Source organism: Notamacropus eugenii, chromosome 5 (assembly GCF_028372415.1).
Source record: "Notamacropus eugenii isolate mMacEug1 chromosome 5, mMacEug1.pri_v2, whole genome shotgun sequence".
Taxonomy (NCBI): Eukaryota; Metazoa; Chordata; class Mammalia; order Diprotodontia; family Macropodidae; genus Notamacropus; species Notamacropus eugenii.
Window position 1 is genome coordinate 328,979,108 of NC_092876.1, and position 275,204 is coordinate 329,254,311.

General features: G+C 36.9%; 3 protein-coding genes and 1 pseudogene across 10 annotated transcripts; 3 read left to right on the top strand and 1 right to left on the bottom strand.

Moving 5' to 3' along the window:
• Window positions 1-24,731: 24,731 nt before the first annotated feature.
• On the top strand, window positions 24,732-60,059 carry NME9 (NME/NM23 family member 9). The gene is made up of 11 exons (XM_072613555.1): window positions 24,732-24,864; window positions 36,604-36,661; window positions 39,341-39,441; window positions 46,186-46,257; window positions 48,787-48,903; window positions 50,337-50,412; window positions 54,100-54,182; window positions 56,687-56,779; window positions 57,730-57,884; window positions 59,045-59,157; window positions 59,753-60,059. The coding sequence occupies exons 1-11, from the start codon at window positions 24,832-24,834 to the stop codon at window positions 59,794-59,796; spliced, it is 945 nt and encodes a 314-aa protein (XP_072469656.1). The 5' UTR covers window positions 24,732-24,831; the 3' UTR covers window positions 59,797-60,059.
• On the top strand, window positions 43,726-45,330 carry LOC140506409 (heterogeneous nuclear ribonucleoprotein K-like; annotated as a pseudogene).
• Window positions 60,060-80,997: 20,938 nt separating the features above from the next.
• ARMC8 (armadillo repeat containing 8) lies at window positions 80,998-216,368 on the bottom strand. Of its 8 annotated transcripts, none has more exons than XM_072613557.1 (24): window positions 216,208-216,368; window positions 212,402-212,573; window positions 211,920-212,120; window positions 191,765-191,841; window positions 165,552-165,623; window positions 163,448-163,590; window positions 163,236-163,333; window positions 155,358-155,450; window positions 150,866-150,946; window positions 146,925-147,000; window positions 146,731-146,821; window positions 146,038-146,098; window positions 136,492-136,692; window positions 135,495-135,590; window positions 116,735-116,817; window positions 116,351-116,432; window positions 106,772-106,858; window positions 104,687-104,779; window positions 101,848-101,997; window positions 100,765-100,860; window positions 87,853-87,948; window positions 85,971-86,043; window positions 83,855-83,948; window positions 80,998-83,049 (listed from the first exon to the last, which is right to left on the bottom strand). In XM_072613557.1, exons 3-24 carry the CDS (start codon window positions 211,962-211,964, stop codon window positions 83,016-83,018), a joined length of 2,022 nt encoding a protein of 673 aa, XP_072469658.1. In that variant the 5' UTR covers window positions 211,965-212,120; window positions 212,402-212,573; window positions 216,208-216,368; the 3' UTR covers window positions 80,998-83,015. The 8 variants fall into 8 exon arrangements, with proteins under 8 accessions (XP_072469658.1, XP_072469659.1, XP_072469664.1 ...); XM_072613558.1 differs by lacking the exon at window positions 216,208-216,368 and adding an exon at window positions 215,204-215,552; XM_072613563.1 differs by lacking the exons at window positions 212,402-212,573; window positions 216,208-216,368 and adding an exon at window positions 197,114-197,175 and having other exon boundaries at window positions 211,920-212,178.
• A 17,483-nt stretch (window positions 216,369-233,851) lies between these two features.
• On the top strand, window positions 233,852-243,245 carry DBR1 (debranching RNA lariats 1). The gene is made up of 8 exons (XM_072613564.1): window positions 233,852-234,288; window positions 235,253-235,377; window positions 236,334-236,414; window positions 236,781-236,866; window positions 237,651-237,875; window positions 239,768-239,845; window positions 240,875-241,020; window positions 241,781-243,245. Exons 1-8 carry the CDS (start codon window positions 234,092-234,094, stop codon window positions 242,475-242,477), a joined length of 1,635 nt encoding a protein of 544 aa, XP_072469665.1. The 5' UTR covers window positions 233,852-234,091; the 3' UTR covers window positions 242,478-243,245.
• Window positions 243,246-275,204: the final 31,959 nt, after the last annotated feature.

Consider the following 275,204-nt stretch of genomic DNA (forward strand, 5'->3'; position numbering starts at 1 on the left):
CAATGTTTCTCTGTACCTTTAAGCTTAATCCTCTTGATTTTAATCCTGATAGAAATGGGTTGCCCTGACTCCTGCTTTGTCTGACTCCACCTATGTCAGCTTCATGACATCAACTATGCCTCATAGCTGTTACTTGACCTAGTCTTGCCCATTGGCTCCAAGTCTGGATTGCCAGCATTTTCTAACCTGAGATTATCTGACTTCTCAGCTTCTTATTGGTGAATCACAATGAATAGCTCTAACTTTAAATATTCTAGATCCGTACTTCTCTCTCATTCTTGACACTTGGACTGGCTATCCACAATCTCATTGCTGTCTGAAACCAATGAATTACACTATTCTGGGTCACTAAATTTGTAGTTGGCATTATATTCTTAAGAAAAGGGAATCTCAGGGACTTGTTACCCAACAAGGAACCACCTCCAAATGCCTGGAGAAAAAAATGCTGGGTTTTCTTTTGTCAAGGTGACTAATAGCATTTCTGCCATGGTGCCCACATGAAAGTCTAGAGACCTACAACTATGAGCACAAATCTTGGGAAAGATGTAAACTTTCCTTGTTCGGAACTAGAAAGAATCAGAATCATTTGGAGAATAGATTTATCTTCAACTTCTTTAGTCACTGTTTCCAGACCTTCCTAAAAAGGGAAGCTTGATGCCATTTCTACTGCTTGCCCTTAACTAAAATTGCTACCTACTTCTTGAAGTAACCATAAGGTGCCTGACTCATTAAACCCACCATTTTAGGGGGGTACAACTTTGGTCAGGGTGAAGGCAATAAAAAAGAGAATGGAAAATAGTTATAAAATCAGGACTAGTGTCTCCATGCTTCATTATAACTTGGGTCCTGAGATTTCTTGAGTGCTTTTAATGATAGCTGACTTACATGGCTTTCTGTTTCTCTTCAGATCCAGGACAGCATACCCAGTTTGGCTAAGCTCTTATCCTGTGTGTCTACGAGAATTACATCTACACAGTCTGGAGTGTATGGGGTGTTCAGGGAGGACTAGCACCTCTGGTGTGAGGGGTTACTGAGTCCTTTTCAGGGCTGCTCACCCACTTTTGGTGTGTAGCTGTTATTCAACTCACCTGTGGTTCCAAAAAACTATAGTATATGTAGGTGCCAACACCAGGTTGTGAGTGGCTGACAAACTTCAAATCGATTGGTGAATTATGGGGGATGCCTATCAAGTATGTGAAGACTTCTCTTGGTCATGTGGAAAATATGGGTGGACAAGAGCCATTTGTTCTAAGGGCCATGAAGGCATCTAGAGCACTTCAAGCTTGGTAAGACACCAGTGATACCTGATTCTTATCTTGCAACTGGAATTCAATGACTCTAGAAGAGAGAGTAAGACTGACAACTGAGCAAATCTGCCTCACTTAAATTCAACTCACATGAAGTCATGACATCAGTCATTATCCACCACTTTATCACCTCAATATCATTATCATTCTTGGGAAATGAAGGATGAACAGCACCATTTATGTCAAGATAAATAGTATATTCTTGGCCCAAAACAGGTTAAATTTCAAAGAATTTTTCTCCACATTCTGTAGACCCTCTTAGTTCTGTCCTTTCAGAACTGTGACTGCCAAAAAAAAATCAGTGAAGAGTTTTCATTATTTTATTAAACATTTATCCAAATATTTAATATAATCAACCCTATCTTCAATGAGGAGGCTTAAGATCCCAATACTGCCTTCAGCTCTGCTCCTATATTTGTCTACCTAAACTCAACGTATCATTTTTTTGTGTGTTGTAGAAGACTAATTGAACTGGATAACGGAAATCTACTTATCAAAGCAGCAAGGACATGCACAAGTTCTATGGGCATAATAGGATATAAGCAGTTATTCATTTTAAAAGTAACATTTAAGAAATGAGGGTGGGAGGGAATATGTGGTATATGTTCTCAAGGTTTTTTACTCGGGTTTGAATCTACCATTAATCTCTAGTATTCTAATCCATGAAATACCTAGGATTTAGCCAGGCTTGCTAGACTGTTCTTTTCTGTTGTGATTATTTCCCCATTCTCCATCCCCAGATGTTTGTTGATACTAAGGAATATATCCATGTTGTTGGTGAATAAGATCTAGATGCCTTCCTTAAACCAAGCTTTGATGAGAGAAGAAAATAAAACTTCACCGTACAACATCTCAGATGCTCTCTGAATTACAAAAAGGACAATTGAACTTCCTCGCTGTCACTGCAAGTGCAATTATAATGCTTTCTTCAGGTTTACCTTCTTCTAAATATGGTTTTTATCCCCACCTGTATTCTGTCAACAAGGCCCTCCCTGGAACCCTAAAACATACCTTTCAATTCATGTATTTGAATCCCAAGATCAGCTTTCCCAGTGGGGAATGTAAACCCCAGCAGATTACTAAAATGAAAAGCAGTGTAAATCTGCATTCTAGTCTCCTGGTTAGCCTTTCTCCTTCATTAACATATATTTCATACCCTTTTCAAGTTTTTTCCAAGTTCTTCCAGCCTCCACAGGCTCCTGCAATACAGCTTAAGTGAAGGATCAAAGAGGACATTGACCAGCTGAAAATCAAGAAAATAGTTTTCTCATCATTAGGGAAAAATATGAAGAAGCTGGAGCAGCATCCTTTGACTGGTATATTGAAGACCTAGTGTAGCCCTGGCTCTGCCCACTTACTGAGTGACTTTGAACTTTCTTTTCATTTAAAAGATTATTTTTAACATATGGAATAAAATTCCATGGCATAGGACAATTAAAAGATAATTGTACGTGAAACTGAAAAAAAAAATTCCAAAATAGTTTTTTTTCCCCCTTAGACAGCTAGGTCCCCCTGCTCCAATCCCTTTGCTAGAAACTTGCCTACCCTCTACTGCCACCTCGTGTCCAAGATATATATCCTTTATAATACAGGAATGGAACTTTTTAAAACCCCACAGCAGTTATGTTAGTCAAGAAGCTGATTGGTGATAAAGGGATGAAGAGGAGAGTATTTTTAAAAAATGTTTTGTGATATTTCCCATCATGAATAGCCACAATGAATGGTATTCAAAGTCATCATTATTGTCAATTTTATTTTGTAATATTTAGTAGGTGATGGGTGTTTGAGCAGTTGTAACTGAGCAGTCTGATATTGGAGTGGATCTTTAAGATGACAGAATATTTGGAGTGTTCTAATTTTTTCCTCATTAACTCAAACATTTCAACATACAAAGAACAAAAGAGTTGTACATGGACATCATGAACTTGTTAAGAGTTTTTAAAACATATATTAAATTTACTATGGTAGTAACAAAATTGAAATTGTGTGACCATGCTTTCTACAAGGGAGGGATCCTGGGAAGGGGGAGATGATTGTAGTCAGGTGCTATAGGACAGAGGGATCAAACATCAAGCCTGTTGGAAACACTCTCAGCTGACCTAACTAGTTGAAAATGTAATAGGAAATATTTAACAAAATAAAAATACAGAAACATAGTGGTAGTGTGTTATTTTCTAAGTTAATATGCAGTCCACAGGGATCCTTTGGTTATTTGAGTTTGACACAACTGATGTGGGGGATTTGGAGTCAGTAAGACTTGAGTTCAAATCCTTTCTCAGACGCTTATTTGCTATATAGCCAGGACAAGTGATAACATTTCTTAGCTTCAGTTTTGTCGTACATAAAATTGGGATAATAACACTAATCTTATAAGTTGTCAGGGGTAAATGAGATCATGTGTAAGTACCTTGCAAATCTTAAAGCATTATGTAAATACTAGTTAATGAGAGGCAAAGAAATTATCACTAATAAAGCATTTCAAAATAAACAGAATACTTGGTTTATGAAGAAAAGTTACAAACATATTCTATTTTAAAAGTTGACTTCTCTGCCAGGTATTTGGAGTTCAAACATGTTCCCATAGAAAGTCACATGTTTTTTGTTTTTTGTTTTTGAAGGATATGGACAGAACAGTAATCATGGTTACACATTCTTTGACTAACAGAGTTGCACTAAAGGTGGGAGCTATTTTTTTTTTAAAAAATTAATTTATTTTTAGTTTTCAACATTCATTTCCATAAGATTTTGAGTTCCATTTTTTTCTCCCCTCCCCCCACCCCAAGACACCATGCATTCTGATTACCCCTTCCCCAAATCTTCTCTCCCTTCTATCACACCCCTCTCTTCCCTCATCCCCATCTCCTCTATTTTTGTGTAGGGCAAGATAGAGTTCTATACCCCATTACTTGTATTTCTTATTTCCCAGTTGCCTGTAAAAGCAATTTTTAACATTCATTTTTAAAACTTTGAGTTCCAACTTCTCTCCCTTCCTCCCTCCCCACCCATCCCCACTGAGAAGGCAAACAATTCAGTATAGGTTATACATGTGTACTTATGCAAAAGACTTCCATAAAAGTCATGTTTTGAAAGACTATATTTCCCTCCCGTCTATCTTGCCCCCTATTTATTCTATTCTCTCTTTTGACCTTGTCCCTCCCCAAAAGTGTTTACTTCTAATTACCCCCTCCTCTCATTTGCCCTCCCTCCTGCTGTCCCCCCATACCCCACTTATCTTCTTCTCCCCCACTTTCTTGTAGTGTAAGATAGATTTTCATACCAAATTGAGTGTGCATGTTATTCCCTCCTTGAGCCAAATGTGATGAGAGTAACTTCACTTTTTCCATCTTGCCTCCCCGCTTTTCCTCTCCATTGAAAAAACTTTTTTCTTGCCTTTTTTATGAGAGATAATTTGCCCCATTCCATTTCTCCTTTTCTCCTCCCAACATATTCCTCTCTCAACCCTTAATCTTATTTTTTTAGATACCATCCCTTCCTATTCAACTCACCCTGTGCCCTCAGTCTATATGTATATAATCCCTCCAACTATCCAAATACTGAGAAAAGTCTCAAGAGTTATAAATATTATCTTTCCATATAGGAATGTAAACAGTTCAACTGTAGTAAGTCCCTTATGATTTCTCTTTCCTGTTTACCTTTTCATGCTTCTCTTGATTCTTGTGTTTGAAAGTCAAATTTTCTATTCAATTCCGGTCATTTTATCAAGAATGCTTGAAAGTCCTCTATTTCATTGAATGACCATTTTTCTCCCTGAAGTATTAGACTCAGTTTTACTGGGTAAGTGATTCTTGGTTTTACTCCTAGCTCCTTTGATTTCTGGAATATCATATTCCAAGCCCTTTGATTCCCTAATGTAGAAGCTGCTAGATCTTGTGTTATCCTGATTGTATTTCCACAATAATCAAATTATTTCTTTCTGACTACTTGCAATATTTTTTCCTTGACCTGGGAACTCTGGAATTTGGCTACAATATTCCTAGGAGTTTTTCTTTTCCAATCTCAGGAGATGATCAATGGATTCTTTCAATATTTATTTTACCCTCTGGTTCTAGAATATCAGGGCAGTTTTCCTTGATAATTTCATGAAGGATGATGTCTAGGCTCTTTTTTTGGTCATTGTTTTCAGGTAGTCCCATAATTTTTAAATTGTCTCTCCTGGATCTGTTTTCCAAGTCAGTTGTTTTTCCAATGAGATATTTCACTTTGTCTTCAATTGTTTCATTTCTTTGGTTTTGTTTTATAATTTCTTGATTTTTCATAAAGTCATTAGCTTCCATCTGCTCCATTCTAATCTTTAAGGAATTATTTTCTTCAGTGAGATTTTGGATCTCCTTTTCCATCTGAGCAGTTCTGCTTTTTAGGGTGTCCTTCTCCTCATTGGCTTTTTGGATCTTTTTTGTCATTTGGGTTAGTCTATTTTTTAAAATGTTATTTTCTTCAGTATATTTTTGGGTCTCCATTAAGCAATTGACTCATTTTTCATGATTTTCTTGCATCACTCTCATTTCTCTTTCCATTTTTTGCTCTACTTCTCTTACTTGATTTAAAAAATTCTTTTTGAGCTCTTCCATGCCCTGAGACCAATTAATAAGTTTTTTGGAGGCTTTGGAGGGAGGAGTTTTGACTTTGTTTGTTCTTCTGTTTGCATGCTTTGGTCTTGTCACCAAAGTATGATTGTATAGTCTGATTCTTTTTCCAGTTTTTGTTCGTTTTCCCAGTCATTTACTTGACTTTTGAGCTCTTTGTCAAGGTAGTTCTCTGCTTCTAGTGGGGGTGGTGGATGTACTGTCAGCTGCTAGATCCCCCCACAATCTGTGGGCTAAGAGCTCCAGAAACAGTGGCTGCAGCTGCCCCTGCTTCTGCTGTGGTTGCCTTGGGTTCCTCTGCTCCCTCCCCCATTTGTGGCCCTGGAGTTGGGGCCAGACCACTCCATTCTCCTGCATTGGTCCCACAGGCTTTTTCCACTGACCTTCCAATTTCTTCTCAGCATTTTGGGGTCCTGAAGTCTGGAAACCACCACAGATGTGAGAGATTCAGTCCCCCCAAGACCTGCTCAGGTCCCCTCTGTGCACTCACAGCCCACACTGGACTGTGCTCTGCTCCCAGCATGGTGCAATAGACATTTTCTAGTGACCTTCCAGGCTGTCTTGGGCTGTAGATTTGCTTCACTCCGTCATTCTGTGGATTCTGCAGCTCCAGAATTTGTTTAAAATCATTTTTTATGGGTATTTGGCTGAGCTTGGTGGGAGCTTTCTAGAAAGTCTGTGCTGTTACTCCACCATTTTCCACATGTTATGTTCTTGAACCAGCTCTAGAAAGTCTACTTAACAAAAAGAATAGTTGCAATACTATACAGTTTTAATTGAAAAGAGTAATAGACAATACTTCTGTAAAAATAAAGTATTTCAGATAAATTGAGGGCAAAATTCTAGCAGTATATGGTATTTTTTTTTTTGGCAGCTAGGTGGTATAGTGGATACAAAGCCAAATCTGGAGTCAGGAGGACCTGAGTTCAAATCCTACCTCAGATACTAGTGTGACCCTACACAAGTCACTTAATCCTGTTTGCTTCAGTTTCTTCATCTGTAAAATGATCTCAAGAAGGAAATGGCCAACCACTCCAGAATCTCTACCAAGTAACCCCAAATGGGGTCACAGAAAAAAGGATACCAACTGAAACAAATGAACAATAATAGTATTTCTATGAGCAAACACACCTCCAATTTGAATTCAAATAACCGAATATTGGAAACCATTCTGCACCAAAAAGCATCTGTAGAGAGAAACCAGAAAATTGTCCTTTAGCACTTTATTTCTGCTGCCCTGGACAAAATTTTTTAAACTGAAGATGGGTCACTACCTCATTACATAATTATTAGCTGAAGGGTCTTTGTTTGCAACAAAGGTATTAGTAGCAGGGAAAAGCTGTGTGAGGCTGGAGGACTTTGGAGTCAGATCTTTCATGGAGGCATGGATGCAGGAGTATGCCAGAGCTAGTTTGGATGCTCTTCCAAGAGCTGATTGTTGAAATTTCAGTATGAGAATTTATACCTCAGAAATAGGCAACAGAACTAGGAGAACATTGTATACAGTAACAGGAATATTGTACGAGGGCCACCTATGAATGACTTAGGTATTCTCAGGAATACAATGATCCAAGACAGTTCTGAAGGACTTGTGGAAAATGCTATAACTCCAAAGGGAAAGAAGTGATGGAATCTGAATGTAGAGTGAATCATTTGTTTTTACTTTCTGATATAATCATATTAGTTTCTCTTGTCAACATTTTTTGACAATACCAAGGATTTTAGTGGCAAGAACTTTCTTTTCTGGGTTTTTTCTGAAGCTTTGCTCTAGCATGTATAGGAGTAATTGCATCTCCACAGGGGTTGTTTCCCAAGTTTATATCTGTGGGTACTATACTGGAAATATTGCTATTGCCAGTGCTACTGAGCTCAATGTTCTGAACTATCTCTGTTGGGGACTTAGGAGATAGTGGCCCATGTGGAAGAGGTGGTAATTTGGCTTAATAGTAGATAATAATAATAATCCTAGCATTTATATAGTGCTTTCAGGTTTGTAAAGTGCTTTATGAATATTATTTCATTTGATCTTCGCAACAACCCTAGCAGGTGAATGTTATTCCTATCCCCCTTTTTTTATGTAGATGAAGAAACTGAGGCAGGCAGACTAAGTGACTAATTATCTGAGGCTGGATTTGAAGTTAGTTCTTCCTGAGTCCAGGTCAGGCACCCTACCCACTGGACCATGTAGCTGCTTAACACGTCCTGCCTCCTGTCATTCCCTCCGTCTAATACCTGTTAGCCAAGAGGGCAAAAGCATGCTTCATCATTAGTATTCTGGAACCATGACTGATAATGTTCTATTGATCTGAATTCTTAAATTTGTCTGAACTGTTTATATTTGGAAATGTGTTTTGCATAACTATGCAGATTTGTAAAGTGTTTTGTTTTCATTCCCTTCTCAGTGAGTGGGAGGGGAGAAATAAAACAAAATTGAATTTTAAAAACCAAACAAAAACAAAGCTGTTTATGTCATTGTAGTCAAAATGAGCAAGTTATTAGATGATCTGTCTTTGGCCCAGAGACAAAGACAAAGACAGGGATAGACAGAGACACGCAAAGAGAAGGAGAAAGAACACTTGAGTTGATGTCTGTATACCTGAAGTACACCCTTCCTACCACATCCTCCTGCCTCAGTGCCAGGCTTGGGGTCTGTTTCCCATCTTCTTCAGCTTCTTCTTTCTGTCTACATGATCTGTGGCTTATGCCAACAACAAACTCATGTTTGCAACCTCCCTTGACCTTCACGCAAATATTCTCCATCATATTTCCCCCTCTAATTCCTAGGCTTCCTTGCATGAGTAGATTTTCTTAATATAAAATGCTATCCTCACCCCATACTTTTCACGTGTTCTGTTTCTTTTGAATATGTTATGTCTGGTTAGAGCAATATTTGAATTATGGGTTTCATTCTTCCAAGTTTCAGTCATCCCTATGAGGTGGAATTTGCCCCCTTGGGTTAGGACCTCTAGTTCTTCTCATTTGTTGATGAAACTTGGCATTTATGTATAAAAACTTCAGTCTATGGAATTTACTTTTGGGGTTGTTGAGTTATTTTTGAGTTGCATCTCACTGTGACTCCATTTGGGGTTTTCTTGGCAAAGATATGGGAATGGTTTGCCTTTTCCTTCATTTACAGATGAGGAAAATGAGGCAAACAAGGTTAAGTGACTTGCTCAGGGTCACACAACTAGTAAGTGTCTGAGGTCATATTAGAACTCAGCTCCTACTAACTTCAGTGCCAGCACTCTATCCATATACCACATAAGTGCCCCAAATTAATAAATACCTAAGTATTTACAGTTTTAAAATCATGCACACTATTTTATATTGCTTACCTACTTACATGTTACACAACTGGGCTTTTCTTGGTATACCTGCCAAGTAGGATATTTGATTTGTCTTTTTCTCTTTCTTTTTTTAAAAATTAATTCTCCCTCCCACCAATTACAATCCTTTTATATTCTCTCCAACCTCCTCCTCCATTGGATAAAAAGAAAAACTAAACCCTTGTGGCAAATGGGAATTAAAAAAATAAATTCCCACATTGGCCTTGTCCACAAACATGTCACATTCTGTTTCTTAAGTACCTCATTCCTGGTCAGCATGCTTCATCATAGGTCCTTGGGAATTCTGGTCCATTTCGCTTTCAAATAGTTGTTTCCTTAACATTTCCCAAACCTATATTTCGCTTTGATAACTCTTTCATAAGAAAGGCAGAATGTTATTATGAATAGAAAGCCATCCTCAGAATTAGAAAGACCTGGGTTTAAGTTCAGCCTCTAACACATACTGACTGTCTGAGCCCAAGGAGGTCACTTGGATTCTCAAAGTCTCAGAAAATGTTCAGACTGGAAGCTGCAGAGCCCTTTGTTAGGATGCGCTGCAGAAGCTTATACCAATGAAAGTATAGATACCCGAAAGGAAAAAAAATCTTTATAAGAGGTCAATTCACAAATAACAAATTTAACTAAATATAGGTCATACTCTTAAAATCAGATCATTGATATGAAAAAATATGTATAAGACCATAAGTACACATGTGTGAATAAAGTATTAAACAAATAATAGAACTTCATAATATAAGAAATATATTTTTTATTAAAGCTCTAATTTTAGGAATATGATTTATATTTAGCTTAATCTGCTATTTGTGAATAGATATATTATACACAAATAATATATTTAATATATAGACATAATAATATAATATGTGAGAAATAGATATATGTATATTTCTTATGTATATGCATAAGGTAGCTTAACTCCTTCAGATGAGGAAACTGAAGTCCACTAAAGAGAGGTGGCTTGCTCAAGGTCATATTAGGTTAATGTATAAAACATATTAGTATGAAAACTGTACAGTTGTATTGTTGAAAGGAATTGAGGTTGAGGATGGTGAGTGGGTTGAGTACTGTTACTGCTGTTTTGGTCAGGGCTTTGAGGGACTCTGGGATTTTCAAAGCTGTTAACAATAACAAGAATAAAATGATGGTGCACCCACAGAACATCACTGAGGTTCACTGGAGGAGGAGAAGATGGTCACTGACCTCAATTTCTACATTTAGTCTCTTCTTTCCCCACCCACCAGTGCACCAATCTAGAGGTAGAGAGACAAAAAACTGAACTCAGGTCTTGTACAAGTTGTTTAAATTCTGAGGAGGAGGGGGGAGACATTGTGTAGTAGTGGTTCATACATCAAATTAATGGCAGCTAGGTGGTGCAGTGGATAGAGCACTGGTGAAGGAGTCAGGAGGACCTGAGTTCAAATCTCACCTCAGACACTTGACACTCACTAGCTGTGCGACCTTGGGCAAGTCACTTAACCCCAGTTGCCTCATCGTGGGTCATCTCCAGTCATCCTGTTGAATATCTGGTCACTGGATTCAGATGGCTCTGGAGGAAAAGTGAGGCTGGCGACCTGCACAGCCCTCCCTCACTCAAAACAAAGTCAAGTGTAAGTCGTGTCATTATTTCTCTGATGGCATGGTCTTCTTTGGCATCAAAGGATGAACACACACACACACATTTTGGGGAAAGGAATTGTCACCACAGGAAAAACAAGAGAGACAATATGGATAGATACTGGGTCCATGATTTTATGGCTCATAGGGAACTTCCAGAAGGGTGTGGATCAACCCCATCTTTACCTTTTTCAGTTTAGAGAATTGCTTAGAGCATTGAGAGGTTAGATGACCTTCTTAGGATCACACAGCCAGCATGTGTCAGAGGGAGGTCTTGAACCCCAAGTCCTCCTAAGTCCTCTGAGGCCGGGTTTCTACCCAGTTTTCTATGACTGAGAGATTAATGGAAGAAGAATCAATTGCATAATATACATAGAGCCCTATTTAAAATGTTGTTAGGTAGTCTGCCTTTGAGAGAGAGAGAGAGCAAGCAGATGTATGGATAATATTGAAGAACACCATTACTACTATACCATGCCTCCAAGCCAGGCTTGTGATCTGTTTCCCAACCTTCTCATTTATTTCCTCTTTCTGTCTGAATGGCCTGTAATATACTCCAGTGACAGAACTGTTAATGTTTGTTTCTCCCTTGACCTTTGCCCAAATGTTTTCCATCATGTTTTGCCTCACCTTCAGTTCCTGGATTTCCTTATATGAAGATACTTTCTTAATATACAGTGCCATCCCCAACCAATACAACCATATTGTTTCTAAAAATTTTAATTGGTTCTGTAAAAATACAGTGTTAGGTGAAACAAAGTTATGGGGAAAAATTATTGTTGTAAAAAGGAATGTTTCAGTTAAAATAACAGGAAGACTGATATTTAGAGAAGTTAATGCCACTGGGGCTCACAAGCTAGCTCAGATAGTCATGGATCATAGAACATCTGATTAGCCTCTTAGGCAATCAACAAAACTGTTTGGCAGTGGTTTCATAGCATTAACGTGGGCTATTTACCCATGCATTAAGAGCATTATTGCAAAATGACATTGGTTGAAAACTTGTGTGAGCTATACTTACACTTGTTGATTAATTAGATATCCATATCCCCTACTAAGTCCCACATCATACCAGAAGAAAGGAACCTCCCCCACCATTAAAGCTTTAGGAGGAATTTGGATGGTTCTTCAGTCCCCCAAGGTCCAAGTTTATCATGAAATAGTATGAGGGATCCCTTTGTAAATCACGTTTACATATAGAAAATAGAGTTAACCAAATACGAGAACCATAGATTTAGAGTTGAAAGGTCCTTATATATCATCTGTATAATCCTTACCCCCTCCTCTATTCTATACATAAAGAAACTGGGGCCCAAGAAGTTGAATGATTTGCCTAAGTTAACAACAGATAGTAGTCAGAAAATTGTGAGTGAATCCTCTAAATCCAAATCCATTGCCCTGTCTACCATATTATGCTGCCTTCCTCTTATTTTTAAAATCATTTTAATGTGTCTTGTTATAACATCACAGACATTTACAGCTTAAACCTATTCCATGAGAAGTCTCTTGGAACAAATTAAAACAATTGAGCAAACCTAATAATACAGTGACCTTATCTGAAAGTGCATTTTACATTTGCAGAAATGCTCCACCTTTCTATTTAATTTAAAAAGAAATCTATTTTCTTTATGACTTCTGGCCCTATTGAAAAAAAGAAAAGAAAAACAAATTCCTTTTAACAAATGTACAGTCAAGCTAGCAAAACAAAAATTCCCTCCTTGGCTGGCTGGCTCTCTCTCTCTCTTTCTGTGTGTGTACACATACAACATACATACACACATACACACATACATATGTATGTATGCATGTATGTACATTAAAAATTTTGTGCCCCTAATTTGTAACTTCTCTTGGGAGGTGAACAGTTTTTTCATCATTGGTCCTTTGTAATCATGGATTCCTCTTATTTTTTCATGTCTCATATTCCTTTCTACTATACTGAAAGCTCTTTGAAAACAGACTCTGTTGTTCGTCGTTTTTATATCCCTAAATCCTTGCATGATGTACTGTATATAATAGGGACTTAATAACTTTTTGTTGAACTGAATTTAACCTGTTTGGAACCTAAGTTCCAGGGCTGTTTGATATAAGATACTGGAAATGTAAAGAAGAGGAGATGAGTTTTCTCTCTGTTTATAGGCTCTGTTGAGATGCTAGGAAATTTAAAAAAAATATCCAAAGCTTTCCTCTGAAGCTTTCCTGTCTCCCTTTATTGACTTTTCACCTGCTTTCTTATGTTTCTCTGCCAAGGCCCCCAAATACCTAATGACTTCATGATACCTTAAGTGCCTCAGCCTTGCATACAGAGGCATTTGTGTGTTGAAGGATGCCTGACAATTTAACTATATTTCTAATTGTTAGAATTTTAAGTAACAGAAACAAATAAACTGGAAGATTTAGACCATTGTATAGGTTGTGGAGGAAAGGGGTAGAGACATTTTGAGGCCCAATAATCTTCATGGATACAAACCAGCCATATTAAGGTAATTTTTCTAGGAGTCAATTTCCTAAAGAGGTTCTTGCTTTTTATAATTTCTTCCCTTTTACTTCTGATCCCACAAATTCTTTTTTTTCTTTTTTTAAATTTATTTTTCTCTTTTATTCATTCATTTATTTATTTATTTAACTTTCAACATTCATTTTCACAAAATTTTGGGTTCCAAGTTTTCTCCCCATTTGTCCCCTCCCCCACCCCAAAACACCGAGCATTATGATTTCCCCTATCACCAATCTGCTCTCTCTTCTATCATCCCTCCCTTCCCTTGTCCCCATCTTCTCTTTTGTCTTGTAGGGCCAGATAACTTTCTATACCCCATTACCTGTGTTTCTTATTTCCTAGTAGCAAGAACAGTACTCGACAGTTGTTCCTAAAACTTTGAGTTCCAACTTCTCTTCATCCCTCCCTCCCCACCCATTCCCTTTGGAAGGCAAGCAATTCAATATAGGCCATATCTGTGTAGTTTTGCAAATGACTTCCATAATAGTCATGTTGTGTAAGACTAACTATAATTCCCTCCATCCTATCCTGCCTCCCGTTGCTTCTATTCTCTCTTCTCATCCTGTCCCTCCCCAAGAGTGTTGACTTCAAATTGCTCCCTCCTCCCATTGCCCTCCCTTCCATCCTCCCCCCCACCCTGTTTATCCCCTTCTCCCCCTCTTTCCTGTATTGTAAGATAGGTTTTTGTACCAAAATGAGTGTGCATTTTATTCCTTCCTTTAGTCGAATGTGATGAGAGTAAACTTCATGTTTTTCTCTCACCTCCCCTCTTTTTCCCTCCACTAAAAAGTTTTTTGCCTGTCTCTTTTCTGAGAGATAATTTGCCCCATTCCATTTCTCCCTTTCTCCTCCCAATATATTTCTCTCTCACCCCTTAATTTCATTTTTTAAAGATATGATCCCACCCTATTCCATTCACTCTGTGCTCTCTGTCTCTGTGTGTGTGCGTGTGTGTGTCTCTGTGTATGTAATTCCACCAACTACCCAGATACTGAAAAGTTTCAAGAGTTACAAATATTGTCTTTCCATATAGGAATGTAAACAGTTCAACTTTAGTAAGTCCCTTATGACTTTTCTTTGCTGTTTACCTTTTCATGCTTCTCTTCATTCTTGTGTTTGAAGGTCAAATTTTCTTTTCAGCTCTGGTCTTTTCATCAAGAATGCTTGAAAGTCCTCGATTCCATTGAAAGACCATTTTTCCCCCTGAAGTATTATACTCAGTTTTGCTGGGTAGGTGATTCTTGGTTTTAGTCCTAGTTCCTTTGACTTCTGGAATATCCTATTCCATGTCCTTCGATCCCTTAATGTAGAAGCTGCTAGATCTTGTGTTATCCTGATTGTATTTCCACAATACTTGAATTGTTCCTTTCTAGGTGCTTGGAATATTTTCTCCTTGACGTGGGAACTCTGGAATTTGGCCACAATGTTCCTAGGAGTTTCTCTTTTTGGATCTCTTTGAGGAGGTGATCAGTGGATTCCTTAAATACTTATTTTGCCCTCTGGTTCTAGAATATCAGGGCAGTTTTCCTTGATAATTTCATGAAAGATGATGTCTAGGCTCTTTTTTTGATCATGGCTTTCAGGTAGTTCCATAATTTTTAAATTGTCTCTCCTGAATCTATTTTCCAGGTCAGTTGTTTTTCCAATGAGATATTTCACATTATCTTCCATTTTTTCATTCTTTTGGTTTTGTTTTGTGATTTCTTGGTTTCTCGTAAAGTCATTAGCCTCCATCTGCTCCATTCTAATTTTGAAAGAACTATTTTCTTCAGTGAGCTTTTGAACCTCCTTTTCCATTTGGCTGATTCTGCTTTTTAAAGCATTCTTCTCCTCATTGGCTTTTTGAACCTCTTTTGCCAATTGAGTTAGCCTATTTTTCAAGGTGTTATTTTCTTCAGCATTTTTTTGGGTCTCCTTTAACAAGGTGTTGATCTGCTTTTCATGCTTTTCTTGCATCTCTCTCATTTCTCTTCCCAGTTTTTCCTCCACCTCTCTAACTTGATTTTCAAAATCCTTTTTTGAGCTCCTCCATGGCCTGAGCCCATTGAATATTTATTTTGGATGTTTGGGATACAGAAGCCTTGATTTCTATATCTTTCCCTGATGGTAAGCATTGTTCTTCCTCATCCGAGAGGATGGGAGGAAATATCTGTTCACCAAGAAAGTAACCTTCTATGGTCTTATTTTTTTCCCTTTTCTGGGCATTTTCCCAGCCAGTTACTTGACTTCTGAGTGTCCTCTCCACACCCACCATGCCTCCAGATCCACCCAGCTAGAGCTTGGGGTCTGAGATTCAAATGCTGCTTCCCAGCCTCAGGGCTTTCGGTGGGGGCGGGGCTCCCACAAATTCTTTAAAAGAATCTTTTTTTCTTCCCTACAATGGATACTTGGTAATAAAGGCTCCAAATATTAGGAAGGAAGAGAGCAACTATGTGGATGGGGTCATCTTTAAATCATATGTCTTTAAATCAATAATTCCCTATACATGTATTTTTTCATCCAACTAGCATATACATTGGTCATGATGCTGGGATGGAGGGGAGAAGATACATAAAGATGAAAAACTCCTTCTTTTGAGGATTTTACAATCTAATTTGAGAGACTATATGGTACTTATGTATGAGTGCTTATTGGAATTTATCCATATTGTTAACATTTATGTACATAAACTTCATTAATAAATATTATAAACATGTGAATTAGATGATCTCTGATAACTGCCAACTTTCTCAACTCAATGATATAATTTGTACCTATATTAAGTCCAGGTTAACATAAGAGGAAGATTATAAAGCTAAATTAGTAAGTGAAAATATTCATGGAGGTGAATGTTAAGCTGAGTTTTAAAGATTTTAATACATAAATTTATAGGGAGGATAAAAGTCCTCAGTCAAAGCTTAGATTTAGTGAGATCTACTTTTATGGAGCTTTCCAAGGTGCTAGACTGTTTCAGTCCTTAAACCACTTCTTACCCATTATCTCATAGATCTATTTATTCTGTTAGGGGATATCCTAGGATTGATTAACTGCCTTCTGGATTGTGTCTTAGATACAAAATACCTTGAAATATGAAGTACTGAACAAAAAGCCTTTGAATGGTAACTTGTTTATTATAGCTATAGCATCACTAGAGACAAAACTAGTTCTGGAGAGTTAATGGCTAAATTGGTAACTTGGACCAAACTTTGGAAACTTTGTTCTTCATATAAGCTCATTTGCTTGGGCAGAGAAGAGTTTCTAGGTGTCTGATCAAGGCTATGAGCTTCAAGGCCATTACCTCTATGAGAATTTGCCCAAAGCCAGCCCTGTATTGAGATTATCTCCTCAATTCCCTACCTCCTTATTTTGACCTCTCAATCCATTAGGGTATTGAAAGATACTAAAGCATAGTTCTGCAAGTGAAAGAGAGCATCCTACCACCTTCTGAATCAGGGGAAAGTGCTAATCACAAATTAGATACAGAACTTTACCTTTACAAGAGGGAGGGGGAGCTGGAAAACCATCACTGGTGAGCTTCTACACACTCTAATTTCAAATGAATGACCCAGCATGCAGATGTAGAGATTTGCAGCATTTCTCATAACCAGCACCGAAACAGCTGTGTGCAAGTAGTGTGGTACAGTGAGAAGTGCACTGACTTTGGAGGCAGGGAACATTAGTTCATATCTGGCCTCTGACATTACCTATGTGACTTTGGGTAAGTTTCTTAACTTCTGTGGACCCTAGTTGTGCTAGATGACATCCAAAGTCCCTTTTAGTTCTACATGTTTAATTGAATGATTCTCTCTTAGTTTGGATGCTGGTTTACTGCATCATCACTTATTGGGAGAAGCATTTACTGTCAAATGGCAGAATTAAAATGGGTGAGCAAGCTTGATCAATGTTATTCTTTTAAAGAAAAGTCCTATAAACCCAAAGAAATAGGACTGATTCAAATCAGTGTCCCCTCACAGGGAGCCTGATTCAACTCTCTGTCTGACCTACTACTTTGTATCTGCTTAATGCACAACTCTAAATGAGTTGCTCTTCTGCTCAAAAGCCATTGGTAGCTTGCCACTATTATTATATCAAGACTCAATTCAGCCTGGCTACCAGAGCCCTGCAGATGGAGGGAGATAAATCTGGAAAAGAAGTTTGGGAACAGATTGGGGATGGTGTGGGAAATATTGAATACCAGGCTAAGGAGTTCAGACTTTCTCTTTCTCTTATTCTCTTTCTATAAGCCATAGGAAGTCATTATTTTATGAATGTATTAACAAGATTAATCTGGCAGTGATATGAAGGATGGGTTAGGAGATTGTTGCAATCATCTTCATATTACATAATGAGAAACTGGACTACTGTGATGGCATTGGAAAAATGAAAGGAGAGGTAGAGTCTAGAACCATCACAAAGACTCACTAGGTTTGTGATTGATTGGATACAGGACATGAGAAAAAAAAAAGAGAACTAACAGATGACTACCTCAGGCTAGCTACCTGGAAGGAAGGTAATAGCACTAAGAGAAGTAGGGAAATCAGTAAGAGATGCCAGCTGGAGTCTGGCTTTAGACAAGTTGAATTTGACATATTGATGATCCATCTATATGAAAATGTCCATCAAACAGTTAAAGATGTGGAACTGAAGGTTAGAAGAGAGTTCAAGGCTAAAGATGTAAATTTAGGAGTCCTTTGCATAGTAGTGGTGGTGGAAGTCACAGAAATAAATGTTATCTCTGAAGCAAAATGGAAGGCTAAGAATTGAAATTTTGGATATGACCACATTTTGAGTGTGGGAAACAAAAAAGACAGATAGGGAATACTTACAGAATTAGAGGCAAAACCAGAATAATATTCAAGAGAAGGTAAGATGGAAGAAGAAAATTCCCTTCAGGTGAAGGTTGGTCAAAAAATAATGAGTGATTGATAGTTTCAAATACTTCAAAGAGGTCAAGATGATTACAGCCTTATGAAAGACCACTCGATTTCGTGATTAAGAGATCACTGATAACATTTGTGAGTGTAATTTTAGAGTTGAAATCATTGAGAAAGGTAGGTAACTAAATGTGTGTATTTTAAAAATCATCTACATATTGCTATTTAAATATTATACTAAGGTTATTTTCTTTGTGTTTAGCAATTTTAATAAATTATATTTTTATAAAAATCTAAAATAAAAAAGGCTTCCTAGCCTCATGCTTCCAAAATGTCACTGCTAAGCCTAAACCCCAAATAAATCTTTGCTTCTAGAACTCCAAAGTACTTAATAATAGTGAACATAACTGAGAAGAGCCAAAGATCCAGAGATTATACTCAATTTTTTAAAACAAAAGTTTTTAATAACATCATATTATTAAAAATGTTTTGATTCCTACCTTAAGTTTAGAGGCTAAAAAAAGTCTTCTTGAAATTCTTTCCTTTTCTTGCTTTCAAGAGTAAAAAATTCTGACTTTCTAACATAGAAATCTAGAAAACATTAATATGAATGGAATAGCACCCCTATTTTGTGGCCAGTTAGGAGTATTGATCCTAGAAGATGTACCCCAGTTTGTCAACTTTAAAATGAGGTTGCTACACTGAATGATTTCTAAAGTCCAGAGGAGAATCTATGTTGACACTTAAAGTGGTTTTGCAAAAGAGAATAAGTACAGAGGAGGAGTCAGTCAAACTGAAAGTCAAAGACAATTTTCTTCAGCCAGACACCTTTAATGGCACAGGGGATGGAGTGGGGATGAGAGGAGGACAAGGGCAAAGAATACAACCACAAAATCAGAGAAGTCCTTGAATACCAGGGTAAAAGAACATGATGCATGACACTTTTATAAGAGTCTGCCTCCAAGAATCAGCTCATTGTTATAATATGGTATCACTACTCATTGTCATCCATGCATCAAAGATGTTGAAGAAGCCTAGGTCTGTTCAGAAAACCAGGAGGTTTTCAGGATTTCATAGATTCTTTTTCTCAGCTCCACTATTCTATGCCATGGGACATAGGTTTAGAAGTGAAAGGAAGTTTAGAAGTCATCCAATTCAATCCTCCTATTTTATAGGGGAAAAAACTGAGGGATTAACAAATTAAATGATTATGCCATATGAGGGAGAGTAAGGAGAAGGGAATAAGGGAATAAGTGCCTACTATATGACAGGCACTTTGCTTTACAAATAATATCTCATTTGATCCTCAGAACAACCCTGTGAGGTTGCTATTATCATCCCCATTTTGCTATTGAGAAAACTGAGGCACACACAGGCTAAGTGACTTGTGCAAGATCACACAGATTACTAAGTTATTGGAGGTGGAATTTGAATCCAAGTCCTCTGACTCCAAACTCAGTTATCTTTTGCACCAGGGTATACATTGACTATGGTTCTATGACTATCAAAACCACATTTCATTCTCCCAACTATTATCATAAACCTCATCCCTTGGTATTGTAACTTGGTATTCAGACTTTCTCTGTGGGCAGGAAAAGCTCTAAAAATGGTGCAATCTGAGTTCAGAGGCATTATAGTTTTGGAAAACCCTGGAATGGGTTGGAGCCATGTAGCACCAATAAGATATTCACAGTGCCTACAACAGCCATGAATATCCCAGCACAATTCTAAATTGCAAAATACAACAGACTCTCCATATGGAAGACAGAACCAAAATATTTCTTCAGACACCAGAAAGCTGAATTCATCATAATAACAAAGACATCTATACACAATAACAATGCAGAAGGCAACACTAGCCCCAAGCCTTCCCTCTGTTTCCCACAAACCAGCTCCCTTAAACAAATCACAAACAAGCTCTCTCACTCATGCTAGTCAGTTGCCTATTTTCTCTCTCCCTCACTTCTGACTACTCTTTAAATGTGCTCTGCTCTAGCTCTGCCTCTTCTTGTTCCACCCTTCCTGCTCCACCCCTTTCTGTTCCATGTAACTTAGACTCAATGTGAGTCAGGCTTCCAAGTGACTTAAGCAGGTCACATGAGCCTATTAATGAATGGGAAAGATCTTCCCATCAAGAAGCAAAATTACATTAACAATAAGCAAAAATGCATTATCAGTACAAGCTGCTGACTAGTCATTTCTTTGAAATCAACCAAAGGACATTGGAGACTTTATCTCCTCTCCCTCTTTCTCTTTTGAATGGAGCTGGCTGCCATTTTCTATGCATTTCTCTATTTCTTTAAGTTGTTTCTAGTTCTTGATATATTTCATATAAAAACAATGATTGATCATGATTTCTATATGGTTCATGTTTCTATATTAACTGCATACCAGGAGATTTTAATGGAGAAAGTCTGTGAATATCTCATGCTACAAAGATAAAGGCACAAAAAGGATGAATCCTTTTGATTGTTGGGGGTAACAGAAAAGGGAATTCTTTCATTTCTTCTCCTCACCCCAATCTCCCTCAACTGGGGACTGGCACAAAGGAGAGAAAATCTTATTGGTTTTTATTTTATTTATAACTCTTAAAAGCTCCAAAAGAGCAGAGATAGAGAAATCACATGACTTGGAATAATTTGCCCCCTAAGCTATGGCATCATGAGTAAGCAAAATTCATGTGGTTTAGAGTGGCTGCTGTTTCAGAGAAGCTTTCAGTTTTTGGAATGAGGGACAGAATAGAAGGATGGACCAAGGGAAAAGCAAGCCAGTAAGAGGAGGAAGGTGTGAGTTTTGGAAGAGGGGTTACTCCTGAAAGCAAACCCCTTAAATCTGAAGGGTGAAAGCTACTTCCTCACCACAGTAGGCACTTAAAAATATTTGTTGAATTGACAATTTGAAATTCTCGAATCTGACCTAACCTCCTTGATCCCAATAATTACAAAATAAAATTAGAGCAGGAGTTCTAGGCCTGGGTTCTAAGCCTGTTAACTATAAATGACATCCCAAAACTCAGCACAGTTCTCAATTTTAAAAGGCTGAAAACTGCACTGAGACTTTTGGGACATTATATGTTTCAGTTTAAGTGGTTTCTTTCATAATCCTATGTAGTTTATTGTATGCATTTAAAGACATTATTCTGAGAAGATAGCCAAAGGTTTCCCTGGACTGCCAAAGGGATCTACAACACATAAAAGGATAAGAATGCCTGGTCCAGAGGATCTTAGGAAACAAAATGGAATTAGGCTTGAATGGTCTGAATCTTGCCTTTGGTCAAATCAATGATAGGTCAACTCTACAACATTAGTCCTTTGAGTCCTAAATTCCAAGGACAATTGAACCAGAAAGGCAAACATAAACCACCTAGAGCTGCTGTATTAGTCATAACACTGGTATGGGTCCTTTTGAAGACACAGGAAATTAAGCAATTGCTATGCGTCCCCTTAAGGACACAAATATTTTCCAGTAAAATAATATTAAGCATAATTAGGAGTAGGCCTTTTTATTTTTGGTGGGGCAGGAAATGAGACAATGAGAAGGAAGAAGGGAGATTGTGTGTTATTGGGGTATATAAACCACATCTTCCACAAAGCCCACCATGGAGGTAACCCTATATCCTCAAAGATTCTGTCAGTGAAGCATATATAATACAGACTACTCTGACCCTCACTGCTTGGAGACCAGGTAGGTCACATTTTGTCTTCTTCTCTCCCCACGCTCAGTGTTCTTTAGTAAATTTCTGCCATTGGTTTTAGGTCCTACTAATGGTGTTCATCCAAGTTGGGGGGGAGGGCAGTTCGCTGCATCCCAATTCCATTTAGCCACTAATAGTCTTTTACATAGACTTATTTATTTCAAAACGTATAATCATAAACATACTAACTTACTCTTCCGACTCATAAGAGATATAAGCCCTCCCCTTTATACCACTGCAATCTCTGGGGAGGGAAAGGGGATTAGTTTCATAGTTTAGCTAAGTTCCAATAGAGCACAGTCCCAGTTCTGAGCACAAAATCCCACTCAGACTTAAGTCCCAGGCACATGGGCTTCTCAGGGTCCCCATGTGGAGATGGGTGGTTGTACCATCCTGCCTGGAATCCTGGCTCCAAAGTTATCATGAATCAAACTCCTGGGTCCCATGGGGATCCCCTCCAGGACCTGAAACTGAGGACAAACAAAACAGAACAGAAATAAACACCCCCAGACCCATTTCTCAGAGCTTGAGTAAAAGAGGGAGGATGGGAAAAGAAAGTACTTTCCCTTTCATTGGTTAAGTTCATGGCACCTACACTGTGGGTGAACTGTAATCTTTACTGGACATGGCAGATAAAAGTGGCTAAAAGGAGAGCAGCAGAGAGTGGTAGACAAGAATGGCTGTCTCACTTCTAATGGTTGTGATATCTACATCCAGTATTCAATTCTATAAACATTTATTAAGCACCTACTATCTGTAAAATGATCTGGAGAAGGAAATGGCAAGCCACTCAGTATCTCTGCCAAGAAAACCCCAAATAGAGTCAGAAAGAGTTGGACAGTACTGAAATTGACTGAATAACAAACATAAAAATGTGTCAGATGTGCTAAATTCTGGGGATACAAATAAGAAAAAGATGGACAAGTCTCTACCCTCAAGGAACTAACAGTCTAATAGGGAAAGACAACCCATAAAAGGAAACTGGAAAAAGATGGCAGACCCCAGGGGAATGTGGTGGGGTGGAGAGAGGGGACATCAAGATCTTTGTAATTCAAACCAAGCAGAGAAGCAGATTGAGAGTGGACAAGCTACTGGAAGAACTGAATTGTGTCAATCTTGACCTTGTCTTTATAAATGAAATCTTTTAGAAGAAGGAAGTTCCAGCTAAATGAAAGGACAGTTACAAGTTCTCATTGGAGAGGTAAATGAATGAATTGAACAGGCCACAACAATAAGGAATAAGGAATTAGGAAAATAATTAGGTTGTGAAACTATGTGCCAAAAGTTACTCAACTATACACAACCTTTGATCCAACAATAAAACTGTGGCTAGGTCCTGATTAGCATGAACAATGAATCACATGAAGTGGTTGCATTATTTAAATTTACATTACTTCAAGTATAATTAAAGACCACAGACTCAGAACTGGGGAGCTATGATCTCCCAAACCATGCCCCACCTCAATCCTGCATGAGGCACCTTTCTCGATCTATAACAAGCTTAGTCATTGAGCTATTTCCTCCAATTTACCCACACTTCTTGAATAGGATGGGCAGTAATTCCGTCCCAGGTCCTCCAGTAAAATTCCAAAACCAGGGTTCACCCGGAACACAGGACACACTTTCCTGCACAGACACGCCCTTCGGTGGATTAAAAGCCAATGGATGAAAAGATCACAAGGCTCCCACCCCCTTATTATCAAGAATACTAATAATACACCCCCTTCTGTCAGCTACTGGAAAGATTCACAAGTCCTCTCCCCAGTATCCAACAGCCCTCCCCATCCCATAGTTATAGTAATATACTGACAGCTCCGCCAGCCAATGAATGGAAAGATTTAAGGCTCCAAACCTCCAAAAACAGTAATACCCCCACCCTCTCACCCAGCTCTCCACCGACCCTGACCACACCTCCGTCCATCTGTAAAAGCCCCCTACCTAGCATACCCCGCCCCCACCACCTTAGTTCATATCTGTCCGAGGATGCTGTCAGCTCCTCCAGTTTATGGTCGAAAATATTTACAAAAAACTAGATTCCCATAGACAAGGAGAGGGAAGAGGGTACTGAAGCAACAAGACCGCCCTGAAGCATTGTGGAGGAGCCCCTCTGATCTTCTTCCACCCCGGGAGTTGCAGATCTCTAGGGGCTACAGAAAGGGGGATGATTAAACTCTAGTTTAGAGGAACCTAGTTAAAGACCCAGAGTTGGGGGAAAGCCGGGAGGAATCTTACGTAAGGAGGAGGGAAGGGAAGGGAGAGAAAACTGGGTTGCCATGACAACCAGCTTTGGGTCTCCGAAAGAAAGCAAGTTCTCAGAACAGTAGCGTGCACGTACATGAGGTTTACTAGTGTCCCCGCATTCCAGGAATTCCTAGTAGAAATTTACTAACAGCATAGCGTTTGCTTTCCTGCGCTTTGACTGCAGCGCCTCACGTAGCCTAATAGAAAACTTCAGCTCTTCCTGGTCAAACAGCGGTCATTGCTTTTTCCAATTCCTAAGTCGGAAAAAAACAAATTTAATAAATGCAAAGCAATGCGCCACAATCGCCTCCCCCCTTTTAAAGTTTTACTTTGTTTCATGGGTTAACAGTCTCTGTGCTACAGCTTCTCATAAAGTGCCCTGCGATGTGTAAAATAAAGGTGTTTTACTTTGTTACATTCATTATTGGCATCAAAAAGATACGGTTTTATCCGATAACATAGACTTGGGTTGGTTGTAGGAAAAATAAAATAAAATAAGGAGGTTGAACTAGCTGGCCAAGGACTTCCTCACTCCATCAAGTTCTGACGTTGTACGTCTCCGGCGTCTGTTTCCATGGCATCGCTCTAACATAAGGAGTACTTTGCTAGAAGTCTTGTGTTACTGTACAATTTGCTGCACTGTGGACAGTCGGTTATATTTTCTTGGAAGCAGCATGACGAGTAAGAAGAAAGAAATAGCGTTGCAGGTAAGTGCAGTTAGACTCTGCTACCTGTGACTTTGGATATATCCTTTTAGCTCTAAACTTTCTTTATCATTAAAATGAGGCATTTGCACTAGCTCATTTCCAAGATCTCTTTCAGTCCCGACAATCTAAACTTCCGGCAGGTGTAGAGCTTTGAACTTGGAATCAGGAAGACCTGGGTTATATGCCTCATCTATTCATTCAATAAACATTTTTTTAAGCGACTGGATGTGACAGAAACTGTGTTAAGGTCTGTTCAAGGAACTTACAGGAGATAACATGCAAAAATATATATACAAAGCAAGATGTGTGCAGGATAAATAGGAAATAATTAAGGGAGTGAAAAGCACTAGAATTAAGAGAGGTTAGGGAAGGAGGTGGGATTTTAGTTGGGACTTAAAGTCAGGGAGGTTAGTAGTCTGAATCGAGGAGGGAGAGCTTTCCAGGGCAGGAAAATGCCCAGAGTCCAGAGATGGAGTGTTTTGTTCTCGAACAGTCAGGAGGCCAGTGTTATCAGATCGAAGAGTAAGGTGTAAGAAGAATGGAATGGTAGGAGGGGGCTAAGTGCCAGTAGTTTAACTTTGGGCAAATCGTTTAACCTCTCTGCGCTTCATTTTCCCCATCTATAAAATGAGAGAGATAGGCGGAATGGCCCCTAAAGTTCTTTCACCTCTAAATCCATGATCTTTTCTTTCCTATCAAATTAGAACCTGAAATATACATTAATTGGCATTGATTGTTGAAGAATGTTTCTGTAATACTTTTTATTTCTTTAAACTTTTATTGACATCTTTGTATATCTCTGGAATAAATTTTATATATACTGTTGCTTTAAAGAAAAACAAACAACTTCTGATGAACAAAGTACAAACCCTTCAGTTTTTATACCTATTTTGACATTATATCAGTTTTCATTTTACCAGTGATCTTTTAATTGCCAACCCTCAGTCTTCATCCTTAATTGAGACCTGTCTTCTACATTTGAATAGGTTGACCACATCCTTCTCCAGGATGCTCTCTCAGTTCTGGGGTTTTGTGATACTACTTTACCTGGTTTTCCTCCTACCTATCTGACCCCTTCCTCTCAGTTCCCTTGGCTGGTTCATCATCTATCATAACCCTTAACTATGGATGTTTCCCAGTTTTCTAATCTGGGTCTTCTCTCTCTCCAAAACTGAACTCATTATCTTTCTCCCAAACTCTCCTCTCTTCCAAACCTCTATATTTCTATTTTAAATTAAATTTTATTTTCAAAGATCACCCTTCTCTTCCTCCCACTTCCTTCCATCTTCCCATTGAGAAAGCAAGAAAAACAAAATCCTTGTTAGAAACAAAATTTCTCATTCACCATGTAAAAAAAAAAATTCTCCATCTGTGCCCTGACTCTATCACCCCTCTGTCAAGAGGTGAGTTCTTAAGAATTATGGGTAGTCATATGGGTGTGTAATACACACACACACACTCACACACATGTCCTTTATTGTTGTCTCTTCTCTCTTATGTTTGTATTTCAAAATTTCTCTTCAACTTTGGTCTTTTCATTAAGAATATTGAGAAGCTGACTGTACATGTACAACCTACATCAAATTGCTTGCCTTCTCAATGCGGTGGGAGGAGAGAGAGGGAAGGAGAGAATTTGGGCCTCAAATGAATGTTAAAATTGTTTTTTTGTGTAATTGGGGAAAATATCAAATCATAAAAAAATACTTAGAAGTTCTTTATTTCATTAAAAGCTCATCCCTCTCCCTCATAATACTATATTCAGTTTAGCTGGTTAAGTTATTTTTGGCTGTAAACATAGATCCTTTGCCTTCTGGAGTATCATATTCCAAGTTTTCTGCCCCTTTATAGTTTTGGCTGCTAAATTGTGTATGTTCCTGACTGTGGCTCCTCAGTACTTGATTTTTTTTCCCTAACTGCTTGAAGTATTTTTCTCTCTTTGATCTAGAAGCACTGGCTTTTGGCTATGATGTTCCTTAGAGTTTTCATATAGGGGTTTCTTTCATGAGGTGACCAGAAGATTCTTTCTATTTCCACTTTGCCCCCTGGTTCTAAGAGATCCAAACAGTGTTTTTAAAGATTTCTTGAAATAGGTCTTCTAGGCTCTTTTTATTTTTTGGTCACAACATTTATACAGTACAATAATTCTTACATTTTTTCTCCCCAATCTGTTTTCCAGATTGATATGAGATCCTTTACATTTTCTTCTATTTTTTCCCCAGCCTTTTGACTTTGTTTTAATACTTTTATGTTGTCTCATTGGCTTCCATTTGGTCCATTCTAATTGTCGGGGAGTTTATTGCTTGGACAAAGTTTTGTACTTCTTGTTCAAAGCTTTTCATTTTCTTTCCAATTCTTTTTTCTACATTTTCTTTTCTTTTTTTTCCCTCAAGCATTCTCATTCTATTTATAAAAAAATTTTAATTTCTTTAAAAAATTCTTTCTTCATCTCTTCCAGGAATTCTAGTCGAGTGTGTGTCCAAGCTGTGTTTTTCTCTGAGGCATTGTTTGTAGATATTTTGCAGTCATATTCCTTTTTCAATGTCTTCAACATCCCTACCACCCTTATGCTCATTATGGTGGGGTGTTTTATTGTTTGTCTGTTTGTTTGTTCATTCTCCCAGTCTGCTTCCTGACTTTAGGACTGAACTCTGTGATGCTTCTGGATGGAAGGTCCGGGCTGATCTTGTTGCTGCTTTCTTGGGGTTATTAAGTAGTATATTATTCTAGGATCTCAAGGACAGTCTAGAGACCTGCAACCTTTCATTGCTCCCTAAGTGATCTGGTTCAGAGCAAAGTTTGATTATTACCTCCTGGTCTGAACTCTGCAAGTTCTTGACCTGGGTATGAGAAAGAATAGATGCTGCTGGACTCTACTCCTATTAGTGAGCTGGAATCTGTTGGCTTGAAGCAGCAGAATTGTAGACTCCCCTTTGGTTTGGGATTTCTGCCCTGGTTATTCTTCTGCAGGATGAATTAGATGTTGGAAGTGAGACCCTGCCTCATCTCTGAGATCTGAGCCATACCACTGTTACTAATGCTGCTGGCTTCTAAACTTCCTTCTTTCTCTTCATACCCCCCCAGTGCTTCCCTCCCTGGAGCTTCCATACACTGCCTAGGTTCCCTTCTCATTCCACCCTGCATCTGTGACCTGAGAATAGGTAGTGGGCAAACAAAATTGCTTATTGATAAACTGCCCCCAAAGTGCCCTGGTGTGGGTTTGGGAATGCTCTGTGTGCCTGCCTCTTGCTTTTGTGTATAGCCTCTCTCTGGGTACCAAACCTGAGCCTTTCCCCAATGTCTCCAAACCATCATGTCTCTGTCTTCCTATGCTGAGCTGGGCTGGACAAATGACTCACTATGGCTTTTTCTTGATTTCACCATGAGCATCCAGTCTGGTGTGTGTTCTAGATGTTAGGAGAATTCTGTGGAGAGGAGCCCATGGCATTACTTTCCTATCATTCTGGCATCTTGGCTCTTCCTCCCTCTATTTCTGGTGACAGTATTACCATCCTTCCTATACCTCAGGCTTATAATTTCTTTATTCTCATTTCCTCAATTCCTTGCACCACATATCCAATCAGTTGCCAAATTTTGCTGATGTTACCTTTACAAGATTGTTTGCAAATGACCTCTTTGTTCACACCTAAGTTCTTGCCTATCTTATTTCAACAGCCTCTTAACTGGTCTTTCTGCATCAGGTCTTTCTTTGCTCCAATCCATCCTAATCCACTGCTAGTGTAAAGTAATTTTCCTTGGGCACAGATCTGACCAAGCCACTGCTCTACTCAAATGACTCTGGTAGCTTCCAATTGCCTCTTGGATAAAACATAACCTCCTCATTTTCCTTTTAAAGCCCTATACAAGAAGCAATATCATTACTAAACATGTATGCTCCAAGTGGTATAGCATCCAAATTCTTAGAGGAGAGGTTGGGGGAGTTGCAGGAAGAAATAGACAGCAAAACTATACTAGTAGGAGACCTCAACTTTCCCCTCTCTGAACTTGATAAATCTAACCTTAAAATAAACAAGAAAGAAGTTAAGGAGGTGAATAAAGCCCTATACAACCCAGTTCCAACCAATCTTGTGGTCATATTGGACTTAACTCCCCTCTCATTCCCTGTGATCCAGCCAAACTTGCTTTCTTTCCATTCCTCACACATGACACTCCATCTCACATCTCCATGCCTTTACACTGGGTGTCCTACATGCCTGGAATGTTCTCTTCCTCTAAGAAATAATCCAAGTATGATGTTTTTTGCATAACACCTTTCCTGATCCTTCAATTGTTATAGTCTTCCCTCCCAAATTATCTTGTATTTAACTCCTTTGGATATATTTATTAATTTTATAGTCATGCTTTATATACTTACAATACTTATATTAATATAAGTATTAATATAATATAATTATATATTACATATAATATTAATTAATTATATTATAATTAATATAATTATATTAATGCTTTACATACTCTTTCATTAAAATGTAAGCTCCTTGGGAAAAGGGATTATGTTCTTCTTTGCACTTATATCCTCAGCAGCTGGGAAAGTGCCTGGCAACTACAGAGTAGTCACTTAGTGAGTACTTATTGATGATCTTAAAGATCTACAAAATCCAAGAGCAATTATATAAATGGTTTTAAGAAATGGTTTTCATTTGTGATACAAACCTCGAGTTCTCTGGTTTTGTTGAGATTTCCATGACCATGCCTGAAAATATAATTATTACAGTAGTGATCCAAGTAAGTCAGTTTGCAAAGTAAAATATTTTAAAAATTATATTTTATTTATTTTCTTAACATTTCCCAATTATATGCAAAAATTTTAAAACTTCATTAAAAAAAATTGAGTTCCTAATTCTCTCCCTCTTACCCACCCCTCCTCCACACATTGAGGAGATAAGCAATATAATATCAATTATACATGTCATGTAAAACATAATTCTAAATCATCCCTGTTGCGAACATGCAAGAAAAATAAAGAAAGTGAAAAAAAGTACTTCAATCTGTACTCAGAGTTTATCTGTTCTCTCTTTGGAGGAGGACAGCATTTTTCATCCTTTGGAATTGTCTTCAGACTTCAGTCATTATCTTGATGAGAGTGCTGAATCTTCCACAGTTGATCAACATTGCAATATTGTTGTTACTGTGTGCAGTGATCTCTTGGTTCCACCCATTTCACTTTGCATCAGTTCACACCATTCTTCCCAGGCACAAAGCAATAAATTTTGATAAGTCAAATAGGGCAATGAACAAAGTGTAAACTATACTATTGTAACTATTGACTCTGTGCCCATAGTTCCAGGCTTACATAAACTGGATTGAATTTGAGAGTTTAGCTCCCAATGGAGGAACTGGGAATGTCTGAATTTGGTTCATTTCTAGCTGTTCAATAGGGATCTGTAGTTCATCTAAAAGCATCAGCCTAACAATAAGCATTTAAACATAGAACAAATTTATTGAAAGACATGTAAATAACTTGAAAGAGGCTTACTTTTTATTTCAGTTAGCAAGGGAAGAGTAATAGCCCACCTTACAGTGAGTGCTGCTTCCTTCTCTCTCATTCCTCAGAATTTTTATTAATGACCCCTGCAAAGCCAAAAAGCCAAGTTCTTACCTGATACTTGGCTATCCTATAATAAGTCCAGTGTCTCTGGCTCAGAGATACCTGGAGTGAGTCAGACCCTACTCAGAAAGCCTGGGTAGGATATAGAAAGTGCAAGGGTAATTCAATTCAATAAATATTTATTAAACTATATAGAAAGCCAGGTATATTTTAGGACCTGAGAATACAAAAGCAAAAAAAAAAAAAAGACATAGTCCCATGCCTTCCAGGAAACATGGCATCTAGATGCCAATTATTGTACAAGTTAGTAGAGAGACAATGGGGTGTAGTAGATAGAGACAAAGTCAGCCTCAGAGCCAGGAAGACCTGGGTTCAAGTCTTGCTCTGACATGCATTGACTGAGTAACCTTGGGCAAATCATTTAACCTCTCAGTGCTCTAGGCAACCCTCTAAGACAGGGATTCTTGACTTTGTTTTGTGTCGTAGACTCTTTTGGCAGTCTGGTGAAAGTTAAGAACTCCTCCAAAAGGGTCTGTCGTTAAATGCAGAAAATAAAATACACAACTCTACAAAGGAAATGGATTATATTGAAATACTGACTTTAGATAAGCCAACTGAAAAAAGGAAAATGGAGACAGGTAGGAAAGCAAACATTCATGAAGGCTAAAGCATGAAAATGTTTAGAAAAATGGGTGAAGGAGGCACTAAGACCCAAAAATTTGAGTGAAGATAGGTTTGGGGAGCATTTAGAGAAGGGCTTTTTTCATCTGTAGTAAGAGGTAGGTCAGGATGAGGGAGAAGTATCTGAGAAATGACTAAACTGAGAAGTTTCAAATTTCCATCCAGTGCCAAGACTTCTAACTCATACACGAAGCCTGGGGAAATAAATTCCAGAAGGCCTAAGTGAAACAGTCTGGCCAGACAAATCTATACGAGGTTAGAAGTACGCTGACATTAAGGTCAAGATTTGTTAGGACAGCGAGAAGGAAAAAGAGACCTAAGAAGACTAGACCTTGTTCCCGTATACTTAGTGTTTTAGTACAATGTTTCAAAGAGATTCTTATTCTGAGATATAGGAACTTGCATGTGGGTGTATGTGAATGGATGTGTATGCATATACATATACATATATATGCACACACACACACATATTTTTATAACTTTTCAATATTTGCCTTTGGAATCCTATGTATTTTACTTTATAAATAAGCACAGAATAAATGTAGAATAAGCTAAACATAGAATGAATATAGGAGAAAACATTACTCTTGAGAAAACATCCATAAGTTTCACCTGATCCCCAAAAGGCTGTTTGACAGAAAAAAGGTTCAGAATTCCTGGATTAAACCATAAAAATGATGCAGATTTAACCAGCTCTTCAAGCCTGTTCCTACAATTCCATCTGTAAGTTCACCCCTCCAATAGTTCTTTAAAAAATACCCAAGTGGGCAGTATGTTGCTTTCATGGAGAAAGAGGAAAGAAGTCAAAATGAAGGGGAAACCCACAGTTTCTCCCAGCAATTGTCCCAGAGTTTAGGGAATTCAGGAAAACAATGAGAAGCGGTAGAGGCAACAGTCCTGTAGATGGTGCCACACGCCTGAATCCCAGGGTGGCTGGATCAAAGTTGTGGGATCCTCAGGGTAGAGTCTTGGGAAGAGCAGAGTAGCCCACTGAATCAAGTGACTGCTTATATGAGAATCATAAAAGGCATAAGAGCTCATTTTAAATGTGCAATAAAAATTAGTAAAATAGAAATATTGAATGCATGAATTCCAACGGTACAAAAATGAAAATCTACACAAAAAGAAACAGACACAGTTTCTAATATTAAAAATGTAGGTTAAATTAGCTACCCCCCCCCCATTTATATTCCAGGGAATTTACTGCTTTAAAATTTATGCATGATGTTATCAGAATATTGGGTGTATTTACATTGTTTTCTTTCCTTTTTTGGACTGGATCTGTGGAAAATACTCCAGCTTGTTGGATTGAATTATTGCTTTCTTTTTTTAAATCTGTGCTTCCCTTAGTGGAAATTTCATCCACAGAATTTGATGTTGATTCTCTCTCCCTGTGATGATTTTGGTGTCCTTAGCAAATGGTAATTGCTTCCCAGTTATGGAAAACCAAAGGAAGGTAACCAGTCAAATCCTCCCTCCCCACCACCTGCTACCAGATATCCTATACATACATATGATATTTTAAAATAGAATAGCTTTATTCTCTTGTGTTACATCCTGATTAATTTTAGTTTTTAATCTAACGCTTTTTAAATTTTCCTAATCTTTCCTCTTTTCCCCAGCAGGAGGCAGCATAGGCTCTTGGAGAGAGCACCACCCTAAGAGTACGGAGATCTGACTCTGCTACAGACTTTTCTTGTGATATCCCTTCCTTATACGCACATATAACCCAGGTCTCCAGCCTGAATCATTTAAATAGGATCCTTCTCATGGATGGAAAGAATGATGACTGGATGCTGAGTACTTGTGTGAAGGGAAAAGTTGGTTCTAGAATTGTGGAAAGGAGACATACTTCTTTCCTGCTTGAAGGGAGGACAATTCTAAACTCTTTTCAGGGAGAGCTTGATGGAGAAAGAGAATAGATTTTAGAAGGCAAACATATAGAAGGGAAATTGACTCCTTAACATTTCTACCTTCCGAAGTCTGTTCCACTTCTTCACACATATTTCCCTATGGAGAGTCTGGACCCAGGTATCCTCTCTGAAAACAGGAAAGGAGAACATCTCCTCTTCAAAGCTCTACAGCCAGTTTTATCCCTCACATAGGCATTCAGCATCTAATCATTCTCTCCATCAATGAGCAGAGTTTTATGCAAATGATCTGGGCTTGAGACCTAGGTTACATCCCGTAAAACAGGAATAATCCTGACTCTACCTACCTAACAGAATTTTGCAATAAGAATAAGTATCTTGGAAAAAAATAATGTCCTATGCAAATGTATGGTTTTATTATGATGGTCTATCTAATTAAAGTGACTAATGCTCATTTGAAACACAGCAATCAGTGGGAAATGCTTGAATTGTTCCCACTATATGCCTCAGTAAGCAGGAACAAGATTTGAGCACAGATAGAACATAGTGATATTGAATGCCAGGAACTGCCATGGAAGATTCCACCATTGTAAGATGGCATTTAAGCAGGAAAAATACTAGAAACAAGTTGCTATACTTTAAACCGGAACAGGTATGGTGGCTTGTAAAGAGATCTATGCAGAGGACAATGAAAATCAGAATAATATTCACGTGCATTAAGGATATACTAGACAAAGTTATGGGAAAGGAACAGGCAGGTTTTCACAATGTTCTGAATAGCACACCACATCATTACAGGGATGCTATTGGTTGAAAGTTACAGAGAGTGCAAGGTCCTACTATGCTCATTATTTGTTAACTGAAAAAGCATTTGATTGAGAAGAGCAAAATGCTGGCCTGGAGGCTCTCCTCCAACAGTCTTCTGGGCACATTTTCAAATAATCCAAGATTCCTGTGTGCTCGTTCTTCGTTGCTGAAGAAGACCATGCCATCAGAGAAATGATGACAGGACTTGCACTTGACTTTGTTTTGAGTGAGGGAGGGCTGTACAAGGTCACCAGTCTTACTTCTCCTCCAGAACATTCTGAATCCAGGGGCCAGATATTCATCAGGATGACTGGAGATGACCCAGGATGAGGCAGTTGGGGTTAGGTGACTTGCCCAAGATCACACAGCTAGTGAGTGTCAAGTGTCTGAGGGGAGATTTGAACTCAGGTCCTCCTGACTCCTGCACTGGTGCTCTATCCACTGCACCACCTAGCTGCCCTCCAAGATTCCTAGAAAGAATAACAACAGATACAACTTTATTTAGCAACTCTCTGATTATTTATGGCATGAAACAGGGAGACATATGGTCACTGAAGGAGTTTGCCACTGACATGGAGAATGTCTAGCATAGAATCCAAATGGAAAATGATTCCTTACATATGGTGATATCCTTCAATGTCATTTTCAGATGATATTTTATGGATTTCATCAAGACCAAGATTATTGCAGAGCCATAATCACTCAAAGGACAACAAATACCTATTATCTGGACAATAATATGAAGTTAAATGGAAAACCCAGAGAGCTGCTGTTTGAGTGGAAGTAGATCTTAGACAGACATTGCAAATGAACAATAATTTGGGCTTAGAATTGAACTGGAGAAGAGGACACTAGACAGCTTTTGTATGATTGAATAGTGCTTTTATTGACACCAAGATTTTCCTTGAAAAAAAAAAAAGAAAAGCCTGTATTTTTAACATCATTATTCTTTTGGTGATGTTATGTGGCTCTGTGTCCAAAGAAATAAAATTATGGGTCACCTAAAGGGAATTGGATAGGTCACAGTGAGTATAAAATGGTACCAATGGAAGATTTTGCAAGAGATGGAAAACAGTGGTTTCAAACTCAAATAGAAATGGGACCTCTAATCTGTACAAAAGGATCTTTGCAGGTCTCATACTGACTTAGTTTAGAATGCAATATCATCTGTGCTTTTAAAAATATTTTTATTTTGTTCAATATTTTCAGTACATTTTAATCTGGCTTTAATCCTGGGCTACACTCAGGGGTCAAGAGATCCATGACCCATGTCTGACACCTTTGGTCTAAAAGAATATCAGTATGGACATATGTGAAAGGAAAAATAAATAGTCTGGTCTTATAACAAAACAAGAGATACCTATTGGACAGTCCATGGGGTCCATTTGGTGTGAATTTTAATGTTAAGAGTCACTCCAGTAGGTTGGGTAGATTCTCCATAGAGGATTTATTGGACGACAAATGAACAAAAGACATCTAGGATGAGAAGGCATGACTGTATAACAACTTGCACAATTGGAGAGAGTACCCCCATCATAGAGACCATGGATCCATCAAAGTGTTCATATGTGCCTTGGAGATCTTCTGGGCCAAATCCCTCTTCATTTATATATGCGAAAACTGAGGTGCAGAGACTACTCAAGGCAGTGCTGCTAGGAAGCATCATAAGAAGGGGTTCAGTTTGGATTCCTTGCTTCTTAATTCAGTGTTCTCTTCACCTCTGTCATATTTCTACCTCAATGCTATGTGTACATTGTTATTTTTGAAGATAACATCATTGTGGTCGGTAATAGGCTCATGGTTATACACTGAATATAATCTAGCATGTTTAGGGGGCTAAAATGTCAGCTATTAATATATGCCTACATATATTAATAACATAATTTTATTACATTATACTATACTATTATAATTATATACATGTACACATATATACACATACACATCATCCAGTGGTGTAGTGGATAGAACACTGGGTTTGGAATTAGGAAGACATCTTCATGAGTTCAAATCTGACTTCAGACACTTACCAGCTGTTTGTCTCTGAGCAAGTCACTTAAGTTTGTTTGTCCTTTTTCCTTATCTGTAAAATGAACTGGAGAAGGAAATGGCAAGCCATTCCAAAATCTTTGTCAAGAAAACCCCAAATGAGTTTCCCCATACACAACAAGGAGTGGATACAACTGAAAAATGACTAAACAACAAAAATATACATACAAACGTAGACACATATATATTTATATTTGTTATAAATACCAGTAATTTCAGAATCTTTTCATCCCCAAACTTACAAAATTAAAATTTTCTATTATTGAAGTCTTATATTTTAACAACGCAATTACATTTTGTCTCAAAGATAGAGGAATCGTAAACATATCTGGCTATCATATTAATCATAATTTCTATTACTTTAACAGAAGACCAGAAATTACTTCTGTAGTCCAATCACTTTTGTTTTATCTACTAAGACTTTGTTTTGGAAAATAGAATCATTATGTAAATTACTTTTCTGTCATTTTTTTCTCTATGTGCTTGCAGATAATGGCCATGAGCTTATTATTAAGCTTATAGATTATATAGATAAGCTTATTAAATTATGATCACTATTATCTCATTTCATTAACATGACACATTCCTTTGTAGATGACATGGTTTTACTGATTTTATTAGCTGCTGCTTTTTATTCAAAATACTATTGTTTTATTCCTTATTTTAATATTAATACAGTCTATATAAATCATTATCAGAAAAAGTTTTTTTTTCTGATTCACTGTGTTAAAATATTCACCATTTGTTATGATTTGGATTCAGGTTAATATCAATAATCAGGAACTTTGGGAGGAAATGCTCAGTTCCAAAGGATTAACAGGTAAGGAACTTAACAAAAAACTCCTAAGTTTAATTTTTCTAATATATTCTCTTTAAAATGTTAAATATTTCACACATAACCCAAATGTGGTGCTCATATTTGAAGCATTACTAGTTGATCTAAGTATATACCATTTCATATGATCTCAAATCTTATACTACAAGAACAGGTGATTTATTTAACATATGACTCAGTTATTGTTTTCCAGTTGTGCCCGACTCGTCATGACCCCATTTGGGGTTTTCTTGGCAAAGATACTGCAGTGGTTCGCTATTTCCTTCTGTAACTCATTTTACAGATGAAGAAACTGAGGTAAATAGGGATAAGGTGACTTGCCCAGGGTCACACAGCTAGTAAGTGTATGAGGCTGGATTTGAACTCAGGAAGATCCATCTTCCTGACTCCAGACCCAGCACTCTATCCACTGTGCCACCTAGCTGCCCATGGCATATGACTGGCTTGGCATTAATCAGTCATTTAGTCAGTCAAGAAATCAATTCACTTCAATAATTGGCTTGACTTTTTTTTTTTTTTTTACTATTCTAAATTTTCTCTACTTTGATTCATCTACTTTTTTGGTTGCTATAAGGCTTTACTAAAATACAGAAATAGTCTCGACTTTCTGGAAAGTTCAAGAATTGAGTTATCTAGGTACTCATATATTATATTTAATAAAGAGATATCCTTTGATGTGGTAGTGCAGAGCTCCAATTCCTGCTACCTGTAGTGTGAAGCTGTCAGATTTCTTAGGCATGTGAGAATTCCAAGCTGTGATGGGCTAAACCTAGCGTGTGTCTGCACTAAGTTTAGCACTAATATTGAGCCCTCCAGAGGGCAGGGTGCTGAAACCAGGTGGTCTAAAGAAAGGCAAACTGGAAAAGGTAAGAAAATGGAGCAGATCAAAGCTCCTGAACATTCAGAGTGGGACCAGGTCTATGAGGAGCCCCTGCACGTCCAGTCTGGGTGAGATAGGGAGACCTGGTCTTTAAAAAAAATATGTGAATCACCTATTTTCAGAGGATTATAATATAATAATATTTACTTAATATCAAGATCATACTTAATTTGATCTTCATTAATGATTGGTGGGACTTGCAGTAGAAAAGAAAGCATTGATCACAATGAGCCAACATGGTTTGATCAAGAATAGGTCACACCAGACTAACCTCATTTCCTTTTTTGACAGGATTACTGTAGATATAGTTTTGACAGGGGATATTTTCATAGATGTACATATAGCATGTATAAAACCTTTATTTTTAGCAAAGCACTTGGCAATGTTTCTCAGTTTAACATTGTGGACAAGATGAAAAGATATGGGCTAGACAACAGTGAATTTAGATGGATTTGGAACTGGAACAGTTGAATGACTGGATCTCAAAAGTATTCATTTATGATTTAATGTTAATTTGGAAAGCAGTCTCTACTGAAGTACTCACTAGATCTGTGACTGATTCTGCATCTCATTTTTGACAATGATTTGCAGAATTGGCATATTTTTATTAAGCAATTACTACATGCCAGATGGGTCACAAAGAGTTGGACGTGACTGAACAACTGAATAACTATGTGACAGGAACAGTGCTAAGTACTTTAAAAATATTATCTCATGTGATCCTTATAACAAACCTGGTAGTAAGTGCTATTATGATCCCCATTTTACAGGTGAGTAGACTGAAGCAAGCAGTACTTAAGGTTAAAATGTATTGCTAATATGTTGGACAACAGAGCCAGAATCCAAAAAGATCTTAATAAGTCATAGACCAAAATCTAATACGATGAAATTTGGTAGGGATAAAGGTTAAATCTTAAACTTAAAAAAAAAATTAAACCCTAATAGATTTAATATGAATGTATATGTAGAGCCTATATCAAATTGCACGCCATCTTAGGGTGGACGGACGGGAGATATGGGGAGAAAATTTGGAACTCAAACTCTTATGGAAGAGGATGTTGAAAACTAAAAATAAATAAATAATTTATTTTAAAAAGTTAAGCTCTAAAGCTATAATTCATTTGTTAAAGTTAAATATTTTTGTTGAACAGACTACAAATGGAATTTATTATTTTGTTCACAATCTTTTCTTGCTTATATTTATATAAATAATAACAGCTATCATTTACATAATGGTTTAAGGTTTGCAAAGAGCTTTGCATATGTTAACTCATTTGATTTTCTCAATAACCTTGTGAGGTAGGTGCTTTTCTTATTCTCATTTTAAGGATGAGAAAACAGACCCAGAGAGGTTAGATAATTTGTCCAGGGTCACACAGTTAGTAAGGGTCTGAGGCAGAATTTGAATTTAGGTCTTTTCAATTCCAAGTCCTGCACTCCATTCACATAGCTGTCTTATGTATCCGAAGGTATGTGAGTTTTTTGAAAGTTGTCAAGTTTATGATAAGGATTTAAAAAAAAATTGTGTTCAATGTCTTAAATTTTAAAATTATGTGAGAAATTTGTATTTTCATTCTTGTTCATACAAAATTTGGATTATATTCATCTATATATACATATCTGTGTGGGCATATCAGTAAGTGCTCTTTAATAAGTTAACTAAAACATAGATGTCCTTATTTTAGAATTTTACATTACACAAAGTATATACTTTCCAAATGTTGCTGCCTGACATTCCACATTGTTGTCTGTTTGTGATATTTTGGGCACATTTTACTACGTAGTGGTCGATGTCTACCAAAGCTGGTGTGGACCTTGCAAACCTGTGGTGACTCTTTTCAGGAAAATAAAACTTGAAGTTGGAAATGACCTTCATTTTGCCACGGTAAGATTTTAAGATGAGAAAAATTTAAAATAAAGAAGGATATGAGATGTAAGAAGGAAGACTGCTCATTTAACAAAGTTTTAAATTTGTATTTTCAAATTGATATTTATTCTGTTGGATGAGGAGTTTCTTCCCTTAGAATTCCCTATGCTGATGAAAGCCCAAATCCAGATGCTCCCTTCAATTACTGGGATGCTTTACACTTGTCTAGACTTGGGGATATTTTCTCCACTGTAAGGATGATATCCATTTATAGTGTCTCTTACAAATGAACATAAGTTCTTTAAGTGCTTGCAAGAGCTACACACTAACATGTTTGCTAGACTAACTTAAGCTTTGGAATACTATTTCATTAAAAAAAGGCATATACTTGGATCTTTAAGTTTATTTGAAAATCTAACATTAACTGTAAGGGGCAAAGGGAATAAGCTGGATAATGAGAGTTCAGGTCCCGGAATTTTATAATTCAATTCAGAAACAACAAATTTTGCAAGTGACAGGAAGAAAAATTTGCAAAACAAACGAAAGGAATTTTGAATAACACAAGACTATTCTACACACACCAGAAAACCCTGGACAGAATGGAACACTGTCTTTTGAAGAGCAGTAGAGTTCAAGATACAGTCTAGGGCAATCAATCCTACAAATTTGAGCTTAACCATAAATGAAAAAAAGATGGACCTCCACTAATAAAGAAATGTTTGGAACATTCGTAGAAAGAAATCTGGATCTGAAGAAATTATTTGCTTCTTGAACACTCCAGACATCAGAAATTTAGGAGAGGTGAATTAACGCAGCAGCCAAGGACAGAAATAAAAGAGTAACAGCAGAGGTATCAGCGACACCCTTCTTTCTAAATGTACACAAGGAGACAAGAGTAAAGGTGGACATCAGGTGGAGGTAACAGTGAAGGATTATGGGAAACCCTGCCTATAGCTGAGTCAATATTGTTGGTTTGTGTGTTGTATTGTTGGGGTGTGTGTGTGCACGTGTGTGTGACTACATGACAAAAAGGGAGAATGCATAAAAAGGGGTAGGGGATCAGAGGTATAGAAGGGTGTGTGTGAGGTATCCAGGTCAAATGAAGGTCTAGCAATGAGGAGATGACCTCTGTGGTTTCACAGGAAGAGAAGAGTCTAATGAGGAATAAGTAAAGAAGATGGCGCAAGCACAGAAAAGGGTGTGTGTGATGAAAGATCTTGTTTTGATGAGGGAAGGGAGTTCTACTGATGAATACTCCTATGAGTGCAGTGAGAAATTCTGTGAAGGGAGATGAGGACCTGGGGTTGGGCATTGTTTGAGGGATTTGGTACTTGAGAAGACCATTTGTACTACCTTGGAGGGGGGAGCAGTTGGGGCAATGGTACCTGAGAGAGTGGGAAGGCATGGACCCCAGAGGCAGATTTTGAGGCAAATGGGGAAAGAAAGTAACCAGGAAGAGGGTAAAAATCAGTGGGCTGTGTCCTCTTTATTACCTATAGGAATTGTTATTGTTCTGGGAGTAAGGCAAAAAGGAAAAGGGAATCCACATGGCAAGTTCTATAAGGCAGTGGTAAAAACTGCATAGAAGGGAGAGACTAAAATAGCTATCTTAGAAATTCATGAAGAATACACAGTATAGAGGACTAGTAATTATAGGGGTCAGGAACCAGAGAATGAAGGCCTAGAATAGACAGAGAAGATATATAATGAAGAGTGTGGGAGAAATTCTCTTTGGAAAGGGGCAAAAAATAAAAGAAATTTAAGTAACTAATGAATAGGAATATATCTGAAGAGGAGGAAAAGAGGGGCAATCTACATGACTAAGAGGAAAAAAGAGAGGAAAAATGAAATAATAAGATAAAATCAGGAAACAAAAAGGAAATCATAAGCAAAACTCCAAAGGAAAAAGAGTACCACAGGGGAGAGGAGACTGAGAATAAGGAGAAAGGAGCCAGTGGGAACAGGCCCACCTTTAAAAAGGTTAAATTAAAGTAACTGAAGAGATAGTAGAATACTATGTTTACAGAAGAAGGGGGAAAATCATAACTTGAAAAAAACAATATTAGAAACAAATGGAGGAAAATATAAATCTAACTAACAACTTTAAATGTTAATGGACTAAATATCCAATAAAATAAAAAAGGTTTACAGATTGGATAAGAAAGCAAAGCCCTACAAACTGTTCCTTACAACAGCCACATTTAAAAAACAAAGACATGAACAAAATAGAACTGAGGAGATGAAAAAAATTTGCAATGTATCAATTAAATCCAAGAAATCAATCTTGCCATTTCACCAAGCAAAAACAAACATTCAAAAATAACAGACGTGTTAATGTTTTTGCATCCAAATTCATAAAGCAAATGTGAACTGATCTGCAAGAGAGAAAATCAGTAACATAAGAATGACAACAGATTTCAATATCCTTCTTTCAGTTTTTGGATAATTCCAACAGAAAGTTAAAAAAAGGAAAATGTGGAACTGAACAAATTGTTGGAGAAAACAGAGTTAAAAGGCTTGAGACATTTAAAAAATTGAACTGTAAAAGAATATTTCTCAGCATCACATGGAACCTTTACAAAAATTGACCGTGTATTAGGGCACAGAGATAATGTAAACATACTTTATAGCAGTACTTTTTATAGTAAAGAAGTACTGGAAACAAAGTAGATGCCTATTGATTAGCAAATGATTCAACAAGTTATGGTACTAGAATATAATCAAATATTACCGTGCTGTAAGAAATTCATAGAATCATAGAATGATCTACATAAACTGATGAAGAGTGAAGCAAGCAGAACCAAGAAAACGATATATTACACAATAACCACAACAATCTATATGGAAAGAATAATCACCTATAAAAAAATAAAAAGTGAATATAACAAATTATGAAGACTAAACATGACTAAAACATAAAATCTTTACATCATAGTGAGGGAAACACTAGAAGAGAACTGTCTAGAACTCCTAAACACAGAAAATGAAATTCCAATGGAAAGAATTTACGTCACCTCAAGGAAAAAAAACCCAAGACAACATGTTTAAATTTGACAGCTTAATCCAGAAACAAGTTTTGCAAGCACTCAGGAGAAAGACTTTCAAATACAAAGCATTATTAGAGTTCTTAAGTCTTTCAAAGTTTTTTTCCTTTACACGGTTATAGTTGTATAAATTATTTTCCTAATTCTATTAGTTCATTCTATCTCAGTTCATACAAGTCTTCCCAGGGTTCTCTCTGTTATGTTTGTATACCATAATTTGATGAGTGCCAGGCCTAGAGGCCTGAGGGCTACCCGAGTCTTACCTTACCTCTATCGGAGGTCTTCGGCTGGCCAAACTGGATTCTCGTATGAGAGAAAGGACGTTCCAGAGTCGAACAAGGGTTGAGCTTTATTTCAGGGTCTAGTTACAAGTGCAGGGGAATTCTTCCTTAGGAGGGAGAGAGAAAGATCTCCCAAGGAGGCAAAGATCTTACAATAAGAGATTGGAAGTAGAAGTGTAAGTGGGGAGAGAGGGGGAGGGGAGAGAGGAGAGAGGAAATGCGGAGCCTTGTGTCCTCACACGTGGCCCCTCCGCCCAAGAGCACTTTCAGGCTTTCCTGATCCTACTTAATCTCTCCAGCCGCATAGTTTGCATCTGAATACCGTGCTGTTAGATAACAATAGTGTGCCCAGATCCAGGACAATCTCGAGGGCGGGGAGAGCTCTCTCCCATCACGTTTCTCACGGGAAGAGGCAGAAATACACGAGATAGCTCGGTTCACCTTGATTCCCAGTCGTTTCCTGGGGGGCCTCGTGAGAACTCTAAGATTTAGAAGTTCCCACCTTTACCCGCCCGAGACTGTCCACATGGAATTGAGCTTCCATCCCCAGCAGATGAGCACCCACTTTGTTTTGAATTCTTCGCTAAAAATATTGCTTCTATTAATATTTTCATATACATGAGTATTTTACTTCTTTCTATTATTTCTTTGGGGCTATAACCAAGTAGTGGTATCATGGTTCAAAAGGAATGAAAATTTAGTGAGTTTTGGGACAGAGTTCCAAATTGCTTTCCAGAATGATTGGACTAATTCATAGCTCCATTAACAATGTATTAGCTTGCTTGTCCTTCTGTAGTACTTCCAAACATTTCCACTTTTCTTTCTTTGTCATCTTTGTGAATCTGATAACTATAAAGTGGAGCCTTGGGAATGAGGGACCTGCGCTCGCTCTCTGTTTAGCTTGGACCGACTGGCACAGCAGCGGTGTGGAAGAGAAGACAGCCTCGTGCGATTGTCTACCCATTTAATCTAAGAAAATGGAGACTGAGCAGCCAGAATATTGGTTTCCCCAATACTGAAACCAATGGTGAATTTGGTAAGCGCCCTGCTGAAGATATGGAGGAGGAGCAGGCCTTTAAAAGATCTAGAAACACTGACGAAATGATTGAACTGCGCATTTTGCTTCAAAGCAAGAATGCTGGAGTGGTAATTGGGAAAGGAGGCAAAAATATTAAAGTACTTCGTACAGACTACAAAGCCAGTGTTTCAGACCCAGACAGCAGTGGCCCCGAGCACATATTGAGTATCAGTGCAGATTTGAAACAATTGGAGAAATTCTGAAGAAAATCATCCCTACCTGGGAAGAGGGCCTGCAGTTGCCATCACCCACTGCCGCCAGCCAGCTCCCACTCGAATCTGATGCTGTGGAATACTTAAATTACCAACACTATAAAGGAAGCGACTTTGACTGTGAGTTAAGACTGTTGATTCACCAGAGTCTGGCTGGAGGAATTATTGGGGTCAAAGGTGCTAAAATCAAAGAGCTTAGAGAATGCTCAGACAACTATCAAGCTTTTCCAGGAAGCTGTCCTCATTCTACGGATAGAGTTGTTCTTATTGGGGGAAAGCCTAATAGGATTGTGGAGTGCATAAAGATCATACGGGATCTTATATCTGAGTCTCCCATAAAAGGACGTGCACAACCCTACCATCCCAATTTCTGATGAAACCTATGACTATGGTGGTTTCACAATGATGTTTGATGATCGAGGACGTCCTGTAGGATTTCCCATGAGGGGAAGAGGAGGCTTTGATAGAATGCCCCCAGGTAGTGGTGGGCGTCCTATGCCCCCATCTAGAAGAGATTATGATGATATGAGCCCTCTCAGAGGACCCCCCCCACCTCCTCCTGGATGTGGCAGCAGGGGTGGTAGCAGAGCTCGAAATCTTCCTCTTCCTCCACCACCACCACCTAGAGGAGGAGATCTTATGGCTTATGACAGAAGAGAAAGACCCTGTGACCGCTATGATGGCATGGTTGATTTTAGTGCTGATGAGACTTGGGACGCTGCAGTAGATACATGGAGTCCTTCTGAATGGCAGATGGCTTACGAACCACAGGTTGAGTACCATGAGTTTACAGGTGGTTCTGGATATGATTATTCCTATGCAGGGGGTCGTGGCTCATACGGTGATCTTGGTGGACCCATTATTACAACACAAGTAACTATTCCCAAAGATTTGGCTGGATCTATTATTGGCAAAGGTGGTCAGCGAATCAAATAAATACATCATGAGTCTGGAGCATCAATCAAAATTGATGAGCCTTTTGAAGGATCTGAGGATGGAATTATTACCATTACAGGAACACAGGACCAGATACAGAATGCACAGTATTTACTGCAAAACAGTGTGAAGCAGTATGCAGATGTTGAAGGATTCTAATGCAAGACATTTTTTTCTTTTTTATAGTGTGAAGCAGTATTCTGGAAAGTTTTTCTAAGACTAGTGAAGAACTGAAGGAATCCTGCATCTTTTTTTTAATCTGCTTCTGTTTAAAAAGCCAACATTCCTCTGCTTCATAGGTGTTCTGCATCTGAGGTGTAGTGAAATCTTTGCTGTTCACCAGATGTAATGTTTTGGTTCCTTACAAACGGGGGGGGGGGGGGGGGGGGAAGGGCACGCAAAGCTAACATTGAAATTTTGAAACTGCAGCAGAGAAAGTGAATTTTATTTTTGTTCATTGTTGTTGGTAAAAATAATAATAATAATTTTTTCCCCTCCTGTAACTATTGTGAACACTTTGCTTTTGGTCACTGTAATTTTGGGGGGGTGGGGACAGGGGAGAAAGAGTATCAATAGTCCACGTGTCCCTCGCATCCATTCAGAGAAGTGTAAGAAACGTTTTATGATTTTTAAAATAAATTTAGTGAACCTAAAAAAAAAAGCAAGAAAAAAATATAAAGTGGAGCCTCAAGATTGTTTCAATTTGTATATCTCTTATTAGTGATTTTGAACATTTTTTTCATATGTTGGTTGATAGATTGCATATCTTCTTTTTGAGAACAGATTATTCTTATATTTTGGCCATTTATCAATTGGAGAACAGCTCTTATTCTGATATATTTGAATAAATTTTCTATCTATTTTGGTTATAGAATCTTTATCAAAAAAGTTGCTGCAATAATATTTCCCTAGTTAACTGTTTCTCTTCTAATTTTAATTCACTTAATTCCTTTGTACAAAAACTGGTTTGAATTTTCAAAAGCTATAGAGGTCAAATAGAATGAGACTTGAGAATACCATTGGATTTAACTTTTGAGATAGAAATTGATTCGTAATTTCAGAAAGGTATGAAATTTGGTCACCATTTCTTAACTGGTTAGCAATAGGATATATAATAATTTAATCTAGCTTTTCTAATTGTTGGTTCATTTTGACTATTCTTTACTTGAACTATAAGATACGTCTGAGAAACTTTCTTTTTCTTAATTTAGGCAGAAGCAGACTGCCTTGATATTTTGGAAAAATACCGAGGAAAGTGTGAACCAACCTTTCTTTTTTATGCAGTGAGTATTTTTCAAAAACAGGAATCAGTAGTATTTGTAATTAGAAATATTCAGATTCAAAAATAGTATATTTCATTTTGTACGTATTTTGGATAGCAGTCACACTTTTATGTCATAGCTATACAACAACACAACGAATGATTAAAAATGAAAGACTCAGTCAAGTGTTTGGTAAATACACACAATAGAAAAACAGTAAGTACATTGATTTTCTCACTGGGTTGCTTTTAATAATAAATTAAATAATTCCAAGTTCTTTGTAACAGTAAAATGTTGTTGTTCAGTTGTTCAGTTATGTCCAACTCTTCATGACTCTATGGACCACAGCACATTAGGCCCTTTCTCCTCTATTATCTCTTGAAGTCTGTCCAAGTTCATGTTCATTGTTTCCATGATACTATCTATCCATCTCATTCTCTGCCATTCTCTTTTCCTTTTGCCTTCAGTCTTTCCCATTATCAGAGTTTTATCCAATGAGTTTTATCTTTTCATTATGTGGCCAAAGTATTTAAACTTTAGCTTCTGTATTTTACCTTCCAGTGAATACCCTGAATTAATTTCTTTAAGTAGTGACTGATCTGACCTCCTCGCTGTCCATGGGACTCTCAAAAGTCTCCTTTAGCACTACAATTTGAAAGCATCAATTCTGCAGCACTCAGCTTTCCTTATATTCCAACTCTTATGGCCATACATTACTACTGGAAAAACCATAGTTTTGACTATATGGACCTTTGTCAGCAAGGTGATGTCTGTGCTTTTTAGTTCTGTCCAGATTTGGCATAGCTTTCTCTCCCAGGAGAAAGTATCTTTTAATTTCATAGCTGCATTTGCTATCTGCAGTGATCTTTGGGTCCAAGAATATAAAATCTGTCACTGTTTCCATTTCTTCTTCCTCTATTTGCCAGGAAGCGATGGCACCAACTTAAAGATCTTAAGGTTTTTTGATGTTAAACTTCAAGCCAGGTTTTACACTCTCATCTTTCACTCTTATCAAGAGACTCCTTAATTACTCTTCACTTTGTGCTATCAGAGTGACATGATCTGCATATCTGAGATTGTTGATATTTCTCCTGGCAACCTTAATTCCAGATTTTGATTCATCCAACATTTTGCATGATGTTCTCTGCATATAAGTTAAACAAATAAGGTGCCAATATACAGCCTTATCATACTAATTTTCTAGTCTTAAACTGATCAGTTGTTCCATGTTGAATTCTAAATATTGCTTCTTGGCCTTCATAGGGGCATTTCAGATGATCTGGTACTCTTATCTCTTTGAGATCTCTTTGTCACATTTTGTTGTGAGCCACACAGTCAAAGGCTTAGTCAATGTGTAGTCAATGAAGCAGAAGTAGATGTTTTTCTGGAACTCCCTTGCTTTCTCTACAATCCAGAGAATGTTGGCAATTTGTTGAAAATCAGCCTCCTCTTCTGTAATTCTTGGTTCTCGTATTGCTGAAGCCTAGCTTGCAAAATCTTAAGCATAATCTTGTAGGTGTATGAAATGAGTACAATTACTTGGTGATTTGAACACTCCTTGGCATTGCTTTCTTTAGGACTGAAACAGAAACAGATCTTTACTAATCTAGTAGCCACTGTTGTGTTTTACAGATTGCTAGCATATTGAGTGCATAACTTTAACAGCATCGTCTTTTAGGGTTTTAAATAGCTCAGCTGGAATTTCATCCCCTTCACCAGCCTTACTGTCATCAATGCTTCTTAAGACCCACTTGACCTCATTTTCCAGGATATCTGGCTCTAGATCAGTAACCACACCATTGTGGTTATTGGTGATGTTAAAATCGTTCTTGTATGGTTCTATAGTGTATTCTTGCCACAATGTTGTAATCTTTTCTACTGCTTTTAAATCCCTACTATTTTTGTCTTTTTTATATGAATTTTTTCATAAAATTTTCTTTTGATATCTCTAATTTTCTTGAAGAGATCCCTTATCTTTCCCATTCTATTGTTATCTATTTATTTGCATTGCTCATTTAAGAAAACTTCCTTATCTCTCCTTGCTATTCTCTGGAATTCTGCATTCCATTGGGTATGTCTTCCCTTTTCATGTTCCTTCTTTCCTCAATGGTTTGCAAAGTTTCATTAGATAGTCATTTTTCTTTCTTGCTCTTCTTTTTCTTTGGATTGATTTTGTTGCTGCCTCCTGTGCAAACTATAAAATGTACACTCCTCTGATGAGTTATTATTATAGGGAAAAAGCACAAAGTAGGTGTGATTGAGGGTGTCTCTGGTGTCCCAGGGAACTCAGTGCAAGATAAAGCTGGTTGACACTTGTGGTGCTGCACAGAGTGGCAGCATTTGAAGAGGTAGAAGATAAACGAAGCACCAAAGGAGAATCTCTTCAACTTCATGATTTATCCCAAGATTGTTCCTTACCTTACATATTGTTTTATTCTAAGTAAAAATCATCTGCATTACCATATTAAAATTGGCTAATAAAAATGGAATAAAAGACATTTTCACCAGTGATTTCACTATTCCAACTAGTAATTTTACCATTTATTCTAGGGTGGAGAATTAGTGGCTGTGGTAAGAGGAGCAAATGGACCATTACTGCACAAAACTATTCTAGATCAGCTGGAGGCAGAGAATAAGGTTTTGGAACAAGGCATTGAACGGAAAGTGGTAATTGGAGGATCTTAACTTCTGAAACTATAAACTCTAAATGTCTACCATGTACTCTACACTAGTACAATCTAATGCAACAATTTTCCTTTTCTGATATTCTTATAGCTTTTCATAGGAAAACTCCATGCAATTCAGTCTATCAGAGTGATTAAACTTTCAATTTAAATAGAGAGACCAAAGTTCACTCTGAGATACGGTTTGCTGCATCATACCAAAGCACCAAGTCCTTTTGTAGTGGAACCATATGGTTCCCCAGAAGTGTCTTGGGCACAGACCTAGCAACCCATGATGTATGCTGTAGCCAGAACAGACAAAGAGTGATTCCTGTTTACTTCCCATTACATATATTTAAAACTTGCCTTTCATCTTTAATTCAACAAAATTTTATCTTTTCAACTATATTGGATGTCATTCAGTTCCCTTCAATTCAATAGCTTTAATCAATTAAATCTCATGTATCAGAACTATTCCCGAAACACTTGGTAGGTGTAGCATGGAATATAAAGCTATAGAATTAAGCATTTTTAAGAGCAAGTCTCCCAAATGTTTAGGTATACTCGAAAAGCCTGAAATGAAGATTTGTGGCACAATAAAAAATTCATGGTAGACCCATAGAACCCTGGACTTAATTTCCATGTTGTTCAAGTGTCTATTTAATCCAACTGAAAGATAATTTCCTTTCCTTTAAAAATTGTATCCTTCCACTCCTCAAAATAACAAATATTCTTAGTTAAGTTGAACTCATGATGATTTATAAGTAAGAAAGCATATGGCTGTTGATGACATTTGAAAAAAACAAAACAAAATATTACTTTAAAATTGAACATTGAGTTTTTAAAGTATCAAGTTACCATACTACTTTAATGGAATGAAATCAAATACTCAAATCAAAAAGAAAAAAGAAAGATTTTATGCAAAAAAAAAAAAAAAGGAATTTGGTATTTGCCCTGATGAAAACACCATAAGGTCCAGAAGGAAACTTGAACTCCCACCAGGGCCAAAATTCTAACAATCCAGGGGGGAAAGGTCTGTTGCCTTATTGCCTCCTGCCACAGTTAGCTATCAGCTTGATTTTTTAAAAAAATTCTAATTATTTTCTTTTTGAATACATGGTATCTTGTTAACCTTTTACTTCTGTTTTTTTTTTGTCCTATTGATTTAAAAAAAAAACAAACACATACTACACACTATCTACAGATAACCAAGATTTACTTTTGCTTTTCCCCTATTATCTAGTTAGTCAAAAACTTTTAAAATTCTCAAGAAATTGGAAGTCCAAATTTTAGGTTATCCAATCTGTATTTTGTTTTCCTTAGTAATTTTCTTTTCCATAGAATAAGGCTTGGGGTGAGGTGACTTCTTTATCCTTGTACCAGATAGATTTAGTATGATTTATCTTATTACCTGCCTTAATAAAAGATGTATATTAGATTAAAGATACAGCTCTCTCCATTGAAGAAGAAAGTGTTTTCCAAGACCAGGAATATGGAGAGGAAGACGAAGTAGGTAAGTAGAACTCAGTTCCAAGAGAATTTACAGACATGGGGAAAGAAAAAAATATAAAATATTTATCTATCTCTCTGCCTAAATAGATAGATAAATACTAAAGGAAATAATTTAAATAACAATTTAGCTGGCTACATCTCCCCCTCATGGTCCTAGGGGACCCTTGAAGGGCAGCAGGACTCTGCTAATGAAATAGGATCACTTCCCCATTCTAGTGTGATTGTTTCCAATATCAAGTGATAGTTATTATTGCCCCAATATCATTTGCCATTGATTAACACTCCTACTATCAATCTAACTAATTAATATCAATTAGTTTTTACAAAGGGACATTTACTGGAAAGGTATAGCAAGAACTAAAGTACAAAAACATCACCAGCCCCTGAACCAGGTCTGCTCTTCCCTTTACACACCTTGGTACCTGGGGAGAGTGAGCTCAAGCTTAAATCAGTTGCTACAAAACATTTGCTCCACACAGTTCACTTCTGGGTGCATCATAGCCATCAGATAAGTCACTCCCTTGCTTTCAGAACATGACATCTCAGCTGCTGGGCTGTGTATTTCTGGAATGGGTCAAACAGGTTGTTCCTCAGGGTTATGGTGGCTACAGTTACTCTGTTGGTTCTTCAGACTTTTCAAAATTAACAAGGTCATTCTACTACAATTCTCTTTTACCTAAGAACAGAAAAAAATAGATACAGCAGAGGAAAAAAAAACACCCCACAGGCATCATATGTTCCAGGGCATTTGGTGCCCTGGTGGGGAGGGCTCTTTCCTACCAATTCCCAGCAGTAATTTTTGCCTTACTCAAAACTAGGGAAGAAAGAGATCAATTTGGCTGACCCTGGATGTTCCTTTCCATGTGGGATGCAACCCAAATTTCTCCAGGGGTCCTTGTATTTCGAGTGATTTCCTTGGATTTTCAGACAAATTTGCTTTGGTTCCCTATACCAAAGAGCAGCTGAAAGTTTCCCCAATGGATCCCTACCGTGGCAATGATAATCCAAATGTAATTACATTCTCATTCTATAAGAGAAAAATAATTAATGTTCAAGAATAGGAAAATCAGATTGGATAAGCCCTGAAAAAATGTGAGGTTCCCAAGAAAAAAGAATTAAGCACTTGGGGTTGATTACTCAGGATTTTTAAGCCAGCAGGCAAACTAAGTCCCATGGATCTGTAATCCATTACAATGTCAGACAAGCTCATGTCACAAATAAGGTAATCTGGGACTGATTAAAAGAAAAAAGGGGGAAATGAGCATCTGGTCAATGAGTATCAGCCAGGAATTAGTATTTTAGAAACTAAAACTCCATACTTCTAATGTCAGCTACCATACTAAGTTATAATAATGCCATAGATATTTATTGATATATAAATGTTCAAATAGCATTGGGCTGCTTGGTGGTGCAGTGGATAAAGCCCCAGGCCTGGAGTCAGAAAGACCTGAGTTCAAATTCAGCCTCAGAAACTTACTACCTGTGTGACCCTAGGAAAGTAACTTAATCCTGTTTGTCTCAGTTTCCTTATCTGTAAAATGAGCTGGAGAAGGAAATGGCAAACCACTCCGGTATCTTTGCCAAGAAAACCCCAAATGGGGTCACAAAGAGTCAGACGTGAGTGAAACAACCTCACAACAACAAAACATTCAAACAAACAAAAAGGTGATTACAAAAAAAACTGACTTGACTTTTAAGGAAACATTGAAAAATTGACTATACAATTATAGCCTAAAACAAAGAGAAAAAAATTTTCTAATGAATTACCAAATACATACATATGTGTGTGTATATATATATATAATGGGTATATATAGACATACCTGTATATATGTATATGTGTATGTATGTATGTATAAGATTCAATAAAGAGAATCTGGGATAGAAAATCTTTCCAGCAGTTTTCTGAGAATTACAGGGGTTCAATGCCTGCCACAGATGAGGTCCCTCCATTACACATCATTCTGCACTTCTAGAAGTAGGTTCTCCAGGCATCCACATGATGTCCCCTGAGTTGGTTGCCAAGACTTATTTTTCATTGGATCATCCTTTATTACATTTAATTAGCATTTATTTTAGCACAGAGAATCAGAGGAACATAGATTTAGCACTGGAAGGGAATTTAGAGGTTATCCAGTCCAACCTCCTTATTTAACAGTTGAAAAAACAGAGAGCTAGGAATCAAGAAAACCTAGGTTCATATCCTGTCTCCGATGCAAACTGACTCGGTGATCCTGGGCAAGTCACTTAAACTCTCAGTGTTCTAAGTAACTCTCTAAGGCTATAAAGTTGCAAAGAAGGTGGAGTTTCCTTACTAGGGAATTTCTCGTGTCATTGAAATCACAAGTCAAGCCCCTATTCCAAGGAAGTGAAGGACTGTTTAGGTTAGATTGGAAGAAGGACAGAGGTACAGTTTAGTAAAGATCAGAAAAGAGTTATAATAAAAAGGGAAAGAAAATACAAGTCAAAGGACAGAATAAAATTAGCACACAGTTTTGCATGTGCATGAATATATAACAAAGGCTTTCTGGAACTGTTCATTCTAATTCTTGTTTTCTCACTAATCTATAGGATCTTGGGGAAGTTACTATGTTTCTTGGCTATTTTCTGTCACTTGTAAAATAAGGTCAGCCGAAGCCAATAGTTGATGTGGAAAAGACCTAGACCTATTAGCAGACAACAGTAATCAGTAACAGGGCATGGCAGCCAAAACCAAACCAAGCAAAATGCCAAAAGACTGCATGCAATGGTGGGTACTCTAAGTAAACTCCATCTTAGGCTAGAATTCAGAACAAGACAGGTCACAGTCCTACTGTACTTTGCTCTGTCCTGACCATATCTAGAATACTGTGTTTAGTTCTGGGCATCATATTTTAGGAAAGACACTGGCAAACAACATTACACTCAGAGGAAGGTGAGTAGGGCAGTGAGGAGGTAAAATGATAATGAGATGTCTGCCCTGAAAGAATGTAAGCTTCTTAAAGGTACTGACCGTTTTTTAAAAATCCCCAGAACCCAGCTCAGTGCTTGGCTCATAGCAGGCACTTTTAAAATGATAGCCGATTGATTGGCTCCATATGAGTCCTGCCTGAAGAAAAGGATGCTTAGAAGGGAATGGATGGCTGGTCTTTAAACATTTGAAAGGTTGGCATATATAAAGAGATGGCTGTTGAGCCATTTCAGTCATATCCAACTCTTCTTGATTCCATTTTGAGGTTTTCTTGGCAAAGATATTGGAGTGGCTTGACATTTCCTTCTCCAGCTCATTTGACAGATAAAGAAACTGAGGCAAACAGGGTTAAATGACTTGCCCAGGGTCTCACAGCTAGTAAGAGTCTGAGGCTACATTTGAACTCTTAGATATTCCTGACTCTGGGCCCTGTACTCTAGCCACTGTGCCACCGAGCTGCCTCTAAAGAAATTAGTCTTATTATTTTAGACCCCAGGGCTCAAAACTAGGAGTAATGGGAGGAATTGCAGAGAAGTAGATATTGATTCAGTATAAAGCAAAACTTTCTAACAACTAGAGCTCTCTAAAATTAGAATAGGATGCCCAAGAGGTAATGAGTTCCCTGTCTCTCCAGGTCTTCAAGTAGAAGCATAATAGCCACTTGTCAAATATATTGAAATCTCCAGAGCATAAAATCTTCGTTGAAGTTCAGGTGTTTTTTTTTTTAATTTCTTTTAGTGTCACTTGAAAAGTCCTGCACACTGGCAATCATTAAACCAGATGCTGTAGCACATGGGAAGGTGGATGAGATCATCCTGAAGGTAAGAATAGCAAGAAATGTCCATCAGAAATGTAGCAATATCTTCTTGGGGGAATTAAAAGACACCTGGAAGTAACCATTTTATAGAGGGACTCTTTAAAGACAATATTTCACAGAGTATTGGACCAAGAACTAGTACCTGAATACTAATCTGGATCACTAACTAGCTAACTAATTAACTATCTAGCTTTCTAACAGTTCGATCTTTGGCACCTTACTGTGGGTCTTAATTTTCTTATTTATAAAATGAGCAGATATTCTAGATAAAAAGGTAGTGTGGTACGATGAAAAAAAAATGCTAGATTTAAAATAAGAGGCTTGACCAAGGCACTGGTATTTGCTGGGGAAGTTAAGTGGTGCACTGGATAGAGCTCCAAGCCTGGAGTCAGGAAGAGTCATCTTAAGTTTAAATCTGGCCCCTTCTATAAGGCTTATTAGTTATGTTACCCTAGGCAAGTTGCTTAACCTTGCTTGCCTCAGTATTCTCATCTGTAAAATGAGGGGGAGAAGGAAATGTGTTACAAATGTGTCACGAGGAGTTGTGCATGACTGAAAAAATGACTGAACTAGTATTTCTTATCTGTATGATCTTGAGTAAGTCACCCAGTTTCTCTGGGTCTCAATTTTCTCATATGTAAAAAGAGAGAGTTAATATAGATGGTCTCTAAGATCCCTTCTAGCTGTAAATATATGAAGGTCCAGTAAGGCTTTGAAAGTCTTCAGTTCTGGAGAAGGGATCTTCTTTCTAAAGGTTTCAGTCAGTCAGTCAGTAAGCATTTATTAAGACACCATGGTACATGCTGGAGACAGAAAGACAAGACAGTCCCTTGCCTCAAGAAGCTCATAGCTGAATGTTTTCAGTTTTCAGTTAAAGTACAGTTTAAATTGATAAAATAAAATAAACTTCTAATAACATAAACAAGTATTCTGAATTTATGAATACAACAATAAAACAAAAATACTAAATTGATGATTGTGGAGAAATCCCAAAGCAAATATCATTTTTAAATCTTTTATTCTGTTTAGATGTTTTTAAAAGTTATGAGAGAGGGGTTAAGGACCCTTTAAAGTGGAGCAGTCAGTATCAAGTATTTTAATCCTGTGTGTGCTTGTACCTGTTGATAAAGAGATCAACTCTTTATGTCAGATTATTATTCAGAAAGGTGGGAATGTGGGGAAGCTGGAGGAATTTTGACCAGATAGAAATGGAGAGTCTATCTTACAAACTAGATGTCAGAGAAACCCCTGACTGAAGAAAAAAAAAGACCATTTTAATGCTATGCAATTGTTAGGCTTTCTTCATTATGTTGGAAAAGGAGAAAAGAGGAGGAATCATACAGAAGAATAGAATTTGGAAGAGCAAACATGACCTTTCTCATTATAAGTTATGAACAGGAAGTATTTTTTTCTTATAGAATAAAGATTAGGGTAAACACAAGTCTGTAACAAAGGAAATGCTGTTGGAGTTTTGACCTCAGCACCATGGACAAATCCCAACAGTTCCATGGACAGACCAAAAAGAAAACAATGCAGAGGGAATTCATGGGAGGTGAAGGGCAACTGGGATAGACAAAGAAATGTGTGATAATAGTTGAGAACTAGTGAAAATGGAGGAAGGGAAAAAGTATTAGTATTACCTGATAAGCACTTTACAAATATCTCATTTGACCATTTGAAAATTATGCCTGATTATCTTCACCTAAAAAAAACTCAAAACGTTCTCAATTGTGTATCTTATTTAAACATAATGGTTAATGATCAGTTACTGTAGTAGTAACAGTTGTCAGAGTCCTTTTTGACTGGTTAGGACTTTTCAAAAATGTTATAGACATATAGTTGTTATTTCCAAATGGGAATGATGTATAACTGAGCCATAGAGTTGTGGTGAAACCACTCAAACCCCTTAGTTAGTTTGAATAGTGCAGAGTCAAATGAGGGTAACTGAAAGCTATGGTGTTATAACTCAAGTCATGCTGGTCCACTTGTTGGACTTTTTGCAATATAATTTTCATTAAGGATTTAGCATAAGAAATGCATGTTATATCCAACCAGTGTTCCATCCAGTCTGCTAGTCTATCCTTTACAGGCATATCAAGGTAAATTTTGGGAAAGCATGATGGTTTGATATGACTCTCAAAGACTGTGGATAGACCCTAAACTGTCATAAATTCCCCTTAATAGTCTGCTATAAATCTATCACTCATGTTAAATCTATTGATTTTTTTTCCTGCTTGCACACCCACTTGGAATAAAGGATTCAGTATATTTTCATGTTTTTCTGACTCAATTTCCTTGCCCCTACAAAATCTTACTAATTAATTCAATTCAACAAACATTCTGAGGCAATATGTAATATCCTGGGAAGACAGCAACAAAAATGAAAAAACTGTAACCTATTTTGGAGGAGCTTATAGACTACTAGATACCACACTCTGCTATGTGGAAAGTGAATTTAGGTTTTATTTATAGCCTCAGGATAAGTTATCCTCCCTTTGCATACCACAGATCCAGGAAGCCGGGTTTGAGATTTTAACTAATGAAGAAAGAATCATGACAGAGTCTGAAACCAGATATCTCTATCAAAAGAGATCTGAAGAGGTTAGTTCTATTTCTTTCTTTGTTTTGAAGTTCTCATTTCTCTCTTTTTTATCTCTGTGATAGTTGAAGTCTGGATCCATTTAGATTAATAGGAATAGTATGAAAGTCCCCAGTAAATATGCTGTAAATTGTAATAGACCATTAGATATCCAATGTATTTCAGATCTATTAAGCTTAGTGATATGGGAGGGGTATCATGGTATGATGAGATTGAAAAGATTATATCATTTATATGGCAATAGATTTGTTTCATTGCCATTAAGAAATTATATTAAATGCTTGCCATGAGCAAAGCACTGTGTTTGGTTGTGGGTTTACATAAAAGTGCAAATCACAGTCCTTGTCCTCAAGAAATTTACAGATTAAATAGAACCTGAAAGGATAACTTATAATATGAGGCAACATATGCAAAGTGTCTAATGAGTATTAAAGAGAGTAAATGCTACAAACATTCAGAATAACAAGAGATCATCCATGTTGGCTGTTAAGGTGGAGGTTTCACAGAGGAGGCAGGACTTAGGAACTCATAATTTGGCAGAAACAGTGGAGATAATTTACTTCAACTGCTGCCTGAAGGACGGATCTTTTCTACATCATCCCCAACGTTAAATTAACTTTCTTCTATTTAAATTGGCAATACTTGTGATCACAAATTTTAAGAACCCATAAGGTACAAAACTGAGCAATATATAAACTAGAAGGGGAGTAACATCTTTGATTATTGGGTTTTAGTGAACTTTGGATGAAATGGCAAAAATCAGAAATCTGATGGGTGTAGTTGTTAGAGCCATATTTTAGCTTTAATGACAACATTGCTGTAAGGGTTTTGGGATACTCCATACTTTGATGATTTTCTTACTGTCTAGAAATAGAAGGAGAAAGCTATAGCTTCCTTACATATGTACCACTACCATAAATTGTTGGGTAAATTTGGCATCATTGTATTTTAGGAAATCTTTGAAAAGCTAGTTCAGCATATGTCAAATGGACCATGCCGGCTACTCATAATCTCATGGCCTGAAAATGATAAAGATGTAGTTGCTGCCTGGAGAGACTTCATTGGTCCAAATGATATTGAAGCTGCTAAAAGAGAAAATCCTGAAAGGTAAGTCTTTCATTTTCAGACTCTACATCCAGAATGAAAGTCATATCAACACCTATATCAATCATCTTATATTTGAACTCTTCAAAGATCCTTAATTTTAGCAGTAGGAATAGGTTGAAATCCCTCTTTGCCTTAATGGATGGTCTTTGTCAGTGACAGTGTCCCCCAAATTAGTTTACCTCTAAATAACTAGTTGATGAGGCTCTCCAAACTTAGCTAGACTATTTCTGATTTGGGCTCCTCTAGACTTGTTTAAGCACAAGAGTGGTTAAACTGAAAATGCTTGTTGGTGCACAAAGATCCCACCAACTTGGTTATACATTTACAGAGAGCCAATGCAATATTAATGTTCTGCTACCCCTTCCCAATAACCCTCCTCCCAATTAAAGTAGCAAAAATGAATAGTTGTTGGAAGTCACTGATTGTTGCTTATTTGTAACTGTTCCCCCACCATGGGTACTCTTTTCTGAAAGTTGAGCTTAGAATTGCCATCCAAGATGTATAATAATTTTGTTTATTCTGGACTTGATTATCAAAACAAGAAGAACCTTAATCAATAGGGAACATCTAGATTTTTAGCCTAAATTTGAGGGATGCACTTTTTGCACTTATAGAATGTTCAGAGAACCTTTACATGTATAGTCTCATTTGAAACTCATGGCAACCCTATTAGGCAGGTTTTGACTGTCTCAGTTTTAAAGATAAGAAATAATTTGCCTATATTGACAGAGCTGAAATTGGAACCATGTCTGTACCATGACTTTGCTTCTTGTTTTCATGATGCCTCCTTAGAATCACTAAGTAGTTTACTAAAGGAAAAGTGATATTTTACATGTTCTTCAACTAAAGTATAGGGTATAGGAACTTGGTTCCTAAATGAAAAAAAATAGTTATGAAAAGAATTAATGTGTTTGTAATCAGAGAGAATTAAGGATGGAAATTCTATGAGCTAATGACATAAAATTGATTTCCTCTGGTTTTTTTCTTTTTTTTTTTTGAATCCTTCATGTTGTCTGCTCATGGCAAAGTAAAAACAACCTGTATGCAATTCAGACAGTTAACTGATTGATGATCAAGATTTAGTCAGATGCCATATTTTTTCACATAAAATTATTGCATGCTTTATCTTACTTAACATCCCTAAATTTTACTGTTTACAGTCTCCGGGCTCAGTATGGCACAGTAATGCCATTTAATGCTGTCCATGGCAGTGAGAGCAGAGAGCAAGCCAACAGAGAGATTGAACATTTTTTCCCAAATTTTAAAATTTCAGGTAAGAATATAGATTCAGCACAGACTAAGTAACTGCAGACAACTTTTGCCCTCAGTCAATGTGGCAAGGGTACCAATATTAAATATCTAGTAACTAATTTCAGTATTGTGAATGAATGAATAAATGAATGAATGAATGAATGGATAAAAGTATTTATTAAGGATTTACTGTGTTAAGCATAAAGTATATAAATAAGAAAGCAAGACAGTCCCTGTTTTCCAAAAGCTCACACAATATATAAAGGAGATTTCAGCTGCAAATTAGAGAAAAAAAAGGTCCCATAGTCCTATCTAGGTGTGACATTAGATGTATCTCTGAAAATAGTGGCCACTAAATGTTTTCTGTAGTCTTTCATTTAAAGGTGTTTCCTCAATTTCTTCTCCCTATACTCTTCCTCATATTAGTTTTCCCTCTTTAAAAATTTGAAGATGTGGAAAGAACTGCTAGATTTTTTTCCTCTTATCATTGCAGGTGTAGTAGGGGAATGAGGAAAATGACTATTGAAGCTCATGAGACAGATAATGGAGCTATAGATCTGTCTATAACAAGAAAATGCTATGGGATGTTAAAAACAAAATTTGTTATTGTCCAACAGGAGAGGATACTGACAAAGTACCAAGGGAAGAAATTCTACAGTGAACAAACCCATGGATTAAGATTACTCTCCTCTACTTCTAGAAATGACTAGATGTAAACCTGCAAGTCCCAATTCGAATTTGCTGTCTTCAGATACAGGAGAAATTAAAAAAAAAAGTAAATTGCATTTCTTTTTAGTTTATGAAATAAAATAAGCATTTTCATAACATAGTAAAATAATAAAAAGATGATTGCACATGAAACTGTAAATCTATTATGTATAATTAGCTATTCTTTTAAAATACATAATAAAGTAATTAGGAAAATTTCTTTTTTTATTCCTTCCTACCCCCAGAAGTGGCTACCATTAGACACAAATATGTATGTATATTGTGTATATATATATATATATATATTATATATTGCATATAAATATATACATATTTACACATGTGTAAAATCATTCTATATGTACTTCCATATATTGGGATTAAAATTTTACAGTTAAAAGTAGAAAAGCAGACATATTAAAGGTGTCCTTTTCAGATCACAATACAATAAAAATTGTATTTAATAAGGAACCACAGAAATATAAATTAAAAACTAGTTGGAGATTAAACAATCTAATCTTAAAGAATGAGTAGTTAAAGAAGAAATCATAGAAACAATAATTTCATTAAAGAGAACTGATAATGAGAAATAATGAAAAAACATATCAAAACCTATGGAATACAGCAAAAGCACTAATTAGAAAATTTATCTCTAAATGCTTGCATGAATAAGAGAAAGAGCAGACCAGAGTATGCAATTAAAAAAACTGGAAAAGGAACAAACCCAAAACTCCCAATTAAACACTAAATTGGCCATCTTAAAAATTAAAGGTGAGATTAATAAAAATGAGGAGAAATTTTTTTTTTTAAATTATACAATCACTTGCATCTCAGCCACTGCTTATGCCTTTGAAAAGGTTATGAGCATTGCTTGTTGGTAGTTCATTGGGTAGATGATCCAAAACCCAACGACTGAAAACTGTAATCAAATGCACTAGCCATGAGATCCCTCTTTCTTACTCCTATACTTTTTTGCTCTTCGTTTTCCTCTTGTCCTCACTTTTCTGCCTTAACTACCCATCTCTTTGTTCTCTCTCATGGCCAAGAAACAACAAAGGCTACAATGCATCTTTCTCTTCTTCCATCACTTCTCTCTGCTTTCCCAAGAGTACTTCAAGGGCAGGGATTCTTAACCTGTGGACATATGGACCCCTAACTAGATGGTGCAGTGGATAAATGCCAGACTTGGAGTCAGGAAGACTCATCTTCCTGAGTTCAAATTCAGCTTCAGATACTTCCTAGTTGGAAAGATCTACTTGAAAAACCCCTTCTGAGATACAATATTGGTTGTGGTTGAGAGATATTCCAGGGTTCCTTCAGTGCTTTAAATTGTTCTAATGTTACTTGGGTAGATACACTGGTTAAACCACGGCTGGGGGTTTAAGGACCATGGAGTTCAAAGGGTCAAATGTGATGTATTCCATGGATTCTAAATTGTGGAATAATATTCACTGGAAGTCACCATGTGGAAGTAGCCATCAGTGAAATTTGGGCAGCTGATTTCACTAGGTCAGTTATGTTAAAATTGCTTCTTTTTTCCCCCCTTAACTGGTGTGCCCTATGAAAATTTATGAAAATGTCATTTTTAAGAGAACTAGCTGGTATTTTCAACCTGGTAACCTCTACTCCTTTGGTTTGTTTCCTGAGTTTTTGTCTTGGATTCAAATACGAACTAGGCACAACCTTGATTAGATGACCTCAAGCATAATCAGGGTGGTATGGCTGTGGACTTTCCTAGGGTCTACTAACATAGATCGGTATCTGATTTCTCCTCTGCATTCTAGTTTAGTAGAAATTCAGAGAGTTAGAAGTTTCCAGGTGCAGGACAGGGCTTGTTTTTTAATATATATTTTGTTTATTTTTCAGTTCTCAACATTCTTTTCCACAAGAATTTGAATTCAAAATTTTCTCCCCATCTCTCCCTACCCCCCACCCAGGACAACATATACCCCATGCACCCCTTCCTCCAGTCTGTCCTTTCTTCTATTACCACACTTCTTCCATCCCCTGTCCCCTATTTTTTCCTGTAAGGCAAAATATATTTCTATACTCCATTACCTGTATATCTTAATTTCCAGTTGCATGGTAAAACAATTTTTAACATTCGTTATTAAAGCTTTGAGTTTCATATTCTCTCCCTCCCTCCTTACCCACCCTCACTGAGAAAACAAGCAATTCAATGTAGGTCATACATGTGTAACAATGCAGAGCACTTCCATAATACTTATGTTGTAAAAGACTAACCACATTTCCCTCTGTCCTGTCCTGACCTGCATTTAATCAATTCTCTCCCTTGATCTGTCCTCCCACAATAGTGTTTGCTTCTGATTATCCCTTTCCCATATTTACTGTCCTTTCTATTATCTTCCCTTTCCTATCCCCTTCTCCCTTGCCTTCCTGCAGGGTAAAATGGATTTTCATATCTAATGGAGTGTGTTATTCTCTCCTTAAACCAAATCCCATGACAGTAAGGCTCAATTATTTTCTTTTATCTCCCTGCTCTTCCCCTCCAAGCTCTTTCTTCCCTCTTTTATGTGAGATGATTTGCTACATTTTCCCCTTTCTCTTACTCCCAGTACATTCTATTCAACATTAAATTTTATTTTCTTCGATATTCTTCCTTCATATTCAGTTCATCCTGTGCCCTCTGAATATGTGTATACGTGTATATGTACATATATACATATATATATGTACATATACACACACAACCATGTACATATAAATACCTACACATATATGTTCATTTGTTCATCCTTCATTGCCAAAGAAGACCATGCCATCAGAGAAATGATGACATGACTTGCACTTGACTTTGTTTTGAGTGACAGAGAGCTGTGCAGGTTATCAGCTTCACTTTTTCCTCGAGAGCTATCTGAATCCAGTGACCAGATAGTCGTCAGGATGACTGGAGATGACCCAGGATGAGGCAATTGGGGTTAAGTGACTTGCCCAAGGTCACACAACTAGTGAGTGTCAAGTGTCTGAGGTGTGATTTGAACTCAGGTCCTCTTGACTCCTGTACTGGTGCTCTATCCACTGCACCACCTAGCTGCCCCTATAATATACACATATATACATACTCATACATATCTACATACATATATATGTATATGTATATGTATGTATGTATATTCCTTCCAACTACCCTAATATTGAAAAAGGTCTCATGAGTTACAAATAACATCCTTCCATGTAGGAATGTAAAAAGTTCAATTTTAATGAGTTACTTAAGACTTCTCTTTCCTGTTTACATTTTCATGTTTCTCTTGATTCTTATATTTGAAAGTTAAATTTTCTATTCAGCTTTGCTTGGAAATCTATTCCACTGAAATTCCATTTTTTCTCCTGAAGTATCATACTCAGTTTTGCTGGGTAGGTGATTCTTGGTTTTAATCCTATCACCTTTGATCTCTGGAATATCATATTCCAAGTCCTTTAATCCCTTAGTGTAGAAGCTACTAAATCCTGTGATATCCTGATTGTATTTCTACAATACTTGAATTGTTTCTTTCTGGTTGCTTGTAATATTTTCTCCTTGACCTGGGAACTCTGAAATTTGGCTACAATATTCCTGGGAGTTTTTCCTTTGGGATCTTTTTCAGGAGGTGATCAGTGAATTCTTTCCATTTCAATTTTACCTTCTGGGTCTAGAATATCAGGGCAGTTTTCCTTGATAATTTCTTGGAAGATGATGTCTAGGATCTTTTCTTGATCATGGTTTTCAGGTAAACCAATAACTCTTAAATAATCTCTCCTGAATCTATTTTCCAGGTCAGTTGTTTTTCTGAGATATTGCACATTGTCTTCTATTTTTTCATTCTTTTGGTTTTGTTTCACAATTTCTTGGTTTCTCATAAAGTCATTAGCTTCCATCTGCTCCATCCTCATTTTAAAGAACTATTTTCTTCAGTGAGCTTTTGAACCTCCTTTTCCATTTGACCAATTCTGTTTTTTAAGGCATTCTTCTCCTCATTGGCTTTTTGTACCTCTTTTGCCATTTGGGTTAATCTATTTTTAAAGGTGTTATTTTCTTCAGCATTTTTTGGTTCTTCTTTAGCAAGCTGTTGACTCACTTTTCATGATTTTCTTGCATTGCTCTCATTTCTCTTCCCAATTTTTCCTCCACTTCTCTTACTCAATTTTCAAAATCCTTTTTGAGCTCTTCCATGGCCTGAGACCACCGCATATTTCTTTGGAAGGTTTTGGATTTTGACTTTGATGTCTTTCTCTGATGGTATGCTTTGTTCTTCATCTCCTGAAAAGATGGAAGAAAATACCTTTTCACCAAGAAAGTAATCTTCTATAGTCTTATTTTCCCCCCCTTTTTTGGTTATTTTCCCAGCCAGTTACTTGACATTTGAGTCCTTTGTCAAAAAGTGGAGGGTATACTACTCTAGATTTCAGAGGTTTTGTGCAGCTATTCTCTGAGATATCTTAGGGACCGGTAATTTCTCAGTTCCTCCAAGGTGGCACAATGAAGGGACAGGAGTTTACTCTTCTCCTGCACTCTGGTCTGTGAGCAACCACAAACACTCTTTTCTGCCTTGGAACTGTGAGTAGGGTTCCCTCTCCATGGTCACCACCAGCTCCACCAGGCCAGTGCTCCTCCTCACCTCAGGACAGCCACTCAGGACTGAGACCTAGATCAGTTGCTCAATTCCCCCAGGGTCTTTAGGCTGAGGGCTCTGAAAGTGGACACTGCTGCTGCTCTGGGGCTGGCACCAGACTTCACTCCCCTCTCACTGAGGTAAAAGAGCTTTCTCACTGATCTTTGAAGCTGTCTTTGCCATTTGTGGGTTGAGAAATCTGGAAACCTCAGTTGCTACCCATGATTCCATGCCCTGAAGTCTGCTCCAGTCCTGTGTGTGCCACATGCCTGGGCTGCACTCCAGTCTGAGCCGGGTGTGATAGACCTTTCCTGTTGACCTTCCAGGCTGTCTTGGGTTGGAAATTTCTTTCACTCTCTTGTTTTTGTGGCTTCTGCTGCTCTAGAACTTGTTTAGAGTAATTTTTTACAGGTATCTCATGGGCTACAGGGGGAGAGGTAGAGAAGGTCCATCCTTCTACTCTGCCATCTTGGCTCCCACCTCCACCCTGTTTTTTTCTTAACTACCCTTTGCTTATGATTGTGTAGAAAAGGAAAGCTTTGTGAAACATGGAAATTAAACTATAACAGCTCTAGGTCCTATCAAAGGTAGAGGATAGTGATAGAAAATAGGAAGTGGTAATTGCTCCCTTTGTACTCCCCAAATCTCAATAACAATCAAGATAAAGACAAGACATTAACATATTCACTTATCTAGCACTTCATACTTTTCAATGCTAGTCCACATCTAACATCTCGTTGAATTTTCAGAAGTCTTGTGCAGGCAGATAGTTTAGATAATAATGTTCTGATTTGGATAAGGAAATAGAAGCACTAAAAAGTTAAATAACTTCTCTTTGGTCATCCAGTTTGTTAGCAATAGTACTAGGACTACAACCCAAGTCTCCTGACATCTAATCCAGGACCCGTACCACTCTACACTTCTACCTGATAATGAAGATGGGGATAGAGAAGTCTGCTTTTTCTAGGTCCAGCAGAGGAAACAAATGGATTTCCCAGTAGCTGTACATTTACCCTGAGATTTAATTTTAAGTTTACTAGATCACTAGATCACTAATGTCCCAAGACCTAAAATGAAGGAAGAATGAGAGTACAGTATTGTGTCTCTTGGTTACATGTTCTGGATTTTAGGAAAGTTTGTGATTTTACTGATTATTTTGACAAAATTCTGGAATGTGAAGGTCATGTCTACACCTGTCTCTTTGATTCCAGTTTCTTGAGTTCTGGTATTCTAGGCTGATGTCTGATTTTTCTTCTTCCTTATGAAAAATAGTGGTTAGTTTGCCTAGAGAGGGGATTTTGTGAATGTAGTATACTCATAAAAGTTAGAAGCCTGACCACATAGATATTTTTTTCTTTTGAAAATATTTTCTTTTCCCTAATTATGCCCCAAAACAAATTTTAATAATAGCTTTTTAAAAATGTTGAGCTCCAAATTCTCTCTCTCCTTCCTCCCCTTCCCACTTCATGAGATGGTAAATAATTTTATATAGCTTATATATGTGTAATTATGCAAAACATGTTTCCATGTTAGTCATCTTGTGAAAGAAAATACAGATTCCCCTCCCCCAAAAGCTCCACAAAAATATAAAGTGAAAAATAATGTTTCAATCAGAATTCATACTCCATCAGTTCTTTCTCTGGAGGTGGACAGCATTTATCATCATAAAGTCCTTTAGAACTGGATCATTGTGTTGCTGAGAATAGCTAAGTTGATTATGGTACAGTATTGCTGTTCCTATGTACTCTCAGTTCTCTTAACTTCACTTTGCATCAACTCATGTCTTTCCAGATTTTTCTGAAATTATCCTCTTCATAATTTCTTATAGAACAATAGTATTTCATTATAATCATAAGCCAGAACTTGTTCAGCCATTCCCCAATTGTTGGGCATTCCCTCAATTTCCAATTCTTTGCTACTACAAAATGAGCTGCTAGAAACATTTTTATACATATAGTCTCTTTTCCATTTTTAAAAGTCTCTATGGGATACAGACTTAGTAGTGGTATTTCTGGGTCAAAGAGGACAAACAGTTTTGTAGCCCTTTGGGCATAATTCCAAATTGTCCTCCAGAATGTTTGGATAACTTCACAACTCCACTAACAGTGCATTAGTGTCCTAATTTTCCCATATCCCCTCCAACATTGATTGTTTCCCTTTTCTGTCATATTAGCCTGATAAGTATGAGGTGATATCTAAGAACTGCTTTAGTTTGCATTTATCTAATCAATAGTGATTCAGAGCATTTTTTCACGACAGTAGATAGCTTTAATTTCTTTATCTGAAAACTGTCCAAAGATTCATATCTTTGACCATCTATCAATTGGGGAATGACTTGTATTCTTATAAATTTGACATAGTTCTCTATATATTTGAGAAATGAGACCTTTATCAGAGATACATACTGTAAATTTTTTCCCTCAGCTTTCTGATTTCCTTCTAATCTTGGTTGCATTGATTTTATTTGTGCAAAACTTTTTAATTTTATGTAATCAAAATTATCCATTTTATGTCTCATAATGCTATATGTTATTCAGTAATAAATCCTTCCCTTATCCATAGATCTGACAGGTAAACTACTCCTTGCTCCCCTAATTTATGATATCATTCTATGTGAAATGTAATGGCAAGTAAAGTAGGATCTTTTGCTGTTTTTGTTTTAGTATAATCAAGAAGTATAATGCTTCTTTAGCTGTGATTGAGCAGGATCTTTGCCCATTGTGAGAAGATTGATTAGGGGAATTGTTTTGTAGGAGGGTCCCAAGTACCTTTTGTTTTTTCTATTGAGGGCTCTAAAAAGTGTATAAATAGTCCGAGGGTGAGGTTTTACTTTGGGGATTACTGACTGGAAGTGTTTGTTTGGCCAGATATGAACTCTGGGAAGTTGCTTTAAGGAGCCCCCTGGCTTTGAGAACTTAGATGTTGTGCTTCCCTCTCTGGTATACAGCACACAGCACAGCATCCCTGCCACCACATGGCTGAACAGGAAAGCCCGGGGGCAGTCTGAGGAAGTAACAGCACTACAGGATATTAGCTCAGGGTGAGAGTCAAGGAGAGCCATGCAAGTGAGAGCTGTGGAAATAGGCCCAGGTACCTGTTGTGGAAAGAGGCCCAGTTGTCTGCTGAATTATGGTGAGACATTTTGAAAGTGTCTGTTGACTTTTAATTTCTATTTTTTTGAAGTTTGGGGTGCTGACTCCACTGAAATAGGTGAATGATATATGTGCTTGGTTAAAGGATTGATACATGTGCTTGATTAAAGTGATTGTTAACCCCTCAAAAGTTGCCTTTGTTTTATGAATGCAGATCTAAGAACCTGTGATAGCAGGTTCCACTGTGTATGTTGGGGTGCTTACTGATACATTAAATCATGTACCCATTTTGACCTTATCTTGGTATACAGTGTAAGATGCTAGTCAATGCCTATTTTCTGCAATGCCATTTTCCAGTTTGCCCAGCAGTTTTTGTTAAATAGTGAGTTTTTGTCCCAATAGGTTGGGGTTTGGGGTTTATTAAACACTAGATTACTATGGTCATTTACAACTGTGTGTTTTGTGCCTAATCTATTCCCCTGAGCCACCATTGCATTTTTTAGCCAGTACCAAATTATTCTGATGATTATTGCTTTATAATACAATTTGAGATCTGATATAGCTAGACCACTTTCCTTCACACTTTTTTCATTAATTCCCTTGAAATTCTTGACCTTTTATTCTTCTAGATAAATTTTGTTATTATTTCTTCTAGCTCTATAAAATAATATTTAGTAGTTTCATGGTATGACACTGTATAAGTAAATTAATTTAGGTAGAAATGTCCTTTTTATTATATTGGCTTGACCTACCCATGAGCCATTGATATTTTTTCAATTATTTAGCACAGAGGTAATTTCTTGAAGTTTCTGATACTTGTAATCATTATCACAGAGAATATTCTCAATTCTCTTACCAAATATCATCAAAAAGTTTACTAATTCTGATTAAGGGTTCCTATGTGCACTCACCCAAATAAAAATTGGATGGGCATGTCATGTAATAGTTAAGCCATAACCATGCTCCTAATTATCTAACACCTTCCTGTGGGATTTGTAAAATGAGGAATGTAGTTAGAATAGTCCAAAGCATTTCTGGGGGCTCCAGAGAAAGGAACTGTTGGGTAACTGGAATTCTCTGGTTAAGATAGAAGACTATAGAAATATATTGATCACTCAAGTATGCCTAATTAATGTGTTTGCTCATGAAGGTCATGACATAGCTTGAACCTCATTGGATTTAGAACTGGAAAAGTGGAAGGCATTATCTCATCCCCATATTCCTCAATCCTATCCCACCCATGTTCTACTCCAGCTCTTTCCACCCCATCCACTGTGCCCTCTAGAATTCTAGCTCCATAGTGAACAAACTATTCTTCATTATGGATCTCTCTCTTACACACACATCTCTTCTATCTACTTGTCCTCTATGAGAACTGGCTCTTCTCTGATGACATTGAATTCTTACTATTCTGTTCATAAGAGAGGCTATACCTCTCTTATACCTCCAATACTAATCCTGGAGTCAGAACACTCCTTGTTCTCCACCGCTCTATTTTCAGATTTCTTCACTCAGCCATATTTCCTCCTTTGAAATTCATTCAATCAAACTTTTTCAATCTACTAGTTTCCCAAACCATTCTCCCTTCTGTCTCAAGGAATTCAGCACTTGGGACAGAGTCAAGATGGTGGAGTAGAAGGATGAACCTGCTCTAGCTCTCTCCCCATAGCCCATAAAATACCTGTAAAAAATGACTAAAAAAATCTAGAGCAGCAGAAGCCACAAAATGAAGAAGTGAAACAGATTTCCAGCACAAGACAGCCTGGAAGGCCAACAGGAAAGGTCTATTGCAATGAATTCAGAGGGTAATGCAGCATGAACTGTGAGGCACAGACAGGACTGGAGCAGACTTCAGGGCACAGAATCATGGGTAGCTGCTGTGGTTCCCAGATGTCTCAAACCACTAATGCCAAAGACAACTTCAGAGGTCAGTAAAAAAGCTCTTTCACCTGGGTAAGAGGGGAGTGGGGTCTGGTCACAGTCCTGGCCCCAGGGTGGTGGCAGTCACTACAGTAGCAGCATCCACTTTTGGAACCCTCAGCCTAAAGACTCTGGGTGAATTGAGCAGCTGATCTAGGTCTCAGTCCTGAGTGACTGTCCTGGGGTGAGGAGGAGCACTGGCCTGGTGAATTTGGTGGTGGGAGTGGAGAGGGAACCCTACTTGCAGTTCCAGGGCAGAAAAGAGTGCTTGTGGTTGCTCACAGACCAGAGTGCAGGAGAGGAGTAAACTCCTCTCCCTTCATTGTGCCACCTTGGAGGAACTGAGAAACTACAGATCTCTAAGATATCTCAGTGAGCAGCTGCACAAAACTCTGAAGCCTAGAGCAGTATAACCTCCACTTTTTGACAAAGGACTCAAACCTCAAGTAACTGGCTGGGAAAATGCCCCCCAAAAGAGGAAAAAAATAAGACTATAGAAGATTACTTTCTTGGTGAAAAGGTATTTTCTTCCATCCTTTCAGGTGAGGAAGGGCAAAGCATACCATCAGAGGAAAACATCAAAGTCAAGGCTTTCACATCCAAAACCCCCCAAAGAAATATGCAATGGTCTCAGGCCATGGAAGAGCTCAAAAAGGATTTTGAAAATCAAGTAAGAGAGGTGGAGGAAAAATTGGGAAGAGAAATGAGAGCAATGCAAGAAAATCATGAAAAGTGAGTCAACAGCTTCCTAAAGAACCAAAAAATGCTGAAGAAAATAACACCTTTAAAAATAGACTAACCCAAATGGCAAAAACAGGTACAAAAAGCCAACAAGGAGAAGAATGCCTTAAAAAGCAGAACTAACCAAATGGAAAAGGAGGTTCAAAAGTTCACTGAAGAAAATAGTTTTTTAAACATTAAATTGGAGCAGATGGAAGCTAATGACTTTATGAGAAACCAAGAAATTATAAAACAAAACCAAAAGAATGAAAAAATAGAAGACAATGTGAAATATCTCATTGGAAAAACAATTGACCTGGAAAATAGATCCAGGAGGGACCATTTAAAAATTATTGATCTACCTGAAAACCATGATCAAAAAAAGATCCTAGACATCATCTTCCAAGAAATTATCAAGGAAAACTGCCCTAACATTTTAAACCCAGAGGGTAAAATAGAAATGGGAAGAATTCACCGATCACCTCCTGAATGAGATCCCAAAAGGAAAACTCCCAGAAATATTATAGCCAAATTTCAAAGTTTCCAGGTCAAGGAGAAAATATTACAAGTAACCAGAAAGAAATAATTCAAGTACTGTGAAAATACAATCAGAATATCACAGTATTTAGCAGCTTCTACACTAAGGGATTGAAGGGCTTGGAATATGATATTCCAGAGGTCAAGAGATAGGATTAAAACCACCTACCCAGCAAAACTGAGTATGATCAGGAGAAAAAATGGAATTTCAATGAAATAGAGGACTTACAAGCATTCTTGTTGAAAAGACTAGAGCTGAATAGAAAATTTGACTTTCATATACAAGAATCAGGAGAAACATGAAAATGTAGACAGGAAGGAGAAGCCTGAAGGCACTCATTAAAGTTGAAGTGTTTACATTCCTACATGGAAAGATTTTATTTGTAACTCATGAAACCTTTTTCAATATTAGGGTAGTTAGAGAGAATATATAAATATATATATATATATATACATATATACATACACACATATGTAGGTATGTATGTATATGTATATTATATATGTGTAGGTATGTATATGTACATGTATGTATGTGTGTATGCATATATGTATATACACACACACATAGACAGAAGGCATAGACTGAGCTGAATATGAAGGGAGAATACCTAAAAAAATAGAATTTACTCAAGTGGAATGTACTAGGAGTAAGAGAGAGGTAGAATGTAGCAAATCATTTCACATAAAATAGGGAAGAAAGAGCTTTTACAATGGAAGGGAAGAGGGGGAGATGAAATGAAATAAGTGAACCTTACTCTCATGGGATTGGGATTAAGGAGGAAATAACAGACATTCCATTGGATATGGAAATCTATTTTACCCTGCGGGAAGGCAAGGGGGAAGGGGATAGGAGAGGGAAGATGATAGAAGGGACAGCAAATTGGGGAAAGGGATAATCAGAAGCAAACACTATTGTAGGAGGATAGGTCAAGGAAGAGAATGGAATAAATGGAGGGTAGGACAGTACAGAGAGAAATGTGGTTAGTCTTTTACAACATAACTATTATGGAAGTGCTTTGCACGGTTACATATGCATGATCTATATTGAATTGTTTGTTTGTTCAAAGAGGGTGGGTGGGGAGGGAGGAAGGGAGAGAATATGGAACTCAAAGTTTTAATAACAAAAGTTAAAAATTGTTTTACCATGCAACTGGAAATTAAGATATACAGACAACAGAGTATAGAAATCTACTTTGCCCTACAGGAAAATAGAAGGAAAGGGGGATGAAAGAAAGGTGGGTAACAGAAGGGAGGACAGATGGATGAAGGGGTAGATGGGGTGCATGTTGTCCTGGGGGTGGGGGTAGGGAGAGATGGGGAGAAAATTTTGAATTCAAATTGTTGTGGAAGTGAATGTTGAGAACTGAAAATAAATTTTTACAAAAAAGAAGGAAAAAAAAAGAATTCAGCACTTGACTTACCAGCTTCCTCTCTTCCCCAATATCCACATCAATATGCTCCCTCAAAGTCTTTGACATCCCATTACCTTGATATCATCATTATCCAAAAATATTCCACTTTCCTAATTAGAAACTCCTAACATTTATTTTTCTGATCACAATTCCATTATTCTTCCTTGCTCTATGCCTCATCCTAAATGTTTTCACCCTCAATGAAACCTCCAGTCCCTTCAGCCCTTATTATTTTCTGAACTCATTACCTTGCTCAGCTTTCACTTTCTTCTCACTCCAGTCTCAACCCAATAATTAGCCATTTTACTTCTACACTCTCATCTCTCACATTCCTTGCTCCCTTGTTATTCTATTGTTTTTTTCTTGCCAAACCTCAGCCTTGGATTATTCCTACCACATGCTGTCTTTTCTTCTCACAAGCCACTGAGGAAGTCTTATAATCCTGTGGACTGGATACATTAAAAATTAATGTTATTCATTTCCAATGAGGCCCTCACAGCAAGTCTTTTTATTTCTTCAAATGATTCCCTATTTCACTTCCCACAGAAGTTATTCTTAATCTTCTCTCCTCTCTTCAGATCTTCTATGTCTCTCCCCCTTCTTTTTCCCTTAACTGAGGACCTTGTCTCTTACTTTGCAGAGAAAACTGAATATGAGCCATTGAACATGAGCTACCAATCTTTCTGGGCAGCTAGTTGGTGCAGTGGATAGAGCACCAGTGCAGGAGTCAGGAGGACCTGAGTTCAAATCTCACCTCAGACACTTGATACTCACTAGTGACCTTGGGCAAGTCACTTAACCCCAATTGCCTCATCCTGGCTCATCTCCAGTCATCCTGATGAATATCTGGTCACTGAATTCAGAAGGTTCTGGAGGAGAAGTGAGGCTGGTGACTTGCACAGCCCTCCCTCACTCAAAACAAAGTCAAGTGCAAGTCATGTCATTATTTTTCTGATGGCATGGTCTTCTTCGGCAATGAAGGGTGACCACACTACTTTCTACACTTTTTTATATTTCAACTTTTGACATCATCTCCTAATCTCTCCTCATTTCTCCCTGTAAGAAACAAAGGAATGACCTTTCCCTTGCCAAGGTAAATTTTTCTAAAAGTGCTCTCTTATTCTAGTGTGTGTGTGTGTGTGTGTGTGTGTGTGTGTGTGTGTGTGTGTGTGTGTGTGTGAAAAAGAGAGGAGGGGAGAGAGAGAGAGAGAGAGAGAGAGAGAGAGAGAGAGAGAGAGAGAGAGAGAGAGAGAGAGAGAGAGAGAGAAGGAACTGAGTCAAATTTACAAGAATAGGGGCTAATTGATAAAGGGTCAAAGGATATGAACAGGCAGATTTTAGAGGAAAAAAATCCAAACTCTCAATAGGTATTTGGGAAAAAAAATGCTCTAAATGATTAATAAATACAGAAATGTAAATTAAAGCAACTCTGAAGTATTCAAATCCATCAGATTGTCTAGAATGACAAAAAAAAGAAAGAAAACAAATGCTGGAGGGTATGTGGGAAAATAGGTACATTAATGAATTGTTGGTGAAGCTGTGAACTACTGTGCACAAAAAAATACTGAACTCTACATTGCTTTAGATACAGAAATACCTCTACTAGATCCATATCCCAAAGAGATCAAGAAAGAGCAAAAGGTCTCTTATGTGCAAAAATATTTATAGCAACTCTTTTTGTGGTAGCAAAGAATCGGAAACCGAGGGGGTGCCCATTAACTGTGGAATGGTTGAATACATTGTTATGTGGATATGATGCAATACTTCTGCACTATAAGAAATGATGAATGGGCTAGTTTCAGAAAAACCTGGGAAGATTTGTATAAATTGATGAAAATTGAAGTGAGCAGAACCAAGAAAACAATGTATACAGTACAATATTGTAAAGATACTCAACACTGAAAAGTTTAGTGACTGATCAACACAATGCCTAACCATGATTCCAAAGGACTCATGATGACACATGCTATCCATGTCCACAAATAGAACTGATGGGCTGAGAGTGCAAATTGAGGCACATTTTCTATTTCTTTTTTTCCCCCTTGGTACATCATTAACACAGAAATTTGCTTTGCATGTCTATGTATATTTGCATAGTTTTTATTTTTCTTGTTTTTTCAATGAGTGAAGAAAGGAGAGAGGAGATGGAAATTTTTGGAACTGTAAATAAAATTGAATTAAACAAAAAAAAGTACACTTGATTTTATCATAATCTGTCTTTATCCTTACACTGTCTTTTCCAACAGATGGAATCCTCAAATCCTCTCCTCTTAAACTTCAACCTCTTCCAATCAACTGGTTTCTTTCCTGTTGTCTTTCAATAAGAAAAGCAGTCTCTTCCATTCCCAAAAAACAAAAACATGAAACCCATTACCAGACTCTATCATTGTATTTATTTTCCTTCTTTTCTCAGCCAAACTCTTTTTGCTTCTTTCACTTTTACCCTCTTAAATCTTTTTCAGTCTGGCTCCTGGTCTCATCATTCAACTAAAATTGCTTTCTTTAATTATCAATGATCTCTCAATAGCCCAATCTGATTGTCTTTTCTCAGTCTTTATCCTTCTCAAACTGTCTGCTGCATTTGACATTGCTGACCATCCTCTCTTTTTAGATACTCTTTCCTCTAGCTTTTCATTCAACTACTCTCTGTTTTTCTTCCTTTCTTCTCTTTCTCAGACCTATTTTTTGGCTCACCATCTATTCCATGCTCCTCAACTGTAGGTATTTCTTAAGGTTCTGTCACAGAAATTTTCCCTCTACACTTTCTCTTCATATGCTCATCAATTTCTATGTGTTTACCTATTGTATCTCTATGTAGATGACTCCCAGATCTACTTATCTAGTCCCATTTTCTCCCTGATCTTTAGTCCCATATCACCAGTATTCCATTGGGCACTTGATACTAGATATTCCAGAGACATATTAAACCCAACTGAACCAAATTAAACTCATTAGCGCTCTTTCCAAACTTATTTCAGTCAAAGGTGCCACCATTCTTCCAGGGACATAACTTCAGCATTATTCTAAATAAATAAACCTTTCAGTTTAGAATAATTAGAATTAATTATTAGAATTATAGAATTAGAATAATTAGAATTCTTTTCCACAACACACAGTTGCTAAATCTTTTATTTTCTGCTTACACATCTCTTGCATCTGATTCCTTTTCATTCACATAACTACAACTTTGGTTCAAGCCCTTATTGCCTCTCTTCCAGTTTATTGCAACTGTTTGCTAATTGTTTTCCCTGTCTCACTCTCCACTCCAATCTATCTTGTCCACTGTTGCCAAATTAATTTTTCTTGTAGATGGCCTTCTCAAGGAGTTTAGTCACAAAGGTCAGAAGAGATATACAATGATAGCTATCAAGGATGGATGGATTAATCAAAAGGTTTTTTTGAGACTGGGGAAGACATAGGTATGTTTATGGATAGTAGAGGAAGCAGTAGACAGGAAGAGACTGACAATAAGTGAAGGTGGTGGTGATAGAGGAAACAATCTATCGGAGGAGATGGGATGGAATGGGATTGCAGATAGAGGAGTTAGTTACTCTTAGTAAAGAGGAAGGCCATGTCTTCATTTGAGACAGGGATAAAGGAGATATTGGCAAAGGGCATATGAGTGATATGAGGAAGAGGGGAGAAGTGAGAGATTACATTAAGTGACCTATTTTTTTCCCTGTAAAATGTGAGATAAGATTTTCAGTTTAGAGGTTGAGAGGAGAGGGAGCCATGGGAGGTTTGAGGAGGGACAAAAATGTTTGGAAGAGCTGCTGTGGAAAGTGGGATAGCAAGTTGATAAGAGAGGTTGTAGAAGGATTGCTTAGCAGCAGTGAGGGCTCAGTAGAGGCTTGTAACATAAATTTGTAGTGGTCTAGTTAGAAGTTATGTAATTTCCCTCCTTTATTCAGCAGCTATGTGTAGGGGTAAAGGTGATAGATGGTGAAAGTCATCCAAGGTTAAGGTTTAGCAGGGATTAATTGGTAATATGATAAAGGGGCCAGAAACTCAAGAGAATCAGGCAGTGTTGAGTTGAACTGGTTCACCAAGGGGTCAAGACGTTCAAAAGAGGAGAGTAGTTAATGCAATGATGATGGCCTGAAAAAGAATTGAAAAGTTGAGGAATTGGAGACCATAGTGCAGACAAAAGAGAAAGATATGATAAGCGAAGGCAGAAGGTGAGATGAAAAGCCAAAAGATTATGGTCAGATTAGTTGTTGTCCTTTGTTCTCGAAGAGGACTAAAATGATATCACCATGATAAAGTGAAGTTTCAGTGTGTATGACTGTGGCCGATCAGACCTACATGAGCTCAGAATGCTCTACCACAGATTGGGCACAGATAGTCCATGTGAACATTTGGGCATCCTATGTTTCCTTTGTGTTGTTTCAATTCTGCTTTGCTCATAGAGCACACCACCCTTTCTGATGTGGGCATGCCATGCTGAGTGGTCCTGTGCCAGTGACTCCCATGTCACAAAATCAATTCCAAGAGACACCATGAGAGTGTCCTTGTATGGCTTCTTCTGACTGCCATGTGATCACCTGCCCCATGAGTTCTCCATAAAATAGTCTTCTTGGCAAGCGTATATTTTGCATTCAAACAACATGGCCATCCCATCGGAATTGTGCTCTCTGAAGCATAGTTTGAATGCTTGGCAGTTTAGTTCAAGCAAGGACCTCAGTATCTTCTCCTGCCAGGTGATCTTCAGAATCTTCCTAAGACATTCAAATGGAAGAGACTCAGTTTCCTGCATGGCGTTGGTAGACTGTCCATATTTCACAGGCATATAACAATGAGGTCAGCACAATGGCTCTGTAGACCTTTAGTTTGGTGGTCAGTCTAATACCTCTTCTCTCCCAAACTTTTCTTTGGCACCTCCCCAACGCTGAGCTAGCTGTGGCAATGTGTGCATCAACCTCATTGTCAATGTGTACATCCCTGGAAAGTACACTACCAAGGTAAGTGAACTTATGAACAGCATTCAAAACTTCTCCATTTGTTGTAATTGATGGTTCCATGTATGGATGGTGTGGTGGTGGCTGATGGAGGACCTGTGTTTTCTTGGTGTTATTAGGCCAACATTAGCACAGGCAGCAGAGAATTGATCCATATTTTGTTGCATCTCAGCTTCAGAGGCTGCATTGAGTGCACAATCATCTGCAAACAGAAAATCATGCAGCAACACTCTCTCCACTTTGGTCTTGGCTTGTAGCCTTTTCAAACTGAAGAATTTACCATCAGTACGGTAGTTGACCTTGATGCCATGTTCATCATCGTTGAAAGCATTTGACAACATGACTGAAAACATCATGCTAAAAAGCGTGGGAGAAAGCAAACAGCTCTGTTTCATTCCATTGGTGACTGGGAAGGCACAAGAGCTTTGTCCACTATCCAGAACCCAGGCAAACATGCCATCATGAAATTGACATACAATACTGATGAACTTCTCTGGGCAACCAAATTTTGACATAATTTTCCATAAGCCCTCATTATTATAAGATGTAAGGAGTGGAATGGGGAGAGATTTAGGATGAAGTTTATTGATTACGGAGCAGAGGGCACAATGGAAGTTATGGGTAGCATTTGGTTGGGACTTCTGGAGGGGAGGAGAGGATTGAGGTGGATGGGAAAAAGGAATTGGGAGGTAGAGGGTAGGGGAATGGGGTTTGTATAATAATCTGCAGGGTTCAGAATCACTGGGATATGTAGGGTATGACCAGGTATGAATATGTTAGACTTGAAGGTACCACTTTTCTTCCCAGAGAGGGTTGGTGGTCAGACAGGAGACAAGTAAAGCAGAGGATGGAAATCCCTCTCCAATTTTTCTCTTCCCTTGGGAGAGGTGCAGCACAACCCTCAAACCCCCATCCCCCCAAGTCAGAGGAAAGGTTGCTCTTCTCACCAGAGGGTGTCCTCACTATTGCCGGAGGCAGATTGGGCTGGTGGGGGCAGAAGGAGGTGGAAATTGTTCAGGGTTCTTTGCCAGCTTCCCTCAGAGGACAGACACAATAGGAGATGGAACGTATTTGGTCAGGTTGAAAGCTGCTCCTCTCCTCACCTGAAGTTGGACATCAGGCTTGACCAGCAGGAGATGGAAGGACAGTACTCCCCCCCTTACACTCTGAAACCCAGCCAACTTCTGAAACCCAGCCAACTTCTAGAGCTCCCATCACTATACTTTTGCTTTGGCTGTGCTACATACCCTTCTACTTTTGCCTTAGTTTCTCTTCAAGATATAGCATAAGCACTATCTTCTGCATGAAGCTTTTCTTAATCCCCCTAACTTCTAGGTTCCTTCTGCCCTCATTAACTTATATTTAATTATTTTGTATATATTTATTAACTTTCTACTTATGCTGTATGTTTTTGTATCTTTCTTGTCTCTCCCATTATGATGTAAACTTTTTGTGAGATTATTTTATTCTTTGTACAACCCTACTGCCTAGGACAGAACTTGACACATCGTAGATGATTTGTAAATACTTAAATTATTTTTAGTTTCCCTCATTTTACAAGTGAGGAAACTGAGGCCCAGAAGTTAATGAGCAGTGGTAGGATTTGATCTCATGTCTTCTGATTCCAAATCCCATCACCTTAGTATCTTGCTATCTTATTTTTTTTGTTGCTAGCCTCTTTGAAAGCCCTCTTTCAACCCTTGGGCATGTGATCATGGGAAAAAGAATGGACTTTATCCTTTGAGGCAAAGAAAAGATGGGCCCTTATCATCTGGAGATGAGAGATCATCTGGTGGCTACATTTAGTCTTTCTTCCAGAAGATAAAATCTCCATCAGGATAGGTAAAAACTATTCCCTAGTTCCCCTCACTCACCCTGGACCTCAGTTTTAGAGGACTCTTCCATTAGTTCAAAGATAATCTAGACACAGAGGTGGGTGTTTGGCCTTGAGGCCACATGTGGTCCTCTAGGTCCTCAAGTGTGGTACTTTGACTGAGTCCAAATTTCAAATTACAAATCCCCTTAACAAAATGATTCTGGATTGTAGAAGTTTCCTAAGAAGGCAGAAAGTGGCTTAAACTGCCCATCAACAGGTTGTCTGGGATAGTAGAGGATAACATTGCTTAGAAGATGGCAAGAGGCCTCATCTGAAGGTAGTATTAACAGTCCAATATAGTGCCCTCTCCGCAGAGCTCAAAGTTCCATTCCCATTCAGTCCCTCCCTTGGTTCTGAATGGGCAGGCCTTAGAATCCACCTTATCAGTTTATCAGTGATGATCCGATTCCATCTTTGGAGGAATCACCAGTGCTGGAAATGCTTTTCCCCTTTCCCTTTTTCTCAGGCCTGAATTCTGTAGCAAACTTCCCCATCAGTCTGCCCTTTCCTTTGCCTCAGGACCAGAAAATCACCTGGAAAAAAAGCATTATGCTCTGTCTCCTTCAGTCTTCTCCTTGCTAATATATCCTGTTGACACAGGACTAAGTCAAATTTACCCTAGTTCCTGGCACACAGTAGGTACTTAATAAATGCTAAATTTGCTGACTAATACCATTGCCCTCGGGTTTCTTCACAGCTTCAGTGTACACCCCATATTGCCTTCCCTGTGTCAGTTACTCGATGGTGACACTATCTATGCATCCTGTCCTCCTTGTTCTTGCTGGTCATTACAGAAGTCACCTTAATTTAGCTTTATTTACCAGGTTCCCTGTGAAATGAGGGTAAGACTAGAACCCAGGTTTCCTGTTTCCCAAATCAGGGCTCTTCCCATTAGACCAGTCTACTTTTGCAATGAATAAGAAGCTCTTTGTGCATCTTATATGGCAGGTTTACCTGCATCCTTCTGCCTGTGAAGCAGAAATAAGGTAAACTGGAGTCATTGGAATATGGGACTCATGAGAAAGAAGGGAAATTAAGGAGAACTGAAAATGATAAGTGAAACATTAAGGCAGTGGGAGTTGGAAGCAACTGAAATCAGAGTCAAAGAACAAAGGCGACTGTGCTTGCCTGAGGAAGGTGGCAACAGCTCGAAGCAGTCACAGAGGAAGTGACTGAGATGAAAGTGCCTAGGACCACATCACCTCCATTCACTTCGAGGACAGGCACACAACCTGGATCACTGTTATCAGGCTCGGGGTTGTCTGACTAAGGCAGAACCTCTGAAACTCAGATCACCTTGCAGCAGCCCTCTGAGCCATGGAGAGATGCATTTCAAATGCCAGAGGATACCTTATTTTTTTTTTTAAAGTTCTCTAATGCACTGGACATTTGGAAAACATAGAGTAAGTTTTAGAAATTGCTGTGATTTTGCTTGGCTTTATTAGCATGTGTTAAAAGTCATAATTTTATCCAAACACTACCAGAATATTCATTGTTCTCAATAAAGTGCTTCAGGAAATAAATGCAACTTATTAAATTGGACATTCTTTTCTATTTCATAAATTCTGGATTACAATCAGGAGAAGAAGGAGAAACAGAAAGCAGTATTAAAGATTGCTGAGAAATTTAGTTAAGAACTTGGGCTATATACACAAGACCATTTTTCACTGTTGCCAGTGTCCTGCAGACTAAAAATTGCATGTAATGAAGAAAACAGTATTATCATAATAAATACATTTTTTCATGAAATTCAGAAGAGCTAGTTTATGGTAAAGCACTTTTAATTTTCCTATTTGTATACACCCATAAGCAATATCAGTTCACATAGTTTGAGAGTGAAAATGCTATTTAGTGGAATTTTAGTCACTGATGTTATTCTGGAAAAATACTCTTTTTCTTCCAAGTGATGTCTGGATTGTCTTAGCATTTTATTGTTGATCTGTTTTAATTTTATAGTAACTTTGGAGTGTTTCACATTAAAAGTTTTCATTGTTTTTACTGCTAGAAAAACTGTCATCAGTTTAAATGTGTTTTAAAATAAGACTTTATTTCCAAGAAACTAGATTTAAAAAAAAAATACCCCCAGGTTTTCCCATATTTGCATTTTGATCTCTCATAAAACCCAGATGTTAATTTTAAAAGACTGTTTTTCATTGATGTCCTGAAGGAATAAATATTCATTATCTCTGCATTTCAATCAGGGGATCTCTAGATGGCCACATTCAGAGTAGGGAAAAAATGAGGTTAAATGCATTTCTTTTTGAAAATGCTCTATTTTCACCAAACTGATAAACTCAATAAAGGAAAGTGCTGGATAGTAACAGATTAGTTTATATCCTGGTAATATTTAATAGAACTGGGTAATGAAATTCCAGGTTTTTTTCTTTGACCCAAATTGTAGACTCATCCAGATTTGCAAACCTGGTTTCCTTCTTTAAGAGATCTCTTATTGGAAGGAAAATGAGAGTCAGATTTCTCCTAATAGTTCAATGTAACTTGCATTATGTTTTATGTAAACACTTGGGAACCAGTTAACCCACAGCTTGGAGAACATTTAAGCTAAAAGCTATTAAAGATATAAGATACATATATTGCGCAGAGAGAATACATCATCTTCAGTCATCATGAAGATATTTTCTCTTCTTTCTCTGGACATTAAGTTCTCCATTCTTATTCATAAAGGTGCCTGACTGCACCAAACAGTTACTAAAGCCCTGATCTTTTTCATAAAAGCACATTACATTTCAATTCCTGGCTACAAAATGCTAATTATGCTTAGCAATGCTCTTGAAAAAGACTTCTTTTTAAACTGTTTAACTCTTTACCTTGAGCCTCCTGAAATAGCTTAACTTTGGAGAAAACAAATTCATTTCACAGTGATATATTCTGTAGGAAGTGCAAATATTAGGATGCAATGAATCTTCAAACTCAGACTTGCCAGATTCCCTCCATTTTATTCTGACAGCATTTCTAAGAAATGACCTGGTCTGAAATGGTCTTGCCTAATCACTGTCCAATGGCTGTCACTTACCATGCCGATCCTAAGACTTGGACACACAGGTGCAGGAGATCTGGGTCTTCCAATGTGACTGGCAAATTTCCTAGTGAGTGCGGGCACTGAACCCACTAGTTCTTCTCTCACAGTGCTTTGCCACAGAAGCATCATTATCAGTAGTACCATGACATTTCCCCTTGGATATTTTCAAAAACTTAAGGAGAGTTACCCCATCCCTTTACTTAGGAAGCCTGAGAACTTAATTGGGCTGAAAGAGCCACTAGTACCTGCTAATATTGTGCGGCAGTAAGATGCTAGCTAGCACCATTAATAATGCCTGTGATTCAGGTCATCTAGAGCCATATTTTTTTTCTTTCTTTCTCCATCTATTTCTTTCTCTCTCTCTTTTTAAAGGAAATATATGTAAGTTAAGTTTGAGGTTCAGAAATGCATATATTTTTACTTACAAATATTCATCTGACCAAAATTCAACATAACCTTTATGGAACACTTAACAAATTTTTGTTTTTAAAATAACATATCATTCAAACTGTATATAATTCAGTAAAGTTTTCATACAGCAAGCAATGCTTAAACCCTGGAAAATCTGTAGAAAAGAGATTTCCACATGTAAAATAAGAAAACAAAATTCTGAGGTATTCCCTCATACATACATACACACACACACGCACACACATACGCATACGCACGCACACACACACGCACACACACTCACACACAAAGTGGCTGCAGCATAGGCAAAAAATTGTAGGTCCAAAGGAAAATGACAATTGATTGTTCTAATAGAGTCCAGGTAGCTCAGGAAAAAATAAACACAATAGTCCTCTGAGTAAGTTACTACCTTGAAGAAGGTTCTCAAGATGTATCTGAGATCTATTCTACTAAATTGCTTTTGCAAAACAGCTCCCTGCACATGAGAGAAACTCAGTCCAAGGTGACTTGTGCAAATATAAGGAACCCAATGAGGCTATTTCCTGTTACTCCTTGAACAAATGGGAGGGGGGCTTGAAGACTCGCTGGGTCTCCCATCAAGCAAGATACTGCTGCAGTGCTGTCTTTGCTCTGAAATCATAAACAATGAATTAGTGAGTACCTGTGGAATTTTCCTTTCAAAAAAAAATTGGCTAAGTTATAATCTACTATTCCAAAATGTGGCAAGATAAATAATAGGCTTCACTTTAAGGAGGTAATAAGAAGTACTCTTAATCAAGCAGAATTGCTGGCTTTAAGAGGATTTTATACAGTAGCAAAGTAAAATGTCCATAAAAGGGAACTCAGAACACCACATCTTTCCAGAAAAATAATAAGAAAAGTGTAATGTCTCAAGAGAACTTTTGAATGTCCATTTTTGCTAATACCTGGTTCTTCCCTTCAGCCTGATTCAGGACAGGGAAAACTAATTTCCTTTGAAGGAATAAAAACCAAACAAACAGAAACACAAAAACTGGTCCCACTGCTATATTATAGTTAGGGCAAAAATTACATTTTCTTTTCCTGACAATATGACTCACCTACACATCAAAGACTACATATCAAACAATTCACATGGGTATTCAAGGTATTATGACACAAAATAATTTCAAATTTCACCAAAGCTATCTGATATCATTTTAGGCTCAATTATTGCTTTAATATGCAAACAATAATCCCCTACATCATCTCTTGATGATGCTAGATAGCTACAGATCATGGAATACCATAATCTCTGAAAAATCACAACTGTGGGTCATCTAGAAGGCAACAGCGATACATAATGGGTGTAAAAAGGACTGCAGGTCCTGACTGATGACAAACTGCACACAAAGAATGGCATAGGAGATTATTACGCAATTTAAAAACCTTTCTATTGAGCATCACAGGTACTTACTTATCACATAGGTTTGTATCTGGTGACTGGCTGAGTTTGTGTAGAATATCTACAATGCCAATATCTCGTAATTTATCTTGCCGTTCTTGCGAACCTGGAAAATAAAACCTTGGATATTACTGAGAGCATTGTGTAGTAGAAAGATGGCTCGCCTTGGAGTCAGGAGGAGCTGGATTCAAGTCCTATTTTGGACACAAGCTCAAGTGTGTTTTTGAGTAAGTCATCCAACTGCCCAGGGCCCCAAACAACTTTGTGAGACTCTGAAATCAGAGGTGCTCATATGACATCAGGGCAAAAAATTTCTTTACCAGGATTTCCTCACAATGATGATATCACAGGTCTACACCAAAAGTTTAAAAAAAAAAAAAAAGCACTGATTAACTTCTTCAAAGAAGATTTTTAAAATCAATAATCTCTCACAACATCTCCCTAAAGATTATAATTAAATCCATGGGAGTTGATGAGGTCACCAAGAGAGAATATAGAGGGGAAAGAAGAGATAGCCAGGACAGTGCCTTGGAGTACACATGCAGGTGCAGGATATGGATGATAATCCATACCAGAGGCGTGGGTCTTGGTCAAAAGACCACCTCTTCATCAAAGTCTGTAATAAAGATGGAAAGAATGGGAGAGAGGAATTATGTCAAGGGATTTTGACATCAGAACCATGGAGAAAGAGAAGAGGGAGCTCAAGGCAAATGCCCTTATTTTCTCAGTTAATTATGAGGCAAAGTCCTCAGCTAAGAAGATCGAGATTGTAGGAGAGGTTGAGAGTAGCTACAATGGGAGGTGAGACAGACAATCAAGTAGGGAAGAATACAAGGATTGAACTGATTTGATAAGGGCCCAGCTGAGGCTGTATAACATAAATTTGTAACAGAACTTGTCGCAACAGTTCCATGACTTCTAGTTTCTATCCAGTGGTACCTGAGGAGGAGATAGAGCGACACATAGCTGGGGTTTGGTAGGGTGGTAACAAGCCAAGGAGGCAAGGGATTAAGAAGAAAAGACAGTATATTATTAAGAGTTAACTATAGGGTTGAGATAGGGAAAGGAGAAAAATGAAGCCAGAGTAGGGATGATGGCTAGGGAGAATTCTGAGCAATAGAGGGTCTAGAGATTGCAGTGAGGACAAAGAATAGGTTTAGGATGAGTAAGTTATAAGGAGAGACAGAATAATAAGAAGTTAATAAATATATGAGCTAAGTGAAAAAGCAAGGATGCATTCTTCAGTTATTTGGTACCTAGTTTCTCTTTCCTTCAGGTTATTTTATGCATATAGTGGATAAATAAACCTACTTCAAATACCATGCCCTCTTCAAGAATCTATAGTGACTCCCCATTGCCTATGTATTAAATTCAGATCATTTATTCTCATCTTCAGATCTCTTCACTAACTGGCTGCTTCCATTTTACCAACTCCATTTTCCATCATTCTGCAACCTATTTCCTTTGCTCTGTGTCAAGGTCATTAATTTTTTTAAATCTATGTATGATCTGATTATTTATGCCTTGGCACATATCATTCTTTACAATCAGAATATTCACTGTCCTGCTCTTTGCTAATCTATGATTTCATCTACTTCAAAACTTATCTCCAAAATCACCTCTTCCAAGAACATGCTCTTTTTATTAATCCTTTCACCTCTAATCAAATCCTTATTCAATGTCCAGAGTAGCTGTATACTCAGGTTATATGTTTATATATACGTACACGTACACACACACACACACACACACACACACACACACACACACACACACGTTTAAATTTTCTCAGACTGTTTAAATGTTTGAGGCCAGTACCAAATCTCTTATTTCGTTATGATACCCCCAAAGCACGTAGCTCTGCTTGGAACAAATCGGGTGCCCAGTTATCCCTCTAGCTACATGGGCACTGGACCCATTTTTATTTCATAGTTTAAAAGGATGTCAATGTTTTTCTAGGGAGACTGGGTCCAAAGATAGGAAATTAATCAGAAAAGAAAATTATTTCTTGTCCCTGCTTCTAGAAAAGATCTTGAATACCTGGTGCTTTCCAGATAAAATAACCTCACAGAAAGTTTTTTGCTTCAGACTTTCCTTCTTCAAGATAGATCTCACAAATCTCTCTTACCTTCTTCTTCATTCCATATGAGGTTTGATATACAAAACATGGCAGCAAGTTGTAGTTTAACATGGGAATGACCCTAAAAGACAAAGAAAAGGAAATTCTGTCAACAAAGAGGTAACTTTATATGAAATTGTGTCAAAAACAGGTAATTTTATATAAAACTGCATTTCAAGTAATAGAGTCCAAAGAAATCCACCAAGTTATGCGTATTTAGAGTATTCAGTACAGAGATATCATTATAGGATTCTATGCTGATACCTTGTTATTATTAGATAACTTTTATTGTTATCACCAACTAGTAGACACAATATAATTGCTCTGGGTAAAGTATAGGCTATACCCAATTAGAGTCATAATAGAAACTACTTGTAATTTTATGGAAATTCATGATACTTTTGAGTTATGCATTATTCAATACTCAGTCCTCTTAACATAAATTTAAATATCATCAATTTTGTATTTATGTTTTCTAAATACTTATTTCATTCAGCTTGCTCATCTGTTGTTGTTTTTTAAATTCAGGGGTGGTAGGGATAGAGAGTATTACATGTCTTTGCTTCTATAAACAGAAAATGTTTATAAAAACATAAAAAAAGTATTTTATTTGTGGCTCAATCAGCTTGCAAATCTTAATGAAAAGGGGGCTTTACTTCCTCAAATTTGGATCACTGAGAGGGTCAAACTACTACTATTAATTTGAAAAGATACCAAAGAACATTATTTATATAACCACCTCTTAAAATCTTAAATCTAGGCAAGAAAAATAAAATCAACTAGAAGGAACAAATTCAAAGATTCTCTACTGCAAATGACATTAAACCCAGGCAATAACTGAATGCATTACTTTGAAGAGTTTTACTTAAATTAACTACTACAAACTTGAATTTGGGATCAAAAGAGCAGAATTTGAGTCCACTTAACCTTCTGGAACCTCAATTTCTTCATCTATAAAATGATGGTTAAAAAGTACTTGTTCCACCTACCTCCACAACATTATTGTGAGGCTCCCAAGAAATAATGAATGTAAAAGGCTTTTTTAAAAAAACAAACAAACTGTGAAGGGGAACATGAACACAAGCTATTATATCTATAACTTTTATTAGAGTTATGTTTCAACTTTTTTTGTCTGAATTGTGTTTTTTCAAATTCTATTATATAAAAAATGCTGACTTTTTCTGGGTGGAAAACTGCAAAATGTCTCTTTGTCTCTATTCTCAAAACATTCAGATAAGAAGATTAGATAAGTTGATTTATATATATAACATTTCATAGCATAATTTTCAATATTTTACTTGAGAAAAAACCAGACACCTCTTAAGGTAAGCTTGCAAAGTAACTGTGATACAGACAAGGAAAAGGATTAATTGGATGAACAGTTTTAAGATTTTATAGTTCTAATTAAATCCCCTTCCAATCACTTAGTACTTAAATTTCTTTTAGATTAAATTTTATTTTTCAATTAACAAGCATTTATTTTCTCTCCTTCATCTATCTTTCTCCTCCTCCTTCAAAAAAAAAAAAAGAGAAACAAAATCCTTGCAATACATATGGATAATCTGATAAAACAAATTTTCATATTTGCCTTATCTAAAAATTCAATCACTCTTCATTTCGAGAGATTTTCTGTTTGCGTTCTATTAAAAGAAAAAGGTCAAGTTCTCCATTCTTTCACTTAGCAAATAGTTCTTGAGTACCTACGTACGTACGAATTCTTAAATTTGTTACAATAATATTTTATACTTTAAATTATTAAAGTGAGCTGTGTTTCAATATCTTTACACAATATGTATTTTCAAATAGTGGCACTAGTGTAGCTATCCTGCCTCCTAAAGCTACAACAGGAAAAAAAACCTTTCCCTTAAGGAAAGAAAAAGGCCATACATACCATATAATACTTAATTTTCTGCAAAATGTCGTCATTGGTCATAATGAGTTCTTTTGCTGTTGTACCATCTGCTATGTTGGCCAATATACATAATGTCTACGGGGGGGAAGAACAGTTAAATGAACAATTAAACTCTTAAAAACAATTTGGATATTTCATGACTTGAACTTTCATAGATTTTCCTCCTCCAAATGCAAAACTTTCTTGTCTTTGACCCTGTGAACCACAATAAAAAAAGACACTTGAAACACCTGTGGTGCTCTGTCCATGTAGAAACCAAAATAGATGCTTTAAAATCAGCAGTGTACAAATTTCATTTTATCACAATGTAAAAGAAAAATATAATGTATCTTGTTACTGTTAAGATAAAATTTGCCTCAAAGCCCTATTGTTTCTAGGACTTAATAAGTAGCTCTTAAAGGAATAATTTCAGTACAACAATGAGCTTTAAAGGGGAATCCTGTGTGATATTTTTAGTGACTACCACAAAACAGTTTAAGTACTTTATTGTTATTAATATGTTCCATTACTACAGGAACCTTTTACATTGGTCCACTGTGGCTTAATTTCACAAGGAGGAGATGGGGAAGAAAGCCTAGTCACTTCTTTATCAGTAAAGTAATTTCTCTGAAGATCTATTATCCCCTGATAGCTGATAATTGTTGTATTAAATCATCCTTGCCAGGCTTCTCGGAGTCTTTAGGAGACTTCTCTGCTTACTGGTGGATAAAATATTTGCCTTATCTCCAGTTATATTAGGGATGCCTTCTTGGAGGCTCTAGCAATTATTCTGATCCTTGGAGAGGGTACATATGGATGTCCCTAATATGGGGTAGGGGATGATAGGGCATAGACTCTATGTCCTTTCCTTCCATCAACTTTGCATAAAAGTTCATAGCATTTACAATCCAATTATATGCTATTCTGAATGTTATTATAAAGATACAGGATAAAGTGTGCCTCTTGGATCTGCATCTTCCTTCCCAAGATTGGAAATTCAAAGACAGGTGAGAATATGTCTTACTTATCTTTACATCACCCTCACCTTAACTCCCAGAGGATAATGTTTTGTATAATGAAGGATCTTAAAAAGTGACTCCTGAATTGAAGTCAATCAACTAGGAATGTCTAAGGCTATGTGCCTAAGCCTTTTGAAGTCTCTGTTGGTGTAATGCTGAAAGTGGTTCTCCCATATAACAGCTGAACATAATAATTCCTCCTTTGTAGAATAACTGAAATAATACATCCTTTTCTCTGTATTTTATTCCACACATTCTAATTCATTTCACCTTTTCTTCCTCTAGCTATAGAATACCGTAATAGTCTTTTTTTTTTTTTAATCAGGAGGCTAGCCATCAGGTGGATTTTTTTTCAGTTGCAGAAACTCACAAAGACAATCAACTACAATATAAAGAGATTATAATTCATTTTGGAAAAGGGAATGTTCCCACTGATGAAATTACTAGTCTTTTGATGTATTCTGCCAGAGGAACTTAAAATTCCCAGGACACAAGAAGGAAAGTTTTAATTAAGAAGGATTTGAAAGGAATCTATATCAGTTATTTTTTCTGGAGGGAAGTCAGATGATGCAGTGGATAGAGCATTGGGCTAGGAATCAGGGGAAGATAAATTCAAATATGGTCTCAGATACTACCTGGGAAAGTCACTTGGTTTGTTTGCCTCAGTATCCTTACCTGTAAAATGGGGATAATAGCACCTATCTCACAGGGTTGTTATGAGGATCAAGAGGGAATCAAGAGATCAAGAAATAATTTTTAAGGCACTTACACAATACCTGGTACATAGTAGGGTCTGTATAAATGCTTATTCCCTTCCCCTTCCCTTTTTAGTGAATTAAAATGATGGGAGGTAAGAAATGCAACTGGGTGGCTTTTGACTAGTAATAAGGAAGGCACTTCGGGGTAGAGCCAAGATGGCAGAGTAAAAGTTGTGACTGCCCTGAGCTCTCCCCCAAAGCCCTCCAAATACCTGTAAAAAAATGACTCAACAAATCCTAGAGCTACGAAACCCACAAAATGACGGAGCGATACAAATTCCCAGCCCAAGACAACCTGGAAAGTTGACAGGAAGGGTCTTTTGCACTGAGTAGGGAGCACAGCACAGTCCAGTGTGGATTACACTGGTATAGATGGGCTGGAGCAGGCCTCGGGACTGAATCATTGGCAGCTGTAGCAGTTTCCAGACTTCTCAACTTACAAATGCCAAAAAGGGTCAGTGGGAAAACTGTGGGACCTGGTGAAAGAGGAGGTCTGACCCTAGCCCCAGGGCAATGAGAGCGGTAGTAGCAGCGGCAGCAGAGGCTGCTTCTAGAGTTCTGGGACCACAGACAGTGGGGGACAAAGCAACTAATACAAAACCCCTGAAACCTGGGATAGTACACCCATTTCCCCAACCCCCACCCCCACTGGAAGCAAAATTCTACCTTGACAAGGAATTAGAAAGTGAAGTGTTTGGCTGGGAAGATGAGTAAACACCATGAAAGAACTCAGACTATAGAACCTTACTTTGGTGACAAGGAAGATCAGGATACACAACCAGAGGTGGATAGTAGCATCAAAGCTCCTACATCAAAAGCCTCCAAGAGGAATATGAATTGGTTGCAGGCCATGGAGGAGCTCACGAAGGATTTTGAAAATCAAGTAAGAGAAGTAGAGGAAAAATTGGGAAGAGAAATGAGAATGATGCAAGAAAATCATGAAAATCGAGTCAACAGCTTGCTAAAGGAGACCCCCCCCCCAAATACTGAAGAAAATAACACCTTAAAAAATAGACTAACCCAAATGGAAAAAGAAGTCCAAAAAGCCAATGAGGAGAAGAATTCCTTAAAAAGCAGAATTGACCAAATGGAAAAGGAGGTCCAAAAGCTCACTGAAGAAAATAATTCCTTCAAAATCAGAATGGAGCAAATGGAAGCTAATGACTTTCTGAGAAATCAAGAAATTATAAAACAGAACCAAAAGAAAGAGCAAATAGAAGACAATGTGAAATATCTCACGGGAAAAACCAACGACCTGGAAAATAGATCCAAGAGAGATAATTTAAAAATTATTGGATCACCTGAAAGCCATGATCAAAAACAGAGGCTAGACATCATCATTCAAGAAACTATCAAGGAAAACTGTTCTGATATTCTAGAACCAGAGGGTAAAATAGAAAGTGAAAGAACCCACTGATCACCTCTGGAAAAAGAACCTAAAAGGAAAACTCCTAGGAATACTGTAGCCAAATTCCATAGTTCCCAGGTCAAAGAGAAAATATTGCAAGTAGCCAGAAAGAAACAATTTGAGTATTGTGGGAAAACAATCAGGATAACACAAGACCTAGCAGCTTTTACATTAAGGGACAGAAGGGTTTGGAATATGATATTCTGGAGGTCAGAGGAGCTAGGATTAAAACCAAGAATCACCTACCCAGCAAAACTGAGCATAATCCTTCAGGGGAAAAAATGGACATTCAATGAAACAGCAGACTTTCAAGCATTCTTGATAAAAAGGCCAGAGCTGAATAGAAAAAAAAGTCAACTCTAGTAATCTCCCAAGACACTAAAAAATTGAAAGCAACATATATATGTATGTATATGTTGGCATAGAGTTGACAGATGTCTGATTTATATGAGACAGTCCCATATTTTAGTGCTTTATCCTATGACAGACAATTTGGAACACATACTGACCATTTGGGGAGCCTCATCAGACATTTATATCCACTACAACTGGCATAAAATTCCTCTTCCTCTTTAACCTCTGCCTCCATTCTCCTGAACTAATCTCAGTCAGAACATGTCCTGAATTTAAGACTAAAACCTGGTAATACCAGAGTCACTTATGAAGACAAAGTAAAAATTACTTACTGAAAAAACACGACCACCTATTTCTCCTAGTCCTCCTCTTCCCTCACGTTACAAGAGAGGGATTCAGAACAGCAAGGTCTATAAGAACTCCATCTACCAAGAAGCAAGCAGGCAGAAATGACAATCACAGGTGGTAATCTAGTCCAGCTCTATTTTCTTTCAAGTTTTAATGCAGATAGAAACAAAAAAAGGGAAATAGAAGAAAAGAGATGGGCAGAATAGTGTCATTATGTAAAATTTTGAGTAATTGAAAAAATATATAAACTCTTTCCCCTCATCCTACAATAGGAAGACCCAGAACAGAAAGCAGACATGGTCAGTTCTAAGGGAAATAACTGAAGCATCCTTATTTATGGATGATTTAAGGCTTTTTCTCTTAAGTTATCTATAGTCAGAAGATGAAAAAGAAAGTGAACACCTGATATGCTAGTTAGAGATAAGGCCATCCCTCTATTAGCTAAAGAAGATAAAGGAGTTTTTAAACACAAATTTATTGAATAGGATAAGAATATTTTTGTTAATATTGTCTTGGATGTTATTATTTTCTAAGGGGATTATAACACAGAAATACACACTTAGATTTTAGCATGGTAAATTTGGACCACAGTTTTGCTCCAAGACTGACACAGTTCAGATTTTGAAGTATACTATGAAGATGACACTATTTTGGGAAAAGGTAAGCAAATGCTACGGCCAATGTGGCATTAAAGCTTGCAACCACTAATAAAATCCACAAGTAAATAAAATTTTATATTTCAATGTAGTAAGAAAGGAAGATCAGGAATTATGTCCAGTTGGAAAATCATATACACATGTACACCAATGGCCTGAAATGTGTATACTGATGTTTCAGAATTAATGTTACTCTAATATGTTTTGGTCAGGTTAATATACTTCCTGTGGAAGTGGGAATGAAACAACAATCCTGCATGGAAAGCAGTTTCTCTCAATGATGCCATTCCTCCATCCCATGCCTACCCTCTCCTTCCCCATCCCCCAATAATCAAAAGAACCATGCAATGAACCTAACTAAGATTGTAGCCCAAATCTGCAGGACAGAGTCTCTCTCATTACTTTCCATCTCTAAGAAAAGAGACCAGGCAGATAATTCTACAGAGGAAAGAAACTCCTCAGTCCAGAACTTCACTTATGTACACCTTGGAGCAAAATATCTCACACAAACTATGAAATTCCAGATGCTAGAGCTGACCATAACAGAAGTCTTCTGTCTCTTTAAGTTCAGTCTGTTTTCTCCTTTCCTTCTCTTTGATTCCAGTTTTAAAGACTAATTGCTTATGTTTCCTACAACATCTTTCCTTTGAAAAATCTCCACAAGATTTTTCTTCCCAGCCCATAATGAGGTTGGGCAAGCACTGATACAGATTGCCAGGAATGGAACAGAGGCATTGAGTGGTTTGCCTAAGGTCAACTTAGTGGATAAAACTGAGGATATGATCCAGGTGTCTGGACTCTTGGTCCCTAAAAGCATATGCCTTTATTAATATATTAACATAATATACTATAATATAATATATAAGTATAACATATTAATATATTTACAGAGAAAAAGGAAGAAATCTGAGGAAAAACCTCAGGAATAAGTCACCCAACAAAAATTATGATTTCAGATCTAACGATAATGAGAATTTTACAGATTCTGGGTTGGAGAGTACAGAATGTTGCAGACTTTTCTCCTGTACTTTTGATTTGAGTCAAAGTTAGCATAACAAATGAAAGCCTGACAGTCAGTGAGAAAGTATTTCTGATGTTGCTTGCCAAGTGAAAGAGCTGAAGAGTGGAAATTTTGGGACCCTGAAGCAAAGCTGAAAGCTCCAAGGTCTTGATAAAAATATCATCTTTTAGATGTATAGAAGAGATAGGATTAATAGAGGACTTGATTCCATCTAGGAATTATTTCCTGCCTCTATGGGAGCAGAAAACAGAAGATGATAAAAAGGAGCAGACAGGTTGTTTAGACAATAAAGTGAAATTTCAATTTCACATCATTAAACATTTATGGCAAAAAGATCATGCCATCTTGAATTCTCTGGGTCAGAAACAGACAAGGCAAAGTTTGTGGAGATAATGATTACAGTAGTGAAAGCCCCAAGAGAACGGAGGATGTGGTAAAATACCACACTACTGTAAAATGCAGCTAAAGGGTCAACAGAATAAACAGCTTGTTTTTCAGGAACCAGTGCTTAAAGTTAAACAAAAACTTGGGAAAATGTGACACTTATTATCAGAAAACAGTTTTAAAAAAAGGAGCACATGATACAAAATAATGAGCATCTCGGACTACATATGCGGTTATTTAAACTGTCAGCATTATTCCTTGAAGAGATACTAACCATATGCTTGTGTTCTAAAGTGACAAAGAATAACTGGAAAGGAGTAAAACTAGGAGTAAAGCTATTATCTATATCTACATGATACAACAAAGTCAGTTTTTAACACACTAACTAGCCATTTTTTTCTTATTTCCCCATCTTTGTTGATTTTTAACCTTTTAAGTTGTGAGCTGGGAGTACATAAAGGAAATAATACAGAACTAAGAAAGAGAATCTAATAGATTCAAGAGGAGTCAAGAGACTGAAGAGAAAAAGTAGAACTGGCTCTTTATGTATTGTGTTAATTGCCTTTTTGCCCCTTCCTTGAGGGCAAACTATTGTTCTGAACTTTTCTGTTGCAGGAAGTGGCAAGAAGCCACCTTTAGTAATGTTCAATGGCTCTTTTTCTTTTCCTAAGGGAAGGCTACTCTCATTCTAGTATCCCAACTACTCAAATACCTGAGCTCTGCCAAAGAGACTGACATGGAGAAGGGAAGAGAGCAAAGTTGTAATAGCATGAATAGAAGGTGATAGTATATTATATGTTGGAGCAATAAAAGTAAACAAGCCTCTTTGTATAACACCAGCGAAGTTATATCTATTTTATAAGCCAGGTTCATACATCTCAAATTATTTTTTTCTAGTCAAAGAGTAGCAAAACTAAGGAATGAAATAAGTAAACTAGATCTTCCCTAGGCAAGAACAAACTCTACAGTCTGCCCAATTTGGAAAAAATCAGTATCTGAGAAATGGCTTCCTTAACCAATTCACAATCTTTGCTGAGCACAAAAGAATTGGGGTAATATGTCCTAATATTATGTATGAACCACAGTTAACTCAAATATATCTGTATCTATAGATAAATATGTCTATAGATATAGATATATACACACATATACACACACACATGTATACACACATATATACATACACACATGTATACACACACATATATATACACACACACATATACACACACACTCACACACACATATATATCCTGTTGATCTTAGATCTCTTCAGTAACCAATGAATTTTCACATTTGGGCAATATCCACTAATTCCAGATTCATCTGTTTTTTCTCTAGCATTAAATTTGAACATAAACTTTTCCCTTCTTCTCTTTCTATCATGTAGGTAATTAACATTTTGACCTGATATTTTTTCAACATATTACACTGAAAAGCCTGAGGTAGATCATCCCTGTATAAATAGAGTGATAGTATGACACTGATACTGATAAGAAACAATGAAAAATGAGAAGGTAAAACTACTTATTTGTGAGAGCTGTTTTGTGATGGCAAATAGGCATATTTCCTATTCTTTAGTGTCTAAATACCTTGGATGTAAAGGACTGTTCCAGCTGTCAAGAGTCACTGAACTGAATGGTTCTGACCCTCACTGTTTGATCCAACCTCTACTTTCAGTATTCTCTCTCTTAATTCCCTTCAAAAGCCATACACTTCCACCAAATGATCTACTAATATTTTTATGAACTCAAACCCATTTGCTCACATGGCCTCCTATGCTTTCTAGTGGATGCCAAATTAGAGACCTGAACTCATGCCACATGAGGATCAGCTGGAGAAAGTGAGAATTTTTAACCACAAGAAGAGATGATCAGATTAGTGGTGAATGGACATAACAGCACAACTGGTAGCAATGGGTAGAAATCATAAAAAGATTAAAATAACTGCAGAGAGAAACAAAAGCTTCATGTAAGGAAAAAGATCCACTTAAAACTACACAGAAGTTGAATGGGCTCTTTCGTGGATTCCCACTCACTAGGTCTTCAAGTAAAGACTGGAAGATTACTCACTGAGGATGTTGTAGTGGGATTATTGTTTGGCCTTAGGTTGAACCAGATGGGTTGACCAGATGGCCATGGGCTGAACTAGAGTAAGGTTATTTGCAAATGCGTGTATGCATATGTGCAAACATGCCTATACACATGCATGCATATGTATAGGTATGCTTACACATGTGTGTTGTACAGGCACACATATGTTGGCACATGTATACACACAGGTGGTCCAGACATACTACATGGCTGTTTTAAACTTTAAACTTTTTAAAAATAGGTTTTGTAATCAAATTTACAAGCTTGAATACAAATAGCAGAGACTCTCAGTTGTGTCCTTTTTCAACTACATCTTGCTACCCATCCAGAACTGTACCATAAGGTCCAGAAGAAAGGCTGAAGGTCATCTTTTCTAAAGTTCTTCATTTCTAGATGGAAAAATCACGGCCCGGAGAAAGGGAACAACTCACTCAAAGTTATAAATATTTATAGAGAAACAAGATAATGAAAGGATTGGGAATAGGTGCATTGGGTCATAGTGGAGGGCAATGTTTTCTACAGCATAGAACCACTATAAAAGTTATCCTTAATACAATGAGCCTGAGTTTCAAAGATAACCAGAAATGAGTTTGGGACCACCAGTCCCACTCAGATTATTTTGAGATGATATTTTACATAGCTTCAATCTCTAGATCCTCTGATATGCTATTTGCCCACGTGGGTTTAATTTCTCGATATGTGTTCAATATACATACCACATGACAACATACCATTCACATATCACCTCAAACCTCTATTCCACCCCACCATGCTCTCATGCCTAAGCAGACTCTTTTCTATCTCTCTCTCCCAGATACTAGTTAGACTCTGATGACTACTATGCTCTAACCTCGTAGAGACCAGGGATCATGTCTTATTTATTTTTGCATTTCCCAGTGCTTTCTATACAGTAAGCACTAAATAAATTTTTATTGAATTGAATTGAATTAAGTGGGCCAGAATCCTGGCAGTTTTCCACTAGAAACCATCCTTCAAGGTCACCACTAATCCATTTACTAATAGTCTCAATATAGTTGTTCAACTAACTTTGAATCTATCCAGTTAAATTAATATTTAGCCCAAATTTTTACCATTTAATCCATAAGGCTCTTATGTTATATTTTGCCAAGAGTTCTAGAGTTTAGAACCATAGAGCTGCATGGTTCTTCAGCAGTTATTGAATCAAACCCCTACCTGGATAAGAATCATCACATCTCTCTGAAGAAATACATGGAATGAAGCAGAACCCATGACCCCCCCCCCCCAGGGGTTCCTCTCTGCTTCTGGACAACTCAAATTGTTAGGAGTTTTTTCATTACATCAATTCTAAATCTGTGTGTTTGCAATTTCTTCCCATTACTTCTAGTTCTCCTTTCTGTGGTCAAATTGAGTAAATCAAACATAATGGACCTTAAATAACTGAAAACAGTTATCATGAGCTGTTCTTTTGTCCATTAACTTTTTTCTCTGGGCTCCTACTTTCTTTATATGATCCTCATGTAAAAGGTTCTCCAGTCCTCTTATCCTGGTGACTTTCCACTGCACATACTTAAGTATTTCTTAGGGGCAGCTAGGTGGTACACTGGATAGAGCACCAGTGTAAGAGTCAGGAGGATCTGAGTTCAAATCTCACCTCAGACACTTGACACTCACTAGCTGTGTGACCTTGGGCAAGTCACTTAACCCCAATTGCCTTATTCTGGGTCATCTCCAGTCATCATGATGAATATCTGGTCACTGGATTCAGATGGCTCTAGAGGAGAAGTGAGGCTGGTGACCTGCACAGCCCTCCCTCACTCAAATCAAAATCAAGGGCAAGTCATGTCATCATTTCTCTGACGGCATGGTCTTCTTCGGCTATGGTGCTATGTTGGATGAACACACACACTTAAGGATTTCTTAAACATGACACTCAAAACTGAATACAGGACCCCAGATTGGCCTAAGCAGGGAATGTTATATTGGAACTATTTTCTTTGTTCTGAACATCATTCTTCTCTAAATGCAACCTCAACAGCATTTACCTGTTGCTGGTTCATACTGAGCTTGCAATCTACAACTCCCCCCTCAACCCCCTATATCTTTCTCATAGGATGGTCTAGCTTTAGCTCTTACATACTTGTGAAATTGATGTTTGCACTCAGTTGTGAAATGTACCTTTATTCCTGTTAAATTTCATTTGATTTGATTTGCCCAGTTGTTCTAGTCTGTCAAGATCTTTCTTGAATTCTATCATCCCACGTTAGCTATGTCTGCCAGCTCTGTGCAGTCTGTGAATCTGATAAACATCCTACCCAAGGCTGTGACCATGCTAAGTTGTTGACATTTGGTTTGTTAAAGTATGCAAACAGTATATGTGACTTAGTGTTTTTTTATCTTGCTATTACTAACTCTACCTATGATCACTCTCTCATCCAAATTAGATGGTATTAACTCATTAAAGACTAACCTCTGACCTTGGTCATTCAATCTGTTCCAAAAGCATCTGATATTACCATGATCTAACCAATATCTCTTTACTGAGTCCACATATTTAACATGAGAGACTGTGTCAAATGCTTTTCTGAAATCAAGGCACAACGTACTTACTGCTAACCCGTGAGCTATTGAACCTGACAAACATATTAAAAACTGAAATGAAATTAGGTTGGCTATTTTTTTTAGTGAATGCATGTTGATTCTTAGTGATTACTAAATTCATTTCCCAGTGTTCACAGATGATTTGATAGTCTATTTTAGAATTTTACTAGGAATCAACATCAAGTTTACCAGTGTCTTATTCTCACAATCCATTTTTTCTCTCTTCAAAAAAAAAAAAAAAAGATATTTTCCCACTTCTTTTGGTACCTCTTCTTTCCTTGTGATTTTAAAAATATTACCAGTAGTGTCTTGGAGATCACATTTCCAAGTTCCTTTTAGCATCTAATTCATCTGGTCCTGTAAATGTGAACTAATTTAAAGTGGCTACGTACTCACTATCTTTTTAATCACTTATCTTCAGCTACAAATGCTTCTTCAATATGCTTGTTATACCCTTCAACTTGAAGACCAACTTCTTTACTGAAGAAGACAGAAGTAAATAGGAGTTTAATAACTCTGCTTTTTGTCATTTGTTAAAATTCAACTGTATGCCTGAAAGATTAAACGTTTGTGAGTCTATGTACCTTTACTAGTGACCACATTACTGATCATAGTCCTTTTCTGTTGTCTAGTGTTTTTTGATAAATTTTAGCTCATTCTGGATGTTAGCTTTCCTGACATCATTCTTAAGAGTTTGTACTATTTCTTTGGCGCTTTTTGGGGGTTGTGACCCTTTTCAAAATCTCCTTGGACGATGTACTCCTTCCTATAGTTGTCTCCATGTTTCCTTTCTCACTGACATTGTTCATCGTTATATAGCCAGAATTTCATGTTTGAGAACTTCCATCCTCTTGAACTCCCATATTGTCCTTCAGAGATTCTGCTCTTGAGATCATATCTCTGAAATTGTTGACATTTGGCTTACTGAACTATTCAAACAATATATGTGACTCATTGTTTCCTTACCTTGCTATTACAAACTATACATATGATCACTTCCTCAGTTCAATTCAGTTCAACAAACATGTATTAAGTGACTACTATGTGTAAGGCATTGTGCTGGTTACTGGAGATACAAAAACAAAAATGAAAAAAAAAAGTCCCTGGACTCAAAAAGTTTACATCTTATTGGAGGGTACAACATGTTAAAAAGATAAATTAATTTAATTTAAGGAGAGTGAAAACACATTTCTAAATGACCGAAATCTAGAATAGGATTTACTTTATTGCTTCTTGGTTAAAAATGCATGAAATGTTCTGTTTTCAGTAGGTTCAAGGAGGGCTGAAGTTAACGACAGTATTTCTCTGTCAGTTTTGTAATCTCTATGAGGAAAGCATCACTGACATACTCCACTCTACTGGGAGGTCCACAACACATTCCCAAAGGAATAATCTAACTTAAATGTTATCTATCATGTTTTCATTCTCAGGTTTGTGGACTTCCATAAAATAAGTGTATCTTCTTCAAATATGGTGCTATTCCTCATCTCCTCCTGTTAAATCTGTTTCTTTTGAACAAAGTAATTCTTTAATTGTCACGTTTCAGTCATAAATGTTATCTTACAAAGTGCCTAAGAGATCAAATTTAACTTTTTGTATGCAAATCTTGAGTGCAAAACTAAAGTTAATTTTTGTTGTACTTAGTGAAATATATAGATTTAATATTCACGGAAAATTATCAGGAAGAAATGAAAAATGCATTTGAACATAGCCCCTTGATAAAAGTATAGTTTCTTAATTCACCCTAAATGTTGTAACTCAATAAAGAGGAGAAAGGGGTGGAGATCTTGGGGATGGAAGTAGAAGGATGTATGAAAAGGGAGAAACAGAAGATAACCTACTGCAAAAGAAAGGCCATCTCTTGAATGAAAGATTGTTTTCCTGTAGAACAACATGAATTCTGCATGTGGTGGAGGAAAAGACAAGAAATGGAAGAGTTCCATAAAAAATGATTACTTCAAGTGGGGATATGGATGTCCAAAGAATTTATTTCTAAGGTGACAGCATGAACCAGATATGACTGGCTATCTATGTTCCAGATAGGGAGTTGATGACTGAATGTGTTCTTGGAGAGTATTAAAATAATGGAGTAACTGATGGGACAGTAACTAACTTTTCCCACATATTCTTTCTTTTCCTAATGTCTTCTCCCACATTTTTATCCTGTTCCTAGATTATTTTCATGAACATATTAATACTCAACATTTCCAGACTTAAGTTTTGAGAAGACTTCTATTGCTCTTCCTTTTTATAGATACAAAATATACTTTATATAGAAAAGTAAAATATACCTGCTCTTTGACTTCTATGTTATGCTCCCCTTCCAGAATAAGAGTGACAGCTTGCATAATTTGCTTTCCATGAGTACTCATTATCTTGTCTATGTGCTGCAAAATCAATTGGAAATGAACAATTAATCTCTCAGGTTCAGAGACTAAGACAGAGTGAAACAACACAGAGGTTTTCTGAAAGCTAAAGAACAGGGAACAGAATTATTACATTGAGAAAATGACAGAATGATTCCCCAAATTTTTACACTTTCTTCCATTTATTTTCACTTCTATTTTTTCCTCAATTACTTGAAGGAGGAAGACAAATATAGAAAGACCAGCATTTTGCAACGTGTGGACATGGGAATTTTTTCATCAGATTATGGCAAGGAAGAAAAATGGTGCCAGGGAACAAAGAATGAAGATATAACAAAATTGGGGTGGGTAATGTGAATAGTATCTTTGGAAAAAAATATATGCAGAGAACAGTGAGAATGGTAGGGAAGTACTGACGAAGGCATCCGGGAGCACCAGAAGGCTATTTCTGGAAGTGACGTCATTGGCATGGTTTGAGATAACAGCAGATATCATCCTATCTCATTCTTGAGCAGGGCATGCCTCATTCATCTTCCCAATTTCCATGAAAAGTGGCCACACCTTTGAGTGAGGCGTAGGGTGGTATATAAAGTGAGAGAGAATAAGGAACAGGGATCAGAAAGGATACTCAGGGACAAGAAGCAGCAGACTGGAAGACATCACTGGGAGAAGTGATAAAAATAGTATGGACTTGGAAACCAGATGGGGACAAAGGAATAAATGAAAACTCTAAGTGGAGCGACACTCAAACCTTAGGGTAGACAGGGAGAGCGCAATGAAGGGAATGGTAGAGAGGGGGCTTCATGTTAAGAAATATCCCAGAATGGATTCTGGGTGCCTAAAGGCAGTTTACTCTGTTGTTAAGGGCAATATATAAACACACAACTCAGCATACAAGTAGGCTCCTATAAAGTATGGTGGACTGATTGATTCCTGTATTCCTGAGACTAAAGAAAACAACTGTTCCACAAGGTTAAGATTCCTGGCAGCCTGGAAGATCTTACTTACTGGGCGAGTGGAAAGGAGATTTCTGAGAAGTCCCAAAGTCTTCATTAACACATTCAAGTCTGAATCTGATAACAACTGGAATAACTGCTCGGTACTTAAACTTCGTAAAATATCTGCTTTTATTTTTTGTTCTGCCTGAAATGCCATATTCTGAAAGATAAAAAAAAGTTATAGTCTTGACATCTGTAACTATCCTTTAATGTTAACTTTTCTTACTTTGGTAAGTGATACTTTTTAAAGTAAGAGGAGGAAAAGACTCTGTAGCGTCTTTGTCTAGTTATTTTATTGTCATGACTCCTAATTATAAAGCATTCAGGCTTTCTAGGTGGAAGTTTTGATTTTTAAACATTCTAGATATGGCCTCAAAGATCAATTCTTTCCATGTTATATGGTCATTTGTGTGTTTGAAAATTTTTTGCTTACGTATACCATAGTCAAAGTTAACAATTATAAAAAGATCAAAGGATGTCTGGTACAATTAAATCTTAGCAGTGTTTACCTTAAAGGGAAAAAATGTGGTCCTGCAATTTTAATTTTTAAAATAATATTTAAAAATTATTAAGCACTTATCAGAAATTTGGCTACCAGGTGATATAAATGAAACTATCTACTCGGGAATGATAGGATTCTGATTCTGACTTGCATCTGGTGATGAAAGTAACTATACTACTGAAATAAAAGATCTTTTGGAATACCGAAGCACTAAGCATGTATGCAGCAATTATGTGACTTTAAGGTAAGTAACTTAATCTTGTTGTCTTGCTTTCTTCACTGTAAAGTAGAAATGGTAATATTTATAGATTATAGATTCAGAATCGAAAGGGCCCTTACAGGTCACCTAATCCAACACCTTCATTTTACAGTTCAGGAAACTGAGGCTCAGAGAGTAACTGATTTGTCTAAGCTAAGGATAAAATTTGAACTCAGATCCTCTCACTTTAAATTCAGCACTCTTTCCACTGGACCATGCTTTACATGTTATTCATGAGTTGCAGAGGTTTAAAAATGCACTTGGTGGCCAAATTTCTGGTGGTGGGCTTCTCTGAATTTAGCTAGACTCCGCTAGAAAGAGAGTCAGTTAATTAATATGTACACATGTCCTTACAGTTTGATAGGCTCTGCCAGTCTATTTTCCCCTTGGACAGCCTTTGAGAATCCAAGGTTACCTCCATATCATAATACGGCAAAACTGTAGGGTATAAGTAGAGTTGTGTATATATTTGTATTTATTTTCCACCTCACAGGATTTTTGTACAGATATGATAATGTGAGAGAAAGGGCTTTGAACAGTATGAAGTCTTATGCAAATAAAGGTTTAATTTTTTTAAAAGCATGTGCTTTTAAATTGTCTTATAAAATAGGTCAGTTTAATTTCTGTTCTGAGGAACAAAAAGAATACATCATTTGCTTGGGAAAGAAATTAAAAAGAAATTCTAGAAAATATTATTTAACGAACAGTGACTAAACACCTAAAAAAGGACATAGTAATCACAAAGTGTCAACATGGTTAATCTTATTTTTCATACTGACAGGGCTACTAAACTGGTAGATGAGTGGAATATTGTAGATATCGTTTAGCTAGATTCTGGCAAAACAATAGTCTCTCACCATTCTTGTGAAAAAGATGAGTTTTTGTTTAGATGACAGTATAATTTTGTGGCTTTAGGACTTGATGAATGGCTGAAGAGAAAGTAGTCATCAATGGTTCCATGTCAATTTAGAAGGGGGTCTCCAGTGAGATGACCCAGGGATTTGTGCTTGTCCCCATGTTTTTAACATTTTCGAAGGCATAGATAAAATGCTCAACAAATTTGCATATGCCATAAAGCTGAGAGAGATAGCTAGAACACTGGATTGGCAGAATTGGCATTCAAAAAGATTTGACAAGCTAGAACACTGGATCAAATCTAATAAGATGAAATTTAAAAGGAACAAATGTAAAGTTTCATATTTGGATTCCAAAATCTACTTCACAGATAAGAGATGAGGGAAATATGAATTGGGAGCAGTGTGAAAGATCTAGGGTTTTAGTGGACTTCAAGGTCAATGTAGGCCAGTAATGATATGAAAGCCAAGAATGTTAACAATATTTTAAGTTATATTAAGAGGGTACTAGTGTTCAGGAGTAAGGAGGTGATAGTCATGCTCTAACAACCTCATCAGACTACATCTGGAATGTTATGCTGAGTCATGGACACAGTATTTAGGAAAGACAGGGGCTGTCCAGAAGAAAGCAACAAGGATGATGAAAGGCTTTGAGATCATGCTATGTAAGGACTGGTTGAAGGAAATGGAGAAGGGAAAACTTAGGAGGGAAGGGTAGCTGTTCTCAAGTACTTAAAGAACTGTCATGTCGGCAGAGTGGTTAGATTTGTTCCACTTGGCCCCAGAAAGCAGAAAAATGAACAACAGATAGAAGGCCCAAAGTGGAAATTCAGGCTTAAGATAAAGAGAAAAATCTTTCTTAACAATTGGACATACCTAATTGTTAGTAACAATCAGAAATGGAAAGAACTGCTTGGAAGGAAGAGGTTTGTCTTTCACTCAAAGTCTTTAAGAAGGAGTTGAATGACCATTTCTTGGAAATGTTGTAGGTATGGATTAAAATAGATGGCTCTGAGGTCCCTTTCAACTCTGAAATTCTGTGATTCTGTGAATGGCAGAGCTAGAATACTGTGTCTCTGGGGTCTGCCTGGTTCCAATTCATCATTTGGCTCACTGAACCAAAGTATCACCCAATATTCTTCATAAGCAAAACTCAGAACTTTTAGATAATATATACTTTACTTCTACTTCTCTTCCCCTCACACCCACAAAAGCTATAATAAAGAAAACATACCATTAAAGCCCAAATCCCATTCACTCGTAAAGCAGGATTTTCACTTTGGGTTAAACCACAAAGTAACTCTATGGCTCCTGATTCTAAAATAGGCTGTAATTAGAAAAGAATAAAAAATGAGGCTTAAGATTTATGCTTGTGAACTCAGTGAATGTGCAGAAATAACATGTTATTCCCCATAAGTTTTTCCTGTGCCCTTTTTCTGAAATCACTATTTTCTTACATTGAATGAGAACTCAGTAGAAAATTTAAAAAAAATGATCACAAACAAATACTGGTAAATTATAGTCATTCTCTCATGAAAAAAAATTCCCTTAAATCTCCTTAAATGTCACCCCTCAATCTACATATTTTGCTGATATATGTTCTATTTTAGGCAAAACAGTGACAAGTATCATTATTACAGACTTCATTACAGAGAGTTGTTCTCATTCTTTGGGTTCACCATTTGGGTTACCATTCACTAGCTTCACCTATCACCTTCACCACTCTCAGATACATGTATGCATGGCATCATGGAGCTGTGTCTTCTTGTTATCTACTGGAAGTGACTATACAGAGATTAAAAAACAAAACAAAATAAATGAGTAGAAATGATGCATTCAGATGAGTGCTCTTAACCCTAAGGAAATTGCCTTCATAATATCTGTTGAGTTAAGAGCCTTATTCTGACACTCAAGAGTTGGCTTTAGTCTATTGTTTCAGACTTCTTTCATATCACTCCCTTTCAAATGATCTACATTGTAGTCAATTAGACTGCTTTCTATCCCTCATTCTTAAATGAGATAACATTTGTAAAATGCTTAACATAGTGCCTGACACATGGAAGGCACTTAATAAATCCTGTTCTCTGTCACCTTTGGTCCCATGCTCCCACCGCATGTTTGGATTGTCCTCCTCAAATATGAGTACCTGCTCAATACCTTCTTTCCTTCAAGTCCCAATTCACATGCCATCTCCTCTCTGAAGCTTTCTCTGAGTTCCACTCCCTCAGCTGAAAGTAATTTCTCCCTCTACAAACTTTTCATAGCACTTTAGACCCCTTCTTTTCACTTATTTCATTTTGTTTGGTTGTTATTTATAACCATGTCTTATGTGCCCCTTTTCTTTCAACTAGACTGTAAATGTCTGACAGCAGGAATTCTCTTATGTCACCTTTATATCCACAGTGCCTTGTATAGGTAGGTGCTTAACGGTTTGTTTAACTGAATCCTGTGGAAAGTCAGTGTTTGTTGTTAATAATGAATTGGTTTTGGTTTCATCTGCAAGATGAGAGAGATGGACACAATAATCTCTGAGACTCCTTCCAACTTTGGGACTCTAACCCTAAATGGAACCATCACAAGGGATGTGAATTCTATAGCCATTGCCCAGGGAAATATGGACAATAGTTCTTAAGTACACCCTCTATCTTTCTTCTCTTTGAACAAACAACTTCCCACATCTTGTTTTGTTCCTATGTGTATCTTTAGGAAATGTCTCTTTGAACATAGTTCGGTTACCAGGTCTACAATGCCTTCCCAAGTACCAGGCAGATGACTAGAAGTAATGGAAAGATGTTTGTCATAAATCACAAATTCAAGGTATCCTTAGATCAACAACATCAGAAGTCTTCTGAATTCATAAGGAGAGGAGGGTCTGAATCCATGTCTCAAAGCCCTGCCCCAGGGAATATGTTACTGTTACTATCACAGGGTAAAACTCCCGACATCTACTCTATTTTCCTTAAATGGGTTCACATTACTTATTTACTTATTTGGTGAATCAATCAGAAATATGGATGGTTTTCATTTCTGAATACACAGTTTTTAAAATAAAAAGGTTAATATAATATCAAAAATACATTTTTGTGGTAGCAGGCAGATGAGAAACACTGGAAATTATAATAGTTCAAATGGTAAGAAAAAATACCCTCATCTGAAATACAATTTTGATACTGAAGTCAAAGAAATCTAACAATTTAGAAGTTATTCTTTAAATGAAGCAATGAGTAAGGATAATTTTAGATACAACAAAAATGCACTGTCAATCAGTGACAACCACAATACAACTGGGCTATTTCAAAACTGACAAAAAAATACCTACCTCTTTGCTTGGAGAGAATTCAAGCAATAGATTACACAGCATGGAAGAAGCTACCACTAAAATTTCATCTGGTGCATTTTGTAAAACCTAAGAAAATCAGAAGAAGAGACAAAACCTGTTGTTAACTTATAGAACCATGGAAGTAATAAGATGAACAAGTGAAATAAAAAGCAATTTATTTTATCATCTGATTCCTCATATGTAAAATACAGTTAACAGAAATCTACAAAGAATTGTGACTGATTATTTATTAGGACTGGCTAAAATCCTCATAGCTTCAACTTTAAATCCTATAGGCATCTCAAATTCATCATGCCCAAAACAGAATCCATTATGTTGCCCAAAAAATCCTCTCCTTTCTATGTTCCCTATTTTTGTTGAGAGCACCATCCCAGACTCCCAAAATTGGAGTCTCATCCACAAATCTTCTCTCTCACTAGTTCCTCGCATTCAACCAGCCATCAATCCTTGCTAATTCTGTCTCCAAAGTATCTTTTGCATCTCTTTTCTTCATGTACAGTGACCACTCTAGCTCAGGCCCACATTTCCCTCATCATCTCTTACTTGAACTATTACAATAGCCTCGTACTTGGTCTCCCAGCCTCTTGTTCTTTCCCTGTCCTCCAAAATGACAGCCCTAAAGCACAAATCAGACCTGTCACTCAAGAAGCTTCAGTGACTCCTTCTTGCCTCCAGGATAAAATACAAACTCTTCTGTTTGATTTTTTAAAGCCATCCATGGTCTGGTTTTCCAGGCATATTGTATATTACTTTCTTTCATCTACTCTCTCTTTCAGCCAGACTGGCCTGCTTGCTGTTCCATTCATCTCCCACCTCCATGACTTTCCATGGACACTCCCTGATGCCTGAAAGGTATTCTTGCCCCATCCTGATCTCTACCTCATGAACTCCTGAGGTTTCTTCAAAGCATGGTTCAAAATGCCCATAGCTGATTCTGAACCCCTAGGTGGTGCTCTTTTCCTGGAAATTAGTATTTTGTATTTAATTTTCTAGGCAAGTATTATTTTCCATGAATAGAAATGTAAGCACTTTGAAGAAAGGGAATATTATATTTTTGTCTCTACTTAGGAACTATCACAGTACCTAGCACATAGCAGGAGGTTATTAATAAATGATGTTTGAATGAACCAAGTCTACCTTGCTCCTATGTGTATAGAAAGGTAGACTCTTCAAAGAAATAGACTTCATAGAAGCCACTGTGACATGGCTACACTCATTCTATTTACTCAACAATCTGGAAGAGACCTTGGGGATCCCCTGGTCTACCCCTTGATTTTTATGAGAGGGCAAAGGGGATAAGTGATTTCCCTCAGGCCACAAATGTAGTAAACAGCAGAGCCACAGCAAGAACCCAATCCTTTGCTTCCAAATCCGGTGCACTTCCCATTATACAGCACTAATCATTGATAAATTACTGCAGAAAATTAAAAAATAATGAGACTAAGTCTTGGGAGCAACAATGACTTTCTGTTCTGTTTCCTAGAGAGACTTGTTAACAGCAGCATGTAACATTGCTCCAATGGACTAACACAGATTAGGATTCTTCCCCTGTGGGTCCCAAGATGGTCTTTAATTGCTTTCATAAAAACCAATATTTACATCCAATGATTGCTTGTCTAAGCCATTTGTACTTATAGCTCAGAAGCTGAGGGTCCTTGGACAATAATCAAGATGATACTGTAATTACAAGAAATTACAAAGGGTTACATACTTTAACCACTTCATCTGAACAATGAGGTTATTTTGTAATTTGAAAGTTCAAAATGGCATGTTGTAGAGGCAGATGATATAAGATAGTTTTCACATGCATCTTTGCAAATATTAAGTACTCAATAAAGTCAAATCAATGCCAAGCTAAAACTATTTCAGCAAACATAATTATTGGTGAAAATAAGTAGATTTTTGCATGAGTATGGAAATACCCTCTCCTTCTTAAGTGTATACAGTTGTTGGCTTTAAAAAATACTTTCTGTATTGATAGGATTCATTGAACAGTTCTTGCCTTTTCTGAATTTTCACATTGTTCACCATCTTTAAATTAATTTTCTCTTTTAATTAATTTAGACCAAACAGTAGGGATTCTGAGTATCTCAGTACCTCAGTACAGCATAATAGTAAAACTACAATAAAATTCAAAAGCTAACAACTAATACTTAATGAAGTTTATTTTCATAAAAATGATAAACAGAGCAAAAATTCTGACAATTAACTTTGTATTAAAAAAAAAAGCAACCTTGAGAGGCACAGGACACTTGATAAAAACAACAAAAAGATTCCACACATTACATACGATAAGAGTGTATGTGAAAGGTAAGATGAAGGGGTATAGGAAGAGGAACAAAAAAGATTGAAAAATCAACCCCGAAATAACTAATCAGTGAACCAAAAGTAACTAATATATTATGACATAATCTATCCCTTAAATATGTGGTCCTTCAATTTGTGACAAAACAAAATGTTATTACAAACATGGTTAAGAATTATTTTTCCACATAATTGGTTTTTTTCCTAATTATATTGCTAAATAGATTATTTTTCATAAGGCTTTGTTGGTCATTATAAACCTTAAAACTTACAAACCTTTAAAATTTAGCCTCTAGGCAGTGCAAAAAAAAAATCATTTTAACAAACCAGCCACAAGTAGGTTAATCCAGAACTTATTGAATGGCTTGGTGTTTCAATGTCAACTTCAAAAGTCTTGTGCAGTGACCAAGGGACTTATTCTTAGTCCTATTCTTCTTCTTTTTTTTTTTCTAACATTTTTATCAGATAAATTTATATAGCGGAATGCTTATTTAGCTTGCAGATGGCACCAACCTGAGAGGGAAGTTTATAACTGGGTTGGACTAAATGACGTCTAAAGTTACTTCCAGCTCTGAAATATCTGTGAAGTATCACTGTGTACTGTTATGCCAGTTTTAGAATGATAACTAAAACATGAAGATCTGGACTGTGAAGCTGCCATTAATTTCTCATTATTTCTCTTATCACGTTCCCACAAAATCTTCTCTAATATTTTCTTCTCTTAAGTCTCTAACACTCCTATTTTATTAAGAAAACTAAAGTCATCCAACAGAACTTACTGAGCTCCCTCTTCTGCTCTTTATGAATCTTTCAATATTCTCACCTATTTGTTCTTCCTTGCTGAAGTATCCACCTGTATGCTTGATCCCACTACATCCAAATTTGGTGAAACTCTGGTCCATCAAAAGAAATTTTACCCTGCCAAAATCTAAATCCACTGAATCTACTTTTATTATTATATTATTTTTTTATACTTTTCTTCTAGCCCAGATACATGTACAGAATCCACCTTGTCCCATCCCCTCTATCCCATTTCTTAGTTTAAGTAACATCCAGTTGTGGTGCTCCTTTCCAAGCAATATTACTTTAATTAATTCTCTTGTTTACTTCTTTTCCTCTCTAAGACTCTTTAGAATCTATTTACCAACACCAGGACTTGTCTTTGAATACTGAAGCAAATGGCCACCTGCTAAATAAATGTTAGAAGAGGCCAGTTCAGTTTGTGATTAACACATCACATCATAGAAACACAGAAGCTCAGAGCTGAATGGAACTTCAGAGACCAATATATACATAAACAAAAATTTGCTCTATGACATACCCCAATAAGTGCTCATTCAGCCATTATTTAAATACTTCCGGTGCAAGGAATACCACTCTCTCCCAAGAAAGTTTGTTCCCCTTTGAGACAGCTTCAATTGTTATGAAGTTTTTCTTCATGTGAAGCATGTCAGCCTCTAAGATACTTTCATCATAAAGGGCTTTTAGTTTTGCTTTCTCCAGGCAAGCAGATGTCTAATCTCTAGTCCATTCAATAGATCTTCAAATTCTTGGAGCCAGTTTTCATGCATGTCCTCCATAAATGTACTCTTCTCAAGGTTAAACACTAATTCTTTTAACTGATCCTCATGTGAGATGACCTGCAGTACCATCCTGAGCACCCTCCTCTAGCGGCCATTTCACTCTAATATTAATAACTCCCTAAAATGTGGTACCCTAGACCTAAACAAAATATTCTAGAGGTGTGGACACTATGCCTCTCAGATCACATAAAGTTTGCGGTTTGCCTTGCAGGGGCGGGGGGTTGGGCAGGGGAGCTGCTGTAGCACCCTGTATGGTGCTTTCTCAGATTTACTACTATCTAGACAGTAGCTAATATCTCATCTCTGTGAAATTTTTAACCCCAACTTATGACTTTCCATTTGTTCTTATTAAATTTCCATCTTATTTTAGCTGAGCTGGTATTCTGGCCTGTTGAGATCTTTTAAGATCTTGGTCCCATCATCCAATGTATTAATTAGTTCTTTCCTACCTTTGCAGCTTTTGCAAATTTGTTATGCTTTTCATCTATGACTTTATCCAAATCACTGAAAAAAACATCAAAAAGCATGAATACAAGCACAGATGCCTTGAGCACTCATTAGAGACCCCTTGTCAGCTTGACATTAAACTATTAATGTCAAGGAATACATTTGGGACTAGGCATTCAACCAGTTCTGAATCTAACTGTACCACTGTCTGGCTGACATTTCTCTATTTTTTTTTTTATTAGAATAGCCATGACTTTCTCAAATTAATTGCTAAAATCTAGACAACTATTTTCTATCTATGTCAAACAAAACTTTGCAAACATTAAAAGGCTTTAAAAAGGGGGGATTAGTTATTTTCGTTTAAAAAGGAAATGAGGTTAGTTTAGAAGGGCTTATTCTTAATGAAACCAACCTAGCACTTTTGATCACCATTCCTTTTTCTAAGTGTTTACTAACTAATGGTTTTTTAAGGGTTTGGTGGACTTGACCAAATTAGCTATTTGTTTCAGTCTTCAACGACAAAGCCCTTCTGTGAGAGATTAGCTTGGACAATACCCCAGTAAGGGAATGAGGTTAATAAAGCAATAAATTAAATGAACATTTCTTAGACGGGAGCACCTTTGATGACAATACTTTATAATTTTGCTGGCTATGATAGCCAGGAGTTTGCAAATTCAATCTTTTTTTTTTTTTTAAATGGACACATTTGCCCTTCCCTAGTCCTGCAGCAATCTGTTAGTTGTTTGAATACCCTGGGCAAACCTAAATGACTTCATTAAGGGTAGCAGGATACTCTTTTGCTATCTCACTATGTATCTTGGATTTTAACCCATTATTAACCATTTTTATTGTCATTTCTGATGTGTATTCTCCTTGGTAGACAAAACAGAAACAAAGAAACGGTAAGCAGTTGTCTTCTCTCTGTTATTCTTTATCACTGTCTCAGCCACCCAATGCAGCAGTTCTATCCTTTTTTTTGTTCAATATAGTTAAAAAAAATGTGTTGTTCTTAGCATTCCCTGAAACCCTCTTCTTATCCTGAACCTTAACATTCTGGATAGCAATCTGAATCTTGCCACATTTTAAAATTCATTCTCTATTGCTTGTCTTTGCTTCTACATTCTGTGTTTTTAAATTATCTAAGTTAGCTGATAATGATCCTTTAAAAATATTTCAGACTATATATGATTCTCCTTCACTAAAGGCATTGTTTTTCTTGGTGTCCACAGAATTCTTTTCTTGAGAGTTTCCTCTCCTTCCTGGACTGACCTCATGTATAGTTATATACATTTTTCTCTGAATCCTTTAATACATGGTCTACTATACCTCTCCACCAAACTAGGGTATATGTCAGACGATACCTATTCCTATCTTCCTCCATCAGAAACTCTAAGATAAGAAGGACCACTTTCCCCCAAGCTTTCTTTAATTTCTCCTTCAGGAACTAGCTTCTCCTTTTGGTCAAAATCAAGTCCAAAATAGCAATTCCTCTCATTGGAGCCTTCATCTTTTGAAAGAAAGCATTCTTATTAATGCAAGTTAATAAATCATTGATATTAAGTAGATGTATGGCAACCCATTCTCATTTTTAAAGATAGTGGAACCACCAAGTTTTGGATACGAATTTTTAAATCCTTATTTTTCTTGATGAGAAAGTGGAACTTGCTTGTAAGATGATAAAGTTGGGAAGAAAACATGGGCTTGCCCAAATGCACAGAGAAAAAAAAATCCATGCTTGTAATTACAATTTAGAAAGGAAGAATATTCCCAAAGGTTGTAAAAGATCACAGGTAACGTTAATAGCAAAACCAAACCAAACTGAGAAGGCATGAGTGATAACTAAAACATAAACACCCTTTCTTATCTACATAAAATCTGTGCCAGGGGGGCATACTAGATAGAAAGTCAACCCTGGGCTCAAGAAAACCCAGGTGGAAGTACAGGTTCTGACCCATATTGACTGTGACCCTGGAATGTCTCCAAGCAATTTTCCAAGACTAAAAGTTGCAGAATAGTGCAGATCTACAGTAGTGGATTTTCTTCCCTAGGGAGGTCCCTAAAACAATGAAATCACAGATCTGGACCTACGTAAATGAATGAATGAATAAATAACTGGATGGTCTAGACATTCAATGAAGACATCTTTGATGCAAATGTGAAAAGGGAAAAAATGCTCTCATAGACAATTCTCTTCAGTAGATCACCTCTTCACATTTGTATAAATGGCTGAGATACATAAAAAAATACAAGAAAATCCTGGGTCTGTTGTTTGACTACGAAAAAGATTTGACAAAGCAAAATGCCATTTTAAAAAGAATATTCTTTAATAAGATGTCTGTTACACACACATTAAAGGTGTCTAAGATTCCTTGAGATGGGGGACCTGTGAGATGACTTGGTTCAATGGTAGACAGTGTGATCAAATGAAAGGAGTGATGGGTGGCTCCAGGGTCAGAACTCATAGGATCACAGATCTAGAGATGGAATCAGAGGTCATGAGTCCAGCACTCTCATTTTGCTAGTGAGAAAATTATGGCCCAGAGAAGTCAAGTGGCTTACTCACGGTCATTCAATCATTTTTCAATGGTCATTCAATCTGACCCTTCATGACCCCATCTGGGGTTTTCTTAGCAAAGACACTGGAGGGGTTTACTACTTCCTTCTGCAGCTCATTTTACAGATGAGGAAATTGAGGCAAACAGGATTAAGTGACTTGCCCAGGGTCACACAGCTACTAAGTAAGTGTCTGAGGCTAGAACTGAACTCCTGATTCAAGCCTGGTGCTATATCCACTGTGCCACTTGGTTGCCCAAGGTCATACAGTTACTAACATTTTGGAGCTGGCACTCTAAGCTAAGACCTCCAAATTCAGGACTCCAACTCCAGCTCAGGTGGATATTATCTCCCCAGTGAGATTCCAGGTTTCTTGAGCACAGGAATCATGTTTTTTCTTGCATTGCTCATAATATCCAGTATAATGCTGGATATTAATAAGCACTCAGCATGAATTTGTTGGTTATTATGTTCAACTAGATGCATAGTGGATAGAAGGCTGAACTTGGAGCTAGGAAGACCTGAGTTCAATTCTTGCCTCAGACATTTACCAGTTGAGTGACCCTGGGCAAGCCACTTATCCTTTCTAAGACTGTTTCCTCAACTGTAAAAGAAGGCTAAGGATAGCACTGTCTATGCAGGATTGCTGTGAGGATCAAATGAGATAACATATGTAAAGTGCTTGGCAAGCCTTCAGGTGCTATCTAAATGTTACCTCTATCAGTATTACCAATGGAATTGTAGCTTGTCTCCTCTAACAGATACTGGACAACAACTTTGGCTTTGTATGGAAATGAAGAGGACTAGGAAGCATCTATTCCAACAATAAGGGAGATCTTTTCTATGGACTAAAGCAATATAGCCAGCTCCTAAAGAATTACACAGCTATTTGGTTGGTTTAGAGTCAAGGGGCTCTGTAATGAATGGCGATTTCAGCCAAACCATAAGCCCATCTATGCAGAGGGCTGCAACCTTAATGCACTGAATAAATCACTTCTAAATAAAAAACAAATAACAGACAAATTCTAAAGGGGTGAGTCCTGCAGGTTTCCTGATCAACTTAACCTCATCAGAGATGAGCAGAGCCACTGAAATCTGGAGGGAGCAGCCTTGTTTGTATCTGGGTAGTTTAATAGCAAATGGAAGGATCCTGTGTTCCAACTCTGTCATTTAATATCAAGTGTGACCTTGAGGCAGGACATCCAATTTCTCTGGGTCTCAGTTTCTTTGTGGGGAATGCAGAGGTTGGACTAGATGATAGCTAAGATCCTTTCCAGCACTAACTCTATGATCCTTTCTGACTTACCATAGTCACATTCTTGGTGTTTTTCTTTGCAGGTGACATTGTACTGATTGTATTGGGTCCTGGGACAGGAAAGGACCTCTTCAATGAGATCCAGAACCACTCAATGGAAAAGTCTAATCATTCACACAGGAAAAACTAAGTGGATAAACAATTTATAGTGCCCAGATTATTACCCTGGCACCAAAGCTCATATTCTGAATTCTAATATTTTGCAAATGGCCCTGTATGGCTTCAATTTCTGGAACACCATGAGCTCTGAAGAATAAAAATTGTTGATAACCTCAAAGAGCAATGGAAAATGCACAGTGGTTGTAAATAGGCTATAACATGTCATCACAATAACTAGCATGCAAAAAGTGGCATACAAAATATCAAAGAGAAAAAAATTCTAGTTGTATAGCAAGAATAAGAAATAATAAATCATGAACAGAGTCTTAACAATTTATCAACAAAATATTAAAAGACCTAAAGGAAGGCCTCTCAGAGTCTTGGGTAAAATCTATACTGCAAAATGGTGGAAGGACTTGGACAAAAATTGTATGGAATGAGAACATATGGTAGTCAGTGATCTTAGGCAGCTAGGCAGCTCAGTAGATGGAGCACTAGGCCAGTGGTTAAGAAGGCCTGAGTTCAAATCTGGCTTCAGACATTTAATAGCTATGCGACACTGGGCAAATCACTTAACGTCTGCTTGCCTCCATTTCCTCAACTGTAGAATGGAGATAATAATAGCACTTACCTTGCAGGGTTGTTGTAAGGATCAAATAAGACAATAAATGTAAAATGCTCCACACAGTGCCTACACACAGTGTTACAGAAGTGTTAGTTATCATTATTACTATAACTATTACACAGTGGTAGGAGTGACTACAACGATGAGACCAGGAAGTCATAAAAGTAACGGTATTCTGCGTAGAGCATTATGACAAACCTGATATGTTATAATATGTGTAACTATTGCAGCTCCTCACCAAAATAAATTAAGGTTTTCAAAATGTCCGACAGTTGGTAAAAGACTACGCAACAAAGGTCTAGGTTACTCATGCACAAACTGCAAATTAATTTCCTTTTTAACTCATCAAAACTAAGAAAAACATTAGCTAATTTTAAGTATGCTATGTAACCCCAAACAGAAAATTAAAACTTTAAATAGTAAAGGAAGATGAAGCAGAAACATATGTAAGTACAAACTGCTGACCTTGGAAACAGTCTGTTTTAGATGCATCATCAAATGCCACATTTTAACATATTGATTATTCAAAAGACCCTACACGAAAAGAAATAGTCCAAGTGGGCAGGGAAAATGACCTGTTACAAAGGCAGGCATAATGGCACATGCTTGAAGCCTTTCTCCCTCTCTCTTACCTTCATTAAAGGTTTCCACACTGCATGATCCTGAAAACTGGTTCGAAGCTGCTGCACAGACCTGGATAAACTGTGCAAACATCTACAAAGAATAATCAAAATTAGCTTCACACAAGGATCAAACTTTTACTTCTCAAACACAAACAATTGTGGGTTTCATAGCTATTAACATATTGCAGACAACACATACATAAGTATTTAACCACTTCAGAACACTTCAAGTACTTTTGGAAGTAGATTCTCCATTAATGTTACATACTGCATTTAAAAGTTTACATGAGCTTAAGTTCAGTCCATTTGGTTTCGTACTTCATGAAGGACCAGAAAGTTAACTGAATTAAATATACTGCAAATGATTTTTATTCAGACCATTAAAGCTCATACCTGACTGCAGCTAACCGCACCTTGATACTAGACTCAGACAAGGCATTCACAATTCGGTCCATCATATTTTCAGTCTCAATGATCTGGAGAAAAAGGTTAATTCTGCATAAATAACAACATGAAGCTGACAATTTATTTAATGTTTGTAAGTGTTAGTAGTTCTCCCCCTCCTCCCTCTTTTAAATGGTCATTACAATTTAAATGCTGCTTTTTGGTAAAGGTTTTTACCTTACATACAGCAATCTCGTACTGGACCTTAGCGATACATCAGAAAGGTACATCTACCAATTATGATCATCTACCATCAGAAATGACAGACACAGGGCAGGCTTTGTTTTTAGAAAAATAAAAACACTTCAGACAATAAACAGCATGAAGAATACAGAGACATCTCACTTATCGCCATCGAAGACTTTTTCTTCTTTAAAACAAATGATGAAAATGATTTCTAGTTTGGTGAATTACTATTCGACCAACAAACATGAAAGGGAACAAACAACACAGACTCTGCAGAGAGATTTACAGATTCCTGCCCAAGCCGTCCTGTGGAGTGGAAGATTTTCTAACATTGATCAGGAGCTTACTTTCTTCTCGACATTTAAACCAAGCATATATTTGTTTGTTTTTTAAAATTAACTACTGTCTTCTTTCACTGAAGCCCTTAGTCCTGTTGAGTACCTGGAAAATACTAACCACAACTTCTACAAAAGTATTTGCCACAGTCTTTTACAACGATGGTAACTCACACTTATAAAAGGAAAATTACTGTCCCCAATAATCTTGGTTAAAAGAGTAGGAACTTTTAGCTCTGGTGGATACAACCAAGAAGTTAATTGGTGTCCGGAGGGAAAAGTGGGTGGCTCAGAGGGAATAACAGAACATTCAAGGAATATAGGAAGAGAAAGGACTGTTACAGACTCATAGAATGTTACCTCTAGAAGAGGACTTATTAATCCTCTTCTCCTATTCCTTCATTTTGCAGATTTTGAGTTGAGGGCCAGACAGGTGAGGTTATTTGCCCAAGGTCAAGCAGGTGGTTAGTGGCAGAAAGAGTTTGGATCTTCTAACTCAATCCACCACTTTCCCCACTATACTCATTGTATGGGTAGAAGGGGAATAGTGACAGGTTGGGGAGGACATTTGGTCTCAAAAGCTGAAACTCAAACTTCATCTATTACCTGGGCAGATAGCACATTAAGTATAAGCTATAAGATACACGTACCAGGGAAAGAGATGAATCAATATATTAGTATTCCAGTGGAGCCTTAAATTCTTTTTACCTTAGTGATGGTAAATAGTTGTAAATTTCAAGAAATATTCTGCATGCTGTCACCTTTCCTTTTCTGTAAAGGAAAAGTCCAGTTGTTGGAGGAGACTGAAAAAGTTTCTGGTACTGGGAAAACATGTTTCTTGGTGGAATATCATTCTCACTTTTCCAGTGAGTTACAGGACCTTTCTATTTAGTTCTTGCTCAGGGATCTTAAACTTAACATGTCTATAATTGTACCAACATTTCCCCATAAGTCAATTACTCCTGTGAAACAGCATGCTGTCAGTCTCCAAACATTATAGCAACCTTTGATTCTTCCCTCTTCCTCAACAGCTAGTAACCAAACTATACAGATTCTTCCATTATAGTATCTTTTACATCCATTTCTTATTTTCCCTTTTGATTTGCCACCAGCTTAATTCAGTTCCCTGTCACTTGGTGACATGGAAGATTACTAATTGAACTGCTAGACTACAATCTCTCATGATTCGTCATGCATAAGAGGCCAAAATAAATTTCCAAAAACAATGTGACCTTTTCATTCACCTGCTAAAAATGTTTAATGACTCTTCATTGCCTTAGGACAAATTTAAAGCTTTAGTCTAGTACTACAGTCTGTCTCTAATTTACTTTTCTAGACTTATCTCACACTATTTTCTTCATGTACCCTGAGCTCTAGGGCAGACAATCTGTTTCCTCAGTATTCTAGTATTCAAATAAGTATCTGTGATAAAGAGTACTTACTATCTACTAAAAACTTCCCACACTTTCCAGACATTCCTGATCCTTCTTACCACCACCACTTATTTAAAAAAAAAAAATCAATAGTATCTATTACATAGGTTGCTAGGTGGAGCACAATTAAGTGTAAATAATATGGTCGCTATCGGCACAATATTCATAATCTGGTTAAGGAGCTGGGTTCTGAAAAAGCCAATGGCATAAGAACTTCAAAAGTCAGAAAGAAAGGAGGCTGCCTTGAAATAAAAGGCCAAGTCTATGTAACTGAAAAGTCAAGAAACAAAGAGAGGCAAAGCACTTGCCAATAGGGGTTAAGCCAGCAGTGCTTTACCTGAAAAAAGCTGGGTACTCCCCAAATCCCAAACTTTCAGGATTAAGGATAAGACATCAATAAGATTGCTCCCTGGAAAATAATAACTGGAGTATGATGTCAGGCAGAGCCTGAAATAGGGAAGACTCAAGAGGGGTTAACGGCTAACCAAGGTGCAAGTACTATAAAACCTATGGGTTCTGTCAGCTAGAGGGCAAAGGTGTGAGAAAAGTTAGAGCCCTTCTACAGTCCATTCATTTGGGGAATTGGAATTGTAGTTCTTTTTAACAGGATTCACTTGGAAGGAAAAGAAATATGTTAAAAGGCAGTAGAGTGTGGCAGAAAAGTGGCTGGATTTGGAGACTGAGGACCTGAGTTTGAATCTTGGCTGTACTGCATACCACCTGTGTACTCATGAACAAATCACTTCACTTTTCTGGGCTGGGCTATCTAATTTGCAAAATGCATGGGTTGGACCACATAATCTCCAAGATTCTTCTTGACTCCAAATCCTAGGACCCCATATTAATGAGATACATTAGTCTTACTCCATGAGGAGTGGTTGGTATCCCTCTTTGTCCAGCTCTAGATTGGATAGGAGAGGGAAAAAGAGAGCAAGGTCAGGTATGGTTTGTGACTAACCACAAGACATAGAACATCCTTGCTTAAATTTTGTACTTTGAGGACCTGACAACAACTGACAAAACAAAGATCTTTCTGATGTTGGCCCAATTTCAAATGCTTTTTAGGGGAATTCAGTCAAGACCCCAATAGTCATAAGACTCATGCTAGTAACAGGAACAATATTGATACCACTGTACAGTTGTATAGTTCTTTACAATTTCAAAAGTGTTTTCACATATATTACATCATTGGATTCACAACTATCATGGGGAATAGCTTTACAATTAAAAAAATGTTGTTGTCATTAAAAATAAAAACATCTTGTTCCTGCACCAAACACTTTGCTCAGGAGATTCCTTCTCTTGTAACAAAGAAACAGTCAAGGAAAGGGACACAAAGACGATGGCTGACAGTATTATTCCCATTTACAGATAAGGAAACAAAGCTCAGAAGTTATATGGCTAGTGCAAGATCATCCAACTAGAAGACTCAAAGTCAGATCTCAGGTTTCCTGATTTAGTTCAGTACTTTTCTCAGTAAATCAGGCAGCCACATTGAGGATCCCTCTACTCTGCGCTGAAAGCAAAGATTAGTATGCTATAGGACATGCTAGGACAGAATATGATCACTCTGTCAGTACCTAGGCTTCCTTAATGTTCAATTTTGACCAAACTGTCCAGTTCTGTAAGAAATATACAGTGGGAAATATCATTGAAACAAATGCAAATCCCATGTCCTAGACAAACCCTTGGAACCAGTAGAGGGTGGTAAAGTGAATTCTACTTTAAATTGACCCACAGGTCTCTAGTACTCACAGAATTAGCAGAATTACATTTAGCTTAAGACAAGCTTTATTTCTTGTCACAAAAATCCAATGATTTATTGTTATTACCACTGTTGGTAATAATGATGATGATGAAAACTAGGAAGTATGATGTAGTGGACAGAAAGCTAGCTTTGGAGTTAGGAGAAGCTGGATTCAAATTTAACCTCTGCTACATAATAGTTGTGGGATCCCAGGCAAGCTGGTTACAACTCTAAGTTAGGTAAAAATTGCAGAACTGCAACTGAAGGAGGAAGTTTCCTCCCTGGAATACTTTTTACACTTATAAAATCACAGATCTAGACTAATGATAATAATAAAGATAATTGTACATATCTTAAGTTTCAAAGGACTTTATATACATTATCACCTCTGAACCTCCCAACAACCTTTTGGGGATAGGTATTACAAGTACTAAGATCCCCATTTTACAAATGAGAAAAATCGAAGTTCCAAGAGGCTAGGTGACTTGCCAGGAGAGATCTGAACCAAGGTCTTTCTGAATTGGAGTCTTGCTCTACTCAGCACTGAAAGGTTTCATGAAAGCAGCAGCATTTGAGTTGGACCTTGAAGACTATAGCTGGGTTAATTTGATTTACTCAAAGTTAAGCTCTCAGGCTTTGGGGAAATAGAAAATTTTTCTTTGGGAGAAAACAGAACAACTATTCTATGAGGTGGGAATCTCCTAAATCAAAAAGAGACATGAGCCTTCTTCTTGAGACTACAAGTATCCTAAGTTTATGCTGAGTTTAGGACTTCAGACAACTCTCCTAAATTCCTTGTTCAATGCCAAATCCAATAAGATTATACTGGGCTTTTGAACAATAAGAGACCTGATAGCTTAACAGGTAAATCTAGGAAGAGGTAATATGTGCCCATTTTCTTTCCTTTTTTTCTTTCTCCCTCCCCCTCTCCCTTCCTTCTTTCTTCCATCATTCCTTTCAGAAATTACTCTGACACAGGGTTGGGGTATTATTGCTATAAAAGGAGGTAAAATGAGGAAATGTTCATCTGAAGAGGAAGCAAATAATCCAGAGGCAGTAATCTAAAATAATAATTTGAAAGAAAAGGTATAAATTGCATGGGAGAAGGGGCTATTTTGTTTATGTCTCTATATTGTCAGAGCTTAGCACAATGCCTGGCACATAAAAGACATTTAACACTGAATTGTTAAACTGTGGGTCAAGCAATTTTATGAGAATTGGGTAATTTATATCCTTTCCTCTTTGAAAGCAGGTCACAAGAGTTCTGAAATAATTTAGTCAAATAAGCAATTTTAATTCTAAGCTGCTGGAAGCTCTCACAATTCAATAATAAGAATACATAATTCTGTAATTCAGAAAGTTGCTAATATCCTCCTCCTTCCAAAGCTAGAACTGATAATTGAAACCTTTGAGGGGTTAAAAACAAAGAGTCATCTTTTGTATATTGTAACGAGGCAGAGAGAGCTTTAAATAATGATTCCAATTCTGTATAATATTTGATGAGAACAGAAACAACACCAAAGTTATAATGTAGCTAAAAGAAGCAACACGGGCAACAAGACAGGTCTAGCAAAGGGGGTTCAAGACTAGGTATCCAGCTAACTGGGAGGATTCTGGTAGATATGGCAGGTCTGAACAGTCAAAAGTCAAATCCAAGGAGGTCAGTTAGGATAAGGATACATAGGTCAGAGGATAAGAGTAACACTAGTAGGGAGGCCTGAACTCTGATTCTAGACAAAGGACGCTATGTGGCCAAATGGGAAAGGAGATGAAAAACCTTAGGTTGCTGGGGATGGGGAAAGTTGTATATATTTGAGATTCCTTGGGCCTTTTTAAGGGCATCAGGAATTATTCTCAGGGCTAGTGCTAAGTCACTAGAGATTGATGACGGGAAAGTTAGCATTTGTACTAAGAAAGTATTTGCTTTGACTGATAGAATACATAGAGTTTTGGTCACAGGTGATGAGGAAATGCAAATTTGATGTCAATACAAAATGGGAGTAAAAGTCTATCATCACTATTCTCTTTGCTGGTATTTATGCTGAATGGAAGGTAGAGCAGCACAATGGGGAGGCAACAGGACCTAGACCACTTTATTCCCAAGTCATGTTTTAAAGAACATGTGGGGCCTGTTAGGTCCAAAATAACCAAATACAAAGAAGGAGACTTCTGTTCTGATGCTCCCAAATATTTTTAATAGTAAGTGTCTATTGCTGCCTACACAAAATAATTTTTAAGGACTGCAAGGCTGTGGGTGACCCTGAGCACAGAGAACACAGTCATTGCTTGATTTAATAACAGAAGCACCTGGAGGATATGGGAGTCTTTCTGCTTTAAGGTTCTCCCCAGGAGATCCTTCAGTCACTTTACAACAAAGTATACTTATTTGGCAGATTTGGCAGAAGTTGGAAATTGATGGTATGCAAAGTTGAAGGGGAAGTATTAAAAATGACTTCAAAGTTTTGTACATGTGTGTTTTAGATGATAATAGTGCTGTTAACAGAAACAGGATAGTTAGAAGAAGGAATAGGAGGGAGAGGGAGGATAAATGATGATCAGGGAATTGCAAGTAAATATTGAAGACTATTACAATATTTACTGGGAATTATCTCACAGTACTTCTCTCTATGACAGATACTCTAACCTTTGAGGTTCTAGTTTGTTGGGGGTAGTAGCTAGAGTGGAAGTCTTGAATAAATCTGCTCATGAGTATGAATCAACCTGCCAAGATGTACATCCCACTGATTTTTCAAGTAAGACAGTTGTCCTCAGACTTCCTTAGACTTGAGCATCTGGTAAACATGATACTTTTTCCTGCCTCTACTCACTGTGGGGCAAAGGGCAGGGATGAGAGTAGGACAATTCAGGGAAAGGGCTGGTTATCCTGAAAGGGTTTGGGGAGAAATACATGGAGCAGGTGTTAATATTTGAATAAGGTAAGCTTGTAGGTAGGGAGTAAACTCTACTTGTGAGTATTATGCATGGGCAATTGGTATGGTGAAATTCAAGGCACAGACAAACATCATTACCTATAATAAAATGAGCTTTGAATTGGTCCATCCTAGAAAACAATGTAGAATTATTCAAAGGAAGTCACTAAATCATTTATGTTCTCTGATTCAGTGATTGTATTCTATTTTGTAAGTGACAGAAAGGTCTCATACTAACAAATTATTCAAAGCACCACTATCTGTAGTAGCAAAAGAGTGAAAACAAAATGGCACCCATCAATTAAGGAATGGCTTAACAAGTTGTAGTACAGGAATGAAATAGAATATTACTGTGCCTTACAAAGTAACAAAGTGAAAAATTCAAAGAAACATGGGAAGATGTTTAGAGCAATGTAGAATGAAGAAAGTAGAATAAAGAGAATTCCATACATAACAACTTCATGATATAGATAATAATAATAAAAAGCAAACTGATGAACTCCCATGAGCTATTTCAGTTCTATAAAACTGATAAACACCTTTTTCCTCTCAATAGAGAAGGGATGACTAGAGACATGGAATGCCATATCTTGTGTCAGACAAGATCACTCCATCAGCTGGCTTTGGCACAAAAAAAACCCCCAAACCCACCAAGAAACCAGCAATTAAAAAAAAAATAGGCACTCCATATGATGTGTGTAGTCTGCTTATCTTAGTAAGCCTACTTGGCATTCTCAGGCTACCAGAACACAGATCATGTGCAGAAGACTGTCCCACCTGGCTACTGTTAGTATCCCACAACAGGGTCAATGTAATGAGACATTCTGAAGGAGAAAACAATTGGTGTAGAAGGGCTGGACTTAGAAAAGCATGGAGACTCAATTACATAAGAACTTCAAGAGAACAAGGAGGGGAGGGGAAACTAATGATTCTGATGGTACCTCAAGAGGGACCTTAAATAATATTCAAGCATCTGATTAACTCTTTTGGTTTGACTGGAATGGGCCACACCTAGCTGTATGCAAGCCCATCAATTCCAGGCAGATCTTTCAAAATCAGAAAGACTAGGATAACCACTGAAAGATGGCCCCATGAAAACAAAACATACCACCTGCCAGTAATATAGGTAGGGTCTCTGTAGAAATAATGGGACTAGTTTTGATAAACTACTCCTCAATTAATGGTATGCGATTAGGCAAGGGATGAGCTCTTTCATAACCTCCAGGATGCTGATAGTAGCTACACTAATCCCTACAGCTTCTGTCAAAGAATTTTATCTTGGAACAGGTGTCACAGAAAACTAGCATTGTCCACATCTTGTCAAATGCAGAGCCACCAGATGATCCAGCTTTGTAGCTATAACGTCATGCATAGTTCTAGTGGTCTACAAAAGGATGTGAGCACAAAGCTAAAAGATTTGGAGAGGATATGACCTGGTGGGGATATAGTCATCATTTGATATAATAGTAGTATCTATAGGAGGTAAGAGTTGGTTTGCTTCAGAGCTTTCCCTGGGAGATAATAATGATATTATATAGTACCTACCATGTGCTAGGCAGTATGTTAAGTGCTTTACAAACAGTATCTTATTTGATCCTCATGACAACTGTGGGAGGTAAGCACTATTCCTATTTTATAGATGAAATTGAGGCAAACAACTGTTAAGTGACCTGCCCAATGTCATACAACTATTAAGTGTCTGAGGCTGGATTTGAACTCAGGAGATTCTTTAGCCTTCTTACACCAAAGGAAACTGCAAAAGGACTTTTAGGATTTGACAGACATTAGCAACTTATGGTATGCGGGAGGAGGAGAAAGTGGTAAAAAATGACTTTTGAAATTTTGTGCCTGGGTGTCTAGAACGTTAGGATGCTATCCCTAGAAACAGGAAGATCAGAAGAAGAAATAGGAGGAGTGGATGTTTGGTCTGAGGCATGGTGAGAATCTGCTCATATTGGGAAGTTACAATTTCCTTTTCATCTTCTCCTTCCTAGACATAAAATAAACCTCACAAAATTCTTGAGAGTACAAGGATGTGGATTTGAAAATAGATTCAGTGGTATAGATACCACATAAGCAACTTTCTAAAAAGAACTTCTTTCCTATACACCATTTAGAGATTTGTTCATTTTGTATTTAAACACAGTATAACAACTCATGCCCTATGTAGTGCTAAATAGTTTATAAAGCCCTTTCCTCACAAACGTGAGTAAACATATGACCACAGAAGGTTCCAGATATTGCCAGGCTCTCTCACAGAAGATAAATATTTTATTTAAGAACTTTTCAGAGAAAATGCTCAAAGGAAGTGAGTAAAAATAATCATTGTCATTTATAAAGCACTTTAGGATTTACAAAGTGCTTTACATACGTTGTCATCTAATCTTCAAAATAACCCAGTGAAGGAGGTACTATATTCTTCATTATCCTCACCAAACAGGGAGAAAAAGACTTAAATGGTCCAGTAACTTGCCCATGGTCACAGAACTAATTATTGGAGGTGGGATTTAAACCTAGGCTTTCTTGAGTCTAAATCCAGCAGTTTGTCCAAAATGTCATACTCCTTCTTAGATCAACTAACTTAATGTCTCTTATTCTGGACAGCCTATTCTAGGATAAGAAGGAAATTTGTTTCACTCCTTCCCAGCTGGTAGTACAGAGGATAGCTCGGTTTGGCATCAGGAAGAACTGAGTTCAAAAACAACCCCAGACATCAGTTGTATGACTCTGGGCAAGTCATTTAACTTGTTTGCCTCAGTTTCCTCATCTGTAAAATAGAAATAATAATAGCACCTACCTCTCAGGGTTGTTGTGATGTTCAAATGAGTTAATATCTGTAAAGTGCTTAGAACAGTATCTGGCACACAGTAGGTGCTTAATAAATGGTTATTCTCTCCCTCATTTTTTTTTTTGGCTGTCCCCTTAAGCATCTTAAAGTCATAGTCTTCTCTTTAGGAAGCTGGGATTGATAGGATGAAGAAAAGTGAAGGATACAGAATATAGAATATTTGCTGAGTTGCAAGATCTTAATTTATATACATTCACTAGATTTATATCTAGGTATTTCATGGAAAAGCAATCTTGGTGAAGAATGAAGTTCATTGAAGTAGCTTCTGATGAAGAGAAATAGCAGAACACCTTGAGGCCAAAAAATTGCCATATAGATTTGTAACACTTAGAGCTAGAAGGAAACTTGAGATCATAGAGTTCAAATCCCCACCCCATCCCCAGCCTCACTTGACATATGAAGAAATAGAGGCCCAGAGAGGTTAAATAACTTGTCCAATGCCTCACAACAAGTACTTAGTACATTAAAGACTTTACTCAGGTCTGAATCTAATGCTCTTTCTTTTATAACATCCTGCACAATAGGGAAAGGCTATATACCTCATTTGGAATAAGAGATGCTGCTAGAATCTGTAACACTATTGTAGAACAAAAATGTCCCATAATTCATCCCTCAAGTTACCTCCTGATTGTACAAATTGTTGCATGGTTGATTTAAAAGTCAATAGAACTGTATTTATGTAGCTTCAGCCCACCACCTTTCCCTTAACCCACTTATCGATCTTGTAGCTTGTTTCATTTCTGCCTGGTGCATCCAGGCCAAGTTAAAGGGAAGATAAGCCTGTCTGGTGATATACAGCCTATAATACAGTATGATAGATCAGATACACAGGAGTCTTGCTTGTTCCTATTTCATTTCCTGCTTCATACGCCTCAGAAACTGACCATGATTTCTGTTTTTCTTTGCTCTATTCACTTTTCCTATCAAAACTACTGTCACCACTGAAAATTAGATTTCTAAAATCTAAAATAATAATGTAACTATGTCAGAGCATGTAACTATGGTAGGAGCATGGTGTCAATGAAATAGCATAGCCTTTGGAGTAAAATTCGACTCTATATATGCTGCTTAGCTACCCTGAGAAAGGTGTCTCAAAGGTGAGAGAAAGGTATCTCTCTGGACAAAGATATCCATCCTCATCTGTAAGATGATCAGGCTGATTAAACTACGAGATCCCCAAGGCCCTTCTAGCTCCAAAACCTATACATTTAATGAATGTAGCTTATTTATTTTAGAAAGTAGGCAGTTCCTAGGTGGTACAACTGGCTGTTCTTGCAATTTACAATGGTCAACTTGTTGACAAGAGAACTACAGAGAGCTAATGATACCATGTCACAAAGTGATATCAGCCCATTCTAGTTGATCACAGATAAGTACCATTAGGAAGACAGACTCTCTTACCCTGGTGCTGCTAGCACCTAATTCCTTCCCCTACTACCAACTGTGCTGGCAAATACAGAGTGAAACCTTACAAGAAACTGGCTAGAAACAAATACCATGGAATCCCAGAACACTTCATATTTTAACTGTAGAATGATTCAGTTCAATATAGATTGGTTAAGCACATGTTGTGTGTAGAACCCTGTGCTAGATATAGGGGGGATAAAAAGATTAGAAAAGAAACAGTTGCCCTGGTAGAGGTAGCAATGGTACTGCTCTTTCAGTAACAAATTAGATTATCAGAAAGCCCACAGCCACATGCTCACTTTTTCATCTGTTCGATTCCAAGTAAAACTTTCCTCAAAATCCAAACAAGTCAATCTTTACTTTAAGATTTACGAATCTAATAGGGATCCCATTTTCAATAACTTTTCTTTATGTGTAAAATCTATGTATTTCTTAGATGTTTTATTAAACACATACTAGTAAAAATCACCAACCTAAACAATATGCTTTGCGCTTAAAAGTCAAAATTCCTGTTAGTTTTTCAGGTTGTTTTTTATTTAACCAATTCTGAAATATTTAATTTTTATTTTCTTTCAGAATACTTGTAATCATGAAAACATTATTATCTGTTGTTTTCACTTCTATTACTCTATAGGACAAAAGCCCTCAGACTTCAAAAGGTTTCAGAACCTTATCCTGTTTTAGGAACTCATTTAAAACACTTACCTTTATAGGAACCTCAAGGTTCATTTCACTGATTTCAATTTTAAGCGGGGAAATGGCCTTAGAGTTCATCTATCACCTTAAAGATGAGGAAACTGAGGCCCAAAGAGGTTAAATGACTTGGCTAAGATCACATAGTTTAGCTAGAAGGGAATGGCAGACACAATCTTAGTCAAGTCTCCTGGCTCCCAGTTCATTCTTTTAAAGTAATATAACCTCTAAGGCGATCACATCACAAATCAAAGTATAATGAATACAAATAGATTATAGAGAATCATATAATTTTAGAGCTTGAAAGAACCTTAAAGATTAGACAAATCCCCACATTTTACAATTGAGGAAACAGGTACAAAGAATGTTATCTGCTCATGGTCACACAGCTAGCAATGGCAGAGCTAAGACCAGAATGTATTGTCTCAATAAAATTAACTGGGTAAAAACTTCAAAAAATCCAAGGTATTGGCTTTAAGCATATAGACTAAGTTGTAAAGTTCATCCATTCATCTGAATAAAGTCCTTATGGAAGGAATAAAGTCTTGAAATTGAGGCTCAAAAAACGCCTAGGTTTTATATGTATGTTAGCAGCAATCACTTAAGAGGACATGATAAAATAGAAGATTAAAAAGTCCTCTTCAAAATAAAGGGCTGGCCAACAACATAATATGTTAGAACCATACAACCATTAAATGCTTGATAACAAGCTAAAAGGTATCCTGGAGGACATCAGGATAAATGCCCTTTACAGATGAGAAAACTAACCACTTAAAATTAAGACAATTTGATCTAAAATTCTAGCTATCCAAATATCATATAGTTGTTTAATATAAAACACAAACTCCTCTGATATTATCAGATATAAGGAGATAGTTTTTTAAAAAGATAAATAAGGTTTCAAAGAAATAATAACATTATTTTGGAAAAGTATTAAGTATATAAATAACACAGGGTTGTGTTAAGGATAATCCAAAGTTAGAGAGTATTTTGACACGTCTTCTTTGTTAACTCATTTACTTAATCAGTTGTCACTTTGCTACGAATGAATCTAACTACATAAAAGTTTACATGTTATTATATAACAAAAAATATTAGATGCTTTAGGAAATAAGGGTGCTACAAAATAAAATTTGTATATTCTACATATGCAAAGACAATTCAGTATTTTAAAAATTCTTTTAAAACCAACAGAAACATAATGGAACAAGTTAAAAGTGAAGGAATCACCAAGTTCATTAAAATACAAATGAAAATTATTCCATGTGTTCTTTTATATGAAAGTGCTTTGATCTGAAAAGCATTTAGATTTTAAAACTTTTGAGTTTTTCTGGTTTGACATCTCCTTTCAAAATTCTTCTTCCTAACTTAAATGTCTATACTCCTTTTCTTTTTCTCTTTGATAGTGATAAAAATAATTAAGTTAAAGATTTTTAAAAAATGGAAAAAATTCATATATCCATGCAAAATATAATTTCTTTTTTCTTTTCCACCGCTATGAAAAAGCTGGCATCACTACTTTTCTCTTTGTTCCTTTTTCATGAAAAAGCCTGGTGACTCTAAAAAAAGAAAAGAATCTTTCTGTAGCTAGTCTTTTTATACATGAGTATCATATAAACTTGCAGTGGTTAAAGGTTGGTTTTATAAACTCATTTGGATCCAGAAATGAAGGCCTTCTCTTTTTGTCCCATGAAGACACTTAAAGAATCACTAGCAAATGATTTAACACTAATAAATACTTAATCATAAATTAAATTTGGGGGCAATGAAATATGACAATGTTGCTACTTCTTTTTCACTAACTTTGAGGACAATTCTGTATATGTTCCACTGCTTATCAATCTTTGACTTTCACTGAAGGATAAAAATAAAAGGCTTTTTAATCAAAGAAATTCAATAAAAACCCATTAATTAAAGCTAATTTGGAATTCAGACAAGGTATACCTGAGACGAGAAACACGAGAAAGGAGGGTGATTTGCCTTTGGAAGGACAGCTGATATTCAGACAAGGAAGATGGGGAGGGTGAGGAGTTAACTATATATAGGAAAGAACAAGTGTTTTAATGTACAAATTAAAATTATTTCTAATTAGCAATCAAAAGTTGTTTGGGGCATTGAGAGGTTAAGTAAATTAATCAAGGCCATTTAGTGAGTATGTTAAGAGTCTGGACTTGGATCCAGATCTGTATAACTCAGGCTGGCTCCTTATTCACTAAGCTGCTATTTACTGCCCCCAGTATAATAATACAAATATTTTCATACATACATACACACACATACACACACATATACATATATATGTATATGCACATATACATAAGTCAAAGGTATTTCATTAAATTGGAAGATAACATCATACAATTAAAGCTTATTTTACAAAAACAGAACTGACATACAGGAAGCCATCTGAAGGCATCAATAATATTTTCCCATTAACTGTTAATATAAAAATGAAAATAAGTTTGCAAAGAAACAAAATTGCTCCTGATATAATAAAAAGATTCACATTTAGGATGTAGCACATCTTTTAAAACACACATTTAAGAACAAAAACAATAATATTTTGATCAAGTGAGATTAATATTTAAAACAAGTTCAAAAAAATACAAATACTGTACCAGAAAACTGTGTTCCCTTCAGCCTAGATCCAAGTGAGAAGCAGATGCACCTTTGTGGGCTGGCCCTCGTTTGATATACAGATTTTCCTTTAAATGGCATCTTTTAGCTCTCTCATGCTATTTCAGGTACAATGAGACCCCCAAATTGACATTATCACAGTTTATACTTTCCCACAATTTAAACTTGATATCCTACTCATAAAATTTCCCATCATGCTGTCTGGGAAACTAGACTTATGAGTTTTTTATACAATTTGTCAATGAGCACAAGCTTTCTTCTTTAGAGACCGACAGCTCTTTAACAGCAGTTCAGCAGCTAGTGTACGCTCTCTACCTTGAATTAAAAGAAACTGCTGAATTTCTTTGGAGGCAGCTTTTTCACTGCTGCCTTTGTATCATTAAGAAGGAATTTTCTTGAGAATTTTCCATGTGCCCTCCAGGACAAGGAAAGCCAACAATTACCAATTTACCCAGCATTTGTAATGCCTTTTATAGTTATTAAAGACAAACAATATCACAGGCAAAGAAATTTCCCACAATTTGCTCTGTTTTAATAGTCTCCAGAAAAAAAATTGAGGGGTATTATTTTTATAACCCTAAGGTTATGAACAAAAAGTTACATGATATAAGCTTTAATAGAAATTCTTTGTCTGATGTATTATTCCTTGTATCTGGAGAGTTGTTCCTACTGTTCTTAATTATGAAAATGAAGATTTCTGTTCTGGTTAAGGATGTTATAATATTAAGGAATTTTTTCATTTGCCTGATGTCTTTTAAAGTTCTTCAAGCTAGTGAGGGAGAAAAAGACATTCCTTCCACTTCTAGTCCTCTAATAAGTAGGAAATGTACATTTCCAACAATAGGATCAACAGCATTAATTATATAATGCAAAGATTATGCCAGTGAGTCCCTGAAAACTGAGGTTTCCTCTAAGCTTCAGCTTAAGCAACTTTCCTATATGTACTGTCCAGATATCAATCCCGTTCCTGTGTCTGTACTCTCCCAGGATAATGCCCTAAGCTCCCCCCTTCACCCATGTTTTTCCGAGTCCTACATTATTAAGTCTTCATGTAATATGAAGGACAGGTAGTAGAGCTCACAATCTGAACTATTCCCTAAATGAGTCAGGCCACCACTGTCACTGGCACTGTTACTTCTCCTCCTTTGTATCAAAAATTAAGCCTATATATATATATTTTTTTGAAAATCTAATACTCCCAGCTTTCTTCAATAGCACAATATACCCCATTTCCACCCTCAAAGTGCCTTGGCAAATTTAGAAATTTATAAAAGGCTGAAAAATGTAAAGAAGCATCAAGATAAAAATAATAGCATCCTTCTACACAGTGGAGCGTCATGTAACTTAAAGAAATTGGTTTCCAATATATTCTTTCTTTAATTTTCTATTAATGTATACTTTGTTTCATTTAAGCAGAGCACATCTTCAAAGCACCTAGACTCTCAGTGCAGACAATGACAAATCCAACCCTCAGTCTGTTTAGTTTTACCTAGTGTTTAGGGGAAAATACAAAGTATCATTTATATCTATAAAGGCAAAAATGTAACATATCTTTAAAAATTTTTAAGAACAATATGTTAAAAAGTCACAAGTTGGGATGGCATTCCTCTAAAATAGAGGGCCTATATTTCTCCCTAAATAGTACTGTCTCACTGAGTGTGTGTGTGTGTGTGTGTGTGTGTGTGTGTGTGTGTGTGTGTGTGTGTGTATTTCTCTACTTTTCTTCTGTCCCTTTCCCTTCTCTTCTCCCATGAATTTTGAAATGTAGTAGAAAGAGCCCTGGTGGAGTCTGGAAGCACAGACTTGAGGCTGGGCTGTGAAATTTACTAGATGAGTTATCTGACCTCTTAGTATCCTCATCTGTAAAACAGAGGCAATGATACTTACGTGCTTAATGCTACCTACCACATAGACCTGTTGTAAGAAAAGTACTTTGTAAATCCTGAAGTCTTAAATAAACTGTGGGATAATATTATTGTTATTCTGTGTCTTGGCCCTACTCAAGTGATCACTATAATTATATAGCCTTGGAATATACATTTTATTATTTGTTGTACTTACTGAAAATAATGCTATACCACCACCACCCCCATTCTTAAACAGATCGGTACATCATTTTATATTTATATCTCTTGAAAAGGAAAAAACCCTCAATTATCTTGCTTTCAAATGCTGTTCCCTGTGATTCTATGAACTAAATTTTTAAAAAGGTGTCATCCCTGACTAATGCTAAAAATAAACTCTAAAATTATCCAGCTTCCAGGAAAATAATAGACAATGTTAAAAAAATGTTAAACAATGATTTCCAGACTCTACACAAGTAAGAATACAATTGGCATTACACTATATAAATGTAAAAAATAAATAAGTACCTTGCAGATAATGTAAATAGAAATGTGTCCAAATATAAACTTGAATAAAAAATAAAACAAATAAATGCATTTAAAGGAGTTACTCTATACCATAGTATATACTTAAAATAAAGTTTTACCACTTCTGAGGCTGATCTCCAAGGTCTCAACACCACAATCATAATATATTTTCCATGTCACAATTTCTGTCTTTTGCAGTTACTCAAGCTATCTATTATTTAAAGACTGAAATTCCCAGAAATCACATACTGTATATCACATAAGAATAGCATAGAATTTGCTTTTCAGCACAGCAAACTACAATTTATAATTAAAGTTATTCTTTATTTTTTTTCATGTTTCTACAGAAACATTCAAGAATTATCCTTGAAAAGTAGGGAAAGGGGAGATATACACATTATATACACAGAATTTGTTTTTTAATAAGCTACTATTTAGGCTATGTTGCAAATAACACTAAACACATTATATCACAAATTAAGTCAATAACTTCAAAATAGTGTTTTATTAAGAAAAAGAAAATTTATACACAAGTACAAAAAAGGACACCCTATTATTCTACTGGCCCATCTGTCTATCTCCCTTTTAGCCCATAGCATTTCCCTGAAAAACTCTTTTGAAGCTTTATCAAATGGGCAAAATAATTCTCCAGTTTCCAAGCAGCATACCAGTTTATCAGATCTCATAGGTTTAATACAATTATAAATTTCCTCAATATTTCCCACATTAAAATTTAGAAGTTTGAAGTTTTTTTTTAATTTTTAACCAATAATGATGAAATTGCAGATACTCAAAGTGCTGATGAAATTTTAATCTACACCAGAGTGTCACATGAGGCCTTTGTTTTGGAATACAAAATCATTTATCCTGATTGTATGTAAGACAAAGTGTCAAGATTCATAAACCAAATCAAATTTTGATATATACAGCATCAGATGTTATCACTGAGTTAAGCTTGAGGTGACAGTTTTGCCTTTGTTGTTTGGAGATGCAAAATAATTTTTTTCCGATTATCTTTTAAGTACTCTTCTATTTAGAAATATTTTATTAATGGTGCCAAATAAAAGTGCATAGAAAACAAAGCATGCTAGTTGCATCTAATGCTATTATTCTTATTTTTTTCTCTCGATGGCCTCTCTATGGACTTATTACATTCTTTTGCTTTGACCACATTCTGGTGAGAATATTCTTCAGTATAAATATAAAGGGTATAGTATACCTTTGAATGATGTAACTTTTCAGTATGTTTTAAAATTATATCTTATAGTAGTGAGTCAAAGTACTCTGGGTGAATATAGCCAAGAAACTACCAAACTCAACAGCCTGATTCTGGGCCCTTTATGTGGATCCTAACAAGAGAGTATTTCCTGTTTTCTCCCTAGTAACTAGAGCGGCCCTGCGTAGAGTGTATACCAGGTTCTCTGTGTGAGCGGTCAGCCCTTTGTCTTTGTCTGTGGAGCCAAGCCAGAGCTTTACGTTACACTTTCCTCCTTGCCCAGGACCAATGAATAAAGTGAGACTCGTGTAGGGCTCGGTTGCAGCAACAACATGAAGGTGCTAAATATACCACTGAACACTGGTCAGGAGTTTAAAACTTCAGATGACCACTCACTAAACCATAAAATCATCATTCCACAAAGCTTTTATTCACACAAAAACTTGCACAGTAGCAAAAAAATTAAAACATAACTAGGCCACATATCAAAGAACAATGTACAATAGGAGACTTGAGTTTCTCAATGGTATCAGAAAGAAGGTATTTCCATAAATAACATTTACAATTCTAGGGTTATGTTTTTCAAGGTGTCTGAAGCTTCACAGTGCTAGAATAGATTTCACCAGAACACATGCAAAAAATGTGCAACATGAGAATCCATTAATGTCACATAAAAGCACACCAGTTATTGGTCATTCCAGCACGTTCATGCCACACTACGCTTCTAAAACAAAACAAACAACCCCACATCCGGGTCCCATTCATTCTTCAATTATGCTCTCCGTCCCTCTGTTTTATTACAGTCAAACAGTCACGGTTAGTGCTCTTCACCACGCCTCTCAGGATGATGTCACTCCCTGCCTGCTGGCTGTCAGGACTGGGGGACGCCCCTCTCCCAGACTCACCTTCTTCCGGATGTCTTCATCATTAGCTCCAAGAGAGGCATAAAGCTTGAAAGCAGCCTGGCGAAGTTCATGAGCATGCTTTAAATCGTGGTCAAGCTATGAAAAAAACCAATATCATCTGTCTTAGATATCTAATGATCTGAACTCTTGGGAAAGCTTACATATCTGACATGAAAAGAATGAAAGTCCAAATAGATTACCATTTTAGTATGATTTACTTAATCTCAAACAGGCAAAATGGAAATGCTGGGAGCCTTTCAATATCTGAGAAGCTTTTAGGCATACATGACCAGTTATAAGAAATATTAATAAAGAAATAATTTCAATGATCACAGTCATTATAGCCACCTGCCTAAATTGTATGTTTAGATATCCATTCTGATTTCTATTCAAAGAATTGTTGCTACTTTTCCATATTCACAATGGAATGTCCTATCATGCTAGGAGAAGAATAAAGGGAAAAAATAGAAAAAGATATAAAAGAGAAGAAAGAAGAGGAAAAAAAAAAGCAATGCAAATATCATAGGGATCACAAGAATATCATCAGAAATTGTTTCAGATGCCTTATGGTGCCACCTATGACATCAGATCCCAGATCTAGACAGCAAGAGATGAGGAAGATCAGAAAAATTGTGATTCTTGTCACCATTGTCACATGACACCAGGTGACACCGGGTCACAATGTGACCTCCATGAAGGTCTACCTTGCTTTTTGCATTTTTTATCTTTTCTTTGAGAGTGGGGGTAGAGGGATATGTATGGGAGAGATTAGTGAATCTTTCTTTAATTCATATACATATATATATAATATACATTATATATGGAAAAAATTCTGAGATGTAATAAACTGTATAGCTAAAAAGGGTAAAATGATCAAATTTTTAAAAGCTATATATCTAAAACTGTTTGCAGCTATAAACTGTTCAAAAGTCTGACATTTTTATATCATTTCTAAAAGCCTTTTTCTGTTACACATGAAGAGAAAAATAAAACATACCCTTTTAATATCAGTGATTGCACTGACTGAACTGGGATATTTGAAGTAATCAGCAAGCATGGCAATTAGGTGATCTGTTATGCTAGCAATTCTTTGTAGTTCAACATCTGGTTCAATCAGATAGGCAAGTGTTTCAGCTCCTTCAACTCGCTCCTCTAGCAATCTCTCTTTACTGCACATTCGAACCAAACAAGGCAAAGTCTGAAAAATATAAGAATTACTTGGATGTTTTTAAAAGATAACAGATTTCTAGCTTTGTGGATATCATTCAGATCTTACACTGAGAATACTTAATGGTTAAGTTTTTCAAACAATGGTTGTCAGAAAATGATTTAGAATTTTTTATCCAGGTGAGAGCAAATAAAATCATAGTAGTGTGGCAGAATAAAGAGAATGATGGAATTAAATTAGGAAAATCTGGGTTCAACTCCTACCTCTGATGTTCTGTTACTAGTATGACTCTAGGCAATAATGCTCACATTTATATAGTTTTAAGTTTTGTAAAATGCTTTACATATATCTCATTCTGATTCTCACAGTAAAGAGTCATTAGTATCCACATTTTGTGGATGAAGTTAAGTTCTATTCTATTTATAAAATATGCCCACATAAGGCTTTGAGAGCAAAGTAAAATATTGCCTGTAAGAATATTTAGCCATGGGTATAAAACCATGTCAAAGATTTTTAAAAGTTTGAAAACTCTCTCTCTCTCTTTCTCTCTCTCTCTCTCTCTCTCTCACACACACACACACACACACACACACACATACACACACACACACAAGCACGTACACATACACACACAGAGCCAAGTTGACAGAGTACAGGCTAGGACCCTGCTGAACTCCCCCAATATTCTCCTCTAAAACAATTTTAAAATAACTCCTCAAATCAGAGTTTGGAGTTGAAGGGCCAACAAAAGCTTAGAGGGAAACATTAATCCAGTCTAAGACATCTTACGAACTCTATAGGAGAGGTCTGTAACACCTGGGTGGGCAGAGGCCCAGAGCATGGCAGGGGAACCAACAGAGGGCCTTAGAGGTGGCAGCAACAATAGCAGCAGCAGCAGCTTCAGGAGAGCTGAGACAGTTGTGGGTTGGACAGCTGGTCAGAAAGTGATTACAGGTGACCCTCTGCTGACACTGAGTGTAGCTGGCACTGACTAGAATCTCTATTGCCCATACAGAGCTCTGGGTCACAGTGCCAGGGAAGACAGGAGCACTTGTGGTCAGTCACAAGGGAGCAGGGGCCTTGGTCTCATTTCCAAGGCCAAGAAGAGTGCTGGCACTTGTGCCTGCAGAAGAATAGCAGCTTTTCCTAGGTAAAGACCAGACTAGAGACCAGGACAATAACCACACTTCTCTCTGGACCACACTATCTTGGAAACACCAAAAACTTCTACCCCGCTACTCTTCATCCCCCCCTCCATCCAATTAGCTCTGAAAACAGCAGAATAAACAAGCCTGAAGTTTGGGATGGTACCTCCCTACTCCCAAGGGAGCAAAGTCCAAATTGAACGTCAAGTTAAAAGTCAAGAAATAGGGTAGAAAAATGAGGAAACAATAAAAAATTTGACCATAAAAAGCTACTATGGTGGCGGGAAAACCAAGACATGAACTTAGAAGAAAACAATAATGTGAAAAAAGCTATAAGAAAAGCCTCAAAGAAAAATGCTAATTGGGCCCAAGACAACCAATAATACCTAGAAGAGTTAAAGAGATGAGTGAAAAATTGGAAAAATAAATGAAAATGATACAATTAAATTACAAAAAGAGAATTAACAACTTAGTAAAAAGAGGCACAAAAACTCATTGAAGAAAAGGACTCCTTAAGAAACAGAACTGGCCAAATGGAAATGGAGGGGCAAGAGCTCACTGAAGAAAACAATTCCTTAAAAATTAGAATTGGGCAAGTGGAAGCTAATGACTCCATGTGATTTCACAAAACAAAAACAAAACAAAAAACCAAAAACTCACAAAAAACAAAAGCTGAAAGAATGAAAAGACAGACAAAACTGCAAAATATCTCTCTGGAAAAACAACTGACCTGGAATATAGATCCAGGAGAGTTAATTTAAGAATTATTGGACTACCTGAAAGCCATGATTAAAAAAAAAAAAGAGCATAGAAATCATCTTTCAAGAAATTATCAAGGAAAACTGCCCCAATATCTTAGCACCAGAGGGTAAAATAGAATTTTAAAGAATCCATACATCACCTTCTGAAAACTATTGCAAACATCCAGAAAAAAAAATTAATTCAAATATCATGGGGCCATAGTCAGGATCACATAAGACTTAGCAGCTTCCCTATTAAAGGAGCAGAACAATTGGAAGATGATATTCTGAAAGGCAAAGGAACTAAGAATAATCTACCAAGCAAAACTGAGTATAATTCTCATGGGAAAAATATGGATATTTAATAAAATAGAGAACTTCCAATTATTCCTGATGAAAGACCAGAACTGAGTAGAAAATCTGACATTCAAACATAAAACTTAAGAGAAGCATATAAAGGTAAACCTGAAAGAGTAATCATAAGGAACTCAATAAAGTTAAACTAATTACATTCCTATGTGGGAAGATTATATATGCAGTTCCTGAGAACTTTATGATTATTAGGGCAGTTAGAAGGAGTCCACATAGAGAACATGGATATGAGTCAATTATGTTGGGATGATTTCCAAAAAAAAAAAAAAATGAGGGGTGAGAGAAAGGAATGCACTGGAAGGAGAGGGGAACAGGAAGGTAGAAGGGGAAATTTTTCTCACATAAAAGCAGCACATAAAGAAGAGCTTTTAAAGTAAAGGGGAAAATAGTGGCCAGCAATGCTTGAAATTCATTCTCATCAGAATTGGTTCAAAGAGGGAAGAATATTTTATATATATATATATATATATATATATATTATATATATATATATATATATAATATATATATATGTAGAGAGAGAGAGAGAGAGAGAGAGAGAGAGAGAGAGCGCACACACACACTCAGCTGGGTAAAGAAATCTATCTTATCCAATATAGAAAAAGGAGAGGAAGGGGATAAGAGATATGGCAAGGAGGAGAAGGGAGGGAGAGATTATGAAAAGGATGGCAGAGTAAATGAAGCAGTAGTCAGAAGCAAAACAGACTTTTGACTACAGACAGGATAAAAAGAGAGAGAGAGACTGAAAAAATAGAAAAAAACGGGATAAAAAGAAATACAGAGTAATCATAACTGTCAATATGAAAGGGATGAGTCAACTAAGAAAATGGAAGCAGATAGCAGAACAGATTAGCAGAATTAGAATTAGCAGAATTAGAACACAGAGCAGAATCCAACAATATGTTGTATACAAGACCATATTTGAAACCAAATGACACACACAGAGTTAAAATAAAAGGCTGGAGCAGAATCTATTATGCTTCAGCTGAAGTTAAAAAAAAAAAAGGCAAAGGTAGCAATCTGATCTTAGACAAAGCTAAAGCAAAAAAAGACCTAATTAAGAGAGATAATCAGGAAAACTACATTTTGCTAAAAGTTACCATAGACAATGAAGTATTATAAAAAAAATTGCAGCGGCTTCTCTGATAAAGGCTTCATTTCTCAAATATATAGGGAATTGAGTCAAATCTATAAAAATAAGAGCCATCCTCCAATTGATAAATGGTCAAGAAATATAAACAGTTTTCATTAGATGAAATAATAGCTATCTACATTCATACAAAAAAATGTTCTAAATAGCTATTGGAGAAAGGCAAATCAAACAACCATGAGGTACTACCTCACACCTATGAGAAATGACAAATGCTGGAGGAGATAAGGGAAAATAAGTACATTAATGAACTGCTGGTGAAGTACTGTTTGGAGTACAGTCTGAAACTATGCCCAAAGGGCTATATATATGCATACCTTTTGATACAGTAATACTACTACTAGGACTGTACCCCAAAGGGATCAAAGAAAAAAGAAAAGGGCCTGTAAGTACAAAAATACTTACAGCAGCTCTTTTTGGGGTGGTAAAGAATTGGAAATTGAGGGGATGTTCATCAGCTGGGGAATGGCTGATTAAGTTTGATTGTGATGGAGTACTATTATGCTAAAAGAAATGATGAGGATCAGGTGATTTCAGGAAACATGGCAAGACTTATATGAACTGATGCAAAGTGGAGTGAGAAGAATCAGGAGATCATTGTGCACAGTAACAGCAATGTTGCAGTGATCAACCATAAAGGACTTGGTTAGTCAAATCATTGCAATGATTCAAGATAATTTCAAAAGACTTATAATGAAAAAACACTACTACCCACCTCCATAGAGAAAAAATGATGAACTCTGAGTATAAACTGAAATATAATTTTCTCAGTTTACTTTTTTTTTGCTTTGTTTTATAATATGGGTAATTTGGAAATATGATTTTAATGATTTTACTTGCATAATGTCTATTGTTTGCCTTTTCAGTTGCACAGAGGTGGGCAGGAGGGAGATGGAGGATTTGGAATTCAAAACAAACAAAAAAGAATGCTAAAATAAATGGGTAAATTTTTTGGAAAAAACTGTACCCATTATTTCTGTTTTGCTTTTGGGTTTATTTATGCCCTAAGGGAAAGTTAAGAGTCTAAATATGTTATACATTTCTGTTATGGAAATCATAGCTTCTTTTCCTTAAAGGTCTACTTTATAACTTTTCACATTTATGTTTCAAAATGCAAAAATACAAAATAGTTTTAAGTACTTAGTGATTCCGTCCTTCATTATAGATTTCCCCTTCCTCCACTCCCAAATTACCTGTAATGAAAGTGTTAACTCTAGAAAGTTCTTGGGTTTTCTGTTGTACATTTTTCAGAAGCATGATGGGAAACTAGCACAGGATGCACTTCTAATGACAGGTTAAGCTGTCATTTTGGCTAACAGTCTTATCATCTGACCTCCGAAAAGTTTCAGTAATTACCATCCGACCACAGTGATTTATCAATATTTGGTTTGCCAAATAATATGTTCTGTGTGTTTAATACTATTTGATCTAATACTTTTGGGTTGTCTATTTTAAAAGACAATTTAGGAATGGGAATGTTAGTTAAGCAACATCTTCCGTGAAACTTTTCTTTACTACTGTAGTCTCTCCACTATTTTCTGCTCTCTCTGAAATTTTATTACAGGAACATACTTTGGTATTTAACTGTTCTATTTTAGGCATGTTTGTTTTCATTTTAAGCTCCTAGACATATGAGTATGTATATATGTATAAGCAGCTAACTGATACAGTAGAGAGAGTGCCAGGCCTGCAGAAAGAAAGACCTGAGTTCAAAACTAGCTATGTGACTCTGGTCAAGTCACTTAACCCTGTTTGCCTCAGTTGCCTTATCTGTAAAATGTGCTGGAGAAGGAAATGACAAAGCATTCCAGTGTCTTTGCCAAGAGAACCCCAAATGAGGTTATGAAGTATCAGACAACACTGAAAAATGACTACACAACACACACATATGTTCATGTGTATAAATGTGTGTGTGTATCTCTCTGTCTTACATAGACATTTTTATTGCTGAGTCATTTTAGTTACATCTGACTCTCCATGATCCCATGTGGAGTTTTATGAGCAAAGATACTACAGTGGTTTGTCACTTCCTTCTCTAGCTCATTTTAAGGTGAGGAAACCGAGGCAAACAAGTTTAAGTGACCTACCTAGGGTCACAGAGCTAGTAAGTATTTTGAACTCAGGTCCTCCTGACTCCAGGCCCGGTGCTCTATCCAGTGCACTAATTAGGTGCCCCTATATAAATATACATCTGTCTATTTATGTTAAGTATAAGTCTGTCTGTCTGTCTCTCTCTCTCTCTCACACACAAATATATAATATGTCTTTGCTATATTTAAAGACCCTTTATCATAGGCTTTGAACTCTATGGGTAGTATTCTTCAAATTCTTTTGGTGTCCCTTACAATATCTACTTTGTCTCTTAGTTTTTGTAAAGTCTTCATTGTGCCTACTTCTCAAATCTTTCATTTTAAACAAATACCATCCTTACTCTTTGTAAATCAGTGCTTCTGTTTTGCTAGGCAGCTGGGCAGACTTGTCTATTCTTGAGCACTGGCATTTTTTTTTTTAAATTTGAGGCATCTGCTTAAAGAACTGGTAAGCAGGTTAGCAGAAATCAGTTTTAGACAAACAATTTCTGCCATATACCCTGATAAGCTCAAAACAGGTATGTAACTTGAATGTAAGAAGTTATACCAATAAGAAGAGAGTGAAATGAGGCACCTCTAAAAACTATAATTTAAGAGAGAATCCTTAACCAAAAAAGAAAAGGGGAAATCATGAAAAAATAAAATAATTTCTATTCCACGAAAATAAAAGACTTTTTGTACAAACAAAATCAATGTGCCTAGGTTAATAAAGGAAATCACTGACTTGGGGAAAAAATATTTCGTCAAAACATCTGTGATAAAGGTCTAAATAGCCAAGATATATCCATCTGCATTAATTTCCTAATCAAGAATAATTTCTCAATGGATAAGCGGTAAAAGGATACAAACAAACAATTCTCAAAAGAATTGTAAACTATGATCAACCACATGAAAATTGCTCCAGATCATCACTAAGAAGAAAAAGGCAAACTAAAACAACTCTGAGGTTTCACTTCACCTCCTGCAAAGTGGCAAAGATGGCAAAACGTGAAAATAGTCAATGTTGGAAGAGGTACGTATAGGAAAACAGGCTCATTAATACACTAATGATTTAGATGTGAACTGGCCCAACCATTCTAAAAAAAGTAGGAATTATACTAAAATGGCTACTAAAATGACCAAATATCCTACCACTGCATATACCAGGAAAGCAGTCAATGATAGAAAAATGTCACATAAATCAAAATATTTATACTGGTGCTTTTTGTGGCACAAAAAAATGGGAAACAAAGTACATGTCCACTAAAGGAGAAATGCAAAACAAATTCTGGTCCATAAATGTTAATGGAATGTTGTTATGCCTAAAAAATAATGACTATGAAGAATCCAGAGAAGCATGGGGAGACTTTTATGAATTGATGAAACTGAAATAATTAGAACCAGGAACACAATGTAAAAATGACTACTACAGTGCAAAACAGAAAGAACAGTAATAAGTAACTGAAAGCTATGCAATAATTAACCAGAATTTATCTCAGCAATTCAAGGCCAACAAAGTGCTTTACATGTACTCTCTCTTTTGATCCTTATAGCCTATTATCACCATTTACAATTTATGGGGCCTATCAGTTTTGTAAGTTAAAAGATAACTGTACATCATAAAACTTCCTTTTATTTTTCTGCTAATGGCAAATTCTTATGAACTAAGGACCCATTGTTAAATTATATTTTTCTTAGCTTATTTTTATTTTCATTGCCCATTGTATTTGAAAGTGACAGAACTGTTTAAAAATATTTAATTCACATTTTTCATAAAGTCAGACATAGTCATTATTGTAAAGCAGGCAAATTTGATAATATTTAATTGTATTTGCTTTTAGTTACATTAGCTCATTAACTATTACTATGCTTAATTTGGAAATCAGGATTTAATATCATCCTTCAAGAATCTATAATTCTGTCCATGTCAGTATATCAAGAAAGACTGAGGTCCTACCTATATCTTGACAGATGATCTTTGTGACTTGCTGTAGAGTGGAAAATGTATAGGTCTAAATGACAACTTTCTGAACTTAGCAAGGTTGGTCCTTGAATGAAAGACATCTAGTCTTGTCACCAGGGCCTGACACTGAAACATTTTTAAGCTGGTGATACCTGCCAGAACTTGAACTCCACTGACAAACCTTTTGAGAACCTAGGGCCAACTTCCAGGTCATGTGACCAACAAGACAGAGAACTAGACATTTTCTCCAATCCTCATGATCTCTTAAACCTCTCTAAAATAAGAATTATGCATGAGACAGAGCAACATCAGCTGTCTCTGTAATCTAGGACACAGCGCTTCTTAAACTTTTTCACTTGTGACCCCTAATTAGTCCCATATGGGGCTGTGACCCACAGTTTAAGAAGCACTATCTAGGACACCAAGAACCTAAATAAGGTAAAAACCTGATGAACTAAAAAATAGGAAAAAATTCCCTAATCCCTTAAGCACTCCCTCCCCAGCATCCACTACACAGCAGTTAAGGTGCACACTCTGATCCATATACATAAAACAAAATTCAACTCTGCACCCTAACACTCTTCTTCCTCCCCCCACCTCCTAGTGCCAGGGAAATCCAAGTGGCAGAAATTTGCTCAGGGAAGGAAATTGGCATAGGATCACTTGATGCTGCAACAAAGCTTGACTAGAGAATGGAGGAACAAAGGCCTGTGGCACTCTACTAATCCCAGCGAAGATTACTAAGAGCCCAGCATTTAGAGACTGAGACTGATAAACTGGGACTGATAAATCATGAAATGCCTATTGTGGGAGGAGGTTGAGTCATTTTTGAGATCTAGCTCCCAGGAAAACTGCCATCAAAGAGGAGAGTCAGAAAGTGAGCATTTATATAGATTTAAGGTTTGCAAAGTGCTTTGTACATGTTAACTCATGCTTAAAAAACAAAGACTGAAATGACCAAAGACCAGAGGAAGAAGAAAACTCTAAAGACCTTGGGCATAAGCAGATAAACCAACAGGAAAAATACTAATAGTAGAAGGATATATGGCCTCTGAATTAGGTAAAAGAGTTCAGCATCTATGAATACTTCAAAGCAAAGAAAAATCAATCAACACCTGATGAGGCAGAGGACTTTCTAGATTTTCAGGGGATAAAAGTCAAGGTGAAGTGGGAGAGGATAAAGATTGATAACTTAGATCTTTGCTTACAAATTGATGGTGGGAGGGCAATGTGAATTGTTTATGCAGATACATGACCCTCAAAAAGCATGGAACCAAGAGAGGATATTACTGACTGGTTTAAAAGAGAAATAAGAATTGTGAAGGCAAAATATATGGCATACATAGCAGAACTAACTGGCAGAGTAGAAAAACTTCAATCAGTGGTGGCAAATTCCAACAAAGAAACAAAAGACAGGATGACTGGAAATGCAAACATACAGAATATCCTAATCTGGAGGGCCATCTTGACTCCGTGATGTAGCATCATAGTAGGATTTTTAAGCTATTTAATAATGCCTTGATATGAGATTGTAATTGATAAAACTTGACAAAATGAGATAACATTAAATACCTACAAGTAAAGCAAGTTACAAGTAATAGCAAAATATTTTTTGGCTTTATACATTCATACATTCTATATCTTTACTACTACCAGAAGACCCCAAAAATGATTATAAATATGTTTTATTCCTGGTCTTAGATTTTTCAAAACATACCTAGAATTAATTTAAAAAATCTAAATGATTAACCCATTTATATGAAGTGAAGTAAAGCATGCTACACACAGTGCTCCTGTAACATTTGTCATATATATATATATTATCCAATAATCAATGAATGGAGAGAGAAAATCAGGAAATAACAACAAATATATAAAGTATTTTGATTTCTGAAAACTTAACATCCTACCTAAGAACAATCTGAAATTAAATTACCTTTAACACAATACAATTGTCATCTGTCCGAATTGCTCCAGCTCTGCACATATATGTTAAGCTAGAAATAAATGGAAAAATGTAAACTTGCTACTTGGTTTATATTTAAATGTTTTTAAGATTTCATAAGAAAATCAGATGAATTATAATTTACTAGAAACACACTTCTTTTCCTATATTCAGTCATCAAATGTTCAAACCAAACCAGCTGTTAGCACAGACAATGCTGGGGAGCTAGCAAAAAAAGAATGAATAAAATAAATTGTAAAGACAACCCTGAGAGCCTGAATTTAAATGCAGTTTAGTTGTCACAATAGGACATATTTCTAATCCAAAGTTATTCATATTATAACACATGTGGATTTTAAATACATTTTTCAGAATTGATTCTATACCATTGACAACTGGACTACAAACGCTGGGATATTAACACTGTTTTTATTTTTTTCCACTGAGGATAATAAACATACTACATGGCAGTTACAATAACACATTTTAGGGTGTCGTAAATGCTATTCCAGATGGGATCTCTACAAATTTCCAATTTTACTTAGGAATAAATTACTCAAGGGAAAACAAAAAAACTTCTTCAACTCCTCAAATGAGAGAGGAAGCAGTGGAGAGATATCTTGCTAATACTCTGAAATAGTTATAATTGCACTTCCTTTCCCTTCATGTCATCTTAAGTTTTACCATTTTGCTGACGTGAGCTGCATTTCAATAGGCTTATCCCTCTGTAACATCTTCACAAAAATCTGGGGTAATAATTCTCCATCAACCAAAACTAGAAGTAAAAAAGCAAACAAACTAGAATTTGGGAAATTCTTTAAACATGTAAAGTTGTTCATTTTAAAAAATAGAAAAAGCCAGTAAAGTTTTTAGCTTACCATTTACAAGGGTCATGGAAACCTGGGGGTTTTCAAAGGCTAGAACGGAGAAGCATTTCAGTGCTTGCATTCGAACCTGTTAAAAAAAAGGAAAACAAATCAATCAACTTGAAACAAGAAAATGTACATTACTTCAGTTACAAAAACTGATCTGTAATCAATTTAAATACAGACTTATGAAGAAGTACTAATATGTATAAAATGATAAAAGGTGTAAATAGTAGGAATCTACATTGTTTAAGTATCTGAATAAGTACAACAAAGTACCACAAAAGCATCACTTAAAATAGGAAAATTTTATATTAAAATAGAAGAAGAACGAAGTAGTATGAGAAGAAAAGGATTTAAAATAATCAAATAAACTAAAGCAAGTTTTTTTTTTTAAGTACAAAGGAAATAATGATAATCAACAGGTAAATTTCAGACGATGCGACTGAGAACAGAAAGGAAACAATAAGTTAAGGAGAAGGGAAACGGATTTCCAGAAATAATTCAAGCTATTCTGGAGAAGAGTTTGAAAACACTAATCTGTTAACCTTTTATATACTAAGAACTGTTGCCCTACACAATTAAATTCTTAAATGATCTATTTTTTACATTTAGCACCCGTGTTACCATGCTTAATGAGAATATGAAGACTTTCAAGCTTTTATAACAGAAGGGGTATTCTGCCTTTTGCAAGGACTACAATTTTAATTGTTTTTATTTTTCTCCAATCACTATTTTCATTAGTCAGTAGCATAGGATACTATCTGAAAATAGCAAGCATCCATATGAAAGGTAACTATCATGGGATAAGTTCCCTAGTAAAACAGGCAATAGTCTGTATAGTTACATGTACTACTGCTGGTACTTTTTAAGTATTTATAAAGGATGATAATAAAGAGCATCTCAAAAACAACAAAATATTCTTATGCCCTATCACTAACGTAGATTTGCTGAATGTTTTTCATTCTACATAACACCTGGAAATTTGATCATTTGCTATAGCACAAGCACGCTGTCTGGCACATGGCCAGCACTTAATAAATGCTCATGACTGAATTGTATTGAATATTATTGTGCCATAAAAGATAAAAGGGACGGGTTCAGAGAAACCTTTAAAAACTCGTATGGACTGAGGAAAATAAGGGAGGGGAGAAGAACTAGAAAAGTTTATTTAAGGACTACAATATTTTAAAGAAAACTAGTTTCAAAAGACTTCAGAACTCTGATAATGCAAATGACCCACCATGATTCAAGGGCTTATGATGACACATGCAGAGAGGTAGACTCAAGGTACTGAATGACATGTTCATTTTTGGATATGGCCAATATTAATTTGTTTTGCTTGACCATGCTTATTTTTTCAAAAGGTTTTTAAAAAAACATTAGTTTTGTTTTAAAGAAGGGAGAAGTTAGAGGGGAAAGTTGGACTAGTCATAGCGATACTCCCCCCCAAAAAAATTAAGAAAAGGGGGTCACTGAAGCATTTTTTAATGCACAGAAAAAGACAGAAGGAAGTTTAGGAAACACAGACAAGCAAGACAGCTTTGAAATTAACTTGTGGAATTGATTATATACTTTTCAAAAGGCAAAATGAACCTATTAGAGATGTGTGGAATTTATCCTCTTTTGTAAGCCAAATTTTCTCATTTTAGCAAATTTGTATTTTATCTTATATATGAATATATGCACGTATGTTGTTTATATGTAGAGATGTATGTAGGATAGGCATGACACCTTTTGTGGGAAGGTGTGAGGTTCTAGAACTGCAAAGACACTGATGACACAAAGGACCCTTCTATCTAGCAATAACTTGCCCTAGGCTTCTAGCAGCCTTAGTCAGCCTTCCTAGGAAAGCCTAGGGAAAAAGGACCATGAACTCCTTCCAGTCCTCTGGCATTCCCTTAAGTCATCCCAAAAGCACTAAATCTGATTTACTTTTAAGTATGGTCTATGTTTATGTTAAGGGCTCATTTGATAGAGAAAAACAAATGAACAAAACAAAAATTTCTTAGTGCCTGAAATTTCTTTAATGAGGAAAATGCTTTTTATTCTATATTTAGAAACAAATGAATAAATGATAGTAAAAAGGAATTACAGTTAAAATATAATCAAATAGAAAAACTTGGTTTACTGCTTGTCTTAATGGAGGGGGGAGAAAGATTTGTCGTTTGAATATATAAAGAGAACAAGAAAACCCTACATACGAAAATGGGAAGCACTATATTTAATTGATGAATCTTGGACCCTGCTTGTTGCAACAGTGAAGATGGATTACAGCCTTGTCCTTTCCTTTTAAATTAAGGAGTATCTCAGTTTTTGCCTCTGCCTCTGTCTCTCTCCAGTACTTACTATATTATATTCTCACTTTCATTCTACTAAGTTGCAGTCCCAGGGCCCTATACAATGGCTGAATAGCGTAGTGACTTATCTATTCTCATGCAGGCATGCTCTCTCCCTACTTTGAAATCTATAGGCACCAAGGGCTGTTATTTATGGCTATGAATTTCACTTATCAAAACCAAGCCAACACTTTCTCTATAACTGCTAATGGTGGCAATGCCACTATCACATTTGCCAAGCTTAGGGCTGGCAAAAACAATTGCTTCCTTTGTTCCCTCTGTATATCCTTTGTAACCGTAAAGCTGCCTCAGAAAGTTTAAGATGATTTCCATGGTTTCTTGAAAAACTTCAAACATTGGCTTTAGATTCAGAGGACCTAGGTTCAAATCCTGGTTCTGACATTTATTGCCTATAAGATCTTGGGCAAAGCACTTAACCTCTCTCAGTCTTAATTTCTTGATCTGTAAAACGAAAGGTTTGAGGGGTTTGGACTGATGACCTCTAGGGTCTTAATTATCTAATCTATAATCATATGAACCTTCTTGGTTACAGTTCTTGTGGTTATTTGTCCTTGAGTCAGAGCTGTCTGTCTTCCTCCTATAATTCCTGAACTCATTTCTCAAAGAGAAACAAAGCCTAGATCAGTAGAAGCAGCAGGATGCTATGAAAAGACCTGCCTTCCCAATCCACAGTTGAAGGACAGAGAAAAAAGACATAGCTTTTTTATTTAGCAGTCCTAGCCCAATCCGAAGGAGGTGCAATCACTCTGAGCTTAATATTCCTAGCAGTTGACTATGGACACCATCTGAAAACAGATGGTATAAAACATGGGAACAAGCAAATTCTGCTTGGGAATGACACAGGTGGCCTATCGGAATGCCTGACAACTTCTTCATACAAAAATCAGGATCAGCTGTGATATAAATAAGCACATACTCTTGGTTTACCAGTATAACATGCTGATTGGGAAACAAGTTGATATTATCAAGACTTGATTTAAAAATATATTTCAAAGGCCTACTTTACTGCTTACCCAATTATTTTGTTAAAAAGAAAGACTGAAAAGACTGACTAAACTGTCTAAACACTGACTATGTGACCTACAGTTTTATTTCTCAGAAATCGTCTAGCATCTTAAATGTTCATATCAAAATGCATCACACCATGTTAGACTGTAGAGTTATGTGAAAAAATGAAAATTTTTCAGAAATTTCCAATCCAAAGCACTTCCAAACATAACACATCATTTTTTCAGAAGCAGTATATACTTTAAGATATTTCTCCACAGGACAGTTAGTAGTTTTCATTGGCACTGGGCCAGGAAAGACTTGCAATACTGTTGATGAAAACAGATAAAAACCAAAACCAACTTCCTGCCTACTGAAAAGTGAAAGCACTTCGCAGTTGTTAAAAATGTCAGAAGGAAAGCTTTTCATAGATAATAAAATAACCATGAATTTTTTCTTCACAAGGTCACTTTTTCCTGATTGCAAACATTACAAATGCAATAAAGTATGGTTCTTTTCTTGAAAAGTGACTTAAGAAATAAAAATCAAGCAAAAAAAAAAAAACACAAACAAAGCCAATGGGCTGCTATAAATTTAATATCTTACTTTGTACGACACTGAAGTGAGCAGATGAGCAATATTCTGTACTGCTCCATGGTTAAATAAAATTGTTTGATGGTCTGGTGCCTGTAAGAAGAGAGAATATATTTGTGCAGGCCTGATGAAGAAATCTGCTAAAATGAAACTTTGTTCAAGAAAGCTTCTCAAGACAGATACTTTTCACTTGTATTGACACTTTCATTACTATGCTGAAACAACAGGGCAGGTGACCTGCACGCAAGACCTTGCATCTTTTGCAAAAGTCATGCCTAACTTTACGGATGTCAAGATACTGGGAGACACCCAGAACTAAGGCCCAGTAAGCAAACTGTGCCCTGAGCTTGGCATAACAACAATCCTTTGCACTCACCCTCTGCATGATCTCACCCACAATTATTATATTGCTTTGACCAACACCAGGCATTCCCTGAGCTCAGACAAGCACTGACAAGATCTGATCGTGAAGCCCTGTTATGAATCAAACTTGTCATATTATTGCAGTTACCCCTCATTGTCAAGGCTAAGGTTCACTGTGCAGCCACTAGAATATTGACATCAAGTCCTCCCACTGAGAATGCCTGGCACATGTGCCTATTCTGCCTCCTTACTTGCAAGCTGCTTTCCTCACTTTGAAACCAAACTTCTGTTTGATCCCTGACTCTCCTGTCTCTAGCCTGCTCTTCTTGGCTCTGGACATTCACAGATTAGAGGACGGTTTGGTCTGGAAAACAGTAGAGATCCTCCTTGTGGAAAACACAGTGAAGCACTAAACCTGCTTTCTCAGAAACGGTCTGGTTTTGCTAATAACTTCTATCAGCTAAATAGCTAGCACTGCTGCATTTCCTGTGTATGTCCTTCACCATGGACCCACAAAGAATAGGAGCAGGAAAAGAAGCAATGTGGATTCTTTAAATGATGCTCAACTAATCATGTGGTACAGTGTAGAGAACGTAGGGCCTGGAGTGAGGAATACCTCAGCTAAATTTGAACTCCAGACATTGACAAGCTGTGGTGATACTGGGCAAGTCACTTAACCTCAGTTTGCCTCACTTTCTTCAACTGTAAAATGAGACCTTCCAGGATTGTTGTGGGCCTCAAATGAGATAAGATTTGAGAAGCACTTGGCACAGTACTGGGAACAAAGTAGGTGCTACTTAAATGCTTATTCCTTTCCCTTAACCAGTTTGGAAGCTAAGTATCATCCACCTCAAAATGAGGAATAGATTCTGGGAGTTCTAAAATAATACCCAGGTCCTACTTGTCTTAACTCAATATTATCTGTGCAATTTGCTGGTAGCAAATATTACTATGGACCATAACCATACTGCTGATTTCTAATTATTCAGAGATGAAAAGCAAAATGTATAAATTACATATGTGTTTGGCTTCTCTCTGACTTTCAGTTTTTTCCCCTTGTTACTGCTCTCAAAGCAGAAACATGAATGGGGAAGGAGTAGAAGAATGAAAATTACTTTCTTTTAAATCATTCAATTCTATTTTTAAGAGATTCATCAAAGATCTGACTAAAGAGGGACAGGAACTAATTAATTAGCTAAATAAACTTTTTAAATATGCGATGGCTATGTTCCTCCTCCATTAGATTAATGTATTAAAACTCAGTCACAAGGATGAGAGTCTTCTATTTTTCATGAGTGGAATACAACATTCAAGGTTAAGCCACTTTCTGGAATCCCTGAGTAAATCATTGGAAAACCTTAATAAAGCATAAGTCTGATTTTCCAAACTGGTGCTTGGTAAAACGATTGCCTCACTGCTATTTAAATTTCTTCCTACCGTATATCAGAAAATTTGAAGGGATAAAGTATGGTTTATTATCAATAACAATAAAAGCTACCATTTATATAGTATTTTAAGAACTGACAATAGTAAAACCATTGTTCTTGAAGTCAGGGAACTAGATTCAAATCCTGGCTCTACTGCCACCTGTAAGATAGCTTTGAGACTCAGTTTCCCCACTAGTAAATAAGGTAATTACATCAGATTATCAATAAGGCTTCTAGTTTTAATACTCTATAGTCTGTAACATTGGGATGATTATTTTTGAGGGTGACTACTGTTAACAACCAAATTTTACTTTAACTGTTGGTAAGAAAATTTCACTTGCTTTTAAACAGTTTCCCTAAAATGCAACACATGTTCTTTTACATTATATATTTTTTTAGCTTCAAAGAATACCTATGATGAATCTTCTTCCTTTCTTTTTTTGGGGTGGGGTAGGGTGGGGTGGGGAAGGAAGGTAGAGGCTGGGTCTCCCTATCTCTCCCAGGCTGGAAGTACAGCAACCATTCATGGGCCCGGCCCTGTAGCTGATCCACATGGAAGCTATGACCCCCTCTATTTCCAACATAGACTGAATCACCTCTCCTTAGGAAGTCGGGGGCGGGGGAGGCGTCTCTCCCCACCAGAGACTTGCCCTATTGGTGCCACACAGTGGAGTCTTTAGCTGTATTGAGCTCAAAATTGTTGAACTGAACTTCATTCTCCTCTGATATCAGGAATCACAGGTGTGTGTGCCATCAAGCCTGATCTCATTTTACATCTTAAAGACTATAAATGGAAAATCAGGAAGTTTGGTAAAACTAGGGACAGGAAAGTGAGAGTAAGAGGAAGTGGGTGGTTATTCTACTTCAAAATAGGAAGACCAGAGTAACTTACCTAGCACAAAGGCAAAATAATAAAAATGATGCTACTCTAATACATATAAGCCAAAAAAAAAAGTAACTGGAGTTTCTCAAAGACACATGCAATTAAAAAAAAAAAGATACTTCTGGTTTTTTCTTTTTTTAAATTCAATTTTACATATTTTCAGTTCCAAATTCTCTCTATTCCCTCTCTATCTTACTCACCCCACTGAGAAGGGAAGAAAAACAAAATCTATTTTGTTTTAAATGAATGTTGTAATTTCTTTTCTCTGAATTACCCAATCATTCTATCACTGCAATAAATTCTCTGGAAGATTTTCATAATTTCAAGATGATCATGGCACAGTTCCTTGAGAAGACCCTCTTCAAGGGCTGTTTTTGAACTCCCTTCGTCACTACTTCTCATCCCTCCCTCTGCAATTCAGCCAAACTGGTCTTTTCTCTGTTTTTCACTCATGACCCTCCATCTTCCTTCTCTTTGCATCAGCTAGATCCATGCCTGGAATGTTCTCTCTCTTTACTTGCCCCTCAAAAAGCACCTTCTCTTGCTTTAACATGAAGCCCAAGCACCACATCCTACAAGATGCCTTTCCAATGGCAAGCCCTTCTTCCCAAACTACCCTGTATTCAACTACTCTATTTATGTATGTGTGCACACATATGTGCACGTGTACATGTGTGTGTATATGTGTGTGTGCGTGCATGTGTGTGTGTAAGATAGTAAGGATTATCTTTGTTTTTTCCTTGTATCACCAGCACTTAGCATAATGCCTGCTTAACAAACGCTTATTGATTAATGTAAAGGATTTTTGGAAGGGACAGTCTCTCTACAAATGTGACTTATTAAATTCAAATTTGGATGATTACTTAAAAGGCCAAGCAGTTTTAATTTAATGTAAGTTACATTCTTAAATTCCAAATCACTCATCTTCCCTTTGATTAAAGATGAACTATATTTATATCTAAACAATCTCCTTAAATTTCTGCCATAATTATCTTCACACTATTGGCATTCAGGAAGCTGGACTATTTCCAATAAGGCAGAAGGAGTCTCCGAGTATAAATCTGATCATCATATCTACATACCAAAACCTTATGCTCAGCAAAGAAGAACCTGGAAGTCTTAGTGCTTTTGGCAGAATAAATTTCATTAGCAGAGAAACTTCTTCCCATAATAACTAAAGAAGTATCAATTTCAAATTTCTTTAGAAATGAAATTGTTTCTACTAAATAGACAGAATAGCATAGTTGAGAGATATCTGGCCCCAAAGCCAAGAGGACCTGGATTCAAGTCCTACCTCGGAGAAATACTGGCTGTGTGACCCTGAGCCAAGTCCCTTAACCTCTTGAAACAACTCTCAGAAGACGATGAATCAAGAAAAGTTGCTGCTCTGCATCAGTACAAGTTGCCTCTCCAGGGATTACTTTTACTGGTTCAGTCCCTATCTCTATAGTAAATAAATCATAATGATTTATCTCATAGAGTCACTGTCACATATTAAATAGAGAGATGGTTTGGGAAATCGAGAAGACCTGGGTGAGGCCCTACCTCTGACACCCATGTGACTGCGTGACCCTGGCAAGCCCAAATTCATCTCTCAGGGTTGCTCTAAGGTGCAGATCAGGTGCAGATCTGCTTGGAGAGTTCCCGGTAACTATGAAATCATAGGTATGGTCCAAAAAAAATTATTTCATATTAACTTGAAACAGTAAAAACTCAAATATTCCATGTCTATAAGCTCTATTTGCAAATCTCAAAAATACTGAAGAAAAATAATTTCCTTTAGGAATACAAAATTTTGCAATGGTGGGAAACATTTATTCTACATTCTTACTTTGCAGCAATGAGAGAAGATCTGACAAATGTATTCCTGTGTATAACGAGATCTACCGAGCAGTGCCATGAGGTGGGGAATAACTGTAGCATCCTGGAAATAAGTTGAAAAGGAAAATATTAACAACAGAAAGTTTAAGCTCTATTATTCAGTGAAAATATACTTTAAATTATGTTAGCATTAACTATTTAATATCCAACATTTCAGTTTATGTAGTGATAAAGTTGACCCCCTCCAGGGAATTAGCCAGAAAATCAAAAGTAAAATGGGACAAAAAATTCCAGGGGCTCCCTATTGCCTCCAGGAGCAAATACAAAATTCTCTATTTAAGATTCAAAGCCCTTCCTAACTTAGTCCCCTTCTACCTTTCCAGTCTTCTCACACTATACTCCCTGACACATTCTTGAATCCAGTGACACTGGTTTCCTGGTTGTTCCACGCACAAGGCATTCCATCTTTTGGCTCTGGGTATTTTTCTTGATTGTTCCTATGCCTGGAATGCTCTCCCTCCTCAATTATACTTACTGACTTTCCTGGCTTCCTTTGTTCGAACTAAAATCCCATCTTCTAGAGGAAGCCCTTCCCAATCCCTCTTAATTCTAGTACCTTCCTTGTTTTCATTATTTACTATTTATCCCTGTCTATAGTTTATACGTATTTTGATCTGTTTGTTTGATTGTTTCCCAAGCTAGCTCTGAGGGCAGGGATTATCTTTTACCTTTTGTTTTTTTATCCCCAGTGCTTGATAAATGTTTACTAACGCTGAAAAACTCAAGGCAAAAAGTAAGAATAGAACCTTCAATGTCTGTCCTTGGAAACTAATTAAAAAGAAGCTCTGAGTTTATCTCTTGTAAACTACTCAGGCTTGATAAATAAAAGAACAAGTTAAAAATGATTACTAGCAAAACATCCACTATGAAAATATAACATCCTAGTGCTAACAAATACTTCTTATACTACATAAGATTCAAAGAAACCACAATGTAAAAACAAAACATTTACCTGAAATTCTTATTTTCTGTGATTATATGGTAAGTACTGTCAATTTCATAATGACAGAGCAGGTTACAAAAGTAGCAGAGGTTATAAAATTCCAGTGTTTGGACTCTACCCACCTCAACTTGTTGGAATATAAATTAATCATAGGAGGATGGATGGATAAGGGGAGATCATAACTGAAGTATAAAACTAACTATTTTCTCTTCATTCTCAAATATTATTAGATTACTTCTACTACATTTTAACTTGATGGTTGTTCTATTTCTTTGTAACACTAAGATCCTCCCTGATCCAAACATCTCTATGGTCTCCTGCAACAGGTTGAAAAAAGTCTATACCAACTATGCCAAGAAAACTTCTTTGACAAAAGGCTCACAAATAAATAAACTACTGAGGTTCACTGCTACTCATGGTTTAAACAAGCATGAGAAAACTTTTTGATCAAGGCCACTGATCAGTAGAAGGAGAAAAAAATTAGTCAAGGGCCTCATAAATATCTCCCTACATAGACAAAGTTCTTTTTTTATAACAATTTTTTAAAAAAATTTTCAATTCACAGAACAAAAAAAGCATTTCCATATGATAAGCTCAATGATCTTAGAAAGGCACAAACTTCTTGGAAATATTGTTTATACATAATACTTTCAACTTCCTTATCACCTACTTTCTTTTTAACAAACTTAGCATTTATCTACACTCAAACTGCTCTCTCAAAGGTTACTAATAATGTCTTAATTACCAAATTCAATGCCAAACCCTGCTTAAAGAAAGCCTTAATCCTCCTCTGCCACAGTTGGCATTATCTTCAAAGAGGCTGCTGCTGTTGCTGTTTGTCCTTCATTCTACAAGAGGACCATGACATCAGGGAGGTGAAGCCACATGCAAGTGAACTGGATTTAAGTGAAAGAGGGCTGTGCAAAGTCACTAGCCTTACTTTCCCCTCTGAAGCCATCTGGGTCCAGTGGCCAGATATGGATCAGGACTAATGACATCATGAGTGATGTGTGGATTTGCTCATGAATTGGATTTAGGGGAGGCAGAGCTGCACAGGTTATCACTCTGCATTCTCCTCCAGAGTCATCAGAGTCCAGTGGCAAGACAAAAGTCAAGGTGATGGCCCAGGATGTAGTGGATGACACTGGTGCCTTCAACGCCTGACCAAGCTCTAAAGGTTCCATAGTACCTCCTTACACTGCCTTCATGGCCACTGAAACAAACTATTCTCGTACACCCATTCCACCGAGGGAAGTCTTCACATGCTTGGGCTAGACATCCCGCTAACTCACTAACAGGTTTGAGCCTGTTGGTTACCCTCAACCTGGTTTAACCTGTCTGCTGAGGTGGTTTTACTGGGGTGTGGCCACTGCACATGCTACAACTTCTTGGAGCCACATGTGAGCATTAGATGGCAGGTGGACACCAAAGGTAAATTAAAAGGCTTGACAAGCTCTTGTATCAGAGGTGTTAGTACTCCCTGAAGACCTCACAGACCCCAGTTGACACTACAGACAGGTACTCTCAGGTACTATGCTAGCAACCTTCCTCCAAGTTCAAACTGAAAGACTAATCTTTTGATAATCATTCAAAACCAGTTCACCTAGCTCATATGTACCTATCTGGTCCAAAAGGATAGCATGAGAGCTTTTGTCACATTATTTAATAATTTTCTATGACTCCATATTCTTCTGACCTACCATTTTTTCAGAAAAAAGGAAACAAGGTCAGTTCCGTTAGGTGTTTTGTGAAGACATCAGGTATTCCCTTTCTAAAGGATCACAAGCTAATCCTTTACTAAAATATCCTAGAATTTTATCAGGAGAGGAATCAATCTCTTTAACTTAGTTTGCAGATTCAACTCTCCTTTTTTTAAAAATCAGGCCACTTGTACTTCTGTAGTCTTGCAGCTCTCTTTCTGAATGGTCTTTCAAAGATCTCTGACAGTAGCTCAGTAATAACACGTCAGTTCTTTTCAACAGCCTAACATGTTCACCTGAATGTGGAGACCTAAACTAATTGATGGCAGCTAGATATTCTTTTAACATTTCATTCATCATCAATTTAAAATCTTTATTTATCATTTTTTTTGTTCTATCCTTGCTGATCCAAAGATCATTCTCCTTAACATTCAATCCAAATCAAGCAGCAGTACTACCTTTCTTTTATTCTCTTGACCTCATGAAAAAAAACCACATAACTGTAATTTCATCACTGTCAACTGTTCCTGAAGAGAAAATTCCTCTTCCAAATAGATCAGGAATTTTTGTTTACAACTTAATTTCTTAAAGAGTTGCCCAAGGCACTTAGGGATTAAGTACTTGATAAGGATCAATAAGCTAGTCGGAAAGTCAAGAATTAAGCCCCATCTTGATTCTGAGTCAACTTTTCTATTCACTCTGCCTCTGTCCCCAACACAGCTCTGAAAAATTGTTTTTGGGGTCCTCAGCATTCATTGTCAGATTCAGTTTCTTCTGGATTTTACTTCTGCTTTACATGAATAGACTACTCTTTTCCACTCATCCTCGATTGCTGACCCTAGTTTACACCTTGTAAACAAGTTTTTAAAAGCTTTTACTATAAACTTGTAGCTGATAACATTATTAATCAAATAAACATATGTAGTAGGGAATAAAATTCTAATATTTTTAAATTAAAGATTACAGTGTAATGGGGATTGATGCATACACAGAGTACATCTGACCTTGGTTGATGCAAAGTTCCTGTGTGGAAAGGGCTATGGAGCTGCCTTCTGGGATAGTGATGATGATATGTAATGGAAGTATCTTTGAGAAATTTGTACAGGTATACAAGTTCTATAACTGGTTCTATTATGCAACCACATGGTTAGACTAAGAGAAGCCTTTTAAATTGGCTGGATAACTAGGACTGGTGTCTTCAAAAGGTCACTAGTAACTAGAGACTTGGTCATTTTTCTCTTTGGCTGTTTTCTCTTTGATTGATCACTCTTAATTTGACTCCTTCGTGGAAGGCAGTCAGTCTGACGTGGTCTCATCACATTTGGGCCTGTTGTCTCATCATTTAATCTTTTCCATTTTGGTTAAAGTGATTGGAGACTATGATTTCGTGAATTTTGAAAGGTCAGGAGAATAAGCATCCAGGCATCTAGACATTTCAACATCCCAGATTCTGAGTTTTGCAGCCAGTTCAGTATCAATATCCTAAGAAATAAAGAATGACTTATAGGACCCAGCCAAACAGTAGTTGAGAATAAGACCCATATGGTAGCAATGCAGTATTTCGACATGAGTATGATAAGAGCATTGCTTTTTAAGGACTACAACATATTTAAACCTATTCTTATCAGAAACTGAGGTGGGAAAAGGGAGAGTGTGTCCAAGGAATTGGGGGAAAATGTTTCTACATTTGATCTTGTTCTTTTTAAAAGCTAGTTGATGTTAAGTGGTTAAGTATACCTAGGGTACTACTCACTAACACCTAGCATGAAGGAACACAATTGGTAGGGGCTTCAGTCAGTGTATTAGGGAAGAAACACCTGCTACAGGAAGGGGAACGAGATCTAGTTAAACCTGCTCTGGGAGGCTGAACCCAAAGCATACTTGCTACATTATCATTTAGCAGAGTAGAACCAATGAATCCACAAATAACAAAATAAGAATGCATTTGTTTTGTATCCTTTTTTCTAATTTGTCCAAAGTTCTGGTCACTATATTTTTTATCTTGGTTCTGGTTAATATGTATAGAGTTCTGGTTTTGTTGATTTTACTCTGTATCATCTCCCTAGGTCCTTCTGTCTTTGTATGCTTCATATTTATAATTTCTGTAATACCACAATATTCTTTTCCATTGATGTATAATAACTGATTTGATCCTTCTCTAATAAGATATACAGATCATGTCTAGTGTTTTGCTATGATAAGTTAAGAATATATTAAACAAATAGGACTCTTCCTTTTTCTATGAAAAGCAAAAGAATTAGGTCAAAGGTTATCAATCAGTTTTGTGATTCTTATAGTAGACATGGCCATATTCTCTTCAAACTATTTGTATTAGTCTACAGATTAATTAAAGCTCTTACATATTAGAAGCTACAATTCCACTCAACGTATTCCTACAGACCTGCTAACAATTTTATACTTCTTTTTTTTTTTGCTATATTTGATGTTATAGTGAATGTAAGGTGTTTTAATGTAAGGTATTTTAAGGTTGTCTTGATTACATTTATCTGATTTGGATGTTTGGGCGTCTGTTAAAATAGTTCACAATTCATTCTTTATTATTTAAAATCTAATTTGGCTGAAGTTCTCTGTATAACCATACTGATCTCTTTAAGTTGCTCCCCCTTTTCATCCGTAGAATAACTTCTGCTTCTGTCTTCAGAATTTCATTCTTCAGAACTTTCTACCTTGTGGGCTAGTTTCCTCTGCAAAATCTTAAGAATCCTAGTTATTTTTTCTATTAACGTTTTGAAATCTTCTTTTCTAAAATCTAAGGTTTACGTCAGACTCTGCTAACCTTTCCTGTCTTCAATAATTTGTTCTCATGGTTCCTATCATTTCTACCTTAGCTATTAGTTCCTCTTTGGTGAACAGACTCAGGTCCAAAATAATTTATTAGCTATTTTATCGTTGGAAGGAAGAAATTATCACAAGGCTTGTAATTTGTCAGTTGTTTTGCTTTTGGCAAAGAGACAAATCTCCAGCACATATCCAGATAGTTGAAATTCCCTATCAACTAAAATCCCAGGGTTCTAAACTAGGTTTGTGATCTGTTTCCCAAATTGTTCATTCTGATCAAGGAGTATATAGCACTCAAAAATGGTATTACATGCTTTTCCCTTCTCTGATTCTTACTCGAATGTCCTCCATGTTTTTCTGTTTTGGTTTTCTGGATTTCCACATGAGTATGTCTTGTTATATAAAAAAACCCACCACTACTAAAGGAAACATTACTCCATACCCCTTTCCCTTTTACCTTATTAATGAGGTATACCTTTTCAGGGTAACAGACCAGTTATAAATCTTATTTATCAAGTCTCAGTAATATTTGTGAGGTCAAGTTCTTTTTCACATTAGGATCTCTGATTTGTTCTTTTTTATTACATATGCTTTGTGAATATGTAAAATGACCTCTGAAGCCATGCGTTTTACTAATGGATCAATCTTGGATACTTTCTTCTGTAAACTACTGGTTCTTTCTTCTGCCACCCTTCCCATCTTTGATGTGCTATGCTCTATGGTGACAGACTTGACATATGCATGTGATCCCTCTTGATCAGATTTTTAGGCCTCTAGGTAAATATGTGTTTATCAGACTGTTAAATATACTCTATCCCTGGCCACCATCCGTATGTTGTTAAGCTATAGTACAGAAATCCAAATCCCATTGTCAGACATAACCTGTTACTAATTTCCTAAATCAGCCTTTTTCTTTTGACTCTATTATGCTCAGTCAGCATCAATGATGAAAATAACATATAAACTCATAAAGTATTCAGTTTTTTTCTCAGAACTTCATAATTCTTATCAGATTCTTTTTGATAGTATCCTTTTCCCCCTTGGAAATCACTGGAAAATAGTTAACAGCCATGAGACAGTAGAACATTCCGTTATTTAACTCAGTTTGACAAATATTCCTCATCAAGAAGTTATCAACCACAATTACTCATGTATTTTTTCTTCAACTCTTCCTGGATTGTCTCTCACTTCATAATACCTATGAACTGAAGCTCATGGAAATGCGTCATCCCTGGTATGTAGTCTGATGTCCCCCTCTACAGAAAGAGCCTCAAATCTATTACTTAGTTACAAATACTGACAGGTCATTCTTCCTTTCCTTCTCTCCTTGTCACAATCTCCTACCCACCCCCAACTTTCTGGGATTATCAAAAAGTTCTTTCTTCCTCTTCATATACCTTTTCTTATTTTCTCCTTGAAGCATTTCTTCCATTCATCTTTGCAACATTTCATTATTCCTGATATCCTAGAAGACAGATTGCATTCCTTTAGCCCTTTCACTCTTTAAAAATATAGGGCATTTTGTGCATAAGCAGATGTTACTTGGTACTGGAAGAAAGAAAAACACAGCATACTCTGCAGGTCAGTGCAAAATTCTCTTTGTCTATAATATCAGCTTGAATAGAGATCTGCATCCCTGTCTTCTTTCTGGCAGCTCTTTTAGCTAACCTTTATGGTCACTGCTATGACAAACTGCCTGCTTACCATACCTGCTACACTCAGACTCTGGGGGCTCCAAATAAGACTTCGAGGCAGACTTGCCCCCTTTTCTAGTGATCCAAAATCCAAATTCCTTGGTTCAAGACCCTTTATAATCTGGATAACTTTTCCTTTCCAATCTTAGTTTCCTACATAAACCCTTCATTCCAACCAAACTTAATTTGCTCACTGTCCTGAGAATAGATACTGCACATTTATTTCTGAGCCACTGATCAATGTGGTTTCATTGCCTAAAATATCCTTCCTTTTTTTCCACCTAAGACTTGATTATCATTCAAAGTCCAGCTTACACATTCTCTGTAAAGTCTGCCTCAGCCCACAGTAACAAAATCTCTTTTAGTACTTTCATATCTCATTCAAACCTAGTCACAAATTGACTTGTGTTAAGTTTTTTGTGCCTATACGTTTTAGCTCCCCTGATTATAGTAAAGACTCCTTGAGGACAGACATCATATCCTGAATACCCCTCACAGCATCTAGCAGCATTAAGCACATAGCAGATGCTCAGCAAAGATTTGGGACCAAAAAATTCTGTACAGCTATGAGAAAATGCATCTTTTTCTTAGATACTGAATTAGTTATATAAAGTAATAGAAAATTTTAAGACTCTAAAGTGTGACTTAATTTATGCTGCTACAACTTAGGTTTTCTTCTTCATAAAACTTACTGTATAAAGTAGCTCCTCTGGAGTGACTGGACTGGTAAAAATGGTACGAAGGCATCTAAGGCAAGCTTCAATGAACTTCAAATCTTGTGATAGTAATCCTGTTAATAAAAATTGGGATTACTCTTCAGTTTCAAGATGATTTTATTGCATTAAAAACAGAAAGATATACTAAGATGTGCTGCATTAAAATTTAAAGTTCAAGCTTTACATACCTTGTAGCAAGGCAGGAATAATATGGCAGTCCAGAAGAGACTTGACATTGTTTTCAGTACCCATAGCAAGACTTCCCAACACCACTGCACATTCAGTTTTTAGCTCTGTGCTTGAAGTTTCTTGCTGAAGTAGATATAAAAGTCTAAAAAAAATAATTTTAAAAATCTAAAAGACAAAACTTGAAGAACATGGAACATATTACTTAACATAGTTATGGACAGATAAACAACTTATGAATAAACAAGAGATAAGAGAGTATTGGGAGGTATAAAATGGATCATTTCAATTACCTTAAATTAAAACTTTTTGGACAAATAAAACCAATGAAGCCAAGGTAAGAAGGAAAGCAGAAAAGTGGGGAAAATTTTTTTATAGACAGTTTCTCAGAAAAAGGTCTTGTATCTCAAATATATAAAGAACTTTGCTAAATCCATGAGAAAACAAGTCATTCCCTAATTGATAAATGGTCAAAGGACATGAAGAGGCAGTTTTCCAATAGAGAAATCAGAACCACGTAAAGTCATATGAAAAAATGCTCTAAAGCATTACTGATTACGGAAATGCATGTTAAAACAATCAATCTATCAGACTGGCTAAAATGATAGAAGAGGAAAGGGACAAATGCTGAATGGGATGTAGTAAAAGTGGGACACTAACTCACTGTTAGTGGAACTGTGAACTAATCCAATTATTTTGGAGAGCAATTTGGAATTATACCCAAAAAGCTACAGAACTGCCCTTTGAACCAGCAATACCATTATTAGATCTGTTTCCCAAAATGATTAGGGAGAAAGGAAAAGTACCTATATATTCTAAAACACTAATAGCAGCTCTCTTTGTGGTGGCAAAGAATTAGAAATTGTGGGGATGCCTGTCAAATGGGGAAAGACTAAACAAGCTGATTGTGATGGATGATAAACTCAATGGTTTTAGAAAAATATGGAAAGACTTCCATGAAATAATAGAGTGAAACATGCAGAAACAAGAGAACACTGCATACAGTAACAGCAATACTGTTTTAAGTACAACTTGGAGCAACCAAGTCATTTTGACTATTACAAATACTCAAATTAACTACAAAGGACCAATGAAGGAAGATGTTATCTGAATCCAGAGAAAGAACTGATAAAGAGAAGTATGTTTACTATGGTTTTACATATGTACATATTTGTATCTAATGGCAGCCATTTTCAAGGTGAGGAAAGGGAGGGGGAAAAGTTACATAATAACTTTATTATGTATTTAAAAGGTAAAGCAAGTTGTACATAACAGATTTGCAGTTTCATGTGCAATTCTCTTTTTCTATTCTATTTCGTTATGGAAATGGTTACTTTATTTCATAAGTTCAAAACAAAAATAAATATAAATGAAAAATGAAAAACTAAAAGACTAAAAAAAATAAAACATAAGACTTGCTCCTCTGAGATTCAAACTGCAGTTTCCTTTTTTTCCTACAGTATTGCATTTCTGTAAAAACGTTCCCCAAAGGAGAGATGCTACTTACAGATGTCATTCTGCAAACAAAATGGTACCAAATACTCTCCAAATGGAAAACCCTAATTTTAATGAATGATTTTGATATACAATAACTTTCAACTTTTTGATCTTCCCATTCAAATAAACCATAAAGTCTATTTTTAAAAAGCAATTTTAGAAAGCAAAACTCACAATATGATCATTAATAAAGAATAATTCTTATAAATTCCAAAAATGGTATTTTAGTCCCATATAGTTACTGCTCCCAAGAAGAACTGAAAGTGCTAGGATTCTAAGGATTAGGCAGAAAATAATAGTGTTATTACAATGTATAGTCAAGTTACTTCAATTTCTGCTTATTTATTTAGGATATTCTTTTACTGCTAAAATAATGATTTTACTAAATTTTCAATATGATAGGACTTAAATAATACTCTCTGAATATCCTAATTCTATGATACTTTAGTTTTTAGAGGCATTTTCTTTATATACATCCAAATATCATCTTAAAAAATGAAGAGTTTCTTTTAAGAACTAAAAAAAGGAAAAATAATTCTTAGGTTGGAAGGGTATACAATCAGAATATATTACAAATGACAAAAAAAATGCATTCAGAAAAAAACATACCTTGGAACTGCTCCTAAAACAATGAGGTTGGCTTTCTGTTTGTTGTTTCCAATTACAGCATTTTTCATGTCTCTAAATTTAAAAAGGGAAAGGATGAATTATGTTGAAATATCAGAGAAACAGTTCTACTTGTTGATAATTCCTACAGCTGCTAGACAAAGCATGACTGGTTTTTTTTAATCCTATCCGATATCCAGAAAAAAGTATTCTTTGTGGCCGGGTAACTTAACAGAAAGGATGAGGAGGTAGTATAGACGAGTGCTTCTGAAACCTCAAACAGTTTAAGAAGCACTGAAGGGGTCGTGCGCAGAAAAAGTTCAAGAAGTCCTGGTGTACACAGCTCAACATAAATCTACTAAGATAAGAAGAAAAACTAAAAGCACATGTCATAATGAGCTAGTAGTATAATCTTTTGTCTATTAAAGATAGCCACAATATCTATCTATCTATCTATCTATCTATCTATCTATCTATCTATCTATCTATCTATCTATCTATCTATCTATCTATCTAAACCACAAATCATTTTAAAGACATAACAGAGATAATTTTAGTCAATGGACCTCTGATTGGTAATACCAAGTGAGATATAAAACCAGGGAGATATACACATGCCAAAACTGTTTTCCTTCCCCTGGTATGCAAGACATCCAGTGTAGACTCCAAATTAAAAAAGGATTCCCTACATATAGTGGGGTCTTCCAGATACTATTTGTGAATGATATTGTTTTGATAAAAACAAACTCCAGAATACCACAAAACTTCTTAAATGAATTCAATAAACATACAAAAGAGTTCAACATAGCCATCAATACAGGAAGAACAATTTTAAAAAGATTCCTTTTGTCAACACTATGATATACAGGAAAATGGACAACTCAACATACATATTTTATATAGACACTGTAGACACTGAAATGGGCCCAGAATTTAATAGGACAACAGGCTTCTACTTTTGAGAAATTGTGTAGTACTTTAAAAAAGAAAAGGATATTCAAATAAGACTATTCTATTCTGTACGCACCAGAAAACGTAGGACAGAGCAGAATAAAGTGTTTCAAAAAGCAATGGAGCTCAGGATGCAATCCATTCAAAAAAATAAAATAAAAAGGGATAATAAACAAGGAAAACTACATTATGCTCAAAGTAATCTTAGACAATAAACCAATATCAGTAATAAACTTATACACCCCAAGTGCCTTAGCATCCAAATTCAAAAAGGAAATATTAATTAAAAGAGGACATAGACAATAACACAGTGAAGACAGGAGATTTCTATTATCTCTCAGTTTAGGATAAGACTAACAAAAAGATAAGCAAAAGGGAAAATGTGGAACTTGTAATGAAACTAGGGCTAAAAGATCTATAGCATCTTCTGAATAAGACCAGTAAAGAATACGCATGTTTCACAGCAGCATTTGGAACTTTTATAAACAGTGGCCATGTATTAAGATACAGGAATACTGCAAACAAATGTAAAACGACAGAAATAGACAATAATGCAGTAAGATAATCACTGGTTCACAGACAACATAGAACCAAATGAAGACTTAACAATAAATTCTTGAGTGGCAAATGGGTCAATGAACGTGTGATAGAAATAATAATTATAAGAAAGAAAATTATAAGAGACAACACATCAAAATTTACGTACTTACAAACATATATTAACCAAAAAAAGGAAAGAATGATTAATTAACTGAATACGGATTTTTAAAAATTAGAAAGACAACAACTTAAAATAAGTGCAGATGAATTATTAAAAATCAAAAAATAGATAAGTAAGAAAAAACCATAAAAATGTAAATAAAACTAAAATCTGGTTCTTACAAGAAAAATGATAAGCCTTTAGCTTCTCTGCATAAAAAGAGGGCAGAAAATCAAATCAATAAGACAGCAAATATGCAAGGTAAAATCATAACAAAATAAAAATAATCAAAATATTATGTTAATAAGATTAAGAACACAAAAATAGAGGAATATCTATATGTTTATTTCATATTTTATTTTTCCCAATTATATGTAAAAACAATTTTAGCACTTTTTTTAAACTTTGAATTCCAAATTCTCTTTCCCCCTTCTTTCCCTCCTCATTGTGAGGGCAAGCAATTTCATATAGATTATACATGTGTAGTCATGCAAAATATATTTCCATATTAGTCACGTTGTAAAAGAAACACAGACCAAAATGTCAAGAAAAATAAGTTTAAAAAGTGTGCTTTGATCTGCATTTAGACACTATCAGTTCTTTTTTCTGGGGAGGGATAGCATTTTTCATCATAAATCCTTCAGAGTTGTCTCGACCATTGCACTGCTGAAAATAGCTAAGTCATTCACAGCTGATCATCTTACAATATTGCTGATAATTTGTATACAGTACATTTTGCTTTGCATCAGCCCATGGAAGTCTTTCCAGGTTCTGCTGAGAGTGTCCTGCTCATCATTTCTTATAGTAAAATAATATTCCATCATAATTGTACACTACAACTTCTTCAGTCATTCACCAATTGATGGGCATCCCCTCAACTTCTAACTCTTTGCCACCAAAAGAAGAACTGTTATACATATTTTGTGCATATAGATTCTTTTCCTTTCTATTTTTTTTTTATCTCTTTGGGATACAGACCTAGTAGTGGTAGTACTGGATCAAAGGGTATGCATAGTTTTATAGCCCTTTGAACATAGTTCTAAATTGCTCTCCAGAATGGCTATATCAGTTCACAACTCCACCAACAGTGCGCATTAGTGTCTCAATTTTCCCACATCCCCTCCAACATTTGTCACTTTCCTTTTCTGTCATATTAGCAAACTGATAGAGGTGTTTTAATTTGCATTTCTCTAATTAATAGTGATTTAGCTTTTTTTCCACATGACTATAGATAGCTTTGATTACTTTTGTCTGAAAACTGACTCAGTTTTCTATGTTTGAGAAATGAAGTCTTTATCAGAGAAATTCACTGTAAAATCTTTTTTTCACAGTAATGTTTACCAGTTATGTATTCCCTCCATCCTATTATTTATCCTGCTCTCTCTCTCCTTTTACTATGTCCACTCTGAAGTATTTTGCTTCTGACTTTTATCTCCCCCAAACTGCCCTCCCTTCTCTCAGCTCTGCCACATCCTTCTCTTATCCCCTTCCCCTCCTACTTTCCTGTATGGTAAAACATGTTTCTATACTGAACTGAATGTGTCTATTACTTCTTCTTTGAGCCAATACTAATTAGAATGAGGTTAACTTGTTCCTTCCCCTTCCCTATTTCCTCCTTCACTGTAAAATCTCTTTCAGCCCTCTTCTATGTCAGATAATTTATCCCATTCTAGCTCTCCTTTTCCCCTTCTCCCAGCGCATTCTTCTTTCTCATTCCTTAATTTTTTTTTTTAGATAATCATAACATTACATTCAACTCACACCTAAAAAGTCGTAAATGTCATTTTACCAGGCAGGAATATAAACAGTTTAATCTTATCAAATTTCTTGATTTCTCTTTCCTGTTTACTTTTTATGCTTCTTTTGAATCTTGTATTTAAAAGACAAATTTAGTATTCAGCTCTAGTCTTTTCATTAGGAAAACTTGAAAGTCCTCTATTTCACTGAATATCCATTTTCCCCCTGAAGAATTATGCTCAGTGTTGCTGGGTAGGTAATTCCTGGTTGTAATTCTAGCATTTCTGTCCTCTGTAATATCATATTCTAAGCTCTCCATTCCTTTAATGTAGAGCCTGCTAAATCTTGTGTTATCCTGACTGTGGATCCATGATAGTTAAATTGTTTCTTTTTGGCTGCTCGCAGTATTTTTGTCTTCATCTGGGAGTTCTGAAATTTGGCTACAATGTTCCTGTGAGTTTTCATTTAGGGGTCTCTTTCAAGAAGTAATCAGTGAATTCTTTTAATTTCTATTTTACCTTCTGGCTCCAGAATATCAGGGCAGTTTTCCTTGACAATTTCATGAAAGGTGATGCCTAGACTCTTTTTTTTCAAAATCATGATTTTTACGTAGCCCAATAATTCTTATATTATTTCTCCTGGATCTATTTTCCAGGTCAATTGTTTTTCCAATGAGATATTTCACATTTTCTCCTATTTTTTCATTCTTTTGATTTTCTTGACATCTCATAAAGTCATTAGCTTCCAGGTGCTCAATACTAACTTTTAAGGAATTATCTTCTCCATTGAGCTTTTGTACCTCCTTTTCCATTTGATCAATTCTACTTTTTAAGGAGTTCTTCAGTGAATTTTTGTATATCTTTTTCTATCTGGCCAAGTCTGTTTCTCAAGGCATTTTCCTCTTCATTGAATTTCTATGTCTCTTTTACCCTATTTGCCCTATACTGTTTTTTAAGGTGCTATTTTCTTCTTTTACCAAGCTAGTAATTCTTTTTTCATGGTTTTCTTGCATCACTTTCATTTTTCTTCCCAATTTTTCCTCTACCTTCCTTATTTGATTTTTAAAATATTTTTTGAGCTCTTCCATGACCTGAGACTAATTTATATTTTTCTTCGAGGCTTTGGAAGCAGGAGTTTTGACTCTGCTGTCTTCTTTTGAGTGTATGTTTTGATCTTCCTTGTCACCATAGTAACTTTCTGTGGTTAGAAATTTTTTCTGTTGTTTGCACTTTTTACAGCCTATTTCCTGACTTTTTAACTATATGCTAAAGTGGGGCTCTGCTTCCTAAGTGGAGGCGGCACTGTCCTAAGCTTCAGGTCTTTGTGCAGCTGTTTTCAGAGGTAATTCTGGGGACTTGTATGTTTTTTGTTCTTCCAATGTGGTTTGATCTAGGGAGAGATGTGTTTACTACTCTCCTGTAGTGTGCACTGGTTTTTCAGCAACCACAAGTGCTCTTCTCAACCCTAGAACTGTGACCAGGGTCCCAGCTCACCTATGGCAGCAAGCTTTGCTATGCTACTGCTCCTCCTCACACTGGGCCTGCCACTCAAATCTAAGTATAGGCAATGCAATAGAGTCCTGCCTCAGGATCAGCAAATGGATCTTTGTAAATCTCCTTCTGACACGTTGTTGGATCCCCTTACCATCTGTGGGCTGAGAGGTCTGGAAACCACCATTGTTGCCACTCACTCAGTCAACTGGAGACCTACTGGTTTCCTGGGGCCAAGTCTGTGCTGGCATAACCTGTACTGGATTGCTCTCCAGTCTCACCCTGGTACAACAGACCCCTCCTGTCCACCTTCTAAGATATCATATCTTAGGCTGGAAAATTGTTTCACTCCATCTTTTTGTGGGTTCTGCCACTTCAGAATTTGTTTAGAGTCATTATTTAAAGGCATTTGGAGGGGTTTGGAGGAGAGCTCAGGTGAGTCCCTGCCCTTTACTCTACCATCTTGGCTCCATCTCAGTAAGCTTTTTTAATTTTTCCTTTTCTTTTTTGTAATGAACTTAATTATCAACAAACAATTGTGCCAATATAAAAAGAATAAAAAAGATGATTACAGATAAAGCCTTGATTTTCAATTAATTAGTTTTGTAAAAGTATATATTAAATTTTGTAAGATAAAAAGCAAAACTACCTTTTTATGTTCCCTTCAGAACTTATCTTTCTTTTGCATTTTTTTGTTTGTTTTATTCAAGGTTTTCTTTTTGGTCTAACACTTTCTACGAATCCACCTACTGTCCCACTCACAAGCCCCACAAGGGGCTTCCACTCATTCTCGTCAACAAATACATATAATCAAACAAAGCAAACCAATACATTCACCATGTCTTTTTTTAAGATAAATTTTTATTGATAGTTTTTGTTTCTTAAACCACCATAGTTATTTACCCCCAGTATCTGTTTTCTTTTTCTTCCCTTGAGAAAGGAAAAAAACAAAGAAAGAAAAAAATCATCACAAGTGATGAAAACATTGAAAAAGTCTGAAAACACGGGCAATGTGTAAAACCTTTGGACCTTCATTCAAATCGTGCTTAATCTTTATAACTTTGATTCCTTTTGGTGTGTAGTTGTTCTTTCCATTTACAATGCTGTAGTTGTTGTGTATATTGTTTTTGTGGTTGTACTTACTTTACTGCATCAATTCCTACAGAGCTTTCCATGCTTTTCTGTATTCTTTACGTGAATCATTTGTTAGAGCACAATAATAGTCCATTACATTTATGTTTAACAGTTTAGCCATTCACAAATTGATGGGCATCTACTTTGCTTCCAGTTCTCTGCTACCACAAAAATGGCTGAAATCCATACTTTGGTGTATATGAGAACTTTTTTCTTATTGATGGCTTCCTTGAGGCCTCTCAGTAATGGAGACTCTTGACTGAAAATTAATATTATAGATATTTTATTTGCAAAATTCAAATTTTTTTTCCAAAATGGTTGTACCATTTCACAGCTACACCAAAATGTAGCAGTGTGGCTATCATTCTCTAATCCCTACAACATTAATTATTGTAATTTTTTTGTTATCTTTGCCAATTTGCAGGGTGTGAGGCAAAACATCACGTTTTGATTTAAATTTCTCTTATTACTAGTGGTATGTGATATTATTTCATGTGGTTGTAAATGCTTTACACATCTTTTGAGACTTGGTTATTCATATCTTTGGGCTACTTATCATTTGGGGAAATGGCTATTATGTACTAAAGTTACAGTACTTATATAAAATTATAGTATTTATCACATATTCATTTATTTAAAAAAGAAAATCTCTACTATCACTAAAACAAGGAAAAAGACTTAAAATTTTAGGGGGGAGGCATATTTTAAAATTTCTGTTAGAAGCATTAGGAAGTCAAAACAAGCAGAAATCTGAATCTGTAGGACAAAGAATCAGTAACTAGGTTAATTTTCCCTTCAAATGCCTTTATTCATAAATTGAACATATTTACCAAACTTTCAATGAAGTCATCCTAGAGCCAATGTCCCCTACAGACTAAAAAAAAATATAGAGAAAACTAAAATACCTAAAGTTTTATTTGGACCCAATACATAAAGAAATACGTATATGAAAAATTCTTGACTATAATCCTTTTATTCTGAATCTCATTTACCTGAACTGCCAATAAAGTGAACTGGGTGCCAGTGACTGAAATATGGAGATAAACTAGTAGAAAAAGTCCTGGATTTGGAGTTAGAGGACTTTGACTCAAATGACGACTCTGCTACTTCTGATCTTTCTCACTTTGAATAAGTAACTTATACTCTCATCTCTACCCCCTCAAAAAGTAAACGAGAGAAAAAAAAACACCTTAGACATCATTTCCTTTCTTGATTGGGTTGCCAGACTTTGGGACTACTGTAAATAGATCTTACTTTGATCACATTATAGATCTAGAAGTAGAAGAAGCATAGAGATAAATCATCTAGTTCTCATTTGACAGAATGAAGAAATGACTAGACCAAAGTCAGGCATGGAGAGAAAATGACTAGACCAAAGTCATACAGATAATAAGTAGCAGAGAGCCAAAATTCAAAGGCAGGTCCTCTGACTCTAAATCCAATATTCTTTCCACTGTATCCTATTTCAGCAAAGCATTTAACAAAATTTCTCATGCTATCACTACATGTAAGAGAGAGGAATATACATTGTGAAAACAAAGTCAAGCTCCAAAGAAATATTACAAAGTGAAATGAGAGAGAGAGAGAGAGAGAAAGAGAGAGAGAGAGAGAGAGAGAGAGAGAGAGAGAGAGAGAGAGAGAGAGAGAAGGAAAGAAGGAAGAAAAAAGGGAGGGAAGGAGATTTAATAAGGATAAATGTAGTTTTACACTTCACTTTTGAAAAATCAATTCCATAAGATGGGGATAAGTCAGATAGCTGAATGAAAAATGTCTGTAAATTTTAGCGAGCTACAAATTCAACATGTGTCAACAGTGTAGCACATCAGCAACAAACAAACAAAAAACTAATGTGACCAGACACATGGTATCAAAAACTTGTTGGAGAACTTCACTACAATTTTACTCTTTGTAGAACCACTGATCTGGTAGTGAAAGGGATGGAGCTGTGGGTGGTCCTGTTTCCTTGGTTATTAGTAAAAATCGATTTGACAATCGACATGATTGTCAAAGTACTTGGTTGTTGCCAGTTGGTGCGAGGGCTGTGCTGCCACAAGACACCTATCTTATTTCTGAAAACTTGCACTGTCTTAAGATAATGACCAAGAAAATAGGAGAAAAACACAATATTCCTACCTTATTAAATACAGAACTTTCTGTGGAGTGAAATACCATACTTAATAGAACTACAAAGTTACATGGCCCTTGAAATAGGTGTAAAATGACATATTCTCACTAAGTTGACATAATTACTACTATGTCAAATCATCCTTTTGAAGAATGCAAAATCTAAGTACATTTAAACCTTCTGTTATACAGCACACTCAAGAAATGGGGTATTCTTGGGGTGGGGGAAGGGGAGAGATGGGGAGAAAATATGAAACTCAAAATTTTGTGGAAATGAATGTTGAAAACTTAAAATAAATAAATAATAAAATAAAATAAGACAAAGAAACTAAGGGAGATTAAAAAAAAGACAAAAAAAAGAAATGGAGTATTCTGGTTAGTCAAATATTGTGATTAGTAATTATCACATTCAAGGATCCTATACTTCTTTAGGAACATCAGTTATAATAAAAAAAATAGTTGCCTGTTATATATGCCTGAAATGAAATGAATTCAACATTCTTATGATTATCAATTATTAATATTCAACAGATATGGAGAGGTACCAGTTAATATAATTAATAAAATACAACAAAGAAGAGGCTATAGTCAGCAACTGTCACATTCACTGTCTTTCTGAAGCATTTTATAACTCCCAAAGGGAACTAACAAAATGAATCAATCAATAATCATTTATCAAGCACTTAAGAGGTGCTAGCACTAATGGTTTTCTTATTAAATATTGATTCTAAAATCTTGGATTTCAACTACTGTCCCTGGACCAGAAGTGTCAAACACACTTCCAACACTCCCTAAGTGCCAAAAATATCAGATTTAATATAAATAGGGGATATTTTTAAAAATAAATGAAAATACAATAAAACACTAAATGTTAATAAGTGACTTTCAGGGATCCTTATATGTGGTTTAATGGCCCTCTTTTCTATTTGAGTTTGATACCACTGTTCTAGAAATTTTCAAAGTCAAATGTTTAACTAAACATTGCCCAGAAGTCTAACTATCAAATTAAAATAACTTTTGGAGAATCCAATCTACAAGTTTTCATATTTTTTCCCATCCTTCTAACTTACAAAGTTTGAAGAATGATTGTTCACAATTGAGAAAGAAGAATATCTATCCATGACATTCAAAGGTCACATCCTACACCAACACTTAAAAGTATAATGAGTTGAAGCTTGGCTCAACTATTCCTGACAGCTTTTAATCATGACCATAAACCAATGAGCCCAAGACTTCCTTTACTCAACGTGTAATAAAGTCACGGTATTTATCATTATATTTATCTTGCATGACATTTTCACAGATGATTAATTTGAGAAAAAAAAGGAAAAATGAATTTTATTTCCAAACATCCTGGAGGTAAAGTGAGATAAAAACAAATTCTTTAATCCTAACAAATTATGATACAAACACTATGGAGGGCAGGAAGAGAATCCACATCATCACCTGGCTTTACTATTATTACCAAAGGTATGTATCATTGTTTACCTAGTTTTTCCATGTTTAAAACATTATTATCATCTCCTTTCTACCCTGCCTCTCATATCCAAATCAGTTACTTTGTCCCAGAAATCCTACTACAATATCTCTGTCGTTTATCCACTTCTGTCTATTCCCACAGGCACTATCAAAATAACTACTGTTATTCACACTTAACTAGATTACTCCAGTAGCCTAATGGGTCTTCTCTCACTCTCCTTTCCTCCTTAGGAAACCATCCTTCCTAACATCTGCCAGAACAACTTCCTTAAGCAATGATCTAGTGATGACATTCCTATGCTCAAAAGCATTTAACAACTACCCATATTTCCTATATAGTAAAACTCAAACTTCTTTGACATATATTCAAGGTGCTCCACAATCTAATACTGCCTTTTCTTTTCAGCCTTTTTTCACATACTGCTCCTGTCCACATATTATATACTCGACCTGATAAGCTACTTCCTTCCCACCTTCCTACCTCATTCTTGACTGCTTTTGCTCACATCTTGCTAATGTTGTTTCCTATGTCTGGAATATCCTTTATCCTAGTTGACTTTTTACTTATCCATTAAAGCTCCTCAAGTTAGTCTTCCTAAGGCCCCAGAAGGCATTTGGCTTCTATCTCTTCAGTACATGTACGCTATTTTATCTTAGAATTATCTTTGTGCATGTCAAATTCCCTTACTAAACTATATTAATTTATGAGGGCAAGGACAATATCTTTGTTCCCTAGTACCTAAGAGTGTGCTCCCCACATTACTGGCATTTAATGTGGAACTTCATTGGTGTACAAAGTCAATCCTAGAGTATAATTTGAAATGCTAATATAGACTGAAGAGTCTTTAGAGAATGGGGTGTTGTGAACAAGTAGTTTTTAGGATAATATAAAATTAACCCTCTAAGTACCCACACTATGAAAACAGAATACAATGAACCCAAGTTTGGTGTTTCAAGACTACTCAGGTAATTATTATGAATATCAATTACTATACTGTGGCAATGATATAGCTATAGATACAAATACAAGTTCATATGGCATATGGCACAGGACTGCCAGGGCATTTTAAAGAAGATAACCTGAGGCTTATCTCCTTGAACAAGGCTCTGCTGTCATTCTGCTTTTGAATCATTTGTCTTTGTTATAAAAGTGCTATGAAGAATGTATAGCTGTCAGACCTCCAGGAAGCATAAGAAAGCCTCCATTCTATAGAGTCCATTATTGGACCAAGAAGTAAAACAGCCTTCTTATGAGTTTTATTGTGCTTGGAAAAATCTTTCTGATCGTTATGACCAGTGCCACTGACTTGCTAGTAACATTCAAAAACTCATCTATTATTTTTGACATAATGTGCATGTCAATCTTCCAGTCAGCTTCAACCTCATCTTCATTTTCACTTACAGGTTTAAGTTTTCTGATAGAATATGAAGGATGGGTACTCATCATTATTCTAAGTATCTGTACAAGTATGTTGTAGGGAGGCCTTACTACATATGTTTCCAAATAAGATTCAAGACCATAATTTCCTCTAAGCTCTCCTGGATTATAGGCATAAGCAATATAAAAATAGCATAACTAATGTCACAGTGAGATGGAAAGTTCTGCATGATACTTGTGAGATGGATAACTTTATTATACAATCTCTTCTGAAATAAAATTTCATATTCTAAATTATTGCTTTACTCCCTAAATTAAATCTACAAGGTGACATTAGCAGATAGGACTATGGTTTAAAAAATTACTAAAGAGTGTATAACTAACAAAGCAATTTGTTAACATGACATAACCTTATAATTCTGAAATGTTCCTTTGCTGTAGATACAAAAATATAATGGAACCATCAAAAAAATTACTTATCCATGCATGTGTTTACTTGTGTCACAGGCCCATGCATGACTGTTGAATGTTTGGAGAAATTAAATTTTTGAAGTTTTATATTATGGGAGCCTATTATGCTCAAAAAAAGGTCAGTCTTCCTACAATCTACTTAAACCTTAACACAATGAATCCACAGCAAGCCAAAGAAGAATTTAGTAACCACAGTCAAAGTAAGATGGTTTTAATTACAATTTAAAACACTTCTGGGGCTGGACTTTTCTGAAATTAACTATATGAAAAAGCTCTTCTATTACTATGATTTACTAATTAATGTTCATCAACTACTTTTAATCTTTTAATTCTTTATCTTACTTTGAAGCACCAGAACCATCTTTTAGTAACACACACCCAGCTCAGTTATCAGAGCTGCTTGTACTATAAGAAGCTTTCTATCTTCTCAATTAATAATGGACCATGGATAAGGGCATTTTGATCTCTCCAAAGAGAATCACTTGCATAAAACATGATATGTGGTTTACTTTAAGCCTCCTGGGTAGGACAGTGCTCAGTGACTTATCCTCTCTCTCTCTCTTTCTGTGTGTGTGTGTGTGTGTGTGTGTGTGTGTGTGTGTGTATGTGTCTCTCTCTCTGTCTCTGTATATGTGTGTGAGTGTGTACGTGCACACACACATTTTTTCGTCTTTAAAATTAGGGAATTTTTTAAAAACGATTTTTATCCTCTTCCTAATACCCCTTTAGTGTTATTAAAGGGGTATTAGGAAGAGGATAAAAATCATAAGAAAATGTCCATCCTTATTGAAATTATGTCTCTTACACCTAGCTCTGTTTTGCTACTTGTACACAGACTGCTATACAAGTTACCATATAGTATTATGACTGAGACTGCATTCATTATATTTACGGATGATTGCCTCCTACCTAACAAAAATATATTCTGCCTGCAATAAATAAAACACCATTTACTTACATGCTTCAAACACAGAAAGGTTAACTCTCTATATAAAATTGCAAAGGCCCAAATTCCAGAGTTCCCAGGTCAAGGAGAAAATATTGCAAGCAGCTAGAAAGAAACAATTCAAGTATTGTGGAAATACAATCAGGATAACACAAGATCTAGCAGCTTCTACATTAAGGGATCGAAGGGCATGGAATAGGATATTCCAGAAGTCAAAGGAACTAGGACTAAAACCAAGAATCACCTACCCAGCAAAACTGAGTATAATACTTCAGGGGAAAAATTGGTTTTTCAATGAAATAGAGGATTTTCAAGCATTCTTGATGAAAAGACCAGAGCTGAAAAGAAAATTTGACTTCCAAACACAAGAATGAAGAGAACCATGAAAAGGTGAACAGCAAAGAGAAGTCATAAGGGATTTACTAAAGTTGAACTGTTTACATTCCTACATGGAAAGACAATATTTGTAACTCTTGAAACATTTCAGTATCTGGGTACTGGGTGGGATTACACACACACACACATGCACATACACATGCACACACACATAGAGACAGAGTGCACAGAGTGAACTGAAGAGGATGGGATCATATCTTAAAAAAAAAAAATGAAATCAAGCAGTGAGAGAGAAAGATATTGGGAGGAGAAAGGGAGAAATTGAATGGGGCAAATTATCTCTCATAAAAGAGGCAAGCAAAAGACTCATTAGTGGAGGGATAAAGAGGGGAGGTGAGAGAAAAACATGAAGTCTACTCTCATCACATTCCACTAAAGGAAAGAATAAAATGCACACTCATTTTGGTATGAAAACCTATCTTACAATACAGGAAAGTGGGGGATAAGGGGATAAGCAGGGTGGGGGGGATGATAGAAGGGAGGGCATGGGGAGGAGAGTGCAATTTGAGGTCGACACTCATGGGGAGGGATAGGATCAAAAGAGAATAGAAGTAATGGGGGACAGGATAGGATGGAGGGAAATATAGTTAGTCCTATACAACACAACTATTATGGAAGTCATTTGCAAAACTACACAGATTTGGCCTATATTGAATTGCTTGCCTTCCAAAGGGAAGGGGTGGAGAGGGAGGGAGGTAAAGAAGTTGGAACTCAAAGTGTTACGATCAACTGTTGAGTAATGTTCTTGCCACTAGGAAATAAGAAATACAGGTAAAGGGGTATAGAAAGCTATCTGGCCCTACAGGACAAAAGAGAAGACGGAGACAAGGGCAGAGAGGGATGATAGAAGAGAGAGCAGATTGGTCATAGGGGCAATTAGAATGCTTGGTGTTTGGGGGGGGAGGGGATAAAAGGGGAGAAAATTTGTAACCCAAAATTTTGTGAAAATGAATGTTAAAAGTTAAATTAAAAAAAAAATTGCAAAGGCCATGAGTCTTTCACATCTGTTATTTCCAAAGACTACTAATAGATAACTAGAAGAGAAACAATTTGGAATTCCAAATCACAATTTGGAAACTGAAACTAAGTATCCCTGATTCATAGTAGGATCCTTCCAAGACTTGTGAAATAATCACTTCCACTGGACAAAAGTTTTTGTATCATTTAGGAATCTCTTAAGATTGGGTATACAATGTCAATCCAAGGCCTAATACGACCTATTCAAAAAATGTTCATGAAGAGTATTTGGACTTAAATAATACACTTCTTAATGTGAAATTCAAAGAGCATACATACTTTCCTCTTAAAGAAAAGGCTTCAACAAAAAAGTTGATTTAAAGTAAATTATAACTAAACTTTAAATTACTTTAAAAATAAGTATGTGCTAAATTTAACACAATAGCAATAAAACTCTCCAGCCTGTCTGTAGCTACGTATGAACTGCTTTCTGCTCTCTTCTGTGTATTTTTTAAATGTTTCACTGACGCTTTTTTCTCATAGCTTACTACTCACCCATTCTCAACCCATAAATATAAGCCTTACCTTTTAATAGTCAAGCAAATACATTCCCACATAGACCTCATCTTAAAATATAGTTGCCACTTACACCTAGAAATCAGTCACTCCTCTGCCAAGCTTCATCATCAGTCTTTGTGGAGTCAGCATCAGCCATTAATTCTTTCAAAGTTATTTGCCTGTACACTATTGTAGTCATTACAATTCTAGTTCTACTTCCTTCACCATGCATCATTTCACACCAGTGTTCCCAGGTTTCTCTGAATGCTTTCATTAATTCTTAAGGCACAATAATATTCTACTGCATTCATATTACATCATTTGCCCAGTCATTCTTCAATTAATGGTCACCCACTTTGCTCTAAATGTTCTTATACATATGGGTAATCTCCCTCTGGTTGGTAATATCATTGAAGTATATGTCATGTCTATATTGTTAGGGAAAAAATATACCCAGTTTAGTGACTTTTGGGGCAGAGTTCCAAACTGCTTTCCAAGAATGACTAGATCAATTCACAATTCTACCAGTTTCACCAGTCTGATTTGGACAGCTTTTTTATGTGCGTATAGATAGTTTGGATTTCTTCTCTTGAGAACTACCTGTTCCGATCCTTTGGACATTTATCAATTTAGGGAATAGTTCTTATTCTTATCAACTTAAAGTGAATGAATAAAGCATTTGACTAAATGCTTATGAGCAAAGCACTATGCTAAGTGCTAGGAATACAAAAAGAAAAATAAGACAGTTAAGTAAAGTAAGAAATCAATTCTTTATATATTTAAGAAATAAAACTTTTATCAGAGAAACTTGCTGCAAGAATTGTTTTCCCAGTTAACTACATCTTTTCCAATCATTGCTATATTAAGGTATATTTTTGTGCAAAAGCTTTTCAATTATATATAATCAAAACTTTTACCTTCTGTGATATATTCTATTGCTTATTTGTACATGAACTCTTCCCCTATCCACAGATTCAAGAGGACATTTCTTCCTTGCTCCACTATTTTGTTTATGATGTGAGCATTTATATGTGAGGCAGCTAAGGTGGCACAGTGGATAGAGTGCTGGACTTGGAGTTGGGAAAATCTGAGTTTCTGAGCCAGCCTCAGACACTAGCTGTGCAACTCTGGCCAAGTCATTTAACCTCTGATGAAGTTTCCTCACCTGTAAAATGGGGATAATAGCACCTACCTCCTAGGGTTGTTGTGAAGATCAAATGAAATAATATTAGTAAAGCACTTTGCAAACTTGAAGGCACTATGTAAATAAAAACCTCTAGCTATCATTGTCATCATCATCATGAATATAGAGAGAGCTAAACTTGGTATATGTTGTGAGAGGTTGGTTTAAAACTAATTTCTAATAGATTATCTTCAAGTTTTTGGTCAAATAATGAGTGCTTACTTTAGTAATTAGGGTCTTTGATGAATAGTAGGCTACAAAGTTCATTTATTCTGCATATTGTTGAACCAATCTGTTTCACTGATTGGCTTCTCTATTTTTTTTTTAAAAAAACTTCAAATAGCTTTGATGATTGTCTTACAGTACAGTTTGAGATCTGACATTGCTCCCCTCTTTCCAATTTTTACATAATTTTTCATTATTTCCCTTGAGATTACTGACCTTTTACTCCTAATTTGAATTTTGCTATTATTTTGTCTAGTTCTATAACATAACCCTTTGGTGGTATGACTGGTATAACACTAAATCCATAAATCACCTTAAGTAGTATCATTTTTATTATGTTAGCACATCCAAACTATGAGCAATCAACCTTTCCAATTACTTAAATCTTGTACTTCTAAAGAGTATTTTACAATTGGAAAGCAGTCTGGAATAAATGAGGTTTCGACCAACATCTTATACTACTGAATAAATAAATTAAGTTAGGGTAATATTGTTGTTTTTAATATGTTGGCTCAACTTACCTGTTACAAATTGAAGTAAAACCTGGAAAATAATGTATATAATGACTAAAACAAGGTAAATTGATCGAAAAACAAAACACTGGAAATTATATGCTACAAAAGCATAATGACTAAGGTTAATCCCAAAGAAGACAGGAGAAAATATCTCACTTTTCTCTATGTCTTTTCAAAAGGGGGCAACCATGGGATTAAAATATTGCAAATAACATCAGACTTTTTTTTGGATATTTGGTTAGTTTTATACAACTTTTACAAAATTTATTCCTCTCTTTTTATTCTTTGTCATAGCAACAGTTCTCTGAAAGCATATGGGGAGAAGCATATAGTAGAAAATGTGATATAAAAAAATATATCAACTAAAATTTACATATTTTAAAAAGTGTTTTGTAATGGTAGTCCTATAATTATTCTGTGCATCTTGGTAAGTAGACTGCCAGATATTTATATATTCAGTAGTTATTTTGATTGGAATTTCTTTTTATTTCTCTTCTTGCTGAGTTTTTGTTGGTAATGTGCAGAAAGGCTGATAATTTCTTTGGGTTTGTTTTATAGCCTGCTATTTAAGTGAAGTTACTCTTTCAACTATTGTTTTGGTTAAATCTCTCACGTTCCCTGAGCAAATGATTTCACCATCTATAAAAAAACCCAATAATTTTGTTTCTTCTTTGCCTAAGTTCATTCCCTTAATTTCTTTATCTTGTTTGCTGCAATAGCTAGTACTTCTAGAAAAACATCAAATGATGGTGACAAAAAACATCCTTGTTTTACCAATAATTTTTAAATAAAATGACTGATTTTTATATTATTTGAATTGCTAGAAGTACTTAATTTGTAATCCCAAATCATCTATATTTAACTTTAGAATATATTTGGAAATTTACATTCGAATGTGCCCATCAATGTTTAAGAACATACTTCAGATAAGAACATAAGGCCAGGCTGTAAATATGTAACTGAGGAAGAATTGGGAAACTGAAGCTTCCCTGGTTTGCTCTACTCCTTCCTTCCTGTAGGCCAAATTATTCTGAGAAATAACAGTCATTCTCTGCCTCACAATAACAACATTTTAAGGTTTACAAAGCATTTAAGCTTGCTACCCTGAAATAAGTAGTGCTACTTTACAGATAAAATAAACCAAGACTCTAAGACATTCAGAGACTTGGTCCAACAGAGCTAGTAAGTGTTAGACCTAGGATTTCAACATCAGTGTCTAGACGAAAGCTTGTACTTTTTGTACTATGTCACATCTCCCCCACATAATCATTCAGTAAATAATCACTTATTAAGTACTGTTATGTGCCAGGCACTATGTTAAGTTCTGAGAGTAGCAAGAAAGAAGAGAGGCCTTGCCCTGGAGGATCCCACAATCTAACAGGAGAAACAACAGGCAAACAAATATGTACAAACAAAATATATAAAGGACAAGTAGGAAATAGCTAACAGGCAGAAGGTACTAAAATTAAAAGGGATTGAGAAAAGGTTTCTTGTAGAAAGCAGGATTTTAACTGGGACTTGAAAGAGGCCAGGAAGCCAGGAGGAGGAGATGAGGATGGAGGGCATTCCAGACACAAGGGCAGCCAAAAAAAAAAGTACCCAGAGCTGAAAGAGAGTGTCTTGTTGGTGGAAGAGCCAGGAGGCCAGTGTAGCTGGTGGGAAAAGCTGGTGGGGAGAGAGGGCATGTAAGAAGACTGGAAAGGTAGAAGGGGAGTAGGCCTTTGAATGGCGGAACACAGGACTTTATACTTAATCCCAGAGGTGATAGGGAATCACTGGAGTTTATTGAATAGGAAGGTGACGAAGTCTGACCAGAACTTTAAGAAAATCACTTCGGTGACTGAATGGAGGATGGACTGAAGCAAAAGTGACTTTTCTTAAAATTTTCTTGAGCAGATAAAGTAGGTTTCAAAAGGCATCCCAAGAGAATGTAGACAAAAATAAAACAAAAAATAGAGGGGATGTTAAATGTTAAACAAAGTAAGTGCAATATAGCTCAATTAATTGGAATATTCTGGGAATTAGAGGTTTGGGTTAACAGTCTAAGAAGAAAATTGTTTTACCTCAAATTTTTGTGACTGAAAATTTCTCTAAAATTAAGACCCTTTTTTTTGTTACTATGCATGACATAATGAACACATTCAATCTTTCTATGATAATTGAAAATTTCATAGTTCCTCAATGAGTCATTACTATAAACATCAATGACAATGACAGTTCAGTAATAACAGTAATTTACATTCATTTTCCATTTTGCAACTTACTTTCCTCACAACTCTGTGAAGCAGACAGGCAAAGCATTATTACTCCTACTTTACAAATAGTAAAGCAAAGGTTAGTGCTTTCTCCAAGGTCTTTAAACTAGGTAAAGCTAAGACTCCAAAGGAAGACTCTCAGTTCCAAAGCTCTTTCCACTGTTATGTTGCCTCTCCTGAAGCATTTATCTAAATCAATGACCAGAAACTTTTTTTCATTAACTGAGGGTTCTGAGTTGAGTTTTGAGTAAGTGAAATTTGTCTGTACCTTAACATAATAATAGATGCTACCAAATCTAGAAAGTTTTTTTATGGAGAATTGCCAGGGTCTATGTTTCTTTCAATCCTGTGAGCTAAAACCACATTCTTCTACAATCCATTTGACAAGTTTCCCTGACACAGGGATAAGGACTGTGAGTGTCTCCAACTCCGGATGATGATAGATTTCTAACTACTGAAAGTAAGTTTTTTGTTCCATCTTAAGGGATCTTTATAAATATTAATATTTAATTATCTAACAATTAGATATTAATATACTACATTATTATACAATGTTATATGTTAGTATATCACATAATATTAGTAACAAACGCATATATTAAATTTGTTGGCATTCACAAAACTGTTAGTCTATTTCAATTTCCTTTCGTGGTTCACGTTTTTGTTACATATACTTTTAAAATCTCCTCACTCTACCCATCTTTTTTCCTTCACCTTTAGATGTCTTTTACTTTATCTTTCAACCCAGGATAAAAGTGATTCCATATTAGTTAAATCATGCACCACAAAACAAAAAGATTTTCTATTAATCACTATTTCCAACTATGCCATTCCAGTTGTTTTATTTTCTCCAATAATATTACATTTAGTCAATTATAAAACAAATATAATTTTTATAGAAAACAAAAGTTTGTTAATACAAGTTGCCTTAAATTCCTGAACTGTTTATATAATCCCATTCAAGACAAGGCTTTTGTTAAATGAACAAAGTCAATATTTCGTTGAATAGGCACCAGATTCAGAGGATCCCCCAGTTTATTCTGTTGTCACTGAGGGTAAATTCAAGCAGAAATGACTCAGGGATTTATGTAGAAGGATCAGCTGGGGATTTGTTTGGGTCAAGCTACCTATTAGGAATAGAGGAGATAATTATGAAAGGAAAGCCAAAAGCTTCACTTGGAGTCAAGGCAATGGTCTGAATTTATTTTTAAAATTTCAAAAGATGTAAATTGTGTGTACATCATCTAGCTCCAAAACAATACTAGTTCCTGGCAAACCAGAAGAGACATTTAAATTGCGTCTTCTTTCATCCTTTCTACCACCTTTTATCTTAGTACACTCTTTGACCCCAAAGTAACCAGAAAGTAACCAGTGATCTTCAAGTGCCCAAAGATGTCCAAAGCTTGAAAGAAGCACACCACTGAGACCTAGGCCTTTCTGGCAGTGGACCACAAGCTGCAAAATGATCTCTCCCTTAAAATGATCCTTCCTAAACTCAATTAAATGTTTGTAGGACCTATGACACCATCATCTACCAGTACAATACCCTGTAGGTTACTGGAAACAAAAATAACAATAAAACAGTCTCAGTCTTGGAAAGACATTTTTATTTAAAGGTATGGATACATGTGAACATATAAGTATATAAGAGCAGAAGGTAATTTTAAGAGAAGTAGCAGATATCATGGTCGAGGAAGACTGACAGAAGATAGACTGCTGGGACTCTAACAGGCAGGGCTAAAGAGAGTTCATTCCATGTATGAGAAATAGCTTTAGTGGAAGAAAACAACATAGTGGGAGATAGTAGGTTAGGGAATAGTAGTAAGGATGGAACAAACTATATAAGAGAATCATATGACAAAGCTGGAAAGGAAGATAGGGACTAAATAGTGGATGGCTTTCAATCCCAAACTAGCGGGTCTGTATTTTATCTTTAAAGGTGATAGATTAGGAGGTTAGAAGACTAGGACAGAGAGAAGGTTAGGAGTGTAACATGGTAAGACTTTGGTCTTAGGAAGATTATTCTGACTATTTTGTGGGGAATAGACTGGAAAGAGGCAAAGTAGGAAAGAAAGATCTTTTAGGAGGCTATTAAGGAAAGTGGTGATAAGAATGTGAACTTGAAAGATCTAGAAAAATATGAGACATTGTGGAAATTAAAAAAAGGAGGCCTTGACAAGTGATTCGGAGAGGCTGTGAGAGATGGAAAAATCAAGGGTGGAAGACAGAAATGTGCATACAGAATTGGTTCAACAATTTTGAAAAAATAATTTGCTGTCATTCAAGAAAAATGTCTATTGTTCGTACCCTTTGAACTCACTATTTGGAATATAAATCAACAAAGTCAAAGACAAAAGGAAAGGTTACATATATATCAAAATATTCATAGGAGTACTTTCTGTGACAGCAAAAAAAAAGAAAGAAAGAAAAGAAAAAAGTAGGTGCTCATCGCCTAAAGGAATTGTTCAACAAATTGTAGTATATGAATGCAATGGAATATTTTTGCACCATAAGAAAGGATGAATATCAGAAATTCAGAAAAACACTAGAAGATGTACACAAACTGAAGCTGATCAAAGAAAGCAAAACTAGCATGTTCATAATGGCTAGAATAGTTTAAATGAAAACCACATTAAAAAGAACTCACCTCAGATAAAAGGCAATGATAATAATTGGTTCTAGGATATAGACAGTAATACAGACCTTCCTCTTCTTAGTACAGAGATATAGAGAAAAGAACCACTTGTAGAGTTAAAGGTAGAAAGGTGAAATATAGGTACTAAATGGTACACACACTATTAAATATAGTATCTATGTTGTTCTTTTTGACAGTGAGGGCAGACACATGCAGAAGTAAAATATTGGGAATTATTTGTTGTGTAAAAATATACTGTCAAATTTTTTTTCCCTCAAATAAGTAATGAATGACTCCAAGAATATGAACCTGGGTGAGAGAATGAATAATGACCTCAACTGAAAGAAGAAAGTCTGGAGGACCCAAAAGTTTAGATGAGAGGAGGGAGAACAAGGAGGGGACTAGAAATGATGATCTCCAATTTAAACAAGTTGAATTTAAGATACTGACAGAACATCCAGAGAGAAATGACTGAATATGGCAGGCAAAAAAAAAATGAATTTAATTATAATTCAGAAACTGCAGTACTGATGCTATCTTACATAATTTTTCTTCTCATTTTATTTGATGTTTTCTCCTGAACAAAAGATGATTCAGCTTTCTCTAAAAGATCTCTCTAAAATCCCTTTATTTACTCAAATCACTCAAATCTCAAAATAACTTTAATTTCACTACACATATTGAGGCATTTTGTAATTTAAGTTGGACCATTCCATAACGTTGTTGTTATTATTTAATGGGGAAAGAATTAAAGTCTTTTTTCCTTCCAAAGTGGCCCCATAAATGACAATTACCATTTCTCACAATTTCCCAGATGACTCAAACTTTACTAAGTATCCTATTAAAAACAGTATCCCGTTAAATAAAAACACAAAGACAAAAAAATAGTGAGAAGAATACTCTGTTGCTGCTTGGATTAACAAGACAACTAAACAAAATAAGTATAATCTGAAAGATACAATATATATCAAGCTCTTGAAGGTTCTCTTATGAATCATTTTGGAAAGTCAAGTTACATTTCTTCATGTATTTTCCTTCAATTTTTCTTAGTAGGTATTCATAAACTATGTTCTATATTCATATTTGTTACTCTGCCTAAGCTCTAGCCAAGGATTCAAGATTAATAACTCAGTTTTTCTAATAATATGTCAATTTTGTCACTGGAAAAAGACCTCAAATTTAATCGTAAGAGCTAGATTAATGTGTGATTCTCAATATACTCAGATCCCTTTTCTGCCACCCTCAGTGCAAAGAAAGGCTACCTCACAGGGCTGAGAACCATTTCTCATGAGTTGCAGTCAAAATGTTCCTTACCAAGAGGCCAACTCCTCTACATTTAGCTAAAATGCTCTTTAGAAAGTAGACATGATCTGTCATCAGAAATAAACTCCAACCAAGTAGTTTACAGCTGTACTAGAGCCTGGTAGACCACTCTCTTCATGTGACCAAACAAATTCACCCCCTACTGGACAACCTCCATGTAACGAGCTTCTCTAAGTTAATCTACATAAGACCTTTAATGACAGTTCTTTGCCAAACATATCCTTGAAGTCTTTCCAACTGGTAGAATCTGCTAGAGTGTGTCCTCCTCTGACCCCATCCAAGAATTTGGCCACAACGAAGAAACTGCTTTTTATAACAAAATCTTTTTGCCGAAAGAGAGTAGAGCTGCCACATTTGGACTTTTCTATCACAGTCCAGGATGTACCTACATATGAAAGTGAAAGTGGTACCAAAGAAAACAAAGATGAGAGAGACAAGTAAACTATACATACACAAATACATACAGGCAATTTATGCTAAAACCAAAAACAATTTTTGAGGGCACTGAAGAATCATTTTTTAAGGTATCTCAAAAAGGGGAAAATATGAGGGCATAAAAAGTACCCCAAAAAGTGATCAAAAGGATACCAATAATTACTTATTCATACAACTATTTTCAAACTTACAAAATTTATGAGAATCATCTATACATGTGTCAAGAGCACCTTTGAAAAGGCATGAAAAGGGAACAGAAAATGTTAACTCTCTATATAATCATATTTTATAGTTTCAACTAACTGAAAAGCATTAAGAATTTAAGATCCTACTGTATTTAATGATAACAAAAAACATTTGACTCAGTAGAGCAATATACTACCTTAAAGGCTCTCCTCCAAAAAGGAGCTTCCCATTCACATTATGCCAAAATCAAACAAGTTTCTGTGAAAAGGGCAACAAAAGGGATGACTCTGTTTAATGACTTGACTGGCAAATATAACTTAAAACAGGGATATGTATGCTTGCCCACAGTGCTTGCTATTGTCATGAGAAGCCCAGTCCAGAGTGCAAAAGGAAAAGGGATTCTCTATAGATGGTGTGGCCCTCCAGGCACTCCTGCTTATAGAAGAAACTGTGCTGGCCGCATCATTTTTGTCTTTGCATTTTCAGGACCTAGCATAGTGCCTGTCACGTAACAGGCACTTAATAAATTGAACTAAATCAAGCCTTGGGACATTACAGTCTCCTAAAGTTGAGTCATAGTCACTCAAAAGAGTTTAGTCTAACTATCTACAAAGGAAAGAAAAATGAAAACTATGAAAAATAACAATAGCTAGCATTTATATAGTGTTTTAAGGTCTGTAAGATGTTTTACATATATTATCTCATTTGATCCTTACAAATAACCCTTGAACCCTTATTCCCACTTTGCAGATGAGGAAATTGAGACTGAGGAAGAAAGAGGTTAAGTGACCACTGTTAACTGTCTGAAGCAGGAATTCAATGAAGGTCTTCCTGACTCCAGGTCCAAGACTTTATCCATTACGCCAACTAACTGCCACCTAGAGTGTTTATTATCCAAACTATCATATGCAGCTAAACTGACAATCCACAGAGATTTTCTATTAGTAAACAAATCTAGGAAGAACACTGCAAATGAACAATGAGGTGCGAACAGAACTGAACAGAAGAGAGAAAGTTAAATTTCCTTAGGGCAACTGCACAATTCTTTTAATGCACCAAGACTTCTCTCTGAAACAAAAGCCCATATCTTTCTAACAATATTCTTCTTGTAAGGTTGTATGAATACAAGTCATGGAATAGTATATGGCAATCTCTAAAGAACTAAAGTTGAAGGCCTTGCAAAGGGCAATAGTGAAGCTCATAGTGGATATGAACAGGCTGCAACACAATGCAAATGAGAAATGACACAGTAGTAGTCATTTTAGACTGTCATCAGAAAAATATATGACTGGAAAAAAGATGGGCCAGTGATCTAGCAAGGCAGAATAATGGTCAGCTTGCATACTCCAATAGTATCCATACAATGTCAAAGGACAAAAGGATGGCATTCAAGATGTTGAGTGGAGTTCATGTGGCAAAATATATCATTAATAATAATAATAAGAGCTAGCATGCTTATAGGATACAGAGAGTAGCAACACAGCAGTGACAAGAGAGAATGAGCCGCATCCTGTAGGAGGCTGAGACAGTAGTCTCATCAATGAGATACTGAAGAGTTGAAATACAGAAATAAGCTCCAGACAAACAAGCAAACATTTAAAATGTGTTTGCTATGTACAATATAGTTATTGGGGACACAAATATGAATGACATAGCCCCTGCCCTCAAGGAGCTTATAGTCTACTAAGGGAATACAAAATGTTCACAGATAAGCAAATATAGGAGAGACACAAAATGAAGACACAGTGATTTGGGTAGGGGCTGAGCAGGCAGTAGCAACTGAAGAATCAAGAAAAGCATCAAAGATTGCATTTGAACTGAGCCTTGAAGGGAACTATCGGTCCATATAGGTGAACAGGGGCAACATTTTACATTGAGAGAAAGCCTGTGCAATGGCACAGAGCCAGGAGAGGAAATGTCATGTTTGCAAACAAGATATCAGTTTTCTGGGCTGTGGAGCTGAACAAAGGATGTTATTTATAATCACAAGTCAAAAAGCAAAGACTGGAACCAGACTGTGAAGTTAAACGCAAAAGACAGCCCCTAAAATTTCAAGACAGAGAGGTAGTCAGACCTGGGCTTTAGGAATATTGATTAAAAAACCATGTGATAAATGGGTAGGAGAGAGGAAAGACTGGATTCGGGGTGACCAATTAGGAGGCTATGACAATAGTCAAGCAAGAAGCCTTGAGGCCAAAGTCACATTTGACTACTTACTCCCTCTCCTCTAAAAACATCCTTCTTGATCTTCTCCATGAAATAGCTTTATCTTATTGTCTCATGTCAAGTTAATAACTATTCCTTAAAGCCCAATTCAAATACAACCTCTCTCGTGAAACCTTCCTCTACCTCTCCATTTAGTAATTTTTTCTCCATGTGACTTAACAAAGCACTTTGTTTTGTGTTTCTCTAATGTAGTTATCAAGCATTTTATATAAGATATTTGTGTAGGTGTTAAGTTTCATGAACGTAGAGACTGTCTTATCTAATCCTTTGCATCTCCTAATGTCTACCTAGTTGCTCTGCACACAAGATTTATGTTTGAAAATATTTATTGAATTGAATTGAAACTGTGAAGGCAAGTAATGGGCTAAATTTAAAGATGCTATTGACTTAAAAATGAAAAATTTGCTATGGAAGTGGAAAAAGGAAACTAGTCGGTCCATACCTATGTTGCTATATCCCTAACCAAACACGTCTCACCTTCTATCATTCCCCAACCATCCTTAACCTGGAAATACAGGATTGTGGGTCATGATGTGCCAGAACCCAGTAAGAAGCTTTCAACAATAAACTAGAACTGAAAGAAAGCTCCAAATCAAAAATTGGAAAGGAAAAGGAATTATATTATTTTCTTTTTCTGTATCTCTTACATAAAAACAACTCTATTCTTTCAGTTCTCTATTATAATAACAAACATATTTGTACACAGGAAATACCTGTAACTGTTAGTAGCACTATACTTCCTTTTCAGTTATTACAAAATCAATTCCTTAAATTGTAAAACCAAAATTAACAGAATCACTGACGTGCTTTTTTCCAAAGATAATCCAAGTAAAATTAGAAATATAAAACAAAAGATTCAAATGCTGAAAACAAACAAAACTGAAAATAAGCTCTTAAATAAATACTACTTACATAACACCTTGTAGAACTTTCTGGGGATCAGGGTCAAATAGCCTGTCAACATAGTGGCGACTGCTAGCTGTCACTTCCTAGAAAGTAGAGGAAAAAATGATAGCTGAAGCCATGCAAATGATAAGTTCACAAAACTATCCATAATACTAAATATCTGACAACATATTGGCATTAATATTTCAAAAATACTGTTGCTACTACCTACCAAATAAGTATGCTCCAATTAACATCCAATTCCAATGTATCTTCTTAATGTGTGACCCCAAATTTTTAAAGGCTAGGCAATAATCAAAACACAAGCTCCAGTAGGTGCTACACCAAACTAGAAAAGCTTTATTAAGTATTTTGAGAAGGTCATGATCAGATTGTTGGCCATGACAGTTTTAAAAGGTTCCAGCATCTTCCTGTCTAGGGGGTTCAGGGTTTGTATCTCAGTCAGGAGAGAGTATACTTATGATTAGATGAAAGCTCATCTGAAGACTTTAAGTATATAATACTTAGCTGATGATCTCTCAAGTATATCAAAATAATGAAACAAAAAGCAATTTAGATAATGCTGACTAAAAGAAAAATATTTTCTTCAAAAAAACTTATTTTATTATTTCTATTATAATTAATATAATTTTACTGTAAACTGATTTTATTATTTTCTAAAATATTTTATTAAAAATAAGATGAAATTACAACTCATTGATAGCTCAGATCTGATAGGATATTTGAGGAAATGAAAATTCCAAATTAAGAATTAAATGATAACATGATAGAATGAGAAATTATAATTATAGAGGTAAGGAAATTTTGCAAATACTTTATCGTGACCCAAGTAGGATAATATATGTGTAAATTAATGACTTTCTCACTAATCACAGAAAGTAGGAATACACTTAATAGTAAACCCTGCTGCCTTTAACTTGTTTAATATGAATTATCTGTTGTAGTATTTCATTTAATTATGCATGAATTTCTATGTGACTGTGGAAAAGTCACAGGCTCTCTCTAAGTCAGTTTCTTCTTCTGTAAAAAGGGGATAATAATATATGCAACCTATATCCACAGGGTTGTTGTGAGACTCAAATGTGACCTCCAAGTAAAGTACATTTTGAACTCTAGATCATTGCATAAGCAACAGGGTTTTGGGGGTTTTTTTTTAAGTTATAGTTATAAGGTATATTATAAGTTAAAAATAAGAAAAATTAAATGTTTGGGTATTAGTCTAACATTGGACATATGAGATATAAATAAAGAAGAGAGCCATATACCTTTAATGGTAGAATCAACAGAGACATCTAGCTCTCCGCTAGGAAGAACAAATTGAATAAGAATGACACTATTCTAGAAGTTTACAGACTTAAAACACTAGCAGCTAAAATTTCAGTAGAACATTTTATGTAAACAAATAAAATGACAGCAAAATGTATATGGAAAAATTAGTGAGCAAAAATACCTGAGTATTTTAGGAAATAGGTTTTTGTTTTTTTTAAAGAGCAAATTGGTAGGGAAGAAACTTCCATATTCTGAAATATGTTTACTATTATTTTTTATATGTTAGAAAACTAAGTAATTATTAAAGTAAAATGTAATTTAGAAAATTAAATAATTAATTTTTAAAAGAACAGAAAGAGATCGCTGAAGCATATTAGAGATTTTAAAAATTTCTTAATCTTTTTTTAAGTTTTTGGATCTACTCTATAAACCAGATAAAATTATATCACAGGGAAAGGAATTTCAATAAATGTTACTGGGCAAATCAGATAACAATAGGAAGAAAAACAAACTTAGATCCATACCCCAAAAAATAATCTCTAGATGAACAGATGAATTAAGTAGTTTTACTTTTTTTGCATTTAAAAAAACAGAAGAAAAAAGAACAATGTACTTGGTCAAATTCTGAGCAGGAAAATATCATGCTAGATTTCACATGGGAAATTACACAGTGCTTTCAACCATAGGGTTTCTTCCCTATCACAAAAGCCTATCTTGTTAATACCAGTATTCTGATGTCAGAAGTCATGGCACTAAAGTTACAAATAACTCAAAGGAAAGATTTCTGTTTCCAATAATCATTAGGATTTCAAGAGGTTGGAGAGATTCCAGCTCTACCATTTACTATCAGTATGACTTTGCTTCACTTATTATCATTCACTTCACCTCTCCTGGACTCAGTTTCCTCATTTCAACATTAAATCCAAAACAGAAATGCGTTATCTTTCCCCAAACCCATCCCCTCCCTAATTCCCCTATTCTTGTCCCCAATACATCCTTCAGGTTGTCTTACATTGCAAATTTGGTGTCTGCTTGGATTCCTCCCTTTCATTCACTCCCAGTATTCAGTTTTCAGATCTTCTCTCTCTACAACATCTCTCCTCAACTAGATGCCTTCTTTCCACTCAGAGCCACTTCTTGCCTGGATTATGCCTCCTAATTCATCTCTCTGACTCAAGTCTTTTTCCTCTCTAATCAATCTTCCACTCATTTGCCAGAGTGATTTTAAGTCTGACCATGTCACAACCCTGGGTAGCTAAAGGGCACAATGGAGTGAATTCAGGGCTTGAAGTCAGAAAGAATTCAAATCTAGCCTTGGACACTTAACTATCTGTGTGACCCAAGGCAAGTCACTTAACCCTGTTTGCCTCAGTTTCTTCATCTGTAAAATGAACTGGAGAAGGAAATGGCAACCAACCAACGCAAAGGTGAAGAGACAGGAGGTGGTATGTTGCATGTGAAGAGGGCCAAGAAAGACAATTTAGCTATTTAGAGTGTATGAAAGTAAATGTGTATAATAAGGCTGTAAATTGGATTCAGATTATGAAGGGCCTCCAGTCACTGAGGAATTTGTATCCACTGGAATTTTTTGAGGAGGGTTGTGACATTTTGATGTTGTTTAGTCTTGTCAGACTCTTTGTGACCCTTTTAGAGGTTTTCTTGGCAAAGATACTGGAGTGATGTGCTGCCCCACCTCCTCCATGCACAAAACTTCAATTCCTACTTACTTATGCCTCTTAGCACTCATGGTTTCTTTTGAGACAGCTTAAATATGTGAAACCTTTTCTGAATATCACAGTTGCAAGTGCCACCTCTCAAAAAATTAACTTGTATTTATTCGGTTCACACTGATACATAGGATTCAAACAGGTGGAAATGAAAAGGGAGAGCATTTCAGGCTGGGAGGATAGCCAGTGCAAGGGCAAAGGCACAACACAGGAGATGGTGTGACAGAGGACAGGGGAAAGCGTAGCCCAATCCTAGTGTGTGTGTATAGATAAGTAATATATAGGAAGATTGGAAAGGCTGAAAGAGCTTAGGCTGTGAATGTTGTATACGTCATTTCCTCTGAGAGACTGTAAGTTCCCTAAGGGTAAGGATTGTTTCATTTTTTTGTCTTTGTATTTCCAACCACAGTGCAAGGTAAACAGTGCTTAGTAAATGTTTGATGATTGATTTTACATATGGCAACCTTACCTTTACCTTTTACCTTACCTTGGGGGATAGTGGTAATGTTGTATCAGGGTATGCATAGTTTATTGATGTTTTTGTATAGCGTTTTTCAAAATGGTTGGAATAATTTATAGTTCCACCAATATTTTATTAAATGTTCCTATCATTGGAAAAGCTTTAGAGATCATCTGATCCAACCTCCCATCCAGTTCAGAACTCTCTCCTATCCTGGATATACAGCCATATAGCGATCATAAAAATAAGTAGAGAATCCTGTACTATAGCTATAGATTTATTTTTGCCCCAATAGGCAGAAGCTCTGTCAGAAAGATTTCTCACTGTAATTAAAATAACCCACATTATGTTGCAATCAAGCATGTAGAGTTCTATATCTTATTTGTATTCTAACTGCAATTCTCTTGAGTCTTAGGTTAACAGCATACACCCTCCCCGAATAAACCCCTCTTTTTCACTGTCACTTTGATACTTCTCTAAGATGATAATTAATTGCACTATCAGCTTGCAAGTCTCACTCCTTAAATTCCAATGTAGGTCCTGATTGTCTCATATTTGTTCTCAGTATGATTAGGACTGTCTTGACCCATAATACCAGGAAGTTACACTCTGAAATCAACATTTATTTCTGGCTTTTGTCTTTAAGAGAAAAAAAAATTAGGGGTTGGGAAGAGGGTCTAATTCGTTTCTAATGTGGACGAAAGATAACAAGAATCAAGAATTTTAATACTATAAGCAAGAAGACACTTCAAAAGTCATGAAATACAACCTCTCACTCCAAAATCCTCTAGAACAGAGGTCTCAAAACTTACTTATAAAGTATATACATACACTACCGTATAAACTGTACACAAAAATATAATTTTTAAGGACAAGATAAAGATGAAATAATATTTGATCTATACTCAAGAGGGAACATCTGGAGTTTACACAGTAAGAGAATAACAAGATGAGACCTACACCTTAGGAAGATCACCGACAGCTATAAGGAAGACGAATTGGAGAGAGGAATTAACTTAGGTAAAGAAACCATCAAGAAGCCTAATTTTCAAATCTAGCCTCAGACACTTGGAGTTGTGTGACCTTAAGCAAACATTCAGCCTCTACCTGCCTCAGTTTCCTCAACTATAAAATGGAGATAATAACAGCACCTACCTCACAGGGCTGTTTGGAGGATCAGAGATAATAACTGTAAAGCATTTAACACAGTGCCTGGCATGTAGTAGGCACCATATAAATGCTTATTCCTGCCCCCTCTTCCTCAAATTATAAAGCCAAAATTTCCACCCATTGATCTTGTTTCTGCATTGTAAAGAAACAAATAATAAATACATGTTATAGTTAACTGCACTTATAACATTTAAAGATAGCCAAAGGGTCGCCCTGTTACTCGTAGGTTTCCTCTTTCTCCCATACCAGGAAGATATCATATTCAAGCTTCTTGCCTTCCCTTCCCCCACTAAGTATACTTTTAACACTGCTAGTTAATATTCCTTAAGACTCATTATTCATTAAAACTCAAGTTGTTATTTATTACAACACACTACAAAACTATAAATATAACCTAATCATACTAACAGTATTTTCAGGGAATGTGACAACTCCAATTGGGTGTCACTTTGTGTGTGTATGAAATATGCATAGTCAAGTAAAATCTACACACTAGTCATATCCGAAAACCTCATTCTGCACCCAGAGTTCACCTCTCTCTATTAATGTTTCATTAACAGTACTCAAGAATCATGGTTGGTCTTTGCAGTGATCAGAGTAATTAAGTTTCCTAGTTGTTTTTCCGTACAGTGTTGTTGTTATTTTATAAATTGTTCTTCCCAGGTTTGTCTGAAACCATCTCTTTTGTCAATTCTTATGATGTAATAATATTCCATTACTTTCACATACCATCATTTGTTCAGTCATTCTCCAACTGATTGGACACCTCCTTAGTTTCCAGTTCTTTGACACTAGAAAAAGAGGGCAGCCATAATCTTTCAAAGAACAAATTTAAGACAACTTTTGCAAGCCAGACTTTCAGGCACTTCAAAGTCTTAGGTCACTCTTTCTCACACACAAAAAAAGCTTTAAAATTCCATGGAAAAACAAATCTGCATTTCAAAAATACTTCAAGTTGAAAATAAAAAGCACTAAGTTGTAGACATCTTCATCTCACTGAAGCACCAATACTAACTTTCTGATCCCAAAGACTAAGTAAACATAGGGAGTAATTTAAGCACACTCAGGCATAGGAAACTTTTGACCTGCTTCATTTCCTCCCCGGGCCAGTTGGCCTCTTTTTAGGCAACAGGTGCTCCCTCCCACCCCTACCCCAATTTGAACACCTGACTGGCATAACCCACTGCACCTCAGAACTCCTGAGTTGAAGAGATCCACTAGCCTTAGCCTCTCTAACAGTGGGGATTACAAACACTGTGGGTCAACATGCCAGAAACAGGGGTTGCGTGTTATGTAAATTTTGTATTTTCCCCAGCTCCTTAGCACACTACTCTACAATTAAATTCAATGAAAATTGCTAAGTACCTACTAGATATAAGCATTGCTTAATGCTTAATATTTGATAAATAAGTCTACGTACTTGAAGAAGAAGGAAGACCCACAATAAAGACACACAATAGAAACAATAGTTCATGGCTGGGTAACTGGTTGTGTAATCCCTAGTGTCCACTGGCATGAATACAATATCATATGAGCTATGAATAATCAGGTCTTTCCACACCTGGTGCCACTTCAAACCATCAACTCAGATGAGAACATGAAGGCTTTTAACGTATTTCATTTTTATGCATTTTTAATAGTTTGTAGTTATATTTCATTGATTTTCAAAATAACCCTATGAACTAGATAACATTATTATCTCCATTTTATAAATAAACTGAGGTTTCATTGTGATCTTAACCATGAAACCATATCTTTCTGACCCCCAAGTCCAGTGCTTTCTCCATGACAAGATGTTGAATCTCTTGTAAACAGTCCCAAATTTCTGGAGGGCAAGGTATCATGACACAAGCATAGGATGTGAGCTCAGGTGCTCTTGGTGAGGACAAAAAGGTAAATGTGCAAGCATCCACCCAAGAGTGATCTGAAGTCAATGAAGTATTTGGCAAAATGGCATTAACTATATCTTATTTAATTGTGAATCTCTGTGTCTAGCACAGTACTCTCTACACAGCAGATGCTTAATAAATGTTTGCTAAATTAAATTTATCTGATTCTGAATAAAAGGGTCCTGTTGTTCCTTTTAGATCATGCATAAAAATTTAAACTAGAGCTACAGGAAAGAAGAAGCGAAGAAGTCCTACCTGTCTTCAATGAAGAATAGAGTACTACTAGGTCTATTTAGTGATTCTGTGGTTTTACTCATCAGCAACGTCAGTCATATGGAACAACAGTACTGGGCATTTTTGTAACACATTCAGAGATCGTATTGCTATCTATGCTCTCTCATCTACAGTATACTGGAACTGGGCAAATCATTCCTACAACTGTCAGGCTCTGGGGTAATAGGAAAGTCATGGCTATAAGTCATAACCAGGTGTGGTAAACCAAAGGGAAGCATGCCCCAACAAATGGTCCTACTGGAAGCTGAAATGTTCCTTAATTTCAGACACTAGTTGATTAATCCAAGAAAGTTCTTCAGTATATCAACTTAGGTTAATTTGTCTTGAATGGGGTCTGCTTTCGGGTAATAAGGCAGGTTTCATTCCAGTTGAGAACTCAGTATTTAAGTTAGCATAGAGGCTCCCAACAATGGGACAGTCGTAGCCTCAGGTGTAATTGCAGGGCACTAAATAAAAATAAGAGGGTAGTGGAAGCACAAGAAAATAAGAGGAGAAAATTTTGAAAAACCATTAGTACATATTCCAATTGTTGTGTAACAGAGCTAAAGTCATAGTGATTACATTATTTTTCAAATAAACACACAAAATGCAAGTTATAACTGATCAGTGGGTAAGTCTGTGGACAGGTCTTAACAAGCAAGTGTTGGCAGGTGAGAAGTCCAGCATGCATCATGAGTGTAATAACTGTTTACAATATGATACTATATAGTTACATGACACAATACTACATCATCAAAATTTCAATGCAGGAAAAAACTCCACAAATTTACAATAAATTATTACATTTAACATGTGCCATTTTAAAATATATATATATATATATATATATTTTCTGAAATGACTCGAATTGCAAAAAAAGGACATTAGAGGGTTAAAGTAGATTTCCAGGATGGTCCTGAGTAATTTTTTTAAAGGGGGTAGTAGGCCAAATAAGTTTGAGAACCTCTGATCTAGAAAGAGACTTTATTGGGATATGAGTCGACTGATGTTTATGGCAACGAGATTCTTTTAATCATTCAATATCAAGGACTGAGTTTAAGTATAAGGAACATGGCTTTTGCTGATAACAATTGATATTTAATTAGCAATTTAGAGTTTAGAAAGTGCTTTACATACATTATTTCATTTGTTCAACCTTCTGAAATCTTTCAAAGTTGTAAGGTAGGTACTCCAAGTATTATTCAATTAACTAACAAGTTCTAAGAACCATTATGTGACAGGCACAGTGTCATGTACAAAGAATGAAAAAATCCCTACTTGTCATAGCTCACTTTCTAATAAGAGAAACAACTACATATGAAAAAAAATACATGGGAAGAAAATCTAAGATACATGGAAGTGATTATAGAAAACTGAAAAAAAATTAATTTAAAAAATACATGGCATAAATATCCAGTTAATAAATACAAATATATACAAAACAGTTAAACACTTTGGGAAGAGGGAGAAGAGAATAAGCATTTATTAAACACCTACTATGTGCCAGGTACTGTGCTAAGTGCTTTACAAATACTATTTCATTTGAGAAGGCACTAGCAATTAGAGAGAATCCAATAAGATGTGCCAGATGATGGTGTTCCCCATTCCAGACATGGGGGACAGCCAGTGTAAAGGTAAGGAAAAGGAACCTAGGACATTATGTGTGAGGAACAGAACAGAAGTAGACTGGCTGGATCAGTATAATCTGGGTGATAGAAGTGACATCCAATGAGGCTGAAAAGATTAGGGCTATGTTCTATTGTTTTGTTTTTTTTTTTAAAGGAGCTTTTATACCCTAAACCACTGGATTTGGCTGAGTTGGGTAGTCATATGGTCAAATAGGTGCTTAAGGAAAATTGCTCTGGAAGCAGTATGTAAGATAGAATGGTATGGAGAAAGACAAAGCAAGGAGACCAATTAGGAGGCAGTTACAGTAATCTAGATGAGAAGTGATGAAGGACTGAATTAAGATGGTAGGTCTGTGATTAGAGAAAAGGGTTGGTTGCAAAAAATCATGTTAAAAGTAGAAATAACATGATTTGGTGACTGAACAATTGAGATGAAGGAGAGTAAGGAATGCAAGGATAATGCCAATGTTATAAACTTAGCATGCTAGAAGAATGGGTGGTACTTTCAATAGAGACCAGAAAGTATGGAAAAGGAGGGGAATTACGCAGAAAGATAATGAATTGAATTATAGATAAGTTATGTTGAAGATATCTCTAGGACATTCAGTTTGAAATATCCAATAGGCAAAATGGTAGGCAGTCAAAACCATAGGAGAACATATCATGTGCAAAAGTAAATACTAACTATATACAAAGTGTTACTAAATAATTCAAGAGGGAAAATGTTAATAAAGCCCTCAATTTTTTAAAAAACTCCATGAGTTACATTATCAACTTTTAACATTCCTACCTTTCTCACTTTAAAAAATACTGAATCCCTATGCCCTCCCAACTGCCACCAATCCTCATCTTCTTTTCTTACCCTTCCAAGTCTTACAATGAATATTTGAAATTTATTTCCTAATTCCAACTTACTTCAGAACACTTTTCAATTTTGTTACAAGTGTTTTCCCTCAAGTGAGCTCAAGATAGAAAAGCCACTTCTCCCCAGCAGGTCTAGAGAGAGAAAAAGAGATTCTACATTTCTAGTTTGATGGATCAAGGACAAATTTCTTAGCCTAGTATTTAAGTTCCATGATCCAATTTCACCTCATTTGTTAGTCTTATGAGTTATATAGCATGACTTCTTTCCTCTAATCAAGCCAGTCCTCTTACTATCTTCTAGCCATATCATATTTACTTTTAATATTTTATTTTTATTTTGAACTTAAATATCAAAAAACATGAACATTTCAATAAGCAAACCACAGAAGAGAAATGTATATGAGTGAATCATTCCAGTTTTTTTTAATATTTACTTTTAATATTTTATTTTTATTTTGAACTTAAATATCAAAAAACATGAACATTTCAATAAGCAAACCACAGAAGAGAAATGTATATGAGTGAATCATTCCAGTTTTTTTTAAAATGCATATTTAAAAGTATATTAACAAAACTATTTAGCCTATGTCCCTTTCTAAACTTCTACCCTTATATGTATTTCTTAAATGTTCAATTGACATTTTTATTTTCTTCTCTTTTTTTGGTATCACTATCACTACCTACCATTTCTCTTCCTCACCCCAAAGCAGATATCCTATAACAAGTATAGTCAAGCAAAATAAATTCACACATTGACCTTGTCTGAAAATGTGCCTCATATTGCACTTTTAGTTCGCATTTTAGAAGAACATAAAAGTAAAAATCAGTGTAGAATCATATTTACTTCTTTTTAAAGAGTGAAAATGCTAAACTCAATTTTAAAATTAAGTAAAGAAAATACAAAAACTATTTTTAACTGCAATTCCACACTATGGTTGAAGGAACAAGAAAGAGGCAACTGGAAAGAAAAGGAAAACAGGAAGAAAAGAAAGAAGCAGAAAAGAAATATACAGGAAAAAGAAACAAATGGAAAAAGGGAATGACATAACAGTGAGGGACAAAATGGTTTAAAACAAAAGGTGCTTTGAATGTTTTGAAAATAAGCTATTCTGTCAAGAATATCAGGGGAATTTTTTTTTAATAGGAAAGAAGACCTCACGATAAAAATCAAAACTATTTGTTGCCGATTAAAAAAAAAAATGTAAGTTGATTGATGGAAAAGATTAGGTATACAAAACTCAGATACAACTGAACACAGTAGCATAGTATTTGATGAACCCCAAGACTGGGGTAAGGACTCAACATGCAACAAAACTGTGGAGAAAACTGTAAGGCAATCTGACAGAAATTAGATTTAGAGAAAAGCAACTCATGTCACATACCACACTAACATCCAAATAAATAATCTACATATAAAAGATTATATCAAACAAATAAGAAGAGAAAGAAAGGAGACAACTCTCTGCTATGGATAAGGGGGTAGTTCTTGACCCAAAAAGAGGCCGAGCAAATCACAGAAGGAAAAAAACTGAACAATTCTGATTACATAAAATTGAAAAGCTTTTGCAAAAATAGATGAATGAATAAATGAGGTTACAATTAAAAGAGAAACAGTTAATTAGAAATTTAAAATATTTACAGGAAATTTCTCTGATGAGCCAGCTATCCATGACATACAAGGAATTAATACAAAACTTAAGAACAAAAGCCATTTTCCAATAAATAAATGATCAGATATCATGAAAAGGGGGGCGGAGCCAAGAGGGCAAAGTAGAAAGACGCACATACACATAGCTCTGAACCCACAAACCACAGAACGGCTAGAGGGGACCAAGCCAGGGCGAATTCTGCACCCAGAGACCACGGAGTATTGGAGCGAGGGAGATTTCTGCTCCGGAGAGACCTGCGGACCTCTCGCGGGGGGTCCTTCGCGCCGCGGACTGGGCGCCGGGATGGGGAGCGGAGTGCGGCCCTGCCGCAGCCGCGACACTGAGGGGAGGAGATCCGAGAGGGCTATGGGGACGGGATCTCCAGCGGCCACGCGGGTCCCCCCACCCACAGAGGGACCTGCAAACCTCTCGCAAAAGGTCCGTCACGCTGCAGACGCGGAGCCCAGCCTGGACCTGCGGCAGCCGCGGTGGCGGCCACGGCTCCGAGAGGCACAGATCTGAGAGGGCTCCGGAGGCGGGATCTTCAGCGGCGGCACGGGCCCCCCCACCAACAGGTGACTGATGGGGATGGGTGAGAGAGTCTCTTTGGCGGGTTGAGAGGGGAGTGGGGTGCCCCCAAGGCTCAGGCCCCCCTGGGAGGTGGGGGCTGAGAGGCGGCTGCAGACGGGGCTCCCCAAACGGGCAGGAGCCTGGATCCATTGTGGAAGGTCTGTGCATAAACCCCCTGAGGGAACTGAGCCAGAGAGGCGGCCCTGCCCATGACCTCAGCACCTGAACTTAATTTAACACTGAATAGCAGCCCTGCCCCCGCCAAAAACTCTAAGGCGGGAAGCAGCATTTGAATCTCAGTCCCCAAACGCTGGCTGGGAGGACCAGGAGGCGAGGTGGGTGTGAGGAGAACATTCAGAGGTCAGGCCACTGGTTGGAGAAAATGCCAAGAAAAGGGAAAAGAAATAAAACTATTGAAGGGTACTTTATCGGAGAAAAGACACTTCCTCCCTTCCTTTCTGATGGGGAGGAACAATGCTTGCCATCAGGCAAAGACACAGAAATCGAGGATTCTGTGTCCCAGCCCACCCAATGGGCTCGGGCCATGGAAGAGCTCAAGAGGAATTTTGAAAATCAAGTTAGAGAGGTGGAGGAAAGACTGGGAAGGGAAATGAGAGGGATGAGGGAGAAGCATGAAAAGCAGATCAGCTCCCTGCTAAAGGAGAACCAAAAAAATCTTGAAGAAATTGGCACCTTGAGAACTAGCCTAACTCAGCTGGCAAGGGAGGTGCAAGGGGCCAATGAGGAGAAGAATGCTTTCAAAAGCAGAATTAACCAAATGGAAAAGGAGATTCAAAAGCTCACTGAACAAAATAGATCTTTCAAAACTGGAATGGTACGGATGGACGCTAAGGACTTTTCGAGAAAGACAGATATCTCAGATATCATGAGAAGATACTTCTCAAAAAGAAAGGCAAGCTATTAACCACCATATTAAGAATATTCCAAACCAGTAATATGAAATCCAATTTAAGCACCTCAAGTTCTGCCTCACATACATCATAATGTTAAAGCTCAAAAAGGATGGAAAATTACTATTGCTGGTTAAAGTTATATGGGAGGAAAACTATCCAAATGCAATTTTTATGGGAATGTGAGTTGGTCCAAACATTCTGAAAGTAATTCAAAACTAAATCTCAAAAGTCACTCTGAACCTGAAGATACAACTCTCGTCATAGATCCCCAAAGAGTTCAAAGAAAGAGAGAAAAGCAGCACTTTTTGTTGCAGGGAAGAATTGGAAACAAAGGTGATACATCAATCAGTTGGGGAATGGTTGGATTATGGTATATGAATGTATTACATTGTTACACTGTGCCATAAAAAATTATGAATATGATGGACTTAAAGAAACCTAGGAATAGTGAAGCAAGCAGAACCAAGAAAACATTTTATACAACACTGTAGAGGAAAACAGCTTTAAAAGACTTAAGGACTCTAATTAATGGAATGTCTACTCACAAACCCAGAAGCCTAATAAATAATAACAATAGCTAACATTTACATAGCGCTCACTATGTGCCAGGCACTATGCTAAGCACTTTACAATTATTATCTTATTTGATCCTCACAACAACTCTGGGAGGTAGGTTGCTATAATGATCCTTATTTTACAGATGAGAAAACTTAGGCAGAGGTTAAGTGACTTGTCCAGGATCACACAGCCACTAAATGTCTGAGGCCACATTTGAACTCAGGTCTTCCTGACCACAGAGCCAGTGTTCTATCCACTTAACCACCTAGCTGAAGAATCATGATTCCCACCTCTTGCTAACGGAGTTAAGGAATACAGGTGCACAAAGAAATGCCTTTTCAGACACAGTCAATGTGTAGGAAATTAAAGTTGTTTTACTTAACTATGCTTATCAAAAGAAGGCTTTATTTTATTCACTGGAACGAAAAGAGTGGGGAAAGAAGTGGGTAGGTAGTGACAGTGAAGTCAAAATCAATCAATCAATAGGTATATATTAAGCAGCTACATGCCAGGCCCTGTGCTAGGTTCTGGGGATAAAAATACAAAAGAAGAAACAATTTTGACTTTCGATGAGCTTACATTTCAATGGAGGAGAAAACAAGTACATGCAAAAATATAAATATGGCATAAAGTATAAAACTAATAAGAAAGAAAGGAACATCCTGACTGAGGGGGCAATATGTCTAAAAAAATGGGATGGAATAAGATGGCTTGGACAAGCAGATATAACAGATTTGGTAAAGACTAAATCTATTTCATCATATAAGACTGGAAGAGAAAGTGGCAGAAAGCACTTCAGTGACAGAAGATGAGGAAGAGGGAAGAAGAGAGAGTTCACGGCAAATAGTCTCATTTTTTTTCTGTAAAATATGAGGCAAGGATCTCCATTGAAAGGATGGGAGGAGCGAGAGCCACAGGACATTTGAGATGGGATGAAAAGGTTTGGAAGAGCAGCTGTGAAGAGTGGGGATAGTGAGTTGATAAAAGAGGTACAGCAGAATTGTCTACCAGCAGTAACCATCCATTTGATGCTGTATAACCTAAATTTATGGTATAGCCAATCAGAACACTTGTCTGATTTTCTCCACCTTCACTCAGCAGTCCATGTACAGAACTGTCCAAGAGAGGGCAGTACAGAGTTGCATTGACCCACCAAGAGATCAAGATGGGGAGAAGAGAGAGTGGCCAGTGCAAGAGTGATGATCAGGGAGAGAACTGAGGGGACAAGGGCTTGCAGGTCATAGGATAGATGATGAGTTTGGTTTTGTAAGGGAAGGCAGAGGGAAAGGTGAAAAGCTAATAGGTTACTGTCAGATAAGAGATTTCAGAATTCTTGAACATGATGGTGGTACAAACTAGAAATGACAAAATTTTCACAGAATTTCTACTCAGATCTGAAAGAGTCTTTGTTAGAGCAATGACACAGAATAAAACTCAAATTTCTTAGTCCAACATTCAAGGTCCTCTATAATATGGTTTCAAACTACCTTTCCACTCTATATTCTAACTAAACTAGATTGATCACTGTCTCCTAACACATCCCTTCATTTCCTACTTCTGCATCCTTGTTCAAGCTATTCTAAATGCCTGAAATGAACTCTTCTTACTCCCATCTCCATCACCCCTTTTTAAGGCCCAAGTCAAATGCTACCTCCTTCATAAAATCTTCCCCAGTTATTTCTTAACCTGAAAAAAATTGATGCAAAAAATTATAATTTTACTTTAAAATAAATATTTTCATTCTATTTTTCTTTGCCTTGTGGATTAAAAAAAGTCACGTTAATGGATTTCGTATGGACTTTCTAGGTACTCTTAAAATCTGGTCTTTCTACTGTTAATAGTGCTAGGCATTTTGCCATCCTATTTGACTGCAACTTCACATTTAACTGATGTGGGTTGCAACTTTTTATGTAAACAAAAAAAACTTAGTCATCCTTGTTTCTTAATAGCAAAATAAGAGTAAAACCAACGGATGACGTGTTCTTAAGATTCAATGAACACATTTAAAGTTGTTTGTCATTAACTTACTATAAAGAACCAGCTATCCAAAGTATATCAAAAGTTGTACCAAAATAAATCAATCCTGCTGGACTTATTACTTGTTATTATTGGTCCAAGGAGAATTGGAAGTGTAGTAGTGATGTCTGTTCTTAGATGGGCTGTTTTGTTAGGTCTACAGCACTACCTGAATTCATTGTCTTAGTACTAAGTGACAGCCTTAAAGTGTTGGGGAAAGAACTGGGGAAAGGACTGGGAAGTCTCGATGACTTACCTGGAGACCCTGCTGGTTAAGTCCCTCACATTAAAATTTAAAGGAATCAAGTTAAAGATGATACTAAGGGATTCTGATAGTGGACTTAATTTAGCTTTCTTCTGATTTGCCAGTAGACATGACCTACCCTAACTTCTGTAATATTGCTAGCTCACTTATTTTTAATTGGATTCTTAGTTGATCCATCCAACAAACAGAGATTTATTCACCCACGTGTGGTGCTGGGGCAGCTAAGATCAGTTAGACAGAACCCTGGTCTCAAGGAGCTTACAATATACGTAGAGGTCAGGTGGAGAAGACATGAAGACAGATGAATACAATACAAATTAAAATATAATAAGTATATAGAAGGAGTTCACAATACTTTCAAAGTATTTAAAGTAAAATTATAATTTTTTGCATCAATTAACATACTTGATCCTGTTAGGTGAAATATTAAAAATTACCAAGAAAACATATCCTCATCCTTGTTAAAAACAAAAACAAAAAAACAGGCATTGGGAACAAAAAAAAGGAAATAGGTGTCATGCTTCCTAGAAAAAAAAAAAACCAAATGCCTTCCACATCCAAAGAAAAATGCCTTCCACATCCAGAGAAAGAACTGTGGAATTCAATCGCAGAATGCAGCAGAACATTTTCTTACGTTTTAGTTTATTATATGATTTCTCCCATTCATTTTAATTCTTATATGCAACATGACTATGGTGAAAATGTATTTAATAGGAATGTATGTGTAGAACCTATATAAAATTGTATGCCATCTTGGGGAAGGATGAGGGAGGTAGGGGAGAAGGAGGGGGAGGGAGGGGAAAAAAAATCTAAGTTATATGGTAGTGATTGTAAAACATTGAAAATAAATTTAAAAAAAGAAAAAAGAGAAAAAAAGAAGAAAAACAACACAAAACAAAACTAAATAGTAAGAATTCATCAGTATGCTTCCAACACTGTCTAGGGAAAAGAAAAGTGTATTCCATAGTTAAACAGAATAGTTCATGGATAAATTTATTAGTTCAAGCTATCAGTGCTATACTAGATACCAAGTATTAAAAAACAGGATTTATAATCAAGGTGGGAAGACAAGACATGTATCTATAAAACAATAAATAACAAGGCAGCAAATAATGATTGTAAAATTAATGGTTAAATAAGAAATGCTATCAAAGTTCAATATGCAAGAACACTGGGTCAAGAATCGTTTCACATAGATCAGGAAAGACTTCACAGAGAAGGCAGGAATTAAAATCAATCTTGAGAGATAAACTGGGTTTGTACAAGTGGAGAAAAAGAGACAGGGCACTATCTCTTTAAAAAGAAATGTGGTATTCTATGTGAACAAAAACATGGAAGTAAGAAATTTAAAAATGTATTCAGGAAATAGAATAGACCAGTTTAGTTGAAGCAAAGGTTCTCTATATGAACAGCAGAGGCTAGAAGGGTAAGTGGGTGCTAGAATCTGAAACATCTTGACCATCAGATGACAGAGCTAAAAATGAAGGTTTCCACAGAGGTGATCTAGTTCAAGGTTCTCATTTTAATGATGAAGAGACAGAGGCACAGAGAAATTAAGCTATTTGCCTAAGGCCATGCAGATAAATTATAGAGTTAGGATTTCAATTCAAGTCCAGTGTTTCAAGGTTCAGTGCTCTTTCCATTGCATCATAGTGTATCACAGTTAAGTAGTTAAGTCACTTTACTGTGTGAGCAATTGGGAGCCAATATGTTTTTGAGCAGAGGAGTGATATGATCCAAGTTGTTTGAGAATAAAATTAATTTGGGGGGAAAGGAGAATCAAAAGACCAGAGAAGTAATGGCAGCAGTTAAGAAGCTATTAGTATTATTATTCTAAGTGGGAAGTAATAAATGCTATACTAAGTCATAGCTGTGGGGAAAACCAGGAATAATAGCAGCTTACATATATCTATATGAGAGGCATCAGTGGATATAGTGGATAGAGCAGGCCTTGAACCAGGAAGACTGGGTTCAAGTCCTGTTTCTACAGCTACTGGTTATGTAACCCTAGGAAAGTTACTCAAACTTTTGGTACTTTTAGACAATTCTCTAAGACTAAGTTGCAGAGAAGATGCTGAGCTACCTTGGGGATACAAATGTAAAGAATGAAGTAATCAATGAATGCTTTCAAGGCATTTACATTCTAACATAATTTCATCTCCTATATAAATAAAATCACAGGTCCAATCCCTATCTTTATATTTATGTAGTACTCTGTCAATATGTTTAATCTGAGGTTATGGCAGAACTCCCCGGTGTATATGTCCAGCAAGAAGCTAGAGATGTAAGACTGCAGCTCAGAAAAATCCTCAGGTTGTAGGGACAGAGAATTGTCGCCTGTAGAGAAAGTAATAATTAAAGCCAATGGAACAGATAAATTCTCTAAAAGAGAAAGTATAGGGGAGAGTTTTCAGGCTGAATGAAATATAGATGAAGTAGTGGATAGAACACCAGGCTTAGAGTGAGAAGAAAGTTCAAATGTGACCTTAGACAGGAACTAGTGTGAGCCTGGGCAAGTCATTTAACCTGTTTCACTCAGTGTCCACATCTCTAAAATAGAGATAACAATAGCATCTCACAGGATTGTTGGGAAGATCAAATCAGATAGTACTCCTGAAGCATTCTGCAAAGCCTAAAGCGCTAAATAAATACTAGCTAGGATGATCATGATCATGATAACTCTTGTTAATAGGATCCTAAGTTTTGGATTGGAAAGAGCCTTAAAGTTTATCTAATCAAATCCCCTCATTTTTCAGATGTGGAAACTGAAGTCCAGAGAGTTAGGTAACTTGTCCAAAATCAAACAGGTAGCAAGCGGCGGAGCCAAATCCAACTTTCTCTCCGATGAAATGCTTGTTGAGCTATCTTCTGATTAACAGTTCAGTTTCCCAGCTACCTCAATACTACAAAAGAAATCACCAGAATAGTGTACATCAAGTTTTCAGTCATGTAAAAAATGTGTCAGCAAATTTAATAAAATGGTATCCTGGATCAAATCATCCCTCTGTTTGGACAATACAAGCAAGTTATCTCAAACACCAAACAACTCACGGTGAAATGAAGTTCTGGACCTACAGAACTGTGAAACCATATCTCAAACTGTGGCAACTCCACAAGCAGGCTGCATCTCCTGAGATAAGAGCTAAACATCCACTTTGCCCTATCCAACAACGATTATCACAACATGAATTAGGAGGCAGCCCCTGAAGACCGAAGAAGGTGGCTTCAGAACAAAATAAAAAATTACTTTTCACTGCAGGTAAATACTTAAAACTTAGAGAGATGCATGGTTGATAGCACTAAAGAAGTTTATTTAGAAGTTAGGAATGTTCATGGTACTCTACTGACCTGTAAACTGCATTGGGGCAGAGGCCATGCCGAATCTACACTCTATAAGTAACCTCTAGCACAGAACTATGCTTACAATAGTTGCCTAATAAATATTTATTGAACTGCTGAATCTATAAGGATGTGGCTGCTAAAAGAAAACTATCATTATACTCCAAAAAATATTTTTTGGCGTCATTGTCAGAGACAGAACAATGGCCTGATCTGATCAGGATGAGAACACTTGTTCTTAGACCTTTGTGTTGAGTTTGATAAGTAAGGTATATAAAATTTATTAAGATGGACTTAGGACAGTGTCATGGACAGCTGAGGGTAAACTTTTACTTAAAACTGTAATACTTGCATTGTCAATACACTATATTACATCTAGAATAGATAAGAAGAGGTCCCCTTTCTCTAGTTCTGAGGTGTTTTGTTCAAAATCCTCCCCAAATACGGTATCCGTTAAGGAAATGGGGATGTAGTTAATTTAAAACCACAGAGTCAAAGGGGCCTCACAAATAAGTCATCTGCTCAAAACCCAAAGCATTAAAAAGGGCACAGAGAGGAGGAAAGAAAAGCATAGGAATAAAGAAATGGGAGGGTCTCTTGGGTCAAAAAAAGGAATCTGCTCCAATTCCCCACCCCACATAGAAATGCTTTCTAAAACACCTCTTAACAGCCAAGCGGCCATCCAGTCTCCGTTTGAACAGCTACCTTAATAAGTTGGCCGCTTCGCCAGTCCTATATCCAACTACTTTTGGACAGCTCCAATTGTAAGGGCTGCAAAATTTCCACCACTGGTCCTGAAATTCCGACCTCTCTCCAGCAAAACCGATCGGTATCCTCCCCTCTAAGTGACAGCCTTCCAAGCGCTGGAAGGCCAGGCTTACAAGGGTGCCCTCTCCCCGAGCTGGTGAACGTCTGGTCACCCCCTTTTTATTCTTTGAACTCCCTCCAAGGAGTTGATCTGTCGTTACCCCGGGCGGCTCCAACAGAGAAATGACCCCATGGACAGCTCCAGATAAAGGAGGTCGGACAACAAACACTTTCACCGGACTTGCAGCATGAGCCCCCCTCCTCCCAACTCAGCCGCAAGCGACTCCCGCACGTACCCGGATACCAGGCTTGGCCCCCTTGAAAGTCGCGGGGTCCCCAGCTAGGAACCCCGAGCCCGGCAGGCTGCCCCAGCTCCTCCCCTCCCTTGCAGCCCCTCCGGGGCTCGTCAGGGAGCCGGAGGGAGGGGGCCGCCCCACTCTCCCGGCAGGGAGACGAGCCATCAGTCTCCCTCCGCAGCCAGGTCTCGGGGTGGACAGATCTCCAGGCGGCCCCGCCGGCGCCGGGGGCTCCGGGTCCCCCGGAGGGCCCCGCTGCCTGAGGCTGATCTCCGACTCCCAAGTCCCCGCAGCGAGCGCTCCCCAGACACCTCCCCGGAGCCCGGCCGGCTGAGGAGGGAGGGCCGCCCTGCGGGGGACGGGACGGGAACCACGGAAGTCGTTGGAGAACGTGGCCGCGTGCGGAAGGCGGCGGAGCGGCCCCCTCCCTCCACCCCCACCCCGGGCAGCCGCCGCGGGTCACTCACCGAGAGGACGCTCATGCGGATTGGGGTCTCCAGCAGACACGCCATCTTGATCCTTCCCACCGGGTTGGGGTAAGGCCGGGGATGGCTTCGGCACTTTCGACGGCGCCTTCCCTCCGCCGCTGCCAATACCTATCCCTGGTGGAGAGGCTGGCGAGGGAAAGGTGCGCGCTGCTTCAGGCGCGGCCGTGGCTCCGGGAAGGACTGTTAATAAGGAAAGGAAAAAGAAAGAGGAACGTTCTAACGAATCGGCTGTTGGGAAATAGGCATCAATCTTAGTTGAGGGGATTGAGACGGAGGGGAGGGGCGGTGTTCAGCAGTTGACGCATGCGCCTGGTGGGAATGGCTCCCGTGCCCACCCTCCACCTGGGCGGGGCAAGGTCTTTGCGCACTGAGTGAGGGCCCTCTAGAGGATGAGAGTTAATGAAGTGTTTTTCATGTTCTCTTAAGAGAAAACTTTTCTTGGGTTTGGAACTGTCAGGCACCTTGTCCAACCTTCTTATTTTATAAGTGACGAAATCGATGTTCACAGAGATTGAGACTGGTTCAAGGTCACACGGATAGTAACGTAAAATAGGGGTCCCGTCATGGGCTCCTTGAATCCCGCTCTGGACCCTTTCCTGTAGGTGTGTAGCCGTTGGAGCGCTTCTCAAAACCCTACAGAGGGGGAGACGGAGACAGGTGAAGTGACTGAGCCAAGGTCGCCTCGTTATTTTGGTATCTGACCCCTAAGACTAATGCCAGGTATTCAAAGTGAAGATGAACATTGAGATAATTATATAATTCAGAACAAGTTATATAATTCAGAAGAAAAAAAGTCAAACAAGTAAGGATTTAACCTTAGAATGGTATATGAAATACACTAAAACCCAAAGACTCCAGCTTCTGAGATAAGAACTCCCTATTTGACAACAGCTGCTGGGAAAACTAAAAAATAGTAGAAAGCAGAAACTAGGCACAGATCAATATTTCACACTTACCAAAATAAGGTCAAAATGGGTACTTCTTTTACACATAAAGGATGATACCATAATCAAATTAGGAGAGCTAGAAGTAGTTTAGCTATATGATCTATGAAGAAGGGAAAAATTTATAACCAAACAAGAGATAGAGAACGTTATGAAATGCTAAATGTATAATTTTGATTACAGCAAGTTAAAAAAAGGCTTTGCACAAACAAAGCCAATGCAGCCAAAATTATAAGGAAAGCAGAAAACTGGAGGGGGAATAAAATTTGGCAGCAAGTTTTTTGATAAAGGCTTCATAAATATGAAGAAAACTGAGTCAAATTTATGAGAATGCAAGTCATTTCTTGACTGACAAATGGTCAAAGGATATGAATAGGCAATTGTCAGATGAAGAAATCAAAGCTATCTGTAGTTATATAAAAATGCTCTAAATCACTATTGACTAGAGAAATGCAAAATAACTCTGAGATACCACTTGACACCTATCAGATTGGCTAATATGACAGAAAAGAAAAATTATAAATGGTGGAAAAGATGTGGAAAAATTGGAACTGATGCATTGTTGGTAGAGTTGCAAACTGTTTCAACCATTCTGGGGAGAAATTTGAAACTATGCCCAAAGGGCAATCAAACTGTGTACCATTTGATCCAGCAATAATACCCTTATGATATCCCAAAGATATAAAAAAAAAGAGGAGAAAGAACCTACATGTACAAAAATATTCTTAGTGGCTCTTTTTGTGGTGACAAAGAATTGAAAATTTAAGGGAATACCCATCAGTTGGGGAATGGCTGAACAAGTTGTGGTATATGATTGTAATGGAATACTATTGTGCTATAAGAAATGACATGCAGAAAAACCTGGAAAGACTTACATGAACTGATGCTGAGTGAAGTGAGCTGAACAAGGAAAACATTGTACACAGTAACAGGAACATTGTGCAGTGATCTTCTATAATAGACTTAGCTCTTCTCAGCAACATGATGATCCAAGAATTCCAAAAGATTAATGATGGAAAATGCTATCCAAATCCAGAGAAAGAACTCTGGACTCTGAATACAGATCAAAGCATACTATTTTCACCTTTTTTTGTTTGCTTTCATTTTTTTTCCCCTTTTGTTCTGATTCTTTTTTCACTTCATGGCTAATGTGGAAATATGTTTCAATGATTCCACATCTGTAACCTATATCATATTGCTTACTCTCTTGGGAAGGGGGAGGTAAGGGACAGAGGGAGAGAAATTTAGAACTCAAAATCTTATAAAAATGAATGTTGAAAACTATTATTACATGTAATTGGAAAAAAAATACATTTTACAAAAAAGTAAAAAGCTAAAAAGGTTAAAACAGGAAACTGCACTAAGACTTATGGTACATCTTATAGAGTGGAAAGTATACTGGACTTGGAGTAAGGAATTCCTTGATCTACCAGATAGATACTTGGGGATGATCATGTCCCATTCCATGCTTACAACCTGTACATTTGAGTGCTTTGATTTTCATTTCACGGTGGAAATAACAGATCTAAACCAAAAACAAACAAAAAACCCAAAAGACCCAAAGTAGAGAACTGGCTAAATAATCAGTAGACACCCTTGATCAATCATGGTATAAAAGGAAATAAAGTGAATTCAATCTCTTAAAATCTTTTACTGGTGATTTTATTTTTACAATTAAATTTTATACATGAATTTTGTCAGTCATTTTGAAGTAACCCACTACTTTTCCTCTACATTCAAATTTCCCTGTGATAAAGAATTGCAATTTAAGCAAAAACTGTCCGGTGTAGCAACCACATACTTTGTTTTATATACCTTTGATGAGGAATCTAGAAAAGTTGCTATTTCTAAATTATCCCTTTAAATGAAGAGATTGGAGGAACTGAATCAAAGAATAGTAAATGGATACAATCTTCTAAATCAGAGCCACAAATTTGAAGTGGTTATATTATAGGATTTAATATCTGAAAGGTTTAGAATAATAGATGAAATTGTGGACCTTTTGACCAAAATTATGATCTATTTAACTTCAACCTGTTATTTCAAATAGTCAATGGGCTAAAACTTATGTCCATTCATAAATATGACATTTTGTAAGAATAGCATAACTACAAATAGCTATGACAAACATTTATAAGAAGAGGCAGGACCTGAGAACTTCAAACTAATGCAACTTACTTTCCGACCAAGCAACTGACAGAGCTATAGTAGAAAGCATGGCATTGAACACAAGTATAAGAAACTATTAAAGGAAATATTTTCAGGGACCTTCAGTACTTCTATGGATCTATGATTTCATTGATATGGGTATGTACTCACTCTTTGGATCACAGCACATCCAAGATTTCTCAGTCTGTGTGAGTTTTGTCCATTCTTCTGATGGTTTAAATTTTTTTAAAATTTGTTTTAATCAGCCAAAATCTGTCTTTTCACCCTCTTGCCCTATCTGCCCTACCTCAATTGAGCACATGAGAGAAACAAAATGCAGTATGCAAATGTGTAGTAACCCAAACAAATTTCCACATTGACCATGTCTTCCTCCTTCCCCGCAGTGGTCTCATTTCTCATTCTGAGTCACCTCTTCATTAGGACATAGGGACCACATTTCATCATTAGTCCTCTGGATTCCTGGATGGTCATTATGCTGATAAGAATACTGTACTAATATTCCATCACATTTATATTCCAGAATGTTCATCCATTCTGCAGTTTATCCCTCAGATAATTCCTCAGCTTTCCATTCCTTCCACTTCAAAAGAGCTGTAAATATATTTGTACATCCTTAGAGTTCGGTTTTGTTTTTTTTTTTTTGGCTTAAGACTAATCCCTCCCTAAACTGGCCCTCCCTCTAATTCTCTCTCCTCCATTTTCTCATTTTCCTATTTTCCAGTTGAATAAAACATATTCTTCTATCCAAATCTCTTTATGTGTGTGTGTGTGTGTGTGTGTGTGTGTGTTCTTCCCTCCTTTGACCAGTTCAGATGAAAGTAAGGATCAAATATCAACTAGTCACCTACCTCATCCCCTCCTCTTGTATAAATGTCTATTTGTGCACCCTTTATTATTTGAAATAAATTTCCCTGATCTTCCTATTCTTCCCCACCCCCCATAGTGTATCTATCCCTCTTCCTCCTTTCCATTTTTTAAAAATATCAACAAGATATAACAGAATTATTCCCAGACCTTGTTTAATTGAATTCCTTCTAAGAGTCCCAACTCTTCCATAATGATAGGGATCAAAGAGGACTTATATCATAACTCTATATTTTAATATGAGTAGTTTATCCTCATTTAATCCTTTATCATTTTTCATTCATGTTTACCTTTTTTATATTTCTCTTTACTTCTGTGTTTAAACTTCAAAGTTTCTCTGTAGTTCTGGACTTTTCATCAGGAATTCTTGGAAGTTCTCTATTTCTTTAAAAGTCCATTTGTTCCCCTGTAGCATTATACTCAGTTTTCCTGGGTAAATTAATCTTGTGTCTTCTTATTCTCCTACCCTAACCTCATATAAGGAGAGGACATGACCCTAGGGCATTGTGAAGTCTTTCAGTTCCATTGGAAATGATGAGATAGCTATCCTGGGCACCTTTCTAAAATGAAGGATCTGGGAGGAGTTCTCTATGTCCACTTTCTACCCTTCCCATAGAGAGGTTTAGGGCTACTGAAGTGGTGTTAAGTGGCTACTAAATCATATGGTCATAACTGTGACTCCTCAGTACTTGAATTCTTTTTTTTTCTGCTTGACATATTTTTCCTTTGACCTGGAAGTTCTGGATTTTGGTCTATGACATTACTGGAAGATTTCAATTGGGAATTTCTTTCAGGTGGTGACCAGTGAATTCTATTTCCACTTTTCCCTCTGTTCCTAAGAGCTTTGGGTAATTTTTTAAAAAGATATCTCAAAATATGATGTCTAGGGTCTTTGTTTGGTCATAGTGTTCAGTTATTACAATGATTCATAATCTTATGAATCATAATCTCAGTCTGTTTTCCAGGTCAATTGTTTTTGACATGAGATACCTTACATTGTCTTCTACATTTTTCAGTCTTTTGACTTGTTGTTTTATAGAATCATTTGCTTCTATTTGGTTTATTCTAATTTTCAGTGAGTTTGTTCTTTGGGCAAGGTTTTGTACTTCATGTGCCAAGCTGTTAATTCCCTTTTCAATTCTCTCCTCCATAGTTCCCATTCCTTCCCCTCACCCCCATTTTCCCTCTCATTTCATTGATAACATTTTTAACTCTTTTTTAAACTCTTGCTTCATGTCTTCCAGGAACTCTAGTTAATTTTGTACGTTAGCTGTGTTTTTCTCTGAGGCATTATTTGTAGATATTTTGGAGTCATTCTCTTTTGTGTTCATGTCTTGAAACTCCATGACATAGTAATAATAGCTCATTATTGTGGAGTCCTTTTTTCTTTCTCTTTTCTTTCTTTTCCTTTTCTTCTGTTAATTCTTCCAGACTACTTTCTCAAATTGAATTTTATGTTAGGATTTAGTTCTGCTGTATTTCTGGAGCAAAGGCCTGAGCCAGTCCTGTTGTTATTTTCTTGAGGGTACTGAGTGTTGTGTTATTTCAGAATAGCTCAGGCTAAGGACCTGCAAGCTTTCAGTGCTCTGAAAGTGGTCTGCAGGACAAAATCTGATAGTTGCCCCCTGGTCTGAAACCTGCAAGTTCCTCAACTGCATTTAGATCTGAGCAAAAGTACAGTGCTGCTGGACTCAGTCACTATAAGCCAGCTGGGAGACTGTCTTGGTTTAAAGTGACAGAACTGTAGGCTCCCTTTTGATCTGAGACCCCTACCCTGGCTATACTTTTGCAGGTTAGGCTACATGCTGGAACTGAAACCCTGTTCTGCTCCTGGGGTCTAGCCCCACTACCACTGCTTTCTTCCGAACTTACTCCTTTCTCAAGTAACTGTCTTGAGCCTCCCAACTTGGAAGGACCACCTTCAGTCACAAATTCCCTTCCAATCCACCCTGGATATGTGACCCTGAACTGGATAGGGAACAATATAGCTGCCAATTGGCACCTATTTTCATTATAGTGTCTTGGTAGGGGTCTGGAGGTACCCTATTATGAGTCTTGGACCCTCTCTTACCCCATACACAGCATCTTGCTGGATGCTGGAGTGCCCCTCAGAAAGTATGCTCCTGGCTCAGCCCCATGCCTAGTGTCCTCTCTGTCAGTATCCCTATACCAACAGGCTGGACAAAATGGCTAACTTTTTCTGGATTTCCTTATCAGTATTAAAACTGCTACATTTTCTTTTCTTTAAAAAAATTGTTTATCAATGTTTATTTTGACAGTTCTACCTAAACTAATCTATTTATTCAGTGTCATGCCCATCAAACTATCAAAAATTATTTTATAGAGTTAGAAAAAATAATAAAATCTATCTGGAAGATATCAAAAGAATCAATGAAAAAAATGCGAAGAAAAGTGGTGTAGTCATACCACATCTTAAACCGTAAAGCAGTAAGTATCAAAGCAGTCTGGTGGCTAAGATTGTTGTTGTTGTTTGTCCTTTGTTTTCTAAGAGGACCATTACATCAGGAAGGTGACACCATAACTTGCAAGTGAATTGGATTTAAGTGAAGGAGGGCTGTGCAAAGTCACCAGCCTCACTTTCTCCTCTGGAGCCAACTGGGCCTAGTGGCAAGATAAAGATTAAGATGACTGGAGATGACCCCCATTGGCTAAGAAATAGAGTGGTGGATCAGTGGAATAGATTAGGTATGAATTACATTATAGCAAATGACCATAATAACCTAGTATATGATAAACCCAAAGATCCAAGTTTTTGGAACACAAACTCATTATTTGACAAAAACTGCTGGGAAAACTGGAAAACACTATCACAGAAACTAGGTATAGACCAACATCTCATTTCATATATCAAGAAAAGGGCAAAATGGATACATGATTTACACATACAGTGTGATACCATAAGCTAATTAGGAGAGCATGGAATAGTTTATCCATCAGATCTATGGATAAGGGAAGAATTTAGGACCAAAGAAAACAAAGAGAGAATTACAAAATATATAATAGATAATTTTGATATGTAAAATGTACAAGTTTTTGCATAAACAAAGCCAATGCGACCAAGATCATAAGGAAAGCAGAAAACTCGTGGGGGAGGGGGAATTTTGCAACAAATATCTCTAATAAAGCCTCATTTCTCAAATATATAAATAACTGAATCAAATTTATAAAAATGCAAGTCATTTTCCAATTGATAAATGATCAAAAGCTATGAATAGGCAATTTTCAGATGAAGAAATTAAAGGCATGTATAGTCATATTAAAGACAATGCTCTAAATCACTATTGATTAGAGAACTGAAAATTAAAACAACTCTGAGGTATCATGCGACACCTTTCAGATTGGCTAATATGACAGAAAAGGAAAATGATAGATGTTGGTGAGGATATGGGAAAACTGGGACAGTAATGCACTGTTGGTGAAGTTGTGAATTGATCCAATGATTCTGGAAAGCAATTTGGAACTATTCCCAAAGGACTATAAAACTGTTCATACCCTTTGATCCATCAGTACCACAGGTATCCCAAAGACATAGAAAGATGGGGTGGGATGACATTGATACAAAAGTATTTATAGCAGCTCTTTTTGTGGTGGCAAAGAATTGGAAATTGAAGGGATGCCTGTCAGTTGAGGAATGGTTAAAAAGCTATGGTATATAATTGTAATGGGATACTATTGTGCTCTAAGAAATGGCAGGCAGGATGATTTTAGAAAAACCTGGAAAGACTTCCATGAACTGATGAAAAGTGAAGTGAACACAACCAGGAAAGCATTGTACCCAGTAGCAGCAATATTGTTAGATGAAGAACTGTGAATGACTTTAGCTCTTTTCAGTAATACAATGATCCAAGACAATTCCAAGGGACTAATGTGAAGCATACTGTTCACCTCCAGAGAAAGAACCGATGTGTGAATGCAGACTGAAGTATGCTATTTTTCACTTTCTTTCATTCTTTTTTCTTTTATTCAAGTTTTCTTGTACAAAATGATTAATATGGAAACATTTTACATGATTGCACATGCATAGCCTATATCTGATTGCAGGAAGGAGAGAGGAGAGGGAGAGATAGAATTTGGAGCTCAAAACTTTAAAAAAATATTTAAAATTGTTTTAACATGTAATTGGGAGAACTTTTATACATATGTATGTATATATACATATATGTGTATGTATGCATATTGTATATATGTGTATATAGAGGTTTTTTTGTTCCAATTCTCTTCCTCCTTCTATCCCCTCTCCTACCTACTGAGAAAGTGAGAAATATGATACCCATTATGCATATTAGGGCTGTACATTTTCTAGTCTATTTAGAGGATGGGAGCTTGGCTATTCTGCTTCTTCCTACTCCATCTTCTGAGATTACCTTTCATTTATATGGTGCAATTTCCTCTCAGGGTTCACTTACCTAACTCTCTAGCACTTGCAGATTGGGTCCCCAGACAAAAGCTGCTACTACTTTTTAGGTTTTGAAGTATGACAAGACCAATATTTACCAACATTTTCCTGATGCTGCTTCTTCCCCCAACCCACAATATGAGGTAGACGGAGACCCATTCCCCTCCTTCCTTCTTCAAGGATTAGGTATCACCTAAATTAGGAGATAGAGCTGCCCCCAGGACCTTGCTAATCCAGCTTTTCCATGGTTTCTTTTCATCTAATACATAAGAAGTCCTCACCACTATGGGTGAGGGTCTCTCAGACTTGGAGAATTTCTGAAGACTACACAAGTCATCATGCCTTCACTGTAGCCTGTTCTGATGCTCAGAAGCATTTACATATGGAGATGAGGAGATGAATCCAGGGAGGTTAAGTGTTATGATTTCCTTGTTGAATGGTATTTCTGTGTTAGAACAAAGTAAATATCCTTTTGTTAAGTATTCAATGACTTGGAAGTGACTTATTTTGTCACAGTATTGAACCTGATTTAAGAGAACATCAGCAGCCACAAGCGTAATCTAGGTGGTTATCCTCCCTATACTAGAACATAGGCCCTCATCTGGCATATTGCCCTGCAATATCATCTGGCTAGTTAACACCCATCCAACATTATAGAATTAGAGATTAGAACCCTATTATCAAATGACTTCTTGATCTCTCCTCATTGATTATCTCAAATTTGTCTTGTTTGTACACAATTGTTTTCATGTTCTTTTCCCTATTAGTCAGAGAGCTCTGAGAGCTGGGACTATTTTTTGCCTTTCTTTGTAATCTTAGTGCTTAGTGCCTTGCATAGACCCACTGGGCAATTAAGAGCCTAGTTCTTGAGCATGTACAACATTTTGATTGTCAGCAGGCAGAGTATGTTGTACATGCTCAAGAACTGGACTCTTAATTGCCCAGTGGGTTGGTGCCCACTTCAGAGGTCATTAGAAGGACAAGAGAGTTCACAGCTGTTACTGTGAGCTTTGATTCTTGTCTGGAAAAGGATAGGAACTAAGGGAAGTGAACCCTTATTGTGGCACATATAGATGATTAGGAAGAAAACACAGTAGTTCTTAGTTACTGTATAAGTCATGCTGCTAATTTTAAGAATTTTAAGGTGATTCAGATCAATACAATGATCTATAACAATTCCAATGGACTCATGATAAAAAATACTCTCCACTTCCAGAGAGAGCTGATAACTTCTGAGTACAGATTGAAGCAGATTTTTTCACTTTATTTTTCTTGCCTCCTCACCCCCAATATGCCCAATGTGGAAATATGTTTTGCATGACTTCCTATCTCTAATGAATTTACTTAAATTGTGAATTGGTCTTGTCCAACCATATGAAGGCAAAGCAGTGCATGGGTGTACCTGAATATTGGGGGTACAAATATATTTAGAGGTAAAAAAAAAATAACTAAGAAAAAGAAGTACTAAAAAACTAGTTGTGGTCAATTTTTTTTAACCAGGGGATTTACTCTGGAAAGGGAATCAATGGGGTCTCCTATATCCTTCTAGTTGAAGACTTAGAATCTGAGGAGAATTCCTCATGATCTTCTCCAGAAATAAAATGATAATTACATACATACAAAAAACTACTAGAGAATTTAAAAATATAGATAAATGAGCCCAAAAGCAAGATTAGTAAATTGGAAGACAGAATAACATACTGAGAAAAAATATTTCAGAACAATGCATATGAAAGCCATTTTTGAAAGAGTGATCAAAAGAAAATGTCAGAATTACTAGAATTTCAAAAATCAACAAAGAAGAAAAATATCTAATATATTTCAGTAATCTGGTCAGTATAATTTCACAGAATTTCTAAAAGGAAACAACCTTCTATAAAGAAAAAGAGTCCACTGTATTCCCATTTGAAGAAACTAGGACTTGAATTTATGCAGATGTAAGTACGCTTTAACCCACTATTCCAGAGCCAGTTAGGTGCACCCCGCTTCCCCCCCCAACACACAAAGGTACTGTGAAAGTTTTGGAGCTGTGTTTTCTCTAATATTATCAGCTTAATCACCTGCTGTTCATATTCTTCACTATTAAGAACCTGTGGCAAGTACCCCATTCTATTTAACCACTTAACATCCATTAGGTTTTACAGAGGGATATTAGCTTTGATGATATAATGTTAAAAAAAAAGTACAGACATCACCTTACACATCCTCAGAAGCACACTCACCCCTATACCACCTCACTCTCTGAGAATAGTGGCCTCAGATTTAGCATAGTTTCTATATAACATTGGTCCCACCAAGTTCTTGTCTAGATATAACATGTTTGCTAGATGAGTCCTTGTCTCTGCTTCTGCTAGACTGGGTTTCAGTGATTACTCTTGAAGATCACTCTGTCCCCCTTCAGCAATTAATGATGTGCTGGCTAACTCTGGGATGCTGGGACACCAGGACATCCAGAAGTTCATTCTTCTTACCTTTACACACTCACAGTCCATTCACCTAGAATATAAAAGAACATTAGAAAGGCAAAAAGACTGAGGCCTATTTTCATGGAACTACATAGTCTTAGGGGGAAAAAGTCCAGAAAGTCTCTTCCTTTAAAGCACTGTTTCTCACCAGACTCCATCAGGAAAAAGATCCCAAAAGAGCAGGCAGCAGAAGGTAATATCCTAGACTGAGGTTTTATGAGTCCCCCTTCCCCCATTTTTAGCTATAGCAGATGACTGATAGACTCCTATTCACTTTGTGGTTAGCACACTCAAAGCAGTTGCAAAATGTCTAAGTATGTCTATAGTCTCTCCATTATACATCTCTCTCTCTCTCTCTCTCTCTCTCTCTCTCTCTCTCTCTCTCTCTGTGCACATGTATAGGTGTGTGTGTGTGTATGTATATGTATATATACACACACACAAAGGTATGTGTGTATATGTATGCATATATACATATGTATGTGTGTATATATATACACACAAACATGCATATGTGTGTGTGTGGATGTATGTGTTTTTAAGACCTCAGCCTCAGAATCAGTTTCCTAACAAACCTAAGCATTTTGTTTGAAAGTAAAAGAAGGTAGATAAAAAGGTAAAAAATAAATAACTGTAGTTAAGAACTATAAAGTACTAAAAGAATTCATGTATTAAAACATATACTTCAAAAGCCCTTTAATATTTAGTTGTAGGGAGGCCCTAGAGAGTTGAGTACTTAGGGCAATACATATTTTCATCTGTGATTAATTAGGTTTTAGTTTAAGAGTTTTCATAGAGTAATAAAAGTAATCAGTATTTTGGTTAAATTTCTGAATTTAACAGTTGTGCTTTGGGGAAAAGACAGAATGGCAGAAAGAAGTATGAGCACATTATGAAAAGAGTATTACATATAAACAACGAGATGATAAATCCAAAATGAAGTTCCTAATACTTTAAAAAATACTTGGACTTCTGGACAATATGACTGCTAAATGGATGCAATTGCTGAGCTTCCTTACTACTTCATACTTAGTCCTATATGCACTAGAACAAATAATGATCATGAAATACAATGAGAAATTATAATGTGACTCATTCCACTTCCAAACTGCACAAAACATCAGTCCATGGGTTATAGAAACAGGGAACATCAACCAAGAGGGGGCAAATATAGGCAGTCAAGTTGGTAGCTTCTTAGATCAATCAGAAATAGGCCACAGACACTTGTAAATTGCAAGGCTGTAGAAGCAGTAAGAACAAAGGACTCCCAAGAAAGACTCAACATAGTCAGAATTCCCAGGTTGTGAGAATCTCACTAAGAGAGCTTTGGAAGCCACCAAGGGGCTTTAAGGTACCTAGAACTCTGTCCTGAAATGGCATAATGGGTTGAGAAGATCCAGCACACCGAACCTCAAAGATGTAGGAGTGCCTAATCCTTGCAGTTAGACATCAGAGCATGAACCTGTGTGGGATGGCGAGACCCCTACTCAAATTGACTACTCAGAGGCATCTCAAGGTACAAACAGAAAGTCCTTTATTTGGTTCTCACGAGAAGCAGGCATCATTTTCACTAGGCAGTCTAGAGAAGAGAGGCATGGTACAGAAGCAGAAGCATAGTTATATAGCCAAAAACCATAAACCCACCTCCCCCTTAACCTTTAAGTCAAGAGCCTGAGCAAGCAACTTATTTTCAGAAATTTGCCCCAGATACAAGGAACAAGGAAATGAAATTGAGCAAACAAGGGGAGAGGGATGGTAAGGTGGTTTCATAATTTCAAGTTCCCCCATGTCACTTGTTTCCCAAGAAATTGAAACTTAGGCCTAGAGTCAGATCTGCTTCAGACTTAGGCCCCTGAGAAGTCTTCACTATCACATTCAAACCCATGTGTCTCAGGGTAAGATGACAAAGGTCTGATCATTCCATGCAAAATTGCAACATTTTGGTTCTGCCAAAATTCAATAAGTACATTCAGGAACTGAAGCTAGAGAGTTGAATAAACCAAAGAAGACATTAACCAATACAAAATTTCAATGTAGTTCTAAAATTTACAACTAGATATCCAACCTAGGAGGGAGTTTATAACAACTGTAAGCAGAGACTGAAAGTGACAAAAAAAAAAAAAAGGAACTTTTCATAATAATATCATAGCTAGAAGAAAAGATAAAAAATGAAATAAATTTCAAGAAACCATAAATGAAATTTATTGGAACCAGAGATCAAGGTGAAGACATAAAGAATACACCAACTAACACCTGAAAGGAACTCCAAAAGGAAAAGTACTAGGAACATTATAGTTACAGCCAAATACAGAACTTCTACATCACAGCCAAACTTTGCAAATTTTAGAACTACACGCAGAGAAAAGGTAAAAAGACTGAAGCAGAATCTATTATGCTTCAGCTGAAGTTAAAAACAAAAAAAAAGCAGAGAAACAATCATGATCTCAGACAAAGCATAAGCAAAAATGGATTTGATTAAGAGATAAGGAAGGAAACTAAATTTTGCTAAAATGTACTATAGATAATGAAGTAATGTCAATATTAAACATATATATGTACCAAATGGTATAGCACCCAAATACGGAAAGGAGAAGCTAAATAAGTTACAGGACAAAATAGACAGGAAAATTATACTAGTGGGGGACTTCAGCATTCCCCTCTCAGAGACAGATAAATTTAGTCAATAAATAATAAGTTAAGGAGGTGAATAGAATCTTAGAAAAGTTTGATGTAATAGACCTCTGGAGAAACTTGAGTGGGAATAGAAAGAAATATATCTTTATCTCAGTGGTGCAGGGCACCTACACACAAAAAATGACAATATGTTAGGGCATAAAAACCTCACAATCAAATACAGAAAAACAGAAGTATTAAATGCATCTTTTCTAGATCATAATGCAATAAAAATTACATTCAATAAAGTCCCATAAAATAGATTAAAAATTAATTGGAAACCAAATAGTCTAATCTTAAAATAATCTAATCTTAAAGACAGAGTGAGTCAAAGAACAAGTCATAGAAGCAATCAATAATTTCATTAAATAGAATGACTACAACGAGATAACATACCAAAATTTATGCAATACAGCTAAATTTATGAGATACAGTACTTAGGAGAAAATTTATATCAACATTTACAATTATAAATTAAAGAAGGAACAGATCAATGAATTGAACATGCAATTTAAAAAAATAACTAGAAAGAGAACAAATTTAAAATCTCTGATTAAACACCAAATTGGAAATCCTGAAAATCAAAGGAGAGATTAATAAAATTGAAAGGAAGAAAATGATTGAACCAATAAATAAAATGAGGAGCTGGTTTTATGGGGAAAAAAACCCAACAAGAAAATAGATAAACCATTGGTTAGTTTGAGTTAAAAGAAAGAAGAAAATGAAATCATAGTATCAAAAATGAAAAGGGCGAATTCACCACCAATGAAGAGGAAATTAAAATAATTATTAGAAATTATTTTGCCCAATTATATGCCAATAAATTCGACAATCCAAGCAAAATGGATGGATATTTACAAAAATATAAGTTTTCCAGATTAATAGAAGATGAAATAGAATACTTAAATAACTCCATCTTAGAAAAAGAAATTAAACAAGTCATCAATTATTTCCTTAAAAACATACCTCCAGGGCCAGATGGATTCACAAGTGAATTCTATGAAACATTTATAGAACAATTAACTTCAGTGTTATATAAACTATTTAGGAAAATGGGCAATGAAGGAGTCCTTCCAAATTCCTTTTAAAAGACAAATGTGATGCTAATACCTAAACCAGGAAGAGCAAAAACAGAGAAAAACCTATGTGCCATCCTAATGAATATTGATGCAAAAAATTAAATTAAAAAGGAGATTATATCAATATATCACTAGGATCAAACATTTTGACCAGGTGGGATTTATACCAGGAATGCAAGGCTGGTTCAATATTAGAAAAACCATTAGCATAATTGGCATATCACTAACAAAAACAGCAGGAATCATATGATTATTTCAAATGCAGAAAAAAAAACTTTTGACACAATACTGCATGCATTCCTAGTAACAACTTTAGAGAACATAGGAATAAGTGAAGTTTTCTTTAAAATGAAAAGTAGTAGTTACTTAAAACCATCAGCAAGCAATATTTGTAATATAGATAAGCTAGAATACTTCCCAATAAAATCAGGGGTGAAGCAAGGTTATCACCACTCTTATTCACTATAGTATTAATCATGTTAGCTATAGCAATAAGAGAAGAAAAAGAAATGGAAGGAATTAGAATAGACAATGAGGAATTAAAACTATCACTCTTTGCAGATGATATGGTGGTGTACTTAGGGAATCCTAGAAAATCAAATAAACAATTAGTTGAAATAATTGACAAGTTTAGCAAAGTTTCAGGATATAAAATAAACCCACAGAAATCATCAGTATTTCTATGTATTACCAACAAAGTCCAGCAGCAAAATCTAGAAAGAGAAGACCCATTTTAAATAACTATAAAATACTTGGGAATCTATCTGCCGAGATAAACCCTGGAACTATATGAGCACAATTACAAAACACTTTTCATTCATACAGGTAAAGTCAGATGTAAGCAACTGGAGAAATACTAATTGCTCATGGATAGGCTGATTCAATATAATAAAAATGACAATTCTGCTAAAGTAAATTTATTTATTCAGTGCCATACCAATCAAAGTACCAAAAATTATTTTATAGAACTAGAAAAAGTAGTAACAAAATTCATCTGGAAGAACAAAAGGTCAAGAATATAAAGGGAATTAATTAAAAAAAATGTGAAGGAAGGTGGTCTAGCAGTAACAGATCTCAAACTGGTAAAGTGGTAATCACCAAAACAATCTGGTACTGGCTAAAAAATAGGGTAGTGGATCCATGGAATAGATTAGGTATACAATACACAGTAGTAAGTGATCATATTAATTAAGTGTTTGATAAACTTAAAGACCCAAGTTTTTGGGAAAAGAACTCTCTATTTGACAAAAACTTCTGGGAAAACTGGAAAACAGTATGGCAGAAAGTAGGTATAGACCAAGATCTTACACCATATACCAAAATAAGGTCAAAATGGGTACATGATTTAGATATAAAGGGTGATACCATGAAATCCAGGAGGTCAGCCAAGTGGTAAAAGCCACACTTTTCCTACTTCCTGAAAAAGGTGATGGATTCAAGGTACAGAAAGAGACATATATTTTTGAATATGGCTATTTTTTGTATTAGATTTATTTAAGTATTCTTTCTGATTATGTTAAAGAAAAATATTATTACTACATTCTACATTTTAAGTACAAATCTGACAGAAACATTTAATCTAACATTAGTATCTAAGAAATTTACCACAGAGACACAGAGAACTATAGAAAGAGAGAGACAGAGGTCTAAACTGACAAACTGACTTTACTCTTGTATATATCTCTACCCCAAGATTATTTGAGGTGTCATTTATGAAAATCTTGAATAAGAAACAATCTTAATAAATTACAGCTTTGGTTAACATTCCAGAATGAATCAAGATTCCAGAAATAGAATCATTGCTCAATTCTTTTCTTGACTTGAATTCACTCAAGAATTGTCCTGGAGTAATAAAAGGGACCTCCTCTTTTTAAACAATATCCCATTCTGAAGCAGGAATTTCCCTTGGAAGGGTTACAGGAAGGGGTGCTGTATCTTGGACCAGATAGCAGGAGCCAATCGTTAATTATTTTTAGTGTGAGCATTCATACCTCAGAAATCAAGAAATGCTACAAATAAGGGCTTGTTTTACTATTTTGTTGATTGTCTAGACTCAACAAAGTAATGGAGAAAATTCTCATAAAGTTGATTAAATTTAAAGTGGGTCATGCATATTTCTTCCTCCCTTTTTCTTTTTCCCCTCCTCAGTCCCAGAACTGGTTGTGAAACATTTATCAACATACCCTTGATCACAGGTTAATTGCTTCATATTCCCTTTTGAGGTTTCAGATGTGGGTATAGCGTCAATGCTGTCCTATTACTTTACGAAATGGAGTGATAACAATATAGAAATACAATATGGTCATCAGTGGTAACAGTTATTACATCAAACATTATAGATATTTTGTACATCAGTATGAACACTTAAGGAAAGACTTCATAAAGAATATTTGTGGAACTGAGTTACAATGTAACTAGTTAAAGCATAAAGTAGTTAGTGCAGCAGCCTGTTCCAAAAAATTTTCCATTCCCAGCTGCATTTTTCACAGTTCCTTTTTGGAATATATCTATCTAGAATTAACATATGCTTTTGTTTTTATTTTCATCCTGGAGACAGTAGACAACTACTATAAGTCATAGTAACTTTCCTCTAGCATGGCACATCCTCTTCTCCTGGACTAGGGGACTAACACAGTTACCCTGTGCTTTTACTCCAAATATCATACAAGCAAAAGTCCTTTCACAACATAGTAAAGGTGAACTCATTATTAAAGATCCTGGCTTTCAGCAGCCATTTGGTGTTTGACAGTAATCTAGTTATAAAAGTCTTTTAACATTTCCTCTTGTGATTGATCTGGAGTCTACTTTGTGGTAGGGCAAACATCAAGTTATTGTAAAAACATATATACTATAACAAGGACATATTCATTTTGGATTAAAATCAATATTGAGTGAAATTCAATATTGAAAAAATTAACTTATGCAATGTCCCATTCCAATTCCTTTGATCTTTCCACGTAGAATCTGCAAGGTCCTGTGTGATCCTGACTAGAGTTCCTTGATATTTAAATAGTTTCCTTGTGGCTGCTGGCAGTATTTTCCCCTTGACCAGATAATTCTGCAATTTGGCAACAGCATTGCTTGGTGTTTTTAATTTGGGATCTCTTTAGGGAAGTGATAATGGCACATGATAATAACTATAAGATTTCAGTGTAATGTGCTCTGAGAAAACAAATAGAGAAGTAGCTCTATAATGGTTGCAAAAAAATCTAGATTTTAAATTAGAAAACCCAGGGTTTGAATCTTGGTCTTTGATGCTTTCTACTAGTGAGACTTTAGGTGGGGCATTTCATCTTATTGGGCCTCCATTAAGACAATACATCCTATAGTAACCACATCACACTGTGAGGGTTAAATAAGAATCTCTAATTTCTTTCAGAATTAATTTCAATACTACCTCCTAAATAAATACATTTCTAATTCTCCTGGCTAATAGTGCCACCCCCTTAAATATATGCATATATTTACATATGTGTGTATGCATATACATATGCATATATATGCGTATATTTACATATGTGTGTATCTGTAATAGGCCTTTGGAACATTCCCAGATCTCCTAACATGGATGTATACCATTCTATGTTCCCCTAGCACATGGGTGGGAATCTCCTTCAACTGACTATGTAGCCAGAGTAGTCTGAGTTTTTAAATCTGCTAGAATAACTGCCAGCATAGGACTGTCTCACTCTCTTTCCTGCCACCATCCAGAGGGTAGTTTATGCACGTCATTGGGGCTATGAACTGAACAAGGAAAGGGACATAATTCCCCCCTCCCCCCTCCTCTTCTTTACTTCTTAGCTCTGAGAAATAAACTGGAGTTTTTCCAATTTCTGTTCTGTTTTATTTGTTCTTATCAATTTCAAGTGCCAGTGGGAGTGTGATCCATAATTTGAGCCTAGTGCCAGGATTCCAAGAGGGGTGTTATGATAAGCCAGCCTGGCAAGGAAGCCTTGAGAAGTCAGAGTGCCTGGGACTTGAACCCAAGAGTGACTTTGCACTTGGAATTTGGGACTGTGCTCTATAGGAACTGAACTAATCTATGAATCTAATCCTTTTCCTTACCTAGAGATTGAGGTGGTAAAGGATTGAGGTTAAGTCTCCCACACATTTTGGAGTAAGTCTGTATATTTGTGATTATACCTTTGAAGTAAATATTTGTTTGGAAAAGCTAATGTGACTGTTAAGTCATTAAAAGGAACTGAGGTGCAGGGGACCCATCCCCTACAATTGAGGTAACATCATGGGGGGGGGGTTAGAGTCATTGGAAGAAAACATAGGCATCCCCAACTCTCCTTAATGGTACCCAAGAACACTGGGGACAGGCATGAAATATACCCGCTCTTCATGCATTGGGGGTCAGGGTAGTCATTGTTACATATAATTTGTCTATATTCATATGTACAGTCAATACATTCTGTCCTTATTATCCTAGAGTGAGGCTAGTTAATTCTCCTCCTCAAGGTTCCAGGGGTGACAGAAGGTTTCTCTTCTCTGATGCTGTCCACTTGATACTACACTGGTTAATAATAGTTAACATTTATGCAACATTCTAAGATTTGCAAAATGTTTAACAAATATTGCATTTTATCTCCACAACAGTCTTGGGAGAAGGGTGCTGTTGTTACCCTCATTTTACAGTCGAAGAACCTGAGGTTGTGACCTGCCCAGGATCACACAGCTATTTAATGTATGAGGCTGGATTTGAACTCAGAAATTCTTGACTTTAGGTCCAACACTATCCATTTCCTCATCTAACTGAATCTAAAAACAAAACAAAACAAAACATTGGTTGTATTTCTCACTGTTACCTCCTAGTGAGCTATGTTCCAGTTCCACTTAACTACTTAACATCAATTAGTAATAAAAGTACATTTATGTCAAAGAGAAAAGTATATTTACTTAAAAAAATGAAAGTGCAAATATTTTCCCCAACACCATCTTGATCTCTGGGGAGAGTGGGCAGAGACTTAGTTCAGTTCTTTAAAAGGCTCAATCCCATTAAGTATTTGTACAAAAGCTGTCAACTGATTCTTAATCTCAGCAGCTGCTGGGTTCAGAAGTCAAGCCTTGGGACATCAGTTATGAACTGGCTGTATAGCCAACCTGGACTCAGACATCTGAAATCCATGATATGGGGAGGCTTCCAAAGGCTCATTGACTTTTCAAAATTAAGAAGACCATAGCCTCTGATCCTTTCACCTAAAAGGGAAAGAAGAAACACAGAGACAAAAAGACCAATGTGTTTCACAGGGCTACATCTAGGCTTCAGTGGGTACGGTCCAATGCCCTTCCTCTTATAACCGTGATTCTCATTGTACACTGAAGGAGTTAAACAACGAACACCACCAGCCAAAGAGAACTCAATAAGGCTCTAGTCAGCTAGTACTTTTTGAATGCTTCTGCAATTAATAAATGAGCATCCTCTTTACCATACAGTGAGCTGACCAGAATCAATTACAAAATGTCCTTATGTGTTCTGATGTTTCTCCAATGCATTTCCGCTGACTAGAGCATTGGACCTGGAGTCAGGAAGACCTAAGTCCACATCAGGTCTCAGATACTTCCTTCCTGTGTGATACTGGGAGAGTCACTTAATTTGACTCAGTTTCTTCATCCATAAAATGAGAGTAATAATACCTACCTACCAGTTTATTGTAAGGATCAAATGAGAGAGTATTATAAAGTTCTTTGCAAACCTTAAAGTACTATGCAAATGCTTCATATTGTTGTTATTTTCATTCCATTATACTTATCACAACTCTTCTGGGAGTTGGTTCCTTAGCCTCCTCCACGTGGGGAGATATCAGAGATGTTCTACAGAGATACCAGTTCCTTTTACATATATGTATATGTTTTCCCCCCGTCAGAGTGTAAGCTCTTTGATGACAGAAATTATTTCATTTTTATTTTTGCATTCTCATTGTCTAGCACAGTGCATGACACACAGTTGGTGCTTCATAAATGCTTGTTGATTTATCAATAGCTATGGAAAGCACTTTTTACCCCTTGTAGTGTTATATCAGTATCAGCTATTATTTATTTATTGCTTTCTTTACGGTTAGGAAATTGCTCTACTCCAGATTGCTTGAATAAATACTTCTGTAATTGTATTACAAGCTATGTGTTTAAGACTAGGTGAAATTCTAGTTTCCTGGATGAATGTCACCAGGTGTCCTAAGTCAAGGGATGGAAAGAGAACCAAAAGTGAGGTGTTACTGACAAAGAATGAGGTTCTGGTTCGTTAGAACCAGCAGCTCCCACTCACACCTCATTTACCATTCCTGCTTGCAGTAAGGGGTGACTCTTATGGCCCCCTACTGAATTTAATTGGAAATGTATCCTCGTATACATTAATATTTATGCTAGTTATGACTTTGTTTGGCTTAGCCTCCATCAGTGAACCCTCTGGAGAGAAATTGATTTTTCCTCCATGGGATGCTATAGAGGATTGCCTTATTCAGGGTTGAACTCCCTTCCCATTATAAGATAGGATCCAGAATTTAGGCATTAGTTGAGTATATCAGACCTTCAAAGAGCTTTTTTAGTGGGAGAAGACAATGCCTAAAGTGGAAATGGAATGCAGCTGGGGGTAGGCTTGGAACTGTGGAAGCTCTGAGGGAACAGGATGGCGTTCAAGTTTTCTGTGGGGTGGAGGAGGGGATGAAAAAATGCTTATGGTTTGGAGCAAGATGACTGAGATGTGAGGGGAGATGTAGGCAGTTAGATTGACGTGATGGCAGACCCAAAGGAAAGTTTACGCTTTCAAGAGTTTAAGGGAAGATGGTGCCTCTCAGCTTCTGATTGACTTCTTGCCTTCATGGGTTTTCCAAGTAGAAGCGCTACTTCTCCCCTCTGGAGAGGCGTATCAAACCTTTATCTTTTTTGCTTGACTAGCTTGTTACAAGAAATTTATTTCTTTCTTTCCCCGCGATGGGGTAGAGGTGGAAGACAAAATATGCTTCTGTTAACTTAATAAATTAGGACTGTGGTGGTGGGGCTGGTGCTGATGTGGTGCACGAACTTTTACTGTGAGTTTTACTTGTTAGAAGAGACTTCTCACAAAGCGGGAGTAATCTGTAAATGGATGTAATGTGAAAGCAAAACGCAGCAATCAAACTGTTTTCGTTTTTAATCCTCAACGCTACCTTCGTCCAGCTTCCCCCAGAGCCATCACCGAATGGCACGTCCTCAAGGACACACTTGGTCTTCCCACCCTTCGGACGACGCCTGCGCACGGGCCAGGCGCTGGCCAATTCTCGCGGGCTGAGCTCCCTCCCTCCTCATCGCGAGACTTGCCGAGCAAGAAGTACCGGGGCTTTTGTAGCGACCCGGTACGCCACTTCCTCTGGAGTTGGACTGGAACCGGAGGAAGGCGGGAGTCTCGCCGCTCCCGCCGGGCCGCCCAGGAGCGGGGTGAACAGCGGCTGTGGTCTCTCCGGGGTGAACATCCGGCCGTGGTCTCTCCTCCGGTGTGTCCGCTGACGGTTGGCTAGGCTCCCCGACGGGAGCGCGGAGATCGCCGTTTGGGGTCGGCAGGATGCGGGTGGCCGTGACCGGCTGCTGTCATGGGGAGCTGGACAAGATCTACGAAACGCTGGCGCTGGCGGAGCAGCGGGGCGGGGGCCCGGCCGACCTGCTGCTGTGCTGCGGAGACTTCCAGGCGGTGCGCAACGAGGCCGACCTGCGCTGCATGGCCGTGCCCCCCAAGTACCGGCACATGCAGACCTTCTACAGGTTGGGTCCGCCCCTTTGGCGCTGCTTCTTGGCTGCGGCGCGCCGCTTCCGCCCCCTCTCTCCTCCTCCTCCTCCTGGCTCTCTCCCTCTCGCTTTCTTCTCCCCCTTCCTCTTTCCTATTAGCAGTTCCTGAGCTTTTCTGTCCTCCTGTCACCCGAAGACGCAGGGTCGGATCGTTTCTATCCCCTCCGTCTTCCTTTCTGGCCAGCGAAAGGGGAAGGAGCAGACGTGATGACTTGTGCGCTGCCCGCCTAGGTCGTGTGCGGGGCTCGAGGTCTTGTCTGGGGTCGAGATCCACCTTCGATACTGCCTTTTCCCGCATTTGTATCCCTAGCGCCAAGCACCGTGTCTGTTCTGGCACATAGTTGGCGCTTGATAAATGTTTGAATTGAATTGAATTGTTGGAAGAACGTGGGCAAGTCCCTTAACCGGACTGAGTCTCAGTTTCCTTAACTGTAAAATGTGACTGATGAGAGCATCCACCTTATTGGGTTATTTTGGAGATCAGATAAAAGGGCGTCTTTGCACATTTTAAAGGCTTGAATTCTTTATTTTAGCAAGCAGTTAATTCGTAAGCACCGTGTATGTGACAGTCACTGGGATTATAAAGTGCCTTTTTCAAAAGTGCACTCTTTGACAAACACTTCTTAAGTGCCTTGTATATTCTAGGTGCTGAAATTATAAAGACAAAAACCAAAAAAAAAAAAAATGAGCTGTGGCTTCATAGAGCTTACATTAATTTCCCTCTATCCTTAAATGCAGATTAAATATCCTCAAAAAATATTCCCCATACTTTCCTCTTTTATTCGCTCCAGAATGACTTGTTCTTCATGTTTAATTGCTTAAGGAAAGTTTGAATTGTATTGCCATCATGGAAAAATTTCTAGTGTATTGGATCCATAACAAGCAGCCTGACAATATGTGATTGTATAGTATGACTGACAGATTTATACGTGTGTCCTAGGTATTACTCTGGTGAGAAGAAAGCTCCTGTTCTTACAGTCTTCATTGGGGGAAATCATGAAGCCTCTAATCACTTGCAGGAGCTACCTTACGGTGGCTGGGTGGCACCAAACATATATTATCTAGGTATTTGCTCATTTTTTATGTGTAGTGGTGGGAGGCATGCATATGTCTTTATGTGTACCTTTAGATGACAGAGTGTATGGTGTGTGAAATTCAAAATAAGTTTATATCCAATCAGTGATACTCACTGATCTGGACAGTGGGACCTGAGTTTGTAGTTCCAAAGATGAAAGGGTTTTTATGGGAAAAAATGTACATGTTCTAGCCAGTGGAATATTTATTTTGATCTGTATACAAAGGCAATTGGGAATATAGCTGGTGTTTTTAGGGGGATTCATTTATTTTTTTGTGAAATTGAGGCATAAGATTTTATAAATGGAAGGGATCTGCCACTTAATAATTATGTTAGTGTCTCAAATCGTAAATTTTCTCATTCATAAAATGGGAATAATAATAATATTTGAGATGTCTCCCGTACAGGGTTGAAAGTCAAATGAAATCATATATGTGCAAGCCTGCATTTGCTAAAGAAATAAAAGGCTTATCATTTCCCCAAATAAATTGCCTGAGGGACAATACCTTTTTCTTTCCTGTCCCTGACAGCCTAGCTGGTTAGTAAGTATTGACTGATATATTGATTTTGTTGTTATTGAACTCCAAGACAGATTAGTTCCATTGAGAATTCCTTAGAAGGCATCATGTCTTTTTCTTTCATGTAAGCTCCAGAAGCTTTGTGTTTGGGCGCATTCTTACTTTGAATGCCAGTACATAGATCTTGGGAATTTTATAAAAGGTTATTAAAATTTTGTTTTTCAGCAGATCTTCATAATATTTTACTTTATCTTATAATTCTTCATTGTTGTTGATTACTTTTTATTTCAAAGATTATCTAAGGTAATTTTCTCAGAATGAATCAGTAGACATTGTGAATTTAGATGCATTATAAACGATCTGAGCTCATATTTCTGATGTGTAATATTGAAGCACATGGGATTTTGCTTGCATGTATAATTTTTCAGGATATGCTGGAGTGGTTAAATTCCGTGGTGTAAGAATTGGTGGAATCTCTGGTATCTTCAAATCTCATGACTACCGAAAAGGTAATATGATTTCCAAAGTGCTACACAGAAACTTATAGGTTATCTAGCATATTTCCTTGTTATTTTCATAGGTACTTCTCTGTGAACTCTTAGAACTTTAAGATAAGTACATATAACACATCCCACAAATTATAGGTCTTCTAACTCCACAAGTAATTCAATTTAATTTTTTACAGTAATTTCATAAACCAGAAATGAATTTGTTATAATAATTTTTAAAAGTGCTAGGGTCCCCAAATAGAAAAGCAGATATATTGGGAGCAAGCAACTGCAACATGTTTTAGCATTTGTGAATTATCTTGAAGACTAGGGAAGTATAATATTCTGATGATTTAAATGTAACTTATTTCACTTTATTAATTTCAGGACATTATGAATGCCCTCCTTATGATCAAAACTCAGTAAGAAGTGTATACCATGTGAGAAATATTGAAGTCTTCAAATTAAAACAGGTATGAAAAAAAGTACACTAAAGCAGTCTTGGAAATCATTTTTATAAAAATTAAGGTCCCTACACATTTTTTTTGTAATCAACTTGGTGCAATATCTCCTGATGTAGTATTAGCTAAAGAAACTTATTGGTGCTTACTTGTATTCCTTTCTGTTTGTTTCTTGAACTCTACTGCTAATAACACCCTTCCTTTTTTACTGTCTAGTCCAATCCAGTCCAGCCTTATAGTTCATTTTTTCTTACCCCTAAGTGATTTTTCTCTTTTTTGATTACTGTCTATAACATTAATTGGGCAATTAATCCTACATTGTTGAAATCTTATGATTTTGCTTTAAAATCCTGAAGTCTTATGATTTTGTTTATGTGTGTGTATAATTTGTGTCTTCTGCGGTTAGAATGTAAGTTACTGATGGCAGATTCTATATCTTAGACTTTTTTTATACGCCCAGACATTTCCTAGCATGTTGCTGTTTATGTAGAAGGTGCTCAGTAAGTGTGTGGCTACGATAAAGTTCTAAAATACATACCACAAATTTGCGCATTAGAAGTTGTGTAAAAGGCTGACTCAGACTTGTCAGAATAAGGATTCCTGTTTGCCTTGAACAGCTGAATAACATCTTTGACCATCTTAATGTTAGAGAGGGTGAGGTCTTAATTTAAGCAGTAGTGGACAGAATGGCCAAATGGTTGTGTGGCTAGGGGAGGGATTATGGAAGAGGAGGGAAGTGAGGGTTCTGATTTTTAGGTAAGGCTTCCCTTAAATGTTGTATTGTTTTGCATTACAGCTGAAACAACCAGTTGATGTATTCCTGTCTCATGACTGGCCAAGAAGTATATACCATTATGGCAATAAAAAGCAACTTCTTCAGACAAAATCCTTCTTTCGACAAGAAGTCGAAAACAACACATTAGGAAGCCCTGCTGCTTCAGAGCTTTTACATTATTTGAAACCTACTTATTGGTTTTCTGCACACCTTCACGTGAAGTTTGCAGCTTTCATGAAACATCAGGTAATATATATATCAAATATGTAGATGCTGTTGAGAAACCAGCTTAGAAAGCCTTTTTAGTGTCTCACTCCTAAATGGGCTTTCCCCTATGAATACTATAGCTCTTTCAAGTGGAAACTTTGTATCTCACTTATTCAGACTCATTGGGGAAAAAAACAAATGGACCTAACATTTTGTTTCCTGGTGCCACTTTCTAGGCTGGCTAATGACATACATATTAATTATACACCTCCCCTTGGCACAAAACTGATTTACTTATTGTTCCCAGTATACTGTATTGCATTTCTTTCCTCTGAGCCTTTACATAGGCTATTGACCATGCTTCGAATGTTCTCTCTCCTCGTTTCTTCCTTTTGGAACTCGTAACTTGGCTCAAGTGAGGCTTCCTTCAGGAGACCTTTCATGGTTTCCCCAGTTGTCACTCTCTCTCCTCCTAGTCCCCAACGATTTGATTGCGTTTATTACGTCTCTTGTAGTTTATTTTCCTTTGAACATGCTCTGCCTTTGAGGCAGAGACTGTCTTGTTTTTATGTTTATATCTCCAAAACCAGCACAGTGCCTGGCACAGTAAGCCCTTAATAAGTATTTGATGATTTCATGTGTAAGAGGGTGATTATTACATGAAACAAACCAGTGTTATCTGAGGAGGAGTTTTTAAGGAGAGTTTTTCCATATTGTGCTAGGGAGGGTTCAACATGAATGATGCATGAGAAAAGGCTACTGAACGTAGTGATAAATAGATCAATGATGTCCCTTGAAGAGTAGTTTTAATATTGTAACCTTGTTTGTCTCCATTACAGAGGGCAAAAAAAAGTGAGGCAGTATCACCATTGGATGTAGATTACTCTGATGAATCCTAGTAGTAGAACAGGGAAAAGAGATGAGCTAGTGGGTTGAGATGATGCAGGGGCTGAAGGAAAGTTAAAAGATGGGGCGTATCCAAACTTGGTCTTCCTAGCATCTAGACACAGTGTTCTACTGAGTGAGCTCTCAATAAATTTTTGATTTTCCTCTCAAGTTTTCTACATATAATCTCATAAGATTTTCCTAGTTCTAAGGGCCCAGACTGAGGTCTTATGTCCCACCTTTAATGTCCATTTCCAGAGACTCCAAATGTTCATACCCTTATTTTCTGTACTTCTGTCATACTTTTTCAGTATCACATGATTCCTGGTCTTCCCAGAAGGATGATTGAAATTGAGATTATAGGACTGGAGGGAGAAACCATGTTATAAGAAGGGGATAAATTTCCTAGGGCCAAGGCAGCTTGGGTAGGAGAAGGGGGAAGAGGACTGAAATGAACTTTTTGGTGAAGTAGCCAACCTTTCCATTCTGAGAACTGTAGCATTTTTAAGGCAAGGATGAATCTTAGATATAATCTAATTCTACTTCCTTACTCTAGAAGTGAGGAAACTGGAGCTTATAGTTTTATATCACCTTCATTCCCCCTCCCCAGTTAGCAAACCATCATTTGTGATAAAGAATTTTAAAAGAGAGGAAGCAGTTCAGGGAAATCAACTGACCAGTATATCAATGGAGTCTGATATCACATGCAGTGTTTTCTACCCCCAGTCAGTCCTCCACCTCTGGAAAGAAGAGAAGGAAGTACATTTTCTCAACTCGTGTCCAGGGTTAAAATGAAATATTCATCTTCAGTTTTTTTTGTTGTTCTTTCTACTTAATAATGTTGTAGACGTATATTTCTAGTTCTACTTGCTTCACTCCTCATTAGTTCATATAAGTTTTACTGAGGCTTATTTGAATTCTTGATATTCATCATTCATTATGGCACAGAAATATTCTGTTACCTCCCTGTATCATAGTTTTCTTAGCCTTTTTTAATTAATCGTTGTCTGCTTTTTAACAGTTAAACCATAACTTATCTTTTTTAGGCCAATGATGGACAGTCACCAAAAGTAACCAAATTTTTAGCCTTAGACAAATGTCTGCCACACAGAGACTTCCTACAGGTAAAAATGAAATAAGATGACTGTCTTTTGTAGAGTTTATGCACTTAGAATATAAAAAGAAATTTCATTCATCAATCATGAAGATGCATGTTAGTTTTTCTGTCAAGAGTACATTTATTGTCAGTCATGGAAGCATGCTTATTGGCTGTATGATCTTAGGCAAATCATGACTTTAATTTCTCAGAGCTTTGGTTTTCATATTTGTAAAATGTACAAAATACTTGTGCTACCTGCTTCACAGTGTTGTTGAAAACGAAGAGTTTTGTAAAGATTTTGAAGTAATAGTATGTAAGTGTATGTTAATATGTGTGCTTTTATGTTTATGTGTGTTTGGTCTAATTTCTCTTTTTTAAAGTCCTTTGTTTTTACATCACTGTTATATCTGGATGTACCCCCCTTTCTGCCATATTGAGCCTTTGTAACAAAGAAGACATTTAAAATCAACATTGACTGTGTCTCGATGATTTAGTGGCTTTTCTTACATAATTTCAGATAGTTTTCTAGAATGGTTGCACTAATTCACAGTGCATTTCATCAAAAGATGAAATATAAAATTCAAACCTTTGGATGAGAGAATAATAAATTATAAAAAAAATATTGTTTGGTGAGCCAGGCTTAGATACTGTAATTACTATTATTTTAAAATAGCATGTACTATTATCATCATTCTCTTCTATAGGGAAGAAGCATAGATGATTGAGAAGCTGGAAAATTGAATTGGGAATTAGAATTATTATAAAATTTTAGAAATTAGAATTGTTTTAGATAGTTCTAAAATAAGATGTTGCAGTAGGTAAGATATATTTTTTTAAAATATTAGATAACTGTACTACTGTGTAGTACATCTCTACACCTTAATGTCTTTTGTTTTGAGTACTTAATGCTGAGGTTAGATAATTGTTTTCTTCCTTGAGAGCAAGCGTATGGTTTGTTAAGTAGTAAAAATAGAGAGCATACTGTATTTAGTCCTAGTGTCAATAATATTAAAATGAATAGATCTTCCAAAAAGTATTCACTTTTTTTTCATAGATAATAGAAATAGAGCATGACTCAAATGCACCAGACTATTTGGAATATGACCTTGAATGGCTCACTGTTCTAAAGGCTACAAATAGTCTTGTAAATGTGTCACGAGGCTTATGGAATATGCCTGAAAATAATGGCCTCCATGCAAAGTAAGTCAATCAGGTGCTATATTATTTTGTATTTATATTTTGTATATGCTTCTCTGTGTATGTGATAATTTCCTTTTTCCCCCTTCCATCCCTCTAGTGGATTGTCAGCTTGAAGACTGGGCTAGTTTCTGTTTTTATCTCTATTGCATAGCACATCTCAGAGACTCAAATGCTTCTTAAATAGCTATGATTTTATTGAAAAAAAATTTTTCTCTTTCTGATGTGTGCATAACCTAAAGTAAGCCTAGAAGGGAGGGAAATTATTCTTGAATAATCATCCAAATAAACTGATAATTTTAATTATCATTAAGTTATATGTATTATGTAATGTATTATAATTATATAAATACATAAATTAAAATTTTATAAGTTATATAAATATATATCATGTAATTACAATTCCCACTTACTAGTGTAAAAAACAAAGGTTTAATGATGTATGTAGCTAGAGTAATCTAGACACCCTAAGGCCTTATCACCTAAAAGAGAAGATAGGAGATGACCATCACATGTATATTTTAAAAAATGCCTCGTAACTCAAGCATTCTGGAGGAAAGACTTTGCATTTGGAACAACATGGACTTACCTTGCATTAGTTAGAGATAGTTTTATTGAAGAAATTATTTCAAAAATTAATTATATTTGCAAAATTGTATTTTGTCTTTGTGAGTCTAAAATTAATTTTGAATTTCTCATTCTATCTTGTTTAATTTTACCAAGATAAAAATAAATAATACTTTTTTCTCCCAAACATTTCTAGGTGGGATTATAGTGCAACAGAAGAAGCAATGAAAGAGGTATTGGAAGAAATGAACCATGATCTCAAAATTCCATGTAACTTCAGTGTGACTGCTGTATGCTATGATCCTAGCAAGCCCCAGAAAAACATGGAGTTAGTTCACAGGATCAGTCCTCAGACCACAGAATTTTGTGCCCATCTTGGCCTCACTGACATTAATAATAGAATTCAACAGGTGATAGAAGGAAGTTCGTTGCGTGGAGATTATGATGAGGAAGTGGACAGTAACGGATCAGGAGAAGAACCAAGTGAATATAACACAGATAACTCTGTCCTGTCTTCCTCTATTAACCCAGATGAAATAATGCTTGATGAGGATGATGAGGGTGAAGACAATATTACAGGTTCACATGGTGACATTACTACCCCCTCAGTGGAGCCCTCATCTGATCATCATCCTCCTGATTTTTCAACAAGCTTCTCTGACATTAGGATCTTACCAGATTCTATGGTAGTATCTTCTGATGATACTTTGAATTCCACAAATGAACTAGAGAAATCTAGTGAAAGTCAGTTATCAGAAGAAGGGAAGAACTTAAATGAGAAATCCTGTAAAAGACTAAGTGATGAAACTGGAAATGGAAACCATGTACAAAAGAAAATTAAGAGAAGGAATCAAGCTATCTATTCTGCAGAGGATGACAGTAATGTAGAATGAAAGAAATAGGGAAGACTACATAAACTTTGTTTTATACAGAATAAATTGTGGTGTATATATAAGCAGTTCACGTTTTGTAGTCGGAAGTCATTGAATTTGACTGTTTGTGCTGGACTTAACCCAACATTTGTCAATGGAATCGACACAAGAAATTTTAGCATTTGCTTCTGTGGGGAGTGGGGGGGAGATGTCTGTGTTTAACTTCTTATATATTGTGAGTTAAATTCATTATTTCTGAAAGCAAAAATATTTTTTTTTTGTGCCATACTCAGTTTATTAAACTTAATCAACTTGAGCTGTGGAGAAATAAGCTTTTTGAAAAAGCATTAAGAAGAGTATTAAGTTAAATTGAAGAGATTAGATACTTTTTAGGACAATATCATGAATCTGAGAACCATAAGCATTAGACATAAGACTAAGGGTATGTTAAAACAGCACTGAATTTGCATTCAGAATACTTGAAGCCTGAGTTTGAAATACTACCTGTTTGTGACTGAACAAGTCATGTAACATCTCTCAACCCACATTCCTTCACCTGTAAAAGGAGGCTAGCATTTGTGCTATCTCAAGTTGTTTTAGAGGAAAGTATTTCATAAACCTTAATCGTCTCTGGGCACTGCTGTTGGGGCCCCCACCTCTGCCTGCTGCTCCTTTGTGCCGGGGGGATGAGTACTGTCTCTGATTCTGCCACTACTAGGGTCTTAGCTCTGTTGCCCCATGCTGTCCCCTTATTATAGTGTCAGTCAATAAACATTTATTAAGCACCTACTATGTGTTAAGATACTGTGTTAAGGCCTGGGTCTGACTGCCTCGTCATGCTGAGATGGAGTGTTATAGGCCTGAGATCAGTGGCCCTGCCACTGCAAAGGCCTGAATATTCTGCTCTGCCATACCTACCTCCCATCCCCCCCTAACCATGCAGAGTTTCTGCCTCCCTGTACTGCCACTACCTTCCTGTTCCAGACAGGAGTGCTGTGATAGCCTGATCCTGTCCTTTTATTGGTGGGTGCTGCAGAGCAGAGTATTATGCCCTCAATGCTCTCTTCTACTTGCTGACATCAGGAATTGCCACGAGATGGCTCAGGCAACTCCAAAGGAGTCTAGCCAATGATGTCAGCACGAGTTTCTTTTCGTATCAGTGGTCATTGTTTCCGGTGCAGGAAATTTCTCTTGCCGATTGGCCCCCACTGAAGTGCTCAGGAGCTTCTGACAGCTCACAAGATTGCCTCAAGACTAGGTAGATCTAACTCAGGATTGCAACCACTCCTTATGCCCTCCCTGTCTCTCTCTCTCACCCCACCCCCACCCCCTATGTTCAGTGAAGACAAAGCCAGAGCCTTCCTTAGGCCAGTATATGCACTCTTATTTGCCATGTGCAAACAGTCATTTCTGCTGAGATAGAGGAGGGTGCCTGGGGTACAGACTCTTTAGTGGTCCCTTACTGAAAGTTCCTGAGGGAAAGAGTTCCCTGTTGGAGAGACAGTGGAGACTTTTTAAGATTTGTCCTCAGCAAATTAACTGGGTTCCATTTGTGTCATTTTTTCCTATCCTAACTCCCAAGTTCAGCTGCTCCAAAAAGCCAAACCAAATTGTTCTTTCCCCATTCACACAAATATGACTTCCTTTAAACTGGAGGAGATGTTCTGTAGGCTTCTGTTGAGGCAATTAGATGATGAGCATTACAAAGGCACCCAATCCCAGTAAGGGAATGATACTCTTATGTATTTGTCTAGTAAGGAGAAATCTCAAGCACCCCTCAGATTCAATCCCTCTGGCTACTTTGAAGGTAAACTGAATTCTGAGGAAATTTAGTAGGACTAGAGGGTTAACTAAAAAAAAATTAATTGAAATAATAACCATCAGAGTTGTAGAATGTAAGAAGTCCAAGTTGTACAAGTATCTATTTTACACTTGAGGAAATGGCTTAGAGAGGCTTAATTTCTATGTCTAGTTTGAGCTCATACAACTAGTAAGTGTTTGAGACAAGTTTGATATGCTGATCTGATTGGAGTCCAGTTCTCTGTGCTGTGCCATATGGCCTCTTAGGATTCTGGTACTCAGTGAAATTAAATGAAATGGGTAAGAGTGTCAAAGTCTAGATCTGAATCCAAATCATCAGATTCTTACAGGTTCAGTCCTCTTTCCAGTAAGTTATGCTTCCTCTAGTTTCCACCTCTTTCTACTGCCTGGGGACATGAGAGAGGTGAATAAGGTTAGGGTCTCTTGTCTATAGCAGTTTGTTGGGGCTTAGAGGTTTTTACTTGTATACAGATGTAGAGAGAAGGAACTGATGATGTTCATAATGAAACTGAGGAAGGAGCCTCTTGAAAGGTGGAATTGAATTCCAATTCTAAAGGTTCTAATAGGAAACAGATTTGCCTTACTGTAGTCAGAACCTGCCCAAATTACCTTGGCCCAGGGTTCTCAAGGATTGATGTAAGATTTTATAAAATTCATTTGCATGTAATAATTGATAAATTCACCTTGTACTTTGCTCCTAGTCCAATCAAATTCTGGGAAGATCTCTGGGAAAATCTGTATATAACTCATTTCCCCAATTGAAGTTATTATCTCCCTCTTGGAATAGTATGATCCAAAAAGAAAATGCTCACATTATAGTTTAGGTTTATTATTGTAAGACATTGAAAAATAATGGACTACAGCATGATGATTCAGAGAGAGACAGAGCACAAGATTTGGAATCAGAAAGATCTGAGTTTGAATCCCATCTCAGACACTACCTGTGTAACCCAGGGAAAGTCAATCAGTTATTAAAGTTAAGTCACTTAACCTTTCTGTACCTCAGTTTTCTCATCTGTAAAATAAGAATAATAGCACCTAACTCAGTGTTATTGTGAGGATGAAATGAGTTAACCTTTGTAAAGTGCTTTGCAAATCTAAAACTCTATAAATCAAAATTTTAAGTCAGATTTTCCAACCCCAAGTCTTCTCGTTATGCTGTGTTTGGAGTGGACCTCTACTGAGACACAGAATTGTGTCATTCTAGGACATTTTGAAAACAAAGTAAAAATTCAAGCCTGTCTAATGCAGGATATTCTAGCCAGTACCACCCCCGGTGGGTATGGAACCCAGACCAATTGTATTGTGTGCTATGGCCCTCTCCTGCCACTCACTTTTGTTCCCTATATGGATGAAATCAGACTAAAGTGGATGTCAAAAACAGCTTTGAAGGACCAAAGAAGGCATAAAAGGACAGTCTGAAGAATATACAAGGGAGAGAAATTAAGAGTCCTGACTGCTTTGTCTTAATGAATGAAAGACCATTTATGTAGTGTGAGGTCCCATGCTAAGTGTTCGGGGGTTATAGATAAAGCAAAACAGTCCGTGGTCTCAAGGAACTCACATTCTAATGGACGAGGCAATACATATATAAGGTTACAATTGCAAGTCAAATGGAAAAGTCCTTGTGATCCTTAGGGGATGGTTGAGTGTCTTTCAGCTTCCCACTACTACAACTATATGATGATGAACCATTTAACTGTGTCAAGGGTTTTGGCAGCAAGGACTTTCTTTTTTTTTTTTTTTTTATTTAACTTTTAACATTTATTTTCACAACATTTTGGGTCACAAATTTTCTCCCCTTTTCTCCCCTCCCCCCCCCAAACCCAAGCATTCTAATTGCCCCTGTGACCAATCTGCTCTCTCTTCTATCCTCCCTCTCTGCCCTTGTCTCCGTCTTCTCTTTTGTCCTGTAGGGCCAGATAGCTTTCTTGACCCCTTAACCTGTATTTCTTATTTCCCAGTGGTACGAACATTACATTTGATCCTAACACTTTGAGTTCCAACTTCTTTAGCTCCCTCCCTCCCCACCCCTTCCCTTTGGAAGGCAAGCAATTCAATATAGGCCAAATCTGTGTAGTTTTGCAAAAGATTTCCATACTAGTTGTGTTGTATAGGAATAATTATATTTCCCTCCATCCTATCCTGACCCCCATTACTTCTATTCTCTTATGATCCTTTCCCTCTCCATGAGTGTCGACCTCGGATTGCATTCTCCTCCCCATGCCCTCCCCTCCATCCTCCCCCCCACCCTGCTTGTGCCCCTGTCCCCCACTCTCCTGTATTATGAGATAGGTTTTCCTATCAAAATGAGTGTGCATTTTATTCTTTCCTTTAGTGGAATGTGATGAGAGTAGACCTCATGTTTTTCTCTTGCCTCCCCTCTTTATCCCACCACTAATAAGTCTTTTGCTTGCCTCTTTTATGAGAGATAATTTGCCCCATTCAACTTCTCCCTTTCTCCTCCCAATATTTCTCTCTCACTGCTTGATTTCATTTTTTTTTAAGATATGATCCCATCCTCTTCAATTCACTCTGTGCACTCTGTCTCTATGTATGTGTGCGTGTGTGCATGTGTGTGTGTGTGTACTCCCACCCAGTACCCAGATACTGAAATGTTTCAAGAGTTACAAATATTGTCTTTCCATGTAGGAATGTAAACAGTTCAACTTTAGTAAGTCCCTTATGACTTCTCTTTGCTGTTCACCTTTTCATGGTTCTCTTCATTCTTGCGTTAGAAAGTCAAATTTTCTTTTCAGCTCTGGTCTTTTCATCAAGAAAATTTGAAAATCCTCTATTTCATTGAAAGACGATTTTTTCTCCTGAAGTATTATACTCAGTTTTGCTGGGTAGGTGATTCTTGGTTTTAGTCCTAGTTCCTTTGACTTCTGGAATATCCTATTCCATTCCCTTCAATCCCTTAATGTAGAGGGTGCTAGATCTTGTGTTATCCTGATTGTATTTCCACAATACTTGAATTGTTTCTTTCTAGCTGCTTGCAATATTTTCTCTTTCACCTGGGAGTTCTGGAATTTGGCCACAATGTTCCTAGGAGTTTCTCTTTTTGGATCTCTTTCATGCGGTGTTCTGTGGATTCCTTGAATATTTATTTTGCCCTCTAGTTCTAGAATCTCAGGGCAGTTTTCCTTGATAATTTCATGGAAGATGATGTCTAGGCTCTTCTCTTGATCATGGTTTTCAGGTAGTCCCAGAATTTTTACATTGTCTCTCCTGATTCTATTTTCCAGGTCAGTTGTTTTTCCAATAAGATATTTCACATTATCTTCCATTTTTCGAATCTTCACGCTATGTTCTGTGATATCTGTCTTTTTCATAAAGTCCTTAGCGTCCATCTGTACCATTCCAGGTTTGAAAGATCTATTTTCTTCAGTGAGCTTTTGAATCTCCTTTTCCATTTGGCTAATTCTGCTTTTGAAAGCATTCTTCTCCTCATTGGCCTTTTGAACCTCTTTTGCCAATTGAGTTAGGCTAGTTTTCAAGGTGTTAATTTCTTCAACATTTTTTTGGTTCTCCTTTAGCAGGGAGCTGATCTGCTTTTCATGCTTCTCTTTCATCCCTCTCATTTCTCTTCCCAGTTTTTCCTCCACCTCTCCAACTTGACTTTCAAAATTCTTTTTGAGTTCTTCCATGGCCTGAGCCCATTGGGTGGGCTGGGACACAGAATCCATGATTTCTGTGTCTTTGCCTGATGGTAAGCATTGTTCTTCCTCGTCAGAAAGGAAGGGAGGAGGTGTCTTTTCTCCGAGAAAGTACCCTTCAATAGTTTTATTTCTTTTCCCTTTTCTGGGCATTCTCCCCAGCCAGTGACTTGACCTCTGGATATTCTCCTCACACCCACCTCGCTTCCTGGTCCTCCCAGCCAGCGTTTGGGGACTGAGATTCAAATGCTGCTTCCCGCCTTAGGGCTTTTGGAGGGGGCAGGGCTGCTATTCAGTGTGAGAATTAAGTTCAGATGGTCAGGTCGGGGCAGGCCCGCCTCTCAGGCCCAGTTCCCTCAGGGGGTTTATGCACAGACCTTCCACAATGGATCCAGGCTCCCGCCCGCTTGGGGAGCCCCTGTCTGCCGCCGCCTCTCAGCTTCTATCTCCCGGGGGGGCCCGAGCCATGGGGGCACCCCACTCCCCTCTCGACCCACCAAAGAGACTCTCTCACTGACCCTCGTCACCTGTGGGTGGGGGGGCTTGTGCCACCGCTGGAGATCCTATCCCTAAAGCCTGCTAGGATCTGTACCTCTCGGAGCCGCAGGTCCGGGCTGGGCTCCGCGTCTGCAGCGCGACGGACCTTTTGTGAGAGGTTTGCAGGTCCCTCTGTGGGTGGAGGGACCCGCGTGGCCGCTGGAGATCCCGTCTCCGTAGCCCTTTCGGATCTTTTCCTCACGGTGTCGCGGCCGCTGCAGGGCTGTACTCAGCTCCCAGTCCCGGCGCCCAGTCCACAGCGCGAAGGACCCCCCGCGAGAGGTTTGCAGGTCTCTCCGGAACAGAAATCTCCCTTGCTCCAATATTCCGTGGCGTCTGGGTGCAGAATTCACCGTGGGTTGGTCCCCTCTAGCCATTCTGTGGGTTGTGGGTTCGGAGCTATGTGTAGGTGTGTCTTTCTACTCCGCCATCTTGGCTCCGCCCCTTGACTTTTCAAGGACTTTCTTTTCTAGGTCTTCACTCACTATGGTGGTAGAGAAGGCAGGGGCTGCAGCATGTCCATCTCTGGATGGTGGCTGTGAGTACTAGACAGGAAGCAAGGATGGTGGTATGGAGGATGCTGCTATTCCTGAGGCTTTTAGGTTCATGATCCTGGGCTATCTCCATTCTGGTCTGAGTGGAGGTAGTGGTCAATGTAATGGTGGAAGTTTGATTTACCTGACACATGTCATGCCACTGTCCATCTCTTTCTCAGGGTAACTTTGTTACTTTACCAACTTGCCTGCTCTATGGGTAACAGTTAGTTGGCAGTTGGGGATGACTAGTCCCTTTTCCATAAGGGTTGCTTCTTTGGATGATGACTATATAACTGATAGACCTCAAACCTATTGGTAAGCTAGGGAGATGTCTACACCAAGCACGTGAAAACTTTTCTTGGTGGAATGGGAGCAATCTGTTCCAACAGCCATGAAGGTGGCTAAAGCTGTCTCTGTGGAGCACTTAGAGCTTTGGTCAGGTATCAAAGATGCCAAGGTCATCCATTGCAGCACAGGCCTGCACTAATCATCTTAACTTTTGTCCTGCCATTGGAATTTAATGACTCTGGAAGAGAGAGTGAGGCTGACAACTTTGTGCAGCTCTGCCTCACTTAAATCCAATTCACCCACAAGTCAAGACTTCACCCATGATGTCATCAGTCCTCTTTAAAAACGAAGGACAAACAATAAGCAGCAGAAATGGGGGCTGGGCTGAAAGCAAAACCAGTGATCAGAGGGCATGGAGAATGCTGCTTTTCTCCAAGCTCTTAGGTTTACCTGCTCATCCATGACAGTTGGGCAGCAGATAGTAGTAGTAATGGTGAATGGTGGATCCTTCCCCCAAGTGGCCTTAATGATGGCTACAAGGCCAGGCTGGAAGCAGGGCTGGCAATCAGGGGACGCTGCTTCTCCCTGGGCTATTTACATCAAGATCTGATGAGAGGTGGTCAAAGTGGTAGTGGCTGGACTCGTCTTGCACATGCCACCATATCTCTGTCCCTCAGAGTACCTTGCTTCATCTAGCCTGGTTTACAGGCTAGAATTCTATGCGGTTTGATTCTTTTCTGACACAAGCTGATAGGAATCACTTTATTCAGCTTACCTAATACCAATGTGAGTCACTGACCATTCCCAGAAGTACCAGGTTCTCCCAAAGCAGGGCTTTTTAAACTTTTTTTCACTCACAACCCCTTTTCGCATTTTGGCAGCATTCATTGGCATTACATGGCCTGAGGGAATCTGCAGTGCAAAATGCACAAGCTTTGTGTTCAGAACCAAGGCTGTAGTGAAGTTGTGTGATAGAACATGGGCAAGTGCTCCCAGAAACAGCTCAGATTCATTATGTCTTTGATTCTGAATTAACTTTTGGTTATTGTGCATCAAGAAACTTTTTACTGTTGCTAAATTTTTTGCGACCCCACATGGGATCATGACCCACAGTTTAAGAAGTGCTGACCTAAAGCGTGAGAACTGTGACTATCATTCTGATTTGTTGTATCCTAAGGACAGCTCTGATAGTATTCTTAGCTAAGGGCACATAAGTATAATTTACTTACAGCAAATATATTTGAAATTCCCTCACATTGCTCTTCAAGGGCCAGATAGCCAATTATTGAGGAAGTTATAAATGAGATTCCTATATAGGCATAGATTTGACTACATATTCTTTGGGGCCCCTTCCTGTTCTGAAATTCTGTGATTCTTTAATTAAACAATTTAAAATTGAGAGCTATATGTAAGAAAATGATGATCCATTTTGAATTAACTTTTTCCATTTTGCTTCCGCTCCCAAAAACATTCCCCCACATAGACAGATTTCTTAACCAAAAGAACAGAATGGAAAATCAGAATTTACTTGGTTTCTTTTAAGCTCATTGCTAATTTATTTTCATCTCAGTCTGATTTCCTTTTAGATCCCAGGTGTGTTGATACTTATGGCAACCTAGACTTCTGAAACCAGAAAAACTTTTATGGCTCATTTATCCTTGAAAAGATGAATCCAGAACTTACAAAATTCCTACCAGGAAAGAAAAACCAAACATTATTGTTTTTTAGAAAACTAACCAAGTTCTTAACCGTCCACCCCTACCGTTTCCCTGTAACTTCATTAATTGTACAAAGAGCTTTTATGATATTTCCTGATAAATCTACAAGGGTTTATGCATATCATATTTCCTCATGTGTTTTCCCTATCACGTGTTCCTCCTTCACCTTTTGAGGAGGAAATATATATCTCTTCAAATTCTGCCATTGAGTTTTTTGAGGTTGAGCCAAGGGTTAGATTAGGCTTCTGAATATAGCAGCTAAATTCTCTGAATAATTTCCAAGGGTCACTTCTCTGCTTCCCTAACCTTAATCTTATTCTTATCAGTACAAGATTTTTCTTACAAAGCAGAATAATATGTGAACAATCACATTCATCTCAAGCACAATCTCAAGCTACATTGGAGGTCTCATAAATAAGATCACAATAGACTGGTGGTATAATAAAGCAGAGGAAATGCTGGGATCCTAGAGAATTATCAAAGCTATTAATAAAAAAATGTCCCAGTGATAGAAGGTAGCATGGCCTAGGAAGGGACCTCAAAATGCATCTGATCCAATAGTTTTCTATGTAATTTTTTTATACCAGAATTGGGCAGACCAGGTTTTAGTTCTGTCATTGAATGTATGACCTTTATCAATCTATTTTTATGATGCTTCAGAGATGGGAATCAATTTTTAATAGATTTAGAGTTGGAAGGGGACTCGGAAGCCAACCAATCCAAAAGTTCCCTGTGAATTACAAAATATGGGAAATGTGTATGAAAAGTGCTGAAAATGAAAAGGTTCCACATCTGCCTGTCATTGCATTCATTAATGTAAACTAAACACACCACTCTTTGTCCCAACATCTGACTTGAGGTGAAGTGAATAGGTAATACGGATAAGATATCATGCTGGATGTTTGTTTTGCCCTGTTAATAACTGAATGCTGGAACAAGAGTATCAGTGTTTCTTGTTTAATGAACATTAAAAACCGGAACTATAGTGCTGAAAGCTTTGAAGGCAAATAGAGCAATGTTGAGTCTTTTTTTAAGCAATTAGAATTCAATCAAACTACCTTAGAGGTCTCTTTAACTTTTCCTTTTTCATACATCCCAAAGAGAGCCTGAACTGCTGTCATTTTAGGTGGGTTGTCTGCCTATTGGAAAAGTATGTGGAAGCTTTCTTTCAGAGCTCTCAACTGCTTTCCCACTATTGCTGTAGCTTTGGGTGTATTCCATTGCTATTGTGAGAAACAATGAGCTGTTATTAACTACTGTCTCCTCAAATCCAGGAAGGCTGTAATAAAGCCCATGCCTACTACAAGCACAAAACACCAGAGGTTCTAATTTTTTGAGGTGTTGGACTTTGGGATATGCAGGAGTGTGGAGTGTCTCTTAGTAATTTGGGCATTATGGTGCGGTGGCACAACGGCACCTATTTGCTGGCTGCTTAGGAGCAGTGAATTGTTCTTTGGATGGTGACTTTAAGTCCAAGTACTACAGCTGGGTTCTGATGGACTGATTGCAATGATGAACAGATACAGGGCAATGTTTCTTCAAGGTGGTGGGCACTATAAGAGTCATTGGGATAGTCTTGTCTGACCATTATTTCATCCTTTTTAGATACTCAGCTTTATGAATGCTGAGAATGGACTGCTTTGGATATTAGACTAAATTGAACTATTTCAAATAGCTTTTGATGACAACATTTTATTTTACTTTGTTTGGGTTCATATATCTTGCTAAGGATCAGTCATCGGGAAATAAGGCAAAATACTAATGATAGCCAACATTTCTATAGTGCTTACTATGTACTATGCTAACCACCTTTACAATTATCATCTCATTTGATCCTCACAATAACACGGAGAGGTAAGTGCTATTATTGCCCCCATTTTACAGATGAGAAAACTGAGGCAAATAGAGGTTAAGTGACTTGTTCAGGGTCACACAGCTACTGCATATCTGAGGTTGTATTTGAACTCAGGTCTTCCAGACTCCAGGACCAGAACTCTATCCCAGCCACTTAGCTGCTGTACAGTACTTATCCATATCCTCATATAAATTCTCCAAAGAGGATCTACTTGTGCATTGTACCAGACACAATTTTCTAAGGCTTTAAATATTTTGTTGATAGTAGTGCAACATTAGGTTTATGCATCATTCCATATTCTTGGTAGATGACCATCCCACTTTTTCTGATTATATATGTTTTTGATGACATCTTTATTATGATTTCCTGCACATAGGCCACCACTGGTGATAGACTTCCTGTAACTTATTTATTCCCACCACACATCCCTCCATTGTCCTTCTGGGCATTCAAAATTTTGATCCTTGAGACTGTTATATAATGGCATTTTGGATGCTCACCTCTCTGATCTTTTGAAATTCACTAGATTTTCAGAGGATTCTTCACTTAGAATGGAAAAGAACAAATGTAGTGGCCAAGGACCAGGGCCATTTGGGGAGGATCACATGGCCTTGGCAAGGAGAAAACCCCAAGGCCACCCCTCCTTAAGTGTTCTGTCTTATTGGACACATGATGATTCAAACCATCAGAGGGGCAGTTGCAGAGTACTAGGCTAAAGCTGACTCAGACCTTTCTGAAGATTCATCCTTAAATCTTCAGGCAGCTCAAGTCAGTCTAAAAGGCTTCTTATAATCACATAATTAATGGAGCAAAACCAGTTATAGAATGTCTACATATGCTCCATCATCTCTAAGACACATCCATCTCATGAAGGCACATCCAGCTCTCCCAGAAGGGGCTCATCTGCCTCTCCATGTGGGGAGATGCTGTTAGAAGGTACTGTGCACTTATTCTAGACCCCTGTAACACTGATGTTCCATGTTTTGTATCAATGAAAGAACATTAGCATTGAAAAGGTGGGCTTTTGTCTCAGGAACATCTTGGAATGACTGAAAGCGCTATGTTTTTTTAAAAATCTTATTTATACGTTTTTTGTTTTTTTTAACATTTAACAATATCTGTGGATCTCTCTTTGAACTATCTGTCTAAAATTCCACCAACAACAGCAACAAATTTGTTTGCTATAGCTTATTGTTAGTGAACCCATACTGGCTACTTTTGATCACCACTTCATTTTCTATGTTTTTGCACGTCATATATTTAATAAGATTATAGAATTTTGACATGGAAAAATATCGTTTATATGGTTGCAATTTCTTTCTCTTTCAGACTGTTCTTTCCAGCTTTTGAAGATGGCTAGCTCTCATCTTCTATTGCTTCTCCCATGCCCCACAATTCTCCAATATGAACAATGGTTCTGTAAATACAGTTGCAAATTATAACTTGGGAGATACTGACGTATCTTTTTCTCTACATTTGGCTGTTTTTTACCCTCTCTATTACAGGCATGGCTTTCAGGGACATGGTCCCATAAAATTCCTTCTCCTAATCTTTAATAGAAGTACCTATTCACAGTCCAATATGGTGGTGGGGATGGTTCCAGGTAACATCTCTGACCCATTTAAGAAAAGGTGGAATCTATATTCCATGTGCTTTGGGCATTTGCATCTTGATAGTGTTAGACAGAATTAGACCCTAATCAATCTGGGTGTTATTTGAGGTTGGTGATCTCAATCCCACCCTTTGCCCCTCCCCCCCCCCCCAACCCATGTCTATTCTGAAGGCCAAGGCACTGTCTGGTATTTAGGTCTTTAGTATTTCATTAGAGCAGAGGTATCAAATATGCAGCCTTCTGATCATGTGGCCAACATTCCCAAGTGTGGCTGCAACTAGATCAAAATGTAATTAGGAAATATTTAATAAAAGAAATGAAAGTTCAACAAAACACAGACAATATTATATTGTTAAATGAAGTCAATATGTGGTAGCAGGGATTCTTATGCATATCTTCTGTATGGATTAGTGGCTCTTGTTTCTGTTCGAATTTGACACCAAGCAGTAGAGTGTTCATCTTGGAAACTGAAGCTAGGGAAGCTGGTCTAGATCAGCTGTCTTCAACAGGTAATACAGATAGATAGACTTGAACTGAAGTGGGGTATGGCTATTATGTTTTGTCTAGTGCCTCTGTGGGGTTAATTCTTTTATGCTAATAGTAGTAGTTTTGGGAACTCAAGTCAACTACATTCATATCTTTAGTCACAACTGGTCTCTTCTGTGGAAAGGCCTCAACTCACAATTGGTTAGCTGGGAAATGACTGTGTTACTTTAGGAAGAGCTGAAAGTAGGGAGAGGGATGCCTCAAATCATCAGTCAGGTCCCTTATGGTCCTGGGATTCTTTGTATCTTCCCTAATCTCTAGCACATTGCTCTGCGTGTAACAGACACTTCAACCTGTTACTTATAGTTTATTTTAATCCAATGCCCTGTCTTTCAAGATGAGGAAGACTGAACCAAAAGAGTTATGTATCTTTCCCAAAGTTGCTATGCCAATAGATAGAAAGTAATAGACTTGAAATTTGAGCCCATACTTTCTAACTCTAAGACCAATGGTCTTAAAGTGGCATTTTGATTTTTGCTCTCCCTCAAGAACGAGGTCAGCAGAATTGTGGGAGTGTGCTTGTGTTATAAATGGCCTGAGAAGACCTACGTCTATACCTGGGATGAAGACATATCCAAGGATGATCCTTGGTAGGACTGTTCAGTCAGTGCTTTGTTGGTATATATCCTTCAGTAATTCAGAACTCTAAGCTCATTTAGAGCAGGTACCAGTTTTCATTTTGTTTCTGCCTTTTTTTGCAGCTCTAGTGTTTAGCATATAGTAAGTACTTCATCCATGTTTACTGATTGACCGACCTCTATGTCCCAAGGAGACTTCAGAGTTTTGTTGAATTCAGGGCTGTATGTCTGCTTGGGGTGGGGAGAGCAGGAACAGACTAGCTTAAGTGTGGGGCAGCCTATCCCCAGAAGGTTGGCCATAAGGTAATGAATATTTTGTGCCACAGTAACTCAATGTGTAGGAAAGGGATTTCCTCAGGATATAGAGTTAAGTTAATAGGAACTTGACATACACTGGAAAGCAGTCAAGCACCATGTCATTGTTAAGTGTTCTTTAGGCTAAATAATCTCATCTATAACTGCTTAAATCAGGTCCCATAGGATTTAACTTGATCATTTCATCTTCATCTTCACTGAGTCATAGAATATTAGGCCTGGAAGGGACAGCATCATCTCTTCCAGCTATCTCAATTTATAGATGAAGAATCTGTTTGAGGCCTAAAAAACGGGGGTGACTGACTTGAGGTCACACAGCTAGTAAGAAACAAAGCCAAACCAGAAGCCACACCTGCCTGCAAATCTAATACTCTGCTTCAGCAGACTGTGTCCTACCACCTTGGCAAAGGGAGGAGCGTAGAGAGAACTTCTGTATTTAGCTAGGGACTGCTATCCCGGACTTGTTTACCTAACTTTTGGGTAGTGGCTTATCAGAAAGGAGAAAAGGAATAAAAACTGTTCTCATTTGCAGCGACTCCAAATTCTGAAGATTGCGCATTCCTGTTTTGAAGGTAGGTGCTTGTTTTTTTCTGTTTTTGCTTCTTTCAAGATCTTAGGTATGGAATATAACAAAGAGAGCCTCAGAAGACTAATGCTCCTGTTATCCCTGAAGTTACCCAATTTTGATTTCTGTAAACTTTACTGATAAGGTATAGTTTTGATGTAATTTAGATAAGAAACATTTGAGAATTTGACTTATCTAGATTTGATTCATCTAGATTGATATGTAATTCTAGAGAATCACAGAATCATGGAATGTTATAATTGGAGACGGCCCTACGTGGCTCACCCCTCCTATTTTACAAATAAAGTCAGTTCAAGAGTATTGATAGATATCATTAAACCAATTCTGATAAATTCAAATCTATGTCAAAACTTTTTTTAGAGGTTGAAAGTTGTTAAAAAAAAATTGGACTTCATAGTCTTTACTCTGCCTTTCTCCAGGAATATCAGTTCAATTTCATTTACATACTTATTTTAAAAAGTCAGAATAGTCTTCTCTAGTCACTTTCTTGTGCTGACTAGTAAAATCTTTAAATGAGAAGAAAAAAGACCAGCAAAATTAAGATCTACAAACAAGGGGATAAAAGAGGTTTTTAGATAAATCATAATTATAGTTCACAATTCTATAGTGCATTGATGCACTTTCTTTTCCAAAACTCCTTGAAGAAGCTCATTTCATAGTTAGGTAAACTGAGATTCTCTGCCACATAGTTAATGACAGAACTGGAGATTCAAACTCAGGAATTGCCCCCAGTGTTTTTTCTCCTAGCTATGTGACTAAGGTAAATTGAATAGTCTCTTTGAACCTCTTTCTCTATAAAATAGCCTCTTTGAACTTCTCTCCTCATCTACAAAATAGTACCACCTATTTCACTAGACTGTTTTGTCTTTTTTATCTCTTTTGGGATACAGATCTAGCAGCAATATTGCTGGCTCAAAGGGTATGTATAGTTTTACAGCCATTTAGGCATCATTCCAAACTGGATTATGGAATGGTTGAATCAGTTCACAATTCCATTAATACCTAATTTTTCCCATACTCCCTCCAACATTTGTTATTTACCTTTCCTGCCCTATTAGCCAATCTAATAGGTATGCAGTAGAAGTGCCTCAAAATTGTCTTAATTTGCATTTCTCTAATCTATAGTGAGTTAGGGTATTTTTTTGTATGGCTATAGGTAACTTTGATTACTTCATCAAAAAACTGATCATATCTTTTTATCATTTATCAGCTGGGGTACAGTTTTCATTCTTATAAATTTGGCTCATTTTTTTATGTTTGAGAAATTAGGCCGTTATCAGAGAAACTTGCTTCAAAATTTTTTTCACAGTTATCTCTCTCCATCCTATTACCCACCCTTATTTATTCTATTCTTTCTCTCCCTTTACCCTGCCCCTCCTCAAAAGCATTTTGCTTCTGACTACCTCCTCCCCTAATCCTCCCTTCTGTTATTCCCCTTCTCTTATCCCCTTTCCTTCTACTTTTTTGTAGGGTAAGATAGATTTCTATATCAAATTGAGTGTGTATGTTATTTCCTCTTTGAGTCAGTTCTGATGAGAGTAAGGTTTACTCACTCCCTCTCACCTCCCTCCTCTTCCCCTCCACTATGAAAGCTTTTTTTGCCTCTTTATCATGAGATAATTTACCCCATTCTACCTCTTCTTTTCTCTTTCTCCCAGTAATTCTTTTCTTACCACTCTTTTTAAATATCATCCCTGCATGTTCAACTGACACCTGTGCCCTCTGTCTATATATACACCTTCTAACTACTCTTATAATGAGAAAGGTCTTATGAGTTACAAATATCTTCCAGTTTAGGAATATAAACAATTTAGCTTTGTTATATCCCTTATTATTTCTCTTTCTTATTTGCTTTTTTATACTTCTCTTGGGTCTTGTATTTGAAAGTCAAATTTTCTATTCAGTTCTAGTCTTTTCATCAAGAACTGAATAGAAAATTTGAAAATTGTGAAAGTCCTCTATCTCATTGAATGTCTATTTTTCTCCATATTCAGTTTTGCTGAGTATGTGATTCTTGGTTGTAATCCTAGCTCCTTTGCCTCTGGAATATTATATTCCATGCCCTCTAATCCTTTAATGTACAAGATTCTAAATCCTTTGTTATCCTGATTGTGTTTCCATAATACTTGAATTGTTTCTTTCCAGCTGCTTACAATATTTTCTCCTTGACCTAGGAACTCTGGAATTTTGCTACAATATTCCTAGGAGTTTTCCTTCTGTCATCTCTTCCAGAAGGTGATTGGAGGATTCGTTCCATTTCTATTTTACCTTGTGGTTCTAGGACATGAGGGAAGCTTTCCTTGATAATTTCCTGAAATATGATGTCACGACTCTTTCTTTGATCATGCTATTCAGGGAATCTAATAATTTTTAAATTATGACTCCCAGATCTATTTTCCAGGTCAGTTGTTTTTCCAGTCAGATATTTCTAAATGTCTTCTACTTTTTCATTCTTCTGGTTTTGTTTTATTGTTTGTTGATTTCTTATAAAGTCATTAGCTTCCATTTGCTCCATTCTAATTTTTAAGGAATTATTTTCTGCAGTGAACTTTTGGATCTCCTTTTCCATTTGGCCAGTTCTCCTTTTTAAGTCATTCTTCTTCTTATTGGCTTTTTGGATCTCTTTTATCATTTGGCCTATTCTGTTTTTTAAGATATTATTTTCTTCAGTATTTTTTGCGTCTTCTTTACCAAGCAGTTGGACTAGTTTTTTTCATGATTTTCTTGCATTGCTCTCATTTCTCTTTCCAATTTTCCTCTACTTCTCTTACTTCATTTTCAAAATCCTTTTTTGAGCTCTTTCATGGTCTGAGAGCAATTCATATTTTTTGGAGGCTTTGAATATAGGAGTTTTGACTTCGTTGTCTTCTTTTGAGTGTGTGTTTTAATATTACTTGTCACCATAGTAACTTTCTATGGTCATAATTATTTTACTGTTGTTTACTCTTTTTGTAATCTATTTTTTGACTTTTTAACTCTTTATGAAGGTAGGGTTCTGTTTCCAGGATGGAGGACACACTGTTCCAAGCTTCAGGGGTTTTGTGCAGCTATTTTCAGGGATACTTCTAGGCACCTATAAGTTTTTAGTTCTTCCAAGGTGGTATGTTTTAAGTAGAGGTATTTTACTATTCTCCTGGCCTGTGCTCTGATCTGGGAGTGACTACAAGCACTTTTTTTATGCTCTGGCACTGTGAAGAGGGTTCCTCTTCCACTGTGGTCACAAGCTGTACTGTGCTTGTGCTCCTCCTCACCCTGACACTGACACCCAGGTCTGCAATCTGGATCCAAGTATGGACAGAGCAACAGAATCCTGCCCCAGTGCTAGCAAAAAGACCTCTGTAATTTCCTTTTGACCAGTTGTTTGACCCCCTTGCTGTCTGTGGGTTGAGAGCTCTGGAAGCAGCTGTTGCCACTGCCACTGCTGATTCAGTCACTCACAAGGTCTGATTCTGCTTTGTTGGGGCTGGGACTCTGCTGGTGCAGCCTGTGGTAGACTATGCTCCACTCTCACCCAGATGCAACAGACCTTCTCAGCTGATCTTCTAAGCTGTCTTTGATGTTAGTGGGCTGAGAGTTCTGGAAACTGCCACTGCTGCTAGTGATTGAGTCACCCTGAGGCCTGCTCCAGGTTTGCAATGGGAACCGGTCTGTGCTAGTGTGGCCTGTGCTGGACTGACTTCCTTTCTCACCCTGGTGTTATAGTCCTTTTCTGCTAACCTTCCAAGTTGTCTTAGGCTGGAAATTTGTTTCAATCCATCTTTTTGTGGATTTTACTGCTCTATAATTTGTTTAGAGTCACTTTTTAAGGGTATTTGGAGGAGTTTAGGGGAAAGCTTAGTCAAGTCCCTGTCTTTACTCCACCATCTTGATTCCTCCTCCCATCCCCACTTTTTTGCTTGTTTTCATTCTCTCCCTGTCTACTGGCCCATTCCCTACTACCTGCAAACATGCCCATGTTTTCCTATCCTGAAAAAAAAAACCCTCCTTTGATTCTTCCATTTCCTTCCATTCTGTTGTCCTACATCTCTTTTGTACTTTGTAGCTAAGCTCCTCAAAAAGGCCACCTGCAATAGATACCTCCACTTTCTCTTTCACTGTCTCCTCAGTCCCTTACAATTCAGCCTTCACATCAAAACTGCTCTTCCCAAAGTTACTAATGATATCTCAGTTGCCACATTCCATGGTCTTTTCTCAAACCTCATTCTTGACCTTTCTGCAGTCTTTGACATTTTCACTGTCTCCTCCTTGATATTCTCTTCTCTCTAGGTTTTTGGGACATTACTCTCTCCTGGTTTTCCTCCTGCCTGCATGACCATTCCTCTGACTCCTTTGCTTGATCCTCTTCCAGATCATATCCTCTAACTGTAGGTGCCCCTCAGGATTCTCTTCTGGGATGTCTTCTCTCCCTCCCCCCCATACTACTTCACTTGTTGATCTTATGAGGAACTATGGATTTATTTACTATCTCTATGCTGATGATTCTCAGATCTATCTATCTGATCCCAAACTCTCTGCTGACCTCCAGTCTCACATCTCCAACTACCTTTCAAACATCTCTCATATATGTCCCCTTCTTTCCTCCATCACTGCTACCACTCTAGTGCATGACTTTATCATGCCTGGATTGTTGCAAGAGACTGCGGTTGGGTTTGCTTGCCTCAAGTCTCTGCCCACTCTAATTCATCCTCCATTTAGTTCTACAGTGACTTTTCCTACAGTGCAGGTCTAATCATGTCATCTCCCCTCCTTTTCGATGAACTCCAGTGACTTTGTATCACCTCTGGGACTAAATACAAAATGCTTTGTCTGACCCTCAAAAGCTTCATAACCTAGCCTCCTTCTACTTTTTCAACCTTCTTACACCTGACTCCTTGATATATACTCTTCAGCCCATGAAACTAGCCTCTAGTTGTTCCACAAACATGACACCCCATTTCTCAGCTCCTAGCATTTTCTCTAACGATTCTGTGTGACTTGAACTACCCTCTCTGACTACTGACTTCCCTGGATTCCTTTAAGTTTGAACTAAAACTCCACCTTTCCCAAACCTTCTTAATTCTAGTGCCTTCCTGCTGTTAATTCTCTCCTACTTATGTGTTTTTAGCTAGTTTTATGTGTTTGTTTGCCCCCACCTTAGGTTTTAAGCTCCTTCAAGGTAAGAACTATAGTTCATCTTTTTTGTAGCCCTGGCACTTAGTACCATGCCTGAACCATAGTAGACATTGAATCGATTGATTCAGTAGGTCCTAAGTATTTACAATCTAAAGTGAGATGCTACACAGTCTCTACCATTTCATTTCATACTTCTAGGTTATTTTTCTCTAATTTCTAATAGCAATGATCTGGTCTTAAATCTCAATAATACATTTGAGCATTTCCATAAATAACTTGCTTGACCCTGCCATTTATTTAACACATCTTTATATGCATATTAGTGGCATCTTTAGATGCCATTTTCAAATTTTAGCCATGCCATAGTCTCCATCTGGAGGTGAATAACCTCTCACTATGATTGGCCAATCCAGTAGCATTTACTTGTTGACAGCTTTTACTCCTGCTTTGGGAAGTGAGACCTAGTTGTTCCAAATATTTGAACTACAGTCTAGAGCTGAATTTCAAGTGTGAATGACATCAAGGGTGGTTCTCATGCTTATGTCATCGTTATTCAGATCTGATACTTGGATGAAAAGAGGTTCTTGGTGATTAAATGTTTAACACAATGATGTTTACTTAGCCCTGGCATAATAAGGATATTTATTAAGATACAATAGCACTCAGCTTTGGTAGACAGAAATCTCTTTGTCTCCATCTGGGCATCAGGACAGGGTATGGTGACATTTAGTTTTAGGACAGACCTCATGTGGGTGGAACCCTCAGGTGACCTGAAAGTCATATTAATATAGCCAATGGCTACCAGAAAGGTGCTTCAAGGGAAGCATAGCTTGAGCCTTGCCCTACTCGTGGTCAATCAAGTCCTGACTTTGTTTCCTGTTAGGAAAAATCTAGCTTAACCTATGTTGGGAGTGGGTAGTTGGGTGGGAAGGGAGACCTTGATAGCTATTGGTCCTATCACATATCACTCCATGGTGGTAAGGTCCTTAGAAATTTGAAGACAACATTTCACCATTTAAATGTCTTTATTGTATTATCTTCTGGCATAGACATTAGTAAGAGCAATGTATATATATATATATATATATATATATATATATATATATATATATATATATATATATATATATATATATATATATATATATATATATATATATATATATATATATGTACATATATGTATGTATGTATATGTAGTACCTCCCCCAAAGGAATCGCTCCTTTGAATCAATTTTTGAATGAAATCTGCATAAAATTCAGAAATCCTAGTCTTTTTCTTCTCCTATATGGAAGGACTTGGTGAAAATTTCAATGATCTGGTTCATGTGGTGAATGATGTCATATCTTTTCTGTTCATCGTGGGTCTCTAGAATGGTGATGATGATAAATTGAAGAAATATAAGGGGCACAGCACAGATGATGATATCTCCAGAACAGCCACATATTCTTCTCCTGATATGTCAGTGATGATGAGCAGAAGCAACATCGAGAATATTAGGGACATAACACAGATGAAAACACTTTCATTGTAGTCAATAATTCTTCATCATGTATCAGGATCATCTGTCATAAAGTTGCTAGGAGGTTATTTCTTGCAAGCAACCCTGGCTGGGGGCCTAAGTGGTTACCTAAGCTTTCCCAATAGTACCACTCACTCAGTATTCCCTGGCTCACCCGCAAAAACCTTCCCCTCTTTTAAAAGGACATCACTCTTCTTCCATAGGCGCTAAATAAGGACTCTTCCTTGTCCCATGCAGTAACTCAGAATTACCACTGAGTCAGCCAAGGGATTCCCAAGTAAATACAGATTCCTCCTAGTTTTATAGTAACAATTTTTACCTCCTCAACATTGTTACAAAGAAAACGACATTCCAATAATACCACCCTTGGTCTCCCAAGCTCTTTCTCAGAAATAGTTGTTTGAGAAATCCCAGAGGAAAGGAAACTTATGAATTGGGGGGAGGGTAAGAAAAGACCTGAGTTATTTCCCTTGGGCATACTGAGACTTCTAAGGGGACAAGAACCTTGAGGCCAAGGCAACTCTGTCCTGTGGAAAGAATAAGGAAGTACTGGAGAGCTGGTCAGTTGGGACTATGTCCAAAAGCAGTTCTTTATTATTAAGTCTTTCTAGAGACTTGATAAAAGAAACCACTGGAATGGCAAGTCTTTCCCCTTCCTAGGGTGGCATTGATTCATCATAGGCATGGATTCTGGGAGACTGAACACTTGAAATGGGTAGTCAGGTATATGATGGTGCAGTTGATCATTATCAGGAATAATCTGCTTGCTTTGAGCTGGGAGAGTCCCATTTTTTCCAGTTGGGGTAAAGTTGAGAATCACTTGAGTTATATGCGTACTCCAATTGGCAAAAGGAGACTAGTTAGGCAGGAATGGCTACCTTGCCTTTAGCTATGAGGATCATATGGCCCCACATCCAGTAAAACACATCACCATCTCAATGTTCCAATTAGCAATGGACCTATTTTCCAATCTGTACTCTCTTTTTTTGGGCATGTCTCTTTAATGGATGCTAACATACCCCATACAACTGTCTGCAGTGGAAGGCATTGGGCAAAATTCCTCTACTGATCTTGATGCCAAAGGGGAGATTTTTTCCATTTTGATTGTCCAGTTAGGTATTCTGTAGACCCCATAACACCCATGGCCACTACCTAGGAATCAGTGTAGATGAAAATCTTTTCTGCTCCTTTTCTCAATGCTCCCTTGCATACCAAGGGAGTTCAGCCCTCTGGGAGGACTTGCCAGGACCCCTATTCCCTAGTATATTCCCTGTTATTTGGGTTAGTGACTGCTGAAGTCATATGCCTCTCTCAAGGCAGATAGAAACATTATTAATCAGGCCAAATGGCAGTTGTCATTTGCAAGGTTTTTATAGATGAAGTCTTATTGGGTTAGATAGAGGATGAGGGAGGGTTTCAGACCCAGGAATGGAAGCTTCAGTCTCTGGCATAGTCACCACTTCTTTGTGAAGGTTGTTGTTGAGTGTACTTGTCCTTTGTTCTTGAAGAGGACCGTGACATCAGGGAATGATGACATGACTTGCAGTTGACTTTGATTTGAGTGAGGGAGGGCTGTGCAAGGTCACAAGCCTCACTTTCTCCTCCAGAGTCATCTGAGTCCAGTGGCCTGATATTCATCAGGATAACTGGAGATGGCCCAGAATGCAATGGGAGACCTTGGTCCTTTTAAGCTAAGATCTTTTTAGGTTCTCACTTTGAGTGAGGTTATGCCCATTCAGTGAACAGGCCGTTTTAAGAAGTGAATCAAGAGATGGCCCCTTTAATAATAATAAAAAAAATCAAACTGGGGGGGAGGAAGACCCTCAGGGTTCTGAGCAAAAGTGAAACAGTTACTATTTATTATTTTTGTGAAGGACACTACACTAGAAGGACCTTGGCAAATGAATTTGGAATGTATCATTTTCATTCAGCAGTTGAAACTTTTGTGCCTTACCTATCTTGTTAGAGGGATCCCCTTGGATCACCTGTTCAACTAAGTGGCACAGTGGAGAGCGCTGGACCTGGAATCATAAAGACCTGAGTTCAAATTCAGCTTCAGAAATTTCCTAGCTGTGTGTCCCTGGGCAAGTTACTTAACCTTTGTTTCCCTCAGTTTCTTTAACTGTAAAATGGGGCTGGTAATAGCACTTACTTCTCAGGAAGTTGGAGGAGCAAAGGTGATAATATTGGTAAAGTGCTTAGCACAGTGCCTGGCATGTAATATGAGCTATATAATGCTTGTCCCCTTCTCCTTTCCCCCGCCTCCCCACCTTCCAGTAACAAGAAAGTGAGTGATTGCTTTTCAAAAATGTTATAGTGAGTGGCTACTTTTGAAAAACTGCAACTCCTGAAGCCTGATAGTGCCTTATTCTGGTCACTCCCTGGTACCTGCCAAAGGCTCCATTCATTCTGGTCTTTATGGTCAGAGACTTCCAAAAATTTGGGCCCTATAACATTAGAAGTGCCTAAGGGAAGACAGCATGATTTAGATCTTCTAGCACCTTAGCTCATTCTGAGCCTCACTTTAAAGAGGGAGGCTTGCAGGTGGCTTGGTCAATAGGGGCCGTCTGGATGCTCCCAGGAGGAATGTGAATCCAGAGTCTAATAAATCTTTGGACTTTGAACTTTCTTTTAAGATTGTAGGGGAAGTGAGTGTCATTAGCTTATTTCTGACAGTGCCCAGAATCCTCTGTGTTATCTTTACCTACAGTACTCCCCAAAACTTGCCTAAAGATTTTCTTAGGTTTCTTAGGGTTGATTTCCAATCCCTCTTCCTTTATATGGGCCACCATCTAACCTAGAGCCTGGACTCATCTAAATAGGTCAATATTATATCATCAATGTTGTGGTGACTATTAATACCTTCAAAAAAGGAGAATTTTGGCCTCTTTGACCACTGTAACGTGGCAGCATGAGAGAGTTCAGGTAGCCTTGAGAAAGGACAGTGAAAGCATGATGGCTTCCAAATGATAGTTTATTCAGTTTCCTGTCATCCACTGTAAGCTGCCAGGTGCCTTCTGCTTTCCTCACAAGCAATGCAAGATTATAGTAAGGGGGAGGTGGTATAACAAAGTCCTCCAGCTACCTTCACCTTTAACACGAGAGAACAAATATCTTTCACCCATCTGGGGACCCAAAATTATTGGATGTCAACTACAAAAGATGGTTTGAAAAAGTCCAAGGATTGCCATTTGACTTTTCAAACAATAACTTGCCTAGAGGTTGCTGAAAGACCCACAAATATACTAATACCCAAGAGCTCATTCCTCCTTCTTTAACCCAATGAGTCCCCTGCCCTCAATAAGAACCTAGCTCTTGAAAAATGCCATTTTCCCTCATTTATTGCTGTCTTCTCCATCTGCTTTGAGAGAGACATATGTGACTACATTTCAGCAAGTGCTAACCTAGGTAATATGGAATACTCTAGGGAATGGGGATCCTGACAAATCTTCCTGGAGAGCTGAATTCCAGGCTACAGGGTTGGCATATAAGGGAGCACTGAGAGACAGAACAGAGATTTCAATCTACATTGATTGCTGGATGGTGGCTATGGGTCTAGGCAAGTAGTCTGGGACTTGGAGAATATATAATTATGCAGTCAAAGGCTTTCCTTTTCTACGTAAAGATCAGGGGAGGAATTTTCTTGATACTTCTTAATACAGACAAAAGAGCTATGCTAAACAAGGAGAACAGAAGTTGGGGAGTAGGTCCATTGCTGATAGGGATATTGGGGTAGTGCTGTCATGTTGTGCTGGAAGCAAGATCATTTGATTCCCATTCCTACCTAACTAGGTTCCTTGTATTAATCCAATCTGAGTGGCTGTCAACTTTGCTCTGCAAAAATGGCACTCTCCCAACTCAGAACAAGCAATTTCTTCCTGCTGATCAGGAGTTGCATGATCATGCACCTCCGTCTATGGTTTACCCCTTGCAGCTTCCTCTACGTGATCCAAATGAGGCAGGATATTTTGTTGTTACTTTTGTTCAGTTGTATTAGTCATCTCAGACTTTTTGTGACCCCATTTGGGATTTTCTTGGCAAAGATACTGGAGTGGTTTGCTATTTCCTTCTCCAGTTCATTTTACAGTGAGGAAACTGAGGCAAACAGGGTTGAGTGACTTGCCCAGAGTCACATAGCTAGTAAGTATATGATGCCAGATTTTAACTCATGAGCATGAGTCTTCCTGATTCTGAGCCCAGTGCTCCATCCACTGAAACACCTAGCTGCCAGACAGAAGCTTTAGAGGATGCCTTAGGCTGGGGTGAGGATGACATTCTCCTACTTCCTGATGCTGAATTTCTGTACTTGTCTAATAGTCCTTTTTATTGGCTGGCCTTCAATTTCTTATCAACTTGATGTTTCAGGAGTCACATTCAAAACTCCTTTTAGGAGAGGGTGTTATCACCGTCTTTCCATCTAACAGAGCAACAGGCTCTATGTTTCTACCAGTTGAGGAATCATTCCCCCATGACCTATTTTCTCTAACAGTAGTATTTGCCCAAGCCACAACTATCCTAATCTCTTATTCTAATCTCACACTTAAATTGTGTGACCAGGGAGATAGCTAAATCTGAGGCCATTTGGTGCTCCACCTGGAAGGTGGGATCCAATTGTTCCTAAGGCAGATTAGTCATAGGTGTGGCAGGTTGAGTGTGTGCACATGTGGTGTGTGCGTGCTATCTATTCACTCTATAAAGTCTATTTTCTTTAGGAATTTTATCCCTTCCCTTGCAAATTCCCACAGGGTAACTAGCTGCATTAGCAATTCACTTTTATGTGGGTATGGATGAATAACTACCCATCTCATCTACCCCAAAAGAGACAAACTTCAGGGTCTATTGGAGATTCTCATTGATTTAATTGACTCTTTAACAGTAAGTACTCTATAACAAGCCAAGTCTAATACTTGGGAGAGAGAGTGTAAGCTTTGACTTCATGAGACCACACCCTCAAGCCATTGTTCCAGTGATTTATCAGGTTTCTGTTTGAACTTTTTATTCAACCTCCCCAGTTCCTTGATGGTAAAACCCTCCCATCCCCTGCTTCTCATTGGAAGAAATCACCCACCTCCTAGGAATAGTATTTTTTTTTTAATTTTTATTTTGGAGTCAAGGACCAAAACACAAATAGAGAATAGAGAAAAGAAATGAAAACATACCATAAACTTAAATATTGGAACTTAAATAAAAAGTAAGAAAAAAAGCATGTCAGGTGCATAGCAGAACACGAGAGGATTCAAAATATGTACTAAAAAATTTTTCATTTCAAGAAAGCTTGTATGATGAATAATACATGTTGTGTTGAGAATTGTCCATCTATTCTTTGCTTCCTTGTGAGTTTTCTTTTGTTCACTTTTTTCGTGCACTTTTTAAAAACCTTTTTCTTTTGTCCCTTCCCCCCCGAAGGCTACAATAAAGTTTAGGTATGTTTCTCTATAGCTATAGATATATACATACACATATACATACAAATATAGACATATACTTTCCCAAAAATATCCTACTCCTGATCTTTGTTTTTATGTTTGTGCACATCCCTTGTTCCCTATCCCTTTTGCCTCCTCTACTTTACTTCACTCCTAGGAATAGAATTTAGAGAAGTCTGGGGCTTTTCTATTAGTGGTGGGAGTTCCTAGGTATTTTCTTTACTTGTCTTCTCATTCTCCTATCTCATAGCTTTGATTTCAGTGTATTGGAGCAAAACTTTTTCATGAGAGACCGTATTGTACAATGAGTAATGGCTCTAGTCTGTCAGTGCCCACCAAGAGAGATGCTACTTTTAGTTATTTGGGCACCAGCTCCGTTGGCTACCTCTTCAACCTTAATTAAAAACCAAAGATTCTGGCTTTAGTTATCTAATATTCTGTGCCAGTTTACTTTCAATCTTACTAAGCTGACAATCCAACTTCTACATGGCAGTCAACAACCAGGGAATAGTGGTTCTGGTGGGGTTTTTTTTTAACCCTCCCTGGCAGCCTCAAAATTACTGTTAATGAAATTTATCTAAGTATTAATGACTTGGAATAGTTTTTTTTCTTTATGGCCACCTATAACTTAGATTTCTCCCTTAGAAAACTTCCTGTTTATATTATTTGACCATTTATTAATTGGGGAATGAATGGCTCTTATTCTGATACATTTGAAGGAGGTTCTTATATATCTTGGAAATGGGACTCCTATCAGAGAAACTTGCTGCAAAAATAATTTTTTTGTAAATAGTATTTTATTTTTTCCAATTACATGTAAAGATAATTTTCAGGATTCTTTTTTTTTTTTTGCAGGATTTTGAGTTCCAAACCTTTTCTCCTTCCCTTTTTCTCATCCCCACCCCCAAGAGGGTAAGCAATCTGATATAGGTTATATACGTACTGTCATGTAAACATATTTCCATACTAGTCATGTTGTGAAGGAAGAATCAGAACAAAAGGGGAAAAGCCATGAAGAACAAAAAACAAAAGAAAGTGAAAATAATATGCTTCAATCTGCATTCAGACTCCATAGCTCTTTCTCTGACCATGGATAGCATTTTCCATAATAAGTCTTGAAACTGGATCATCCTTTTGCTGTAGTAGATTGTTGCACAGTGTTGCTGTTGCTGCATAAAATGTTCTCCTTATTCTGCTCAATTCACTCAGCATCAGCTCGTAATTCTTTTTAGGTTTTTCTGAAATCTGCCTGTTCATCGTTTCTTATAGCACAATAATATTCCATTACATTCATATACTCCAACTTGTTTAGCCATTTCCCAATTGATAGATATTCCTTCAATTTCAAATTTTTTATCATCATAAAAAGAGTTGCTATAAATATTTTTGTACATGGAGGTCCTTCACCTTTTTTTATGACCTTTAGGGGCATTACTGGGTCAAAGGGTATGCACAGTATTATAGCCCTTTTGGAATAGTTCCAAATTGCTCTCTAGAATGGTTGGATCAATTCATAATGCATTAATTAATGTTTCAATTTTCCCACATCTTCAACATCCATCATTTCCATTCACCATTTCCTAATATGACAGAAATGTCATATTAGCCAATCTGATAGAAGTGAGGTGGTACCTCAGAGTTGTTTTGATTTGTATTTCTCTAATAAATAGTGATTTGGAGCATTTTTTCATATGACTATAGATGGCTTTAATTTCTTAATCTGAAAACTTCCTGTTCATACTCTTTGACCATTTATTGATTGGGGAATGGCTCTTATTCTGATGCATTTGAATCAGTTCCTTATGTTATCCTGAAAATGTGACTCCTATCAGAAAAACTTGCTGCAAAATTTTTTCAAGTTAACTTTTTCTTTTTTCTTTTTAGCTACATTGTTTTCATTTGTGCAACAGTTTTTAACTTTATGTAATTCAAACAACAGTGTCCTTTTTATCTTCTGTGATCCTCTGTATTCCTTGTTTGATCATGATTTCTTTCCCTATCTACAGATCCAAAATATTATTTTTTCCCAACTTGTTCATGATGTTGCCTTTTATGTCTAAGTCATGTATCCATTTAGTCATATCTTGGTAGATAGTGTGAGTTATTAGTTTATATATAGTTTCTGCCAGACTGTTTTCCAGTTTCCTCAGCATGGTTTTTTTTTTAGTTAGTTCTTACTCCAGTAGCTGGGATGTTTGGCTTTATCAAACATGAGATTACTGTGTTCTTTTGCTTCTGCATGTTGTATACCACATCTGTTCTGATGGTCTACATCTCTGTTTCTTAAGCAGTACCAATTTTTTTTTTTTTTATGTTCATTGCTTTGTAGTCTGGTTTGAGATTTGGTACAGCTAGGTCCCACTAGTTTCTTCTGACTTTTAAAAATTATTTCCTTTGATATTCTTGATCTTTTCTTCCTCCAGATGAATTTTTGAAATTATTTTTTCCTGACTCTATAAAATAATACTTAAGTAATTTGTTGTGGCACTAAATAAGTAAATTAATTTAGTCAGTATTACTATTTTACTTAAATTGTCTTGAATTTCCCACAATTAAAATTTATTCAATCATTTCAGTTTGCCTTAATTTCTGTAAAAAGTGTTTCATAGTTGTATTCATGTAGTTGTTATGTGTATCTATGTGCATAGGTAGACTCCCAAGTATTTCATGCATTATATAGTTATATCATATTGACTTTTTCTTTTTATATTTAGTTACCAAATTTTTCCAGATGGGTTTATCAAAAGGGTTTCAGATAGAAATTGTCTTGGGACAAGTCAGTCATGCTTTTTATTTTGAATATTCTCTTAACTATTAGAGTATTGCACAGATGGATAAAATAAATACTTTTTGTGCTTAAACAACACTAGCATTTAAGTTCAATTTATTATTGTCATTTAACTCATCCTTATCTTTTTTGTTCAGATAGAAACAGTTCTGGGACAAGTTATTATGCTGCTATTATTCCTTTATATTCAATTTTCTATGGATAGGTGGATAATATAACTACTTTTTGCAGCTGAATAAGGATATTATTGAAATTATGTCTGTTTATTACATAAGTACCTTAGTAAGTTTTGTACATTATTATTATTATATAGCATTATGTAATAATGATAATAATAATTATTATATTATATTTATTTAATATTTGAAAGAAGTTAGGGAGATATAGTGACATATTGGGCACCAGTGCTTCAAAAAGATTCAGAATTTTCATAGATATATATTCTATCTTATTTTCATGTTATATACAAATCTATTTAGCTCTTCTTTCTTTGCTTCAATGCATCCCCAGTCTGTACTTCTTTTCCTCCCTCATTCTTGTTTGATACCACATATATTAAACTGAATTGAGTAACAAAACTGCTGGGATAGGCTCCACCTACAAGATTAATTATAGGTATCTATTTGAGATACTGTAGAATTTTAGAGTAGTCATGGCAACACAGTACAGAGCAAAAGGTATTGGATTTGGAGCAACAGAATATGGCTTCAGATTTTACTATTTATTATCTTTGTAGCCTCAGTTTCCTCATTTGTAAAATACAAGAGTTGGACTAGATGACTTCAGAAGTTCCTTCCAGTTCTAAATCCATGATCATATGGGGCCTTTTACTTTTGGATGAGAATTCTAAAATTAGAAAAAATAATGAAGATAAAAGAAGAATCTCAAAATACTGTAAAGCCTTTGGTATGACTTAGTGAACCAATAAAGTTTAGTAATAGAGTCTTAGATCTAGAAAGTAGCTTAGAAGGCTACTGAGTCCAAGCCCTATCCTAGTACAGTAGTATCTTCTATGATGTCCCTTAAAAAGAAAAAAAAAAGCATTGCTTGAATATGTCTGGCAATATCATGAGGTAATGGTTCAATTTTTGAACAGCACTCTTTACTCAGTCTTATACAAAGTGAGGGCTTAATGAATCTTTGTTGAACTGAATTAGAAAGTGACATTATTTAGACATTTTAAAGGAAAGATATTACCCCAAGTGTCATAAGATTTCTTTATCTGTTTCTTTTTTTAAAAAAAAAATGTTTATTTATTTATTTTTAGTTTTCAACATTCATTTCCACAAAATTTTGAGTTCCGAATTTTCTCCCCATCTCTCCCCTCCCCTCACCCATAACACCTTACATTCTGATTACCCCTTCCCTCAGTATGCTCTCCCTTCTATCACACCTCTCCCTTCCCTTATCCCCATCTTCTCTCTTTCTTGTAGGGCAAAATAGATTTCTATACCCCATTACCTGTATTTCTTATTTACCAGTTGTATGCAAAAATATTTCTCAACATTCGTTCCTAATACTTTGAATTCCAACTTCTCTCCCTTTCTCCCTCTCCACCCATCCCCACTGAGAAGGCAATCAATTCAATATAGCCTATATATATATGTGTAGTTTTTCAAAGGACTTCCATAGTAGTCGTGTTGAGTAAGACTATTTCCCTTCATCCTATCCTGCTCCCCATTTATTCTATTCTCTCTTTTGATCTTGTCTCTCCCAATAAGTGTTTACTTCTAATTACTCCTGTCTCCGATTTGCCCTCCCTTCTATCATCCCCCTCACCCTACTTGTCCCCTTCTCTCCTACTTTCCTGTAGTGTAATATAGATTTTCATACCAAATTGAGTGAGCATGTTATTCCCTCCTTTAGTCAAATGTGAAGAGATTAAGCTTCACTTTTTCCCTCTCTCCTCTTCCCTTTTCTCCTCCATTGAATAAGCTTACTCTTGCCTCTTTTATGAGTGATAATTTGTCCCATTCTATTTCTCCCTTTCTCCTCCCAATATATTTCTCTCTCACCCCTTAATTTTATTTTTTTAGATATCATCTCTTCATATTCAACTCAACCTGTGCTCTCTCTCTATATGTATATATATATATATATATAAAATATATATATGCATATATACATGTGTGTGTATATAATCCCTTGAACTACCCAAATACTGTAAAAAGCCTCAAGAGTTACAAATATTATCTTTCCATGTAGGAATGTAAACAGTTCAACTTTAGAAAGTCCTTTATGATTTCTATTTCCTGTTTACCTTTTCATGCTTCTCTTGTGTTTGAAAGTCAAATTTTCTTTTCAGGTCTGGTATTTTCATCAAGAATACTTGAAAGTCCTCTATATCACTGAATGATCATGTTTTCCCCTGAAGTATTATACTCATTTTGCTGGGTCATCTGCTTCTATTAGTCTTTTTTTTACTGGAAAAAAAGAAAAGGGCTTGCAATTGATGACCAATAGGAACATCACTGGATAGTATTTATTCCTTCCTTTTTATTACTTCTGACAAATTACATTTTTATAACAAGAGTCAGAGATCTGGTAGAATAAGAAAGAAATCAAACCTGAAAAAAAATTTTTAATTAAAAAGATTTTTTTAAGAGTGGGAAAAACATGAAATTATTTAGGTCCATAGAGAAAGGCTGGCTTTGCAACAGAACAAGGAAAGTTATTTCATTTAGTTCAACGGTGTTAAATGAGCATCTCTTATGCCCAGCTATCCCAACTGCCATTGTGAAGATTGGCAGTTTCTTCATTTCAGGTCTCTCTCCTAACTATAACTCCATTATAGGCCCTTTCAATAAAGGTATGCTGCCACCAAGTGGTAGGAGATTATCTTAAATTTACAGTATCTTTTGCCATAGAAAATTAAACAGAATTTTAACTGGTTCTATCACACCAGTATTGTAGAAAAGATAGTTTCTTTCATGTTGTCTTACAAGATATATTATTAAGATTTCATAACAATCATGGTGGAAAGAAAACAATAACTGCCATCTTGGATCTTTACTCTCTTTAGTAAACTTTCCTAGACAAGAATATCTCATATTTATATGGCACTTTAAGCTTTACAAAGTACTTTCCCTAAAACAATTCTGTGAGGTAGGGAGAGCAAGTATTATTATTTCTATTTTACAGATGAAGAAACTGGAGCTCAGAAAGCTTGTCCTGGGTTCCACTGCTAGTGTCAGAGACAGAATTCAAACACAAATCTCTTGACTCCAAGTCTAGGAATCTTTTCAATATATCACACTTTAAGTAGTAACATTATAAAACTTTAGAGATAGAAGGGGTGTTAGGAGTTATGCATACCCAGTCTATGCATGACTCCTCTTTGCAGTACCCAAAACAAGTGGGGCATGCTTGAGGATTTCTACTACTGGGGAACTTGCTGCCTTCTAAGGTAGCATATCCCATTTTGGGACAGCTCTAATTATTAGGAAGTACTTCATTCTATTGCGCTGAAACCCACTGCCCTATAACTTTTATCCATTGGTTACGATTCTGTTTTCCAGTGCCAATATGGTGAATCTTTCTTCCAGTGATAACCATCCAAATATTTGAACTGCTGTTATGCTAGTCCCAAGTCATCTCTAGGGTAAATATTCCCAGTTTACTGAATGGTGGTTACTCTCTGGATGTGGTCCTGAGCCTGAGTCTTATCTCTCTTGATAAGCAGCCAGGATCATAAGATATAAAACAGAAAATAAGTTTTATTTATGCAACAAAGGATCACAGAAAGGACTTTCTAAGACAGGGAACCTATGAAAGTCGAGTTCCTTTCTCCTGCTAATGGGCATATCCTTTCCACCAACCCTAGTGGAGACCTGTACATTTTCTGTGAC

What these genes read in the sequence shown, in the direction of transcription:
- NME9 (XM_072613555.1), top strand. Translation starts at nt 24,832, where the DNA reads ATGACGAGTAAGAAGAAAGAAATAGCGTTGCAG. An exon ending in TGGAGAGGAAGACGAAGTAG is followed by an intron (nt 50,413 to 54,099) that starts GTAAGTAGAACT and finishes AATTTCTTTTAG; the next exon opens with TGTCACTTGAAAAGTCCTGC. An exon ending in TGGATGAGATCATCCTGAAG is followed by an intron (nt 54,183 to 56,686) that starts GTAAGAATAGCA and finishes TGCATACCACAG; the next exon opens with ATCCAGGAAGCCGGGTTTGA.
- ARMC8 (XM_072613561.1), bottom strand. Translation starts at nt 211,617, where the DNA reads ATGGCTCGTCTCCCTGCCGGGAGAGTGGGGCGGCCCCCTCCCTCCGGC. An exon ending in CAGCTCACGTCAGCAAAATG is followed by an intron (nt 146,099 to 146,730) that starts GTAAAACTTAAG and finishes ATTTATTTCTAG; the next exon opens with CTTAACATATATGTGCAGAG. An exon ending in AATTCTCTCCAAGCAAAGAG is followed by an intron (nt 104,780 to 106,771) that starts GTAGGTATTTTT and finishes TTCTAATTACAG; the next exon opens with CCTATTTTAGAATCAGGAGC.
- DBR1 (XM_072613564.1), top strand. Translation starts at nt 234,092, where the DNA reads ATGCGGGTGGCCGTGACCGGCTGCTGTCATGGGGAGCTGGACAAGATC. An exon ending in AAGTCTTCAAATTAAAACAG is followed by an intron (nt 236,867 to 237,650) that starts GTATGAAAAAAA and finishes TTTGCATTACAG; the next exon opens with CTGAAACAACCAGTTGATGT. An exon ending in AATAATGGCCTCCATGCAAA is followed by an intron (nt 241,021 to 241,780) that starts GTAAGTCAATCA and finishes AAACATTTCTAG; the next exon opens with GTGGGATTATAGTGCAACAG.